The sequence below is a fragment of the Anomaloglossus baeobatrachus genome, chromosome 4 (assembly GCF_048569485.1).
Source record: "Anomaloglossus baeobatrachus isolate aAnoBae1 chromosome 4, aAnoBae1.hap1, whole genome shotgun sequence".
In the NCBI taxonomy this organism is placed as follows: Eukaryota; Metazoa; Chordata; class Amphibia; order Anura; family Aromobatidae; genus Anomaloglossus; species Anomaloglossus baeobatrachus.
The window spans coordinates 417,781,310-418,069,667 of NC_134356.1; the positions used below are offsets into that span (position 1 = coordinate 417,781,310).

Here is a 288,358-nt window from a genome sequence, read left to right on the forward strand (position 1 = left end):
AACTTCTCAGCGGTGTGACTCACATTTCCCATACATTTCAAAGTAAACATTTGACCGCATGATGGCATTGAGCTCTGCTGCCGGCATAGTAAGGAGGAGGTGTGTGGTTTTCCTTGTGCGCAGTTACAAGGAAGGGTGCCCTGACCACACAGGGTTTGGGCCGAGGTGAAGGACCCACACGAGGTTGAGGAGGCAGAAGCAGTGTATTAACTTCTACATACAGAGGAAGGATTGATACAACTCATGGGTACAGCAAGACTTGTACAGCAGACCCTTCTCCATCTCTCCCCATAGTAACCCATTGCCCAGTCAGCGACATGTAACGCCCCTGTCCATGCTTACTGGGCCAAGTATCTGTGGTGAAATGCACCATGTCACACAGTTTCTCAAAGAAGCGGTGATGTTTGGTGCGACATGCTGGTGTAGCGCGTGCACGCCTTTGTTGGAAAAGGAGTGGCGCCTGGGCATCGGCTCTTGGGGCACTGCGATGGGCATAAGGTCTCGAAAATCCTCGGTTAAAAAGGTTGGAAAGGAAGCATTTTGGTAGCCAACAGTTTGCAGATGCTGAAAGTCAAGCTCTAAGCCATGTCATGCCCTTCTAAAAGCATGTAAAACACAGCAAGGGGACTCCAACCACAGTCTCCCTCGTTTCCACTAATTGGGCCACACACACCCCACTTGACTGGCATCAGTTGACCCCCATTTTCAAGATGAAAAAGATGCTTTGCATGAAGCACTCTCAAAAATACGCGTGCCTTTCACCTCCCCTGGATGACCCAGGGGAAGAAAAGTCCTCTGAGAGCCATGACTTGTTCATCTTGGTTCTTTTTTCAAAAGCGAGGGGACTCCAACCACAGTCTCCCTCATTTCCACTAATTGGGCCACACACACCCCACTTGACTGGCATCAGTTGACCCCCATTTTCAAGATGAAAAAGATGCTTTGCATGAAGCACTCTCAAAAATACGCGTGCCTTTCACCTCCCCTGGATGACCCAGGGGAAGAAAAGTCCTCTGAGAGCCATGACTTGTTCATCTTGGTTCTTTTTTCAAAAGCGAGGGGACTCCAACCACAGTCTCCCTCGTTTCCACTAATTGGGCCACACACACCCCACTTGACTGGCATCAGTTGACCCCCATTTTCAAGATGAAAAAGATGCTTTGCATGAAGCACTCTCAAAAATACGCGTGCCTTTCACCTCCCCTGGATGACCCAGGGGAAGAAAAGTCCTCTGAGAGCCATGACTTGTTCATCTTGGTTCTTTTTTCAAAAGCGAGGGGACTCCAACCACAGTCTCCCTCGTTTCCACTAATTGGGCCACACACACCCCACTTGACTGGCATCAGTTGACCCCCATTTTCAAGATGAAAAAGATGCTTTGCATGAAGCACTCTCAAAAATACGCGTGCCTTTCGCCTCCCCTGGCTGAGCCAGGGGAAGAAAAGTCCTCTGAGAGCCATGACTTGTTCATCTTGGTGAACTTTAGTCAGTCCACATTGTCAGTGGACAGATGCGTGTGCTTAGCTGTCAGCACACCCCCAGCAGCACTGAGGACACGTTCCGAGAAAACGCTGGCTGCGGGACACAACAAGATCCCCAAGGCGTACGTGGTGAGCTCAGGCAATTTATCCAGATTGGAAGCCTAAAATGAGCAGGGCTCAAGTTGCACAGTAATGGCATGGACGTTCCCTTGCATATACCCATATCTGTGTCTCCTCCTCTTTTTCCTTGTCCAGCTCCTTTGTTTTCGCATGAGTATATGTCCTTGTCACTTTCCCATGTGTTTGTGTTGTGTTGTGAGTTGTTTCTCACCTTTTGGACACCTTTGAGGGTGTTTTCTAGGTGTTTTTATGTGTTTGTGATTGCCTGTCATTGTTTCCTATGCGGTTCGAGTTCGGTTCGTCGAACGTTCGCCGAACCGAAATCGAACGGGACTCCCGTTCGACGAACCGAACTCGAGCCGAACCACGGCCGGTTCGCTCATCTCTAATCACTAGTAGGATGTGTCGAGTGAAAGTAGGATTGATGAAGGGGTTGGCAGCGAGGGATTAGTGGACTTATCAAGCTTAACGTTTAGTATGCAATTTGAGTTACCACAAAGAAGAGTAGTGCCTTCAGCATGTTCTGGCACAAGGTCAAATAGGCACGCGAAAAATGCAGGCTGGTGACTATTTGGGGCATAGTAAGAACAATAGTTACCAATTCATCCAAAATGGTGCGTTATCATTAAATAACATCCGTCGTTGTCCGCTACTTGTGATTTGACAACACAAGAAACAGATATGTTTAAACAAATGTCTACCCTTTTGATTTTGTTAGGAATGTTAACAGTGTAAAAAAGTGAGGGGGGAACACAAATTTGGGGTATGATGTTTCAGCGAAATGTGTCCCTTGGAGACAGATCATGTCAGCTTGTTGGGATCTGTAGTTGTGAAATGCTTTGATGCGTTTATGTGGGGACTTAAAACCTCGCACATTGTGGGATACAATATTTAACGGCATGATAAAGGAGATAGTTGGGTCATACAATGAGGTGTCACCGGAGGAGTCTAGCTCGCAATTAAGAAACTAGTTTGGGTGAGGTAGTCCATTTTGCATCCCCTCAGTTGGGAAATAGGGTCAAATTTGAGGTGAAAACAAATGAACTAGGAATTGATATATAAAGGAAAAAGGGAAGGAGGCGTGGCGAGTAATTGATATGGTTGAATACAGTGTGCTAAGCACTATCAAACTAATTTGATCAGCTTCTATGAAGAGGTAAGTTCAAGCCTGGACCAGGGAAATGCAGTGGATGTTGTGTATATGGACTTTTCAAAAGCTTTTGATACGGTGCCACACAAAAGGTTGGTACATAAAATGAGAATAATGGGGATAGGGGAAAATATGTGTAACTGGGTTAAAAACTGGCTCAGTGATAGGAAACAAAGGGTGGTTATTAATGGTACGTACTCGGACTGGGTCTCAGTTCATGGTGGGGTACCACAGGGGGCAGTATTGGGCCCGCTTCTTTTCAACATATTTATAAATGACCTTGTTGGGGGCATGCGGAGTAGAATTTCAATATTTGCAGATGATACTAAACTCTGCAGGGTAATCAATACAGAGAAGGATAATTTTATATTACAGGGAGATTTATGTAAATTGGAGGATTGGGCTGAGAAGTGGCAATTGAAGTTTAATGTAGATAAATGTAAGGTCATGCACTTGGGTAGAGGAAATAACATTTATGATTATGTACTTAATTGTAGAACACTGGGTAAAACAGACACAGAAAAAGACTTGGGTGTATGGGTGGATGGTAAACTTCACTTTAGTGGACAGTGTCAGGCAGCTGCTGCCAGGGCTAATAAAATAATGGGATGTATTAAAAGAGGTATAAGTGTTCATGAAAAAAATATAGTTCTACCTCTGTACAAGTCACTAGTGCGACCGCACTTAGAATACTGTGTACAATTCTGGTCACCGATATATAAGAAGGACATAGCTGAACTGGAGAGGGTGCAGAGAAGAGCGACCAAGATTATTAGAGGAATGGGTGGGCTGCAATACGAAGACAGGTTATTAAACTTGGGGTTATTTCGTTTGGAAAAACGAAGGCTTAGGGGGGATCTAATCACAATGTATAAATATATGAGGGGACAGTACAGAGACCTTTCCAAAGATCTTTTTACACCTAGGCCTGCGACTGGAACACGGGGGCATCCGCTACGTCTTGAGGAAAGAAGGTTTAATCATAATCACAGACGAGGATTCTTTACTGTACGAGCAGTGAGACTGTGGAACTCTCTGCCGCATGATGTTGTAATGAGTGATTCACTACTAACATTTAAGCAGAGCCTGGACGCCTTTCTTGAAAAATTTAATATTACCAGTTATGTATATTAGATTTTATGACAGGGTATTGATCCAGGGAACTAGTCTGATTGCCTGATGTGGAGTCAGGAAGGAAATTTTTTCCCCATTGGAACTTGTTTGCCACATTGGGTTTTTTTTTGCCTTCCTCTGGATCAACATGTTAGGCTACGGGTTGAACTAGATGGACTTCAGGCAACTTTACACACAGATAAATCTGCGGCAGATCTGTGGTTGCAGTGAAATTGTGGACAATCAGTGCCAGGTTTGTGGCTGTGTACAAATGGAACAATATGTCCATGATTTCACTGCAACCACAGATCTGCCAAAGATTTATCTCTGTGTGTAAAGTGGCCATTAGAGTCTCCCTTCAACCTTAAAACTATGATGATGAAGCAGCATTGTGTAATAATGCTGGGGAGTCAGGTATGCTTGTAAAGAATAACTGCCATCATTTGTACAGTTCTATAATGGGGTCTTAGGGCTGCTTCTCACTTGCGAGTTTCTCGCAGTAGAGCAATGCGAGAAAAACTCGCATTGTAATCGAACACATGTTAGTGAATGATTCAGCTCTCATCTGCGATTTTTTTCTCAGTCCAAATCGGACTGAGAAAAAAATCGCAGCATGCTGCTTTTTTGCGAGTTTCTCGCACCATTTGTCCCAATGATTTCCTATGGAAGGGGATTAAAAGTAGGATCACACACGCGCACCAGCGTTCACATTTGCGAGTGTGGCAGTAACTTCGCTCATTAAATATTCAACAAATGAATGTGACATCACATTCCCAAAGGTAAATTAATTGACACATGTGTAATAGCTTTTATATAATTAAGATGTTGCATGAAACTAGCATCGCAAACGCAACACACACGCGAGCAAAAAGCATCGCAGTTGCATTGCACTCGCACCTAACGTGAACTAAAATCAGCCGAGTATTTTTCAGCCCAGTCGGACCGATTTTACTCGCATAGATGTGTTTCCAGCCTTAGGCTATGTGCGCACTAGCCGGATTTTCCCGCAGATTTCCCGCGGATTTGCTGCATGTTTCGCTGCAGAAAATGTTCTTAACCTTTTTGCAGTGATTCACCAGCAAATCCAATGGGAAAACAAAATGCTGTGCGCACTATGCTGATTTTGACAGCTGCATGTTTTGCTGCGGAATTCTCGCAACAAAAACAATTGCATGTCACTTCTTTTCCGCAGGTAGCTGCGGCATTTCAATCCATTGACTGTAATGTAATCGTGAAATTCCGCAGGGAATAACGCAGGCAGCAAATTCTGTGCGTTTCACTGCGTTTTCCTGCGTTATTCCCTACGGTATTTCGCGTTTTTTGGGACATAATGTTCATCACTGCCCTGCGTTTTGCAGGGAAGTGATGTCATTATGACAGGAAGAGGAAGCGGAGCAGAAAGTAAACACACACAGATCACACTCACACACAGACACAGACATATAGAATACACATAGAAATCAAACGTACATATTAAAAATAAAAAAACAAAAAAAAAAACACGGGCTTTGCTGTATTTTTACCGTCCAACTGAGGTAAACACACAGCGGCGGCCCGATATTTTCAGGCTGGGTAGGGCGAGGGCCAGGGTTAATGCCCCCCCTCCCCCCTCGCAGCCGAGAATATCAGCCCGCATCTGCCCCGGAACTGTCGCATCCATTATGCGACAGTCCCGGAGTGTCCCCGGCTCTTCCAGATTGCTGTGTTGCGGTGGCAATCAAGGTAATAACGAGTTAATGGTCTCTGGCAGCCCCCATACAGCAGGGGATTCCGCGTCTGACAGCCCACACAGCGTTTTCCCTGACATATGTGCTACTGAGGAAGGTCCACATAGGACCGAAAATGTTTTTGTTACGCACATGAATAAATATTTCTTCAAATCATCTTGGGAGTGCCTTGTATACTTCTCACTTATAGGTGTGAGTTTGACATGTTGTTCGGTAAGTTGCGCAAGCAAGATTACGCGTCCACTGGATCAGGTGTTTTTAGTGAAATACCTGCAACAAGAAATCTGAGGGACAACATATGGCATCTAGAGCAAAAAAGTAATTTAAAGCATTTCAGTTGTAAGGTAACCATTTTTTAACTAATAACACTAGTTAACTTAAGGAAACAACAGAGCCATAAGAACAAAGTTTGCAAAAAACTTTCTAAGGCCTCTTTCACATGTCCGTGAAAATCACACACGTTTTTCATGGACGTGTCAAAAGTGCATATTGCCCTCCGTTTGCCATGTTTATGGCACACGTGTGTTCTCCGTGTGCTATCCGTGATAACACACGAAGAACGGCAACTTTCTGCTCACCTGTCCCTGGTGTTGCTGTCCTTGGTGCTGATCTTTGGTCTCCAGTCCTGCAGACTCCCCGCTGCTGCTGCTTCCGGCCTGCAGTGGAGTGAATATGCAATGATCATAATGAGTGGGGGTCGGAAGCAAGTGCCAGCAGCGGCAGAGACAGCAGTGCTGGAGAAGGTGAGTACAGAAATTCTTTTTATTTCACAGACACGTGTGTTTTCTCCGGTGCGTGTCACATGGATCACGTCCGTGTGCTGTCCGTGTGACACTCGTAAAGCTGTAGAAAAACGGACATGTCTACGTGTGGAGCACACGGGTACACACGGTCCATGGCAAAACACGCACGTGAGCGCAGACCCATTGATTTTAATGGGTTTACGTGTGCCCGTGTCTCCGGCACATGAGGAACCGGACCAAACACGTGCCGGAGACACGGACGTGTGAAGGAGGCCTAATAGGTAGGGCTCTTGCCTGCTGTGAAAGTGAGCGGGGCAAGGATAGGTAGCCTCACATTCAAGGAAGAATATGCAAGTCTCGTGGAGCAATGGTTTTTAGATTGTCATGAAGGACATGAAGTTGATGGTGATGAAGGTTGCTCAAGGATTTGTAGCTTGGTGAGGCATCAGTTGGCGCCATCAGGGGAGAAAACTATATGAACCTCATCTTGATAGGTGAAAATCAGCTTAAATGGGGCATCCTGGCGCACCCTTCTCTGAGGGCATACCAGCCCCTCTCCCAGCAATGACGGGTATAGGTCACCAGGTCCCCTGGAACCAGATCCCGATCCGGATGACCCAACGGGAGGTGGGAATTAACATCCCGTCGGGAGACAAACACTTCGGCCTCCAGGCCCGGTTCAAAGATGAACCCCCATCCACGCTGGGGGTCAAACCGGCGGACTTGGCCTTGGAAGGTCGGGCCCCGCACCCGGTAGGTGGCACTTCGCAGGTTGTCCTTCTTCCGGATCGTGCGGGCAAGGATCTCTGATTTCCTCCTCTTGCAGGCCTTGATCTCCCGGCCCGTCTGGTTTGGCCGCCGCTCCCAATATGGGGCATCGGCGTTCCTGGAGTCTCTGCGGGTGGGGGTCTGGCCCAGCTGGAGCTCTCCAGTGGTGGCTACGACCGTAACCCTCTGGGGGGAACCCAGATGTGTCGCGGCCGGCCCTGCTGCCTTGCAGCGGCCTCCCCTCGGAACCTCAGCCGAGGCCCTAGACCCGGGAGCGGTCTGCCTCACCTTCGGGGCCTTCTTCCGGGCGACGCTCTCCTCTTCAGCAGGGCGGACTGCCGGGGCCGGGACTGGCGGGATCACGTCCGGGACGGGCACCTTCCATGGCAATGGGGTTGGTGTGGGCCGGGTGTATGGCCGTCCGCGAGCTGCGTCTACAGGCGGGTCCTAATGGGCAGTTGGGGCGGGTTCCACCGCTGGTGTCGGGGGGCGGCGGACTGAGCAGGAGGGCAGCCGCAGCTGGATTGGGCTGTGGAGAAGACAGGGGAAGCAGGGGCAGACCGGGTCCCTCAGCTGCAGTGACCGGACCAGTCCTTCCAGGACATAGGGGCGTGGGTCGCCCACTAGCTCCTCCAAATTCGCCTCCATCTCGCGTGCCCGCACAGCCGAAGCTAGCTCTCCCATCTCGGTTGCCCACTGCTCAGTTAAGTACCTCACCTGTACTTGTAGGCAGCAACACATCAAAGTCGTCCAGGCTTCCACCCATGCCGCTGTTCCAGGCGCGGGTTCTAGGAACTCGGGCTTCTAAGACGGGGCGGACATGTTGCACTCTCGGGATCCAGGAACACAACGGGTAGCAGAGTCCTGGCGTCCCTGCCTTTTATCTCCTCAGTCACATGAGGCTGGATCTTCACCCACCCCCCCTTGGTATTTTCCGAGCACTTCACTTGGTTTTTGCTCTGCTCCGCTCTCGAGGGGCAGGGCTTCATATTCGCGCCCTTTCTGTTCAGGGAAGACGGCTCGGGCGGGAACTTTTCACGCTAAAGATGGCGGATTCTCCAATTTTTCAGCAGGACGCTGCTGGCGATGATCTCAAGGCACACTTCCACAGGTAAGTGGACAGTTCTATCCTGTTTGTGACGCCAGAAGAGTCGATGTGTACCGCCCCGTGGACTCGGCTGCGACCGCCGAGCCGCTCGGATCCATGCTCGTACTGCGGGTGGTGGCTCGAGCCTCTCACGGACCCAGGGGTCACATCGCTCTGCAAGGGAGTTGGCGCTACACGCGGGGACTTGGGTGGGGAATTCCACGGCCGGGGCCACGGTTGTTTGGTTTGGATTGTAAGTTTGTGACGCCACGCACGGGTTGTGGTGAATAGATGGACAACACCGCTGCCGTTAAGTAGGCCTCCTGGGGATGGTGTTGCGCAGCTTGGTGTTGACCCCTCCGTGGGTAAGGGAGCAATGGTCCCGGGGTCCCGAGGGAGGTGCTGAGGCGGGGGAGCCGGTTGGACGCTGGTGCGATGCAGCGCGGTGTGCGGCCCGAAGGCCCTGGTGTACTCACTCTGACACAATACACTCGAGTCTCTGGTAAACCAAACGGAGTGATGAACAGGGCCCGCAGCCGGCTGCAGCTTCTCCCGGTATAGGTTGGTGGTTTCCGCCTTTCTCCTGCACCTCTGTGAGTAAATGTTTGACTCCTATGCCTAGACACCGGTAGTCCGCTCCCCGACTTGTATATGCCGTAGGAGCCCGTTTGCCTGCAGACGCTGGCTCTTTGGGTCTCTATGCCTTGGCGGTGGCTTTACCCTGTATGGTTGGGCTGTTGTCTTCTAACGGGTCTTGTGTGGGATAGGTCCTTAAGTCCAGTCCGCAATTAGTTGATTTGACTCGGCCCTGTCGGTTCGGGGCTTCGTCTGGGTCTGAGTACCCCTCCTGGAGCTCCGGTTTCCAATTGGTTCCCCGGTTCGGTACCGGCCCTGGTCCCTACGGTTCCACCGGCTGTAATCCCAGCTCCTGCAGGCGGCCACCACTGTCTGCCTCCTTGCCAAAGGTGACTGGGCTCCGACCCAGCCACCGGAGTAGTCTATGGCAGGCCTGGGCGCAGGTCTGCCCTGAGACCCAACCTTCCTCCTTCACTGTCAGAATTCCTCTCTAGACTGCTGTTTTTCCCGCCTCCAGGCCTGTGAACTCCTTGGTGGGCGGAGCCAACCTCCTGGCTCCGCCCCCCTGGTGTGGACATCAAACCTGGAGGGTGGTGACAAGGTTTTTAGTTTCACTGATGTCACCTAATCGGGAGGGGGTGTGGTGTTGTGTGGGACTACCTTGGACGCCCTGACTAGTCCAGGGCGTCACAGATGCGTTAGCAGAAGCGCTGGAAGGCAGAGTCTGCAGGACGTCGCGGGTCCTGTGAGTATGATCAGAATGTTTTTTTAATAACGTGATTTTTTTAACAGCCCCTATACCCGAACAGTTACACGAACTGTAACACGAACGTCCCAGAAAGCTCGTGTTCGTGTGCTCGAACACCACATGTTTGGTATGGACACCGAACTGTACAGTTCGGGTTCGCTCATCCCTACACACGATGTGTTTTTTTTCTGCAGGAAAACCTGACCTCTTGGCAGTATAAAAGCTGCACATTTTTGTATCATTTGTCTACGGTACATATTTAAATAAAGTTAGTTTCATTCACCACAAAAGCAGTAAAAACGAAGCAAAAAAAAAAAGCCGTGTTTTTTTTTACTCTCATTGCTTTCAATGGTGAAAAAAAAGCAAAACCACTGAAAGAACTGACATATTGCTTCTTTCAAAAATAAGGCAAAAGCACAGCAGTTTTCCATTTCAGTCAGGACAAAAAAGTAAGTGTCTGTGTGTATGTGTGTGCATGAGATTTCTGGATCTCATAGGTTTTGCAGCTTTTTATTTGCAAAAAAAAAAACACAGCAAAAATGCATAGTGTGAACATAGTCTAAAGGGTGCTTTACACGCTGCGACATCGCTAACGATATATCGTCGGGGTCACGGTGTTTGTGACGCACATCCGGCGTCGTTAGCGACGTTGCAGCGTGTGACAGGCTGGAGCGACCTAAAACGATCGCAATCGTTTGTTTTGGAGAGGTTGTTTAATTACAAAAAATCGTTGTCAGGTAAGTAGCGATGTTGTTCCTCATTCCTGCGGCACCACACATCGCTATGTGTGACACCGCAGGAGCGACGAACATCTCCTTACCTGCGTCCACCGGCAATGAGGAAGGAAGAAGGTGGGAGGCATGTTCCAGCCGCTCATCTCCGCCACTCCTCTGCTATTGGACGGCTGCCGTGTGACGTCGCTGTGACGCCGAACGAACCGCCCCCTTAGAAAGGAGGCGGTTCGCCGGCAACAGCGACGTCGCAGGGAAGGTAAGTATGTGTGACGGGTGTTAGCGATGTTGTGCGCCACGGGCAGCGATTTGCCCATGATGCAAAACCGTCGGGGGCGGGTACGCTCGCTAGCGATATCGGTACCAATATCGCAGCGTGTAAAGTACCCTTAAGAGTTGTTCTTTTGTTTTGTAGAACTGGAGTTTAAAAATAATGTTCTGCGGTGGGCCTTTCAATTTGCGCTTTCTCAAAGATCTATGAATGCGTTTCATCTCTAAGTATTTGCTGTGGATTGAAGGTCTGTAATTTTCTCGGGGAGGTCTCCGATGTGAATATAACTCTTGCAAGTTCAGTTTTCAAAGTCTTCCAGTTTATTGTTAAGGGACTAGATTTATCATGGAGCATTTCCATCTCTTTTCTATGGGTGATGAGGGCTGTAGTGGTAGAGTTCATCTTAGGGTACGCTCACACGAGCATGAAAATCGGACCTATGTTAGTCAATGCGGGAGAGCAGTTAGTCAGCTTTTCTCGCATCCAGATTCTGGATGCAAGAAAAGCAGCAGCATACTGCAATTTTCTGCTAGAGCTGTATCCCTCGCACCCATTCAAGTGAATGGGTGCGAGACATACATCGGACTAAACTCGGATGTTATCCCAGTCCCAGATGTTATCCCAGTGTGATATACGCAAAGGCTGACAATGGAGGAGATGGGGGGATTAACCCCTCCCTCTCCTCTGCTGCGCCCGTTCTCAGCTTCACAGCTGTGACCTGATTGCAGGATCGGGTCACAGTCGCATGACACTCGGCTCACGCTCGCAGGAGAGCCTGAGCCGGGAGTCATTAGCATATCGCATCTGATGCTGTCGCATCAGATCCCATACGCTCGTCTGAGTCCAGACGAAAGCTACTTAGTTTATCCAACATTTTGGTCAGTTCAATGTATAGGATAGACTGGAACTGTGATAGCAGGTTTGCGTTGTCCTTGCAGTGAGTGCACAGAATCCTGGTTGAGGAAGTTGGAATCACTTCTGAATCGACTCTGTCAAGTAAAGAGGAGGATGACTCAGCTGGGGAGAGTGGCCCGGGAGACATATCATCGTGATTTGCTGGAGTTTTGTTCCTCAAGTTAGGGTTCACTGAGGCAGTTCTGCTCAATCTCGTCATGAGAGCGGTTTTGAGTTATGGGACAGTCTGCTATTTATACCAATCTTTGGTTGAGAAAGTCAGAGGAAAAGCATATTACCCATTGAGCTTACAGGGTGTAGTGAAGAGAGGATTAAGACATCACAGATTTCACAGGTCTCGGGTCTTAAGGTTAGCGTTATTTGGCTGGCATGATGTCAAGTTAGAGAAACAAATGTGCCTGTAAGCTTGGAAAAGTAATAGTCAGTTTTCTCAGTGAAATGAGTAGTTTTATTGAATGGCCACTAGGTGTCAGCAGAGTATTGAAGGGAACATTTCTGTTGAAAACTTTATACTCTTGAAGTATCATGCATTTTCAGAACCCCTTAAAGGGAACATCTCACCAGTTTTATGGCCTATTAGCTGCGGCCACCACCAGTGGGCTCTTATATACAGAATTCTAACATGCTGTATATAAGAGCGCAGGCCGCTGTGAGAACATAAAAAAACACTTTATAATACTCACCTAAACCAGTTGCTGCGGTGCTAGTTGGCCCGGTGGGCGGCGCTGTTCTCCGGGACCGGCGTCTCCTCTCTCGGCCATCTTACTCCTCCCTCTTTTGAAGCCTGTGTGCATGACGCGTCCACATCATACACACTCGCCGGCACTGAGGTCCTGCACAGGCGCACTACAATACTTTGATCTGCCCTTAACGACATTCTCCTCACAGGTCCCAACCTAAGAAACAACTTGGTAGGAGTATTGCTGAGATTCAGAAAAGAGCCTATTGCCATCACTGCCGACATTAAATAGATGTTCCACTGTTTCCTAGTCAGAGAGGACCACGGGAACTTCCTCAGATTTCTTTGGTACAAGGACAATGACACTAATAAAGAGATGGTGGGATATTGTATGAGGGTCCACGTATTTGGAAACAGCCCTTCACCCGCAGTTGCAACTTATGGCCTTCGGAGAACCGCATTAGTAGGAGAGTCTGAGTATGGAACAGACGCCAGAGACTTTGTGAAAGATTTTTATGTAGATGATGGGCTCAAATCACTACCCACTGAAGAAGTAGCCATTGATTTGCTCAAGAAGACTCAACGTATGGTGTCCCAGGTGAAACTCAGATTACACAAAATTGCTTCAAACAGCCTAGCTGTAATGAGATCATTTCAGTCGAGTGATCACATACCTGGGTTCAAGGACATCAATTTGCCCACCCGTGCAGAGGAGCCTGGGAGTCAGATGGGATCTTGCAGCCAACTTCTTCGGATTTCAAGTAAGTTGCTTAGACAAGCCATTCACAAAACATGGCGTCCTTTTATAGTGAACAGCTTATTCAAACCGCTGGGACTCGTAGAGCCCATCACTATGGCTGCTTTCGCACTACGTTTTTTTAACATGCGTCATGAACGTTTTTTTAACGCAAAAACGGATCCAGTGCAAATGCGTTTTCATTTCAACGCAATTGTAATGGACTCACGTCAACATGCGTTCACATGCGTTTTTCGTGCGTTATAGTGAAGATCCAGCGACTTGCAGTTTTTTAACTTTTTTCAAAAATGCTACTTGTAGCGTTTTTGAGCTGCGTCCAAATACTGTTTTTCACTGGATCCTGACTATACTGCACGCAAACGCATGTGATCGCTGGCATGCTGATAGACAGGATCCTGCTTGGTCTACTGAGCCTGGCGTGATCAGTCTCTCTCTCCCCCTCCCTCTCTCTCTCTTTCCCCTCTCTCTCTCCCCGCCTGAGAGCGGCAGACGCTCGTAACCAAGGTAAATATAGGGTAACCAAGCAAACGCTTCGCTTAGTTATCCGATGTTTACCTTGGTTACGTGTGCAGGGAGCAGGCAGCCCGACTCCTATTAGCTGCGGACGCTCGTAACCAAGGTAAGTATCGGGTATCCAAGCAAAGCACTTCGCTTAGTTACCCGATGTTTACCTTGGTTACCAGCGTCCGCAGCTTTCAGATGCCAGCTCCCAGTCTATCACGTTCAGTTCCCCTCACTCCCGATCACATGACTTCAATGCCCGCCCATAAATTTCAAGTGACAGGATCCTGCAAAATAACACATGCGTTTGCATGCGTTTTTCTCTGTAAAAACAGGATCCACTTTTACAGCAAAAAAAAGTTCATGATGCATGTTAAAAAAACGTAGTGTGAAAGCAGCCTATACAAGGCAAATCCCTGCTGAGACAATTCTCTGAAACCGTCACGTATTGGGATACCCCACTCCCTCCTGACAAAGAGCAAAAATGGGAAGCCTGGAAACAGTCTTTGTGTGGCTTGCACATCATCCACATCCCAAGATGCTACAGCAAAACATCACTCACTTCTAGCATAAAAAGGAACGTCACATCTTCTCAGATGCCTCCACAGAAGCCATAGCAGCGGTTGCCTACCTGAAGGTGACAGAACTCAACGGGCAAAACTACATTCGATTTGTCTTTGGCAAGGCTAAGCTAGCCCCGAAGCCTGATCATACCATTCCCAGACTGGAACACAAGAACTGTGTGTTGACAAAGATGAGGTTCAATTCTACACTGACAGTAAGGTCCTTTTAGGTTACATCTACAATCACTCAAGACGATTTTATGTATACGTCAGTAACTGCATTGAAAGGATCAAGAGATCCTCCAAACCAGAACAATGGCATTATGTACCATCTGAACTGAATCCATCAGATAAACGCAGCTAGACCAATGTCTATAAGTTCTTTTGCTAACTCTTCTTGGCTTACAGGTCCAGAGTTCATGCTGAGACAGTCAGAGGTGTCCAGAAAGCCTTCAGCATCCTAGATCGCGACAATGATCCAGAAGTCCACGCTGAAGTCAACACCCTGGTCACTGGTGCAGAGAAAACCTCCAGTCTCATTTGTCAGCATTTTAAACGTTTCTCCAGCTGGATGACACTCGTTAGGACTATTGCAAGGTTAGTGCACATCGCCATATGTTATCGTAATAGCCCTGAAGATAAAGACTGTCATGGCTGGCATGTCTGCCACAAGCCCCTCTCTGCTGAGGACATTTCTCATAGTGATAATAATAATAATAATAGTAATAATAAATAATAATAATAATAATAATAGTGAGTCCCTTATAATACGCCACCTCCAATAGGGAAAATTTGCCATAGAATGAAAATGCTTATACAATAAACAGCAAATTCCATTAAGAAGCACTCTCGATAATTTAAACCCAGTTATGGACAGTTTCGGCTTACTGAGAGTTGGTGGTCGTTTCAATCAAGCCCACCTCGGAGTTGCAAAACAAAATCCTCTCATCATTCCCAACAAACACCATGTTACAGTCTTTCTGATCTGACACCACCATGAAAGGACCAAGGCAGGCAAATCACTGAGGGCAAGTTACGGTGTGCAGACCTCTGGACTATTGGAATGAGGAGACGTGTGGCACAAGTACTGCATGACTGTGTACACTGTTGTAAAGCGAGAGGAAGACAACTGCACCAACAAATGGCTGACTTGCCTATAAGCAGACTTTCTACAGAGCCATCTTTCACCTACATTGTCCTAGAGGTCTTCGGGCCATGGATGTTGTCCATATGCAGAACTCGTGGCAGCCACGCAAACAGTAAACGTTGGGCTGTGCTATTCACCCGCATGAGTGTACGTGCCGTTCACATAAAAATAGAGATAGAATCCATGGACACTTCCAGCCTGATTAATGCGTTTTGAAGGTTTTACACCATCAGAGGACCAATAAAACAGCTGAAGTCTGACCGTGGAAGCAACTTCGTTGGAACATATAGAGAACTGAATATTGACACCAAGCCTATCCAAGATCAGCTGGCAGAGAAAGGTTGCATCTGGATCTTCAATCAAGCAAAATAGAGTATGATCTCCAGCACTTCAAAGAAGGTTAAAAAATATTTATTGAAGTTCTATTAAAAAAGATCCGAAAATCATGAAAACAGTGAGGGGGGACACATTAGGCTGCTTTCACACATCAGGTTTTTGCTGTGCTGCACAATCCGGCGCGTTGCGGGAAAAACGCATCTGGGTTTTTTTTTCCGCCGGGTGCGGTTTTTCCTCATAGACTTTTATTTGCGCCGGATTGTGCCGCATGTATTTGCGTTTGATCCGGTTTTTGCCGGTTGCGGCAAAAATCGTCACTTCAACGGCCGCATAGAACGCAGAGAGGAACGTTTTTTGCCAGCAGCACAAAACTGCATAGTGCCTGGTGCGGCGCTGTGCGGCATGGTGCATAATGAAAGTCTATGCACGCCGAATCCGGTGGCATGCATCAAATGCCAGAAGCATGTACCGCATTCGGTTTTTACTTCTGAGCATGCCCAGAAGTGATATAAATTAATTGCTTGTCAGAAAATCAATCAATCCCTCACTCACTCTCTCGCAAACTCTCTCACTCACTGACTCAGTCACTCACTGACTTATTCACTCTCTCTTTCCTACTCACCGATCACGGGCGCGGTGCTGCACGACTGTCACAAAGCTCTGGCGGCTTCTCCTGGTTTGAAAATGCCGGCCGCCCATTATTCAATCTCGTATTCACTGCTTTCCCCGCCCACCAGTGCCTATGATTGGTTGAAGTCAGACACGCCCCCACGCTAAGTGACAGCTGTCTCACTGCAACCAATCACAGCCTCCGGTGGGCGGGTCTATATCTTGCAGTAAAATAAATAAATAATTTTAAAAAAATGGCGTGCGGTACCCCCCAATTTTGATAGCAGCCAAGATAAAGCCACACGGCTGGAGGCTGGTATTCTCAAGATGGGGAGCCCCACGTTATGGGGAGCCTTCTCCAAATTGCCATTTTGAGATCTCTCCACAGGTGTTCTATGGGATTCAGGTCTGGACTCATTGCTGGCCAGTTTAGTAGTCTCCAGTGCTTTCTATCAAACCATTTTCTAGTGCTGTTTGAAGTGTGCTTTGGGTCATTGTCCTGCTGGAAGACCCATGACCTCTGGGGAAGACCCAGCTTTCTCACACTAGGCCCTACATTATGCTGCAACATTTGTTGGTAGTCTTCAGACTTCATAATGCCATGCACACGGTCAAGTAGTCCAGTGCCAGAGGCAGCAAACCCCAAAACATTAGGGAACCTCTGCCATGTATGCTGGTAGGGACCGTGTTCTTTTCTTTGAATGACTCTTTATTTTCCCTGTAAACTCTATGTTGATGGCTTTTCCCAAAAAGCTCTACTTTTATCTCATCTGACCAGAGAACATTCTTCCAAAACGTTTTAAGCTTATTCAGGTAAGTTTTGGCAAACTCCAGCCTGGCTTTTTTATGTCTCGGGGTAAGAAGTGGGGTCTTCCTGGGTATCCTACCATACAGTCCCTTTTCATTCAGACGCCGATGGATAGTACGGGTTGACACTGTTGTACCCTCGGACTGCGGGGCAGCTTGAACTTATTTGGATGTTAGTCGAGGTTCTTTATCCACCATCCGCACAATCTTGCGTTGAAATCTCTCGTCAATTTTTCTTTTCCTTCCACATCTAGGGAGGTTAGCCACAGTGCCATGGGCTTTAAACTTCTTGATGACACTGCACACCGTAGACACAGGAACTTTCAGGTCTTTGGAGATGGACTTGTAGCCTTGAGATTGCTCATGCTTCCTCACAATTTGGATTCTAAAGTCCTCAGACAGTTCTTTGGTCTTCTTTATTTTCTCCATGCTCAATGTGGTACACACAAGGACACAGGACAGAGGTTGAGTCAACTTTAATCCATGTCAACTGGCTGCAAGTGTGATTTAGTTATTGTCAACACCTGTTAGGTACCACAGGTAAGTTACAGGTGATGTTATTTACACAAATTAGAGAAGCATCACATGATTTTTCAAACAGTGCCAATACTTTTGTCCACCCCTTTTTTATGTTTGGTGTGGAATTATATCCAATTTGGATTTATGACAATTTTTTTTTTTTTTTTCACTGAAGACAAATTAAATGAAGGTAATAATACCAAAGAATTTGTGATTGAAATCATTTTCAAGAAGAAACTGAGTAGTATTATCTGACAGAATTGCATGGGTGCCAATACTTTACAGCAGCCTGTATATCATATCTATGACTTACTTGTCAGCTCTTTTTTTTTAACTCCTTAGAGCTCTAACCGCCCCCCATTTTCTCTACTGTGTTCTACCTTTATTGTTCCTGGTCTTTCCAATAATATAATGTTTTCCTCCTACATATGATATTCATCACACCTTTTTGTGTTTTGTGTGATCATTGTCTGATTCATTAGTATCGGCACTTATATACAGCTAATACGGCACCGGTCTCTGGATACCCTGTATGAAGATACCATTAGCTATCTTTACCCAAAATCTCTACCTTGACAGTTTGGCGCCCAACGTTGGGCCTCTCCACGAATGCATTGCCGACCTAGAAATACCGATGCTTTGGACGTCGCGGACTGAGATCTCCCTCTCCTCCAAACAGGCTGATCACCTCCGATCCCATGGGTAAGTGTTACATACTGTGTATTCACTGCCGTTGTGGTTGGTTTTGGAGAGGAGGGAGTGACGGGCTGTGTGTCCTTATCGGTGTTAAAAGGTACCTGATTGTGACTCAGGGGTAGTGCCCGCTGGGGCTCAGAGCATGATCCCAGCCTTGAGGTGTGGATCAAGAGTGTCACACGGGATCCAGAGGAGGATTGTTAGGTCAGGAAAGATGGTGGTGGCTGGATATAGCTAGTTAGACTAACCCGGTCTGTAATTAAAGACGTGGGGGGGTTCCCGTGTCCGAAGATAGCGAGTTAGGACGTTTAAATATTGGCACAGCTGACCAAGTTCGGAGGTCGGGACTTGTTTGTATGTGCATATGCATTCTTGTACAACCTCCTCCGTGACACGGAAGATTTTAACGTGACCGAAGATAGTGAGTTAGGACAATAAAAAATTTTTGGTGCAGCTGATCAAGTCCGGAGGGAATACATTTTGTACCCCTCCTGCGTGATGCGGGATACCCTTATTACTATATAGCTGAGGAGTTGCCAGCTAGTATAGAGGTGTAGTCTTAAGTTCCGGCCGGCTGTAACGCACACTGCATAGTCATAAATTAGTGTAATCCGGACACCACCAAGATAGCAAAAATGTTCAGACAGAAAGCTAAGAGGCTTGAAGGTAACAAGAGATTGTTAATTGATGCCGAATTGTTTAACAGAATAACTCAGATATTGCTATCAGAAAGATATATTGAAGTCAAAGATGAAGATGAGCAAGGGGATGTTGTGTTTACCTAGAGGTCACCCATGTCTGAGGATGGTTTTAGGGGCACTTAGGAAGGTTGTTTTGTTGCCACTTCGCAGCTTGATTCTGGACAAGTTCCAGAGTTATTCACAGATGCTGCAGTCGCACCCACTAGCCAAAATCCCTTAACTCTTTCTGTACTGCCCACTCCTGCCTCTATCCATCCAGAAGTACCAATTGAGAGACCGCCCCCATACGACCCAGCCGGCTGCACATGTTACCAGTGTGGCTACCAAAACACAGACTGGAGAGATGGTTGTAATAATTGTGCAGCTCACCGCCCACACTTGAGTTACAGCCATAAGCCTGTCCCAATCCTCCCTGTTCTAATTCCGGGAGGAGGTTACTATGTGCCTCTTCTACATCAGAGAACAACCGAACAGACTCAGGAGCTGTTATCCACACCCATACCCCTGGCCCCTCCAGTACCTGCAATGCCGTCTCTCCCCCCACCGGCCAGTCTGGTGTCACATTCCCCAGTTACCAATCCCCTCCCCTTGGATCACCCTCCTTTCTCTAGGACATACAGTGAGCCTTATCCCAAACCTGACGAGGAACAGCCCTCATTCAAATATGTCCCTTTCAACCCCACCCAGTCAGCGGCATTAATCCACTGCCTTCCAGATCCCGAAATTAACCCTATGCGATTTTATAGAGAAATGCTACAGGCCCACCAGTTATGTTTAGCTGCTCTGAGGTACATTGTTAATCTCACCGAGGTAAAAGCGGGAGACAGTTTTTGGCCCTTAAAGCCACAGCATATCCAACAGCAATCAAACCCTGTTGTGAATCCGCATCGGTCCAACAATAGATCCAATCAGCTTTTTGACAATAATCAACGTGGCCAACAAAGCCAATATCTGAGCTGTTGGCATTGTGGCCAGCCCGGTCACTATCAGAGAGCGTGTTGTACCCCACAATCCCAATTTGTGGTTATGTACCCTCAAAACCATAACCAAATCTGCAGCACATAAATCCTCAATGAAGGTGTGGCCAACCAGATTCTACCATGATGGTCAGTTCAAACCAGGGGTTTTCTATATCTGTAACTTTAGATGTCGCAGGGGCCCCTATTAAATTCATGGTGGACACTAGGGCGGCCAATTCTATTGTTAAAATATTTGATATACCACCTGATTACACCCTGCCTTTTTCTAATGACGTCCTTACCCTGGTGGGCGTAGATAGATTACCCACTACGCATACTCTGACCATTCTTCTATAGGTAGGATGTTTCCCAGTAATTTACAACCAGTTTGTGTTGTCAAAAACCTGTCCAGTCAATTTATTGGGATCTGATTTGTTGAATAAATTAAAGGCCGCCATAAATTATGATGGAGAAGGAGGTATTACTCTCACCCTGACAAAATTATATTTCCAAGAAGGGTGTGAGGAGACTTGCCCCCTATGGGCACTCCCTAGTGTGATGCTCTCTATGCCATGTGCTGATATATCTGATGTGGACCATTATAGTTAAAAGGGCCTAATATTGTGGGTAAACTCCCGTTACATCCAGTAATGATCTACCTGAAGCCAGGTGTGCCTTTTCCCAGAGTATCACAGTATCCCTTTAAATGAGCCCCAGGAAATCTCCCAAGATACCGCCCACAGTCCGGGCTGCACCCACGAGTCTGCCCCAACCTTCCCTAATGACACAGTGGGGAGCCCCGGACTGCTTGCCCCCTTGCTGTAGTGATTCCCAGTCCCAAGCCACTCGTCCTAATAATGCCTTCATTCCTCCCGATCCATGTTAAAGTTTCTGTAATATATGTTTCTGTAGTGGTTTTGTCTCTACTGCCTAACACAGTACAAAGATATATTTTACATATTTCTGTAATGAAAGTTCTGCCCATGGCTCCTCTTGTATCTGTTTCTCCCCTCCAGCCATTCTGATACTACCGCCACTGCTCTGGCTGCCTGCAGCGAGACGTGGGAGTGACAAGGAAAGGGGGGGCTAAGTCAGCTCCTTAAAAAAATCCTGACGAAGTATAGAAAAGAAAAAAAAATGGCTTCTGCAGAGATTTTCAGAACTGCATGGGTTTCATTCCTTACTGATAAGTGCTTTTCTCGGCTGGTAGGGTGGGTTTTGTTTAACCCTTAAAGTTCAAAATGTCACAGGAGATTATCAATACTATCCTGCTAATATCTAAATAGTTAAATTAACTTTGAAGGGAAAAGTATATTTTTTAAAATATACAAATTAGTTTTTTGTTTTTATGGTTATATTTTGATTTTATATTTCTGCATACAGACTGCCAGTATTAATTAGTTTCCTTTTTTTTCCCCGTAGATACAGAATATATACGAACCGTATTGTCTATTGTAAGGTTTTAAAATTTTCCAGTAGTGTATAAGTTTTATTCATCGGTTGGTTAATCATATTATCTGCTGTTATAAAACTATATATTTTGCCAAAGTAGTACATAAAAACAAAAAATAAAGGGGGAAGATGATATCTATTATATTTTTCCAGCAGTAGAAGGTGCAGCAGACATATTGGATAGGCTTTAAAGCTGGCCTTTCTTTTGCAACAGTTAAGTCATGTTTATTGGACTACTATGAAATTTGTCTGTTATAGGAATGATCTAATGCATATTTCTTTTAGTTTTTATTTTTATAGATGGAACAAGATGCTGGTCGATTCTGCACTGGATATGCTACGGTTTACACAACATGAGGTAGTCTAAATTTGAACCACTCCCTCCCCTCCTATCGGTACAGGAGGAAGTGACGTATTAATGCCTCTCTAGATGGGTGCAGCAGTAGTAGGTAAGAGTCAAAATGTGTATGAAGAATATAGATATTTCCTGTTGTCAAATGAGCTAGGTATGCTGAAGAGAAAGTCTAGATCTGAGCTGATGGAATCGGATGGAGATCCCAGCACAGGTGCAGCTGACCAAGAAGCAGTGAACGGGCCTAGAGTTGAGGAGTCCTTTACTAATGCAGACCAGTACCATACCTCGGTGACACCTGTCACGTCAGTGACTTCTGTCACTCCTTGTGTTTTTAAATCCCTACAGGAACAAGCGAATCAACAAGGAGTGGAGTGCGAGACGCGGGGAGCCAGCTGACTGAGGAAGGTCTGTGGATATAGGGCAGTAAGCTTTCTCTGCCATGAGGTCTCTTCTTAATGATGGCCCAAGTAACTTATGGACTAAAATCTGTGAAAAATGAATATCAGTGTGCGCTTTGGTGACACCAGGGTTCAGTACCCAGGTGGGCAGACTCACTTGTAAAACACGTTCTTGAAACAATGAAGAGAAACTGTAAAGAGTCCGCAAAAACACTCTACACCTGCTCTACCAATTTTTAGAGACTGCAAACTGATTATAGATGTATATCATAAGCACGTTGTATGCAAGTCTGTGCGTATTGTGTAGATTATTAATGAGTTAACGTCACATCTCAGAAACCAATGGACCTGAAACAACTGAAGTAGAAGGTGGCTGCTATTTTACCCATTATTCCAGAAGGTTTTTCCAACTTAGCGCCACAAACTGTTTACATAAAGCCTCATCATGTTTTGTTTTTTATCAAGAGCAGATTATCCAGGTTCACGAAGTGGCCCTAAGTGGAGTAGCACTGACCAAGCATCCTTCTTTTGGTTTCATATCCGGAAAGAAAAACCATAGACAATTTGTAGCAAATTTTTTTTGTTTTTTTTTTTGGTTATGTGCCAATCTTAGGATAAAGTCTAGATTAAATTTTCCTCAGTCAAGATAATGTGCCCTAATGAAAGTAATAACGCCAATTCTAATAGCCCCTATAAATCGTAAAGTTATTTTTAATAAATAAAATAAGTACTTAACCCCTTCACCCCCGGCCACTAAAACACCCTTATGACCGGGCCATTTTTTGCAATTCTGACCAGTGTCACTTTGACAGGTTATAACTCTGGAACGCTTCAACGGATCCTGGCGATTCTGAGATTGTTTTTTCGTGACATATTGTACTTCATGTCAGTGGTAAATTTAAACCGATAATTTTTGCGTTTATTTGTGAAAATTTAGGAAATTTTGCAAAAATTTTGAAAATTTCGCAATTTTCAAACTTTGAAAATTTATGCCCATAAATCTGAGAGATATTTCACACATAATAGTTACTAAATAAACTTTCCCACTTGTCTACTTTACATCAGCGCAATTTTAGAAACAAAACTTTTTTCGTTAGGAAGTTAGAAGGGGTCAAAGGTCATCAGCAATTTCTCATTTTTCCAACAAAATTTAGAAAATAATTTTTTTTAGGGACCACATCACATTTGAAGTGACTTTGAGAGACCTAGGTGACAGAAAATACCCAAAAGTGACCCCATTCTAAAAACTGCACCCCTCACTCTGCTCAAAACCACATCCAAGAAGTTAATTAACCCTTTAGGTGCTTCACAGGAACCAAAGCAATGTGGAAGGAAAAAATGAAAATTTTACTTTTTAACACAAAAATGTTACTTTAGCCATAAAATTTTCATTTTCACAAGGGAGAAAAGAGAAAGTGCACCCTACAATTTATTGTGCATTTTCTCCTGAGTACGCTGATACCTCATATGTGGTAAAAATCAATTGTTTGGGCGCACAGCGGAGTTCGGAAGGGAAGGAGCGCCATTTGAATTTTTGAACGCAAAATTAGCTGCACTCATTAGCGGACGCCATGTCGGGTTTGACGACCCCCTGAGGTGCCTAAACAATGGAGCTCCCGCACAAGTGACCCCATTTTGGAAACTAGAGCCCTCAAATAATTTTTCTAGATGTTTGGTGAGCACTTTGAACACCTGGGGGCTTCACAGAAGTTTATAACGTTGAGCTGTGAAAAGAAATTTTTTTTTTTTTACCACAAAACGGTTGCTACAACTAGGTAGCTTTTTTTTCCACAAGGGTATCAGGAAAAAATGCACCATAAAATGTATTGTGCATTTTCTCCTGAGTACGCAGATACCTCATATGTGGTGGAAATCAAATGTTTGGACACACGGCAGTGCTCGGAAGGCAAGGGGCGCCATTTGAATTTTTGAACGCAAAATTAGCTGCACTCATTAGCGGACGCCATGTCGGGTTTGAAGACCCCCTGAGGTGCCTAAACAATGGAGCTCCCCCACAAGTGACCCCATTTTGGAAACTAGAGCCCTCAAATAATTTTTCTAGATGTTTGGTGAGCACTTTGAACACCTGGGGGCTTCACAGAAGTTTATAACGTTGAGCTGTGAAAAGAAATTTCTTTTTTTTTACCACAAAACGGTTGCTTCAACTAGGTAGCTTTTTTTTCCACAAGGGTATCAGGAAAAAATGCACCATAAAATGTATTGTGCATTTTCTCCTGAGTACGCAGATACCTCATATGTTGTGGAAATCAAATGTTTGGACACACGGCAGTGCTCGGAAGGCAAGGAGCGCCATTTGAATTTTTGAGTGCAAAATTAGCTGCACTCATTAGCGGACGCCATGTCGGGTTTGAAGACCCCCTGAGGTGCCTAAACAATGGAGCTCCCCCACAAATGACCCCATTTTGGAAACTAGAGCCCTCAAATATTTTTTCTACATGTTTGGTGAGCACTTTGAACACCTGGGGGCTTCACAGAAGTTTATAACGTTGAGCTATGAAAAGAAAAATTTTTTTTTTTACCACAAAACTGTTGCTTCAACTAGGTAGCTTTTTTTTCACAAGGGTATCAGCAAAAAATTCACCATAAAATTTATAGTGCATTTTTTCCTGAGTACGCAGATACCTCATATGTGGTGGAAAGTAATTGTTTGGGCGCATGGCAGGGCTCAGAAGAGAAGGAGCACCATTTGACAGCAAAATTGGTTGGAATCATTAGCGGACGCCATGTCACGTTTTGGAGACCCCCTATGGTGCCTAAACAGTGGAGCTCCCCCACAAGTGACCCCATTTTGGAAACTAGACCCCTCAAGGAGTTTATCTAGATGTTTAGCGAGCCACAAGGGGCTCCACAGAAGTTGATAATGTTGAGCCATGAATACAATTTTTTTTTTCACCACAAAACTGTCACTTGAACCAGGTAGCTTTTTTTTCCCACAAGGGTATCTGGAAAAAATGCACGATAAAACGTATTGTGCAATTTCTCCTGAGTACGCAGATACCTCATATGTGGTGGAAAGTAATTGTTTGGGCGCATGGCGGGGCTCAGAAGAGAAGGAGCGCCATTTGACAGCAAAATTGGTTGGAATCATTAGCGGACGCCATGTCATGTTTGGAGACCCCCTATGGTGCCTAAACAGTGGAGCTCCCCCAAAAATTACCCTATTTCGGAACTAGACCCCTCAAGGAATTTATCTAGATGTTTGGTGAGCCCCTTGTACCCCCAGGGGCTCCACAGAAGTTGATAACGTTGAACCGTGAAAATTATTATTTTTTTTTAACCACAAAATGTATCAACCAGGTAGCTTTTTTTTTTACAACGGTACCAGGAAAAAATGTACCATAAAACATATTGTGCAATTTTTCCTGAGTACGCAGATACCTCATATGTGGTGGAAAGTAATTGTTTGGGCACATGGTGGGGTTCAGAAGAGAAGGAACGCCATTTGACTTTTCAAACGCACAGACGCAGTGCACTGATCGGCCGCTGCAGGACGCACGGTCGGATGAGATACAAAAAGCGTTGGGGATACGGAAAAAAAAAAGGTCACGTCAAAAATTGAGCAGGGATGCCGATCCGTTATGTGCATCCCTGATCAGCGCTTGGCGGGACGCACGGACGGATGCGATACAAAAAGCGTCGTGAATACAGAAAAAAGTCACGCCAAAAATTGAGCAGGGATGCAGATCCGTTATCTGCATCCCTGATCAGCGCTTGGCGGGACGCACGGACGGATGCGATACAAAAAGCGTCGCGAATACGGAAAAAAGTCACGCCAAAAACTGACCACGGATGCAGATCCGTTATCTGCATCCCTGATCAGCGCTCGGCGGGACGCACGGACAGATGCGATACAAAAAGCATTGCGAATACGGAAAAAAGTCACGCCAAAAACTGACCACGGATGCAGATCCGTTATCTGCATCCCTGATCAGCGCTCGGCGGAACGCACGGACGGATGCGATACAAAAAGCATCGCGAATACGGAAAAAAGTCACGCCAAAAACTGACCACGGATGCAGATCCGTTATCTGCATCCCTGATCAGCGCTTGGCGGGACGCACGGACGGATGAAGTGTAAAAATGGACAGGATACAAGAAAAAAAAAAAAAAAAGTTATACTCACAGTACCAAGAGGATCACTGACCAGAAGAGCTGCAGAGGAACAAAAAGGCAGTGAGATAGACAGCTTTACACCAGCAGCAGGCAGGACGTTGGACAGATCAGCAGAAGGACCCAGCGATGGAGGCAGATGTGATCGGGCCAGTGAAGACCTCGGACGACCCGTGAAGGCAGGTAAGAGGACGTCGGGGGGGGAAGAGGGGGATGGGTAGAGGGGGGGGGTCAGAGGGGGCGGAGAAGCAAAGGCAGAAGGAAGGAACCTTGGAAGCAGAATAGAGATGACAGAGGAGGCAGGCAGATCGTGTGGGTAGCAGATCGGGATGCCGGGGGGCAGATCGGGGCGTAGGGGGGCAGATCGGGGGGGGCACGGGCAGGGGCCTTCACGGGAGCGCGCAGGGGCCTTCACGGGAGCGCGCAGGGGCATTCACGGGAGCGCGCAGGGAGCGGAATACTTACCATTGGAGCAGGAGCGGCGGTGACATCAGAGGCGGCGGCGGCAGAAACAGCGGTGGCGTGGTACCAAAAGTACCAGCCACTCCACGCTGCAGACATGTTGGGGGAGGGTCCCCAGACCAGGACAGGCCTGGGGAGGGCGGCCACCCACAGGTCAGACCGCCCCACTGCACACTGATTGGAGCGATTGCGCGTCATAGCACGATCGCTCCAATCAGTGCTGCAGGGGCTGGGGGCGACATGTTAGAGATCCGGCTATGATCTGCTGTAGCTGCTACAATAGATCATAGCAGGATCTCACAGTATCGCACTAATTCGGGCATTATTTTTGCCGAAATTAGTGCGAACGATGTGGTTGGCGGTTCAGATTTGAACAGCCAATCACATCGATCGCCTATAGGGGGTGGCGATGCCACCCCCCTGGGGTCAGGCAAAGGTCCCCTGTTGTGAGAAACAGCAGGGGACATCATTTGAAAGCCGTTGCTATGGCCACGGCAATCAAATGAAGTTTAGGCCGTAAAATTACGTCCCTGGTCGTTAAGTCACTTTAAAATAGGACGTAATTTTACTGCCCGCGGTCGTGAAGGGGTTAAGGGGGGAGCTAAAGCCTATAGTGTTAAATTAAACAATAATCTAATGGAAGGCCCATATATATATATATATATATATATATATATATATATAATTAGAATCCCAAGGGGAGTAAGTCGCAAATATGTTTCACATAAAATATATCTAAATGGGGAAAATTTTAATATTCAAGGTTAACAATATTCACAGATATCTTATTAAGGGGGGGACTGTGGAGGTGGCCGAAGCTACAGCTTGTTTGTTTAAACTTAATAAGAATATCTGTGTATGTACATAAACAAAATATAGATGTAGTTGCATAATTATCTGTCTGTCTATGTAGCAATTGCACAGACCTATAATATGATTCTAGTCATGAAAGGGTTACCAAGGATAAGTGAACAGATGTACAAACATGGAAGTTTATAATGATGAGCAAAAGTCTTATCAGTAGTTTTCACACAGAAAGAATGTATAACAAACAGAGATGTGTTTCATAACATGCTGGGAAAAACTAAGGAGTTGAATACTCCTTAAAGTTCCTGTTCTAGCTTCAAGGTTGATGATGTATTCTATAATGTAAGTCTGTCCAATATACGAGTTCAGTTGGAGAAGCTGGCTCAAGGAGAGAACACGTTTTGTGTGATCATTGTCTGATTCATTAATATCGGCACTGATATACAGCTAATACGGCACCGGTCTCTGGATACCATGTATGAAGATACCATTAGCTATCTTTACCCAAAATCTCTACCTTGACACCCATGTCTCTAGTTATACTGCCAGTTGGTGGTCATTATTTTTAATCTTTAATAAAATTTGGTATATTTGACCCAATTGGTTCTCTTAGAATTTTTTTTTTGTTCTAAAAATTTTGGTGCCTTCCATTATCTCCGTAGGTCAATTACATCCATACGACCTGTGCTTTTTTTGCGGCGGTACGTGCCGGTACGACGTACCGGAAATTCTGAAGAGCGCTGAGGGCCAGCACCTCTGGCTCTGTCCACATGGCTAATTTGTAAACTATATACAAATTAGGAAAATAATGAAGGTTTCAGCTCACCCATATGAAGTCTCCAAGGCAAGGATGGATGCCCGCAGTCCCCCGGACAGGCCGGTCCGTGATTCAGAGTAGATATGGAAGGAAAAAGGGTTTGGGACTCAGCACCAATGCAGTAATATAAAACTTGGAACTTTATTAGAAAATCTAAAACGAAGGTACACAGGTCATCCAAAAAATCGCCATGCGATTTGCCTAGCGGCTTATATACAAATTAGCCATGTATGGAGCGGAGGCACAAGCAGAGCAGCTACTGGAGCTGCAGGACCTGTGATGATGTCACGTACATGGAGTTTTGCCCAGCGGGAAAGAAGCTGGAGCTATATATATATATATATAGATATTTAATTTTTACAAAGAGCAAGCTATGGATATTTCATCATTTGACAATGACTAAAGACGGAAAAAACTCGAATCTATTTTTTCTGATAATATCGCAGACGCACCTGACCTTCCCCTTGGTTCGGAAAAAACTTATACTTTCTGGGACCTGGAAAAAGTGTTTACACATAGACTCAGAACTTGGTGGGATTCAGCTACCCTCAAGAAATATATTGAAAAATCTATAATACCACGTGGTTTAAGAATAAAGAAGTTCCCCACTTTTATATTTCACCAGGATTTCCAGACAGAGTGGAGCAATATTCTTACCACCTGTTCACTCAATCTTATGAATCTCATTATCAAAGAGGAGGAAGAGAGATTAAAATCCTTTGACACACAAATCAATGAAATTCAAGATTTCCTGAACAAAAACTATGATGTAGTTGACTATAAAAAACTTCATGATAAATTCCTCACCAACATTCATAGAATTGAGGATAATCTTATTCAATACAAACAAAGAAAATATAAGAGGGATACTAATGATTATAACACCAACCAAGTTTATTCTTGGAGTACATCAAGGAAATCTATCTTGAAATACCGCAAGGATTATAATCCTAGGGAAAAATCTGTAGTATTTACTTCAACTGACCTTGACACCACAGGTGGCAGTGGCAGTTCATTGGATTCAGATAGAAGTTCAAACATTGCTGAAGGTGCAATTCCTAAGAAGTCAAAAAACGGAAAGGTCATAGAGGAGGACGAAAGCACCAGAGGTGCGGTAAAATTCACTCCTCGACGCACCAACAGGAACCGGCATCAGAGGTATTAAATATTTCTAATCATGCTGAGTTTTCTGTTATAAATTTATCTGCATGCTCTATCAGCTCTGGTCAACTGCAAGTTCTTAAAAAGGGTTTGAATTTTGCCCCTACATCTCGGGCCGATTTGTTTCAAACCATCAAGGACATTAACATATTTATCAGAAACCTTACGGTCAAAAAACATTTCTTTTCATCTGAACAGAGCTGTGTGAACACTGCCTCCACCTCCAACACCATCATTGAAGCACCCTCTTTTCCACTACATATGAGTCTTAAGGAACATGTTTCCACAAAAATCTTATCTGAAATGGACAACTCCAATATTCCTGAACTCCATATTCCTCCCTTCAGGACTACTAACAAGGATTTTTATCCAGTGGCCTCACGTGTTCCCATTATGGACACATACCAGGATCTAATGGAAGCTGAAATCAAAAACAACCTCTCTTCAAGTCCCACATCTTCCAATAATCTTACCACCCATGAATGCAAAGCTCTTAAGGATTTGAGCAGAAATCCTTACATCACTATAAGAGCAGCAGACAAGGGTGGCTCAGTGGTTATTCTTGACAGTTCACTGTATGAGAGAGAAATTATTAATATGTTGGAGGATTCTACTACTTATAAACGGCTTACGTCTGATCCTACAGATGCCTTCTCCAGGAAATTAAATACCATTCTTGAACAGGGATTGTCTTTAGGCATCTTTGATAAACCAACTCATGACTACCTGACCAATGACGCTCCTGTGTGTCCAATCTTTCAAGGACTTCCCAAAACCCACAAGGGTCTCTTTCCACCACCCCTACGACCTATTGTAGCCAGCACCAATTCTCTCACCAGTCGGACCTCAGACTGGCTTGATAACATCTTACAGCCCCTTGTTAAAGATTCTGCTGGCTACATTAGAGATTCCAAACACATACTACAAACTCTTCCTGAGCTTACCTGGACTGATGATCTGTTCTGGGTCACAAGTGTTGCATCGCTATATTCATGTATTCCACATACTTTAGCTCTTAGATCTTTGTCTCATCATCTAAATCGGCTAACCAATCTGAGTGACATATTTAAAGATTATGTCATCCTGACCTGTGAGTTCCTTTTGAAACATAATTTTTTCAGCTTCAACCAACAATTCTTTCTACAAATTAATGGTTGCCCTATGGGTGCTAGTTTTTCTTGTGTTTTAGCTAATTTATATATGATTTCTTGGGAAGCCATATATATACATACGCCTGACAATCCCTTTTTGGACCAAATTTTTTGGTACGCGAGATACATAGATGCTCTCATAATGATCTGGAAACGCAAGAAAGACGCACCCATAACAAACCTACCAGACATTTTTCATTCTTATCTGAACTCAAACCACATGAATTTGAGCTTTACTGTGGTATTTTCTGAAAATTCTACTCCATTTTTGGATGTTTACCTCACTGGTGACCCTGGAACAGGTTCCATCAACACCTCCTTGTATAGGAAACCGCTTAGTGGGAATACTATCCTGCATGCAAATAGCAACCATACTAGACACACCATAAATAATCTACCTCTTGGTGAATTTCTCAGAGCACGCCGCCTCTGTTCCACAGATATTGCCTACTCTTCTGAATTGGAAACTATGAAAAAACGTCTACGATGCAGAGGTTATAAGAATAAGATCCTTTCCCATGCTGAAAAAACCGCTGGGAAGAAAACCCGTAGTGATTTACTTTCCAACAAAAACGCAACTGATGACAGAAATTGCCGCATTGTCTTTTCCACTCCTCACAGTGTTGATTTCTCTAAAATAAAAGAAGTTTTTTTACGATACATTCCCCTCCTCCATCAGGATCCGGAGCTAGCCCAAATATTATCCAATGGTGTTAATGTTGTGGCCAGGAAGGCTAAAACCATAGGCAATATGATATCTCCCAGCCTATTTATTTCCCAAAATAAAACTGAGACCTGGCTAAGCACAAAAGGCTCTTATAAGTGTGCTATGCCACGATGTGGACTTTGTAAATTCATGAAGAAAACATTATCTTTTCCAGTGGGCGACATTCTTCACAATATTTCTGCCTTTATAAACTGCTCTACCACATATGTCATATACAAAGCCTCCTGTACCATATGTTTGAAAGACTATATAGGTTGCACTTCCAGGCCCCTCAGAAAAAGGATATCTGAGCACACTCATATTCCACTTCCAACTTTTTCATCGGATCCCCCGAAATACAAAAGATCTATCTCAGGTCTCACCAGACATTTCCTCGATTTCCACCATGGCGATTTTTCCACTATGAATATTGTAGGCATCGAGCAAGTAAGGAAGCCTTTGAGAGGAGGCGATTGGTTTCGTGAACTTCTCTATGCAGAAGCCAAGTGGATATTACGCCTTGATACCCGGCATCCAAAAGGACTTAATTACCGCTCTGATTTACGTTATGTCATATGACTTCCTTATTCTATCTCCCCCCTAGTATCAATGGTTACATAAACATCTGAATAATAAATGCATATAAGGAAACAGATTAGAAAGAATGAATAAACAATAAATAAAAAATACAAAAAATTATATATATATTTTTTTTTTTTTTTTTTAAAACTTAACATAAAAAACCTAATATAAATAAACGTACAAGGAAAGGGATATATATAGATATACAGTAGATGGCAGATAATATATCAACATGAGAATATAACAAATAAATTAATCTATTGAAATAATATATAAAAAATAAAAAATAAAAAATAGGAAACCAGAATATATAAACAAATAATTATATATATAACAATAAGAAAAAAAAATAAAAAAAAACCAAAAAAAAAACCAACCGTTTCTTATAGAATATAGCCTAGGTAAGTCGAAAACCATATTTTGCAAGTGAAAAAAAACGATTATACAGTATTAGTCATTTTTTATTTTTCTTTTGAAATCTGAATTACATAGTTTTTGATTGAAATTAGCGTACAGACTACAAAACTGAATAATGAGAAACAGGGCCGCACCGTCCATTGGACAAGTTGAGCAGTTTGCTCAGGAGGCACTATATTCAGGGGGGCGGCAATGCGGTCGTGGGGCGGAGCTGTATGGGGACTGCCGTTTTCCGCTGCCCAGTGCCTCAACAGGTAAACCGGCTGACAGATTTCACTCCCGCTCTTCAATCTGTCAATCTCGGCCGCTGGCACCTGACAGCAAACCGCTCCTCGCCTCAGAGATGCGTTGTAGCAAATATTTTTTTACAAAAAAAGCGCTGCATACGACTCACACACGATTACGATATGCACACTTGTTGTTCACACTGTAATTCCTATTCTGTTGTATACAGTCATTCTTCCTTGATCTATATCTCTATATCCTAGAAATCGTTGCAATGCTGTAAGGTACTGAGGTTGAATATAATCAAATATGGCTTGAACTTTCCATCTTAAACATTTCAGCAGATACAATGAAGCACAGAAATGAAATGCCTTGCATATAAAAAAGTATATTTCTTCAACTTAGCAGAGAATGTTTTCTAAGCTTTTATAAGACACTAGAAGGTGGCCCGATTCTACGCATCGGGTATTCTAGAATTTACGTATTGTGTAGTTCATGTATGATTTTTGTTATATATATATAGATGTTGTTGTGTGTAGTTACCAAGTGTTTGTGTAGGGCGCTGTACATGTTCTGGGTGTTGTCTGGGTGTGGCGGGGGGTGAGAGCGGTGTTGTATGTGTGTTGCGTGTGTTGCGTTGTTTGTGGAGCGCTGTGTGTCTGTAGCGTTGTGTGTGTGTGTTGCGCGGTTTGTGTGTGTGTGTGGTGTGTTTTGGGGGAGGTATGTTTTGTGCAATGTGTGTGTTGTGCGGTATGTGCGTATATTTGTGTGTGCCGCGGTGTTTGTGTGTTGGGTGTTGTGTGTGTGCAGCGTTGTCTGTGTGTGTGGGTGTCTGTGTAGGGCAGTTGTTTGTGGTTCCCAGTGTGTGTGTGTGGTGTGTTGTGCAGTGCGCGCGCGTGTGTGTGTTGGGGGGAGGTGTGCACTTCCCATCATGCTCCATCCCCTATGCAGCGCACTCCCCATCGTGCTCCATCCCCTATGCTGCGCACCCCCCATCGTGCTCCATCTCCCATGCTGTGCACTCCCAAACGTGCTCCATCCGCCATGCTGCGCACTCCCAAACGTGCTCCATCCACCATGCTGCGCACTCCCAAACGTGCTCCATCCGCCATGCTGCGCACTCCCAAACGTGCTCCATCCGCCATACTCCGCACTCCCCATCGTGCTCCATCCCCCATGCAGCGCACTCCCCATCGTGCTCCATCCCCTATGCTGCGCACCCCCCATCGTGCTCCATCTCCCATGCTGCGCACTCCCAAACGTGCTCCATCCGCCATGCTGCGCACTCCCAAACGTGCTCCATCCGCCATGCTGCGCACTCCCAAACGTGGTCCATCCGCCATGCTGCGCACTCCCAAACGTGCTCCATCCGCCATGCTGCTCTCTCCCAAACGTGGTCCATCCGCCATGCTGCGCACTCCCAAACGTGCTCCATCCGCCATACTCTGCACTCCCCATCGTGCTGCATCCCCCATGCTGCGCACTCCCAAACGTGCTCCATCCGCCATGCTGCGCACTCCCAAACGTGCTCCATCCGCCATGCTGCGCACTCCCAAACGTGCTCCATCCACCATGCTGCGCACTCCCAAACGTGCTCCATCCGCCATGCTGCGCACTCCCAAACGTGCTCCATCCGCCATGCTGCGCACTCCCAAACGTGCTCCATCCGCCATGCTGCGCACTCCCAAACGTGGTCCATCCGCCATGCTGCGCACTCCCAAACGTGCTCCATCCACCATGCTGCGCACTCCCAAACGTGCTCCATCCGCCATGCTGCGCACTCCCAAATGTGCTCCATCCGCCATGCTGCGCACTCCCAAACGTGCTCCATCCGCCATGCTGCGCACTCCCAAACGTGCTCCATCCGCCATGCTGCGCACTCCCAAACGTGCTCCATCCGCCATGCTGCGCACTCCCAAACGTGCTCCATCCCCCATGCTGCTCACCCCCCATCGTGCTCCATCCCCCATGCTGCACCAGCATCAGCCTCTCTACCCGCAGCATCAGCCTCTCTCCTCCCAGCATCAGCCTCTCTACCCGCAGCATCAGCCTCTCTCCTCCCAGCATCAGCCTCTCTGTCCCCAGCATCAGCCTCTCTCCTCCCAGCATCAGCCTTTTCTGTCCCCAGCATCAGCCTCTCTCCTCCCAGCATCAGCCTTTTCTGTCCCTAGCATCAGCCTCTCTCCTCCCAGCATCAGCCTCTCTCCTCCCAGCATCAGCCTCTCTCCTCCCAGCCTACCCCAGCCTCAGCCTCCCCCAGCATCAGCCTCTCTCCTCCCAGCATCAGCCTCTCTTCTCCCAGCCTCAGCCTCCCCCAGCATCAGCCTCTCAACTCCCAGCATCAGCCTCTCTCTTCCCAGCATCAGCCTCTCTCCTCCCAGCCTACCCCAGCCTCAGCCTCCCCCAGCATCAGCCTCTCTCCTCCCAGCATCAGCCTTTTCTGTCCCTAGCATCAGCCTCTCTCCTCCCAGCATCAGCCTCTCTCCTCCCAGCCTACCCCAGCCTCAGCCTCCCCCAGCATCAGCCTCTCTCCTCCCAGCATCAGCCTCTCTCCTCCCAGCCTCAGCCTCCCCCAGCATCAGCCTCTCTCCTCCCAGCATCAGTCTCTCTCTTCCCAGCATCAGCCTCTCTCCTCCCAGCCTACCCCAGCCTCAGCCTCCCCCAGCATCAGCCTCTCTCCTCCCAGCATCAGCCTCTCTCCTCCCAGCCTACCCCAGCCTCAGCCTCCCCCAGCATCAGCCTCTCTCCTCCCAGCATCAGCCTTTTTGGTCCCCAGCATCAGCCTCTCTCCTCCCAGCCTACCCCAGCCTCAGCCTCCCCCAGCATCAGCCTCTCTTCTCTCAGCCTCCCCATCCCAGCCTTCCCCAGGATCAGCCTCTCTCCTCCCAGCCTCCTCCAGCACGCCGTGCTCCTTTGCCGACACTCACAGATCCGATCGCATACACTCACACACACCCACACACACCCGATCGCATACACTCACACACACCCGATCGCATACACTCACACACACCCGATCGCATACACTCACACACACCCGATCGCATACACTCACACACACCCGATCGCATACACTCACACACACACCCGATCGCATACACTCACACACACACACATTGACGATATTGCACATACGCGGTCATACTCACAACATCCGGAGATACCACATTCTTCTGGCCATGTGATCCTCCGGCAGGTCCTGGAAGCTCACAGCACAGTATCGCCGCCGAGAAGCAAGCGATATCCCAGGATGTTGTGAGTGTGTGGATGCGATGTGATGTGTGTGTGAGAGTGAGTGTGATCTGATGTGTGTGTGTGTGTGTATGTGTGTGTGTGTGTGCTGTTATGTGTGTGCGTGTGTGTATGTTCCACCGCTGCAGGACCTTGATGCGCTGGTAACTATGCTACCATGGTTACCAGCGTATCTCGTCCCCCGCTCGCACGGGAGCCCACACCAGCATACGGCGGCCAGCCCCAGCAATGCGAGGGTATGTGTCGGCTGGTTTGGCGGCGTACGCTGATGTGGGCTCCCAGGGGTACAGTACTCACCTGGTAGTCGTGGCTCCGTGACCGTGTCGGTTCGGGGAATGCGTGGGGGGGGGCGGGGCCAGAGCTAGCGTGCATTGCGTGAGGGGGGCGGGGCGTGGCCGAGTTGCCAATGCCTGTAGGGTGCCGGGGCGAGAGGCCAATCTGTGGGGGGGGCGGAGCCTGGGCGAGCGGCCGGCCAATCCGTGTGGGGGCGCAGCCTTGGCGAGCGGCCAATCCGTGCGGGGGGGCGGGGCCATGGCGAGCCCAGCGGCCAATCAGCTTTGTGTCACCGTAAGGACACAATTTTGGAGCAAGACAGACAGACAGACAGACAGACAGATAGACAGACAGACAGACAATAAGGCAATTATATATATAGATGGTCATAGTGTAACTCCAGATAAGGTGAAAAAAAAATAGAATATTGTCCATATTGACTACAATAAATCTTCCCCTACAATCAGAAAAAATATAATTTATAAAGTTTTGAAAAACTGCTGACAGATTTGCTGTATTGAGGTCCTCAGACGTTAAAAACACCATCTTCAACTCATCACACTTCCGGATGTGTATCAAATGATAAGCCCCTCTAAGTTTATGTTTGGAAAACCATTTAGCCCCTGTAAGCTGATTATATAGGTCAAGGATAAGTGGGTAAGTATTTTTAACCATAATTTTGTTTAATTTACAGAAATCGAGGCAAGGACAAAGACGCCCATCTTACTTTTTAAGAAAGAAAAATCCAGCAGTTACAGGTGAGGAGGATGGACAAATATGATCCTTCCGTAAACTTTCATTTACATATTCTTTCATGGCAGTCTGTTATGGAACCGATAGATTACACAAGCAAGCTTTAGGTAATTTGGCATTGGGAATAAGATTGATAGCACAGTCATAAGGATGACGGGGAGGTAATATCTCTGTCAAAGAGATCGCTAAAGTCTTTAAAGGAAGACCCTGCAAACTAGCAGAGCATACTTGTACAGGATTAAAACATTTCTTATGACAATAGGGACTCCACTTAACAATATCATTATGACCATAATCAATGACAGGATTGTAAATATGCAACCATGGAAATACCAATACCAACCCTGCAGGTAAATTATCCAAAACCTAGCAGGAGATGGACTGAGAGTGAAGGGTTTCCTCCCTAAATGTGAATTCCACAGATACCAGCTGGACAAGGGTCTGGAAGTAATGGTGTTCTGTCAATGGCACAATTTGAAAGGGTCTTTCCAACCTACCTGTCTCTAATCCTAATCTCAGAACCAGTCTTGAATCATGATATTAGCTGTCGACCCACAATCAATGAAAGCAGATATGGATAACGACCAATCGTGGAAAAATAGTTGAACATTGAGCAGTACTTTAGCTGAGTAGTAAAAAGGTACCTGGAAGTCTGGGTGACCTCTTTGACAATCACCCAGACTTAGGGGCACTTTGCACACTACGACATCGCAGGTGCGATGTCGGTGGGGTCAAATTGAAAGTGACGCACATCCGGCGTCGCAGGCGATATCGTAGTGTGTAAAGCCTTTTTGATACGATTAACGAGCGCAAAATCGTCGTAATCGTATCATCGGTGTAGTGTCGGTCATTTCCATAATTTGGAAGTGACCGATGTTACGATGTTGTTCCTCGTTCCTGTGGCATCACACATCGTTGTGTGTGAAGCCGCAGGAGCGAGGAACATCTCCTTACCTGCCTCCACCGGCTATGCGGAAGAAAGGAGGTGGGCGAGATGTTTACATCCCGCTCATCTCCGCCCCTCCGTTTCTATTGGCTGCCTGCCGTGTGACGTCGCTATGACACTGCACGACCCGCCCCCTTAATAAGGAGGCGGGTCGCCGGCCAGTACAACGTCGCAGGGCAGGTGAGTGCATGTGAAGCTGGCTTAGCGATAATGTTCGCTATGCCAGCTATCACCATGATATCGCTGCTGCGACGGGGGCAGGGACTATTGCGCTCAGCATGGCAAGCATCGGCTTGCGATGTCGTAGTGTGCAAAGTGCCCCTTAGGCGTTTCCTGACAGCTTGCTTGCTTGAGGACTTAAATAGCAGTCCTTGTGAAAATGCAGCATGTGACCAGTGTGGAGGCAAAGTCTGAGATCGGGTCGACATTTTCTCTAAATATAATAAAGTAATTGTTCAGCTCACCACTCCATGTGTTGCTCAGCAGCTCCTAGTCCAGTGTTCGGATCCAATGGTTTAGCATCCTCAGGTGCAAATTCAATCCAAGGAAGGTGAGGAGGAGAGGAAAAATCCAGCACAGAAGTATACTTGTTTATTCCAACAATTTAAATCATGGATACGTGTGTAGTTACGCCTTAGCCGTAACTACATATGGATCCATGTAACTACACATGTATCTATGTTTTAAATTGTTGGAATAAACAAGTATTTTCTACTTCGGTGCTAGATTTTTCCTCCTTTCCTTGGATTGAATTTCCTCTCAATGGCCTGAGAACTGGCAGCTCCAAACTATTGGTTCCACTTCAGGTAATTTGGCCAATTTGGGAAAAATGGCTTAAACCCAGTCACTCATCACACCTTTCAAGAATCCTGCAATCCAACCGAATGGCCCGAGTCATGGCCTGCCCCAAGGAACTGGGGGGAGTATGCAGAGCCAGAGCTTCCTGAACAGTATCCTAAAGGCCATGGCAAAAGTGACATATGAGAGCTGCATCATCCACAGAACTTTTCTGAACCCCTGCCGGAACCCAATACTATAGTCCTCAGCGGTGTCAGGTTCATGATCTTTGCCACCGCAACTTTAACTATGTCAGGTTCGTGAAATATAAACCCTAATGAATAAAAAAAGATTTCAACAGATGACCATTTTTGGGCTTGTGGGGGCAAACAAAACACCCAGTCTTAGGATCCCATTGCAGCAGGGACCATTGGGATTCATTCCCTGAAGATCGGGGTAGCAGAATAAAAAATAGCCTGCAGCTTTCCCTGAACACCCTAAACTGACCTTTCTCCCCAAAAAATTTGGCAGAAAGGACCAGTACTCGTTCGGGAGAGACCAACTGAACATCAGAAGATACATTCATCAAAGCTGCTGCCGGAAATGCAGGGTTCAAAGAGGCACCCATTGCACTAGATAACTGACCCTGCAACTGTGACTGCAACTTCTCTAGTCTCTGGTGCTCCCTGGCTAGATTCTGAATCACCTCGGTCAGATTTGTCACCTGATCGTAGAGTGTATGAATAGACTATACTGGTGGTGAGAAAAAAAATAAGTCATGCCAGTCTTAATGTGATGATAGTCACTATACCGAAAAGTTGTGAGACAGGATAGTCAAACATTTCGGGGTCATGTATCAAGAGAGCAAGTCAAGTTTAAGGGGATAGGCAGAGACATAGTCAGGTCACGGTCAGGAGTCAGAATACCTGGAGGGTAGCGGATTAGAGCAGAGGAACAAAACAAAAGGATGGTCAAACAAAATCAATGGTCAGGCAGCAAAAGATCAATTCCCAGAGCACAGATACAAGAGGCCAAATAGCACAACTGAGCAGAAGACTATGGTACTTTCACACTTGCGTCGTTTGGCATCCGTCACAATGCGTTGTGTGACGCATGTGACAGATGCGTTGTAAATAGTGTGATAATAAAGGCAACAGATTCCTGTGAAAAAAAACGTTGCGTTAGTTTTCTTTAGCTGAGAGAGAGAGTCCCCATCATCACAGCACACACCGGCACTAGCGCCCACATCATCACCGCACACACCACGACACTGCCGCACCCATTATCACCGCACACACCCTGGCACTACCTTCCCCATCATCACTGCACACACCCCGTCACTACCGCCCCCATCATCACCGCACACATCCCGGCACTACCGCCCCCATCATCACCGCACACACCCTGTCACTACCGCCCCCATCATCACAGCACACACCGGCACTACCTCAGTGATATCCCCGCTGACAGCGCGATTCACTTCAGTTGCTGCGTGGAGCTGACAGAGAGCGGTCATGGTCTGTGGACGCTCCTGTCAGCTTCATGTAGCAGAACTGAAAGCGTCTTGGGACCTCTGTGGATTACGTTGGACCTGGAGGGGTATTTAGGGAATTTAATAAAGTGGTGAAAGAGGGTGTATTTTTGTCTTTTATTTCAAATAAAGGATTTTTTCGGGTGTATGTGTTTATTTATTTTCACTTACAGGTTAATCATGTGGGAGTGTCTCATAGACGTCTGTCATGATTAACCTAGGACTTAAGGCCCTGTTAAGGACTGCACTATTTTCCATAGGCTGGATTGCGATGAACGCAAGTGTGAAAGCACCCTAAAGCGGGCTTTACACGCTGCGACATCGCTAGCGATGTCGCGAGCGATAGCACCCTCCCCCGTCGGGTGTGCGTCACGGGCAAATCGCTGCCCGTGGCGCACAACATCGCTAGGACCCATCACACATACCTACCTAGCGACGTCGCTGTGGCCGGCGAACCGCCTCCTTTCTAAGGGGGCGGTTCATTCAGCGTCACAGCAGCGTCACTAAGCGGCCGCCCAATAGCAGCGGAGGGGCGGAAATGAGCAGGCCGAACATCCTCCATACCTCCTTCCTTCCTCATTGCCAGCGGCCACAGGTACGGTGATGTTCCTTGTTCCTGCGGTGTCACACATAGCGATGTGTGCTGCCGCAGGAACGACGAACAACCTGCGTCCTGCAACAGGAACGATAATCGGGAAAGGAACGACTGGTCAACGATCAACGATTAGGTAAGTAATTTTGATCGTTAACGGTCGTTCCTGCGTTTCACACGAAACATTGCCGCTAACGAGGTCGGATGTGCGTCACAAATTCCGTGACCCCAACGACATCTCATTAGCGATGTCGTTGCGTGTAAAGCCCGCTTAAGACTGGAAGTGTTCTGGGACTGACTGCTCAGCTAAAAAGCTGGGCAATCAAGCCAAACAGGGCACACTTGGAAAACCCAGAACCTCCCAGTGTCAGATTGGACAGCTGAGCTGTCACTGAACAAATTAACAGCTCAGTACACCCCTGCACTAAATTGGACAATGGAGCTGTGAATAAGCATACTTACAGCTCAGCACACCCGGGACTCTATAGTACAGCAAACACTCACCTATTGCGTGCAAGATGCACAGGAGAAATCATGACACAGCCATTACTTGACAAGTATGGGGCCAGCTCACCCAGTGATTTGCGCTATATATGGTGGATGCATTAAGGGGTTAAAAATGTGCCGTTTGCCTTCTATGTGTCCTGTTGTCTATTTCTGGCTTTAGGATAAGTTAACAAGGTTTAGAACAGTTATCTTACTTGTTCTGAGTTCTCAGCTTGTTCATTAACACGAAGTTCAGCTCAACTTTCCTGTGATCATAAATCTCCTGACAGAAGCTCAGAAGAAAGTGAAGGAAGGACAAGTTCACTAACAGATTCTCAGACCAAAAAATTGCCTTTCAGTAAAAATATGCAGTCTGCCTTCTCTTGCAATAACAAGATAGACCAGGCACTCCAAAATGGATGCAAAAAGGAAAACTTTGTTCAAAATATAGAACAGTTCAAATATTGCAAGACATTTCGGTCAACGCAGTGACCTTCGTCAGTGGAACTGGCTATATGTGGAAAAATAGATGATCTGTGCAAAGAAGAAAGAGAGAGAATTCAGAATTCTTTCAATATTTGAACTGTTCTATATTTTGAATAAAGTTTTCCTTTTTGCATACATTTTGGAGTGCCTAGTCTATCTCATTTTTAGATACGGATTTGGACCCTACCAGAGCACCCATTCCTTAAAATAGAAGTGCCGTGTCATTCTACATAATAGACGTGCCTTGCAGACATTTTATTTTAGAATTTTAATCAAAAATACATACCTTTAAGTAATGTCCTCCAAAACTGTCCATATTATTTACATAAATATCACCACATATGTGGTTTTCATCAGTGCACTTGTAGCGCCCCTGAACCACTCAGGGCACTACTAGGTACTGCATCCTCACCGGGATGCAGGGCCTACCCCCGGGACCTGGAACACCAGTGCCAGTAACACCTGCACACACCAAAATCTCAGTTCCCACTCCACATCAGGGGTAATTGGCTAGTCAGACAAACGGTATGGCTACCTAGAGGGCAGAGCTAGTCCAGGGGACTAGACAGCCTGGTGGGAGGGGACTGAGAGCAGTCGAGTCGAGAGAGTCAAGTAGTAGAGAGGGAATTGGGAAGACGTGCCTAGAGCTGGGTCATGTAACTGTGACCCGGGGGCACAGGAGAGTGGTCGCCAGGGTAGGTACACCCGAGTACCACTGGGACTAGAGCACCGACGGGGCACAGAGCCCTAGGTTAGGCATCAGCTTCACACGGCCTGGTAATTACCTGCCCAGTGAGGGGACCTTCATGGACCTCACTGACCCACAGATCTGGGGGCACCAGCAGTAAAGTAAGGATCAGGGTTCGGGACACAGACCGGCCCTACAGGATCCACACTGCCCCCCGTACTGACAAGGAGATTGCCAAAAAGGACAGTCGGGCCCCAAATGAGCTCCAAGCTACGGGGACCCAACCACACTGAGGGTGCCGGGGACAGAGCAACCGAGTCATCAAGCTGGCATTGGAAGTACAGGGACCTGAACCAGCTATCCAAGGGTCCACAGTGAGTAAAAAACTGCAACCCCTGGTGTGGCCTCCCTTCTTCGGCGAAATTCTCCACAATACATCCCCTGGGCAAAGCCCTACGTGCTGAGGGCTTGTCACCACAGCTGCCATTACCACAAGCCCTAGGGGTAACCAACTCAGCAGCGGTGCTTCCTTCATCTTAACCGCAACCCACAGGTGGTGTCACACTAATGACTTTCATCTCCCCTGTAAATACTCCCCATTAAAAAAAGCCCCCAGGGCACTGGACCAGGCAACAGCCACCAAAGTGACATTCCCCAGTTATAAAGCGCCCGGGACCGAGTACCCCATAGCCTTGGGCGACACACACTATATAAAATATTTTTTGTTTTCCTCATCCTTAAAACTATTCATGTATGAGTACACACTTCAGCTCACACTGCTGTAGGCAAACATGTTCAAGTGACCGAAAATATTCCAGTGAGGTAAATAATGTTACTACTAAACATTGTATAATACGTCACCTTACCATAATCATATTTCTACAATGCATTTATTACAGGTAATACAGTCCTCATACAATGAATATTCAAGCATTATTGTTCGAAATTACAAGCAAGCAGGTTCAAAAGCATAAGAAAATAAGTTATTTTGCATCATACAAAAATACACTGTTATACACAGGACATAAAAAGCCACATTTGTAAGTGAAGCCCTTTAGTTGAAATGATATGTACGGTATATTTTATAATCCCCCTGAATGGAAACGTTAGTATATAACATGTCAGGGTAGACTACTGCAGAACAGTTAAATAGAGGTACATCCTGACACTAGGAGCCGTCCGTTCAGCTCATAAAAGTTAAACTCCACTCCACTGAAATTACAGTTGCACAGGTGGGAAGTATTGTATGGCGCTAGAAGTAGAAATCACATCCACACATTGATGGGGGTATAAAGGCTTCTCTGCTATAAAAGAATATACCATTATTATAAATATAAGGTAAGTTGGGACATCTATTTTAAGACATCAAAGTAGCCCATGAACCTGGCGACCAAAGGTCCCACTCCCCACTAGGCACACTTCTTTGGGTGGAAGTAGTCCTCCACATTATTCTTGTACAATGGGGAGGACTGCTCCCACAATAAAGAATGCCAGCTAGGGGGGGCTTACACAAATGGGGGCATGTTAATGTGACGTCTCAACATAGGTCTGTTTGCTCCTTTGTCAAGATGGTCACTTTTATTTGCTAGATACCCCTTTACAACCTTTGCAGTTGTGCCAGATGTTAACCCTAATATTCCTATATCATACACATAGAAAGTTTTTTCTTTGGTCATTTTTTACACTGTGGAGCTGTTGCTCAAAGATAATTTGCTTTTCTTGAAAAGAAAGTTAGTGACCTTTACAAAAGAATAGATTTAAGATTTTTTTTTAAATGTCTCTACAAAATGAAGACTATACTTTTTGTGTCTTAGCTTCCTGCACACCTAAATCACAGGTTAATGTCGAAGATGGAGATGTTATGGGATGGAGATGTTTCCATAGACATTAGGTTGAGGACAGATCCCTTCAAGTCACCAGGATCTCCCAACAAATATATAATATTTGTATCCAATTTTATGGTTAAAGGGAACAACAATGGGCAGCATGAATGAGACACTGACTGCGCTTCTATAGCCAGGTATATTTTACTTTAAAACGCAGCAGCATTTCTGAGAACTGATAAAATGTATAGTCGGCCATAGACAATGTTTCTCGGCTGACTAGTCCGATGCAATCTGCACGTGGCTTCTTCCCGACCCACTCCCCTAGACTGACAGGTGTCTCTCATGACATGTCTCTTTCTAGACTGACATGTCTCTCTCATAAAAGATCTCTTCCTAGACTGACAGATCTCTTCTGACAGGTCTCTTCCTAGTCTGACAGATCTTTCTCATGACAGGTCTCTTTCTACAGCAACAGGTCTCTCTCATGACAGGTCTCTTCCTACACTGACAGGTCTCTCTCACAACAAGCCCAGTCGCACACGACGACTTACCAGCGATCCCGACAATGATTCCACCTGATAAGGATCACTGGTAAGTTGCTGGGAGGTCGCTGGTGAGATGTCAAACGAGGCAGTAACAATACAGGTCGCAGTAGCGACCTGTATAACGATTTCTGCAGTCACTGGGACTCTGTCACACAGTGTCAAACAAAGCGATGTGTCCTGGCCAGCAAGACATCGCCTTTGAAGAATATGGTCCGGACCATTTGGCAATGACTAGCGATCTCACAGCAGGGGCCTGATCGCTGGTAGGTGTCACACATAACGAGATCGCTAACGGGATCGTTACTGCGTCACCAAAACTGTGCCTCAGCAACGATCTCGTTAGCGATCTCGTTGTGTGTGACGGGGCCTTTGACAGAGCTCTCTCATGAACGGTCTATTCCTGCAATGACAGGTTTCTCTCATGACAGGTCTCTTCCTACACTGACAGGTCTCTCCCATGACAGGTCTCTTCCTACACTGACAAATCTCTCTCTGTGTATATATAAATATCTGGAAAGAGAAAAGGAGCGTAAATAGGGTTTTATCTGTGGTAAAAATTTGTATAGATATACGTAACAGGCTCACTTGTGACAGCTGTGTGTAGCCACAACTAAACTATGAGGGCATCATAGAAAACGGCTGCACCACCCCTGTGTAGTTAAGAAAGCTTGAGAAGAATGATAATATGCCACGCTGCTGCGTGGAAGTATCAACCAGAATGAATTCCAAGTGATTTTATCAGTCAACAGGTTTCAGCGAGAACCCTCGCCTTCTTCAGGACAAAAAATAAATTAAAAAAACTTTTTTTGAGATTTTCTCCTGAAGGCAAGGGTTCTTGTTGAAACATGTTGACTAATAAAAATCCCTTGGAATTCATTCTGGGTGGTCTTTCCACACAGCAGCGTAGTATATTCCCAATTCTTCTCTGGCGTTCTTATGTGTATATATAATGTAGAGTTGAGCGAGTACCTACAGTGGGGGAAAAAAGTATTTAGTCAGCCACCAATTGTGCATTTTTTCCCACTTAAAAAGATGAGAGAGGCCTGTAATTGACATCATAGGTAGATCACAACTATGAGAGACAAAATGAGAAAACAAATCCAGAAAATCACCTTGTCTGATCTGACAAGATTTTTTTTGCAAATTATGGTGGAAAATAAGTATTTAGTCATCTAAAAACATGCAAGCTTTTTGGCTCTCACAGACTTGTAACTTCTTCTTTAAGAGACTCCTCTGTCCTCCACTCATTACCTGTAGTAATAGCACTTGTTTGAACTTGTAATCAGTATAAAAGACACCTATCCACAACCTCAATCAGTCACACTCCAAACTCCACTATGGTGAAGATCAAAGAGCTGTCGAAGGACACCAGAAACAAAATTTTAGCCCTGCACCAGGCTGGGAAGACTGAATCTGCAATAGGCAAGCAGCTTGGTGTGATAAAATCAACTGTGGGAGCAATAATAAGAAAATGAAAGACATACAAGACCACTGATAATCTCCCTTGATCTGGGGCGCCACGCAACATCTCACTCCGTGCGGTCAAATTGACCAAAAGAATGGTGAGCAAAAATGTCAAAACCACACGTGGCGACATAGTGAATGACCTGCATAGAGCTGGGACCACCGTAACAAAAGCTACCATCACTAACACACCACGCCGCCAGGGACTCAGATCCTGCAGTACCAGACGTGTTCCCCTGCTTAAGCGAGTACATGTCCAGACCCGTCTGAAACTTGCTAGAGAGCATTTGGATTATCCAGAAGAGTATTGGGAGAATGTCATATGGTCTGATGAAACCAAAGTAGAATTGTTTGGTAGAAACACAACTTGTCGTGTTTGGAGGAGACAGAATGCTAAGTTACATCCAAAGAACACCATACCTACTGTGAAGCATGGGGGTGGCAACATCATGCTGTTTCTCTGCAAAGGGACCAGGACGATTGATCCGTGTACATGAAAGAATGAATGGGGCCATGCATTGTGAGATTTTGAGTGCAAACCTCCTTCCATCAGCAAGGGCATTGAAGATGAAACGTGGCTCTGTATTTCAGCATAATAATCCCAAGCACACTGCCAGGGCAACGAAGGAGTGGCTTCGTAAGAAGCATATGAAGGTCCTGGAGTGGCTTAGCCAGTTTCTAGATCTCAACCCCATAGAAAACCTTTGGAGGGAGTTGAAAGTCCGTGTTGCCCAGCGACAGGCCCAATGCATCACTAATCTAGAGGAGATCTGCATGGAGGAATGGGCCAACATACTACTAACAGTGTGTGCCAACCTTATGAAGACTTACAGAAAGCATTTGACCTCTGTCATTGACAACAAAGGATATATAACACAATATTGAGATGAACTTTTGTTATTGACCAAATACTTATTTTCCACCATAATTTGAAAAAAAAAAAATCTTGCCAAATCAGACAAGGTGATTTTCTGGATTTGTTTTCTCATTTTGTCTATCATAGTTGTGGTCTACCTATGGTGTTAATTATAGGCCTCTCTCATCTTTTTAAGTGGGAGAACTTGCAATTGGTGGCTGACTAAATACGTTTTTCCCCACTGTAACTATTCGTACTCTCTATACTCATAACAAGTATGTATTCGTTACAAATAGCAAGTGCAATGCAAGTCAATGGGGAAAAACTCGCAAAGTAATGAGTAACCCAAATGCCGTACTATTCATGCGAGTAGTGCAGAATTTGGGTTCCTTGTTTTTGCGAGTTTTTCCCCATTGACTTGCATTGCACTTGCTATTCGGAATGTATACGCGAGTATTAGATAGAATTCGTTATGAGTATAGTGAGTACGAATAGTTAGGTACTCGCTCAACTCTAATAGAGTGGGATCTGTCAGTCATATGTAATGGAGCAGTGAGAAGATTTTCAATGTATGTTTTCTCCCTGAAATAATGCAGCCAGTGTCGGATTAATTCTGTCCGTGGTTCAGGCAGCATGAATCTGATGACAAGCTTCCTTTAAAGTGGTTGCCTCAGGATTTACAAAAATAACAAAATGCTGAGTTGGGTCAGTGTAATTACAGGCTTCTTATGATGCTCGCTGATGTTAATTTTTTTCTTTACAGAACATACACCTAAATGTGTCTAGTACTGGTGTTAAGATGTCTCTCATAGTCTGCTGATCCTTACAATAATAGGAATCACGTTGTTGATAGGGTACAAAGCAGATGGTTCGGACTGAGCATGTGTAACCAAAAAGCTCTGTTAGGGAAGAGTCTCTTATGGGGAAATAAAAAGAACAGGAGGGGGCAATAAGGCAAGACACATGGATGTGAAATTTATCAAATTATTCCAAATGAAAAACCATTATCTTTTGCATGATAAGATCTCATATTAGTGCGCTAAAGGCCACTTTACACGCAGCGATATTGGTATCGATATCGCTAGCGAGCGTACCAGCCCCCGTCGGTTGTGCGTCACAGGCAAATCGCTGACCGTGGCGCACAACATCGCTTACACCCGTCACACATACTTACCTGCCTAGCGACGTCGCTCTGGCCGGCGAACAGACTCCTTTCAAAGGGGGGCGGTTCGTTTGGCAATCACAGCGGCGTCACTAAGCGGCAGCCCAATAGAAGCGGAGGGGCGGAGATGAGCGGGACGAACATTCCGCCCACCTCCTTCCTTCCTCATTGCGTGCGGCCGCAGGTACGATGTTGTTCCTCGTTCCTACGGTGTCACACATAGCAATGTGTGCTGCTGCAAGAATGACGAACAACCTGTGTCCTGCAACAGCAACGATAATCGGGAAAGGAACGACACGTCAACGATCAACGATAAGGTGAGTAATTTTGATCGTTAACGGTCGTTCCTGCGTTTCACACGCAACAACGTCGCTACTGAGGCTGGATGTGCGTCACGAATTCCGTGACCCCAACAACATCTCGTTAGCGATGTAGTTGCGTGTAAAGCGGCCTTAAGACAGATGTACTATGTATAGAATGTGGCAATCTGCCTTTTAGTCACTGGCTTTCACATTTACTTCTATAGACATGTAACAAGTAATCATCCTCAATACCTTACCAATAATCCGCTCATATACCCAAAATGACAGGTTTTATTCCCCAACCTAATAATTTGATAAATGGGGCTGCTTTAATAAAGTCGGCAAGTGATGTAAAGAACAGGAGTGCAGCGATTCAGAGGTCTTCAGTGTAGTGCTTTCTGGATCCTTTAAGTTCTCCACAATCTTACTGCATATTCTGACATACGGTATATACTGACATATATAGGGCACCTACTGAAAATTTATATTTTTCAAGTTATAATATAGGAAAAGACACACACTTTGTGAATTTATGTGAAAAATACTATGGTGACAAATGTGATAACCATGAAGTCATAGTTTGCAGGAAACAGTCGCTATAGTAGAAAACGGCTATAGATACAAAACTGTGGTCCCTGATGTTCATATACGATCAACTTTTTATAAAATGTATAAAGATTTTACTGTAATTTCAGATTATTGTACATAAAAATAATTTAACAGTTAAGAAACAACAATACAAAAATTCTGATACACAAGATCATATCAAGCTACAGTCACCACTAAAACGCTGCCTTGCTATGGTAGTACAGCAGAATATAGAATTTATAAACTAATTGTTCATCTAATCAATTAGATATGTTCAATTTAGACAGAATCTCCTGGTCTGTGTATGGCTGGATGAGGCACTGTTCCAGAAATGACGACACACCAACTGCGTGAGCACCGGTATAAAAATGACAGAGTAGATAGATGAGAAAATATCCCTTCATCATTGTATACTCATTCTCCTGTACACAGCAGTTGCACATGTCACTCCCTAGAGTTTACAAAGACGGATCCTTATAAGGTGACCACACACATTAAATTACTCTCAGTGTGAATGCCCTCATACACATTAGACTCTGCCGATATCGATGGGATCGGACAACAGTGTAATGTGTATGGCGGATCCCAACAGATGTTATGACGAAGATAAGTATACAGTATGTCCAATTTTCAGACTGACGACCCTGTTCTTCTCCATGGGATAAGCCACCACTAGAGATATCAGGCTGCAGCTCTCTCATAGAGACACAGAAATGCTCAGCACAGTGAGCGTTCCAGTGTATTGTGCAGCCACAGCCAGATGAGATACAAGTGCATCTCAATAAATTAGAATATCAGCAAAAAGTTAATTTATTTCAGTAATTTAATACAAAAAGGGAAAAACATATATTAGATAGAGTCATTACAAGCAGAGTGATCTATTTCAAGTGTTTATTTCTGTTAAATGTTGATGATTATGGCTTACAGCCAATGAAAACCCAAAAGTCCTTATCTCAGAAAATTAGAATAATTACCACAACATCTGCAAAGGCTTCCTAAGCGTTTAAAATGGTCCCTTAGTCTGGTTCTGTAGGCTACACAATCATGAGGAAGACTGCTGACTTGACAGATGTCCAGAAGGCAGTCATTGACACGCTCCACAAGAAGGGTAAATCACAAAAGGTCATTGCTAAAGAAGTTGGCTGTTCACAGAGTGTTGTATCCAAGCATAGTAATGGAAATTTGAGTGAAAGGAAAAAATGTGGTAGAAAAAGGTGTACAAGCAACCAGGACAACTGCAGCCTTGATATTATTGTTAAGAAAGGCCATTCAAAAATTTAGGGGAGATTCACAAGGAATGGACTGCTGCAGGAGTCAGTGCTTCAAGAGCCACCACACACAGACGTATCCAGGACATGGGCTACAACTGCTGCACTTTATTGGTCATGAGTGGCTTGACACAAGGGACAACACCAGAAGCGTCTTACCTCGGCCAGGGAGAAAAAGAACTGGACTGTTGCTCAGTGGTCCAAGGTATTGTTTTCAAATTTTGCATTTCATTTGAGAATAAAGGTCCCAGAGTCTGGAGGAAGAGTGCAGAGGCCACAATCCAAGCTCCTTGAGGTCTAGTGTGAAGTTTCCACAATTAGTGATGGTTTGGGGAGCCATGTCATCTGTGTTTTATCAAGACCAAAGTCAGCTCAGGCATCTACCAGGAAATGTTAGAGCACTTCATGCTTCCCTCTGCCAACAAACATTTTGGAGATGGAAAATTCATTTTTCAACAGGACTTGCCATCTGTCCACACTGCCAAAAGTACCAATACCTGGTTTAATAACCACAGTATCACTGTGCTTGATTGGTCAGGAAACTCGCTTGACCTAAACCCCGTACAAAATCTATGGGTTATTGTCAAGAGGAAGATGAGACACAAGACCTAACAATGCAGACGAGCTGAAGGCTGCTATCAAAGCAACCTGGGCTTCTATAACACCTCAGCAGTGCCACAGGCTGATCATTTCCATGCCACGCTGCATTGATGCAGTAATTCATGCAAAAGGATCCCTGAGCAAGTATTGAGGCATTTACTGTACAGACTTTTCAGGAGGCCAACATTTCAGAGTTTAAAATCTATTTTTTAGTTGGTCTTGTATAATATTCTAATTTTCTGAGATAATGTCTTTTGGGTTTTCATTGACTGTAAGCCATAATCATCAATATTAACAGAAATAAACACTTGAAATAGATCACTCTGTGTGTAATGACTATATAATATATGTGTTTCCCTTTTTGTATTGAATTACTGAAATAAATTAACTTTTTGATGATATTCTAATTTATTGAGATACACTTGTAGGTGCCGATGGTTCAGCCGACAGCTGTCTATTGTGTATGGAGGACTAGCTCATTAGGCAAACAGCCATCTCTCCTGACTACCCAATTCACATGAAACCTAAGGTTAGCAAACACTTTTGGCAGTGATTGGCTAGAAGAAACAGATTGGGTGCTTGAATTCGAAATGCCTTATCCATTTCTTCTTCAATATTATTTGTTGGGTGGAAGTGGAGGCCACCATACAAGTTAAATGGTTGGATCCTTCTGCTGAAATCATCAACTTTAATATAATGTGTATGGGAGCCTTTATTGAGATGATATCACAATCAGGGGCAGACATAGACGCAAGGGGATCCCTGTACAAGTACAAGAGCTCATCATGATGCAGCGCTTTATGTGTCTGCGACAGAAGCTGCGTGCATGGAAATGGGCACTCTTATCTCTATGTTCCCGGTGTGGATGCACCAATTTTATGTCCGCCCCTGATCAGAATACCACATATCTTTCTTAAGAATTGTTTTTTTTACTGATATGTGGTCATTCATCACCTCTCACAGGGAGAGCAGTGCTCCTTGAATGCTGTCTCTAGCATAATGGAGTATACAATTATCTGTATAGCTTTAATATTCTTGTCACATCTGAGTATGAGAAATACACTGTAACTAAGCCAAGAACTCTTTCCACACACAAGGTCTATGGTCTTTGAGTTAAATATATAATCTTGCCAATGAGATCACTGTAACAATACAGAGGTTTGGCTTCAAGTGGTAATTTAGGTCCTTCCAATCTGTGACAACAAAATACAACAATTAACACTGGTTTGATGCAGATTTTCCCGTTGCTGCTTCTTTTACGCACTGGTTCTTCTTGTTCGTCACACCGTATTCAGGTTCCTGTGCGGATTTTCCTTGTCAGCTGCATTGTTGCTGTTCAAAGCAGTGTTGGGCGCAAACGCCGAGCCTTCTGTCAGTACCAAGGGTCTGACCGATGCTGCAGGTTATAACTTTGGAGTTTAATTTGGTCTCTGATCTGGTTAATCAGAACCTGAGAAAGGAGAATTCCAACCAGCTTTTTCCCAAGAAAAAAAGAAAGACAAAAATTACCAAGAGTATTTAATGTATTTTAAGTTACAGATTTTTTTTATGTTATGTATTGCAATAAGGTTCCATCCAGCATGGGAATTTATGAAAGTTTACAAATCACTTTATTAGGGAATGTGTCTTAATTGCTGTAAAAAAAAAAATTGCAAGTGGCTTCCAAACTTTACATTTTCCATGGTCTATTGCCCTCCTTCTAGCTGCATTGATAACAGAACGTACTTATTTGGAGGACAGAAGATGGCAGTGAAAGGGTCAGCAACTGATTGCTCCTCTGAGTGTTCGGCTTAGGGTACGGTTCCACTTGCGATTTTCATGGACGAGTACAATCCGATAAAACATTGGATTGCACTCGTACCAGTGTTAATCAATCAGGCAGTGTCCTTCTGCTATTTTTTCCTCAGCTCTAATCATGCTGAGGCTCAAACTGCAGCATCCTGGGTATGGCTGCATAGATCGCACCAGACTTGCTAATACAAGTCTATGGGTGCGAGAAAAATATCGCATAACTTTATATGCGCATGTCACACAGATGCTAGGTAAGAAAAACCTACACACTCGCATAGCACTTGCACAACACTCGCATGGCACTCGCATGTCATACAGATGCTAGGCGAGAAAAAAAACGTGCACTCGCATGACATACGCAAGATCATATGCATGACACTCATCCCACTTTTCGGGACGCGTATCGGAGTTATTATTTGTACACAAGTGGAACCGTACAGTTATAAGAACAGTCTCCTGAGGCAGCTTATCCCCATAGTTAGTTGTTGAGCAGACCTTTTCACTGCTATCATCTGTACTCCAAATAAGTATGTTATAACACAGACTTGCCCAACCCCAGTCCTCAAGGCTCACCAACAGTGCATGTTTTCAGGATTTCGTTAGTATTGCACAGATGATAATTTAATCACCTGCAAAGGGGATGATTCCAAAATCTGTGCAATGCTAAGGAAATGCTATAAATATGTGCTGTTGGTGGGCCTTGAGTAGAGATGAGTGAACCTGAGGTTCGGTTTTCGAACCGAACACCAATTAAAAAAAACAGGGCTCGGTTTCAGAGTTCGAATGCTTTACATGGGAACTTCACTCGCATGAGTATCACTGTGCTCGGATACACTTGGTGCTCGGCCCTGTGCAAGCCACTTGCAGTGTTTGTACTGCTCGCACTGGGTGTAACAACAGCGTGATTACATGTAGTGTGCAACCCCCAAAAAAATAAAAAATGCTCACCAACCCTCCCCTGGAAGTGATCTGCTTATGGCTGGCTGTATATGGGCGGAGACTCAAACTGCCAATCATTATTTGCGAACCTCCTCAGGCAAGGTTCGGTTTGTTTGCTGCCAGCGAACGAAACCTCCAAAGGTTTGCTCATCTTTAGCCTTGAGAACTGGAGTTGGGGAACTCTGTTCTAACATCAATGCAGTTAAAGGCAGGTAAATAGACTGTGGGAAAGAAGGGGGTTTGGAAGCCGCTTGCACGCGATTTTTTTTTCTTTTTACACGACTGAATATCTGTAAAATCTCCATACAGCGTGATTTGCAGTTTCATAGCTTTACATGCTGGCTAAAATTCTAAAAACAAAACAAAAAAAAAGACATCTGTGAAAATGCACCATTGTCCCAGTGGTGTCGGCACTTTCTCTCCCAGGGGCTGGGTGATATTATTATGTCATAAGACTCTTGTGACCAGTCAGCGCTGGCTTCATGGTCCCCTTCTTCGGATAAATCAAGACATTCAGAGAAAGTGAGACCTGCTGCTGCTACTGTCACTTCTCACAGATGTCAATTACGTCCAAAGGAGGTGACAGTGAAGCCAGCGCTTATTGGCTGATTAGCCACAAAAGTCATATGACATAACAATATCACGCAAGCCCTGGGAGAGTGAGTGCTATGGCGCGGGCGCCAAAGGTGAGTATAGGTGATATTTTACTGGGGAGGAAACATAGGTATTCAGAAGGGGTTGTTTGAGTAGTGGACAACCCCTTTAATTGATAACACTAAATCATAAACATCTATTTTCTAAAGCATTCTTACTTTGCTTCATTTTTTCCCACACCTGCAGTATCTAGAACTTTTGCATAGATTTTTATCTACACAATCTCATAAAAGAGCTCTGGGATGCATTACATTTTTTTATTGTTCAATTTTTCACTTTAATTAAAGCATCCAAAAGAGCCTCAGTTGTAGGCAAACGGCACTAGCAGAGATGATCTGGGGCTGCTAAAATTCAGCAGGCACACCATGATCATTTTATTGTCAGGTCCAATACAAGAATCAACATTGGTGATGCTTCCACTAGAGTAAGTGGCTGTATATAGATAAGAGGAGCCTTGTACTGCAGGATGAGGGGGTATATGAATGAGAGGAGCCATGTACTGCAGGATGGGGCTGTATATAGATGAGAGGAGCCATGCACTGCAGGATGAGGCTGTATATAGATGAGAGGAGCCATGTACTGCAGGATGAGGCTGTATATAGATGAGAGGAGCCATGTACAGCAGGATGGGGCTATATATAGATGAGAAGAGCCATGTACTGCAGTAGGAGGCTGTATATAGATGAGAGGAGCCATGTACTGCAAGATGGGGCTGTATATAGATGAGAGGAGCCATCTACTGCAGGATGGGGCTGATGAGAGGAGCCATGTACTGCAGGATAGGGCTGTATATACGTGAGAGAAAACATGTACTGCAGGATGAGGCTGTATATAGATGAGAGGAGCCATGTACTGCAGGAGGGGGCTGTATATAGATGAGAGGAGCCATGTACAGCAGGATGGGGCTGTATTTAGATGAGAGGAGCCATGTACTGCAGGAGGAGGCTGTATATAGATGAGAGGAGACATGTACTGCAGGATGGGGCTGTATATAGATGAGAGGAGCCATCTACTGCAGGATGGGGCTGTATATAGATGAGAGGCGCCATGTACTGCAGGATGGGGCTGTATATAGATGAGAGGAGCCATCTACTGCAGGATGGGGCTGTATATAGATGAGAGGAGCCATCTACTGCAGGATGGGGCTGTATATAGATGACAGGCGCCATGTACTGCAGGATGGGGCTGTATATAGAAGAGAGGAGCCATGTACTGCAGGATGGGGCTGTATATAGATGAGAGGAGTCATGTACTGCAGGATGGAGCTGTATACAGATGAGAGGAGCCATGAACTAAAGGATGAGGCTGTATATAGATGAGAGGAGCCATGTACTGCAGGAGGGGGCTGTATATAGATGAGAGGAGCCATGTACAGCAGGATGGGGCTGTATATAGATGAGAGGAGCCATGTACTGCAGGAGGAGGCTGTATATAGATGAGAGGAGCCATACACTGCAGGATGAGGCTGTATATAGATGAGAGGAGCCATGTACTGCAGGATGGGGCTGTATATAGATGAGAAGAGCCATGTACTGCAGTAGGAGGCTGTATATAGATGAGAGGAGCCATGTACTGCAAGATGGGGCTGTATATAGATGAGAGGAGCCATCTACTGCAGGATGGGGCTGATGAGAGGAGCCATGTACTGCAGGATAGGGCTGTATATACGTGAGAGGAAACATATACTGCAGGATGAGGCTGTATATAGATGAGAGGAGCCATGTACTGCAGGATGGGGCTGTATATACGTGAGAGGAGCCATGTACTGCAGGAGGAGGCTGTATATAGATGAGAGGAGCCATGCACTGCAGGATGAGGCTGTATATAGATGAGAGGAGCCATGTACTGCAGGATGGGGCTGTATATAGATGAGAAGAGCCATGTACTGCAGTAGGAGGTTGTATATAGATGAGAGGAGCCATGTACTGCAAGATGGGGCTGTATATAGATGAGAGGAGCCATCTACTGCAGGATGGGGCTGATGAGAGGAGCCATGTACTGCAGGATAGGGCTGTATATACGTGAGAGGAAACATGTACTGCAGGATGAGGCTGTATATAGATGAGAGGAGCCATGTACTGCAGGATGGGGCTGTATATACGTGAGAGGAGCCATGTACTGCAGGATGAGGCTGTATATAGATGAGAGGAGCCATGTACTGCAGGAGAGGGCTGTATATAGATGAGAGGAGCCATGTACAGCAGGATGGGGCTGTATTTAGATGAGAGGAGCCATGTACTGCAGGAGGAGGCTGTATATAGATGAGAGGAGACATGTACTGCAGGATGGGGCTGCATATAGATGAGAGGAGCCATCTACTGCAGGATGGGGCTGTATATAGTTGACAGGCGCCATGTACTGCAGGATGGGGCTGTATATAGATGAGAGGATCCATGTACTGCAGGATGGGGCTGTATATAGATGAGAGGAGCCATGTACTGCAGGATGGAGCTGTATATAGATGAGAGGAGCCATGAACTGAAGGATGAGGCTGTATATAGATGAGAGGAGCCATGTACTGCAGGAGGGGGCTGTATATAGATGAGAGGAGCCATGTACAGCAGGATGGGGCTGTATTTAGATGAGAGGAGCCATGTACTGCAGGAGGAGGCTCTATATAGATGAGAGGAGCCATGTACTGCAGGATGGGGCTGTATATAGATAAGAGGAGCCATGTACTGCAGGATGGGGCTGTATATATGTAACGGGGTGCCGGGGGTGCCTCGGGGGTTGTAGTCGTGGCCCCTTTTTCTATCAGGCTAACCCCCGGCTCCGCCGTCACTATTGGGACAGGAGATTGCTTGGTGGGGCAGAGTGTGGTGATACAGAGAACGCTGTCAGACGTATAAAGGCTTTGCAGACGAAGATCAGTTGAATCAGAAGGCACGTTTATTGCAAACATCTTCACAACAGTGGCAGTAAGCTTATAGCGTCGCTTCACAACTCCTGATGGGGGAACACCTCTTCTTGTCGTCTCCTCTCGTGGGGATGTGCCCGGCTACTCTACTTCACTTGGGCTCCCACTCCGGCTACAGCAGACCTGACCCACTCAAACCTGTTTCACCATAGAGGACACTTTCTCTTTCTCTGTTCTTCGTACGCTGTTCAGCTAGCTCCCACACCCTGCCCCCACTGCTCCTTCTCTCCTGTCCCGGACTCGACTGCCTCCAGACTCAACCTTTTTTTCTACCACTCTCTCTCCCTCCCCCTTCTGCTGCCGGCTCCTCCTTTCTCCTGCCCTGTTTCTATGGGGCAGCCTTCCCACCCGGCCACTAGGGGAAACCCACTAAAACAGTATAAACACAATTTATCATTAACATTACAACTTTATCTACCCCAGCATGGGGTATCTTCAGGGGGGGAAAACTACTCCTCTTTGTAAGGGGACCGTCCACCCCTTACATTCCTCCCCTCTTTTTGCCTTAGCCTCCCGGCCACGGCCCGCACCTGCAAAACACAAACTTAGCAGCAAAGTCACTTTTATAAAAACCTTAAAATGTCCACATAAAGGCACACTCAAGGGGCGCACAAGTCCGGCGCCCGGAGTGCTTCCAAGGGAGCTCCCGGTCTTTGCAGTAGATTTGCCCGGAGGCTCTCACAGCATTCCCGGTCTTTGCAGGCAGGGAACACAAACAATAAAGCTTCCGTCAACATCACGGAGAGGAGTCCTTGAACAGTTCAGCATCAGACTCCTCCCGGGCTTGGTAGCTTAAACGGTGTTACAACTTTAACTCTTCACCGGTCCTTTCAACAATGCCGGTGTTTAGCACGATCATGTCCACCACCTCCGGTCGCTATGATTCATACGGGATGGTAAGCGCGCTGCCATTCAGCCCGCTGGGCCCTCACATAGTCGGAGAGGGATTGGCCTGGCAAGCGGCGTAGTCTCCGGAACGGTTCATAATTGACTGGTGGTTCTGACGCCTCTGTCTCCGGTTTGGCCTCCTCAACCCCCGACGGGGGTGACGGGGTCGCTGAACGGGACGGCTGGGTACTACCAACGACGACCACCGGGTGCGTAACCATACTCTGGTGGATCGCTAACACCGCCGGTGTCCCCTTTTCTGGTTCAGCTATCAGTCCTGTAATGACTTCTGGCGACACCGCCAGCGTGTTTTTCGGCCGGCAAGTCTCAGCCAGCACCGGTCTCTGTTGTGTACATCTCCGGTACTGACACTCTTCCCACTCAATCTCTTGTTGCCACTGTGCGGCCTCTTGCGCAGTGGGCATCCGGGTCACTCCTACGGCAAATAGGCCCCGGCATCCCACTTCTCTCCGGAACTTCACTTTTTCTCCCGGGTACAAGGTATGCAAACGTTGGGGCAAGCCCTCAGTGTCCAGGTTAACCCGGTTGTAGAAAAAATGGTCCCCGGTCTCTTCGTCCTCTATGAACCCATAGCCCTCCGCCTGATTGAATTTGACCACGGTACCAACGGTGCACTGCCGATCAAACTCGTCGCTGAGGGGACCGGCCATCATCTCACGGGCCACGGTCTCGGCCAGCAACCTCTCTTGCACCGGATCGGTTTCAGGCGGTGGGGACTGTCGTCGGGTCAGGGGCGCCGGTTTTACCGGCTCCCAGAAGAATCCCCACTCATCTTCCTCTAACTCCCGGGCATGCTGCTCTCCCGGGGCCGGAACTTCTGTGGGGGCTGGAGGACCCACCTTGTCTGGTGTAACCACCTCCGGACTCTGGAGAGGTGTTCCCAGCATTTCGCTTCCCGGCTGTAGTAGTGTCTTGTAGGTGGCCCGGACTTCCGTAGATGTCTCGCCGGTCACGGCATCCCAGGAAGTGACCCACGTTACTTTTGCGGGCCGCTCCGGACCTCCTGGCACAGCCGGTAGTTTAATAGTAAGGGCTTCTTCAGCTGCAGTCTGACTTGGGCGTCCTCTCCCCAGGCTGGTTGCCACCAGCGCGCCCGCTGCAGCTCGCTGCTTCATCTGAGTCTCCATCTCACTTAAGGTCAGTTGTGGAGTTTGCGTCTCTTGCAGCTCTTCTCGTAATGGCGCCAGGGACGGTGGAGATGCTGGGGAAGGTGGAGGCGGGCCGTCTTTTCCCGCTCTTGTATACACTCCACCCCCAGTCTCACACATCAAATCGACCCAGCACAGGCGACGCCTCAAATTTCTGTAACGCCGCCCTCTTCACATGTCTTCAGCAACATCTTGGGACCAGCACCTCCCCTCTTTGGGCGGCGCACTCTGTACTTCTTTTTCTTCGTCGGCCAACTCAGGTTTTTTCGTTTGGCGCCAATTCTTCACGCGCTCACTGTGTTCGTGAAGATGGCGGCCATTTTAGTACCGTCCTGTGCCTGGTCCAACGCCTTAGGCACCACTTGGTCTTCACATTCGGGGACCGGGACCCCCTGCAGATAATCCGGATCCTGCCGACTACGCCACATGTAACGGGGTGCCGGGGGTGCCTCGGGGGTTGTAGTCGTGGCCCCTTTTTCTATCAGGCTAACCCCCGGCTCCGCCGTCACTATTGGGACAGGAGATTGCTTGGTGGGGCAGAGTGTGGTGATACAGAAAACGCTGTCAGATGTATAAAGGCTTTGCAGACGAAGATCAGTTGAATCAGAAGGCACGTTTATTGCACACATCTTCACAACAGTGGCAGTAAGCTTATAGCGTCGTTTCACAACTCCTGATGGGGGAACACCTCTTCTTGTCGTCTCCTCTCGTGGGGATGTGCCCGGCTACTCTACTTCACCTGGGCTCCCACTCCGGCTACAGCAGACCTGACCCACTCAAACCTGTTTCACCATAGAGGACACTTTCTCTTTCTCTGTTCTTCGTACGCTGTTCAGCTAGCTCCCACACCCTGCCCCCACTGCTCCTTCTCTCCTGTCCCGGACTCGACTGCCTCCAGACTCAACCTTTTTTTCTACCACTCTCTCTCCCTCCCCCTTCTGCTGCAGGCTCCTCCTTTCTCCTGCCCTGTTTTTATGGGGACAGCCGTCCCACCCGGCCACTAGGGGAAACCCACTAAAACAGTATAAACAAAATTTATCATTAACATTACAACTTTATCTACCCCAGCATGGGGTATCTTCAGGGGGGGAAAACTACTCCTCTTTGTAAGGGGACCGTCCACCCCTTACATATAGATGACAGGCGCCATGTACTGCAGGATGGGGCTGTATATAGATGAGAGGAGCCATGTACTGCAGGATGGGGCTGTATATAGATGAGAGGAGCCATGTACTGCAGGATGGAGCTGTATATAGATGAGAGGAGCCATGTACTGCAGGATGGGGCTGTATATACGTGAGAGGAGCCATGTACTGCAGGATGGGGCTGTATATAGATGAGAGGAGCCATGTACTGCAGGATGGAGCTGTATATAGATGAGAGGAGCCATGAACTGAAGGATGAGGCTGTATATAGATGAGAGGAGCCATGTACAGCAGGATGGGGCTGTATTTAGATGTGAGGAGCCATGTACTGCAGGAGGAGTTTATATATAGATGAGAGGAGCCATGTACTGCAGGATGGGGCTGTATATAGATGAGAGGAGCCATGTACTGCAGGATGGGGCTGTATATAGATGACAGGCGCCATGTACTGCAGGATGGGGCTGTATATAGATGAGAGGAGCCATGTACTGCAGGATGGGGCTGTATATAGATGAGAGGAGCCATGTACTGCAGGATGGAGCTGTATATAGATGAGAGGAGCCATGTACTGCAGGATGGGGCTGTATATACGTGAGAGGAGCCATGTACTGCAGGATGAGGCTGTATATAGATGAGAAGAGCCATGAACTGAAGAATGAGGCTGTATATAGATGAGAGGAGCCATGTACTGCAGGAGGGGGCTGTATATAGATGAGAGGAGCCATGTACAGCAGGATGGGGCTGTATTTAGATGAGAGGAGCCATGTACTGCAGGAGGAGGCTGTATATAGATGAGAGGAGCCATGTACTGCAGGATGGGGCTGTATATAGATGAGAGGAGCCATCTACTGCAGGATGGGGCTGTATATAGATGACAGGCGCCATGTACTGCAGGATGGGGCTGTATATAGATGAGAGGAGCCATGTACTGCAGGATGGGGCTGTATATAGATGAGAGGAGCCATGTACTGCAAGATGGAGCTGTATATAGATGAGAGGAGCCATGTACTGCAGGATGGAGCTGTATATAGATGACAGGAGCCATGTACTACAGGATGGAGCTGTATATAGATGAGAGGAGCCATGTACTGCAGGACGAGGGGGTATATGAATGAGAGGAGCCATGTACTGCAGGATGGGGCTGTATATACGTAAGAGGAGCCATGTACTGCAGGATGAGGCTGTATATAGATGAGAGGAGCCATGTACTGCAGGAAGGGGCTGTATATAGATGAGAGGAGCCATGTACAGCAGGTTGGGGCTGTATTTAGATGAGAGGAGCCATGTACTGCAGGAGGAGGCTGTATATAGATGAGAGGAGACATGTACTGCAGGATGGGGCTGTATATAGATGAGAGGCGCCATGTACTGCAGGATGGGGCTGTATATAGATGAGAGGAGCCATGTACTGCAGGATGGGGCTGTATATAGATGAGAGGAGCCATGTACTGCAGGATGGAGCTGTATATAGATGAGAGGAGCCATGTACTGCAGGATGGAGCTGTATATAGATGAGAGGAGCCATGTACTACAGGATGGAGCTGTATATAGATGAGAGGAGCCATGTACTGCAGGATGAGGGGGTATATGAATGAGAGGAGCCATGTACTGCAGGATGGGGCTGTATATACGTGAGAGGAGCCATGTACTGCAGGATGAGGCTGTATATAGATGAGAGGAGCCATGTACTGCAGGAAGGGGCTGTATATAGATGAGAGGAGCCATGTACAGCAGGTTGGGGCTGTATTTAGATGAGAGGAGCCATGTACTGCAGGAGGAGGCTGTATATAGATGAGAGGAGACATGTACTGCAGGATGGGGCTGTATATAGATGAGAGGAGCCATCTACTGCAGGATGGGGCTGTATATAGATGACAGGCGCCATGTACTGCAGGATGGGGCTGTATATAGATGAGAGGAGCCATGTACTGCAGGATGGGGCTGTATATAGATGAGAGGAGCCATGTACTGCAGGATGGAGCTGCATTTAGATGAGAGGAGCCATGAAGTGAAGGATGAGGCTGTATATAGATGAGAGGAGCCATGTACTGCAGGAGGGGGCTGTATATAGATGAGAGGAGCCATGTACAGCAGGATGGGGCTGTATTTAGATGAGAGGAGCCAAGTACTGCAGGAGGAGGCTGTATATAGATGAGAGGAGCCATGTACTGCAGGATGGGGCTGTATATAGAGGACAGGCGCCATGTACTGCAGGATGGGGCTGTATATAGATGAGAGGAGCCATATACTGCAGGATGGGGTTGTATATAGATGAGAGGAGCCATGTAGTGCAGGATGGAGCTGTATATAGATGAGAGGAGCCATGTACTGCAGGATGGGGCTGTATATACGTGAGAGGAGCCATGTACTGCAGGATGAGGCTGTATATAGATGAGAGGAGCCATGAACTGAAGGATGAGGCTGTATATAGATGAGAGGAGCCATGTACTGCAGGATGGGCCTGTATATAGATGAGAGGAGCCATCTACTGCAAGATGGGGCTGTATATAGATGACAGGCGCCATGTACTGCAGGATGGGGCTGTATATAGATGAGAGGAGCCATGTACTGCAGGATGGGGCTGTATATAGATGAGAGGAGCCATGTACTGCAGGATGGAGCTGTATATAGATGAGAGGAGCCATGTACTGCAGGATGGAGCTGTATATAGATGAGAGGAGCCATGTACTACAGGATGGAGCTGTATATAGATGAGAGGAGCCATGTACTGCAGGATGAGGGGGTATATGAATGAGAGGAGCCATGTACTGCAGGATGGGGCTGTATATAGATGAGAGGAGCCATGTACTGCAGGATGGGGCTGTATATACGTGAGAGGAGCCATGTACTGCAGGATGAGGCTGTATATAGATGAGAGGAGCCATGAACTGAAGGATGAGGCTGTATATAGATGAGAGGAGCCATGTACTGCAGGAGGGGGCTGTATATAGATGAGAGGAGCCATGTACAGCAGGATGGGGCTGTATATAGATAAGAGGAGCTATGTACTGCAGGATGAGGGGGTATATGAATGAGAGGAGCCATGTACTGCAGGATGGGGCTGTATATAGATGAGAGGAGCCATGCACTGCAGGAGGAGGCTGTATATAGATGAGAGGAGCCATGTGCTGCAGGATGGGGCTGTATATAGATGAGAGGAGCCATCTACTGCAGGATGGGGCTGTATATAGATGAGAGGAGCCATGTACTGCAGGATGGGGCTGTATATATATGACAGGCGCCATGTGCTGCAGGATGGGGCAGTATATAGATGAGAGGAACCATGTACTGCAGGATGGGGCTGTATATAGATGAGAGGAGCCATGTACTGCAGAATGGAGCTGTATATAGATGAGAGGAGCCATGTACTGCAGGATGAGGCTGTATATAGATGAGAGGAGCCATGTACTGCAGGATGGGGCTGTTTATAGATGAGAGGAGCCATGTACTGCAGGATGGGGCTGTATATAGATGAGAGGAGCCATGTACTGCAGGATGAGGCTGTATATAAATGAGAGGAGCCATGTACTGCAGGATGAGGCTGTATATAGATGAGAGGAGCCATGTACTGCAGGATGGGGCTGTTTATAGATGAGAGGAGCCATGTACTGCAGGATGAGGCTGTATATAGATGAGAGGAGCCATGTACTGCAGGATGAGGCTGTATATAGATGAGAGGAGCCATGTACTGAAGGATGAGGCTGTATATAGATGAGAGGAGCCATGTACTGAAGGATGAGGCTGTATATAGATGAGAGGAGCCATGTACTGAAGGATGAGGCTGTATATAGATGAGAGGAGCCATGTACTGCAGGGGGAGGCTGTATATACAGTAGATGAGAAGAGCCATGTACTGCACGATGGGGCTGAGAGGAGTGACGAAGCCACCAAAAGGAGACTTGTCATGAGACTCTACACCCATAATATAGTTTATTGGCGAATGCTATTTTTATATATATATATATATATATATATATATATATATATAAAAACTGTTTTATTGTACAAGGCTTAATAAAACAAGACACGGCCCCCATTACATCTGCAGGGGTCTCTCTCGGATTTCTAAAAATGTCTCAGTTTTTATTTAGTTCAACATCTGTAACTGAATTTTCCCAGAATCCTTAGTGGCTGATCCTCCGGTTCTAGAGCTGTGAATTCAGGGGAACCATTAATCACACATTTGCTTTTTATAGCACTAAGTCCACTGCTTTGTAACGGATGGTTCAGATGATACTAATGACCGGGCCCTGAATGGAATGTTCATGTCTGTTCTCATTGTGGTGACATCAGATGTTTATGGCATCATGAAATATGCAAATTCCATCCAACTTTATAGAATATGCAAATTGCATTTGACCACACCCGATAAGTAAATAAAGGTGACTCGCCTGCCTATGTCATCACGACCACACCCGATAAGTAAATAAAGGTGACTCGCCTGCCTATGTCATCACGACCACACCCGATAAGTAAATAAAGGTGACTCGCCTGTCTATGTCATCACGACCACATCCGGTAAGTAAATACGCTTAACTATGTCATCACTTTGTGATGTCACAATGATCAAAGGCTCTAAACAAACTGCTCCTGGGAGCTTTACAGCCATTTCTCACTTTTTTCTATAGAGACAGGACGATAGAGCCGAACTATGGCAGCCTGAAAGATGTAAGTGGAGCTCTTGCCTTTTTGGAGAGAAACGGGATCAGAACGCTACATTTTCATCAGAATGGAAAAAGAGCCGATGGAGGACGACCTAGGACCACGAGCATCAGGCGACCTGGTGACGTATACCACCCACCTCCTCTTTATCTGCTGATGTCATTTCGCCCTTTGGTGGCGTTTAATCAAGGCTGGTGTTTTTCTATACCAGCCTTCATGAAGCGCCCATTGGAGTAAGATGCACCAAATTCATTTCCTTTTAATCAATCTGACTCATCTTTTAAAGGGAATCTGTCAGGAGGTTTTTGCCACCTAATCTGCATAATTTATGGGTAGATATCCTGATTTCAATGATTTTTCACTTACTGTGCTGCTTAGTGTAGTTTTAATAAAATCACTGTGTAATCAGCAGGAGATTATCACTACAGGACTACTTGGCATGCTGAAGGTAGTCCAGCATATTCATGAGCTTTGTATAACTGCTACATCTGCAGCAGAGAAAACATTGACAGCAAACAGGCTCAGTAAGTGACACATCGCTGGAATCAGGGTCTCTTGTGACTTCTCCCTGTATCTCCAGCTCCTTGGGAGACTCATGTACAGGGTGCAGTGTAAAATATGCAAAACAATTAGCGATTTTTTTTTATGAGATTTCTGGTGATAAGTCTTGTGAAAAACTCTGTGTAAATATTGTTTTCAGAATTTGAATTCAGGTTTGTTAAAGGGGTTTTCCAGGCTTGAGGGTAAAAGTCTGCAGTTGCTCTAGGTGCCAGCACCTGAACACATGTGTTCAAGTCACATACTTGTGGTCACGACTGCCAGCTACAGGCACAGGCGAATCCTCACAGTGCACAGTGCAGTTCCCTGTTAGGATTCAAAAGTTTGTTGATAACCTCAAGCCTGGACATCCCCTTTAACAGAAGAGTAACACTTTATTATATATTTAATATATTAAAATGATTGTTCCCCACTGGAAATCCATTTTATTAAAGTTAAATAGTTATCCTTGTAAAATTTTCTGGTGCAAACTAATTGAGGAGTGAACTCCTTAGGGTGCGTGCCCACGATCAGTGTTGACTGTGTTTTGGATGCAGCATGCTTCAGCTTCGTCGAAAATGCTGCGTTGTAAGGTATAAGTACAGTGGATGGGATTTCTAGAAATCCCATGCCCACTGTGCGTGTGCGGCCCGCAGCAAAAACTAACCTGTGGTGCGGCTTTCCTGAGCCGCAGCATGTTGATTGTTTGCTGTGGAGTCGCAAATGTCCTCCGTAGGAAGAACACAAGCGAGAGACTGCAGAGCCCTGAACAGATTGTGGGCACGGGCCGCTGCGGTCTCCTGCATTCTCCTACAGAGGAGACTCTCTGGTCCGCAGGTCCGGACCCGCTTAGTCCAGGTCCTGATCGTGGGTATATACCCTTATGCTATTACAGTACAACAGATGTATATATTATATAATGTGCTGACTAAAAATGGGTGATGTCACCTATGTAAACCAAGAAAACATAAAACTAATTGAGGAGCCCAAAATAAGATGATTTTTTATATATTTTATTCCGGTACCTTGTTGGATTTTGTCTCCTGGTAATAGTATATCATATACCTAAATAGGAATAGCTGTTTTTAGGAACAGGTATTGTTATTTGTGAATTTCTATTAGTAACACTGGGTGTTTGAAACCTGCACGTTTCAAAAGTGGACGCGGGGTCACAACTGCGGTGGTCGAGCGAGACCTGGACGCACTGTCACACCTGCGGCGGTCGAGTGGGACCTTGTCATGATCACTGTGGAGTTAGTAGAGTCCGCGCCGGTGGTACTCTGAAAACCTGATTTTAGGAACTGGAACGTCTCTGGATATAAAGAGGCGGTGTCGTTGGACTTTATCTCAGCACTTCAGGTCTAGGAGTGCGAGGGAACTTTTATCTCATCTTGTCATGTATATTGTCCTTGTCTCCTGCTGGAGACATTGTCTTAAGTACTGAAGGGAATTACCCTTGAATGTTATTATCAACAGATATGGTATATCTTATACTAAATTGCAAGGTACCAGATTAAAATATTTCACAATTTCTAATATTATATTGGCTGTGTCTGCATGTCAGTTATAACATATTGTGTTATGATTTGAGATGAGCGAACCTGAACTGTAAAGTTCGGGGATCATACCAGACACTGGGTGTTCAGGGCTCGAACTCCAACACAGACTTTTAAAAAAAAGTCTGTATCCGAGTTTGAATGCTGTTCGTTTGCTAATAAAGTTTGTTGAAAGGCTGCAGTGCAACCAGTTAACAAACTTTATTGCATGAGGAAGATTGCTGTGAACAAAATTAATAAGTTTTAAAAAAATGGAGAGGGCTCCCCCTATGTTTATATCTAGCCAAGGCAAAGCAGACAGCGGGGGGTTGGTATTATCAGGCTGGGAAGGCCCATGGTTATTTGGCCCTTCCCAGCCTAAAATAGCAGCTCCCAGCCACCTCAGAAGTGGCACATGCATTACATGCAGCAATTCTGGTGCTTCGCCCGACTTTTCATGATTGCCCTTGTGTGGTGGCAATCGGATTAATACTTTTGCGGTTGATGTCAGCTGTGAATTGACAGCTGGCATGAAACCCGGGGGTTAGTAATGGAGAGGTGTCTATCAGACATCTCCATTACTACCCCGGCTGAAAGAAAAAAGTTCATGGATAGCATATGTGCTTTTTGTGAATAATAGAATATTGCAGGTTATTATTACTAGATTTTGTTAGATGGGATGTTGATCCAGGGAACTAGTCTGATTGCCGTATATGGAGTCGGGAAGGAATTTTTCCCCTAATATGGGGCAATTAGCATCTGCCTCATGGGGTTTTTGCCTTCCTCTGGATCAACACATTAGCTTTTAGAATGAACTTGATGGACTTAAGTCTTTCAATCTTAAGGCTATGAAACTGTCTTTGTATTGAGGCTCAAGTGTGTAGGCCGGGGTTTCTTTGGGACCAGCATTAATGGAGTGTTTTACTCCAAGTCTATCCCAGGAAGCCTTTTTGAGCTGAAGTCCTTAGACAGATCCCAACATTTAAGGGGGGAAAAGCTTTAGTTAGTTAAAGGTGTTTTCCCATGAGCAAACTAAATTTTAACATAAATTTTAATCAAATCTTGGAATAATAATAATTTCCAGAATTGGATGGAATTAAAAAAAAATGTTCCTGTGCGGAGACAATCTTATATATGTGCCCCTGCTACTGTAATGGCCGTGTCTGACCGTACAGGGCCATGGTCTGATCATACTCCTAGGCAGGGGAGGACTTGATTGCAAATTATTCTTTCTTTGAGGTAAAACATTTTTTAAAAGCATGTAGGGAAATGTTTTATATCACAAAAAGAATCAGCTGGGATCCTGTTTAATTGATTAAGTTTAACTTTATTCATGGGGAAACTCCTTTAAGGGTGAATTAAAAGCAAAGCCACAGAAAGATTTAGGTTTTTTTCTTGCTATATTGAACTTATGAGCTTTCAGGGAATTTTACTTCCTTTTTCTGTGGCTTTGCATTTAATTTTAGGTAGGGACTCGCAAGATAATGAGGACCCTTGACGTGGGTTGCGAGCTTGTATATTTTGGCCAAAATATTGACCCATGCTACATAAATGTATTATATATTTTTGCATGTTATATCTCTTTATGCAGGATGCAGCCAAGCCCATCTATGTTGGCCTTGTAAACTAGGGTGTCTGTGATGGTGGGATGCACTGATATTGTGCTGGGTAGCCCGCCTAATCTAATACTTGCTGTAAGCCAGGCACTGGCACTTCATGTGTGTGGCCAGCACCCTATACAGGACTTATCTGTGTGCAATGGTAATACTGAGCAATCACCCCTCCATAATTTGGCAGGTTGTGAGTGGTTGTCTCATCAGCATTAGATACGGTAACCTGGGCAGATGAATACCGTTGCCCATTTTTTGCTATATTGAACTTATGAAATTTTGGGAAATTTAAATTTTTCTGTGGCTTTGCTCATAATTTTAGTATAGGGACTCAAAAAATAATGAGGGCCCTTGACGTTGGGTTGTGAGCTTGCGTATTTTGGCCAAAATATTAACCAATACCTCATTTATTTATCATATTTTAATGTACATGATTCTCGATTTCAGCCAATCCCATCTATGTTGGTCTTGGAATCTAGGGTGTCTGTCCCAGTGGAGTGCAATGATAGAGCATACCTCCCAACTTTTGAAGAAAGGAAAGAGGGACAAAGTGAGACGAGCGCTACACACGCTGCGGCAAATTTTAGCCACACCCATTTGGCAGTAGGGGTCATTCAGCAGATGCCCCGGACTGTTCATTCATAGTCATTGCAGCCAAAATTTTCTTATATTTATATGTGTCACTATATGACATATTGGTTATTTCGGTCTATAAGGCCGTGTTCACACGTTGCATAAGTTCTGTTTTTCTTTCTGCCGCTGTCCGCACCAAACTACACATTCCATTTTTGCTGCATTTTGTATGCCTTTTCGCCATTATTTATTATTAATAATAATAATAACACCTGCAGAAAAAACGCAGCATTTATGCTACGTGTGAACACGACCTCAACAATACATTTTTATTACATTTTTTATGGGTTTTATTAAAGAAAAATAATAAATTGCACCATTTTTTTACGCCATTTACTGATTCCATAAATAATCCGATCGCTGTCTTGTTCGGGTCGTTACAATTACAGAGACACCAAATATGTCCATGTTATTTGCTGATTTGTGATGTTTGTTATTTTATAAAAAAGTGTAATAAAATGATATTATTCTATTTTTTTTAATTATTTTAGTAATTTTATTAGAAGAAAAGAAAAATCTCTTTTCTTCTCCCTCTAGAATACATAACATAGAGATGCTGCTCTGTACAATGGAGGTCTGTATCCTGTGTGATCAGCTGTGTAATCAGAGGCTGCATTGTAAGTTCATCTATATAAAATCCTCCCTCGTACGTCATTGTTCCTTGTGGTTCACCAGCTAAGGGATGCTGGATACATGTTTGAAAGTTACTGGTTTGAAACCAAGGTGGTGAAAATAAAGAAAACTTTTTTATATCTATTTGTATTTTTTTCCTCATTTCTTTATAGTAGTTTTATGGGAACAAATCAATCTGACTCTTTCCTTCACCTACAAAGAGATGCAATATCTATCATGTATATACAGTCAGGGCCAGAAATATTTGGACAGTGACACAAGTTTTGTTATTTTAGCTGTTTACAAAAACATGTTCAGAAATACAATTATATATATAATATGGGCTGAAAGTGCACACTCCCAGCTGCAATATGAGTTTTCACATCCAAATCGGAGAAAGGGTTTAGGAATCATAGCTCTGTAATGCATAGCCTCCTCTTTTTCAAGGGACCAAAAGTAATTGGACAAGGGACTCTAAGGGCTGCAATTAACTCTGAAGGCGTCTCCCTCGTTAACCTGTAATCAATGAAGTAGTTAAAAGGTCTGGGGTTGATTACAGGTGTGTGGTTTTGCATTTGGAAGCTGTTGCTGTGACCAGACAACATGCGGTCTAAGGAACTCTCAATTGAGGTGAAGCAGAACATCCTGAGGCTGAAAAAAAAGAAAAAATCCATCAGAGAGATAGCAGACATGCTTGAAGTAGCAAAATCAACAGTCGGGTACATTCTGAGAAAAAAGGAATTGACTGGTGAGCTTGGGAACTCAAAAAGGCCTGGGCGTCCACGGATGACAACAGTGGTGGATGATCGCTGCATACTTTCTTTGGTGAAGAAGAACCCATTCACAACATCAACTGAAGTCCAGAACACTCTCAGTGAAGTAGGTGTATCTGTCTCTAAGTCAACAGTAAAGAGAAGACTCCATGAAAGTAAATACAAAGGGTTCACATCTAGATGCAAACCGTTCATCAATTCCAAAAATAGACAGGCCAGAGTTAAATTTGCTGAAAAACACCTCATGAAGCCAGCTCAGTTCTGGAAAAGTATTCTATTGACAGATGAGACAAAGATCAATCTGTACCAGAATGATGGGAAGAAAAAAGTTTGGAGAAGAAAGGGAACGGCACATGATCCAAGGCACACCACATCCTCTGTAAAACATGGTGGAGGCAATGTGATGGCATGGGCATGCATGGCTTTCAATGGCACTGGGTCACTTGTGTTTATTGATGACATAACAGCAGACAAGAGTAGCCGGATGAATTCTGAAGTGTACCGGGATATACTTTCAGCCCAGATTCAGCCAAATGCCGCAAAGTTGATCGGACGGCGCTTCATAGTACAGATGGACAATGACCCCAAGCATACAGCCAAAGCTACCCAGGAGTTCATGAGTGCAAAAAAGTGGAACATTCTGCAATAGCCAAGTCAATCACCAGATCTTAACCCAATTGAGCATGCATTTCACTTGCTCAAATCCAGACTTAAGACGGAAAGACCCACAAACAAGCAAGACCTGAAGGCTGTGGCTGTAAAGGCCTGGCAAAGCATTATGAAGGAGGAAACCCAGCATTTGGTGATGTCCATGGGTTCCAGACTTAAGGCAGTGATTGCCTCCAAAGGATTCGCAACAAAATATTGAAAATAAAAATATTTTATTTGGGTTTGGTTTATTTGTCCAATTACTTTTGACCTCCTAAAATGTGGAGTGTTTGTAAAGAAATGTGTACAATTCCTACAATTTCTATCAGATATTTTTGTTCAAACCTTCAAATTAAACGTTACAATCTGCACTTGAATTCTGTTGTAGAGGTTTCATTTCAAATCCAATGTGGTGGCATGCAGAGCCCAACTCGCGAAAATTGTGTCACTGTCCAAATATTTCTGGACCTAACTGTATCTCTTATCTATCTATCATGTATCTATCTATCTATCACGTATCCATCTATCTATACATGTATCCATCTATCTATTGATCCATGTATCCATCTATCATCTCTCAGTGTATCCATCTATCCATGTATCTATCTATCTATATCCATCCATCCATCCATCCATTCTTGTAGCTGAATGATCTGCTTCTGTTTCTCTACTGCACTACAGAGGTCAAGATTACCAAATCTTCTTATGTTTTTCAATAGAGGCAGTAGCTCCGCGGTAGAGCTGCTGCCTATGGACAATGAGTTCACGAGTTTAAGACCCGGCTGTCCTGAAAACCCAGAGCAGATGCAAATTTAATTTATTCACTGCCCTGAGGGAAGGAGCCAAGATATCAGATGTGAGCCGCGGGACTACGGGAGAGAGCCCTTAAATCGGGACAGTCCCACAGAATCCGGGACGGTTGGGAAGTATGATAGAGTGCTGGGTACGGTGTCTGTCCCGGTGGAGTGCAGTGATAGAGTACTGGGTAGTCCGTTTGATCTAATAGTAGGGGCTTCAGTAACAGGCTGTAAGCCAGGTGCACTGTGCACTAAATTACCAGCCCTGTATACAAGCATAATGTCTGTGCAATTTTAATACTGAGCAATCACCCCCTCCATGAATTGGTAGGTTGTGAGTGGTTGTCTCATCAGTATTTTGCACCTGTGCTGCCTTCATCTTTATTAAGAAGAGCTACTGTATCCTGTTAGTGCATCAGTTTCTGTGACCTGGGCAGATAAATACTGTTGCCTTTTCCTTTGCTATATTTAACTTATTGTTGAATCAACCACTAGCCTCAAGCTCCTCCGGCCAGCAGCTACTCTGTAGATGCAAGCCATTGCCTGTGGTAAATCTCTATCTCTGTACAGGAGTGTAAAAGTGAAGGCCAGGGTTCCTTTGGAACCTGTAGGATAGAGTGGCTAGTGTCAAGTCTGTCCTAGGAAGCCTTTTTGAGCCGACGGCCTCAGACAGGTTCTAACAAAAGAGTCGCAGTAGACAGTTATTTCATTTAGGGTTGATTCAGCCACTCTAGTCTCAAGCTCGCTCTTCCAGCCAGCAGTTAGTCTGTAGATGCAGCTCTGGACCTGTGGTACGTCGCAGTAGCAGAGGGGTGTGGGCAAGGGCGGACACAGACTGCAGGGGGCCTCTGTACAAGAAATCTTTTTTGGGCCCCCCCCCTTCCTCCCTTAATAATGTCACTGTTCTATGGGACACAGGATCGCTGCAGCTTGTGATACCTGCAGTTTAAGTCTCCTGACCACTGAAGCTGATCACAAACTGCAGCGGTCCTGTGCCTGGTAGAACGGTGACATAATTAATGCTGCACAGACCACAGGACAGCCGATGAAGGATCCAGGAGGTGACAGCAGGGGTGAATAATTTATTTTGTTTTACAAAATGTGACCCCCATTAGATCTTTTTGACAGACAGTTTCTTTACAGTGCATGTATTATTTCACACAACTCCTTTAAAGGGAACCTGACAGCTGATACCCATGAGCCGTGGGCAGCATATGCCAGGCAGTGGCTGTATGATCACAGCCAGGCATGTGTGATCCTGACAGCTGATACCCATGAGCCGTGGGCAGCCTGTACCAGGCAGTGGCTGTATGATCATAGCCAGGTGTGTGTGACCCTAAAACGCTGCGGAGATTCAGAGAAAAACAATAGTTATCAGGGACTGAGCCATATGAAATACTAGTCGGATAGATGTGATGTCTGATACAGGCTGCTCGATCAATGGGTGAGATGTATTCGCTGTCAGGTTCCATGTAAGCAGCGGTCTATACCACAGAAGGGTACAGAAGAGAAACAGAGGAAATACAACAAAAAACAGCTGCACCATAAACACCATTAAAGAAGGTCTCACTAATTTGTTTACTGATGGAATATGTGAATATGCATGTAGTGTCATAATATACTCACCTACCGCCGGTCCCTCTGGTGACCAGCGGTGTTCTGCTCCTTTTTTCAGTGATGTCACCTCTCTCTAGTATTTCCAGTGTCCAGCGCTGTTCTTCTCTTCTCAGTGACGTCCCCGCCCTCCTGTATTTCGAGGGTCCAGCGCTGTTCTGCTCCTTTTCTCACTGATGTCGTCACTCTCCAGTATCTCCAGTGTCCAGCGCTGTTCTGCTACTCTTCTCACTGATGTCGCCACTCTCCAGTATTTCCAGTGTCCAGCGCTGTTCTGCTCCTCTTCTCAGTGACGTCCCCGCCCTCCAGCATCTGCGGGTTACACTGCTCTGCAGGATCTGAAATACAATGTAAGTCTAAGGAGCATCAGAAAGAGGCTCTATAGGCTTTAATTGTAAAAGACCTCTGGCTCAGAGTGTAGTGTGACCCGAGATATTGCAGAGTGGTGACTGAACTCAGAAAAGTAGATGAGTGGCATTAGGTGAGTATATAATACACTCACACTACATTACATGTACAGACACCAATAAAAAAGTAAGTAGGAGACTTCTATATATGAATGTATTCACCTATATGGTCACATGCGACCACCACATCCGGCCTTTCTCACACTTGTAATGGAGCTGAAATAATATGAGCACATAGGTGAATACAAGGATGTATACAGATAAATACACGTACAACATATTGTCACGCTTCCCGGTTCCCGTGCCCCGCTCTCCGGTCCCCGTGGCCCGCTCCCCGATTCCCGTGCCCCGCTCTCCGGTTCCCGACGGCGTCCCCTGCTCACCACTCCGGTCCCGGCTTCCTCTCCCTCGCCTGCACCCCCCATGTGTCCTGCTCCCCGCTCCCGGCACTCCTCTGCGACGCAGGACACACTCCCGGGCACTCCTGCTTCTTCTGCACCGCTTCCTGTACTGGCTTCTGGCACACGGGCCTCGCGCATGTGCATTAGGGCGCGCGCGCGGTCATTGACCCTCTCTTAAAGGGCCAGCACCTAGAAACAGGATATTGCATAGACAGGTACAGGGTATATTAGGATTCTCTTTCCTGGTGGGCGGGGCCTGTTCTACGTGTTTAGTAAGCTAGGAGTTCAGGTCCCCGTATTGCTTTGCTCAGTATTAACCCCTGTCTGTCTCGCAGAGCCTGTCCTGCCACGCCAGCCGGTACTGACCACGTCCGTTCCAGTACTCCTGACGGTGACTTCGGCTGATGTTCCACCACCTCTTCAGCTTCGCCAGTCTCTGGTCCCTGGCTCCGTTTGGTGACCTGTCCTCTCGCTCAGCTGGTTCCGGATTCCGCCTGACCCTACAACCCGGCCTCGGACCCTGAGCCTCGTCACCCGGACTATCGTCTAGAACTCTGTGTTCCCAGAGACATCTACTTTCCAGCTCTCATACGGACTGTCTTGCTTCCAGTAGTGCTTCGGCTGCCGTGCATCAAGGCCCTCTGGCGGGGTGACCGGCCTGGCTGCCTCACCAGGGGAATCCGGTGTACGGTCCAGTGTTTCCACCACCCGGACGTAACAGCTAGAACAGGTCATGGATCCCGCCGAAGCACTAGCATCCCAGCTGGCTGGATTGCAGCAGGAACTCGGACGACAACGTGAGACCCAATCCCGTATGTTGGCCTTCATGACATCCGTGGACACCCGTCTGAATACGCTGCAAGCGACTGCCACGTCTCTGGCGACTCAATCCACGTCCGCAGCTCCCGTGGCAGCCTCCTCGGATACTTTCAAACTCCGTTTGGCCTCACCACCCCGGTACGCCGGAGATCCCAAGACCTGCAGGGGATTCATAAATCAGTGCTCCCTCCATTTCAAGCTCCTGCCGCACCTTTTTGCCTCTGACCAAGCCAAGGTCGCGTTCGTGATGTCCCATCTAGAGGGAGAGGCACTGGCCTGGATGAACCCCTTGTGGGAGAAGGAGGATCCGGTAACCACCAACATCCAGGAATTCCTGCAGGCTTTTCGTATTACCTTTGACGAGCCCGGACGCGCCTCCGCGTCCGCCTCATCGCTCCTCAGGCTACGTCAGGGGACTTTGACGGTGGGCCAGTATGCCATCCGCTTCCGCACCTTGGCCTCAGAATTAGGGTGGAACAATGAGGCCCTAACCGCCGCCTTCTGGGAGGGACTCTCGGGCCGTATTAAGGATGAGCTGGCTGGTCGTGACGTGCCTTCCACCCTGGATGCCCTGATCGCTCTAGCGACCCGAGTGGATCTTCGCTTTCAGGAACGATCCAAAGAGGTGTCCCGCGAGAGGCGTCCGATACGGCACTCCTCCCCACGACTGAAGTCCACAACTCCCCAGTCGGCTTCGTCTGGCGCTTCTGCCCACGAGCCCATGCAGATCGACCGCCTGAGGCAGTCTGAGCAACGCCGAGCAGAACGACTAGCAAAGGGTCTCTGCTTTTACTGCGGAGATGGCACACACCTGCTACGCTCCTGTCCCGAGAAGCCGGGAAACTCCAAAGCCTAGGCTTGGTAGGAGAGGCCACCCTAGTTGCTGGGACTCTCTCAGACTCCGTTACATGGACTGTTCAAGTGACTACAGAAGAGACCCGGTTCACGGCAGAGGCGTATCTCGATTCCGGAGCAGCAGGCAACTTCATCCAGCAGGCTACGGTGGATAAGTACCAGGTGCCTGTTCTCCCACTAGAAAAAACGCTGGTGATCGCCTCTGTAGATGGGAGACCCCTCTCTGACACCGTCTCGTTGATCACCAAGCCTGTGGAATTACGGATCGGTGCCCTGCACACCGAGAAAATCACCTTCCACGTCCTCCCACGCATGTCTCATCAGATCCTGCTGGGACTCCCATGGTTACGGGCACACGAATCGTCGGTCAGCTGGAGTACAGGTGAAATTACCCGATGGGGTTCCTCGTGTCACGAGAGATGCCTGAAATCCATACAGCCCATCCGACGACCTCCAGTTCCAGAGTCTCTACCAGGACTGCCTTCTGCCTACTGGTCCTTCATGGACGTTTTTGATAAAAAGGAGTCAGAGGTACTACCGCCTCATCGTCCCTACGACTGTGCCATCGACTTACTGCCGGGAAGTACACCTCCTAGAGGAAGGATATACCCCTTGTCCCCTGCTGAAACACGGGCCATGTCTGCCTATATCACCGAGAGCCTGGCAAAAGGGTTCATTCGGAGATCTTCGTCCCCTGCCGGAGCAGGTTTTTTCTTCGTCAAGAAGAAGGAAGGTGATCTGCGCCCCTGCATTGACTACCGGGGATTAAACCAGATCACCGTGAAAAATAAATACCCTCTGCCGCTCATCCCCGAACTATTCGATCGGCTCCGAGGAGCTCGTGTATTCACCAAGTTGGATCTCCGTGGTGCCTATAACCTGGTTCGCATTCGCTCTGGAGACGAATGGAAGACCGCATTCAACACTCGGGATGGGCACTACGAGTATTGTGTAATGCCCTTTGGTCTGTGTAATGCTCCGGCAGTCTTCCAAGAACTGGTGAACGACGTGTTCAGAGACCTCCTCTATGTCTGTCTCGTGGTGTATCTGGACGACATCCTGGTCTTCTCTCCGGACCTACAGACCCACAGAGAGAACGTGCAGCTAAAACTCCAAAGGCTTAGAGCAAACCGTCTGTACGCCAAGTACGAGAAGTGCGTCTTTGAAAAGTCGTCTCTTCCCTTCCTGGGTTATGTAATCTCTGACACTGGCCTGCAGATGGACCCAGAGAAAGTGTCTTCCATCCTCAACTGGCCTCCTCCTTCCGGACTGAAGGCCATCCAACGCTTCCTCGGCTTTGCTAACTATTATCATCAATTCATCCCGCACTTCTCTGCCCTGACTGCGCCCCTCTCTGCCTTGACCAAGAAGGGAGCTAATCCTAAGGACTGGCCACCTGCGGCCGATGCCGCGTTCTGCTCTTTGAAACAGGCGTTTGCCTCTTCCCCGGTTCTCCATCGCCCTGAATTGAACCGACAGTTCACCTTGGAGGTGGATGCCTCCTCCTCAGGGGCTGGGGCAGTGCTAATGCAGAAATCCTCCACCGGGAAGATGGTCACTTGCGGATTCTTCTCCAAGAGCTTCTCGGCACCCGAACGCAACTACACCATCGGTGATCGAGAGCTACTGGCCATCAAGCTGGCCTTGGAGGAATGGCGCTACCTCCTGGAGGGAGCACTATACCCCGTGATCATCTACACGGACCACAAGAACCTGGAGTAGCTACGGTCAGCCCAAAGACTGAACCCGCGACAAGCCCGCTGGTCCTTGTTTTTTGCTCGGTTTGATTTCCAACTCCATTTTCGGCCTGCGGATAAGAATGTGCAGGCAGACGCCTTGACTAGGTCCTTCGTGCCCGTGGAGCAGGAGGAGGAGACGTTCCAGCCCATCATCAGCCCCAGTAAAGTTATTCCGGTGGTCCCTGTCACTCTGGCTCAGATACCCCCTGGGAAGACCTATGTCTCAGATACTGACAAACAAAGAGTCCTACACTGGGGTCATGCCTCAAAAATCGCCGGCCATGCTGGTCAGAAGAAGACTTGGAGTACGATTGTCCGTCACTATTGGTGGCCGTCCCTCCGTAAAGACGTCGCAACCTTCGTCTCAGCCTGCCCATCCTGTGCCCGGAACAAGACGCCCAAGCACCTGCCATATGGTCGTCTTCTGCCTCTGCCCATTCCCTCCGTTCCGTGGCAACACATTGCAATGGACTTTATTACGGACTTACCCTTGTCCTCCGTACACACGGACATATGGGTTGTGGTGGACCGTTTCTCAAAGATGGCTCACTTCGTTCCCATGGGCGGGCTGCCCTCTGCCCAGGAGCTCGCTGACTCCTTCATACAACACATATTCCGATTGCATGGCTTTCCTGCACACATTGTGTCCGACAGAGGAACTCAATTTACCTCGCGCTTCTGGAGGGCCCTCTGCAAACATCTGGGAGTATCCCTGGACTTTTCTTTGGCCTACCACCCTCAGTCGAATGGCCAAGTGGAACGAGTCAATCAGATCCTGACCTCCTTCCTGCGCCACTACGTCAACATCCATCACGACGATTGGTCCACGCTCCTTTCTTGGGCTGAATTCTCCCATAACCAGCACATCAGCGAGTCCACCTCCAGCTCTCCCTTCCAGGTCGTTTACGGACTTCAGCCTTCCGTCCCATTACCAGTATCCTCGGCTTCAGATGTCCCTGCTGCAGATGGTCTAGTCCGGGACTTCTCAGCTATATGGAACTCTGTCAAGACTTCCCTAGAGCGTGCTTCCTTGCAGATGAAGAGACATGCGGACAAGAGGCGCCTGGATCCCCCGTGTTTCTCTCCAGGTGATCTGGTCTGGCTTGCCTCTAAATATGTCCGATTGAAGCTACCATCGTACAAGTTGGGTCCTCGTTACATTGGGCCGTTTAAAGTCATCAGCAAGATCAATGCAGTCTCCTACAAGCTGCAGCTCCCGGCCACGATGCGGATACCCAACTCCTTCCATGTCTCCTTGCTCAAGCCTGTTGTCCTTGGTCCCTTCTCCGCTGGTGCCAGTACTGCTCCTCCTCCCATCACTGACGATGACATCTATGCGGTAAGGGATATCGTGGCCATGAAGACCGTGCGAGGTCGGCAATACTTCCTGGTGGACTGGGCGGGTTATGGCCCCGAGGATAGGTCCTGGGAACCCCGGGAGAATGTTGGCACTCCTCTGATACGTGCCTTCCTGTCCCGGTTGCGGGGAGGGGGTACTGTCACGCTTCCCGGTTCCCGTGCCCCGCTCTCCGGTCCCCGTGGCCCGCTCCCCGGTTCCCGTGCCCCACTCTCCGGTTCCCGACGGCGTCCCCTGCTCACCACTCCGGTCCCGGCTTCCTCTCCCTCGCCTGCACCCCCCATGTGTCCTGCTCCCCGCTCCCGGCGCTCCTCTGCGATGCAGGACACACTGCCGGGCACTCCTGCTTCTTCTGCACCGCTTCCTGTACTGGCATCTGGCACACGGGCCTCGCGCATGCGCATTAGGGCGCGCGCGCGGTCATTGACCCTCTCTTAAAGGGCCAGCACCTAGAAACAGGATATTGCATAGACAGGTACAGGGTATATTAGGATTCTCTTTCCTGGTGGGCGGGGCCTGTTCTACATGTTTAGTAAGCTAGGAGTTCAGGTCCCCGTATTGCTTTGCCCAGTATTAACCCCTGTCTGTCTCGCAGAGCCTGTCCTGCCACGCCAGCCGGTCCTGACCACATCCGTTCCAGTACTCCTGACGGTGACTTCGGCTGATGTTCCACCACCTCTTCAGCTCCGCCAGTCTCCGGTCCCTGGCTCCGTTTGGTGACCTGTCCTCTCGCTCAGCTGGTTCCGGATTCTGCCTGACCCTACAACCTGGCCTCAGACCCTGAGCCTCGTCACCCGGACTACCGTCTAGAACTCTGTGTTCCCAGAGACATCTACTTTCCAGCTCTCATACGGACTGTCTTGCTTCCAGTAGTGCTTCGGCTGCCGTGCATCAAGGCCCTCTGGCGGAGTGACCGGCCTGGCTGCCTCACCAGGGGAATCCGGTGTACGGTCCAGTGTTTCCACCACCCGGACGTAACACATATACACATATGCGCAGAAATACATAGACATGACACATATACAAACATGTTAGACAGATAGATGAATGGATAGATAGATAATAGATAGAGGGATAGACAGATAGACAAACAGAAAGATGGATAGATGGACAGATAGACAGTCCCCACCCTGGATATGCCCCATCATAAGCCATGGACTTCCATAGCCGCCAACCTATATGTGTCCCCACCCTGGATGTGCCCCATCCATCCTTCTTACAGTCCCCACCCATCATCCCCACAGTCCGAGTCCCTAATGTACACTTGCTTTGGCAAAATTAATTTGCATGTGGTCCTGCCAATAAAGCTTATGTGATTTGATTTGATAGATAGATAATAGATAGAGGATGGATAGATAGATAGATAATAGATACTGTAGATGATAGATAGATGGATAGATAGATGGATAAATACTAGATAGATAACAGATAGATACATAGATGGATAGATACATGGACAGATAGACGGATAGATAGATGGATAGAGGGATAGATAGATAGAGGATGGATAGATAGATAATAGAGGGATGGATGGATAGATAATAGGTAGATAGATAAATAGAGGGATAATAGATAGACACTGGATAGATAGATAGATAGATGTTCACACATCACAAATGGACTCACCCTCTCTGCACTTGGGGCCCAGTTCTTCTTTGGAGCCGGCTCTTCCATCTTCTCTGGTGCAGCCTTTTCTCCTCCTCTTGAGGCCTGACTGCTATTCTTGAAATATTTCCAGTGCAGGAGGGGGAGAGCAGCTCAGGGATGAGGGGGGCAGGGAGCCATGTTTGTATGCAGAGGCCCTGCTGTGCTGGAGATGGAGCTGGTGGGCGGAGCCTCCTCTGTCTCTGAGAAATTACGTCATCCTCTGCCTGTCTGGCAGCTTCTGCAGAGGTGATGAATCATCGCTCCTCCAGGCCCTAACAGGTGAGGGGAGGGGCCCGTGTCAGCTCAGCATAATGATATGCATACAGCTGATCGGGCCCCTGCTTCTGCTAGGACTCAAGGTGGCGCCGGCAAAGTAAACCAGCATGTGTTTTCAGGCCAAGGGGCTCCCTACCGTTCGGGGTCCCTGTGCGACTGCACGTGCTGCACATGCTGTATGTCCGCCAGTGTGTCAATTACAGGCCTCTCTCACAGTTTTGTTACTAGAGTTTGATGGGCCCTGGTGCAAAATTTGGACTGGGGCCCCCTCTCCACGTACACCAACACTTGGGGTACGGAATAATGACACTGACACTTGGCTTTTACCCACAGCACACAGGTTTCCCATGATCTGAAATCCATCTTGTCCTCGGCACCCAGCTTTCCTATGCTCTGCTATACATTTCTCCCTCAGTACACAGCTTTCCCATATCAAAGCATGGGAAAGCTGGGTGCTGAGATAAGATGTACAGCAGAGCATGGGAAAGCTGGGTGCTGAGGGAAAGAGCCTTTTTCTCTCAGCACAAAACATTCCCATCCCATGCTTGTATCTTTGTCCCTCCTCGTATATAGTTCTCCAAATACTATAATGGCCCCCACATAGCCTTCCATATAGTATAAAGGGTCCCACATAACCCTTCATCAAAGGGAAAAGAAAACAAAAAGCGCCCTGATCTAAATGTAGCTGTATAGATAATTCGTAGGTGAATGTTATACTTTCATACACTCACCTTTAGCAAGCCTTGTTAACTTGCTTATCGATCCTTTAGGACCTCAGATCTCAATGGAGAGTTCTCCTTCCCAAACGGTATGCTGCAGACTTCTGGTGGCTATTCTGTAGCTCAGCCCGAGTTACCATAGGAATAATATCAATGTGAAATCCTCCAGGCTGTGTGCGCACCCAAACAATTTGATCATACAGGCTGTAATTATTTTCTGTACAATTTTTTAATATTTTTACAACAAAAAACGTGTTTCAATAAACAAATATCTTCCTCAGGTATATTGTCTAGATGCACTACTTTTATGACTAGATTTTATAATAAAAATTCTATAGGAAGTACTAACACATCCATTTGGGTGGGGACCAAGTCTGGCCAGTTTTTGACACACCCATTAGAAATTGCATTGCAGGTTAGTAGTTTGTAGAAATCCTTTTATCATACAATTAAATGAAGAAAAAAAACAAAATAAAAAAACAAAAACATTAAGATGTGAAATATAATTACATGTAACTATCTACTATCTATAATGTTACGAACATTGAGCATCCCCCCATCAACCCACCACCCAAAAAGGTCCTGGTTCTCCAAAACCCTTTGAGGAGGCAGGTCACCGGTCCCTTTGGTGACCAGGTCTGGGGCTTCTCTATCCCAGACCTTTCCTCCAACCTTCCTCTCCTTGGTGGCAGGATTAATGTCCTGATGGCAAAACTGGGACTACTTTGGAAGGCCCCCTGGGTGCAACTATGTACATCACACAAGTTCATGTTGGCTGCTGCCAGTCCTGAAGCCATGGTTCATTTTTAAATTAACGTTGTAAAAAGGTAAATCAAGTACACTTTCCCATAATATTCAAAATTTTCAAACTTTGCAGATTTTTCAGATTTATGTGTAAACATTTTTCAACACTTTCACATTCTCAATAAAACAACCATAATAACTGGGTAATCTGGTAGAATCATTACCCTCCGTGCCACCCTCCACCGAGGGCCTCTGGTGCCACCTCCTGGTGGCGCACCACCCAAGACCCTGATGTCCTTTTTAGCTTTTACCAACAATGCAAAAAGGTTCAACAAGGATGGCACCATGAACATTTTAGGCATTAATTTCCTTTCCACCCTCCACCTAGGATCCCTGGTGGCCCTTTTAGCATAACGAAACACATTAAAAAGGTTCAACAAGGGTGACAAGGTCCAGATCAGGTTTTCAAACATCAACATCTTTAACGGAAAAACATAGCTGGGTAGCCTGGTTCAGCTACCAGGAACAAACACAACACCTCCTGGTAGCGCGGTCAGCAGCTGGAGATGGAAGCGGTATGACCGGTGATGGTATGGCCAAGGGAGGCAGGGCTGGCTGGTGCTCCGTAGCCAGATCAGGGATGGGTTCCGCCTCCGGATGGGTCAGTGTTAAAAATATATCCCTTAAATATATTTTTCTTCAAATACGTGATAAGGCGCATGAAAGACAAACTTCAAAAATGTAAAAAAAATAGATGTATTTTATATTGAGTAAAATGGTTGCCAAAAATGTTACAGTTCAGTTTAAGAAAGGAAAAAATAGTATTCTTTGTTAGCTTATGTGAGGAGTTCAATAATAGTCCATATCTTTAACTAAAACAGAAGTCTTCATTCATCTTTCTAGGTTCCTGAATGGACGGCAAGGATGATATACTGTAGGCCTGACAGCATGTGTTGCTTCATTCTGGATCAGAGAATGGATTAGGGCTCAGAAGCCTCGACATGTGTCCTTCTGCAGGGACAATCCCCCTCTGCCTCTGGTCATCCACCCCCCCCCCCCAAGAAATGTCATCGTATATATTTCCAATTCAGCTGCTCATAAGGGCTATTTAAGGAGATCCTACTGTACGCATGATGTAACCACTAGAAGGTTCCAGATGGAATATATATATACACAGGACTATGTCAGCATTTATCTATATTCAATAAAGACTCAAAATATTAATTTTTATAAATACTGTTATCAATAAGCTGTGCCCTCCAATATAGACAGGAATGTCAACATATATAATATGTCCCATTATAAAGTGTTTGATAACTAGATGTATTAATTTTAATGTTTTTACAGTCAGTAAGGTCAGGGGGGGTCTGCGTTCCTACCTCCCGGTGCTGCTCTGCGTGCACGGCCCAGTTCTCGTGGGCTCACACTGTTGCCACCATTCTCCGCACCTCTTCTTTTCAGTCTACGACCTGCTGGAGGGACTGCACCCACACCCAGATGCAAAACCGGGTTAACTCTACCTCCAGCCAGGCAGCGGTTCCCAGTGCGGGCCAGCTGGACTCTCGACCTCCAGAGGCAGCCATCTTGCTGTTTGCAGGTTTGCTAATCCTCGTCGTCTCCCTGCGCCTCGATCCCGCCAGTCCCCCTCGGTTATTTCTCACCACTCTTGCGGGGACTGGGCACACTGGGAGCTTCCGGTTCGGTTACTGTCAGCTTCCGCCCGCGCTCTCAGGACGCAGAGGTGGGGCTTCTATTCGCACGCTTTTGCAGTTTCGCTCTCTTTTGGGCACAATGATGGCGCAGCCAATTTTTCAGCATTAAAGATGGCGACAGTCTTTGCACAAACAGTCCATTAAATACGGTTCTTAAGGCACACGTCACCCATCTTAACGGGCCTTGTACGTATTCTGTTCGTGACGCCAGTAAAAGGGGAACTGTAGCGCCAATGTAGTGACCCAGGTTGCGCTGTCCCCGGCACTCTCTGTAGATTGAGTCCCTGTAGCTTGAAGAGTTTGGGGGCCTCGACTGTCCCTTTTGGGGTACAGTCTCCTCTCTACAGCGGGCAGTGCGGACCCTGCGGGGATGTAAGTGTCCGAACCCCGATCCTAGTTTACTGCTGATGCCCCCAGATTATTTGGTTCGGTGAAGTCCGTGAAGGTGCCCTCACCGGGCAGGTAATTGCCAAGCAGTGTGAAACTTGCGCTTGACCTAGGGCCCTGTGCCCCGTTCGTGCTCCAGTCCCAGTGGTATCACGGTACCCGACCTGGCAACCTCTCTCCTGTGCCCCCGGGGTCACCGTTACACGGACCCAGCTCAGGCACGCCCGCACACCTCTCCTGTGTGCTTGCAACTCTCAACTGTCTCTGATTGAATGCTAAGCCCTCCCACCAGGCTGGCTATACCCAGGGACTCGTTCCCATGGCGACCATCCCCTTACAATAAAATCGCTAACAGATAGAAAAACTCTATAAAGAAAAAAGCATTGTTTGTTGAGCATTTTATATCTTACTGTTTAGTTTCATGTAACAATTCAGCACAGCCAGGCAAAAAAAACCCCCTGCAGTTTCTACAAGCACCGACATAGTCCTCCTACCGTGTTTCACCCAAAATAAGCCCTAGTGGCATTTCAATAATGAAGTGCCTATGTAGTTAAAAAGTTAAAGAATACTACAGAACACTTCATTATAGAAAGCAGACACCCCAAAAGAGAGAAGACAGAAGACCCCGCAATCATACTCACCAGATGCTGAATGGGAGGAACTGCAGTGGAACGCATTAATGACTTGCGGTGGAACACAAACCTCCACACATCAGTTCGCACACCCACACACAACAGATCGCATGAGCACACATCAGATCGCACACACAGTCACATATCAGATCGCACACACTCACCCCATCCATACGGCTGCCGGCCAGAACCAATCGATATCGCCAATGTGGTGAATGTGTGTGTGCGATTGTGTGTGAAATCTGATGTGTGTGTGTGTGTGTGTGCATGTTCATGAGTGTGTGTGTGTGCATGTTCATGAGTGTGTGTGTGTGCGATCTTATGTATGTGAAAGTTGGCCAGAAGCAGAGGAGGACTGCGTGGAGCACAGCTGCTTGGAGCGCCCACCAAAGATCGCAGGAGGACCTAGAAGCGACACAGACACCCAGGGCCTGGTAACTATGATTCTCCTGAAAGGGGGGGTCTGCATTTTTTTGTCGGAGGTAAACCTTCCCCCAACTATGTTTCCCTGAGAATGAGTCTTATCCCAAAAGTAAGCCCTAGTGCATTTTTTGGGGCAAAAAAAATAGACAGCGTCTTATTTTCGAGGAAACACGGTACATATGCATGTGTTTGTGTGTGTGTATGTACACGGTGTATACATCTGTATGCTACGTGTTTATATATATATATATATGTGTATGCCTGTGTGATCAGTGTACATTTGTGAGTGTGCTATGTGTGTGTAATCATCACAACCAAGAAAAAAGGGAGTCTCTGATGCAATAGTATATTTTTTTGCAAAAAATTGGCAATATTCACTTTATTATAATTAAAGAAACATAGTACAAAAATTGATCTCATAAAAAGCACATACAAGGTCACAGGCAATAACTCATAGTCCAGGATAAACAGGTTCACACAGAGATATGCTCAAATTATTTTTATGTATATTTTTTGGGATAACCTACACAAATTCTGGTCTCATTATTTTTAGCACTTATTGACTGGATCCATTCTTCCAGTCATATTATGTCAAAATTAATTAAGATCAGCTCTATATATTGAAAGATGACTGTTATATTTACTTTTCCTCAAGAGGATATGTAGGGGTTAATCCTCCATTTTATTTAGCCTCTTCCAAATAGAGCAGAGGAACATCAAAGGGTGGGTGCGCACTTGTGTGTGCCATTGAACCTGACTGCCATTGAAATCTTCACTAGATTGAATCTCTGGATCAAGAAAAATACCGCAGCTAAATAGCTGTCAGTCAGGTACATATACCAAGTAAGAAGTTATGCATCTATGCAAAATTTTTTTCTTTTCCTCACTCAGGCACACACAAATGCATTTTTCTCATGATAAGGTGAATTGTATATAACCTGTTATATTTAATATACAAACACCACCCCTGTTAGTGAGAGCCCATAAAATCAATGAAAGTTAATCATTTTAAATTACCCATTTTTACTTGAGCAGCTTCTGAGTGTGACCTCTTATGCCTCCAATGCGCATTTCACCAAAGCTTCATCAGGGAATGGCACATGAGCTGGTTATACTCCCACTACTTATATAGCCTGCCTCAGATGTTATGTCCAATGGCAGTGCATTTATCGGCGCATGCCTCGTGACATCCCAGATCTCCGTGGGCCGCCGTTCCTCTCCTGACAATGCCCGGGCGCTGGGACACCTTGTGTATCAAGCGCACAGGCATCGCCGCCAGACAACAGCAGCATCCACAGGAGAGCAGGGAGAACACCAGGCACGCGCTCAGCACCACCACGGGAGCGGTACGAAACCCTCCGTTTAAAGAGATTCATATGCAAGGTGCATGACATTACTAAGCCCCAAAATAATGAACACGATTAATTAACTTCATAGCCCACATACAAACATGTGCTGCTGACCCATCTATATCTTTTTCTATTGCCTGTACGCTCACATACAGGTATATACCAGCAAAACCTGCATGTATATGGGCAGTCTCATAAATCCACAAAGATATGAGACTATAAACTTTAAACTCCAAGTGTCATGAATATCCGATGAATTGGGGCTACTTGCTTGTAGTATGATGTTTCACATATACGTTTAATTCTATCCATTGGCAATCATGGGAGGATAAATAGATTTCCTTTATTGTTTCGTCATATATGGTATGGGAGGTACCATGAAGAATATTTTTCATGGATTATGTATTGCTGTAAAAAAAAGAAGAAAAAACATAAAAACATTAAAATAATAATTAATAAAAACCAACGCTGTCATCTTTGGCTAAGGGCAGCAGAAATAATGCAGCTCAGAAGATACACAGGGTGGCCATGAAGTGCGGTCACGTGACCACAACAACATTTATTTACAGAAAGAGAGAGATATATATATATGCTGCTACAGATCCGCACAATGATAGATTCTCACAGAAAGGAGGAGAAACTGTTGGACTCATTGAGTCCGACTGGTGCCAGAGTCCCCAGCATTGTAATCCACTTGCATTCTTTTTACGCTAGAATGCGTTTGACGTCACCACCTCTAATGCCAAGCTGAACACGTTCTATCCCCCTCACCTTAAAGTTTTTAGGATTGCTAGCATGCTCTAATTTAAAGTGACGAGGGATCGTCTTCAGCTCCTCCAGGTTAGTGACCGATTTAGAAGCCAGAATGTCCCGGACATGTTCTCGCGTTCTCACCTTACGTTGTCTAGATGTAAGACCAACATATATCTTGTGGCAACCACAAGTCGCATAGTAAATCACCTGAGCCGTACTACAAGTGATATACTGTCTGATTTCAAATTTTCGGGAGCCATCTGCTGAGATGAAGTCCTTTGCTCTACACATAACGCCACACATTCCCCACATGGGAAACATCCCCATGTTGGTGGTCTTATTCCAAAATGTGTCTTTTTTTCGGGGACATAGTGGCTCCTAACTAGTAAATCTTTCAGGTTTTGACTCCTGCGTGAAGTCATCTGTGGATATTCGGCAAGATGTGTGGCTAGCACATGAGAAGACGTGGCAAACAAAAATAAATGAGGTTTTCGGTGAGGATTCAGGCCCAGGTTTGGCTGGGGGCAGTGGAGACATGCAGGGCAGCATGCAGAGATTGAGAGATCTGTTGCAGAAAAGGATGAGATTGTGGTGGAATAGGGCATTTCTGGAGAAGTATATGGAAAAAAACCTTATCCCTAGAGGATTGAGAGTCCAGATATTCCCCTCTTTTGAAATTACAGATGAATCAGTTAAAACCAGGTGGGAGGAATTAGCAACTACATGCTCCCGGGGATTTATTGAAATATTAATTCAACTGAACACTAAAAGTATTGCAGATTTGGATAATGAAATCGAATCCATTCAGAGGGAGTTACTGGATAAATTGACGTCTGATGAAATTAGTAAGTTGAATGGTGATTTGGAGGAAAATTTTCAAAAATGGGAGAAGACCATATGCGACTCTAAACAGAAGAAATTTCAGAGAGATGTTGGTGATCGCAACTCTAATCGTATGTATAGATGGCAAAATAGATGATTAAGGGGAATGGGAGCACGATCTAGATCTAGTTCCTTGACCTCAGTTTCCTCCATGGAAGAAAATATGCCTGGAGAACGGGGGACTTCAACATCCATGGTGCTACGGTCAATGGAGAAAAATCAAAGTAAAAAAGGAACCATGCCTAATAGCAATCAACAATGGAAAGGATTTAAGAATAACAAAAACCGTCTCCAGGTAATTAACCTATCCGAACATAGACTAAGTGAAACTCAGATAGATCTATTGGAAAGAGGTCTAACATTTTCTCCCTCTAACACACTTGATCTATTCACAGTGATAAAAGACGTCAATTTATTTGCCAGAAAACTCATTCTGAAAAAACTGCATGACAATAAGAACAAACAATACTCTGAATATAATGAGACTGAAAGATCAGCTCTCAGGGATTTGGAGGATCTCTTAGAAGAGCAACATACAGAGTCGCAAGGTAAATTTCCTTCCTGTATTTTGCCAAAATCCACAAGATTTCCCCCCTTGTCACTATGTCCAGCCGTGGAAATTTTTACGAACCTAGTAATACAAGATCTAAAAAGGCTGCCTACGCATAAAAAATCAGATAATTTGACGAGAGAAGAACGTTTGGCTCTACGCCAACTTCAAGCTCTTGATGACATAGTTATAAAAGCGGCGGACAAGGGGGGAAACGTGGTATTGTGGCCCAAGTCTCTGTATGAGAGGGAAGCGATGAGACAGTTAAGGGATAGGAGGACATATGAAAAATTGTCCTGTAGTCCCTTGGCAAAGTTCTCAACGGAACTGGATACCATCCTCTATGAAGCATTTACTCAGGGTATTATAACAAAAAATGTCTATGATGGATTATTGAATAAACAGGCAAGGGTTCCCACCATATATTTCATCCCAAAGGTGCACAAGAGCCTCTCAGAACCACCAGGCCGTCCGATAGTCTCGGGACTGGGTGGCCTTTGTGACTCTGTCTGCAAGTTTATTGACTACTACTTGAAGCCCTTGGCAGAGGCTCTTCCGTCGTATGTGAGAGATACGACGGAGGTGCTCACCCGAATAGATGGCATATACATGGATCATGACATGTGTATGGTGACCGCAGATGTGGAGTCACTGTACACATGTATTGACCATAAGCAGGGCTTGGAGGCGGTCCGCTTCTACCTCAGGAACAGTAACTGGGATAGCGATATATGTGAATTAATTCTAGAATTGCTGGAGTTCATCCTTACACACAATTTTTTTATTTTTAATGATCGGTACTATCTACAGCGGAGGGGCACAGCAATGGGGGCGGCCTGCGCGCCTTCGTTCGCAAACCTCTTCCTAGGGTACTGGGAGAGAGGTTTGCAGATGGGCGAGGGCGGGCGGTCCTTGAACCATGTGCCCCTCTGGCTGAGATATATCGACGATATTTTGTTCATTTGGCAGGGTGATACGGACGGGCTCCAGCAATTCATCGAGGGATTGAATAGAAATGATTATAATGTCAAATTGACTTACACATGCAGCAGGGAAACTGTGGACTTTCTTGATGTCAAAATTGAGATTGATGGTGATCATCGTGTTCAGTCGGACGTATTCAGAAAGCCCACATCAGTGAATTCCCTGCTGCATGCAACATCTAGTCATCACCATTCTACCATCAAAGCTATCCCAGTTGGCCAGTTCCTGAGGGCGAGGCGGATTTGTTCCACAGTTCACAAATTTGAACAGCAGGCAGATGATCTTAGGGAACGGTTCCAGTCCCGGGGCTATAGTAACCGTTGTATTAAAAAGGCCTACACAAGAGCTAAGAGGACCCCCAGAGAGGAACTCTTGAAAAAGTCCCACAGAGGGGAGGAGAAAACAAACAATAAGATTAGGTTCATATCGACGTTCAATGCTCAGTGGGGGGAACTGAGAGGAATCCTCCAGAGGCATTGGTCGATATTAAAAACCGAACCAGCCCTAGCCACACATCTTGCCGAATATCCACAGATGACTTCACGCAGGAGTCAAAACCTGAAAGATTTACTAGTTAGGAGCCACTATGTCCCTGAAAAAAAGACACATTTTGGAATAAGACCACCAACATGGGGATGTTTCCCATGTGGGGAATGTGTGGCGTGTCCTAATATGTGTAGAGCAAAGGACTTCATCTCAGCAGATGGCTCCCGAAAATTTGAAATCAGACAGTATATCACTTGTAGTACGGCTCAGGTGATTTACTATGCGACTTGTGGTTGCTACAAGATATATGTTGGTCTTACATCTAGACAACTTAAGGTGAGAACGCGAGAACATGTCCGGGACATTCTGGCTTCTAAATCGGTCACTAACCTGGAGGAGCTGAAGATGATCCCTCGTCACTTTAAATTAGAGCATGCTAGCAATCCAAAAAGCTTTAAGGTGAGGGGGATAGAACGTGTTCAGCTTGGCATTAGAGGTGGTGACGTCAAACGCATTCTAACGCAAAAAGAATGCAAGTGGATTACAATGCTGGGGACTCTGGCACCAGTCAGACTCAATGAGTCCAACAGTTTCTCCTCCTTTCTGTGAGAATCTATCATTGTGCGGATCTGTAGCAGCATATATATATCTCTCTCTTTCTGTAAATAAATGTTGTTGTGGTCACGTGACCGCACTTCATGGCCACCCTGTGTATCTTCTGAGCTGCATTGTTTCTGCTGCCCTTAGCCAAAGATGACAGCGTTGGTTTTTATTAATTATTATTTTAATGTTTTTATGTTTTTTCTTCTTTTTTTTACAGCAATACATAATCCATGAAAAATATTCTTCATGGTACCTCCCACACCATATATGACGAAACAATAAAGGAAATCTATTTATCCTCCCATGATTGCCAATGGATAGAATTAAACGTATATGTGAAACATCATACTACAAGCAAGTAGCCCCAATTCATCGGATATTCATGACACTTGGAGTTTAAAGTTTATAGTCTCATATCTTTGTGGATTTATGAGACTGCCTATATACATGCAGGTTTTGCTGGTATATACCTGTATGTGAGCGTACAGGCAATAGAAAAAGATATAGGTGGGTCAGCAGCACATGTTTGTATGTGGGCTATGAAGTTAATTAATCGTGTTCATTATTTTGGGGCTTAGTAATGTCATGCACCTTGCATATGAATCTCTTTAAACGGAGGGTTTCGTACCGCTCCCGTGGTGGTGCTGAGCGCGTGCCTGGTGTTCTCCCTGCTCTCCTGTGGATGCTGCTGTTGTCTGGCGGCGATGCCTGTGCGCTTGATACACAAGGTGTCCCAGCGCCCGGGCATTGTCAGGAGAGGAACGGCGGCCCACGGAGATCTGGGATGTCACGAGGCATGCGCCGATAAATGCACTGCCATTGGACATAACATCTGAGGCGGGCTATATAAGTAGTGGGAGTATAACCAGCTCATGTGCCATTCCCTGATGAAGCTTTGGTGAAATGCGCATTGGAGGCATAAGAGGTCACACTCAGAAGCTGCTCAAGTAAAAATGGGTAATTTAAAATGATTAACTTTCATTGATTTTATGGGCTCTCACTAACAGGGGTGGTGTTTGTATATTAAATATAACAGGTTATATACAATTCACCTTATCATGAGAAAAATGCATTTGTGTGTGCCTGAGTGAGGAAAAGAAAAATTTTTTGCATAGATGCATAACTTCTTACTTGGTATATGTACCTGACTGACAGCTATTTAGCTGCGGTATTTTTCTTGATCCAGAGATTCAATCTAGTGAAGATTTCAATGGCAGTCAGGTTCGATGGCACACACAAGTGCGCACCCACCCTTTGATGTTCCTCTGCTCTATTTGGAAGAGGCTAAATAAAATGGAGGATTAACCCCTACATATCCTCTTGAGGAAAAGTAAATATAACAGTCATCTTTCAATATATAGAGCTGATCTTAATTAATTTTGACATAATATGACTGGAAGAATGGATCCAGTCAATAAGTGCTAAAAATAATGAGACCAGAATTTGTGTAGGTTATCCCAAAAAATATACATAAAAATAATTTGAGCATATCTCTGTGTGAACCTGTTTATCCTGGACTATGAGTTATTGCCTGTGACCTTGTATGTGCTTTTTATGAGATCAATTTTTGTACTATGTTTCTTTAATTATAATAAAGTGAATATTGCCAATTTTTTGCAAAAAAATATACTATTGCATCAGAGACTCCCTTTTTTCTTGGTTGTGGTGTTTTCAGGTGGTTGAGTCTGCAAGATAAGTCTAATGATAATGAAAAGCTGGAGGTGGTTGTTTGTAGTATGTGTGTGTAATCATATCTGCGTGTGCTCTGTTTATACATGCGTGTGTGCTATATGTGTGCATATGTGCCACCCCTGCAGTGGTCGAACTGCTCGGATCCGGGGTTGCTGCTGTGGCTCGAGGGTCTCCGGACCCGGGGGCTTGCGGCTACTCAAATGTAAAGGGGACTATTTACAGGGGATAAGAGTTTGTGACGCCATCCCCTGGTTCGCGGTAACGGAGTACCGCCGCTGCCGATGGGAGTACCTTGGGGAGATGAAGTGGGACAGCCAGATGACGTTCCCTCCACGGGTAGGGAAGGACCCGGGACTCTGGATGATGGTGGAGCGGGGGTGCGCAGGGCCGGTTGGAAGCAGGGGAGGACCATGTACTCACTCAGGCAGTATCAGTGATGGTGCGACCGCTAAGCAGACTCTGACAACAAGGTAAACCAAGTCTCTGGGTGCTGCTGCCCTCTTGGGGGAGCCCGTCCGGGTATCCGTCCCCTATAGTACTGCTAGGTGATCCAGAGCCTGCCTCCATGCACAAATTAGAAGTGTCCTGGTGGCCCGTTGGCTTAAAGCTGTCCGGGCCCCCGCTCCCTCCTTGTTGGTAGTAGAGCTGTGCTCTCAAGGGCTCACACTTCGGATTTCTGTGGGCTGCATTTGTTGAAAAGCCCTATCCCCCTCGTTGCGCTTGTGCCCCTGATCGCTGAGCTTCTTGGGGACAGTCCATAACGTCACTATCCTCCGTAGGTTAATTGCCAGGTTGCCTGAAGCTACTCCCCGACCTAGGGTCCTGTACCTCGCCGTGCTTTCGGTCCCGGACCGGTTAATAGACTCAGATGCCTCCCGTCCTCCAAGACCAGGTCTAGGCACCCAGCCTCATTACTCTGAGCCGGGTCTCCGACTCCTCCGGCCCAGACCACCGTCTGCGACCCAAGCTGCCACAAACAGGGAGCCACCACTCCCCAGCTCCTTACTTCTCGAGGGCTAACTCTACTCACTACTTCCCTCCCACCAGTCTGCCTGACCCCTAGGTGGACGGCCCTATTCCAGCTAGGCAGTTTACTGGTGTGCCTTACAGGGTGTGGTTTGAGGTGTGGTTGGGATTTTGGATGCTGATGGAGGCAGTACCATAGGTTGGGAACCCAGAACCATGAGGGGTTGAGTACTGCACTAAAGAGCAGAAAGTGCAGTACCCTGTGACGCCCTGACTAGTCCCAAGGGCGTCACACATACACATGTTTGTGTGTGCTATGTGTGTATATGTGCCGCCCCCGTGGGAGCAGCCAAGCTGCTCGGATCCGGGTTCGCTGTCGCTAGAGGGTCTCCGGACCCGGGGTTGTGTGGCCACTCAAATGAAAGGGGGTATTTACAGGGGAGTTGATGTATAGTTCGTGATGCCACCCGTGGTGTACGGTAATTTGGGAGTACCGCCGCTGCCGTTGGGAGTACCCAGGGTGATGAAGTGGGGCAGCAAGGTGTTGTAGCCCTCCACGGGTAGGGGAATGCCCCGGGACTTAGTGAGGTCCGGGGTGCCGTGGGATGCAGGGGTCACTGTCGTACTCACTCAGTTCATAAGCAGACGCTGACAACCGGGTAAACCAATTCTCTGGGTACCGCTGCTGCTGAGGAGGAACTCGTCCGGGTCCCGTCCCCTATAGTGTTGCCTGGTGATCCGTGACCTGCCTCCTGGCACTAAGTTTAACTTCAACGTGGTGGCCCAGTAGTATGGAACTTGCCGTGCACCGCTCCCCACTGTGGCTAAGTGTGGGAGCTTGCTCTTAGAGCTCACACTTGGGATTTTCAGGACCGTTTTGGGTTGGAAAGTCCTATCCCCCTCGTTGCGCTAGTACCCCAATTCTGGAGCGGGTGGGAACAGATCATAAAGGCTCCTTTCTCCTCAGGTGAATTGTCGGGTTGCCTGAAGCCAAACGAGAACAAGTCCTGCACTGCCTGCCCTCAATTTACCTTTTGGTTCAGTGGCTCACGTGCTGATGGTTATCATGTGGCGCTGGTTTCAGGCGCAGCGTGCTGGTCGGTAGCAGACAGCTAGGGGATCCAACAGCAGGGAGACGAAAAATCGACCGCAAACAGCTGCTATGCCAAACAATTTCTTTTATTTAGACGATTTTCTCCATAGGTGCAGGTAAAAATGCGGGAGGTGGCTTGGATGCGAGTCCCTCCACAGGACGACGGCCGTTTCGTCTGTAAGTCAGACTTCTACGGGTCCACCGTGGACTAAATAAAAGAAATTGTTTGGCATAGCAGCTGTTTGCGGTCGATTTTTCGTCTCCCTGCTGTTGAATTGTCGGGTTGCCTGAAGCTACTCTCCGACCTAGGGTCCATGTACCACGTCATGCCTTCGGTCCCGGACCAGTGACAGTGCTAGGCTGCTGGCTGTCCTCCTCAACAGGTCCAGGCACCTTGCCACAATCCCCTGCGACCGGGGGTCAGACTCCTCTAGGCCCAGACCACCGTCTGCAACCTAGATAGCTTCTCCAGGAGCCACCGCTCCCGACTTCCTCTCTCTCACCCTCTCAACTCTCTCCCACTCAACTCACTGACTGACACTCTTCATCTCCTCTCCCTGACCCCCCAGGTGGGCGACTCTATTCCACTCAAGCCGTCCAGTGGTGTGCCTGGTGGGAGTGGTGCAGGGTGTACCTAGGATTTGATTTGCTGTTGGAGGCAACACTATTAAGATGGGGACCCAGAACCAAGAGGGAGGTGGAATACCGCACGGAAGGGCAGTTTGTGCAGTACCCTGTGATGACCTGATAGTCAAGGGGTGTCACATTCCCACTTGGTTAAACGTATCTCGTCCTCGAGCTACGGGATGTCCAGAGGTTTATTTTTGTAACTGCAAGAAAAAAGGAGATAACTTTTTATTTACAGGTTTTTCATCCCACATTAGGGAGGCACATTACTTAAACTTTACTTTACCTTTTAGAGTTCATCCTTTTAACTATGGAACACTACCGGCTATGCTAGGAGGCTCCACCTACTCTGTTGCAGCCTCTTCCTGTGACAGTCCAGTCCCAACGTCCCGGATCCCATCAACCCGCCACCCAAACAACCTGACCCGCTGCATTCCTATCCGTTGATCCGTGACCAGGTTAAGGTCCGGGGTGTTGAAAAGATGACTCTGGTAGGCACAAGAGGTGCAACTATGTACAATAACACAAGTCTGTGTTGGCCACAACCAGTCCCGTGGCCATTGTCCCTTTTTACCACTAAAATATATTTATAAAACCGGAGTCCATGCACTTAGTGCAAACATTACATAAACTTTTCTTAATCTGGTGAGATTTTCTGTTGATTAAACCCAGTATGATTATTCAGCATTTTTCTTTTTATAAACACTACTACTTATTACTATTCAAGAAAAATAACAAACTATGGAGAACTACAAAGGAAAACACAGATATTCTTTTAACATTCCTACTTTAAATGGCTGGGTCCCGTAGCCATGTTTCCTTGCGGCTACGCACTACGGACGCCGGCAAGAACTTGTCCTCAACCATCACTTGCTTGGTTACATCCAGGGCGTACCAACTCCGCTCTCCCCAATGCCGAGTATAAGACGCTACCTCTCCCGGTTCCAGATTCCGCCCAGGGTGTCTCCTGGGGAGGTGCTGTGCCACATCCCGCCGGGAAAACAAACACCCCAGCTGTGAGGCCCACTTCCCGGATGAACCCCCATCCCTGGTCGGGGTCAAAACGATCCACAAGGCCAAGGCACCGCGGACCTCGGACTCGGGAAGCGGCATTTCTCATCTGGTCCTTCTCTTTTTGGGTATGGGTGGCAATCTCCCGTCATCGCCGGTCTCGTGTTGTCATCTCCTGATATAGCTTTCGCTGGTATCGTTTCCAGTAGGGGGCGTCAGCGTCCGGCCTCGTCTCCCTTGCTGGTATGGGTTGTAGGTGTACTCCTGCGGCCCCAACAGCCGCTGGGATGTTGTGCAGTGGCGGAACCGGTAGCACCTCAGGTTCCGCCCTCACCACTTCATATAGAAGGACAGACTGCTCCGCAGCCGGGGGTGCAGAGTCCGGGTGCTCCGTTTCAAGGTACAGGCCCGGTGATGCGGTCGGGTCTGGTCAGGCCGGTGTCGGGGTGACCGCTGTCGTGGCCTAGTCGGGCGACGGGGCCGGGAGCTCTGCAGCTGGCTTCTCATAGATTGGGGCTGAAGGTTCCGCTGTCGGGGTTGGGATAGACAGTTCGGCGTCCACCGAGGACGGCGGTGGCGGTGGTAAAGTGCTTGCCGTGAGCGGGGGCGGACCGGATCCCACAGCCGCATCGGCCGGATTAGTGAAATCAACTGGGACTGGGTATCCGCTTACCCGCTCCTCACGTGGGATTTCGATTTCACGGGCTCGCACCGCCACTGCCAGGCTCCTCATCTCTTCCCTCCAGTGGTCCAGTATGAAGAGGAATTGCGTCCGCATCCTCCTGCAAAGCTGCTTCGCCTCTTGCTCGATCCAGGTCCCGGTCCCGGGAGCAGCACGCTCCGGTGACTAGTCCTGTGCAGCCGCCATCTTTCTTCTGCGGGATCCAGGAACGTTATGGCAGAATCCTTGCATCCCTGCTTCTCTTCCGTTGCTACATGCCGTCACCCCTCTCAGTTTTTCGCCCACCATTCACTGCTGTGCTGTGGCCCTCTGGGAACTTAAGGTTCCGAGCTGACTCTCAGGACGAAGGGTGGGGCTTCGGCTTTGCGCGCTTTCGCTCTAGAAGAGGGCGTTTTGGCGCCAAAAGATGGCGGTTGATGGCGGAAATGGCGGGAAACAGGATTTTTGACTCGTGGTTTGGATTTTCAAGGCACCCGTCACCCAGGTAAGTGGGTCCTGCTCGTATCCTGTTCGTGACGCCAGGAATTTGAGGTGTGCAGGCCCCGTGGCAGCAACCAAGCTGTTCGGATCCGGGTTCGCTGTGGCTTGAGGGTCTCCGGACATGGGGTCGTGCGGCCACTCAAATGAAAGGGGGTATTTACAGGGGAGTTGATGTATAGTTCGTGACGCCACCCGTGGTGTACGGTAATTTGGGAGTACCACCGCTGATGTTGGGAGTACCCGGGGTGATGAAGTGGGGCAGCAAGGTGTTGTAGCCCTCCACGGGTAGGGGACTGCCCCGGGACTCGGTGAGGGGGGGCCGTGGGATGCAGGGGTCACTCTCGCACAGACTCAATTCATAAGCAGATGCTGACAACCGGGTAAACCAATTCTCTGGGTACCGCTGCCGCTGAGTGGGAGCTCGACCGGATTCCGTTCCCTATAGTGTTGTTTGGTGATCCGTGACCTGCCTCCTGGCACTAAGTTTGACTTCAACGTGGTGGCCCAGTAGTATGGAACTTGCCGGGCAACCGCTCCCCACTGTGGCTAAGTGTGGGAGCTTGCTCTCAGGGCTCACGCTTGGGATTTTCTGGACCGTTTTGGGTTGGAAAGTCCTATCCCCCTCGTTGCGCTAGTGCCCCGATTCTGGAGCAGGTGGGAACAGATCATAAAGGCTCTGTTCTCCTCAGGTGAATTGTCGGGTTGCCTGAAGCTACTCACCGACCTAAGGTGCGTGTACCCCGTCGTGCCTTCGGCCCCGGACTGGTGACAGTGCTAGGCTACCGTCTTTCCTCCTCGACAGGTCCAGGCACCCTGCCACAATCCCCTGCGACCGGGGGTCCGACTCTTCTAGGCCCAGACCACCGTCTGCAACCTAGATAGCTTCTCCAGGAGCCACCGCTCCCGACTTCCTCTCTCTCACCCTCTCAACTCTTTCCCTCTCAACTCATTGACTGATACTCCTCACCTCCTCTCCCTGCGCCCCCCCACCCCAGGTGGGCGGCTCTATTCCACTCAAGCCGTCCACTGGTGTGCCTGGTGGGTATGGTGAAGGGTGTATCTAGGATATGATTTCCTGTTGGAGGCAACACTATTAAGATAGGGACCCAGAACCAAGAGGGAGGTGGAATACCACAAGGAAGGGCAGTTTGTGCAGTACCCTGTGACGACCTGATAGTCCAGGGGCGTCACATATATATTTATGTCTGTGTACTCGGTGTATACATGTGTGTGATGTGCTCAGTGTACATGTGTGTATGTGCTCTGTATACATGTGTGTGTGCTGTATGTGTATACATATGTGTGTATGTGCTCTGTATACATGTGTGTGTACTGTGTGTATACATATGTGTGTATGTGCTCAGTGTATACATACATGTATATGCATCTGTTTCATCTGTATACATACAGTACAGACCAAGTTTGGACACACCTTCTCATCTCTAGACCAACTGTTAAGAGGAGACTTTGTGCAGCAGGCCTTCATGATAAAATAGCTGCTAGGAAACCACTGCTAAGGACAGGCAACAAGCAGAAGAGACTTGTTTGGGCTAAAGAACACAAGGAATGGACATTAGACCAGTGGAAATCTGTGCTTTGGTCTGATAAGTCCAAATTTGAGATCTTTGGATCCAACCACCGTGTCTTTGTAGAAAAGGTGAATGGATGGACTCTACATGCTTAGTTCCCACTGTGAAGCATGGAGGAGGAGGTGTGATGGTGTGGGAGTGCTTAGCTGGTGACATTGTTGGGGATTTATTCAAAATTGAAGGCATATAGAACCAGCATGGCTACCAAAGCATCTTGCAGTGGCATGCTATTCCATCTGGTTTGCGTTTAGTTGGACCATAATTTATTTTTCAATAGGACATTGACCCTAAACACACCTCCAGGCTGTGTAAGGGCTATTTGACTAAGAAGGAGAGTGATGGGGTGCTACGTCAGATGACCTGGTCTCCACAGTCACCAGACCTGAACCCAATCGAGATGGTTTGGTGTGAGCTGGACCGCAGAGTGAAGGCAAAAGGGCCAACAAGTGCTAAGCATCTCTGGGAACTCCTTCAAGACTGTTGGAAAACCATTTCCGGTGACTACCTCTTGAAGCTCATCAAGAGAATGCCAAAAGTGTGCAAAGTAGTAATGAAAGCAAAAGGTTGCTATTTTGAAGAACCTAGAATATAAGACATATTTTCAGTTGTTTCACACTTTAAGTATTTCATTCCAAATGTTTTAATTCATAGTTTTGATACATTCAATGTGAATCTACAATTTTTAGAGTCATGAAAATAAAGAAAACTCTTTGAATGAGGAGGTGTGTCCAAACTTTTGGTCTGTACTGTATGTGTGTGTAACATACAATGTCTATGTCACATACTGTGAATGAAGTAACTATGTTTATAAATCCCAGCAGCACAGACAAGAATTCATAGGTGTAAACAGGTCAGCAATCGCCCAGTGAATAAACAAAATGCTGCTCATTCATGGGGTGATTGAATTGTTTATGGTGGAACAAAAATCCTTGTTATCAGCAGCATATCACCCAGTGCAAACTGCAGAAGTGCTGCTGATAACATGGTGCCGTAGAGGACAGATTGATCTATTAGTGATCGCTCTGCGCCCATTATTCCTCCTCATCCTCAGTAAAGAGGCCGGAAACAAGCACCGATGGACGGGACCCGCAGCCGGCTGCAGTGTTTCTCCCCGGACAGGTGATGGCGGCTGTCTTTCCCTGCACCTTGATGTACTCCTTTGACTACTATGGATCCCCAATGGTAGTCCGCTCCCCGGTGTATGGGTACCGGAGGAGCCCGTTTGCCCGCAGGCACTGGCCCTTGGGTCTCTAGCCTTAGGCGGTAGCTGTATACCCTCACTGTGTGTGGGCGGTTGCCTTCAATCGGGACTTTTGCTGTTAAGAAACCCCTGGGGTTCCAGTCACATTCGGATTTGACTATTGTCGGCGGCTCCAAGCCTGGTCGGGGTCCGATGGCCCTGTCTGTGTGTGCTGGCTTCACTTCGCTCCCCGGTCGGTACCGGCGGGCCGTCGCCCGTCCCCTGCCTTACGGTTCCGCATTGCTTCACCACTCCTGCAGACGGCCACCACCGACTGCCAACCTTGCTGTCAGTGCCTGGGCCACAAACCCAGACACCCAAGTGTTTACTCCTCTCACTTCCACCTTCTGGACTAAACTGTCACTTTTCCCGCCTCCAGGCCTGTGAACTCCTTGGTGGGTGGGGCCAACCACTTGGCTCCGCCCCACCTGGTGTGGACATCAGACACTGGAGGGAGGCAACAAGGGTTTTGTGTTCGGCTGGTGTCCCTGTCTAATTGGGGTGGGGGTGTGTGTTATCTGTGACGACCTGGCTAGGCCAGGGCGCCACATTCCCCCTTGGTGAAATGCAGACCGTCCGCGGGCTGCCCGTCCATCACCGGTTTTATTTTTTTATTTTTTTTCAAAACTGTAAAATATAAATTAACATGTAAACATTTCAAACATATAAGCATTTTTTTGTGAGAACACTTAAACTTTGCACATATAAACAAAAAACATTTTCAATGACAGACGGACGTACGGATGTATTCCGCTCTCCCACCCAAGCAACCTAGCCTTGATGCTGCCCCTAAGAAGTGGGCAGCACCCCTTGACCCCAGTCCAGGTTCAGGCTGCCCGAGCGGGAACGGGTACGGTTACTCGCACCCGGCTGTCACTTCAGGGGACCCCACGTCCTTGGGGGACCCCTGACCCCCGGAGGATGGCCACCGGTCCTGGTGGTGGCCGGGCCCCAGCCTGCTCTGCTGCGGGCCCTTCCTCCAATCTGCCTCTCCAGAGGCGGCTCCAACGGAAAATCACCCCTCAACTTATTTACACGCCCACAAGTTCGTGGGTGGCCTGCCAGTTCTCGGCCATGTCCATGAGTAGTCTCTCATGCAGGGGGGGGAGGGGGTAAAAGCACACAGGGTCCCTCCGGGGACAACTTGCCGGCAACGGCCGGAGAAATCACTTAGACAATCAGGTGAGGATCATGGTTCATTAAAGGCATTCATTTAAACAGCTGAGGGTCCCAACGGGGGACAACGTTATGCAACGGCGGTCCGCTGCCACTACTTGAGGTCATACTCCTCCAGGACCTCTTCCAGCTCCACATCCGGATGGCTTGGCGGAGGAGGAGGGGGCTGGGGCCGCATCTGTTCACCACGGCTTTTCCTCTGCTTAACGTCCAGGGCGAATCAGCCCCTCTCCCCGCAGTGATGGGTGTAAGTCACCAGGTCGCCTGGCAACAGGTCACGACCTGGATGGCCCATGGGGAGGTGCGAATTGACATCGCGGCGGGCCACAAATAGTTCGGCCTCCAGGCCCGGTTCGTAGATGAAGCCGAATCCTCTCCGCTGGTCAAACTGCCGGACTTGGCCCTCGTACACCGGGCCCCGCACCCGGAAAGTGGCATGGCGGAGTGCATCCTTCTCCCGGATCACCCTCGCCATCACTTCAGCCCTCTGCTGCTCCCTGGCGGCAATCTCCCGGCCCAACGGGTTCGGTTCCCTGTCCCAATAAGGGGCATTGGCAGACCCCTGCGCCCGGGTCGGGCCCCGCTGGACCGCGCCCACACCGGCCACTACCGGTTCTCTTTTGCGGGGGTCCTGCGGTGTCGTGGCCTGTATTGCTGCTTGGCAGTGGCGGCCTGGGGCAGCCTCAGCCGAGGCGGGGAATTCAGGGTCAGTTAACCTCACCAGTTGGGCCTTCGGGCCGGCAGCGGCCGGTTCTTCCACAGCCGAGCGGACTGCCGGAGCCGGGACGGTCTCAGGTGCGGCCACTTCCGGGGCTGACGGCTTCTCAACGCGGACAGCTACTTTCCGCAGGGCCTTCCACAGTAGCGGGAGGGACACAGGCCGTTCCTGAAGAACGCCCCCAGGCCGGTCCTCTAGGGCGGACGGGTTGGCTTCCGCTACCGGTGTTGGGGGTAGTGGACCGAGCGGAGGGGCGACAGCAACCGGTACGGATGGCGGGGGAAGCAGAAGGGTGAGCGGGAACAGGCCGGGCCCCTCAGCCGCAGCGGCCGGTCCTTCTCGGACACAGGGGCGTGGGTCGCTTACCCGCTCCTCCAACTCTGTCTCCACCTCGCGTCTCCGCACGGCCGCCGCCACTTCCTTCATCTCAGCCACCCAGCGCTCCATCAAGAACCGGACCTGGGATTGAAGGCGGCAGCACATCTGTGCGGTCCCGGCTTCCACCCACGCCGCTGTTCCTGGCGTGGGCTCGGGGATTCCCGCGGTGCCGGACGGATGGGACATCATGCAAAGTTGTGTTCCAGGAACCACTTGTTTGCAGAGTCCTGGAGTCCCCGCTTTTATAGCCTTGGCTACATTAGGCAGACACACACCTTCCCCCCCTTGGTTCTCTTCAGCACTTCCGTTTGTTGGGGGCGGGGCTTCGCTTTCGCGCCTTCCCTGCTCGGAGAAGACTCTTGAGCGGGAGATTTTCACGCCAAGATGGCGGTGCTTCAAAATTTTTGGCTGGACACCGCCGGCAGAGATCACAAGGCGCACTTCTACTGGTAAGTAGATGGGTTCAATCCTGTTCGTGACGCCAAGTTGTTGTGGGCGGGGAGGACGCCGCCGCTGCTGCGCTCTCGCTAACGCTCGGGTCCGGCGCTGCTGCTCGTTGGCTCGAGCGGTGAGCCGGATCCGGGGACTCGAGCGGCGCTCCTCGCCCATGAGTGAAAGGGGTGGTTGGTTTGGGGGATTTAGTCCGTGACGCCACCCACGGGTCGTGGTGAACATGGGCACCACCGCTGCTCGTGATGGGGATCCCGGGAGCGATGGTAGGGAGCAGCTAGGATGTTGTTTTCCCTCTCCGTGGGTAGGGGTCGGTGGTCCCGGGGCCCGATGATGTGACGGGGAGGCAGGGTTGGCGAGGTGCAGGGTTGCAGGGACAGCATGGTGCGGTGCCGGATGGCACGGGTGTACTCACTCAGCAAGAAAAGTACAAAGTCCTCGGTAAACCAAACGGCTGGATGGACGGGTCCCGCAGCCGGCTGCAGTGTTTCTCCCCGGACAGGTGATGGCGGCTGTCTTTCCCTGCACCTTGATGTACTCCTTTGACTACTATGGATCCCCAACGGTAGTCCGCTCCCCGGTGTATGGGTACCGGAGGAGCCCGTTTGCCCGCAGGCGCTGGCCCTTGGGTCTCTAGCCTTAGGCGGTAGCTGTATGCCCTCACGGTGTGGGCGGTTGCCTTATCGGGACTTTTGCTGTTAAGAAACCCCTGGGGTTCCAGTCACATTCGGATTTGACTATTGTCGGCGGCTCCAAGCCTGGTCGGGGTCCGATGGCCCTGCCTGTGTGTGCTGGCTTCACTTCGCTCCCCGGTCGGTACTGGTGGGCCGTCGCCCGTCCCCGGTCCTATGGTTGCGCGTTGCTCCACCACTCTTGCAGACGGCCACCACCGACTGCCAACCTTGCTGTCAGTGCCTGGGCCACAAACCCAGACACCCAAGTGTTTACTCCTCTCACTTCCACCTTCTGGACTAAACTGTCATTTTTCCGCCTCCAGGCCTGTGAACTCCTCGGTGGGTGGGGCCAACCACTTGGCTCCGCCCCACCTGGTGTAGACATCAGACACTGGAGGGAGGCAACCAGGGTTTTGTGTTCGGCTGCTGTCCCTGTCTAATGGGGGTGGGGGTGTGTGTGTGTTATCTGTGACGACCTGGCTAGGCCAGGGCGCCACATGCGCACATTGCATAATTACATGCTTTTATGCTGCGTTCTGCACCGCAGCGTAAAAGCATGCGTCCTGCGTCTCCAGCACAATCTATGTAGAATCTATCTATCATCCACATGTTGCTTTTTAGAATGCAGAGTTTTGCATGCTGTCAAAACGCTGCGTTCTAAAAAGTGACATGTCAATTGTTTTGTGCGTTCTGGATGCTTTCTCCACTCTGTCTATGGGAGAGGCAGCATCCAGAACACACGAATTCTGCAGGAATTCTGCAAACACCAAACTTTCGCACAAGCAGTGACTTAACACTGTGGTGCAGAACGCACTTACGTGCACACATGGCCTTAGGGCTCTACTTTGAACTTTTGCCTAAGGCCCCACTTTATCTAAAGCTGGCCCTGCGTTCACATGTTCTTATTATACTTTTCCTCTGATTGCTCCACTCCTGGTTTTGGCTACAAATGCTGAGAAAAAAACTCACCAAATCATAATAATATTTATTCATTTATATAGTGCTATTAATTCCACAGCGCTTTACTTTGGCATACCTAATGTATGCATGTGGCGTTATACAGTATGTATGTGTGAGCAGAAAAATACAGTTATAATAGTAGTTGTTTTTTAAACTAAGTAACCCCTTAGCTATACAATATTTCCTGTATAATCCCTTCATGCGGAATTCTTAACATGCCTAAGGCTATGTGCGCACTAGGCGTTTTTGCCGCGTTTTTAGCGGCGTTTTTTTACCGCGTTTTTGTGCTGAAAACGCAGTGACATTGCTTCCCCAGCAATGTCAATGGGTTTTCATAAGTGCTGTCCCCACACAGCGTTTTTTTTTAGCTGCGTTTTTGTGGTGACCACAAAAACGCAGCATGTCAATTATTTCTGCGTTTTTCACTGCGTTTTTCACTCATTGAATTCAATGAGATGTTAAAAACGCAATGAAAAACGCATATAGCCGCGTTTCTATGACTAAAAACGCAGCTATACACGCAAGGGGTGGGCACTACAGTGACGTGTACAGGAAGAGGATTCCTTCTGTTGGTAAACACAGAAGCATGAATCCTCCCGGTACCGTCACCGCTGCCTCCACCTCCCGTCCTGTGCATGTCAGCTCCGTGAGGCGCCACGTCTGGGCGGGAGGTGGAGGCAGCGGCGAAAACCAAAGTGAACAGTAGAAAAATAAAAAAATGTCATATATACTCACCTGTCTGCAGACTCCCGGTGCCATGCCCGCTCCCATCTCCTCCCGGTACCGCCGCTCTGGCTGTGTGCAGTCTCCCCGGCCGGCAGGACCTTGCTTGCAGGACCTGGCGAGGGATCACCTGATGCAGTCACCTGACGCATCAGCTGATCGTAGTCTCGCCGGCTTTTTCCTGCCCGGCCGGCTATCAGCTGATCCTGCCGTCAGGGGACTTCATCAGCTGGATCAGCTGATTACCGGCAGCTGCTGCAGCGATCGGACGGGATCAGACTCCTGTCCAATCGATCGCTCCAGGAGCTGCCGGTCATCAGCAGAGCACATAAGTGAGTATTATTATTTTTTTTTTCTACTGATGCATCAGCTGATTGTATAATCGGCTTTTATACAATCAGCTGATGTGTGATGTGATTCAGGCTTTTGAACCTGACACATCATCTGATCGCTTTGCCTTCCAGCAAACCGATCAGATGATATTGGATCCGGATTGCTGCGGATTGGATCCGGAACGCCGCGCGGGACCCTGACCCAGGATTACTGCGGAGGGGGGTTAATTTCAATAAAGATGGAGTCACTAATTGTGTTGTGTTTTATTTCTAATAAAAATATTTTTCTGTGTGTTGTGTTTTTTTTTTTATCATTACTAGAAATTCATGGTGGCCATGTCTAATATTGGCGTGACACCATGAATTTCGGGCTTAGGGCTAGCTGATAATATACAGCTAGCCCTAACTCCATTATTACCTAGCTAGCCACCCGGCATCAGGGCAGCTAGAAGAGTTGGATACAGCGCCAGAAGATGGCGCTTCTATGAAAGCGCCATTTTCTGGGGTGGCTGCGGACTGCAATTCGCAGTGGGGGTGCCCAGAAAGCATGGGCACCCTGCACTGTGGATTCCAATCCCCAGCTGCCTAGTTGTACCCGGCTGGACTCAAAAATTAGGCGAAGCCCACGTCATTTTTTTTTTTTAATTATTTCATGAAATAATTAAAAAAAAGGGCTTCTCTATATTTTTGGTTCCCAGCCGGGTACAAATAGGCAGCTGGGGGTTGGGGGCAGCCCGTATCTGCCTGCTGTACCCGGCTAGCATAGAAAAATATGGCGAAGCCCATGTCATTTTTTTTTCTTTTTGGGCAAAAAACTGCATACAGTCCTGGATGGAGGCTGCTGAGCCTTGTAGTTCTGCAGCTGCTGCCTGCTCTCCTGCATACACTAGTGAATGGAGGATGCTGAGACTTGTAGTTCTGCAGCTGCTGTCTGCTCTCCTGCATACACTAGTGAATGGAGGATGCTGAGACTTGTAGTTCTGCAGCTGCTGTCTGCTCTCCTGCATACACTAGTGAATGGAGGATGCTGAGACTTGTAGTCCTGCAGCTGCTGTCTGCTCTCCTGCATTCACTAGTGAATGGAGGATGCTGAGACTTGTAGTCCTGCAGCTGCTGTCTGCTCTCCTGCATACACTAGTGAATGGAGGATGCTGAGACTTGTAGTCCTGCAGCTGCTGTCTGCTCTCCTGCATACACTAGTGAATGGAGGATGCTGAGACTTGTAGTTCTGCAGCTGCTGTCTGCTCTCCTGCATACACTAGTGAATGGAGGATGCTGAGACTTGTAGTTCTGCAGCTGCTGTCTGCTCTCCTGCATACAATGAACATTTTGAAGAAGGAAATGACATCAGACCTTTTTTTTTTTTTTTTTTTCATCAACAATCTTTAATGGCATTGTGCACTGATTAAAAACGCAGTGAGCAAAAACGCAGCAAAAAACGCACCAAATCGCGGCAAAAACGCATGCGTTTTTGCCGCGTTTTTTAGCCGCGGGTGCGTTTTTTAGACAAAAACGCACATAAAAACGCAGCATGAAAAAAACGCCTAGTGCGCACATAGCCTTAAGGCTATGTCCGCACGTTGCTTTTTACCTGCTTTTTACCTGCTTTTTTGCTGCTTTTTCAACTGCAGCGTTTAATGCCAAAATGGTTGTGTTCTGCTTTTCAAGCAAAGTCTATGGGAATTTGGGTTTCTTGTCCGCACTATGCAGTTCAAACTGCAGCCTTTTTGTTGCAGAACTTTGGTCAAAAACTCAGCTTTGCAGTGCAAAACCCAAATGGCAAAAACAATTGACATGTCAATTGTTTTTGCCATTTGGGTTTTGCACTGCAAAGCTGAGTTTTTGACCAAAGTTCTGCAACAAAAAGGCTGCAGTTTGAACTGCATAGTGCGGACAAGAAACCCAAATTCCCATAGACTTTGCTTGAAAAGCAGAACACAACCATTTTGGCATTAAACGCTGCAGTTGAAAAAGCAGCAAAAAAGCAGGTAAAAAGCAGGTAAAAAGCAGGTAAAAAGCAACGTGCGGACATAGCCTTAGGCTATGTTCGCACGTTGCGTTTTTTTCCGCGTTTCTGCAGCGTTTTTGGCTGCAGCGTTTTTGCGCTAAAATGCATGCGTTTTTGATTTCCTGCAAAGTCTATGGGAAAAGCAGAAATCCTGTCTGCACTTTGCTTTTTGTTCAGCAGCGTTTAATTTGCATATTTGTGGTCAAAAACCATGCTGAAAAAGAAGCAGCATGTCAGTTGTTTTTGCCATTTCTGCAGCGTTTCCTTAACATTGGAGTCAATGAGAAATGGCAAAACGCATGTTGAAGTGAATATTCTGCGTTTAATGTGCGTTTTACATGCTTTTTACCAGCGTTTTCCAAAACAAAAACGCAGGTGCAGTAGGCAAATAAACCAGGCACAAACGTCATTACCTACATCACTTCCTTTTTACTATAAATACAGAGCTGAGTATGTTTCAGTGCCTGCTACTATTGTGATTTCTCATAATATAAATACTTTGATCTACTGAAATTTAAAATGGCTTGGTTCCAGCGAATGAAGATCGATGTAGCAAAATTAATTGCTATGGTAAGTACCTGATTTATTTTTCATTATTTTGCTTAAAAAATGTTATAATGATAATGTCAAGCTTTATAATCTTATAAATTTAGTAATCACTTCATTACAATTTTGTATAATTATGTAACAGGTTAAATCCATGCCATGCCTTTGGGATCCAACATGCCCTGAATACATGCAAAAAAACAAGAGGATGGACTGTTGGGGAACAATCTGTGCTGAACTGTTCCCACAATGGCATGAGGCTGATGCAGCCTTACAACATAAAATTGGTATATTTGTTGTTTAAATTAGTTGTTTTTATACTGTTACTTTACTTTTTATAATTAATTTAAGATTTGTGTTTTATTTTTTCCTTGCACAATTAAAATAGAGCTTGATGTGCGGAAAAGGTGGCGTTCAGTTAAGGACAGATTTCACAAGATAAGGAATGAGGGCATGAAAAGTGGCAGTTCCCCTAAAAAACCAAATTTCATCTATTATGATGAGCTGTCATTTCTATGCACAAGTCGGAAAACTAGAGAGTAAGTATTCATGTAACAGTATGTTAACATTGTTTTCTGAAAATAATGTTATCATCACAATAAATTACATTGTATTTAATTGTTTTTTATGTTTTCTTTCTCCTCAACAGAACTTCAGGAAATGTAGCAGCAGAAACACCTGTTGATGATGAAGAAGGGCAAGAGAGCCTTCATCAACCACACCAGGAAGGGCCATCAGGCAATATAGATCAATTTTCATCTGAACATGAAGGGGAGATAGAAATTGGTAGTGTTCAAGATAAATCACCACCTAGACCTACAATAATTACCTCAGGTCCCACAAAATATATCAAGCCAAAAAACAAAAAAAAAAAACACAAAAAATATCCAATTAGAGGAGGAAGTTATTTGTAACGAAACCTTAAAATTATTGAATACTAGTGCCAAAGAAGATGACATTGATCATTTTGGCATTAGTATTGCAGGTAGAATACGAAAAATTAAAGATGAGAAGAAAAAAAATACATGCATGACAGCCATATGTGGGATGCTGACTTGCTATGAGGAAGAGGGTAGTTTCCCTTCCTCTGGCGCAATTATTTCGAAAATTGAACAAATTTTTGACGAAGTCAAAAACCCACCAGCCCAAAAGAATACAGCTACTATTGCCCCAAACCCAATCTACATAACAAAACCTTATTCTCTAAATACAAATACCTATAATCAAAATGTGCACCAACAATATTTGCATCCAGGCATACAAACTCAAAAACCCCAATCTAGCCAAATGAATATACAACCCCCGTTAAATGTAAATTTGCATTCCCAACAACAACCTCATGGATATTTCAGCAGGCAATTATTTTCAGAACCTTAATTTCATAATGATCTAATCTTATGTTTCTGTGTGCTGTTTATAAAAATTTATGTTTTCTTCATACATATAAATTATATGTTGCACATATGTTGTAATGTGCATAAAAATGGCTTTATGACGTAAATAAAGCTTTGTAAAGAAATAAATTAATTTGTGACATCAAAATCTGTGTTTGTATACTTTAATTTTGCAACATATGAAGTGTTTTCATGTTCAATCTTGATGATTTTAGAGTTATCATTGCTTCAGGAAATGACATCATAACAAATTAACATAAACTAGACAGGAAAGGCAGACATTTTTGTATTTGAATCATTTAACTTTATTTTTGAGTTCAATGACATGACAAACGCATATGCGTTTTTAAGTAGAAAAACGCATGTAAAAAGCACTAAAAACGCAATAAAAATGCGAAAAAAACGCATGCGTTTTTAGCGCTAAAAAATGGTCAGAAGCCATTTGGTCAAAAACCAAGGGAAGGAAAACGTGCAGAATAAACTGCAGGTACACCGACGCAACGTGCGAACATAGCCTTAGTGACATTAACTCCAACTACAACGGGGCGAGGCACACAGAAACGACACCTGCCTTCTAGTCTATGACCTCTTTATTTTCATGGTACTGATTGTCCTAAAAATACCAACAGTCTGTCACCCATGAACAATTTCCAGGACTAAATCTTAGTTCACACAATTCAAAGTTGGAACACCTGGGAAGAGTTATCGATACGAAAAATATAATTAAGAACTGGCAAAATCACACCAACTATGCTAAATTTATCAAAATAGTGTGTTTGGTGCAACTATTGTGTTTCTCCTAATATAAGTCACTGTCATATTATTTTTTCCCTTGGGCTTGTTTTTGGAGAAGAGCTTTTTTTGTGAGGAAAACACAGGTTGGGGGTAAGTTTACCCCCCAAAAAAGCAGACACCCCGTCAGAAGAATCACACTTACCAAACCCCGGACATATGCGTCACTCTCAGGTCCTCCTGTGATCCACAGTGGGTGCTCCCAGCAGGTCCTCGTGTGTTCCACAGCGGTCCTCCCCTGCTTCCAGCCAGCATCCCTCTGCTCTCACACACCACACACATCCGATCGCAGTAACATCACACACACACACACATATCCAGGGGACCTGGGATACTGTGGAATGCGAGGACCTGAAGTGGCACACATAGAGAACCTGTGGTACAACGCATCGAGGTCCTGCTCTGTCGGAAGCAGTATATCTCCGCATGTGTGTATGTTTTGTTACTGAAATCGAATGTGTGTGAGGGTGTGTCTGAGAGTAGAGGGATCCTGGACCTGATGTTTGAGAGCAGAACCAGGAGGAACCTGACAGGAACACAGATCACTGTGGGAGATCCCATTCACCATCAGTACCTGCCAGCTGTAGCTGTTCAGGGTCTGGTGAGTGTGATATCGGTGGGGGGTTTGCTGAAGTGTCCTGCAGTAGTTTTTTTACTTTTTGGGTTAAGGATTATTTTTGGGGTAAGGTTTATATTTAATCCATACTTTGAAAATTCCTACTAAGGCTTATTTTTGGGAAAACACGGTAGGTATTGTGCACTCAGTGTATTTTCATCACATTTTTTTGATGCGTTTTTTAGTGTAAGTTTGTCACAAAACTGCAAGCAGATCCTTCTGCCAACAAAGTCAGTGATAATCCTGAAATTTTGTACATATGTTGCTTTTCTTCCCTTGCAGATTTGGTGCAAGAGTAAATCTGCAGCATGTCAATTCTTTCAACGTTTTTGTAGCATTTTTCCACCCCAGAATGCAGAGAAATGGAAAATTTACATGCAGAAAAAGCGGCAAAAACACGTTTTTTCTGCCAAGAGATGCAGATTTGATGCAGAACTTTATGCAAACAAATACTCAGCATGCGCACATAGCCGAACACTTCTTTAAAAGGGTATTATAATGTCAGCAAATAAAGCTGTGTTTTTATTGCATTTTGTTTGCCTTTTTAGTGCAGTTTTGTCACTAACCTGCAAGCAAATAATTATGCCAGCAACGTCAGTGAGAAACTTGAAGTGTTGTGCACATGTTGGTTTTTTTCCTTGCAGATTTGGTGCGGAAAATACCGTATTTTTAGCTTTATAAGACGCACTTTTGTTCCTCCAAATTTTGGGGGAAAGTAGGGGGTGTGTCTTATAATCTGAATATACGGGGGGTGGGGGGGTGTATATATATATATACACTACAGAGTCCAGGGGAGGTGGGGGCCGCTCTGGAGCGGTGCTGGGGGCTGCTGGAGGGGCTGGTGGAGGCTGGTGAAGCTGTGGGCCGCAGCGTTTGATCTCCTGCTCCCGGTCATATAATATGCACAGCCGCTGTCCATCACCATGGTGCTGAAACCGCACTGTGGCGATGGGCTGGGGGAGCGGCGCATATTATATCTGCCTGTGTTTCCCTTTGATCGCACATGCCCCCCTGTGTTAGCTATGGGCCCCATGATGCTGCCCATAGTAAAATAAAACACTCTTTACTTACCGCCTCCAGCGTGTCTCCCCGGTCTCCCTCCTGCCACTGTGATCATGCACGAAGAGATGATATCACTCTGCCGTGCCGATCACATGACCGGCAGCAAGAACCAGGAAATGCAGGAGCTCAACCCCAAGGAGGGAGTCACGAGACAGAACAGTGCTGGAGAAGGTAAGGAAAGAGTTTATTTTACTAAAAGCAGCAGCATGGGGGCGATATCTAACACAGGGTGCTGTGTGCCAGCCACAGGGGGCCATGTGCAGCCACAGGGGGCCGTGTGCAGCCACAGTGGGCCGTGTGCAGGCACAGTGGGCCATGTGCCAGCCACAGTGGGCCGTGTGCCAGCCACAGAGGACTTGTGCCAGCCAGAGAGGATGTGTGCCAGCCATAGGGGACGTGGCATCACTGGGGGACGGGGGACGTGTGCCAGCACAAGGGGGCTATATTCAATATAAGGTGGCCATATCCAGATTAAGGGGGCTAATTTTAGGATGAGGGGGCTATGAGGGACATATACCCTATATGATTTGTTAGACGGACACTGGCATTATAAGACGGACCCCATTTATTAAAAAATTCTCTATTCTTTCCCCAAATTTGGGGGTGCGTCTTATAATCAGGTGCGTCTTATAAAGCGAAAAATACGGTAATCTGCAGCGTGTCAATTCTTTCAGCATTTTCGCCAGCGTTTTTAATCATTGAAAGGAATAAAAAACGCATGCAAAAAATGCATCAAAATAAGACAAAAATCCACGCTTTTGAGCTGCCAAGAGATGCAGACATGTTGCAGAGATTTCTGCAGCCAAATACTCAATGTGTGCACATGGCCTAAAGGTAATTTTCTGTTAAATGAAAAGTTAAGCAACTTTCCAAGATGTTACCTATTGCTACTTTTTACAGCTTTAAGATTTTTGTTTCCAATCATTTAAATGTAATCTGTCAGCGGGTCTTTGCTATGTAATCTGAAAAAAGCATGATGTAGGGGCTGAGAGCCTGATTCTAGGGATGTATCACTTACTAGGCTGTATGCTGCTACTTCAGTAAGATTAGTGTTTTATCAGAAAAAGATTCACTACATGACTAGGTGTTTTTTGCCTCCTAAACAACTGCTGTATGACCCCTCCCCCACCACTTATTAGTAGCTTTCTGTAGATATACAGTGTATACAGAAAACTGTAGTGTGAGCGGGGTTATACAGAGCTCCGCATTCTGAGCACTGCTAGATCAACAGCAGAGAAAACAGTGATTATATCAAAATGACATCATGCAGACCAGCAAGTGACACATCGCTGGAAGCAGCGTCTTTAATATGAATCATTATTGTTTACGCTACTGTGGGATAAAAACACATCCTGGTCATGTGATAAACACATAAATTCTCTAGATATCACTCAAAAAATGAAAAGCAACCACAAAAGTAGATAAAGCAGCACAAAATATATGAACATAACAACTCAAGATGTACTGGACTATGATCATCAACCACATGAATAAATGAGAAAAGCACCAATGTACAAGATGTAATTACTTAATCAGCATTGATTTTATCCACTGGAAGTAACCAAACCAATATAGGTTCCTATAAAAAGCACCACACCACTTTTTTTTGTTTTTTTTTGGGGGGAGGGGTAGGGAAGTGTTCAGTGCTTCTACGTGGAGTGAAGCTTCTCATCTAAGGTCTAAAGCTGGAGTCACACTTACGAGTGACTCGCATCACACGACAGGGCCTGCGGCTCTCTGGACCGGTGCGTGCAGATTGATGTATTTGTATGCAGCTGCAAGCTCCTGTCTAGAGAGTGTCAGGCCGTGCTGGGTGATGCGACTCGACTCTCGCGCAAGTCACTCGCAAGGGTGACAACAGCTTTATATTCGCTCTGGCATCTTCACCTTTTATCGTCGCCTCACCACAAACCTGGACAACCCCTTTAAATATTACATTAAGCACTGTAGCATGTCCTATCCTAACAGTGTGTAATATACTCACTGTCAGGATTTAGCTCTACTTGCTGGTTCAGCAGTCATCACATGACTACTACACTCAAATATGATTTTCATACTGTAGTTTTCCATTGAATATTTAGATAACTAGGAACAGCAGCTCATCAACACCTGAGTGTTTGTGTGCAAATTCCATATGAGCAGCCATATGACGACTACTCGACTCACATTAGGGGTGGGGAGGGGGCGACAAACTGAATTCTTGCCCTGGGTGCCAGAAAATCCGCCTCTGCTTTAACATTAAAGAGAACCTATCAGAGATGTGTGCTTCCCTAACCGTGAGCGGCATGAAATACTGACAGGCTCCCTGAATACAACCATGTAATTTACTGTCAAATGCTGCCGTATTTCAAGGAAAACATAGCCTTAAAACGTGTCAGGCTTGAGGAGAAGCGACTGATTGGCGGCTCCTCTTCTACTCAACAGCTTGATTGACAGACATTTCCATATACTGTTTATAACACAGGTCTACAAAAAAATATTGTGTAATCATCGCAGGTGACTTTGTACTTTTCTGAATCATCTTTTCATTCTGATTTCAACACTGTATATAGCTTTTCTGTAGCACGTATAGTTTCCATGAAGCAGCATCATTATCATTATTATAAGGCAAGGGTGGTGAACCTCCGGCCTTTTATGCGGTCCCCGGGCAGATTCCCGGGGGCTGCAGTGCTGGGTCCGCCGCTGAAGTCTTGTAGGCTGCCGGCCCTTTAAATCACCACATGCACCGCTGTCCAGTGTCAGCGTGCTCAGCGATGTGTGTGTGTGTGCCTGCCCCTCTGCTCTCCTGAGCGGTGTGCCCGGTGCCTGCACTCCTGCACTGTGTGCTCGGGACCTGCACTCCCGCCGCTGTGTGCCTGGCGCCTGCACTCCCACACTGTGTGCCCGGTGCCTCCACTCCCGGACTGTGTGCCCGGTGCCTCCACTCCCGCACTGTGTGTCCGGCGCCTGCCCTCTGTGCCCCGTCCAGTGCTTTGGGGCCTTCCAGTTCTGTGTACCACCCCCCCAAAAGTTGTGTGCAATGCTTAGTGCTGTGTGTCCCCCCCCACCCATGCTGTGTATCACCCCAGGTTTGTGTCCCACAAGTGATGTCAGGGTTCTGCAAGTGCTGTGTGCAGCCCGCCCTGTGCTGTGTGCCCTCCCAATGCTGTGTATCACACCCAATGTTGTGTTCCCCCAGTCATGTCTGTGCTCTGAAAGTGCTGTCCATGACCCCATTCCCTCCAGTGATGTCTCTGCACCCCCAGTGATGTCTGTGCCCTCCCAGTGATGTCTGTGCCCTCCCAGTGATGTCTGTGCCCCAGCCCCTCTTGTGATGTGTGTGCCCCCAGCTCCTCTTGTGATGTGTGCACCCCCAGCCCCTCTTATGATGTGAGTGCCACCAGCCCCTCCAGTAATGTCTCTGCCCCCCCAGTGATGTCTCTGCCCCCCAGTGATGTCTGTGCCCCCAGCCCCTCTTATGTCTGTGCCCCCAGCCCCTCTTGTGTTGTCTGTGCCCCTAGCCCCTCTTGCGTTGTGTATGCCCCCCAGCCCCTCTTACGTTGTGTATGCCCCCCAGCGTCTCCTGTGATGTGTATGCCCCCCAACCCCATTTGTGTATCCCCCCCAACCCCTCTTCTGTTGTGTTTGCCTCTAGCGTCTCCTGTGATGTGTATGCCCCAGCGTCTTCTGTGACTTATACATCACATTGGAGATGCTGGGGAATATACATCACGGGAAGTGCTGGAGGCATACACATCACAGGAGACACCGAGGAAATACACAACACAGAAGGGGCTGGTGGCATATACATCATAGGAGGGGCTGGGGGCATTTACATTACAGGAGGGGCTGGGGGCATTTACATCACAGGGGGCATTTATATGTTCCCAGACCCTCATGTGATGTATGTACCCACAGTGTCTCCTGTGATATATATATAGAGCAGTCCCAGAGTCTCCCATCTGATGTGTATACGTCAGTCCCAGCGTCTCCTATGTGATGTATATGCCCCCAGCCCCTCCAGTGATGTCTGTGCCTCCAGCGTCTCCTGTGATGTATATACATGGTCTGTTATGTGATATATATGATTTACCAATCTTATTATCACAAAGAGTTGACTGCACTCCAGACCGGGACAAACCTGGAAAAGCAGTTGTCAGAAGTAACATGATTAGTATCATCAAACATCACAGCCACACCAAAGAGAAGCAGCTCCAGCCACCACAATAGGGGTGAGTTAATTAATTGTTTGACCACATATAGCAGGGTCATTTTCATTGATTCATTGATAATTTGGTGTGGCCCCCGAAGGTTGGTAGAAATTGCCAAATGGCCCCCGGCAGTAAAAAGGTTCCCCACCCCTGCACTACACAGTCCTCACATGTAAATGTATGTATCTAAAAGGCAAAACGGCAAAAGAAGACAGAAGGGGTATTATCTGCTTCTGTTTTCTCCTCGGCATTGGGGTATGTCAGAGCTTTGTGATTGATGAGGATCCAACTGCTGGAATCTCAGCAAACCAGAGTAAGTGGGTCGGTTGCATTTTTTCCTGCTCAGCTATGTTCCTGTCCTGCATCTGTTTTGGTAGTAACTCCAAAACAGTTCTATTCAAGTAAAAGGGGCAGTGCTTTCAAGAGGCTGATAGGAGTTCAGCAATGCTTGGCCCTTCAGTCTCAGGATTAGTGGGGGTCCCGGATGTTGGACATACAGTCATCAGAATGTGATAGCATACCCAGCGACAACAATGCTTGCATTGCTGTTATTACACCTTTCATAAAACATCTGTGTAAATAATTTTACACTCTTCATTATTGATTTTTAATGATTCCAAAAATTGTAAGAATCTAACGATACTCGTTAAATCTATGATACTAAGTATGAATGGTGGCAACCAAGAGGACTCTAAAGATCTAACCGCATGTTTTATGATAAACAATAAAATCATTGTGCAACTCATACTATAGTGTGATAATATAAGTACAAGGTCTTAGAAGTGTAATCTAAGGGATATAACATACCTGTGGGATAGCAAGACCTAGTGCAACTCCTCCAAGCAAGAAAAGGTTACTATGCAGCCAATTAACCAGTTTGTCAATGCAGCCATTGGTGTGTATAAACTCTCCAGCTTCTAAATAATTGAGCGTCTGCACGCCAAAGCCACACATGGTATTCACTACGGCCTAAAAGAGATTATACTGTATTTATAAGTATTTACATCATGGCATGATGGTTTACAGATGAATGATTTCCTTCTTGTGCGCAGTACCAGACTAGGTTATTTATTGCTCTCACATCTATGTAGTGCTATCAGCCTGTTGCTTAGTGGAAATAGGAGATATCAAGATGTTTGCATTATGTATGAAATAACACTCCACTTTCCTGAAGGCACTGTGACTACAAACAGGTAGATATTACATACTTTGCTCGTGTTTCTTATGGGATATACAGATAAACTTGCAAAATAGGGTATAGTCAAGAAAACTGGAAATCTTCAGAAAAAGTTCTCATGAAGTTTCATTAAGACAACTCTAGCCTCATACATTATCTTCTCCTCAGTATGCTGGATAGTAACTGTATTTATACTATACACTAGATATTACATTTAGATAGAACAATACTATTAAGCAGTACTGCATGTTAAATCATTTAGTAGAGATATTTTATATGCATACACACATAGGGTCCAATTCTTTAAGACCAGTGTTGTGCAGACCAGTCTTAATGAACAGGATCACTAATTAATTAGGAGGTGCACCCCACTTTATAAATTGGGTGCATCACTTAACTTGAGTGCGCTTTAGCCAAAAATGTACTATACTGCAGTCAGGGACTGGAGCACATTACCGGCGAGAGTTACACCAAGGAGGTGTTCGTATAATTGAATTACACAGTCAGGCTTAGCCCCGTACAGTCTTGCCCATTTTGAAAAAGCTGTACAGTACTGGTGTGAAAACGCCAAATATCGCAAACATTTTGTGGCAAATGAAAGTGTTTTACCCGAGGACTGGCATAAACACCTTCATGAAATGGGCCCATAGTGTGTATATATATATATATATATATATATATATATATATATATATATATTTTTATTTATTTTTTTTTGTATGACTTATTCTCACTTTGCATCACCTGTCAGTGGTACAATATTCCTCGGCATTTATTCTGGTAAATTCTTACCTCATCTTCACTGTAGAGGCAGCAGGAGTAGGGTACAGAGCAACGTTCTCGACTTCGGTTTTCTGAGGAACAGTTGAAGTATATATTCTGGGACCAGTCTTTATAAGAGATTCCCCCACAACAATTAAACTGATAGAGAAGGAAAATATAAGACAAAATCACTATCTAATAAAGCCTTAGGTATCAGCAGCTAAAAGAATTGGAAGCTTGGGACTCCATTTTTATTCTCCACTTGGGGGAACAGTTTTCCCTTGCACTAAACAATCCACATATTGTAATGGGGTCATTGATATTTTACTTTCCTTGCAGTTATGTGCTACTTCTTTCATCTACTCCCTTCTATTCTATCTTTATAATAGCAAGAGGAAATGGAGGGGATGTAAGAAAGTAACACAAGTAGTGATGGGCGAACCCGAACTGTAAAGTTCAGGGTCCACACCGAACACATGGTGTTCATGCACACGATCCCGAACACGAGCTTTCCTGTGAAGCTCGTGTTACAGTTCGGGTCCAGGGGCTGTAAAAAGAAGCACATTAAAAAAACATTATGAATATATTTACAGGTCCCGCGACACGTCCTGCAGACCTGCTCAGCTACTGTCTCCCGGCTGCTTCCGGCTCCGATCATTAACTTCCGGTGGTATTCACTGCACTGCTGTCACTCGGTAGTTTTTGGCCATGTTCGCGGTAACGTCAGGGTTCACCCGAGTCCATAGCTCATGGACTCAATTGAACTTTGACTGTCACTGTGCGAGTCTCGCATTGGTATCACTTGGCATGGCGCACATTCTCCAGACAGGAGCGAGTCGGCTGCATGTATTTTCATGCAGCTGAGGCGCTCGTCAGGAGAGTGTGCTCCGTGCGGGGTGACATAATGTAAGACTCACACGAGTTATACCCAGGTGGAATCATACCCTCAGTGTCAGCCTGCTTCTCGCTCAGTACAGACACTTGTCTGTACAGAGTGAAGAAGCAGAGCCGACACTGCTCTCCCTGCTTCTCGCTCTGTACAGACGCTTGTCTGTACAAAGTTATAAAGCAGAGCTGACATTGCTCTCTGCTTCTCGCTCTGTATAGACGTTAGACTGTACAGAGCGATGAAGCAGAGCTGACATTGCTCTCCCTGTGGACTACGTTGGACTAAGGATTTTTTTATAATAAAAGTGTAGTCTCTAAATGTTTTTTTTGTTTTATTTCTAATAAAAAAAATTTTTCTATGTGTTGTGTTTTTTTTTTACTGTTTACTAGATATTCATGGTGACCATGTCTAATTTGGCATGACACCATGAATTTTGGCCTTAGTACCAGCTGAGAACACAAAGCAGGTATTAACCCCTTTATTACCCAGAGTACCTAAACCATCAGGGCTGCTTGACGAGCCGGGTAAAGCGCCAGGAAATGGCGCTAAGAAACAATGCACCATTTTGAGGGGTGGCTACGATTTTTAGTGTGAGGGCCCAGAACACTTAGGCCTTACCACGCTGAGCATCCCAGCCCCCAGCTGCCTAGTTTTAGCTGACTGGTGATCAAAATACGGCGGGAGCCCACACTTTTTTTTTTAATTATTTGTTTAAATAATTAAAAAAAATGAATGGAGGACTGCACGCTGTGTTTACCTGTCACACAGAGCTCCGTGGACAGGCCCACCGTCTGAGATACTGTGAGTGAGGGGGGAGCTGAGAGCCCCTGGAGACATTCGGCTGTGAGAGCAGGTCAGGAGATAAACAGGGGGCTGTGGAGGGGGCAGATACATCCCTGCAGGTCTCATCTTATATGGCTGCTGCACAAGGCCTGTAATCTGCAACAGTAAACAGAGGCAGATAAGCCTGAAGTGCATCACAGCTCAACTTGATTAACCCATACTTCACCACTTCACCAGCACTGACAGTATAGAAGAGGGTGAAAAACAAAAAGAAGTGGGATCAGTCATCTGGCCTGCCTCCTGCCCTTCTGACTGGTCTTTTTCAAGTAACATCTATACACTCTCATACACAGCGTGGAAATAATTGTGAAACAGCCAAGTTTACCACACAGATGTAATTAAGCTTATGTTATTGTGACGTCACCACAGTCTCTAAAGAAGCTCCATATTTACAGTTCTTACTATGGATAAATTTGTGGGTAAGAGCAATGCCACACAACCAAGTAAAGGAATTAGACCGCAAAGACGAAACCAAAATGCACCCCCATCACCAGGGGCTTCTCCTGAGGCAACTACAGACCCACCCCAGGACACTGCTAAGGCCATCACGGATCACTTGATGCCGGTGATTGTTGGGCGGCTGGCAGCCTTCCAGTCTTCATTAGACAATATATTCACCCAAGTTAATGCCCAGGGTTCAAGGCTAACAGATGTGGAGCAGAGGGTCTCTGACATGGAGGACTCTGTAAAGGAAATTTCAGAGATGCTGGAGAGCAGGAATAAGGACATTGCTGTATTGCTGGACAAGGTAGATGATCTTGAAAACAGGTCCAGACGCAATAATTTAAGGTTGGTGGGCGTCCCTGAATCGGTTCGGCAAGCTGATCTACTGAAACTCACTTCAGAATGGCTACCAGGAGCTTTGAAATTGGATCTAAAGTCAGGGCCAATTGCTATTGAAAGGGCCCACAGAGTGGGCCCACCTCGAAATGATGGAGAGGTCAGACCCAGACAAGTAATTTTTAAGGTCCTGGACTTCCAAGACAAGATCAGATTGCTGACAGCATTTAGAAAAAATCGCTCACTTACCTACAATAACTCTAAACTGCTTTTGTTCCAAGATTACTCAGCAGCCTTGACAACAAGACGCAAAGCCTTCAATCCAGTATGCAAACTATTGTCGGAAAAAAATATTCGCTTCAGTCTACTGTATCCTGCTGTTCTACGCTTCACTACAGGGGGAAAGAATTGGACTTTTGAAGATCCTAAGTTGGCTTTAAATTACCTTCTTCAGGAAAATGGAGCTTCGCCAGCAGTCAACATAGACACTTAAATCGGAGACGTCACTGTGCTACAGTTCTGATGTTCATTCTGTTTTTCCTTTTTTTTTCAGTGTCAGGACTGCCAGAGAGGCAGGTGACATTGCCATTAGATTAAGGTTTTTGTTTAGATAGGAAGGGGTTAGGGGGCTCTGTGTGCGGACCTTTAGTTTAGCTCTCATATGGGTTGTCGCGTTTACTCGCTGGGATGGACGAGGGAACCCAAATAGGTTGTTTATAATTTTACAATTAATTCCTCCTTCTGGAATAGGATAAATGACTAACACAGAGAGCACAAATGTGTCCACGATTAAATCGCTGTATTGGTGCTCCTGGAATGTTAACGGGTTAAACTCTCCTATTAAGAGGAAAAAAGTTTTAAATTATCTACATCGTTTAAATTGCCATATTGTCTTCTTACAGGAAACACACTGGATGAAGGGCAATCACCCATTTCTTCACAGCAGAAAATATGCCGTATGCGCAGAAGCGTCATTTACGAGAAAACAAAGAGGGGTAGCTATATTGATCAATAAGCATATTAGTCATGAAGTTCTGGAGGTTTCAGAGGACCCTATGTGTTACGAGGGGGACCCGGGGAAGCGTGCCAAGATGGGAAATGGACTGCTTCCGCCGGTCAAGGTCCACTGTGCGGTGTAAGGGACCGCCGCTATGGTGGGTGAAGAGTGAGCGGGTTGCTGCTAGCGATCGTCTGGAATGTCACAGACGATCTATGTACACCGATCTGCCCTAACCCGTGAGGGTTGTATGGCACAGATCTCACGTCTCGGTGTACCTGTTGCACGGGGAAGCACAGAGGTGCCCACGCACGTGTGCCAGTGGAAGTCACGAGAATATGGCACGAGGGTAGCACAGAGGTGCCCACGCACGTGTGCTTTCAATAAGCAGGTGAGTCCAATGGAGACTTGAGGAGCTCACCTGGGACAGGAACACGGCCTGTTGACGGGGGTACTGCCGGAGCAGCAAGGCAGGAACACGGCCTGCAAACGAGGTACTGCCGGAGCAGCAAGGGCCAAGCCCACAAGAGACAGTAATGCCTGAGCAGTGGCGTGGCAGCACGCTGCCAGACATCCAAACATAGATGGACGGTCGCGCGCCGCCATGATGGCAGGGGGAGCTTTTAAGGAGGTGCAGCTCCACCCGAGGGCGGGCGCGAGGCGGAGATGACGGACTTGACCCAATCAGGGTCCACGACGTCCCAGCCTGGCCAGTCAGGATTGACCACGTCACCAGCCTTGTCATCAAGCCGTGTGACGTCAGTGAGCGAATCAGGACCCACCACGCATTGCACATGCTCACCCTCCTGCCTCTGGGAAATAGAGGCGGGATCCTCGGTCTCACAATGTGCAGAGATAACGGGAATCTCACTGCTTCCCTGAGCAGTAAACCTCTGCACATTGCGCAGCCTCGCAGACCTTCGGGGCCGCTGAGCAGGAGAGTCTGCGGCAGGCCAGGAATGGGAGACCGCTTCACTCCTTGTAACAGGAGAACCACTAGGTGTCACCCTTCTGCTGCCTCTCTGAGAAGGTATCTCCTGCACACTGCGCAGTCTGGCAGACCTTCGGCGCTGCTGAGCAGGAGTGCTCGTGGCAGGCAAGGAATGGGAGACTGCCTCAGTCCTTGCCTCAGGAGAGCCACGAGATGTAACACCTATGGGGAGATTATTATTGGTGAAAGTGAAGATAGAGGGCACTATCTACAACTTAGCAAACATATATGCACCAAATATTCCTGATCCACAGTTCAGAGCCAGATTGATCGAAAGTATCACAGGTTGGGATATGACTAATTTAATTGTAGGCGGAGATTTCAATGAGGCTCATGATGGAATTTTAGACAGGTCAAGTCCCCAGCCATCTCCTCTATTGGCGCTCCATAGTGGTTTGCAATATCTCGTCAATCAATTGGGACTAATAGACACATGGCGCATGCAGCACCCAATAGATAAAGATTATACATTTTATTCACATGTCCATGACTTACATACACGGATTGACTATTGGCTACTAAGCCCAGCACTGATGCCACATTTACTTTCCTCCAACATCCTAGACATCTGTATTTCGGATCATGCACCGGTTACTTTTAATTTATTATCTACCACAATACTACGGGAAAGAAGGTGGAGGTTTCCTTCATATTTATATCAATCTGAGGATTTCAAAGCTTCTTTACAAAACTACTGGAGCTTTTATGAGAAGGATAATCACGAGCATAGTGGGGACGCTGGTTTGTATTGGGCTGCCTCCAAGGCAGTAGTAAGAGGTCAGATAATATCATGTCAGCCATAAGAGAAAAAAGCTCCTGGAACAAACTATATCAGCACAAAAACTTCTCACGCAGGCATATAAAGATTTTAAAAATAACAACACGGATGCGACAAAACAACATTTCTTAGAGGCCAAGGAGGCGGCGGACACCTTGGCCCATGAGATGGCACTTAGTAACCTGGACTACCAGAAACATAAATACTTTAAATGGGGCAACAAACCTGGGAAATTACTAGCTTCTTTAACCAAACCCTTTAGAACCACCACTAGAATCCACAAAATTAAAAAGAAAGATGGTACCTTGGTAACAACAGATAAGGAAATAGTGGAGGAGTTCAGGGCATTCTTTGGCTCGCTGTATGAGGCGGAACCGAGGGAGGTTGACGGGGAAGCTGATTATATCCATGGTACCGTAGCGCCCATCTTGACAGAGGAACAAAGAGTAGTACTAAACGCCCCTATAAATATTTCAGAAATAGTAAAAACTATTGGCACTCTTAAACTAGCCAAAAGCCCAGGGCCCGACGGATTTAGTAACGAATATTATAAGATCTTGGGAGCCTCTATCGGTCCTCATCTATGTGCAGTGTATAATAAGATAGTCACAGATAGAATAATTCCCGACAGGTTCAATGAGGCAAACATTATAGTATTACCTAAGGAAAAGACCCACTACAGGTGGAGGGATACAGACCCATCTCATTACTCAACTCTGATTTTAAAATCTTTACTAAAATACTAGCTGGTAGATTACAACAAGTGATTCCAGATCTTATTCTGCCCTTCCAAAAGGGATTCGTGCACGGGAAATCCATCACCTATAACATCAGGACGGCTATTGGGGCTATCTCTTATAGCAGGAAGCATAGATGTACCAAACATATAGTAGTTAGCCTTGATGCGGACAAGGCCTTTGACAGGGTCTCTTGGGCCTATTTACATAATCTTTTGGCATGTCGCCAGGCGGGATCCTGGTTTTGCGAAGCAGTCAAGATGATATACACAGAACCCAAATCCAGACTATCTATAAATAATACATTCTCTGAGCCATTTGAGGTACAGAGGGGAACGAGGCAGGGGTGTCCCTTGTCACCTTTATTGTTTAATTTGGCTCTGGACCCAATGTTGAGGACCCTACATAATTTAGCAATATTTCAGGGCATCAGAGTCGGTGGGACAACAATTAAACTTTTGGCTTTTGCCGATGATATTTTATTGTTTATTGCCAATCCCTCTCAAGCGATTCCAGAGATAATGAACACATTGAATAATTTTGGAAAGGCCTCAGGCTTCAGGGTAAATTACAAAAAAACTGAGGCATTGGCAATGTACAAATCGGGTAAAATTGATAACAACTTATTTCCCTTCCAGTGGTGTACCAGGTCCATTAAATATTTGGGGATTCAGCTCCCAGCAAACCCCTTGTTACTATATCAAATTAATTATAAGCCTCTTATAAATTCATTAATACATCTACTCCAATCTTGGAAACATCTGAAAATATCCTTTTCGGGCCGATGTCACTTAATTAAAATGGTAGCATTCCCCAAAATAATGTTCTTATTTCAGACTCTCCCGTTGCTTCTACGCAAATCAGATATTAAGCTACTAAATACATCCTTTGGAAAATTCATTTGGGGGCACAAGGGGCGTACTAGGATCAGCTTAATCAAGCTTCAATTACCAAAAGGGGCAGGGGGCATAAATCTTCCAGATCTGGGCAGATATAATCTAGCAGCAAATTTTAGATATGTGGTGGACTGGGTGCGAGGAGTATCTCACTTTGCCAATGTACAATTGGAACAACAGCTATGTTCACAAGTCTCGTTAACAGCATTGCTGCATTTAGGGAACGAGGAAATACCAAGTGAGGTTAGGGATCATCCAACACTATGGCATACTATACAAACGTGGAGGAAGGTGAGGAAACTTGGTAAAATTAACACTTCAAGTTCCCCATTTCAACCCTTTATTGGAAATCCGAGATTCCTCCAGGGTCGCCCTCCGAGGATTTATGAAACATTGTCAATGCAGGGTTGTGCTTATGCTGCAGATCTAATGGAGCCTGATTGGTCGTTGCTTTCTTACGAGAAGGCGGCACACCGATTTCCAGCTTTTGTGGGTCAGCCTTTTCTTTTTCTTCAGGCGCGTAGCTTGGCACAAAAATATCTTGTTGACAAGCCAAAGGGAGATCTTGGAGGAAGTGTGGATAACTTTCTTAGGAGGGCAAGAAGCCAGGCGTCCTCGACTAGTCAGGTTTATTCAATGTTGCGTACAGTTTGGACATGGGAGGGGAAAACAACAGGTCCAGCAAAATGGAAGGTAGACATGCCAGAGTTCGAGGTAAAGGATTTTTTACAAGCCACGCTGTTGCAACGTAAATTTCTGTCGTCCAGTAGCTACACAGATATGGCCTTGATGATTCTACATAGAGCATATATTACTCCAAAAATTCAATCAAAAATGGACACAAATGCCTTATACTCTTGTTCTAAATGTGGCATAAGAGACACTGACCTGTTTCACCACTTATGGGACTGTGTTCAGATACAACACATACAATATTCAGTTTGCTCTGACACCACAGTGGGCGATTTTTAACATGTTGGAGGAGGCTCAACAAAGTCTTCCGAGAGGTACCAGGGCAATGTTAAGTATTTGGGCCTCGACCACTAGGAAAAGTATCCTACATCTCTGGGTAAATCCTGAAGCACCCTCTCTAGCGTTTATCCAAACAAAACTAATGTTCATATTCAAAATGGACTGGCTGGATGCTCTGTTGAATAAGGAGAAGCTGACTAAGCGTTTCTTTGAAACATGGTCTTTATTTATACCTAACTTGGCTACAGTGCTTAAGGATAGACTTAAATCTCAGTTTGGACAGACCTCTTGGTACCTTTTTGAACTGCTCAATGGACACATACCAATTACATAAGTTACCATTTTAAGTTGCTTCTGGTCGCACGCAGAGCGGGGGGAGGGGTGGGCGGGACTGTTTTGATTATAATGTCATCAATGAAATGCTCTTTGTATAAGAGCAGATTGTAAAAGAAATTCGGTTAAAATTCAATAAAAAGATGTTTAAAAAAAAAAATAATGAATGGGCTTCCTGTATTTTGATTGCCAGCCAAGGTAAAGCCAGGCAGATGGGGGTGGCAGCCCGTAGCCATCTGCTTTATCTGCGCTGAGAAATACTGCGAAGCGCTATCTCATTTTTTTTAAATTATTTATTTTTAAATTACTATATGTGTAAGGGACCCAACAGCCAATCACAAACGCTGTCATGCAGAATATGCATCTGTGATTGGCTGTTGGAGTAACCTTGAATATGCCCATACATTCTAGATGCTAGAATGTATGGGCTGGTTTCAGGATATTTCAGCATCCAATCACAGACGCTCACTCTGTGACAGCATCTGTGATTGTCTGATATTTTAACAGTAAAATAAAACAACAACACAGAGAAAAAAAATCTTTTATTAGAAATAAAACAGCAGACATTTAGGACTCCATCTTTATTACCGGAAAAAAAAAACCTCCGACATAGTCCAAGGTGGGCGATTATCTTCAGCTCTGCTACATCTGTGCAAGAAGACAAACACAGGTCTGCTCACACAGGCTAAGCTGAGAGCTGTCAGAGCCTTCATCCAAGTGCATAGCTGAGGCCAGTCAGCTCTGCCCCCGGGTAACCACCACTGACTACAGGACCTTCCATGATGTCATAGCCATGTGACCAGTCTGTAACCCATGAGGTAGTACAACATTCCCACCAGACTGATCACATGACTATGACGTCCTGGAAGGTCCTGTAGTCAGTGGTGGTTACCCGGGGGCACAGCAACAATTGGACCCGGAAGCTAAAGCGGCCGGGAGACAGAGTCTGCAGGACACGTCATGGGACCTGTAAGTATGATCATAATGTTTTTTAATAATACAGAGCAGGCTACATATGGCGTGCATGAAGTCTGTGACATAAGTCTGCATTGGAGCTGTATACACAAAAACAGTACATTTTTTAATCAAGTCTAATTATGTTTCCATCTTTTTTTCTTGTTTTAAGGCTTTAGAAGAATGAAACATTGTTGTAAATGTGGACAGCCACTTTATCATCCTCACTAAGTGCAGAAAATATTCTAGGTTAATATACAGCTCCGGTAAAAATTAAGAGACCGCTGCAACATTGTCAGTTTTTCTGATTTTTCTCTTTATAGGTATATTTTTGAGTAAAATGTAAATTGTTCTTTTATTCTATAAACTACTGACAACATGTCTCCGAATTTCCAAGCAACAAATTTTGTATTTATTTCCTGAAAATGAGAAATGATCAAAATAACAAAAAAATGCATTGCTTTCAGACCTCAAATAATGCAAAGAAAACAAGTTCATAATAATTTAGAAACAATAATACTAATAATGTTTTAATGTTTGGGAAGAGTTCAGAAATCAATATTTTGTGGAATAACCATGATTTTTAATCACAGCTTTCATGCATCTTGGCATGCTTTCCACCAGTCTTTCACACGTGTTTTGGGTGACCTTATGCCACTCCTGGTGTAAAAATGTAAGCAGTTATTCTTTGTTTGATGGCTTCTGACTATCCATCTTCCTCTTGATTACATTCCAGAGGTTTTGTTTTCAACAGGGTTCAGGTCTGAAGATTGATCTACCCATGACAGGGTTTTGATGTGGTGGTCCTTCATCCACACATTGATTGACCTAGCTGTCTGGCATGGCACATTGTCCTTTTCAGCTTTGCCTAACACCTGGTTGTCTAATGGTTAGACGGAGACCTGGAGAAGTGTACAAGCCACAGTGTCTTGAACCCAATGTGAAATTTGGTGGAGGATCGGTGATGATGTGGGGATGCTTCAGCAAGGCTGGAATTGGGCAGATTAAACTTTGCAAAGCACGTATGAATCAAGCCGCATACAAGGTTATTCTGAAAAACAGTTGCTTCCTTCTGCTCAGGCAATGTTCCCCAACTCTGAGGACTGTTTTTTCCAGCAGGACAATGCACCATGCCACACAGCTAAGTCAATCAATGTGTGGATGAAGGACCACCACATCAAAACCCTGTCATGGCCTATTATTATATTGTATTTTATCACGTTATATTTATATCCTACAGGTCTGAACCAGAAACATGTACAACATGAACACGTTTGATGAATATATTAAGTTTTCTCTATAAAAGTTAATCTTACCTCTCTTTGTCCAAAGTCTATGAGATTTTGTAGATCTAGGTCATCCCTGTAGTGAACAATTGCGTTACTAATCACTTCACTCACCTTCCCGCGAGCCTTCAAGAGAAGAAGCAGATTTACAATCAGGTAGGACGTAATATTGCCAATGCTATTAGGACTGGCATTTAACATGCAATCACTAGAAGCTAAAGGACATAATAGTACACAGCGCCCATAGGCCCCAGTGTTAAGCAAAATAATGTTATACAGTCTTTCATGGTTACTGTAAAGCACAGCCTGTTGTGCTTTAAAGAATGCAGAAGTAATGCGGACACGTACTAGATGAATCGGCGCTTATAGATGTGTTTGTTATACCTGCTTGGTTCTTGCATAGTACATATACCTGATGTGACTAGACAAATTATGAACACTGCATTATATCAAGAAATAAATCATAAGAATGAGGCTCAGAGGTAAGCTCTAATTGAAAGCGTACTATGGGATGACAGAATTTCACATAGATAATAAATATTTACACCTTAGGCTGTCTGTAACTCCATCGAGGACTAAAGGGTGCTTTACCCGCTGCGACATCGCTAATGATATATCGTCGGGGTCACGGTGTTTGTGACAACACATCCGGCGTCGTTAGCGATGTCGCAGCGTGCAACACCGATGAGCGACCTTAAACGATCGCAAGAGAGTTAAAAATCGTTGGTCTGTGACACGTCGTTCATTTACCAAAAATCGTTTTCTGGTCAGTAGCGAGGTTGTTCGTCATTCCTGTGGCACCACACATCGCTATGTGTGACACCGCAGACACGACGAACATCTCATTACCTGCTGTCCACCAGCAATGAGGAAAGAAGGAGGCTGGCGGCATGTTCCAACCGCTCATCTCCGCCCCTCCTCTGCTATTGGGTGGCCGCTTAGTGACGCCGCAGTGACACCGAACGCACCCCCCCCCTTGAAGGAAGTATTGTTCAGCAGTCACAGTGACGTCGCTGAAAAGGTATGTGCGTGTGACGCTGCCGTAGCGATAATGTTTGCTACGGCAGCGATCACCAAATGTCGCACGAACGACGGGGGTGGGTGCTATCGCGCACGACATTGCTAGCTATCGCTAGCGATATTGCAGCGTGTAAAGCACCCGTCAACGATCAACAATTTTTGACGCTTTTGCGATCGTTGATCGACGCTCCTTGGTGTCACACGCTGTGATGTCGCTAACGGCGCCGGATGTGTGTCACTAACGACATGACCCCGACGATATATCGTTAGCGATGTCACAGCGTGTAAAGCACCCTTTAGTCTCTTACGTTTAAAGACCTGGCAAATTGGATTCAGATGTTTGTGCTGATGGGGCCATTGTCTTCAATGATGCAGATGGGGTCACCATATGCTTTGCTGGACATAATTTTCAGCAGTTAATCCCGTTCACGCTTTTGTTCCCACCTGAAATGATGTCCAGAAGAGCACATAGCAACTCATCCAAATCACATCTTCTGGGCTTTAACCATAAGAGACTTAAACCTTGATGCAGTTACTGACGGCACAATAAAATGCAATGTGAACACAGCCTAAGGAGTAAATTAAACTAAACTGAAATGAGAGAAACATCAAGCAAACTAAGTTATTACCTCTCCCTTCTGACCATTCTCCCCGTTGGATATACTGTCCCATAAGATGACATCTTTGTCTCTCTCCCACTTTTGTTTACATGAGCTTTATAATTGAGGAAATATTTTTTTGTAGCTATAAATTTTCACTTGTACACAAACACCCCATTAAATGATGCCGAGGGTATTTTGGATATCGCACATCTGTTCTTTGTATGCACACAGTATCCACTCCACAGCTGTGTTTATCCACAAACTGTATGTATGATGAAGGGGCCTAGCCTTAAGTCACAGATTCATCACAAGATAGACCGTGTCACGTAGGAGCTTTTTATATGGATTACACAAATATGTTAGGATGTTATCATTTTAGTGTTAATCCAAGGTTTTTCGACAAAAATGTATAAATAACTGGCAAACAAAAAGAATATGTCACTGGGAATGAAGCTGTAAATGGACATGCCACATACATTTATCTATCCTAAGAATAGGGCCTTGTCAACCGCCGCTGTAAATGCAGGGTTCGGCAAAGCTCCAGAATAAATTAAAGGTGAATTCCGACCATCTCTCCGTTGACAGCGGCATATGTCTGGGTCCTGTTTTTGAGATGACATGCCACAGATGTAGTATATAAGAATAACCCTTTAACAAACAAATTAAAGAGACCCTCCAACCTGAAACTGAATAGCGACTATACATTTCTCATGCACAGTCACTGTGCCTAATGACCGCCATTTGCTGGTGACAGTGGTAAATCTAAAACATTCCTCCCCTGCCTCTTACTATTACACAGGTGTGTTATTTATACTTACCACTGCACTCCCCATGTCATATTAAAAGCAGGGCTAATGTAACACCAATCTGTGCAGAGCAGGCAAATGGAAGTCAGGTAAGATGACTACACAGGAGAAATGTATAGTCCCTAGTGATGAGTGAGCACTACCATGCTCAGGTGCTCGGTACTGGTAATGAGCAGTTGGATGCTCGGATGGATGCACTTCGATTACCTAAGTATAATGGAAATCAATGGGGAACTCAAGTCACAACCATCCGAGCAACTCCTTGTTACGAGTACCGATCCCCTGAGCATGGTAGTGCTCGCTCATCACTAATAGTCACTTTAAGTTAGAGGGTATAGAGTCACTTTAAAGCGAATTCTCAATGTTGTATTTTAATAAATGCTGAGAACATCTTCGTACTTATTGAAGATACAAGTCAATGATCAATAGTTGGAAGTATGTTCAAATGTATAGAAAAAATCAGCAACATTTGTGCGGAAGCGGATCTTTTATATATTCCTATATTTACCATTGCAAATGGTAAAATCTATAATAAAAATCTGCAGATTTTAAGGTATACCTCCAAACTTAAGGAAAATCTAAAATCTATGAGCGGTTGCCCTTTTATTTAAGAAAACAATGGGTAGCCACATATAAATAATATTACTAAATAGATCTAAAATATAGAAATACGTCTCTAAAAAGTAGAATCTAGCAAAAGTCAAGTCTGGTTTTCCAGTTTCTGGGATGAAAACAGAAACCTGGCATAAAACACTTTGAACAGTTGTAAAATGTTTTCGCAATGCTAGGTTGCACAAAAATGTACTGTATTTTCTGGTGTATAAGATGATTTTTTAACCCATGAAAATCTTCTCAAAAGTCAGGTGTCGTCTTATACGCCGGATGTCGTCATGGCTTTACACACAATAAAAGCTATTCTCACCTCTCCACCGTGCCTGCGGTGCCTCCAGCTGCTTCTTGCAGTCCGCAGACACACAGACCCCACTGTGATAGCATCCGTGCACGGAGCGGCCGCTGCAGGATGTCGTCATGGCTTTACTACAGTTGAATGCTTTACAACGCCACAAAGCATTCAACTGCAATAAAGCGCTGACAGTAGCGGCGGCCCTGTGTATTATACGCGCTTTACTGCAGTTGAATGCTTTGTGGCGCCGTAAAGAATTCAACTGTAGTAAAGCCATGAAGACATCCTGCAGCGGCCGCCCTGATCACGCTATCATGGAGGGGTCTGTGTGCGGCCTGCAAGAAGCAGCTGGAGGCATCGCGGGAACGGAGGACAGGTGAGAATATCTTTTATTTTGTGTAAACAACAGCATGATAGGGGACAGAAGGGAACCAGGAGGAGCACATTATTAAACAATGGAAACATTACTGCATGAGACATTACAGCAGGGGACATTACTATACAATGGGAGATATTACAGCAGGAGGGCATTGTTAAACAATGAGCTTATTTACTGCACGGGACATTACAGCAGGGCACATTACTATACAATGGGGACATTACAGCAGGAGGGCATTATTCAACAATGGGTTCATTACTGCGCAGGACATTACAGCAGGGGATTTCACTAAACAATAGGGACATTACTTAGGTCGACTTACACTCGAGTATATATGATATATCCCAAACTATATTTTAACTGGAAAAGTTGGGGGTTGTCTTATATGTCCAGTCGTCTTATACGCCGGAAAATACGGTAGTTAGTTTTGGCGTTTTCACAAAGATGGGGAGGAGGCAGGGTTATGCCCGCCTATCAAGTCAAGAAATGTGCCGGCTTATCTTATCCCAGAAATGTTACTTGCCTGCAGTAACATTTCTGGTGAGGCGCCCGCCACTTTTTTGCACCCCCTCATTAAGGCTATATTCACTTGTTGCTTTTTTGCTTCTTTTTTTCTGCATCCAAAACCTGATCGCTTAGCTGCAAAAAAGCTGCAGCCAAAACACAGGTTTTCCTGAATTTTTTATACTTTTCTTACCGTGTTTTTTCAGGATCTCAAAGTCAGCTCTGCTTCCACCACATAAGCATGAACAATACAAAGTGTTAGACCACCAATGCAAGACATATGTGAAACCAGAAAACGTTTTTTAAATAAAAGGGCAATTAGATCCAATTGTTTATTGGAAAAAGTTTTTTATGTCTGAAAAAGAGCCTATTCTGAAGGAAAAAAAAGCTGGATTCAAGTGTGAAGCATAGTCATGAACTAAGGCTGCTTTCACACATCCGGTTTGAGCCGTGCGGCTCAATCCGGCTGTGAAACCTATGCAACGGATGCGGTGAAAACATCGCATCCTTTGCATAAGTTTTTTACATGCGGCCCGTCCGGTTTTTGCCGCTTGCGGCATGCTACTGAGCATGCGCAGTGGACAAAACCGCATACGGCGGCCGAATGCGTTTTTTGCCGCATCGCACCGCATCCGGCGTCCATAGGGATGCATTGAAAAATGCGCCGCATCGGTCGGATGCGGCGCGATGCGTTTTTTTTGCCGGAGCAAAAAACGTGCCAGGGAACGTTCCATCCAGCCGCCGCATCGGCTAAATCAGCCGCATGCGGCAAAAAACAGACGGAACGCAAGCCCATACGGCACAATGCGGCGCCAATGCAAGTCAATGCTGGAAAAAATGAAACCGGCAGCAATAAAAAACGGTTTCGTTTTTTCAGCAGAGCGCTGGATTGTGCCGCACTGCTACAGCCGGATGTGTGAAAGCAGCCTAAGGTTACATAAGTTCATAAAAGACAGCAGGGGAAGTGGAATTGACAGGGCAATGCTTACTTTCACACACTGTTAGGGCTGTCAGTTGATCAGGCATGGTTTATTTTCACACATATGTAGGGCAATCAATTGGTGAGGAATTGTTTACTTTCACACAAAGGTAGGTGTCACGCTGTGTGAGGGCATAACTGGGGACCGAAGCTCCTAGACTGGCCCTCACGCTACGGGACCCTATCTACCCCTAATCCCAGAGATACTTCTGATGGAGAAGACGCCTGGGCCGCTTTTCTTGCCCTGCTCCTAGCCAGCACTAATCCAATACCTCCCAACCCAGGGGAGGACCGGGACAGGAGTGGTTGAACCCACAGATATAGACAAGTGGGGAAAGCGAAAACTCAATCACTCAGCTAGCACACATGGAGATATGAGACAATACGTGATAAGGAGGCATTAAAGAGCAGGGAGGAAATAACCAGACGACAAGAGGGTTTCCACGGCACACCAAGCAGCATGCAATAAACCAACAGCAACTGGAACACAACAGCACAAGGACCGGTTTAGCAAAAGCTATAGTCAGCATGGGAAGACAGGCTCCACCATCTTAAAAAGGCAAGGAGTAGGCCACTTTACACACAGAGATAAATCTGCGGCAGATCTGTGGTTGCTGTGAAATCGTGGACAATCAGTGCTAGGTTTGTGGCTGTGTACAAATGGAACAATATGTCCATGATTACACTGCTACCACAGATCTGCCAAAGATTTATCTCTGTGTGTAAAGTGGCCTTAGGTTATCACAGTAACATCTGTGATAGGGCTCCCACAACATATGATCCAAGAGGTAACCAGCAGGCCAGCAGAGATTAACTCCTGCAAGCCCGATCACTAATGAGCACACAGCTGGTCAATGCCCAAGCCTATCTATGCAACTCAGAAACACCAGAGAAGGATTAGTGTGGAGTGTCAGATTCTGCAGTGTGAACAGCATCAGATGCCACAAAAAAAAGAGGTAGTTGAACTCTATAGTGTTTGGATATGTGCAACAATGAATGTAGGAATATAAACATGCAATTCTGCTATGAAAAACATGTAAAAAAGGGAGCTACTTAGCACACAAAAATGGCCAGTTTATGTGATCGCAACAGCCAACATCAAAGCTACTTATTATTGTTGGGTCCCTATCAAACTAATGCCTGTCTTTGGGTTAGAAAACCTACAATATACTATATGGCCGGATAGGAACCTGCTAATGAATAATTAAAGTCGCCTAAGGCCGGTGTCAGACGTCCGTGTTTAATCAGGTACAAGTCACAATTTTGACAGGTACCGGAAAAAACACGGGTCTGTGAAATAAAAAGATTTTCCATATTTCCCTGCTTTATTTGGCTCTGCTGCCTCCCGCTCCTGACCACCGCTCATTATATTCATTGATTATTCACCGCACTTAGGACTTGAAACCCGGAGCAACGCAGGGACAGCATCGCGGGGACAGGTGAGTATTCTGCAAGCACAGTGACATCCAGGAGGTCATTGGAGTTCCTAATCAACTCTGATGACATCCTGATGACACCCCCGCGACACCCTCGCTACAGCTTCATGGGTTCATCAGAGTTCATTGGGAACTGTGATGAGTCCCCGATGGTGTCCCCGCGATGCTTCGGCTTCCAGGTCTCACCACACACACACACACACACACACACACACACACACACACACACACACACACACACATATACACTGAGCACATATACACACATATGTATAGACATATAGCAGACACACATGTATACACCGAGCAGATACACACACATAGCACACATGCATGTATACACTGAACACACACACACACACACACACACACTCTGCTGTATACTCACCCAGCAATGTGGTCCCCGGCACTGAAGTCCCCAGCGCTGCTCCGGCTTCCAGCTCCACAGAGCACTGAATATTCAGTGAGTATAATGAGCGGGGGTCAGGAGCGGGAGCCAGCAGAACCGAAGACAGCATCGCTGGATACAGGTAAATATAGAAAATATTTTTATTAAAAAGACCCCTGTTTTCTCCGGTACGTGTCACACTGATGTCACATGGATCACATCAGTGTGCGATCCGTGTGACACCCGTGCTGCCGGAGAAAAAAACGGACGTGTGTGCGTGCGGGGCCACGAGGGGTCATATGGTCCATGTGAAAACACGGCTGTGTGAATAACAGTATAGAATAACATAGGTTCGTGTGACATCCGTGTTAAAAACAGATGTCATACGTACCTAAAACACGGATGTCTGAAACCAGTCTAAGGCTGAGGAGCAGGAGTGTTCAATCAGAAGGCATGACTCTACACTCTAAGAAAAAGACTGATGGCACTTCCTAACTTTCTAATGTGAATGGATGCATACTGAGCATGAAACATAGTAAGGCTATATGCGCACGCTGCAGTTTTTGTCGCATTTTTTGGTGCAGTTTTGTTGTCAGATCTTTCTCACTTTTGACTTCCCAGCAAAGTCTATGAGAAGTCAAATTTGCTGTGCACACGTTGCAGTTTATTTGTCAGCAGTTGTTTTTTACAAAATTTTGTGATAAAAAAGAAGCATGTGTTCATTCGTCTTGCGTTTTTGTCAACTTTTGTCACCCATTGAAATCAATGAGGGGATGAAAAATGGATAGCAAACTCTTGGATACAAATTGTTTGCGTTTTGCATATGTTTTACACTCAGTTTTGTCAGCAAAAACGCAGCTCACCAACTTAGTTCCAGAATGACAAGATCAAAGCTGGAGTGATTTTGGGGTGTTGGTGTCTCTGTCTCTCTCCAAGCGCTTCATACTCACCGATCACTGGGGCGGCTGTCACACTGCTCCCTCTCATTCTTCCCTACCTGCTCATTAGGCTCATACATATCCACTGCATCCGCTCATTAAGCTCATATATATTCACTGCGTCCCCCACTCACCGGCGTCTGATTGTTTGCAGTCAGAGCCGCCCTCACGCTGAGCGACAGCTGTCTGACTGCAACCAATCATAGACGCCGGTGAGCGGGTCTATATCGTACAGTAAAATAAATAAATAAATAATTTAAAAAAAATGGCGTGCAGTCCCCAATTGTAATACCCAGCCAAGATAAAGCCCCAGAGCTGGGGGTTGGTATTCTCAGATTGGGGAGGTCTATGGTTATTAAGCTCTCCCCAACCTAAAAATATCAGCCAGCAGTCACCCGGAATTGCCGCATCCATTAGATGCGACAGTCCCGGCACTATTTCCCTACTGCGGTGGCAATTGGGGTAAAAAGAAGATAATAGCAGACCATAGCTGCCACTATGTCCTAGATTTGTCATGGCAGGTGTCTATGAGACACCCCCTCATCGCTAATCTGTAAGTGGAAGTAAATAAACACAAACACCTCAAAAATTCTTTATTTGAAATAAAAGACAAAAAAGCCACCCACTTTAACCACTTTATTAACCCCCGATAAACCCTCCAGGTCCGACGTAATCCACACGAGGTCCCACGATGCTTACAGCACTGCTACATCTAACGCTCACAGCGAGCACCATAGAAAAAGACTGCCAGCTGTGAACTCCACGCAGCAAATGAAGTGAGCTGCGCGATAAGCGGTGGCGTCACTGAGGTGATTTCTGGTCACAGCTGGACTCCTCCACCTGTGACCGCAAATCAGGCCACAGCGACTGAAGTGAGCCGCACGATCAGCGGTGACGTCACTACGGTGAGTCCACCACCTGCGGCTCACTTCAGCCGTGGACTCTAGGACACATGGACTACTGCTGTGACTGCAAATCACCCGAGAGACGTGACCACTTGTTGTTCACTTCCCTTGCTGCGTGGAGCTCACAGGGGGCAGTCATATTCTATGACACTCGCTGTGACAGGACAGGGATGTAGCAGAGCTGAATCGCTGTGGGACCTCATGTAGATTACGTCGGACCTGGAGGGGTGTTTGGAGGTTATTAAAGTGGTGAAAGAGGGGGCATTTTTTATTTTATTTCAAATAAAGGATTTTATGGGTGTTTGTGTTTATTTAATTTCACTTACAGATTAGTGATGGGGGGTGTCTCATAGACACCTGTCATCACTGAGCTAGGGCTTAGTAGCAGCTGTGGGCTGTTATTAACTCCTTATTACCCTGATTGCCACTGCACCAGGGCAACGGGTAGAGCCGGACGAGCCCTAAGAGGTTGCCTTGCCATTGACTGTTGGGCTCACATAAAACTGGCCATTTTGTGTGCTAAGTATCTCATTTTTTACATGTTTGCCATAGCATTATTGCATGTTTATATTCCTATATTCATTGTTACACATATCTTAGCACTAAAGAGTGCAATTGTCTCCTTTTTTGTTACTATGTTTCATGCTCAGTATGCACCTGTTCACATTAGAAAGTCAGGAAGTGCCATCAGTTTTGCCGCAATGACACTGGGCGGGTTTAGAGCCAAACACCATGGGACATTAGGGCATTCAGTTAATTAGGCTTTGTTTATTTTTACACATAGGTAGGGCATTCATCTGATCAGGCATGGTTTAAGCTGGGGTCACACTAAGCGACAGCGACAACGACGTCGCTGTTACGTCACCATTTTCTGTGACGTAACAGCGACCTTGTAAGTCGCTGTTATGATCGCTGCTTAGCTGTCAAACACAGCAGAAGCAGCGATCATAACGTCGCTGTGCTACATGTGCAGAGAGCAGGGAGCCGCGCTTAGCGCTGGCTCCTTGCTCTCCTAGGTACAGTACACATCGGGTTAATTAACCCGATGTGTGCTGCAGCTACATGTCACACTGCAGAGAGCAGGGAGCCGCGCGCACTGCTTAGCGCTGGCTCCTTGCTCTCCTTGCTACAGTATACATCGGGTTAATTACCCGATGCGTACTGCAGCCACATGGGCACAGAGCAGGAGCCGGCGCTGGCAGCAAGGGCGGAGGCTGGTAACCAAGGTAAATATCGGGTAACCAGGGAAAGGGCTTCCCTTGGTTACCCGATGTTTACGCTGGTTACAGCTTCGCAGCTGCCAGACGCCGGCTCCTGCTCGCTTCATTTCGTCGCTCTCTCACTGTCACACACAGCGATGTGTGTGTCACAGCGGGAGAGTGACGACCAAAAAATGAAGCTGGACATTCAGCAACGACCTGCGACCTCACAGCAGGGGCCAGGTCGTTGCTGGATGTCACACACAGCGACAGCGACGGGACGTCGCTGCAACGTCACAGAAAATGGTGACGTAGCAGCGACGTCGTTGTCGTTGTCGCTGTGTGTGACACCAGCTTTACTTTCATACCTTGGCAGGCCATTCAAGTTGGAAGGTCATTGTTTAGTCTAACACCTGTTATACATTTAATTATCACTTATTTAAACTATACAGAATCAGGAGAAACAGCATGGCCATGGTCATGTGAGAAAACATTATAGTTTATACTTGGGGGAAAAATAAATAATAATAAAAAAAATAAAAAAAAATGTGTTTAACATTTGCTTAACCTGCGTTTTTTTTTCATAGTATCATAGTTTTTAAGGTTGAAGGGAGACTCTAAGTCCATCTAGATCTGCAATGTTTTTTCTGCCAAAAACATTGCAAAAACTGGTATCAGCTTTTTGCCACGGTTTCGTTGTGTTTTTTTACTTTCTATAGGTGAAAAAATGCTGCAAAAATGTTGAAAGAATTGACATGCTGCTTCTATCAAAAAAGCAGCAGTGTTCCATTTTAGTTAGGAAAAAAAAGCAATAGTGTAGATTTCTGAAATCTCATAGCTTGTGCTGGTACTGTAAAGAGCAGCTTTAATTTGCATAAAACTCATGAAAAATATGCGGCAAAAATGCAACGTGTGAACATAGCCTAAGGGTATGTGCCCACAATCAGTGTCCTGGACGCAGCGGGTCCTGCCCTATGAGGCTGTGAGTCTCCTCCGCAGGAGACCACAGTTGCTTGTACCCACGATCAGGGTTCAGTGCGCTCTCGCTTCTCTTCTCCCTACGGAGAATGCATGCAAATCTATAGGAAACAATTGACATGCTGCGGTCTGGAAAAACGCTCCACAGGTCAGTGTTTGCTGTGGAAAGAACAAGCACAGTGGGAAGATTTCTAGAAATCCCATCAACTATGCTTGTACTGTACAACGCAGCGATTTGGACGCAGTGAAACCACGCTACATCCAAAACGCTGCAAAACACTAATTTTTGGCATGCACCCTAAGGCCATGTGCGCACTAGAAACTGACTTTTTCTTAAGGAAAAACTGGACCCTCTGAAAGAATCTCACACCTGCGGTAAAAAAAACGCACTAAAACTTCAACGAAATCCGCATGTGGTTTGGTGTGGAAATTCTGCGTTTTTTCGCAGGTTGGTCCCTGTGGGTTTTTACCACTAATTAATGGCTAAACCGCAGGGACCTGCAGAAAAGAAGTGACATGCACATTAATTCCGCAGCGGAAATTCTGTGGGTAAATCTACAGGTATAAAAAAACGCAGTGTGCGCACAGCATTTTTTTATACCCATAGGTTTTGCTGGGGAATGTCTGCAGAAATGTTAGGCTATGTGCCCACGGGACCTTGTTTCTGCGGATTTTGCCGTGGAAACCTGCGGATTTTTCTGGATTTTCCAGATAAATCCGCAGGTTTTAGCATGTACAGTCACTCCCCATGTTATCCTATGGGACATGGGGAGTGCTGTGTCCACGCTGCGGAAAGTGCGGCTGCCGACCATGCTGCGGATGTAGGCATCCGCATGTATAATTGCATGTCAATTATTCATGCGCAATTACCTGCGGATGTCCCGGCCCTCCACTATGGAGATAAGAGGCCGGGACGTCCGCAGGTAAGCCGCATGAATCTCCGCATGTTTCCCGCAGCTATTCCGCTGGAATTTAGCAGCTAAAAATAGCTGCAGACGCCGGCGGACAGCTGCGGGAAACATGCGCTTGTACCTGCGGATACATCCGCAGGTACGAGCGCCCGTGGGCACATAGCTTTAGACATATTTTCTGCAGCAAATCCACTGCTGTAAATCTGCAGCGTGCGCACATGGCCTAAGGCTTCTGCCACACTCACGTGAAATTCACGCACGTGCCGAGAGACACGTATTTTCCCTGCGTGTTGCGTGCAGGTAAGTACGTGTCTCTGGTACGTGCGGGACACGTGTGTTCTACGTGTGCTATCCGCGATAGCACACGTAGAACCGGTAATTATTATACTCACCTGGTCCTTCCTGATGTCCGCGCTGCTGTCCGTGGTGCTGATCCTCAGTCTCCAGCCCTCCCGTCTCCCCGCTGCTGCTGCTGCCAGGCAGTGAAGTGAATATTCAATGAGAATAATGAGCGGCGGTCGGCAGCAAGAGGCAGCAGCGGCAGAGACAGGAGGGCTGGAGAAGGTGAGTAAATGTTTTTTTATTTTTCACTGACATGTGTGGTTTCTCCGGTGCGTGTCACACGGGACCGCATCCACACTACACCCGTGTGGTACGGGTGCGGGCCGTGTGACACCCGTGCTGCCGGAGAAAACACTGACATGTCAGCGCTTTCAAAAAAGCACACACGTACAAACGCACACGGACACACGTTCCGTGTGGTTTTACGTGTGTGTGCCTGCTACAATAGGGTAGCATTCGTTAAAGTGTCTCCGTGCCGCCGGTACGTGTAAAAAATGACAAACACGTGCCGGCAGCACGGATGTGTGGCGATAGCCTAAGACTGGTTTATGAAATACTCATTGTAATGACTTGGGCCAAATTTTTCTGTATCACAATATATTGCAGTTTCAATTAAAACTGCAAATAAAGTCCTCAAAGCCTGTCAACGAATGCTTCTTTGGCTGCGACCGCACTTTGCGTTTCCACCTGCGTTTTGGGTGCTTTTAGGTGCGTTTTGAGAAGCACCTTTTTCATGCCAAAAGGCATGCGTTTTGATTTCACAGCAAAGTCTATGGAAAATGGGGATTTCTAGACCGCACTTGGGTTTCTAAACGCTGCGTTTAATTTGCATATTTTGTGGCAAAAAACATGCGTTCAAAGAAGCAGCATGTCAATTGTTTTTGCCATTTTGGGTGCGTTTTGCTAACATTGGAGTCAATGAGAAATGGCAAAAACCAAGTTTCCTACAAATTCCTGCGTTTTACATGCTTTTTCTGTGCAGAAAACATGCGTTTTGAACTTACAAAACGCATGCTTTTTGCACATTAAATTAATGATTTCATATGTCCCTTTACACACACACATACGGTAATCCGACAATTAAATTAAAGAAAATGTTAAATTTAGTGCTATTTTTCTAATAAATACTATATTGCCGCTATAATTCCATTATATATTTCTATTTTCTTTTTAATTTCTGCACTTATGTATTTAATCCTTTTTTTTTTATCTTTTTTCAATATATTTGAATGTTTAACCTTTATTTAGCAGTGTCTTGATTTACAAAACGCATTTGTCAAAACGCAGGTGGAAAAGCATGTAAAAAGCACTGAAAACACTTCAAAAACGCTGTAAATACGCATGCGTTTTCAGCGCTAAATTTCTGAAAAAGGCAACTTTGGTCAAATCAATTAAGCACAAAATGTGCGTTTAGAACTGCAAGTAGCACAACACAAAGTGCGGTTGCAGCCTTTGAGTTATGACGCCTCATTTCCACTTACTGCCCACAATGAATAAAATTGCACACATCAGTTCACAAAATAATCCTACCAATCAGAGTGCGTCAGAGTAGTCCTACTCACAAGTTTTAAGAAACAGAAAATAGATGAGACAGCACACAGAACTCACTGCAGACCAGCACCAAAAGAGTGCCAGCCATATCCATGCAGGCGGGGAAGGCATGTAGGAGCAGGCTGTCAGGTTTACCTGCTGTCCAGGAAGACTTGTACATACTGGCAGCACAGTAATAGGAATGTGACAGGCCCAATAAGCTCTGCGACAGCCTTCAACCTCATCCATGAATATCGGCGATGATGTAATTCAAAGTATCGTTTGGCACACACTCTACTCAAGACGTGTCCTCAACTTTCCTGCCAACTATGATCAGTGGGTTGTCTTCCTGTACACTGTTAGGCTAAGCTGCTAATATCCATTTATCACGGATGAGCATTTTAGACAAATATTGCATGAGGATGTCGGATGCCTAAGACTTTTGCACAGTAATGTGCCTGCACATGTCTTAAAGACACTCTATGTAATAGTTACTTCATAATTTTTGAGAAGAGTAATCACATTTGCTAAGTAATCAGCATCTCTCTGATCACATACCTTACCAGCAGAGACCAGATGGAGGCAATCCTATGCCCAGTCAGTCATGGGGAGTTTTTGTTTTTTTTAGCAGTCAGTAATTGTGATCTGAATTCTGCTTGATTTAGATGACATTTAATTACAACTTTTATCTGTTTAACAAGTATTTTACTTATCAAGCTTTTATCATTTAGTTCATCTGTAGACATGAATGTGGTATTAATCCAGAATATTGGAGATTAAAGGATTTTCTGGGACTGACACATTAATGACCTATCCTTAAAATAAAGGTCGCTTTACATGCAACGACATCGCTAATGCTAACGTGACTCACATCCAGCCTCGTTAGCGACGTTGTTGCGTGTGAAACGTACAAGCGACCGCTAACGAGCAAAAATACCTTATCGTTGCTCGTTGACACGGTGCTCCATTCCCAAATATTGTTGCTGCTGCAGGTACGATGTTGTTTGTCGTTCCTGCGGCAGCACACATTACTATGTGTGACACCGCAGGAACGAGGAACCTCACCTTACCTGCGGCTGCCCGCAATGAGGAAGGAAGGAGGTGGGCGGGATGTTCGCCCCACTCATCTCTGCCCCTCCGCTTCGATTGGGCGGCTGCTTAGTGACGTCGCTGTGACGCTGAACGAATCACCCCCTTAGAAATGAGGCGGTTCGCCGGTCACAGCGACGTCGCTAGACAGGTAAGAATTGTGACGGGTTCGAGCGATGTTGTGCGCCACGGGCAGCGATTTGCCCGTGACGCACAACCGACGGGGGATGGGATGCACTCTAGCGATCTCGCTAGCGAGATCGCAGCGTGTAAAGCGGCCTTAAGTCATCAATCAGATCAGTGGAAGTCCAACCTCCTAACACCCATAAAGATGGGCTGATTGAAGGTCCACCGGAAGGGTTATAGCTCCGCAGAATGTGTAGGGGTTGTGCATGGTAACAAGCTCTCACCCATATAAGTGAATGGGAGAACATTTGTAGTACCAAACATGGCCATACACAAGGTATATGGAGCTGTGCCACTTCCCGTGCAACATGGCACCTTTGATTACCCATCTGATAATCTTTCCCATGTTATTTCTCAAAAAATAGAAGAGATTTATTGGTTGAAGCAAAAAGAACAAACAACAACATAATAAAAATATAAATTCCAAACCAATAAAATATATTTACTTTAAACATCACCTTGTCAGAATAGACGAAGCCTACTATGCCCGCAGATAACTGGAGTAGAAACACCAATGTGAGACATATAGAAAACTGCAGAGAAAAAAACAAAAAATAAACATTTCTAAATTACTATATGTTATACGGAAAATAAAAGACTTACAGAATGTTATCAAGACAAACAAAATGTAATGTAAAATACAAACATAAAATATGTTGTATAATTAGAAGAGTATTACCGTAAGTAATATTTCAACAACATGTTTTTTCATAAGGACTACTGATTGTATGCTGCACTCCCATGATCAGTGTTAGTAGCATTTTGGATGCAGCGTATTTTCAATGTGTCCAAAACATTGTGTTGTACAGTACAAGCACAGTGGATGGAATTTATCGAAATCCCATGCCCACTGGGCTTGTTTTTCCTACAGTGGAAACCGTCATGTGGTGCGGCTTCCCGAGCCGCAGCATGTCAATTTATTGCTGCGGCGGCGCAAGTGTTTTTCACAGGGAGAACAGAGAAAAAGACCGCAGTTGCCTGAACCTTGATCGTGGGCACGGACCGCTGCAATCTCCTGCAGAGAGCACTCGAGGCCCCGCAAGAGAGGACGCAGCATGTCCGGATCGTGGGCACGAACAATTACACAGCATCTTTGGATTGCCGAGCGTTCTGCTGCTCCTTAGTTATTCCTGCTGTAAATGTATAAAAGAAATTGACAAGTGACTGGCACCATTCCTGTTGCCAAAAGATGTGATATGTTCCTGTGACGTCCTGGCCTATCAGGTCGTCACAGGGTATTGTGCAATCTGCCCTTCTGCACAGTATCCACCTCTTCCTTGGTTAAGGGTCCCTGACCTTTGGTGTTGCCAAGAACAAGTTAATCAAAATCCTAGGAACACTCTGCACCACACCCACCAGACACATCAGTGGATGGCCTGAGTGGAATAAGGTCGTCCACTTGGGGGGTTGGTTAAGGGGAGGTCAGGAGTGTCAGGAGCAGAACAGTGCAGTGTTGGAGGTGAAAGTGAGAGGAGGTCAGGAGCTGGGCTCTTTGGTTACTAGGTGGCAGACATTGGTCTGGACCTGGTAGGAGCTGGACCCCGGTCGCAGGGAATCATGACAAGGGGCACGAACTGTCGAGGAAGACAGCCGGCGGCCTTGTGCCATCACCGGGCAGGGGCCAGGGCATGACTGGGTACGTGGACCCTAGGTCAGGAAGTAGCTTCAGGCGTCCTGGCAATTTACCCGATGAAGACTGACCTTCAAGATCCGTTCCCCACCTGCTCCAAAATCGGGGTACTAGCGCAACGAGGGGGATAGGAATTTCCCACTATACGGTCCAGAAAATCCCAAGCGTGAACCCTGAGAGCAAGCTCACCCAGTTAGCCATACTGGTGACCGGGACCCAACCAGTTTTATACTCAAGGGACCAAACCGGAAACACTAGGTGCCAAGGCAAAGGTCACAGACTAACAGGCAACACCAACGGGCACGGGATCCAGGCGTGCTCCCTCTCAGCGGCAGTGGTGTCAAGAACTTTGGTTTACCACAGTTGTCGGTGTCAGCATTATTGGACTGAGTGAGTACATAAGTGACCCTTACCATCCCAATGGCACCTCCCCGTCGCCCACATCAAGTCCCAGGGCATCTCCCCTACCAGTGGAGGGGTTAAACACCTGGCTGCCCACACCATCGCCACCGGGTACTCCCAACTGCAGCGGTGGCACTCTACCTTACCACACACCACGGGTGGCGTCACGAACTTCAAACAAAAACATCCCGTGTAAATACTCCCCCTTTATTCAGAGTGGCCGCGCGACCCCGACCCCCCCCGGGTCCGGAGATCCCTCGAGCCACCGCTGACGCGAGGGTGGCACATTCCTACAGTCCTGCCAGCACTAATTAGACAGTGTTAGGGCTCGTGCGCATGTTGCGTAATTGCATGCATTTACACTGCGTATAGCATGCGTCCTGCGTCCCCTGCACAATCTATGAAGAATGTGCATGATATGTGCGCATGATGCTTGTTTGAACGCAGCGATTTGGGTGCTAATATTTTGACCCAAATCCGTGCGTTCATAAAATGAGCATGTCAATTATTTGTGCGCTATGGATGCAGCTCCCACTATGTCTATTGTGGGGGCAGCAGCCAGAGCGCATGAAATCGGCTTTTTTTTAAAAAAAAAACCCCAAAAAACTGCATCCATTATGCACGGTTTCTGCAGCGTGCCGCACACATGTGCTGTCAAATCGCTGCAGAAAATTAAGCAGTTACGTGCACATGAGCCCTTAGTGTGCATTCAAACATTGCTGCTGAAGTGTGGTTAAGGCTATGTCCGCACGTTGCGACGGAGTACCTGCAGTTTATTCTGCACGTTTTCCTTCCCTTGTTTTTTGACCAAATGGCTTTTGACCATTTTTTAGCGCTAAAAACGCATGCGTTTTTACCGCGTTTTTAGTGCATTTTTAGCGCTTTTTACCTGCGTTTTCACTTGCGTTTCTGCAGATGCGTTTTTGAGATCAAGACACTGAGAAATAAAGTTGAATTAGTCAAAAAGAATGAAAAAAGAGAAAAAAAGGATAAAATTAACTTTTAATAAAACTATTTGGGAAATTATCATTTTTAATGAGAAAATAGTGGTTATGCACATTTTAACAGAAAAATAGGTGAAGTTTCTAATTTTTTAACATTTAAATTTTCGGTTATTGTGTGTGTGTAAAGGAACATTAGAACCCATTAAATTTTGTCCAGAAAAGCATGCGTTTTTGGAGCCAAAAACGCAGTTGAAAAGCAGGTAAAAAGCATGAAAAACGCAGGAATTGTGATTTTGGTTGCGTTTTGCCATTTCTCATTGACTCCAATGTTAAGGAAACGCTGCAGAAATGGCAAAAACAACTGACATGCTGCTTCTTTTTCAGCATGGTTTTTGACCACAAATATGCAAATTAAACGCTGCAGAAAAAAAGCAAAGTGCAGACAGGATTTCTGCTTTTCCCATAGACTTTGCTGGAAAACAAAAACGCATGCGTTTTAGCGCAAAAACGCTGCTGCTAAAAACGCTGCAGAAACGCGGTAAAAAACGCAACGTGCGAACATAGCCTAACGATAGCATCTACAAAAAAAGGCATGTGGCTTTACTAAGACTCGCAAAGGGTTTATGATGTGGTAATAGGCCAAGAGTGGTTTACAGATAAGGCTATGTGCCCACGTTGCGTTCTGTCCCTGCAGAAATTTCTGCAGCGATTTGAACAGCACATGTGCGCTTCAAATCGCTGCAGAAACTGTCCGTAATGAAAAGCCGATTCCATGCGCTCTGGATGCTGCTTCTCCCATAGACAGAGCGGGACCTGCATCTAAAGCGCATGAAAGAAGTGACATGTTGCTTTTTAGAACGCAGCGCTTCGGCAGTAGCCGAAGCGCTGTGTTCTAATACGCAACGTGGGCATGGATTAGGCACAATCTTCATAGATTGTGCTAAGGACGCAGGACGCATGCAGTTACGCTGCGGTGCAGAACGCAGCGTAACTGCATGAAAATACGCTACGTGGGCACATAGCCTAAAGCATACAAAATAAATTTATGTCATCTCTAAAACTGCATGGTCAATTAACACTTTGCAAAACTGAGGCAGATTGTAGTAAACCAGCATGTGTTTATCTGGATGTGGCTCTGAACCTCATCCCAAGTGCAACTTTTAAAAGGTGCTGTCCGATATTTTGTTACAATGTTTGCCAACTTTTATGTGACTGCAGACTTCTGAATCTTCACAGCGTGCACATCACAGTCTGTTAGGATTCTCCAGTGTCTGCAGAAAGAACAGACTTTCAAGTGACTACAAGTATATGATTTGCCTACTTGCAGCTACATTCCGACCAGACATGCTCAGCCTAGCTCAATGGATTCACTTTTATTGAGCGAGGACGAGCACATGTAGTTGGAATGTGGACAGAAGTATGCAAGTTTTTGTGGTAAGGTTAGGGCTCAGTTTCGCCGCAGACACCACAAAATGCTAATAGTGTGTGTTGCGTGCGCTGTTAGGGCTCATGCGCACGTACCTGCTGAATATTCTGCAGTGATTTGACAGCGTATGTGCGCTTCAAATCGCTGCAGAAACACTGCATAATGGATGCAGTTTTTTTGTAGAAAAAAGCCGATTTCATGCTCTCTGGCTCCTGCCCCCACCATAGACAGTGGGAGCTGCATCCAGAATGCAGAAATAATTTACATGCTCATTTTATGAACGCACGGATTTGGGTCAAAGCACCCAAATCGCTGCGTTCATAAAAGCACCGTACGCACGTATCATGCACAATCTACATAGATTGTGCAGGGGACGCAGGACACATGCATTTACACTGCAGTGCAATACGCAGCATAAATGCATGTAAATACGCAACGTGTGCATGAGCCCTTAGGGTCTGTCCGCACGTGTGCTTTTTTTTTTTCTTGCTGTTTGGTTGCTTTTTAAACTGCACTGTGTCAATGACAAAATGCATGCTTTTGCTTCCCTAGCAAAGTCCCTAGCAAAGTCTATAAGAAATCAGAATTTTCATCCACACGTTGCTTTTTATTATGCAGCGTTTTGTTTGACAAATATTTGTCAAAATTGTTGCTTAAAAAAAAGCAGCATGTCACTTCTTCATTGTGTTTTGGTTGCATTTCCACTCATTGACTTCTCAATCTCAAAACGTACTGTTTAAAGCGCGGCAAAAACGCATTAAAAACGCGTGCGTTTTTCATTTCAGACGTTTGCAGTGAGAGCGTGAGTATAGATTTTTAGCTAAAGAATGGAATCCCCTTTAGGTACACCTCTTGGCTTCTTTCACACTGGCGTACTTTTTTCACCACTAATAGGCTAATGTTCAATGAGAGCATGAAAAATAGGCCTTAGCCAATTTTCAACTGTATTGTTATCTACATTCCTTACTTATGAAATTCATATTTTACGTCTGTGTGACATCCATATGGCATTATACAGCAACAGTTTATAATGAACATGGTCAAATATAGCTTTATCTGTTAATAATGGCAAAATATTATCCCTAAAAATCATCTGATCTGCTACACAGATGATCCGTATGGGATCTATATTTTTTTGTGCATCCATAGACTTGAATAAGTCAGTCTCATCTGAAATACAGAAGAGAATTGAGAATGCACTACTCTTTTCCATATTTCGGAAAAGACTATTCAAGTCTATAGGTGTGCAAAATAAAAAAAAATTGAATCCCAAGCAGATTGTCTGGGTAGCAGATGATTTTTATGGATACATAGGAAGAATATATTATGAGCATATTTTAAAAACACTGCAATTACTTTATTCTGTTTTTCAGTATTTAGCATAATTTTTTATAAGTCAAAACCAGGAATGAAGCAGAAAAAAAAAGTATAATGCAATAATAGCGGGTGTTATGACCTAAATTATTTGCATCATTGTCATATATGATTCTGTTAGAGAACCACATGTCTTTGGCTGGAAAATGTGGCTATAATATGGACGAGAGACTGCAGCTGTTATATGTGTATTGGGAGTATATAACAACTACAGGCTTATGCTGTGGAAGTACTATTAGCAAATAGCAGATGGCACTGTCAGCTAAAGCTAATGTACATTGTATCACTTCTCTTTTGCCTTGTTCTTCCTGTATTCCACAGATTCTCACTTCTTGTCTACTAGTAAAGAATTCAGTATTTATTGTATTCTTTGGACTATAGGACACACTTTTCCCCCCCAAATTTGGGAGGAAAGTGGGTGAGTTGAGTCTTATAGTCCCGATGTACCTAGCTTGCTGTGGTGGGGGCAGTGGTGGAGCGGGTCACAGGAGGCAGGAGCAGGGTCGCTGCTGCAGAAAGCCAGTGGCTGGGGTGAATGTGTCCAATATTGGAGAAAATGAATATTCACTGCTCCTCACGCCCATAATCCCGCCCAGTCTTGGAACTGAAGCCACTGCAGAGAGGTGGGGCAGGATTATGGGCGTGGCGAGCAGTGAATATTAATTTTGGATTAGCCAGTAGCTGACGTTTGCGTGCGACTATGGGCACATGGCAGTGATGTCATGCGCTGACCATTGCTTACATGCCAAAGCCAGTCGTCGGGATCAGAAGGGGGATGCCGCGCACCCTGGGGAATCGGAAGGAAAGTGGGTAGAATTGTTTATTTTTTATGTGTGGCATAACAGGAGGTAAAGGGGGCTTTACACGCTGCGACATCGCTAATGCAAACTCGTTGGGGTCACGGAATTGGTGACGCACATCCGACCGCATTAGCGATGCCGTTGCGTGTGACACCTATGAGCGATTTTGCATCGTCGCAAAAACGTGCAAAATCGCTCATCGGTGACATGGGGGTCCATTCTCAAAAATCGTTACTGCAGCAGTAACGAAGTTGTTCCTCGTTCCTGCGGCAGCACATATCGCTCCGTGTGACACCCGCAGGAACGAGGAACCTCACCTTATTTGCCTCCCGGCCGCTATGCGGAAGGAAGGAGGTGGGCGGGATGTTACGTCCCGCTCATCTCCGCCCCTCCGCTTCTATTGGGCGGCGTTTCAGTGACGCAGCTGTGACGTCGCTGTGATGCTGAACAAACCGCCCCCTTAGAAAGGAGGCGGTTCGCTGGTCACAGCGACGTCGCCGGGCAGGTAAGTAGTGTGACGGGTCTGGGCGATGTTGTGCGGCACGGGCAGCGATATGCCCGTGTCGCACAACAGATGGGGGCGGGTACCCACGCTAGCGATATCGGTACCGATATCGCAGTGTGTAAAGCGGCCTTAAGTATAATTGTCCTGCTTTAATCCCAGTTTTGCTTCCTTTTTTTATAATACAGGCAGCCGAACCTAAACAGTAAGGCTATGTGTCCACGATGCGTTTTTACATGCTTTTCTGCAGCGTTTTCAACTGCACCTTTTTAATGCCAAAATGTATGCGTTGTGATTTCCCAGCAAAGTCTATGAGAAATAGGGATTTCTTGTGCCCACCATGCAGTTCAAAATGCTGCGTTTAATTTGCATAATTTTGGGCAAAAACTCAGCGTTTAAAGATGCAGCATGTAATTGTTTTTGCCATTTGGGCTGCGTTTTGATAACAATGAAGTCAATGAGAAGTTGCAAAAAGCAAACAACATCAAAATTCCTACGTTTTACCTGCTTTTTAGGTGCAGAAAACATGCTGTTTGGACATCAAAATAAAGATTGGATATGTCCCTTTACACACACACATAGTCCGACAATTTAATTAATGAAAAATATCAATTTATTGCTAAATAGTTATATTTCATATAATTCTAGCGGTTATATACTATTTTCTTTTTTTTTTTTTAATAAATTATATATGTTGTCCTTTTTTTTCTCTTTTTTCATTATGTTTGACTGTTTAATCTTTATTAAGCAGTGTCTTTATGTTCAAAACGTATCTGTCAAAACCCTATTGAAAAGCATGTAAAAAACGCTAAAAACGCACCTAAAACGCGGTAAATACGCATGCGTTTTTAGCACTATTTTATGGTAAAAAGCAACTGTGGCAAAATCAATTACTGCCAGAGGGTGCGTTTAGAACTGCACCTAGCTCGACGCATCGTGGACACATAGCCTAAAGGGGGCTTTACACGCTGCGACATCGCTAATGCGGAGTCGTTGGGGTCACGGAATTTGTGACGCACATCCGGCCGCATTAGCGATGTTGCTGCGTGTGACACCGATGAGCGATTTTGCATCGTTGCAAAAACGTGCAACATTGCTCATCGGTGACATGGGGGTCCATTCTCGATTATCGTTACTACAGCAGTAACGATGTAGTTCGTCGCTCCTGCGGCAGCACACATCGCTATGTGTGACGCCGCAGGAACGAGGAACCTCTCCTTACCTGCCTCCCGGCCGCTATGAGGAGAGAAGGAGGTGGGCGGGATGTTCCGGCCACTCATCTCCGCCCCTCCGCTTCTATTGGGCGGTTGCTCAGTGACGTCGCTGTGACGCCGCACGGACCGCCCCCTTAGAAAGGAAGCAGTTCGCCGGTCACAGCGACGTCGCCGGGCGGGTAAGTATGTGTGACGGGTCTGCGCGATGTTGTGCGGCACGGGCAGCGATTTGCCCGTGTTGCACAACAGATGGGGGCGGGTACCCACGCTAGCGATATGTGGACCGATATTGCAGCGTGTAAAGTAGCCTTAAGACGGATCCTGAGAAGTCCGTGTTCGGGGTCTGCGCACAGACACTAGGTTTCCAGTATGGATCCCGAAATTAAGAGTTAGGGTTCGCCCATCACTAGTGCTGACATCTCTGGAAATAAAAATGAAGAAAGGGCAGACTACTTCTGAGAAAATAACTAAAGTCAGTCCAAGTTTGAACACTACACACTAGTAGATGAAATTAAACCCAGATACAGATCCTTCGACAGCCTTTTCAACAAGAGGGATAAAAAAAGAAAAAAAATGTAAACCACCTGAACGTCACTCATAGAAGGCACACGCAGTCAGTGTATATGAATCCACATTAATGTATAAAAGCTGACGATGAAGAAAAGACGACCATAAAAAAATATGGCAGTTGAACTAATGAAAGATCTGTTGAAGGTGGTGGAAGAATCAGAAGGCCTGGAAAAGCAGATGAGACTTTTGAGGAAACAGATGAAACATCTAAGACAATGCTTGGTAGATGAAGATCTGCAAAACAAGATGCATGAACAAGAGAAAAAAATTCCCAAGACAAAAAGTGTTAAGACTTGTTCAGGCTAAATAAAAAAAACATAAGGAACGGAAATACACATGATGATTATAGAAAAGAATGCTCTGAAGGTGAAGATTGGAGAACTTAGACAAGTCGTAATCAATATTTTTGGAGTGTAACTTCAGAGACAGATGTTCTTGGCTGATAGAGAGGCTGGGTCAAATGGACTAAACTACAGTATTGAGAAGAGAAGTTGGAGTATACAAATGCAGTCTGAGGCCATGTGCGCACGTTGCGTAATTACATGCTTCTATGCTGCGTTCTGCACCGCAACATAAAAGCATGCGTCCTGCGCCCCCAGCACAATATTATGTATTAAGGTAATTTTGTCAATGCAGCCTCTCCCAGATGAAGCAGTACATGTGAAACACAATATCGGTGAGAGTGGCTGTCTGCATAATGGAAATATCTGAAGGCTCCCTGAGGTCAGGCTACCTGTGGTCACAGGTGGAGAACAGTGGGAACCTCCACCTATGGCGCTGCAACTAATCTGAGTGATATCACCGCTGATAGCTGCTCAGTCTCTACTTGAATTTACAGTGTTCGGTCATGTACCATGATGACAAGTTGTGATTCAGATGTAGCAGAGATGAAATCGTTGTGGGACCTTGTGTGGATTACGTCGGACCTGCAGGAGTGTTTTTGAGGTTATGTAATGAAAGAGGGTGTTTTTTTGTATTTTATTTCAAATAAAGGATTTTTTTGGTGTTTGTGTTTATTTCCTTTCACTACCAGATTAGTTATGGGGGGGTCTCATAGACGGCTCCCATTACTAATCTAGGCCTTAGTGTCAGCTGCGAGCTGACATTAACCCCTTATTACCCTGATTGCCACCGCACCAGGGCAACTGCGAAGAGCCGGGTAAAGTGCTGTGGTCGTTGCAATCCAATGGATGCGACAATCCTGGGTGGCTGGAGGCTGATATATTTAGGCTGGGGGGTGCAAAATCATGGTTTTATCTTGGCTGGGTATCAAAATTATTGTTTTTTTTAAATTATTTATTTAACTAATAAAAAAAAAAGCTGCATACGGTTTCTCCTATTTTGACAAACAGCCAAGATAAGAACACAGCTGTGGCGGTATCTGTGCTGGGAATCATAATATAGGGGCCCCTACACCATTTTTTTTAACATTTATTTATTTATGTTTACTGTACGCTATAGACCCGCACCAGGGCAAATGCGAAGAGCCGGGTAAAGTGCTGTGGTCGTTGCAATCTAATGGATGCGACAATCCTGGGTGGCTGGAGGCTGATATATTTAGGCTGGGGGTGCAAAATCATGGTTTTATCTTGGCTGGGTATCAAAATTATTGTTTTTTTTAAATTATTTTATTAACTAATAAAAAAAAAAGCTGCATACGGTTTCTCCTATTTTGACAAACAGCCAAGATAAGAACACAGCTGTGGCGGTATCTGTGCTGGGAATCATAATATAGGGGCCCCTACACCATTTTTTTTTACATTTATTTATTTATGTTTACTGTACGCTATAGAACCGCACACCAGGTCTGTGACTGGAAGCATCAGAAAGGCTGTCACTCAGCATGGGGGTGCGTCTGACTGCAACCAATCACAGATACCAGTGGGCAAGGGAAGCAGTAAACATGCATGAGCCTAATGAGTGGCCCGGGAAGAAGAAGAATGAAACGCCGCAGGGTAGTACAGCCGCGCCGCTGAATTGGTAAGTATGAGCACTTGCTCCGTCCTACCCCTTTGCGCTGGATTCTGGTTCCCATAGATTATATGGGGACCGGCATCCGGTCAGATACCAGGGATCAATCCCCCGCTGACCTTGAACCGGTGGGGGATTGATTTGCGAGTTTTCCCATCACTAGTGAGAAACGCAGGGATAAAACGCAAAAATAATGAACATGCTGCAGTTTATTTGTCAGTCGTTTGAGACAAATAAACTGCAGACATAAAACCTGCAACGTGTGCATAGCAAATCTGAAGTCTCATACACTTTGCTGGGAAGTCAAAAGTGAGAACTTTCTGACAACAAAACTGCACCAAAAAAGTGTCAAAAACATGGCAAAAGACGCAGCGTGCACAAGAAGAATAACTTTTTTACTTGTTCATCAACATAGCCATATGAGGGCTGATTATTGTTGTGGCACGAGTTGAATGACGCCATTCATTTTACCATACCATGCACTGAAAAATGGGAAAAAAAATTCCAAGAGCAGTGAAATTGCAAAACAAAAAAACTGAATTCCAGAATAGTTTTTTTGATTTTCGCTTTTATAGCATTCATTATGTAGTATACATTTCTTAGAAAAATGATTCTCTAGATCAGTACGAGTAAGGCAATTTTTCAAAAATGTTTATCTACTGTATATGATGAAAAAAAATTCTGAACTTTGCAAAAACAATGTTGACTTATGCCACCATTTTCTGAGACACAATGTTTTTATTTTTCCAGCGATTGAGCTGTGTGAAGGCTTGTTTTTTTGTTTTGCATCCTGAGCCGAAGCTTTTCTTTTATTGATACCAATTTGTGGTAAATGAAATGTTTTTATTTCTTATAGTGTTGTGACCGAAAAACTGAAATTCTATCAATTTGATATTTTGTTCTTTTTAAACCATTTATCATATGAGTAAATTAATTTTATAATTTTCATAGAGCAAACTTTTACAAATGTGGCAATACCAAATATTTATTTTTTAAATTGGATTAAAAATGGGTGTTGAAACGTTCTTATTTTTTTTCTATTTAAAAAATACAGATATTTTTACTATATTTTTTTAGTCCCCTTAGGAAATTTGATTTGAACCTGCAATAATTTAATCACTTATACTATATAATCCAATACCACAGTATTATGATATCAAGTGAAAATTGCAGTTACCCATAAAGCTTAGCCTGTGGCTGATCTTCACAGGATTACTAAATAGCAGTGACATGGGATTCCAACCAGTCACCCGGATGCCATGGTAACCCATTGGTACATACGATCACATCACAGGAGGTCAATGGGAGCAACTGCGCAATTTAAATACCACTATCAGTGATTGACAGTGGCATTTAAATGTTTAACAACCGCGGCCGAAGCGCAGATCTGGCCACTACTGTTAGATATATACAGTATATCTGCTATGTAATATATCCTGCATCAACCTAGTTGAGCCATATGCATGCATGGGCAGCCCCGCATTTATGTACATATACTTGATATTGTGCTATGAGGTTAAGGAGAAACTTTACCCCTTAGACACCTTTCCCAGTTAAAACCCTCTCACCCAGCTAACCAGTCTCCTACTTTGTACTCGAATCAAAAAAGAACCCTAAAACAGCTGTCCAAAAATGTACATTTTGGTTAAGCTTTATATCCTTAGTTATATGTTAAGATTCATTAAGGCAGGGGTGGGGAACCTTTTTACCACAGAGGGGCCATTTGGAATTTTCTACGAACCTTCGGGGGCCGCACAAAATTATCAACTTGAAAACTATCCTGCTATATTTGGCCAAACAATTAATTAACTCACCCTTACTGTGGTGGCTTGAGCTGCTTCTCTTTGATGCGGCTGTGATGTTTGGTGATATTGATCATGTTGTTTCTCACAACTGCTTTTCCAGGTTTGTCTCGGTCTGGAGAAGCTGGGGGCATAGACATTACAGGAGACACTTGGGCGCATAAATTACAGGAGACGCTGGGGAGCACACATCATAGGAGATGCTGGGGCGCATAAATTATAGGAGACGCTGGGGGTACACACATCACAGGAGAGGCTGGGGGTACACACATCACAGGAGAGGGTGAGGGCATATACATCACAGGAGGGGAATATACATTACAGGAGAGACTGGGGCATATACATCACTGTTGGGCACGGATACCACAGGGGGGCACGGACCGCACTGATGGCGGCAAGGACATCACTGGGGAAACATAGACATCACCTAGGGAGCACAGACAGCAATGGGGGTGCACGGACAACAGTGGCAAGTACATAGCTTCTGGGGGATGACACACAGCACTGGGGGGTGGCACACAGAACTGGGGAGTACAGAGCACTCAGGAGCACGGACAGCACTAGGGGGACACAGACAAGACTGGGGACACAGACAACACTGACCGTGGCATGGACAGCACTGGTGGCGGCACAGACAGCATAGACAGGATTAGGTGGTGCAGACAGCAGATGGGGGGCACGGACAGGACTGGGAGTCACAGACAGTACTGGGGGATCATAGACATCATCAGGGGGCATAGACAGCACTAGGTCGGCACGAACAGCACTAGGGGGGCCCGGAAAACAGTGAGGGTTACACAGCACTGAGGGGGCACACAGCACTTGGGGCTGCCACACAGCACTGAGGGGGGCACACACACTACTAAGGGGTATATAGTGCTGGGAGTTGCCACACAGCACTGGGGGATGGCACACACACTACTCAGGGTACACAGCACTGGGGGCTGACACACAGCACTCGGTGATGGCACACACACAGCACTGGGGCCTGGCACACAGCACTAGGGGCTGGCACACACACTACTCGGGGGTAAACAGAAGTGGGGGCTGGCATACAGCACTGGGAGCTGACAAACAGCACTGGGAGCTGGCACATAGCACTACTCAGGGGTACACAGCACTGGGGGCTAGCACACAGAACTGGGGGCTGACACACAGCACTGGGGGCTGACACACAGCACTGGGAGCTGGCACACAGCACTGGGGGCTGACACACAGCACTGGGGGCTGACACACAGCACTACTCGGGGGTACAGAGCACTTAGTGCTGGCACACAGCACTGGGACCTGGCACACAGCACTGGGACCAAACACACAGCACTGGGAGCTGGCACACAGCACTCAGAGCTGACACACAGCACTTGGAGCTGGCACACAGCACTGGGAGATGGCACAAACACTACTAGGGGTACACAGCACTTGGTTGCGGCCTCACAGCACGGGGGGGGGAGTCAATCACAGGTCCAGGAGACATATGCAATATGGAGGCCGGTAAGCTGCTGCTCCTCTTGTTCTTCTATGGACGGGAGGGCAACTCGTGCTGCTTATCCCGCCCACAAGGTAAGACCTGAGCAGCGCAAGGACCTCATGGTATGTGCACGCAGTAGCGTGCGCGTCCTCGCATCACTATTAGGATTTAAAGGGCTCGCAGCCGGTAAGACCGCGGCTGCCGCCCCAGAACTGCGGTCCCAGGGAATGTTCCCAGGGGCCGCAGGAAAAGTCATTGCGGGCCGCAAACAGCCCGCGAGCCGGAGGTTCTCCACCCCTGCATTAAATGGTCAATACTTATAAGATTACCATGTCCAATAGGTGGCACTAGAGACCATGCTCTCTTCCTCTTTAAAATGGCTACTTGTATATTCCTATGTCTAGGTGACAAAAAATAAAGCATATCACTAAATGCTCTTAACAGCAACTATAAGCAAAATAGTGGCCCCATAATCATATACAGAAAATGGAATTTACAAAAATCCAAATAAAAACAAATTAGGAATAAAAGGATGGTTCACTATCTACTTTGAATTATTAAATCAAATACAATATATGTGATAGAATTAATTTAATATTATTGGAGAATATAAACGGGAAAAAGGATCCATGTATAAAATTATACATTTAAAGGGTCCATTAAAATATAGAACTTTTCTGTAATGAGAGGCATAAAATAGTGTGGATGAAGCCTTAGAATAAGCTTAATACATGATTAAAAAGTATTTTTCAATAATAAAAGGCATTCCTTATTCCACAGAATAGGGAATAACTTACTGATTGCTGGAGCCTGACCCAGAAATGGTGTTTTGAAAGACCATATGAATGGAGAGGAGTAGTAGTGAGCGAGCACTAAAATACTCGAGTGCTGGTTACTGAAATCAAGCAGGTCAGATGCTTGGACGGGCTCTATTTAAGTAATGAGTATAATGGAAATGAATGGGGAACTCAAGCATTTTTCCAGAAGGGGGGCAGGAAAATCGCTGAAATAGATGGAAACAGAGCTGAAATGGAATGAGAACAGCATGGGGAAAACACCTGGATGCATCTCTGACTCGCAGGTCGCTGCTGGGAACTAAATAAATATTTTTTTTTAAAATGACATTGGGTTCCCCCCATTTTTGAGAACCAGCAAAGGTAAAGCATACAGGTTTGGGCTGATATTAGGCTGGGAAAGTTCACGGTTATTTGGCCTTCCACAGCCTTAAAATACCAGCCCGCAGCCACCCCAGAATTAGCACATCACATTATATGCGCCAATTCTGGGGCTTTGAGTGGTTCTTTTTGATTGCCCTGGTGAGGTAGCAATCAGAGAAAAAATAATTTCAGGTTGATGTCAGCTGTGTAATGTCAGCTGACGTTAAGCACAAGGGTTAGTAAATGGAGAGGACTCTATCAGACAACTCCATTACTAACCCAGTAAATGAAAAAAAAAAACCACAAATAGTTTACTTGAATAAAGATTCCCCCACACTATCGCTTGTTCACCAATTTATTACCAAAAATGTTCCTACAAAGCGCAGTAATAGTCCACGTTACCCAAATGCAGCTCTGGCGACTGAATAGCAGTAAAGTACAGTAAAGTAGTGATGAGCATTGTCATCACTACCCAGTGTCTGTGAATATCTGTACTTTGCTGCTATTCCAAGTTGCTGGAGCTCCATTGATGGATCATGGACTATGAGGAACATTTTTGACAATAAATTGGTGAATGAGAGATAGTGTGGGGGAGTCTTTATTCAATTAATCATTTTTTTTCCTTTGCATGTGTGTTTTTGTTTTTTAGATTACAGGATTTGTAATGGGGGTGTCTGATAGACACTTCTCCATTATTAAGCCCTTGGCTTGATGCCAGCTGACATTACATAGTTGACATTAACCCCAAAAATTATTATCCCGAATGCCACCGCACCAGGACAATCGGGAATAGCCGGGCAAAGCACCAAAATTGGCACATCTAATGGATGCGCCACATCTGGGGAGGCTGCAGACTGATATTTATATTTCTGTTTCCTGAACACCGGATTCTCTATTTAATCGTCTCTTATATCCCTTGGGGAGCACTACACATAGGGACTTTGTCCATATGCCCTGCCACCTTTCAGGTATGTACATTATACATTCATGCATGTTTCTGTTGGGTCCTTTTGGTGTTAGATCTTTTCTTGGGGCTTGCCTTACATATTAATATGTTCCTGACTTAGAAACATTTGTTTACACATTCTTTTCTTTTTCAGACTCTTTCACCATTACCTGATTCCCATTCACTTCAGTGACCTGCGTTAATAGGTATTATGTCTCAGATTCTTATCAATTACTAGGTCTATGTTGTTTTCATGTTTTTGTTTTATCTTGTCTATTCCTGGAGGATACCATGTTATTGAGTTATAATAGGTTTGTCATAACAATATGCATTTATTACAGCTATATCACTTGTTTATATACTAATGCTTTGGTTTATATGAAATATGGAATATTTCCTATTGTAATAATAATTTTTTCATTTATTGTTTTATGTATATACAGACCTTGAAAAAGGCCAATCAGCTGAAACTTTGGTCCATGTTGAATGCAATTGGTCTACGAAAATGTATTAAAAGTAATGTGGAATAGCAAGAACGTTTTCATTTTTGCCTACTATGCACTTTAATTAGTTATTATTCATGATATTTTCGGGCTGGGTAATTGCCAATATCCATGGACCTTCCCAGCATGATAGTAACTTGGCTAGTTATCAAAAATAGGAGGGACTCCATGGTGTTTTTCTGGATTCATGTATTTATTTGTTAGGTTAAAGAAATCTAAAAGTACCCTTTAGTGCCACATAAAAGGCACTAAAGGGTTGGAGTGTACAAATTCTGCTGTAGTCTAAGCTGCCCCTCATACATCATTCTCCCTGCACTGCTTCCAGGGGACAGTGTGCCGGGCATCGCATCGTCAGATCCTATATAAGACCCGATGACTCGATGCAGTTGGCCAATCACAGTAATGCCAATAGCCAACATGGCTACAGCATTACTATGTATGGCAGACAATCCCTGCATGTTTATTCGATGCCTAAAGGCCATGAAACATGCTGGTCGGGGACTCGAGGATGACACTCGAGCCCCCGCAATACTTGGCCAAGTAATAACACCCCAATGCTAGATTGAGTATAGAGCACACTCGCTCATCACTAGAGGGGATTTCTTCAAGCATGCACACCTCTTGCTCAATCATTATTTATGTGACAGGTGGAAAAAGCTCAGCGCTGGACACACTGGACCTTTGTTCTATTAAAACGGGGCTCTACAGAGGTCACTGGGTCCCAGTGATGAAAGCCTCCACAATCAGTAAGCTATTCCCTATTATGTGGATATGGAATAACCTTCAACCTTGGAAAAACATTGTTTATGGAAGAATGAAATGTTGACAGTACAGAAGTAAAAAATACAAAAGAAATAACATACAATAAACCACATAAATCTGTGGCCTACACAAGGTTGATTGCTTCTCTTTTAGGCAGTGCTTTTGGAAAAGAATGATTCTTGGTCAGTGCAACCTACCGTTTGCAAAAGGCAGATGTTTTCCCGTAGAGACCCAATACATCCACAAAATGTAATAAGGAACATTAAAACGCCAACCGCTATAAGGAGTAATGCAGGGTCCACAGCAAGACATGCCATAGCCGCCTCTGTTGAGGATTCACAATCACAGTATTAGAATAAAAGCATATTCAGTTTTAAGAATTAGTGATCCAAAGTACAGATGTAAATCAAATCAACTTTAATAACACAATAGAACAGAATCTGAACTTGTGGGATTTGGCAATCTATTCCTGGAGGAATAAGTAGACAGCCCCGTAGAGTCACTGCAGAAATATATGTTTAGCCTGGAAAATCTATGTTAAATTCCTTTATTTTTAATTATATTCTAACAATACCTATGTAAACCTATATTTATAATAGCGTTAGCTAATAGGAATTAAATAATTTAAAGCCTAAATAACATACTGATAGGGAATTTACTTTGTCACCCCCAATGGGGACAGTTGTGATCACTTCTGTAAAGCGCTGTGGAATTAATAGCGCTATATAAGTGAGTAAAATAAATAAAAATAATAAAATAAATGCATTGGAGGCACAATCACTGTTAGGAGCTTTACAATCAATACAGATATTTGTCTTGGGTAAACATGGCTTAGCTGCATTGGTTTTAATACCTATATAACAGTACCCAGTGCACAACACGTAAACAATAAAACCTACTTGATTGTGTGTGCATAGAAACAAGTGTCATCATCAGTCATATGAGTAATTGCTACTCGATGTAAGCCTGCCCAATGCAAAGCTTTCAGGAATGCCATAGATGGGCAAACATTATGGTGGCTGCCAGGGACAGCTAACTCTTCCCTGATGATAGCTGTGTTTGAAAATGGTCCCCATACACATTGAATTAAAGTAGTATGAACCTACCAACTTCAGCGGAACCAGTTGTCCATCTGATATATATTAGGGCTTCCTAACTCTCCCTTCAACAAATGATGTCAGGGAAGATACAAATCGAGCAGATGAAATTTAAATCCTTTTGTTTCCACATGATATAAGCTTCTACCACTACGAAAAGTGTCTGGTAGTGGCTCTCCCCTCTCCCCATTGAGAACACATGCTCACGATCAGGATTACTAGGCGTTCTGGAGGCAGCATATTTTTACTGCGTCCGCTGCGTTCTCCCACGCAAGAGACTTAAGGCCGCTTTACACGCTGCGATATCGCTAACTATTTATCATCGGGGTCACGGTGTTTGTGACGCACATCCAGCGTCGTTAGTGACATTGCAGTGTGTGACATGTACGAGCAACCTTCAACGATCACAAAAGTGGTAAAAATCGTTGGTTTTGGAGAGGTCGTCCAAACACCAAATATCGTTGTCTGGTGAGTAACAAGGTTGTTTTTCATTCCTGCGGCAGCACACATCGCTGTGTGTGACATCGTAGGAACGAGGAAACTCACCGTACCTGCGTCCCGTCGGCAATGAGGAAGGAAGGAGGTGGGCGGGATGTTCGACCCGCTCATCTTCGCCCCTCCTCTACTATTGGGCGGCCGCTTAGTGACGTCGCTATGACTCCGAACATACCACCCCCTTAGAAAGGAGGCGGTTCGCCGGTCACAGCGACGTCGCTAGGCAGGTAAGTATGTGTGATGGGTCCGAGCGATGTTGTGTGCCACGGGCAGCGATTTGCCCATGACGCACAACCAACGGGGGCGGGTACGCACACTAGCGATATCGATACCGATATCGCAGCGTGTAAAGTACCCTTTAAGCATGTCTGCAGGAGAAATTGACATGCTGTGAATAGGAAACGGAGATCAGTTTACATAGTGTTAAAAAAAAAAAAAAGCAGAGCGGGCATGGAATTTCTCTAAATCTCATCCACTGTGCTTTTTCCTATACAACGCAGCGTTTTGGATGCTTAGAAAAAAAACATGCTGTGTCCAAAACAATGCCAACACTGATCGTGTACACTCAGTCATCCAGGGTGTGGGGAAGTCAGGACAGATACCTCTCAATCTCTATGCAACATGTGAGGCCAGCCTAATTTTGTTCACTCACTTTTAATATAGGTTTTGCTCTGATAGCTAGTCACTATAAATGCTCATGCAGCCATTCGTGGTACAGTATACAGTAAATCAGCACTGGTCAATAGTCTAACTATTTTCTCATCTACTAGAGTACAAGTATTCTTCAAATTAAGTTTGGAAATAAGGCAGAGCACATAATGAGCTTTAGTTACATAGTTACTAAGGTTGAAAAAAGACCTAGGTCCATCTAGTTCAACCTTCCTCCACCAGTTCTACATTTGGTCACTAAGTCATTTATAACCAACAATGTTGTGTGTACTGAGGAAATTATCCAGCCCTTTTTTAAAAGCTGTTATAGTATCTGCCATTACTACCTCTTGTGGTAGGGCATTCCACAGTCTGACTGCTATAACTGTAAAGAACCCTTTCCTATTTAGCTGTCGGAATCGCTTTTCTTCCACTCGCAGTGAGTGCCCCCTGGTCCTTAATATTGTCTTTGGAAGAAATAAGTCATGTGCCAGTCGTTTATATTGACCACACATGTATTTATACATATAAGTGAGATCTCCTCTGAGATGTCTTTTTTCTAAGCTAAACATATCTAACTTTTTCAACCTGTCATCATATGGGAGGCCTTCCATTCCTTGTAGTAGTCTAGTTGCCTGTCTTTGAACTGACTCTATCTTATAAATGTCCTTTTTAAAAACTTACCAGCATGTTTCATTAGCCGCGCATAGACTCCTATAGCCACCATCACCATGGATATGACCTGAAAATACATAAATGAAATAGATTAATTAAATATACTTCCTCACAGCCAGTACTACAGGAATAGTCATTTCCACTACAAGAAGCTCCAAAAAAGTATACGTGGAGTGATGTTTGTTTTGTTTCACCATATTATCATGTGAGAAACAGTGTCTATGCAGTCTGAGCCTTTAATGATAACAGACTATGGTCTCCTTTCACAGTCACATTAAATGAAAGTAGGCCCCACCGTTTTTAGTGAGCCCAGCCACCATCTGATTTGTATGAGGGCCTCCCAACAGTTGATGTCAAGGAAAATAAGGTAGGTGAATGTGAAGCACTCCCTTGAAAATTTTTAGCTTTCTAATACATTGCAGTCATTATATTATACAGCACTGTGTACTTACAATTGCTCATTTTGCCTTTCTACCCATTTAATTCTTCTCTTTTCTATTCGGTCTACAAAACATGATTACAAGCAGTCTAGCGGAATCCTACTAAGCTCTATGTAGATACAGGAAATGTTTTGTCCTTGCACGAGTCATACCCATCTTCAACTCCTGACCCAGTTGCTCAGCTCCTCCCCCCTGCCAGGAATTTTACACATATGACTCATGAAGGGAAAAGAGACTCCTGTTTCAAGGAAGAGCTCAGAAGGATTTAGCTAGTCAGTTTTTTTTTAACACGTTATGTCATAGACTTAATGGAAAAGAAAAGTGCTGGGTTGAAGGGCAAAATGAGGAATTATAAGTACACAGTGCTGTATAATATGATGACTGAAAAGTAATCAAAAGGTACATATTTAGATGCAAGTATCTCTTTAAATAAAGACACACAGTATATTCTATGCCATTTGACATCACCCTGTATCTGAAGAGTATGACTATAGTCAATATGAGAGCCAGGCAGTCTTGACCTGGAACACTCATAAGTTATATGGATACCGAAAATGTATTGGATTATCCTAATTGGTGTAGTATATTATAACTGAACCATATCATCGAGGTCTGAAATCGAAATATCCCTCATGATGATACGGTTCACTTATAATACACTACACCAATTAGGATAATCCAATACATTTTCGGTCTGGCCGGTTGGCACTCTGGGAATACACAGAGCACGTTTATTATAGTTTGAATTAGTGGTGTCCAATTGGACACTATAGGTGACGTTTTAATAATTAATATTTAATAAAAGTTATATTTTAAATGAAAACTCTATTTAAATTATACGGTGAAACATTGCTGATTTTGGAGCGTTAACTATTTTTGTTACTTTGATCACTAATAGGGATGAGCGAATGTATTCGCCACTATTCGGTATCCGACGGATAATGGGGTATTCGAGGAATTCGCTATCCGACGGCTAATATGGTATTCGCTCCGATACTTTCATTTTCATTTCTGGACTTCTTGCCGCCTTTTTCCAGCCAATGAACACATCTGATGTTGCTTGCTCTCACAGTAACACCGCAGCCATCTTTGTTGTGGTGTTACTGTGATTGGCTTGGCCGCACGACGTTATAGGGGCTACATAAGCCAGCGGCCATTATGGTCAATTGGTCTCTCCCTCTCTCTTTCTTACTCACCGATCACGGACGCGGCGCTGCACGGCTGTCACACTGTGGTGGGTTCTCCAGCTTTTGAAAATGCTGGCCGCACATTATTCCATCTCGAAATCCCTGCTTCACCCGCCCACTGGCACCTATGATTGGTTGCAGTCAGACACGCCCCCACACTGAGTGACAGCTGTCTTACCGCAACCAGTCACAGCCGCCGGTGGGCGGGTCTATATCGTGTAGTAAAATAAATAAATAATGTAAAACAACGACGTGCGGTCCCCCCCCTAATGATACCCAGCCGAGGTAAGCACACAGCAGCAGACCAGTTTTCTCAGGCTGGGGAGGAAGAGGGCCATGGTTAAGGCCCCCCCTCTCGCAGCCGAGAATATCAGCCTGCTGCTGCCCCGAGAATGTCGCATCCATTAGATGCGACAGTCCCGGCGTGTCACCGGCCCTTTCTGATTGCTGTGATGCGGTGGCAATCAGGGTAATAAGGAGTTAATAGCAGCTTATAGCTGCCACTAAGTCCAAGATTAGTAAAGGCAGCGTCTATGACACACCATCACTAATCTGTAAGTAAAGTAAATAAACACACACCTAAAAGTCCTTTATTTGAAATAAAACACCAAAAATCCCCTCTGTCACCACTTTATTAACCCCCCAAATATCCAGGTCCGGCGTAATCCACACCGATTCAGCGACGTCTGTGAGCGAGTGCTCAATGCAGCCTCATTCTGTGAACGATGCTGCAGAGGTAACTCCAGGTCATTTTTCACGGTCGGTGATGTCAACACATTACCGCACGTGAGAACTTCAGTGCTGCCGTAAAGCACAACTCAGAGTGACGTCATTGACCGGCAGTGACCCTGCGAGAACTCAGATCCAAGCTCCCGCAGGGTCACTGCTCCATCACACATACTGTTTTGGGGGGGGACACATACATCACAAATAAAGGCTGTAATATCATCTATCCATCTATCTATCCATCTATCTATCTATTATCTATCCATCTATCTATCTATTATCTATCTATCCCTCTATCTGTCTATCTATCTTTTATCTATCTATCCCTCTATCCACTATCTATCCATCCATCTATCCATTATCTATCTATCCATTATCTATCTATCTATCTATCTATCTATCCATCCATCTATCTATCCATCTATCCATTATCTATCTATCCATCCATGTATCCATTATCTATCCATTTATCCATCCATCTATCTATCCCTCTATCCATTATCTATCTATCCATCTATCTATCCATCTATCCATCCATCTATCCATCCATCAATCTATCCATCTATCCATTATCTATCTATCCATCCATCTATCCATTATCTATCTATTTATCCATCCATCTATCCCTCTATCTATCCCTCTATCTATCCCTCTATCTATCCATCTATCTATCTATCCATCCATCTATCCATTATCTATCTATTTATCCATCCATCTATCTATCCCTCTATCTATCCATTATCTATCCCTCTCACTATCCATGATATATCTATATATCTATCCATTTATCCATTATCTATCTATCCATCCATCTATCCATCCATCTATCCCTCTAACTATCCATCTATCTATCTATCCATCTATCTACCTATCCATCTATCTATCAGATAGATAGATGGATAGATAGATAGAGGGACAGATAGATAGATAGATGGATAGATAGATAAATAGATAGCTACAGGGATAGATAGATGGATAGATGGATAATAGATAGACAGATAGATAATGGATAGCTAGAGGGATAGATTGATGGATAGATAGATGGTTAGATAATGGATAGATAGAGGGATAGATAGATAATAATTTGGAGGACCCCCAGGCTCTTTTTTACAATTATTTATAAATAAATAATAAAATGGGGTTACCCCAAATTGGTTCACCAGCCAAAGTAAAGTGGACAGCTGTGGTCTGGTATTCTCAGGGTGGGACGGTCCATAGTTATTGGCCCTTCCCAGCCTAAAAATAGCAGGCCGCAGCCGCCCCAGAAGTGGCGCATCCATTAGATGCACCAATCCTGGCGATTCGCCCCAGCTCATCCTGTGCCCTGGTGGCAAACGGGGTAATAAATGGGGTTGATACCAGATGTGTAATGTCACCTGACATCAAGCCCAGCAGTTGGTGATATCATGGCATCTATCAGATACCGAACATTACCGACTGTCAGTAATAAAAGTAGAAAAAAAAAATAGACGACAGAAAAAAAAATGTATTTGAAAAAACACTCCCCAAAACATTCCCTCTTTCACCAATTTATTGTAAAGAAAAAAAAATCCTTGTAATCCACTTTGGAAGTCCCACGACGACTCTGGACCTCCTAGAATATGGGAGGCACGCTCAGGGAACGTGTCCCCCATTTTCTAGGAGTGCAGACAGTCCATGTGAGGAGTGTGGGTGCAAAGAATCTGCATCTACCCTCCCCGGCTCACAGCAGCCGAGTGCGTGCAGCCAGCGCAGCTCCACAGGCGTTCTCATTGAACACAGGAAGCTGAGCTGACAGCCGTGTTCTGCGCATGCGCCCAGCGTTTATTGTGAAGGAGGAGGGACGCGGGGGATAAACACTGCAAAAAGGTAAAAATACCGGGGGAAAACCGGGGTAGGGGTATGGGGCGTGACTTAGCTGGACCCGGGGAGGTGTTTTCTGTCGCATGTGTCATGGCACATGTGACAGAAATCAGAGGAAGAGGGTGAATGCAGGCGGTGCTTTAGTGTGCGTCCTGTCATCTTGGATGAATCGGAAGGGGGCAGAAATGCAGTGAAGCACCTTCTACAGGCTGTGCCCATACTGTTTCTGCCTTTTCCCATCGCCTCTTCCTCAGTCACCACAGCTCACTGACGGGTCCAACTTATTATTCTGGTTTCCCATAGACTTGCATTGGGGGAATATTCGAGAATACTCGAATAGCGAATAATAGGGTATTCGATCATCCCTAATCACTAACTGTGATCTTGTATCTGAGTTTTGTTTTTTCTGTGTCTGTCTTTATCTGTGTTACCATCACAATCCTGCCCCTTTTTTTGCTGGGGGGTGTAATGAGGGAACAGTTTAGTTCTGGTCAGGAGAATAGTAAGACATGGGACTTCGGCATATCCCCCATCAGGTGTAATCTGGAGGTTAGGGGTAGACTACAGTCCCCTGGGCGTGAGGGACAGTATAGGAGCCCCTTGTCCCTTATTATGAAATCCTTGAATAATTTATTCTTGCATTACCATTTGGTGTATGCCATCTGGGCTCAGTGATTTGTCTATTTTAATATTTTTAAAGGTGACGTATTTCCTGCTGGGCTAAGCAGGTGCTATTTATTGTAACGTGTCTGAGGTAGTCTGCTGAAATGCCACCCTCCCAAATGTCACAGTGGCTTTCCACTGAATCATCAAAAATGAACTGCTCATGGCTAGCCGATCGTTAAATTGCCACGTTTTCTGCAAACCCATACGGCCACTAACAATGCAAAAGCTATTAGCAATTACATTTAAATGATTCAGCAGAAAGCCGTTGTGACATTTAGGAAGTGTCTTTTCAGCAGAAGCACCTCAGATGTGTGCTATACGAGTGCCAATCAAAATGTATGAGCATAGCTTGACACATTTAAAAGAGTATTATTAAATTATTAAATAGCATTACCGTAATTAGTTAGATAGCATGAAAATAAGAAAGTTTGCATTTGACTTGCTTTTTCTATAAGCTGTTATTCTCCATGAGAGCTTTTAGCTTTCATAGTGTACAGCTGGTTTCCATGTAGTTTGGCCACTAGTGCCTGCTCAGACAATATGCAGTAGTTACATTCCGGAAGAGGAGATAATGGGAACCTGTCTAATTAAAGCACGGCCAGAATGTATAAAACACAGACTGTATGATTTTAACAATTCATGTTTGACTTTTAATGACTGCTGTTTCAAAGAACAACATTTAAAAACATTAAAGGCCCTAAATACACATGTAGCGAGAGACTCATCACTTAAGGTGAGAAGCCACTAGGGACCTGTCTTTTCGACTAATCAAATGTGTGGCTTGCTCCATGGCTGGCTTTTAAAGTATGTTTTATTCTGAAACACTGCAGAGTTAGTGTCAAACATACATGGCTGAAATCATGGAACCAGTGTTTGCTACATGCTGCTTGTTGATCGGGCAGCATGTATCAGCTGTCAGGTTCCCTTTAACTCCTAAAATCTTAGTCAGCGTTGTCCAACCCATTGATTTCTCTATATTAGTTAGCTGCTCACCTCCATCCCCCTCCTCAGCTCCTGACAAGCTGGTGTTATAAAGCTTGCTTATGAATCCTGTAGTGTAGAATCACAATTCTAGCACCCAGCATCACTGCTCTCACTGTCTGGAGCTGTGTGCTTGTTCAAATGCACTGCTATTTCTATATGCAAGCATGGTGATAGCACTGTAGATGCAAACTCAGAACAAATCACTGATAGGTGAATGTGTTACAGCAGAGCTTGTACTGAGCTTTATAGTTCTATTAATACTATGGTTTATTTATCAGAGCTGTCACTCAAGGAGGAATGCACATCCTCAGAAACCAGGAAGTGAGGAGACATATCTCTGAGTTATGCGGGCGTCACACGAGACGATCTATTGTGCGATGCATCGTCGGGGGACACGGTTTTTGTGACGCACATCTGGCATCGTTTGCGGCGTCATCCCGTGTGATACCTACGAGCGACGCAAAACGTTTGCAAATCGTGTGCAAATCGTTTATCTATCACACATCGCTCATTTTTAAAAAATCGTTTATTTTTCTTTCAGCTGGTTGTTCCTCGTACCCGGGGCAGCACACATCGCTCAGTGTGACACACCGGGAACAATGAACACAGCTTACCTGCGTCCCGCGGCACCGGCCGGCAATGCGGAAGGAAGGAGGTGGTCGGGATGTTTACGTCCCGCTCATCTCCGCCCCTCCACTTCTATTGGCCGGCCGCTGTGTGACGTCGCTGTGACGCCGAACGTCCCTCCCCCTTCAGGAAGAGGATGTTCGCCGCCGACAGCGAGGTCGCTCAGCAGGTAAGTACGTGTTACGGCGGTTTAACGACTTTGTGCGACACGGGCAGCGATTTGCCCGTGACGCACAAACGACGGGGGCGGGTACGATCGCTCGTGCGATCGCACGATAGATCGTACCGTGTGACGCCCGCATTACTCAAAACAAAACTTGAGAATACCCCTTTAATATAGATTGTTGTGCAGATTACATGGACTTAGCAATGCATCAATCGCACCAAAGCACCAGCTAAGCTGCAAATCATTAACCAGGAGTTGTGATTTGGGGATGCATGTTTGCATACCTTGGCATACTTCCAAAATTTGATACAATCCTCTGTAACTACTAAAGTTAATAATCATTCAGCCCATGTACACAAATGTGTCTGCATGAATTTTTTTAGCACATTCAGTACATTGCAGATTTGTTAATGTCATCCTCTTCTAATACAACTGCAGTTTTCTAGTCCTTTTGGAAGGTGGCTCCACTGTATTAATACCTGTGACATTGAGCAGGGTCATTATCTACTATGCTTAGTCAAATAGTTATTTATAACTGGAAGGTGGCCCGATTCTAACGCATCGGGTATTCTAGAATTTGTGTAGTTAATGTATGATTTTTGTTTTATATATATATATATATATATATATATATATATATAGGTGTTGTGTGTAGTTGCCAAGGGTTTGTGTAGGGCACTGTAAATGTTCTCGGTGTTGTCTGGGTGTGGCGGTGTGTTAGAGCGGTGTTATTTGTGTGTTGCGTTGTGCGTGGTGTTGTTTCTGGAGCGCTGTGTGTCTGCAGTGTTGTGTGTGTGTGGTGCTGTGTGTGTTGCGGCTTTCTTATTTGCATACTTCCCAGGGGGCAATGCTCTAGAATCACTGCGTTGAGAAACACGTGATGGTGTCTCCGCAGTGGATATGTTGATCTCCCTAAGGTCAACAATGCTTGCTTAAGTAGTCTTTTACTAGGCATTGCCCCCACTAGCCAGATTCCTACTCCACACTGATGAGGGGCAAATACCCCGAAACGGCTGTCTGTGGATGGATACCATGTTTGGTATAGGTGGTCTCCTTGACTGGAGACTGCCCTTCCCGTGGTTGTTCCTTCCCGGTGAAAGATCTGGCTAGTTTACTGCCAGCGTTGAGAAACATGTGATGGTGTCTCCGCGGCTTTCTTATTTGCATACTTCCCAGGGGGCAATGCTCTAGAATCACTGCGTTGAGAAACACGTGATGGTGTCTCCGCAGTGGATATGTTGATCTCCCTAAGGTCAACAATGCTTGCTTAAGTATATATATATATATATATATATAGATATAAAATATTACCGTGAAGTATTTTAACTCTTGGCAACTTGTTTTCATGAGTGGCAGCACCAAAGCATGACTTTGTGATTATCCATTGCCATTAGTGATAGCACTAGTAATTATAGGCAGGAGACTTACGGTATATTGTAATCAAAATGTCTTATTAAAGTGGCCGATTTATGGCAGACAACTTGTTTTAGATTAAGGCTAACCATTGCAGGTCTTAAGGGCGCTTTACACGCAGCGACATCGCTAGCGATGTCGCTACCGAAAGCGCCCGCCCCCATCGTTTGTGCGTCACGGGCAAATCGCTGCTCGTGGAGGATAAAATCGGTAGTGTGCGTCACACGTACTTACCTTCCTAGCGACATCACTGTGGGAGACGAACAACCTCTTTTTTAAGGGGGAGGTTCGTGCGCCGTCACAGCGACATCATACAGCGGCCCACCAATAGAAGCAGAGGGGCGGAGACCAGCCGCATTAACGACACGCCCACCTTGTTGCTGGAGGACGCAGGTACGGTGTTGTTCCTCGGTCCGGGGTGTCACACATAGCGATGTGTGCTGCCTCAGGAACGACAAACAACCTGCGTCCAGCACCAGCAACGACATTTGGGAAAGGAACGACGTGTCAACGATCAACGATTAGGTGAGTATTTTTGATCGTTAGCGATCGCTCGTTGGTGTCACACGCAACGGCGTCGCTAACGAGGCCGGATGTGCGTCACAAATTCCGTGACCCCAACGATATCTCGTTAGCGATGTCCTTGCGTGTGAAGCAGCCTTTAGTCTCAGCAGCCACTGATGCAAAACAACTATTTTTGAAAGGGGTGAGGACCCGCTCTATGATGTTTATATGTAATTATACGATGTTTGTACTGCCTTTTAAGGCTACGTTCCCATGATCAGTATTTGTTGGGTTTTTAGCGCTGCAGAATTTCTGCACTATAGTTTACTTGCGTTTTTGTGTGCAATTTTTTAACATGTATTCTTTTGTGCTTTTGAAGCTGCGTTTTCTGTCTCATTTTTGTGTCATGCTTCAAATTTTTGCCATCTAATGAAAGTCTATGGGGAAACTCAGGGTACACACAAGAGAAATTGATATGTTGCAGATTTGAAAAAGCGCAAAAAAGAAACATTGTGGACATGAGATTTCTACAAATCGTATCTACTTTTACTTGAACTGTAAAACGTTACGTTTTTGATGCAGTGAAAATACACAGCATTAAAATGGGGTAACTCGTTGTGGGCATGTACACTAAAGGGGTATTCTCAAGTGCTCTATTGAGCAGCTCAAAGGCTATGTAATCTCCTTCCTTCCTGATATTTGGCAGTGTGGGCACTCTTCCTTGAGTGACAGTTCTAGTGAGTAGCAGAGCAGTATTATTTCATAGTTTTTAAGTTTCAAGATAGCCTTACAGCAAGTCCATCAAGCTCATCCTATAGCTTAACATGTTGATCCAGAGGAAGGCAAAAACCCCATAGGACAGACAATAAGCTCCAAATTAGGTAAAAAAAAATCCCGACTCCACATATGGCAATCAGATTATTTGCTTGGATCAACACCCAATCACAGAATCTAGTGCACATAACTGGAAATATTATATTTTTCAAGAAATGCATCTAGACCTTTCTTAAATTTTAGTAATGGATCAACCATTACAACAACAGAGAGTTCCATAGTCTCACTGCTCTTTACAGTAAAGAATGTGCATCTGGGATTATAATTAAACCTTCTTTCCTGTAGACATAGTGGATGCCCCTTTGTCTCCACTGCAGGCCTAGGTGTAAAGATCATTAGAAAGGTCTCTGTAAGCTCCCCTCATATATTTGTACATTACTATGGTTATTAGTATAACTATAAGGGTACCTTCACACTTAGCGATGCAGCAGCGATCCGACCAGCGATCTGACCGGGTCAGGATCGCTGCTGCATCGCTACATGGTCGCTGGTGAGCTGTCAAACAGGCAGATCTCACCAGCGACCAGTGAACAGCCTCCAGCCAGCAGCGACGTGCAAGCGACGCTGCGCTTGCACGGAGCCGCCGTCTGGAAGCTGCGGAGACTGGTAACTAAGGTAAACATCGGGTATGGTTACCCGATGTTTACATTAGTTACCAGCGCTGTGTGCAGAGAGCAGGGAGCCGCGCACACTGAGCGCTGGCTCCTTGCTCTCCTAGCTGCATTACACATCGGGTTAATTAACCCGATGTGTAATGCAGCTACATGTGCAGAGAGCAGGGAGCCGCGCACACTGCTTAGCGCTGGCTCCTTGCTCTCCTAGCTGCTGGACACATCGGGTTAATTAACCTGATGTGTACAGCAGCTACATGTACAGAGAGCCGGAGCCGGCAGCACAGGCAGCGTGAGAGCTGCAGAGGCTCGTAACTAAGGTAAATATCGGGTAACCACCTTGGTTACCCGATGTTTATCTTGGATACAGCTTACCTCAGCTGTCAGACGCCGGCTCCTGCTCCCTGCTCGCTTCATTTGTCGCTCTCTCGCTGTCACACACAGCGATCTGTGTGTCACAGCGGGAGAGCGGCTTTGAAGAAAACGAACCAGGGCTGTGTGTAACGAGCAGCGATCTCGCAGCAGGGGCCAGATCGCTGCTCAGTGTCACACACAGCGAGATCGCTAATGAGGTCACTGCTGCGTCACAAAAAGCGTGACTCAGCAGCGATCTCGGCAGCGAGCTCGCTGTGTGTGAAGCACCACTTAAGCTCAGCACAAGAAGATCTGCACACATTCAGCTATCAGAGGTTTGTTCTGGAGTGTACACTTCTATCACTGTATTTACATATAGAGATAAGAAGGCATTTGAATATGCACACAGCTTGGGACAGCAAGAGACCTGATTAGGAAACCTACTCAGTGAGAAGCCGATGCTGCAGAGTTTGCAAGATTTATAACACCAAAATCATCCTTACCCCCACGAGACGAGATCTTGCATGAAGCCTCAGACCAAGTAAAATTGACAGTCATTTTGAACAACTGTGGGCGGCATGGATAGACAAATCAGGGTTGGCGTCCAGAGAACGGGCTAGAACTGATTGATATGATACAAGGTTTTATAGTTTGGAGATATTTAAATTAGGATTAGTGGGATTTTAAATAGGGAGTAGAATTAGGATAGCAAAGCTCTGTTATTAACCTAAAATGGTTAAGTCTTGTTTTCTGTTTGGTACTGGAAGTCATGTAATTACGTTTTCGGATTTAGGATTTTTAGTTTTTTAGGATTTAGTATGTGTGAGATGGAAGGCCACAGTGCTGTTCATGTCAGATATTACAACAGAAGAACAGCAAAATGATACTTTAGGATTAGATGATCTTGTTGAAGCGGCTTCAAAACATCAAAACACTTTCATATTCATCACATGCGCTGTGTTGTGCACACGCTGCAGCTGGCAATAAGGGATAGTCTGCAAGAGGGACCCCGGTTTCACACATCCGTCTTTTTACCGGTTTGGCGGATGCGGCGCACTCCAGTACAGTGTATACAGTACAGTGGCAGCACGACAAACGACGGTCACATGCTTTCATGTGACCGGAGCATGTGACCCGGAAGTTGTGGCGCTGCCACTGTACTGTATCGTACTCTACTGGCGTGCGCCCCATCCGCCAAACCGTCGAAAAGCCGGATGTGTGAAACTGGGCGGATATGTTGGAAATCTGATTGGAAAAGTTAGGAAGTTGGTAATTGCCGCCAGAACCCCTAAAATTGATTCCATCTTGAAGAGACGTGCTGGGAAAGGGGCAATTGTTGATCAAGCCACTCAGTGAGGCAGCACTTATTCAATGACTGAGCGATTGCTTGAACTAAAATCGTTTCTTATAGATATGGTAAACCCTCAAGTAACCTTAAATGAAGGTCAATGGACAGAAGTGGCTGAATTGAAGGAATTGCTTAATCACCCATTTACCGTGACAAGAAAATTACAAACTGAGGATTTAACTCCTGGCGTTTTCATAAGGGAGAGGAAGAACTTGCTATTTTGCCTGTCCCAAAGAGGAGATTTAATCGCAGATGGAATTTCTGCTTCAATGAAATGGAAAGAGACACAGCTATTGGAAAATAAAATTCTTCTGGCAGCTGTTTATGTGGACCCATGTCATCGTATACTGCTTGATGATCAACAGCTTACTAAAGGAAAAGAAGCTTTGAGTGAGGTAGCAGTTAGGATGAGCAGCTACAGGACTGCCAGGCGCAAGAGGACTTGGGCCTGACAGTGCTACTGCTGCCATATCTTCATCCTCATCAGATGAGGAGTTGAACTTTGACAAGTATTTGGATGATATGGAGCAGCAAAGTGTTGCCACACGGAAAAAGATTTCACTCCGTCTCCTATAGCAGCAGATTGACCAGATATCAGTAAAATTTTTCACTTGCTCTAAAAGAAATAGAAAAATTCAATCGTTCATCAAAACTGACTGCATGAGGCAATTCCTTCATACCCGGAAATTGTTAGAGATGTTGCCCATGTGGTTACGGCTTTGCCTCCAACCCAAGTTAGTGTAGAGAAGTTGTTCTCTAGCCTTAAAATTATTAGGTCAGATTTGAGGTCAACTATGAAGGAGGATCTGATGGAGGCAATTCTATTTCTTAGAACAAATTCATAGACTGCACAAATGTTATTTAGTATGTTTTTGTTGAAAACTGTTTTTTGCCACTTACATAGTGTATTACATAGTGTTATATATAACACTATGTAATACACTATGTAAGTGGCAAAAAACAGTTTTCAACAAAAACATACTAAATAATAACATTTAGTATATTGCTTATATTTAAGTGAAAAATTTATTGTAGTACAATGTGAACATCAGACATTTAATCATTCTTATGATACAATAATCAAGATAGTTAGAACATAACATATATTTACTGGAATACAACTTTAGAACACAAAACACTATAATAAATTGTAAATATGTAATATATATATATATATATATATATATATATATATATATATATATATATATTATACATGCACACACAAGATATAATTGTAATCTACTGTATATTACATATAAAAACCTTGGGCTCAGTAGTGAAGAAAATCCAAGAGACACAGTCCAATAAATTCAACCATGATCTACGGGATTATCAACAGAAATCAATTTATTTTTGAAGAAAACCCTTGATGGATAATCCTGGTACATCTATAACTTCGGGTTCTTCAATAAGTGATGTATCCGACTCTAATCTATCATCACTATCTATGAGATCTGGACGTAAGGTCTATAGAGAGCCTGCACCCTACTCTTCAAGGAACCGAAACTATAAGCTGTTCGACCGCCCAAGTGGCAATAGTAACAAGGTAATAAACTTAAGTAACCATCAATTATCCTCAGTGGATCTAGCTCTGCTGGAGAAGGGATTAACCTTTTCTCCGGCATCTAAATTTGATCGATTCACTGTTATTAAGGACCTCAATATATTTGCCCGGTCCATGATTTTCAGGAGACACTTTTATGACGCTAATATTGACATCCTCTTCCCCACAGAAGAGGAACAAATAGCACTTCGAGAACTTGAAGAACTTGCGATCGAGCATGATTCTACAGAATGAGGTAAGATACCTCCCTCCATTCGTCCTAAATCCAAGAAATTCCCCCAGCTTTCTTCTTGCACAAGTGTGGATCTATTTGTCCAGGTAGTAAGTAATGAATTGGAAAAAATTCCTACTTCTATTATTAATGACAATTTGTCTGGGCGTGAACGTGCAAGGTTAAGGGAGCTGCGTTCTCTGCCCGACATAGTGCTGAAGCCCGCGGATAAAGGCGGAAATATTGTTATTTGGCCAAAGACAATGTATGAAAAGGAAGTATTCAAGCAGCTTAACAACTGTACTTGTTATAGAAAAATAACCTTTAATCCTTTAAATACATTTTCTGTCCAGTTGAAGAAGATCATAGATACTGCTGTAACTAACAATATTATTACTAAAGATCTGGCTTCGGCACTGTGGGTGGCAGAGCCCGTGGCCCCTACCTTGTACTTACTACCTAAGGTCCATAAAAACATGCTAAATCCACCGGGTAGACCTATTGTGTCAGGTAGGGGTAATTTCTTGGAACACATTAATAAATGGATTGAGTCAATATTGCATCCATTTGTGGAGGAATTACCCTCCTTTATTAAAGATACGGGTGATTTCCTGAGAAAAATGGACGGGTTGTACATTGAAGAGGACACATGGATGGTTACAGGAGACGGAGAGTCTCTATATACGAGTATTCGCCACGTGGACGGTCTTGCAGCGGTTCACTTTTTTCTGAGTACCTCCAATTTGCCCACAGCCTTCGTTTCTTTAGTTATGGAACTCCTTGAGTTCTCATTAACTCATAATTATTTTGTCTTCAAGGGGTCCTTCTATCTACAGCTCCAGGGAACAGCGATGGGGGCATCCTTTGCCCCCTCCTATGCCAACCTGTTCCTGGGGCTGTGGGAGAGGGACCTCTCCCTGCCGGATCTTGAGTCGTCGATGGGCCGTGTCCTTTTATGGACACGGTACATCGACGACATTTTCTTGATCTGGCAGGGCACTGAGTGTTTATTGGAAAAATTCATGTCGACACTCAACAATAATGATAAGAACATTAAGATTACGTACCAACATAATATGAGTTCTGTGGACTTTTTGGATGTCTCAGTGAAAAGGGATAGACAGAATATGATACAAACTGACATATTTAGGAAAGCCACCTCCTCCAACATGCTACTCCACGCATCATCGGCACATCCCCGATATATGATTAACTCGGTCCCGACAGGACAGTTCCTGCGATTACGTAGGGTCTGTTCTGTCGGTTCCGAGTTTGAACATCGTGCTCATGAACTAAAAGATAGATTCCTGGAGCGGGGATATAGTAAACGGGCCATCAAGCGGGCCTATAACAGGGCAAAACACGCGTCCAGGGACACCTTGCTCTACACTCCAAAAAAATCTCCAGGTCTGGAACCTTTGCGTTTTGTCACTAATTATCACTCTAGGTTTCCTCAAATGAGGAAATGTTTAGAGAAAGCATGGCCGATCTTAATGACGGATCCAATTTTATCTCAAGTTTTACCACAGAGACCACTCATCTCAATACGTAGATCTAGGAATCTACGGGATATTTTGGTATCCAGTCACTATGAGGTGGCAGATACAATTCCATCATTCCTAAATATGAACAAATGGAAGGGTGGTTCCAGACCTTGTGGGCAGTGTGTTGCATGCACCAATATGGAACGGAGTGATAGGTCATTGTCCCTACTGAATTAGAAAAACTATCAGATAAAGAAATCCATCACCTGCACTACCAGTGCAATCATCTACTATGCTGTATGCCCTTGCCCCAAAATATATGTGGGGTTAACCACACGCCCTTTGAAACTTCGTGTCAGAGAGCATGTCAATGGAATTAATGCCGCTATTAATGAAACAGATGTCTCGTGTTTAAAAACACTACCAAAACATTTTAAATTGTATCATCAATCTAATGGGGCATTGTTGAAATTTCGCGGCATTGATTCCATTGAAACTAACATTCGGGGTCGGAGAGTGGGTACCGAATTGGCACGCTTGGAAGCCAGATGGATCTGGACATTAAAAACTTTACATCCTCTTGGTTTAAATGAGAATATTGGTTTTGCTGCTTTTTTATGATCACTAGCTATGCAATATAAATGTTGCTGATTTTAATTATTTTTATATATAGTTTTTTATCCCGTTGAAGCCACGCCACGATTAGTGATTGATGGAAGCCATTTTCAAACTCTGCATATTTCGCAATTATTTCTTATGACCCGGTTATGTGTACATACTGTGTCTGTTTATATTGATTAAAATTGATAATCGGCGATTTCTTCATGTTATATACATGCAAATTTTGTTAGTATTTTAAAACATCCTATATATATATATATATATATATATATATATATTCATAGGATGTCCTACTTGTGCTGTTGATATGTGAAGAGATATGGTTATGAACTGTTATCTATATTTTGTCTTCTTGATATATGAAAAAAAACGGTGTAATAATTTAAATATCAGGGTGGTGACATGTACGCATGCGCGTCCGGTGGTGGTGTGGCCCCCGCATTCCTTTCACCGTATCTGTAGGGGTGGTATCGTCCTCCCGGTCATGTGTCTTGTATGTTCGGGTGGACGGTGTCCGGCTCCTGACGCGGTGGGGGATGGGGGGGTTCCGTCGCTGTGGGCGCTCATGCGTCGTAAATTGTCACCATTTTTGATTATTGGCACAGTTTGATGTCTATCCATTATTTTTCTATGATATGTGGTATTTGTGCCAACAATTTATTTTTGGGTAGGCATATATGATATGTGCACATCGGGTTTATGATGATGTAATTAATATCTTGCTACTGCATTATGCACTGTAGGGGATGGAATTATGTTTAAATATTAAAATGAGTGTTATACATGTATGCTTCTGTGGTGGCGCCCCCCTTGCTTCCCTCGGTTGTGTCCTGGGGGCGGCATCGCCTTCCCAGTCATGTGGTTTCGCATGGTTGGGTGGGCGGTGTCGGGCTCCAGGCGCCCCCCGGGGGGGGAGTGTGTGGGGGTCTGTTGCCGGGGAATCTGACGCGCTACATATAGACATTAGCTTATTGTTATTATCCGATCCCTATCATCACAGTGCAGGATAATGTATGTTCAATTTAATAGACATTGTGGCATATGTTAACATGTTTTATGTGGAAATCCCTTGCAGCAATACCACCATATATATATGCGTATGATATGGGAGTTTGAATTGTCCTAAGTACCGGTGGCAGCGTTGTACGCGTGTGCGTCGGTGGTGACGTTCCCCTGACTTCCCTGGCTGTGTCTTGGGGGCGGCGTCGTCCTCCCGGTCATGTGATGTCCGCGTGATTGGGTGGGCGGTGCTGGTCTCCTGGCGCGGCCGGGAGTGGGAGGTTCTGTTGCTGTGGACGCTCATGCGTCATCGCTAGTCACCGTTGATTGGCTCCGGGTCTCTTTTTATACCACGACATTTCCCTTGTATGGCACCACCCCTGACGCAGGCATCCGCCGAAACTGACGTCCGTCGGGTGTGGGGGCTCCGGTGAGTGTACTGAGGTGTTCCATGGTGTGCTGTGCATATATATTATTGTTATGGGTATTATGATCTGATCGGCCGCCTGGATGGTGGAGGGCCTCTGTGGATTCTCTTCAGACAGTGATATGTGGATCATACCCTATGGTAGGGGAATCAATATGGAGATTATAACCATTGTCTGATGGGTGTCCCCAGACACTCTCCATCACTATCATTATCATTATTATTATTGTGTATTGGTGGACACAACCGTTTGTATGCCCCTCTGTGTATGCTTATCCCCATACCTTGCACTTGCATTAATAAATACATACTTTCAATTGCATTGGATGTCTGATCGCTTCCTTCTTTTTGTTGTTTTGTATATTACATATTGTATAACATATTTACAATTTATTACAGTTTTTTGTGTTCTAAAGTTGTATCCAATAACTATATTTTATGTTCTATCTAAATATCTTGATTATTGTATTATTAAATTGATTAAATGTCTGATGTTCACATTGTGCTACAATACATTTTTCACTTAACTATAAGCAATATATGTGGGAGTCGGGGTCACGTTGTTAGTGACGCACATCCGGCGCCGGTAGCGACATCGCAGCGTGTGACACCAAGGAGCGACGATCAACGATCACAAAATCGTCCAAAAACGGTGATCGTTGACACGTTACTCATTTCCTTAATATTGTTGCTGCTGCAGGTATGATGTTGTTTGTCGTTCTTGCGGCACCACACATCGCTATGTGTGACACCGCAGGAACGACAAACATCTCCTTACCTGCATCCACAGTCAATGCAGAAGGAAGAAGGTGGGTGGGATGTTATGTCCCGCTCATCTCCGCCCCTCCGTTTCTATTGGGCGGCCGCTTAGTGATGCCGCAGTGACGTCGCTATGACGCCAAACCTCCTCCCCTTGAAGGAGGGATTGTTCGGCGGTCACAGCGATGTCGCTGCACAGGTATGAAAGTATGACGCTGCCGTAGCGATAATGTTCGCTACGGCAGCAATCACCAAATGTCGCACGTACGACGGGGGCGGGTGCTATCGCGCTCGACATCAGTAGCAATTGCTAGTGATATCGCAACGTGTAAAGCACCCTTTAGATTGTACAAGAGACTATCAATTCACAGAGTGAGCTGGATAGTCTGAAGAGCGGTGACGTCACTGAGAAGAGGATGGATATCAGAGTAGGCGGCAGTAGGTGATTATATTAAGACACACACTTCATTATATGCTCATATATAAATATTTAATGAAAAATGGGAGTGCTTCCCACCAGAGACATAATAATCAGAACATAAATAATACACCCAGTGATGTCTGACCAGAGTTATTATAATCAATGAAGACAAATAGCAGACATTAAAGTCCCATTACATTAACAATAAATAGCAAATAGTTATGCTACATGTATAAAATTTAATTCATGTGGAATATGGATCTTTTTCATATGAAATGGAAGCACAAGGGCCACAGCTGACTATAGTAAAGGGTGCTTTAAACGCTGCGACATTGCTACCGATATATCGTCGGGGTCACGTCGTTAGTGACGCACATCCGGCGCCGGTAGCGACATCGCAGCGTGTGACACCAAGGAGCGATGATCAACGATTGCAAAATCGTTCAAAAATGGTGATCGTTGACACGTCGCTCCTTTCCTTAATATCGCTGCTGCCACAGGTATGATGTTGTTCGTCGTTCCTGCGGCATCACACATCGGTATGTGCGACACCGCAGGAACGATGTACATCTCCTTACCTGTGTCCACCGGCAATGAGGATGGAAGGAGGTGGGCGGGATGTTACATCCCGCTCATCTTCGCCCCTCTGCTTCTATTGGCCGGCCGCTTAGTGACGCCGCAGTGACGTCGCTATGACGCCGAACGCACCTCCCCCTTGAAGGAGGGATTGTTCGGCGGTCACAGCGACGTCGCTGAAAAGGTATGTGCGTGTGATGCTGCCGTAGCGATAATGTTCGCTACGGCAGCAAGCACCGAATGTCGCACGAACGACGGGGGCGGGTGCTATCGCGCTTGACATCGCTAGCAATCGCTAGCGATGTAGCAGCGTTTAAAGCACCCTTAAGGCTTCTCTGGTATCTCATGTGTTTGTATTTTAGATGGAATAAGAAACCTATTAAGTATATTAATTAATGGGGCTCTTCAGCTTCATTTGTTTTCTTTTGTTTCTATAATCTAATAAATACAGTAATGTCACAGTTCAGGGACTATAAATAGTGATATCTCTGTAAAAGGGTAATAAATCATGGATATCCAAGCACTTTTGTGAATAGGAAAGTGAAGCATAGTATCCATACAGGCCTGAATAGTTACAGTAATGTCACAGTGCAGAGTGATCTACATGAATAATATATAATGTAAACTTCTGTATTTCACATAAATTTACTGATTATTCATTTTATTCAGCAGTCCAGTCGGAGTCGTGGAGTCGGAGTCGGTGCAAGGGAAATTGAGGAGTCGGAGTCAAAGGTTTGGCTTACCGACTCCACAGCCCTGGTATTTATGACTGGGTGGATGGAAGTAACTGGAGGGAAAAATGTGTAGAGAAAGATATCCCTTTGCTCTTTAAAGCCCGCTTTACACGCTACAATATATCTTACGATGTGTCGGCGGGGTCATGTCGTAAGTGACGCACATCGTAAGGTACATTGTAGTGTGTGACAGGTACGTGCGATTGAACGTTAAAACGTTCATCGCATACACGTCGTTGAATCCTGACGAATTGCACGTCGGGTTGTTCAATGTTCCCGAGGCAGCACACATCGCAGTGTGTGACACCCCGGGAACATTGAACAGATCTTACCTGCGTCCCGCGGCTATAGCCGACAATGTGGAAGGATAGAGGTGGGCGGGATGTTTACGCCCCTCTGCTTCTATTGGCCGGCTGCCGCGTGATGTCGATGTGACGCCGAACGTCCTTCCCACTCCAGGAAGTGGACGTTCGCCGCCCACATCGAGGTCATATGGACGGGTAAGTACGTGTGACGGGGGTTAATCGTTTGTGCGGCACATTCAACAAATTGAACGTGCCGCACATACGATGGGGGCATTGCAAATCGCATATGATATCGCCCCTTTCACACATCAGTTTTTTGCTGTCAGTCACAATCCGTCAAATTTTGAAAAAAACAGATCCGGTGACTGATGTCGCTAGATACATTTTTTTCTCATTGACTTGTTTTAGCGATGGATGCCTCATGTTTCATCCGTCGTTCAACGAATCCGTTGAAAATTGTTTGTCCAGCGGATGGAGACGATGGACAAAGTAACATTTTTTGTCTACGTCGAAAAATCGGACAGCAACGGATCCGTTGCCATTCGTCGTTTGATAGGATGGAAGCCCTAAGGCGCAGGATCCATCGTAATCCGTCAAATGACGGAATTCGACGGATTCTGGTTTTTTTTAACTGAGCATGCTCCAATCTGTTATTTAGTATCAAATTAGCCAGCCAGCCCCCAATTAGAAAAGGTATATAAACTTGCCAGGCAGGGCTTCACTCATTAATGTACCAGCAAGCAAGCCAGCCAGCAGGAGTCCAGCCAGCGGGAGTTCCAGTGTTCAGGCAAGCAATTTTTTTTGTCATTACTGTCCTTGTATTTCAATAAAGAGCTGTGTAGCTCTTTGTAGAATACAAATCTCTGTGTAGAATACACCCCACGTGTCATTCTCAGTGCTGTGATTGGGTGGATCCAAAAACTATGCCGACGCAGACGCATGATGCACTGTCTTTCTCGCTCCTTTTCAAGAACAATCGCTTCCATACGCCTCAAAAGTAAAATCCACATAGATCTTCACAATGTTCGTAATCACACCTTCCATTTTTGCCATTTGCTCTACAACCTGTTAAAGATGGGGTGTAAAAACACTGTATATATAGGTTTTCAGTAGCCAATAACGTTTGGGAGCCTCCCATTGGGCATTTTTAAAAAACGGATCCATCTAAAAACGGAAGAAATGGATGAAGAAACTGATGCAATGAATACTTTTTTTGTCGGATCCGTCGAAAACGAATCCGTTGCATCACTTTTTCCACAATCTGCGATGGATCCGTTGAGCCAACGGATTGTGACTGATTGCAAAAAACTGATGTGTGAAAGGGGCCTTAGTAAAAAAGCTATCCATCCAGGTTTCAGGTGCCATGATAATACTGGAAATATGAAAAGCATATTGTTGGAATCCTGGCAAAGCGGCGAATGTAAAGCACCGTTTAGCTGTGCTGGGCAATCGCTGGTATCCCAACAAATGGGTATTGACCAATAAAATCAGGCTAGATGTGTTGTGTTTGATATCTATGATATGATATGATAAATATGACGCTAATATCCCTCACCTGTGTGGCTCAGGGGCAAAGATATACGAAAAACTAGAATTTCCGAATTTTCTGAAGCCCTTGGTACAGCCCACAAGACATCCCAACATGAGGTCACAGAGGGGAGGGTGACCTGAGGTCATAATAGTCAGCAGCCCCATTTTTGCAGTGTCAGTTTTGGAAGACGCACATAAGCTGTGGTGCTGCCCATTTTTATCCTTGGAGATCCTCCCTCCACAAATTCAGAAGCCATATCTATGGCACGAGTTTAGTAAGTTTCATGTTTATCCCTTTTATTTTATGTAATTGTCTATGTAGTATTGGTATTGTTAACTATTGTAACATCTTGTATATTTTAAAAACAAAGCCTATTCTTTGGATTAAATATATAAAATTTAATAGCTTCTTTCCTCTTGCTCTATAAACGATCCCTGAATCCGAAGAGCCTTATGGTATCTGAAATGGGTGTCCAAACTACCTGTAAAGGTTTTGGTGGTGGCAGCGAGATTATTTTTGTGTAGGATTATTGGGGTGCTACCAGTAAGGGTACCGAGGTATATATATTCCATTAATGGGAATAGGTGATATATACATTACCCTTGCTGTGAGACCTTCAATATTTGGCATATTAGTAGCTCAGCAGCCTCATTTACTTATTGTCCAGCAGTACTGAAATTGACCTGCCGACAAGGGAGGCGCTAAAGAGCAGTCTGATCATCACAAATTGGTAACAGTGGGTGGACCCTGAGTGACCCAGCCGGCTGTTCATGACACTGTACATTCAAGGGAAAGAGATAGTCCTTGGATTTACCATAAATTCTTTACAGTTTAGGACCTCTTATTAGCAATATGATGATGGAGCAAACTTCATTCCAAATGTTTAGTAACTGGTACATAAAGAAATACACTGAAAAAATGAGGCCAAAGCGATCACATGGGTATCACTTACACGACTAGAATACATGTACATCTGATATTAAAAACAAAGCCTATTCTTTGGATTAAATATATAAAATTTAATAGCTTCTTTCCTCTTGCTCTATAAACGATCCCTGAATCGCCAAAGCGATCACATGGGTATCACTTACACGACTAGAATACATGTACATCTGATATTGTTCTCACCTCTCAGGAAAGTAGATTAAACAATACCAAGACGTTTCCAGGGGCCGTTATAGGGAAACACGCACTACAAATAACACATATCTAGACATTTTAGACATATGTTATCACATGTCTAGTCTTGCATTTCTACTAATGTCAAGGATCCAGATCAGCCACTATTAATCTACAGACTCATTGACTATGCCGTTTAATTACAACGTGGTTTAAGTTAGGAACAGATAACAGGACATCATGAAAGCTAAAAAAAAAAAACAATAGCTCATTGGAAAAAATACAGATTTAGTCTTTAAAGCATATATTGTATATAAACGGTGGTGAAAAAAACGCTCATAATGTTTACCACGTATATATTTTCTCTTATACCATATTCTTATGACTGGCTACTACATCCTAATGGAATTATCACAGTTATCTAAAATGTAGCTCCTGTCTCATCAGCTGCTTTGTCCCACCACATGCTTTAAGCCTGCTTTACACGTTGCAATTTCGCATACGATATCGTATGCGATTTGCAACGCCCCATCGTATGTCTGGCACGTTCAATTTGTTGAACGTGCCGCACAAATGATTAACCCCCGTCACACGTACTTACCTTCCATACGACCTCGATGTGGGCGGCGAACGTCCACTTCCTGGAGTGGGAGGGACGTTCGGCATCACATCGACGTCCTGCGGCAGCCGGCCAATGGAAGCGGAGGGGCGGAGCTGAGCGGGACGTAAACATCCCACCCACCTCCTTCCTTCCGCATTGTGGGCCGGGAGCCGCAGGACGTAGGTAAGATCTGTTCACTGCAATGTGTGCTACCCCGGGTACGATGAACAATGTGACGTGCAATTCTAGAGACAGGTACGATGTGTATGCGATGAACGTTTTAACGTTCAATTGCAATCGCACGTACCTGTCCCACACTGCAATGTAACTTACGATGCCGGATGTGCGTCACTTACAACGTGACCCCGCCGTCACTTTGTAAGATACATTGCAGCGTGTAAAGCAGGCTTATACTGCAGCTATGCTTCTTTAGAGCTTATGGAATCCCATTGACAGCTCATTAAGGTCTGGTTACATAGGTAAGGTGGATTTAAAAGTAGGTCACTGGAAACAAACCTTCAAGTTCCTATTTAAAAATGAATTCATACAAGGCAATTAAGTCTGTTGTGTACAAAGAATTACATTATCTGTGCCTAGTAATCAAATTACTCACTTATTTTAAACAAGTAGAGTTAGGTTTATGCATTGGGTAACAGCAAAAATAAAAAAACAAAAACGTGATTCTTTTATTAATTTTATTTTATGATATGTTTCATTTAAAACTACATGCATTCTATGGTACTTTCAGATTTTTAGCAGGGTATCTGCACAGTAACATTTGTAAAAATAATCCTTTCATGTACTTAGCATTTTTGCTCCAATACACAATTTGTTTAATGAAAGAAACTATGGTAGTAAATATTTTGAAAAATATTAATTTCTTTATTTTTCAATGCATTTGTGCATTTAACTATATTTGCTTGTTAAGGCGTCTTTCACACGTCCGTGCCTCCGGTACGTGTACTGTCCGTTTTCTCACGTACCGGAGACATGGGCACACGTCGACCAATTAAAATCAATGGGTCTGCGTTCACGTGCGTATTCTGTCATGGACCGTGTGTATGTGTGGAGCATAGGTGTGCCCGTGTGCTCCACACGTAGACATGTCCACGTTTTCTCTGGCATCACGGGTGTCACACGGAACGCAAACGGGTCACACGTAACACAAACGGACCACACGGAGGTGTTCCGTGTGACACGCGCCGGAGAAAACACATGTATCTGCAAGAAAAAAAAACCAACAACTTTACTCACCTTCTCCAGCCCTGCTGTCTCTGCCGCTGCTGTCACTTGCTTCCGACCGCCGCTCATTATGCTCATTGAATATTCACTTTACTGCGGCCGGAAGCAGCAGCAGCGGGGAGTCGGCAGGATCGGAGACCGAAGATCAGCACCACGGACAGCGACGCAAGGGACAGGTGAGCAGAAAGTTCCCGTTCTCCGTGTGTTATCACGGATAACACACAGAGAACACACGTTGCCCATAAACACGGCTCACGGAGGGCAAAACGCACCTCTGACACGTCCGTGAAAAACGTGCGTGGTTTTTCACGGACGTGTGAAATAGGCCTAAGAAATACTCTACCCTATGTCTGACTTATTCATTGGAATTAGCTGTACTGAGTAGTTTCGGAGTATAATGTCCATAATGTGTTCACATTATTACCACAATCTAAGTGCAAAATAATATTAAAGGTAAGGTGTTGTGTTTTTTTATTTTTGGATTAATAATAGTGATTATGTAATCAATTATTTTTAATACAAAATTAAATTCACTGTTTATTTAGTATTTATTTAATTCTATTTTTACTGAAACACTGGGGGCTGCTATCATGGAGTATCAACATTTACTCACCTCATTTATGGCAGCTCTCTATGCATAGCATCTGATAGACAAGCTCCGACCCTATACTTTAAGGAGTTGTCGGACATACACTCCAAAAAATGTTTTAGGCTAATCTGTGCGGTATTGTCATATAAAACATCCTTACATTATTTTTTTTGTTTTCTAACTTTTGTTTCTCTTGAATTATCCGTTTATCTCTGCCGCCTCTTTATTTACATTCAGCTCAACCTAACTGACATCTTCCTGTGCCGAACCTCAGTAGAGCTGACACTGCCTGGCCTCAGTGTCCAGCCCCGCCCTCTGCCCAGCCATTGGCTGTCAGTATTCTGCTCAGCACAGACCTCTAGGACAGCACAATTTGGACATATACAATGTAGTAATGTGCCCATCCTTGTGCTCATTGTATAGTAATGCCCCCAACCTGTAATGAGTCCCTTCCTTGTGCACATGCTATAGTACTGTGCCCCATCCTTGTGCCCATGCAATAGTACTGTGCCCCATCCTTGTGCACATGCTATAGTACTGAGCCCCATCCTTGTGCCCATGCTATAGTACTGTGCCCCATCCTTGTGCCCATGCTATAGTACTGTGCCCTATCCTTGTGCCCATCCTATAGTACTGTGCCCTATCCTTGTGCACATGCTATCTTACTGTGCCCTATCCTTGTGTACATGCTATAGTACTGTGCCCCATCCTTGTGCACATGCTATAGTACTGTGCCCCATCCTTGTGCACATGCTATAGTACTGTACCCCTTCCTTGTGCACATGCTATAGTACTGTGCCCTATCCTTGTGCACATGCTATAGTACTGTGCCCCATCCTTGTGCACATGCTATAGTACTGTGCCCCATCATTGTGCCCATGCTATAGTACTGTGCCCCATCCTTGTGCCCATGCTATAGTACTGTACCCCTTCCTTGTGCACATGCTATAGTACTGTGCCCCATCCTTGTGCACATGCTATAGTACTGTGCCCCATCCTTGTGCATATCCTATAGTACTGTGCCCTATCCTTGTGCCCATGCTATAGTACTGTGCCCTATCCTTGTGCACATGCTATAATACTGTGTCCCATTCTTGTGCACGTGCTATAGTACTGTGCCCCATCCTTGTGCCCATCCTGCTCATCCTATAGTAATGGCCCCTTTCCTGCTCCTCTTCCGTCATGTAGTAGTTTCCCCTACTCTGCCATACTTCACACACACAAATAAAAAACAAAGACAAATCCTTCTCACCTGACCTCGTTCCCTCGGTGTCCTGCTTCTGACAGCGCTTTATATCAGAGGACAGATTCCCGGGCACTGTGCAGAAAGAGTTCTCTATGCATCTTCTCCAGTGATCAGCTGCTGCCTCAGATTAGCCGGCAGCTGATCATTGCATTAGCTGTATACAGCGCTCCCATCTGAGCAGCGCCGGGGAATCGGTCCTCTGATATAAAGCGCTGTCAGCTGCGGCCCTTGCAACGACAGTGTTCATCAAGGGGGCTGCAGCTGAGGACAGATTCCGAGACGCGAGCTCTGTATGCAGCTCTTCAGCTTTCTCAAATGCATCAGCTGCTGCCTCTGATATGTGAGAGGGTGCGGGAAAGGGGAGGGGGAGGGACTCCACGCACGGTACCCACCCAGCAGGGCAGCAACATGCAGTGGCTGTTTTGCATGTCAACATGGTCCTGCCCCTGTTTACATGAAATCACAGGAAGCAGCAAAATCACGGCAGGAGTGGTCACATGACTGCTCTGAGCCAGGGGAGAGTGGCTAACAGCAGGGCAGGTAAGTAGTCACTTAAGTATCCCCATAGTGAAATTACAAAAAAAGCCAAAATAAGCCGGATAACCCCTTTAAGGCCTAAGCCACACGTCGAGAAAAATGGTGTGAGTGGATTGCGATAAAAAAATCTGTGTGTCAGTGCACATGAGTGATTATTTCCTCAGCCCTAATCAGACCGAGAAAACAATCGCAGCATGCTGCGGGTGTAATGCGAGTCTCTTTCTCTCGCACCCATTCAAGTGTATGGGGCGAGGGGAAAAGCCGCACTGCACTTGCGGTACACCGCGAGTGCAGAGTGAGAATCACTATAGCCGGCTACGGAGGAGAGAAGGAGAAAAATCCCTCCCTCCCCTCCGCAGAGCCGGCCCGCCCCTTGCAGCTGTGGTCCGATCGGACCTCAGTCGCAGGGACACTCGCATGACACTCAACTCTGCTGTGCTGCCAGCGTGAGCCGAGTGTCATGCAACGATCGCAGTAGTGCCCTGTGTGGCCCCGGCCTAACACTGAGACTGTTTCTGCTGTGAGCTGGACATGCCCCCTGGGCTGTACAGATCACAGCAGAGGGAGGAGATCGTTGCCAACTTTGTGGAGCTCGCATAGTATGCTGCACTTTCCCCCTGTCACTTGCTTTGGCTGGGGTGAGTACCGGTGCTGGGCAGTGGTGATTTCACTGTAACTGATCCTGGTGTGCTGTCCCCACCCCGCCACTCACCACACCCCCTGCCGCTCACCGTCCCCGTCCCCCGCAGCTCACCCCCCACTCTTCCTCTCTCATGTGTGTGATCACCTCAGGCCTCCACACCTAGTAGCTCCTCACTGCTCTGTGCCATGATCGGAACAGACACCAGGCTCACAGGACAGGCTGCCGGGGGCAGAGGTCTGAGGTGAGTGCATGCGGCTGGGAGTGGTGATCACAGCGTGACATCTGTAGTGCAGTGCCGCTCAGGCTGCAAATCACTCCTCCTCGCCGCATGTCACCTCGCACCTCCCATCCCAGCTGGAAGCACAGTATATGGGGGCACGGTATACAGAGGGACATGGTATACAGAGGGACACGGAATACAGTGGGGCACGAGATACAGTGGGACATGGTACTCAAAAGGGGCAAAGTATACAGTGGGGCACGGGATAAAGTGGGGCACGGGATACAACAAAAAGGGGGGGAGCCAACAGTGCTCGAGAATGGCATGCAAAAAATTGAAAGTGTAAATTCACAAATTATTCCAACTGTACTATAATGCAAAATTAGTTTTTAGCAAATAATTGATCAATTCTTTGAGCCACCCCTGCCACGTCATGGCAAATCTCAATAGGGGGTCCTACTATATATTTAATATTTACATTGTGCCATGCGGCCTCCTAAATTCATTAAAAGCAGAACTATATTAAAGCAATACATTTCAGAAACAGCTCCCATGTTTTCAAGGAAAGGCAACCGCGAATGAAGGCAATCCAGGTCCCAGCATGTGCAGCATGCCACACACGCCAGGACAATGTCATTAACAAAGCCTATGGACAAGGGGGAGGTGGTTGAATGTGAACAGCCACCAATATATGATTTTGATAGAAGCAGTGGGGCACGGGATACAGTGGGGCACGGGATACAGTGGGGCACGGGATACAGAGGGGCACGGGATACAGTGGGACATGTTATACAGTGTGGCACGGGACACAGTCGGTCACTATGCCAGCTATCATTGGTGACACTTAGACATATTAGGAAAGAAAGCTGCAAATAATATAAAATTACACATGCAGAATACCCATCATGTGTTGTGATGCCACTGGTGGCTCTCCCACTCTTTGTTTACAAGCAGCTTACACATGACCACAGCGGCCAGTAAGTGTCCTCAGCGGCCACGTTCTACTCATGCTGAATGTCAGGGTCTCATCACACGTAGCGATGCACCAACGATCCCACCAGCGATCCGACCTGGCAGGGATCGTTGGTGCACCACTACATGGTCGCTGGTGAGCTGTCAATCAGGCAGATCTCACCAGCGACCAGCGACTCGTGTAACGATGCTGCGCCTTGTAACCAGGGTAAATATCGGGTAACCAAGCAAAGCGCTTTGCTTAGTTACCCGATATTTACCCTGGTTACCAGCGTACACCGCTTACAGGCTGCCAGCGCTGGCTCCCTGTATATGTAGCTAGGGTACACATCGGGTTACTAAGCAAAGCACTTTGCTTAGTTACCCGATATTTACCCTGGTTTCCAGCGTACGCTGCTTACACAGAGTCGGTGCTCGTTGGTCTCCCGCAGTCAAACACACCGATGAGTGCTGCCCTGCGGGAGCCCGACGACCAAAAAATGAACCAGAACAGTGTGTAACGATCAACGATTTCAGAGCAGGGGCCAGGTCGCTGCTTAGTGTCACACACAGCGAGATCGCTGATGAGGTCACTGGTACGTCACAAAACCTGTGACTCAGCAACGATCTTGCTATGTGAGAAGTACCCCTAAGGCTACTTACACACAATGAGTATTTGGTTAGTTTTTTACCTCAGTATTTGTAAGACAAAACTAGGAGTGGATAAAAAATGCAGAAGTGGTGTCCATGTTTCTACTATACTTTGCCTCTGATTCAGGGGCGGATACTGACAACTTGGGGCCCCTATGCAAGAAATTGTGCTTGGGCCCCCCCTCCTTTTATGGCGACAAAGCAACTGATAAAGATATACCGTATTTTTCGGACTATAAGACGCACCGGACCATAAGACGCACCCTGGTTTTAGAGAAGGAAAATAGGAAAATAAAATTTTAAGCAAAAAATGTGGTCATGACACACTGTTATGGGGCGAGGATCTGCTGCTGACACTATTATGGGGGTAATATCCCCAAATTCTCTACTAAGGTACCCCATCCTGGTAATGATCCTCCTGCCTTGTGTATATATTTATGTCCCTCATCCTGGTATAGCCCCATCTTGCTATATACTGCATCCTGGTATGTGCTCCCATCCTGCTATATACGTCATCATCCTGTTCATATACCCCCATCATCCTGCTCAAATACCCCCATCATCCTGCTCATATACCCACATCATCCTGCTCATATACCCCCATCATCCTGCTATATGCCATCATCCTGTTCATATACTCCCATCATCCTGGTATATGGCCCCATCATCCTGCTCATATACCCCCATCATCTGCTCATATACCCCCATCATCCTGCTATATGCCATCATCCTGTTCATATACTCCCATCATCCTGGTATATGACCCCATCATCCTGGTATATGGCCCCATCATCCTGCTCATATACCCCCATCATCCTGCTATATGCCATCATCCTGTTCATATACCCCCATCATCCTGCTCATATACCCCCATCCTGCGGCACACACAAAAAAATAAATAAACGTTTACACTCACCTTTTCTCGTTCCACACAGCGTCGCTCCTCCTCCTGTCTGTGCCAGCAGTGCTGTGTTGAGCCGGCCACGTTCCCTGCAGCACTGCGATGTACTGTCCTCCAGTCTGCCGGCGCGGCTGTGAAGACAGACGTGCGCACAGCGATGACGTCATCGCTGTGAGCACCGCTAGTCTCCAGTCCACACAGCGCGGCAGGCAGACTGGAGGACATCGCGATGCTGCAGGGGAACGGTGAGTACATTGATTCACTGCACCCCGCACTGATGATGATGCGCGGGGAGCAGTGAATACAGCCGAGCATGATCACTCCAGGCTGTAGTTGCCAGGAGTGATCACGGCCGGCTGTTAATTATGCACACGTCCCCGCCCATCATCCCGCCCAAACCTATCAGCCCCGGCTTCAGCGCTGAGAGATGGGCGGGAGGATGGGCGTGCATATGTAATGAGCGAGCCCACGTGGTCACGGCAGGCGCTGCTGCTGCCTGCTCATGCCCCCGATGACCCGCTCCACCGCAGCACCCTCATTCCCCGCAGCCATGCCCTACATTCAGACCATTAGACGCACCCCCCACTTTCCCCCAACATTTGGGGGAAAAAAGTGCGTCTTATGGTCCGAAAAATACGGTAATACACTGTGTGCAGAATTATTAGGCAAATGAGTATTTTGATCACATGATACTTTTATACATGTTGTCCTACTCCAAGCTGTATAGGCTTGAGAGCCAACTACCAATTAAGTAAATCAGGTGATGTGCATCTCTGTAATGAGGAGGGGTGTGGTGTAATGACATCAACACCCTATATAAGGTGTGCTTAATTATTAGGCAACTTCCTATCCTTTGGCAAAATGGGTTAGAAGAGAGATTTGACGGGCTCTGAAAAGTCCAAAATTGTGAGATGTCTTGCAGAGTGATGCAGCAGTCTTGAAATTGCCAAACTTTTGAAGCGTGATTACCGAACAATCAAGAGTTTCATGGCAAATAGCCAACAGGATCGCAAGATGCGTGTTGGGCAAAAAAGGTGCAAAATAACTGCCCATGAATTGAGGAAAATCAAGCATGAAGCTGTCAAGATGCCATTTGCCACCAGTTTGGCCATATTTCATAGCTGCAACTTTACTGGAGTATCAAAAAGCACAAGGTGTGCCATACTCAGGGACATGGCCAAGGTAAGGAAGGCTGAAAAACCACCACCTTTGAACAAGAAACATAAGATGGAACGTCAAGACTGGGCCTAGAAATATCTTAAGACTAATTTTTCGAAGGTTTTATGGCCTGATGAAATGAGAGTGACTCTTGATGGGCCAGATGGATGGGCCAGAGGCTGGATCAGTAAAGGGCAGAGAGCTCCACTCCGACTCAGACGCCAGCAAGGTGGAGGTGGGGTACTGGTATGGGCTGGTATCATCAAAGATGAACTTGTGGGACCTTTTTGGGTTGAGGATGGAGTGAAGCTCAACTCCCAGACCTAATGTTAGTTTCTGGAAGACAACTTCTTCAAGCAGTGGTACAGGAAGAAGTCGGTATCGTTCAAGAAAAACATGATTTTCAATGCTCCATCACATGCATCCAGTAAAGGTCTAAAAGATGAAAAAAAAAATGTTTGGTAAGGTTTTGTTTTTGCATGTCAGATATGTTTATTTCTAAATTTTGTGCAGTTATATTGGTTTACCTGGTGAAAATAAACAAGTGAGATGGGAATATATTTGTTTTTTATTAAGTTGCCTTATATTTCTGCACAGTAATAGTTACCTGCACAGATATCCTCCTAAGATAGCCAAATCTAAAAAAAACACCCCAACTTCCAAAAATATTAAGCTTTGATATTTATGAGTCTTTTGGGTTGATTGAGAACATAGTTGTTAATCAATAATAAAAAAAATCCCATAAAATACAACTTGCATAATAATTCTGCACACGGTGTAAGAGAGGAAACTATGTAACTAAGGACGGCAATATACATAAGTGGATTTACTAAATACTAATGGACTATGTGATACATAAGGCTACATTTCTATATCCATCTGTAGCGTCGGTGTGCAGCCTCATTTTTTCTCTCGGACAGCACACAGACCTATTCAAAATGTCCTATTCCTTATATTCGGATTAGAACAGTACCTGCTCTGAGTCTTGCAGATCTCATTCTCGGATAAGAGATTTTCATGGATATGTGAACAGATCTATGAAACTAGTAGTCTGATAATAAAATCTGGAAGCACACGGCCATATGCAAATGTGAGAATATGGCTTAAGTGATTTAACAAATAACAGTATAAGTAAGTTACACAGTACAGAATAAATATTTTCATTTAATGACTTACTGTTGATGTCTCATCTGATAAATTTTCTGTTGTTTCTTCTCCATCTGGTCAGACCTTCGTAGTGACATCTTCCAGCCATGACTTATCTTGTCACACTGATCATCGCAACCCTGAAAATAACAATGTCACATATATTGTATATATACACGCCTTTGGCACCTGAATCAAAAATCCCTCACACTGCGCCCCTGACTACAAATTACCCAACATTAATATAGAATTAGGCACGCACCATTCAAAATATAAAGTGATAAGCAGCACTGTGCCCCTCATTAACCATAATCTCTGCTGCCCAATAAATATAAATTAATCCATCTCTGTGACTCTCCCCCAAATAACTTCAAGGCTATGTGCACACATTATGTTTTTTGTCACAATAAATAAGGATTTGTAGCAGATTCAGATCTGCAGCATGTCAATTAGTTTATGCATGTATATCACCCATACTAATGAGTGGGGAAAAATGTGGAACAAAAATGCATATAAAACTATAAACCCCCCCCCCTCATATTTGACTCAGTGTTCTTCCTGACAACAGAGCAGTATTTGCAGCAGAATTTTCTGCTGCAAATCCTGAATGTGTGCACATAGCCTTAGCCCCTGTACTGTGTTCTCCCCTACAATTCATTATATGACCCTGAAAGCTCATAATGAATTGGGGACAGTAGAAGACACAATCAGAGCCTTATAATGAACTGTGGAGTGAGGAGGATGCAATGAGGGTCATATAATGAATTGAGGGGAGGACACCTTGAGGGCCATATACACCGTGTGCAAAATTATTAGGCAAGTTGCATTTTAGAGGATTTTGTTTTATTATTGATCAACAACTATGTTCTCAATCAACCGAAAAGACTCATAAATATCAAAGCTTAATATTTTTGGAAGTTGGGGTGGGTTTTTTTTAGATTTAGCTATCTTAGGAGGATATCTGTTTGTGCAGGTAACTATTACTGTGCAGAATTATTAGGCAACTTAATAAAAAACAAATATATTCCCATCTCACTTGTTTATTTTCACCAGGTAAACCAATATAACTGCACAAAATTTAGAAATAATCATTTCTGACATGCAAAAACAAACCCAAAAAAATTAGTGACCAATATAGCCACCTTTCTTTCTGATGACACTCAACAGCTTACCATCCATAGATACTGTCAGTTGCTTGATCTGTTTACGATCAACATTGCGTGCAGCAGCCACCACAGCCTCCCAGACACTGATCCGAGACATGTACTGTTTTCCCTCACTCTAGATCTCACATTTTATGAGGGACCACAGGTTCTCTATGGGGTTCAGATCAAGTGAACAAGGGGGCCATGTCATTATTTTTTCATCTTCACCTAGATCTTTACTGGCCAGCCACGCTGTGGAGTAGTTGGATGCATGTGATGTAGCATTGCCTTGCATGAAAATCATGTTTTTCTTGAACGATACTAACTTCTTCCTGTACCACTGCTTGAAGAAGTTGTCTTCCAGAAACTGGCAGTAGGTCTGGGAGTTGAGCTTCACTCCACCCTCAACCCGAAAAGGTCCCACAAGTTCATCTTTAATGATACCAGCCCATACCAGTACCCCACCTCCACCTTGCTGGCGTCTGAGTCGGAGTGGAGCTCTCTGCCCTTTACTGATCCAGCCTCTGGCCCATCCATCTGGCCCATCAAGAGTCACTCTCATTTCATCAGGCCATAAAACCTTCGAAAAATTAGTCTTAAGATATTTCTTGGCCCAGTCTTGACGTTTTATCTTATGTTTCTTGTTCAAAGGAGGTCGTTTTTGAGCCTTCCTTACCTTGGCCATGTCCCTGAGTATGGCACACCTTGTGCTTTTTGATACTCCAGTAACGTTGCAGCTCTGAAATATGGCCAAACTGGTGGCCAATGGCATCTTGACAGCTTCACGCTTGATTTTCCTCAATTCATGGGCAGTTAAGTTGTGCCTTGTTTGCCCAACACGCTATTTGTGACCCTGTTGGCTATTTGCCATGAAGCGCTTCATTCTTCGGTAATCACGCTTCAAAAGTTTGGCAATTTCAAGACTGCTGCATCACTCTGCAAGACATCTCGCAATTTTGGACTTTTCAGAGCCCATCAAATCTCTCTTCTGACCCATTTTGCCAAAGGAAAGGAAGTTGCCTAATAATTAAGCACACCTTATATAGGGTGTTGATGTCATTACACCACGACCCTCATTACAGAGATGCACATCACCTGATTTACTTAATTGGTAGTTGGCTCTGAAGCCTATATTCCATTTGGAGTAGGACATGTATAAAAAGTATCATGTGATCAAAATACTCCTTTGCCTAATAATTCTGCACACAGTGTAATGAATTGTGGGGTGGTAGGATGCTATGAGGGTCACGTAATGAATTATGGGGTGGGAGAACGCTATCAGGGTCATATAATGAATTGTGGGGTGGGGGATGCTATGAGGGCAATATAATGAGTTGTGGGGTGGGGAGGACGCTATCAGGACCACAGAATGAATTGTAGGGTGGATGCTATAAGGTCCATATAATGAATTGTGGAGGAGGACGCTATGAGGTAAGTCCTCCCCTTCTATCCAATTCATTTTAAATCTATATATAATGTTCTCCTCCTCCTGTTCATTATAAGGCCTTGAGGTCCCTCTTCCATCCCTCACTCTAATTCCATCCCTCCCCATCCTCATTGTCCTCTCAACAGTGCATTTAAAATCACACAAACAAAAAACAAGTCACTCACCTCTCTGTAGGTTCCTCTGCAGCACCAAATCTTTTCCTGCTGGGCACTTTTCAAATGACTCAGGCACACGCTGTGAAGTCATCAAGCCATGCGCCTGTGTCACAAAGAAAGTGCCAGACAGGAAGCTGAGGACAGATTCCTGCATTCTTCTGCCTATACTGTGCAGCGGAGCGCTCCCTGCTCAGTGGGATCGCTCCCTACCTGGTGGGTCGCTTGTGATGAGGGCAATCTGGCAATCGGCCACTAGGAGGCTTGGACTACGAACAACAGGCCCAATTGCGCTCATTATTAAGCATCTTACATAGGCCCCCTCATCACCTACAGGAATGATGCAGCTGCACCGGCTGCACTGGCGATATGTCCACTCCTGATTTTGCCTTACAAATACTGATGCAACATACTGAACAAATACTGAGGGTGTGAACGTGTCCTTAAAGAGAAGACTGCTGGATCACCGGAGGGGTGGAATAAGTGAGCATAGTTCTTTTGTTCTTTCTTTTAGAGCAATTTGCGGCTTTGTCAAAAAAAAGAAAAATGATAATTGAATAACAGAGACAGAGGCGGGGTATAGACATTTGTGTTTGAGGAATTTACACAAATGTCATTATATTATTACACCTGCAGGGACAGGCCTGTGTGTATATATACCTTCAATATTACCAGCATATCATTAGCGCAGAGCATTCTAATTATAAAGTATAGGTTTGCCTAGGTGAGAGACATTTACATTATTGAAGTGGCCGCAAATCCCCACGCTCAGATTTTATGCAAGGGTACATTTCTTTACGGGTAAACATCTCAATGACACATGCAGCTGGCTTAGCAGCACACATAACCAGGGTTTGCTATCCGGATCTTTAACTTCAGACACACGGCGCAGAACACAAAAAAAAAAAAAATGATAAACAAGAATTCTGTCCCTGACTTGCCCTATAGGTTACATTACCAGTCCAAAACACAAGGAGGGAGGGCTCCCACGTAGCAGGCCTGGACTCCGGGAAAAATGACGGCGACTCCAAGGAGCAGAGATGGGGAAATCTTCAGCCCTCTCACCAGAGGACTAGCTCACAGTCTCTTGGAATGGAGGAAGGAGACGGTCCGGAGGTCCCTTGAGTCCAGGATCACATCTGCAGCAGTTCTGGCAATCCCTCACACATCAGCGATGAGGGCAGTCCGAGGCAGGTCTGTTCAGGTACAGCTCCAGTAGCTCAGTGTCTTTTTTCCCCGCACTTTTTTTCCTGTACAACCAGTGCCTGTGGGAGGGGATCAGATTTTACAGCGTCCGCCCCTCGAGCAATTTCAGCACTTGTCCACAAGGTGGCAGCACCATCCTGTGTAATGTCAGTCTCCATGTCTTTTTCAGTCACAACACAGTCAGAGCTGCTTGCATCGTTACATATCCCCCCACTGAAAGGTTGGCAGTCCCTGTCAACATTCACAGGTTCCAGGGCAGCGAGGACTGAGGCTGTGGCAGGGGGAGGCTGAGAAGCGGGCCATACATACTGGTCCCTATAAGACTGCCCAGGAGGAACCCCGGCAGTGGTGCGGGTAGTACGCCGCAGAGGTTGATTTCCCTCCACTCTATCACCGGTTACACTCTCTACCTCTGTCAGTTCCCTAGAGGGAGGGCCAGTCTGCGGGTAACCAGTCCCGGAGTCAACAAGGTCACTATGCTGAGTAATGTCAATGGTGTCAGTCATGTCAGCAGTGTCGTCCTCACCGGGTACTGTGGTCAGGGAGTCAGGCTGGGATCGGCAGGGGCGCAATATATTCCGGTGCGAGAGTTGCCGCTATCTTCGCCTCGGACTCTGTACACATGACCATCAGGGTAGGGGCGCTCATCTACCCGATAGACTTCAACTTCCTACTTAGCTCGGAGTTTTCCTTGAGGCTTCTTAATACGAACCAGGACTAGCTGTCCTACTTCTAAGGGTTCTTCCTGTACAGGGAGCGGGTCAGCATGTCTCTGGCCCCGAATTTGTTGGCCTACCAGTCGGTATACAGTTTCCATCTTCTGACGATGAGTGTGTAGCTAGGATGGATAGGTACCGCCGGTATTTTTTTCTGGACTGGTCAGGTTTAGGTCATGGATCCCTTTTCCTGGGCGGCCAAAGAGAAGGGTGTGTGGGGTAAAACCCATCACGGAGTGGACTTGATTGTTGTAGGCCCACACTAGATCCGGGAGGAATTGGGGCCATTGGTCTTTCTTGTCATCGGCTAAGGTGCGGATCAACTGGAGTAGAGTCCGGTTAAAGCGCTCACACGCACCATTCCCCTGTGGGTGGTAAAAGATGGTTCTGGACTTCTGGATCCCATGCATCCGATGCAGCTCCTCGATAATTTGACCTTTAAAACAAGCCCCCTGATCAGAGTGCAACCTCTCCGGACACCCATAGACCTGGATGAACTGTCGACAGATGGCCCGCGCAGCTGACTCGGCAGTCTGATCTTTGGTAGCAACAGCAACTGCGAATTTTGTGAAATGGTCTACCATAACCAGACAGTATTGGTAGCCACCACTCGCCGTCCCAATCGACAGGTAGTCCACCATCAACAGCTCAAGAGGCCGGGATGTCTCAACTGTTTGGACAGGTGCACGCTGTTCAGTGGACTTGTAAAGCTCACAGGTGCGACAGGCTTGGCAGACATCTTCAACCAGCTTGCGGAGTCCCGGACAGTAGATGGACTGTTGGACCCACTGGAAGGTCTTGTCTATTCCAAAGTGGCCGTTCCTCTTGTGTGCTTCTCCCACCATCTCACGGGCCATTTGGGCCGGCACTACAACCTGTAGGCACTCCTCCAGCATGTGGGATAGGAAGATCCTCCGGTATAGCACTCCTTCTCTCAGAATCAGATGATCCCATTGGCTGAGCAGGGTCAGGGTACTGGTGGACAGACGTGACCGCATGTCAGAGGACGGCTTCTGCTGCTGCTTTACCCATTGTTTGAGTAGGGAACATTCAGCATTCTGGTCCTGGATTCTGCACCAGGGGACCCTACTGGAGTGCCAGCCTCATCCACAGCATACTGGCGGCAATCAATCATCTGCCGGGCTAATCTTGCGAAGTCAGGCATCTCGTCTCCTTCCAGCTCTTCGTCCCGGTCCTTAGTGGGCGAGGGGGATGTCCTTCTGGACAGGCTGTCCGCATTCTGATTTTCAGCCCCAGCTCTATATTTAATCTTGTAGTTAAACTTGAAGAGCCGAGCCATCCATCGCTGCTCCATAGCCCCAAGTTTCGCATTTTCTAAGTGGGCCAAAGGGTTGTTGTCCGTCAGGACTAGTACTTCTGTCCCCGTCAGATATCCGGCAAATTTCTCAGTCATTGCCCACATCAAGGCCAACAGCTCCAGCCAGAATGAACTGTAATTGGTGGGATTCTTTTCACCTTCATGTAGGGACCTGCTGGCATAGGCTACAACACGTTCCTTGCCTTCTTGTACCTGTGAGAGTACTGCCCCCAGACCCTGTAGGCTGGCGTCAGTATGTAATTGAAAGGGCAGGGTGTAATCTGCATATGCCAGGATGGGGGATGACGTCAAGGCACCTTTTAGAGCTTGGAAGGAGTCCTCTTGGGTAGGCCCCCAATTGATGCGACGTCCTCTGGGACTGTTGGTGGTCCCTCGAAGCAGGTCGTGCAGTGGTGCGGCAAGCCGGGCGAAGTTCTTGACGAACCGACGGTAGTAGCCTGCCAGACCCAGGAAAGCCCGGACCTCCTTGACAGTTGTGGGCTGTGGCCAGTCCCGTACAGCGGCTATTTTCTCCGGAGATGGTTGTACACCTTCGGCCGAGATCCTGTGGCCCAGGTAATCGATCTCCTGCTGTAGAAGACGGCACTTGCTGGGTTTCAACTTCAGGCCATGTTCCCTTAGCCTCTGGAACACGCGGCCCAGCTTCTGTAGATGTTCTTCGAACGTGGCTGAATAGACCACAATGTCATCAAGGTAGATGAGGGTGAAGTCGAAATTGAAGTCTCCCAAGCAGCGCTCCATCAGCCTCTGGAAAGTTCCCGGCGCGTTGTTCAGGCCGAAGGACATCCTGTCAAACTCGTACAGGCCCATGGGTAGGACGAAAGCGGTCTTTTCTCTGTCCTTTTCGCTCATGGGTACCTGCCAATAGCCGCTGGCCAGATCCAGGGAGGAAAAATACTTGGCTTTCTTCAGAGCCGTCAGGGATTCTTCGATCCTCGGCAAAGGGTATGAGTCCCGGGTGGTGCAAGCATTCAGGCGGCGGTAGTCCACACAGAACCTCGGGGATCCGTCTTTCTTTTTAACTATTACCACCGGTGCAGCCCAGGGGCTCTGGCTCTCTCGTACCACTCCGGCATGGAGCATAGAATTCAGGAGGCTTTTCACTTCTTGGTATTGCTGGGGTGGTATCTGCCGGTATGTCTCACGGATAGGAGAAGCGTTACCCGTAGGGATCTCGTGTTGGATACTGGTGGTGCATCCAAAGTCGGTGTCATGCCGGGCAAAGGACGCCTGGTGTTCCTGTAGTAGTTTTTCCACCTGTGACACTTCCTGTTTAGAGCATTGGGATGTATCCAGCTGACACTTCTCTAGCAGCTCCTTTCCAGCTTCAGTGTCATCTGTGGCGGTGGCCATGGCGGAGACAGTCACTGTCCAGTCTCCCTCTGTCGATGGGGCAAACTGGAAGGGGCCCCTGGGATTCACCTCTGTAGGTAGGGCGTAGACTCTGGCGAGCTGTGTCCCCGCTTCTAGGTCGACGCCTACATTAGCCGTATTGCTCAGACGGACAAGGATCCTTTCCCTCCTCACGACAGCCAGAGTGCGAGCGACTAATGGGTTCAATTTTCCCTCCCTCGGGGTTTGCGGCTCAATCAGTACCTCCACGCCTTCAAGCGGTCTTGTGGTGCTAAGGGGTAGCGAGATAAATGTCTCCTTTTCAGCCGGTAAGGTGATCCTAGTGTGGAGAGGCACGGTGATAGTGGCTATGGGCCGTTGTTCCTCTGCCATTTGCTGTAGGCTGCAGGCCCGAACCACTCTTCGGAATGCTCGGTGGGTGGCCCCGTGTGTGGTAACTTCCTGCCAGTACTTGGGTCCCCACTTGGTAAACAATACCAGGTCCAGGTCTTTCAGGATGTTCATCCCAATAATCATGGGCGTGTCCGAACCGAAGCCTTCTTTGACCACGATTATCCCCCTCTTCCCAAGGTCCTGTCCACACATTTCGGTGCTCATCCAAGCTACTCCCGTTACTGGAATGGGTAGATTATTGACCACTTTGATCTTGATGACGGTATTCGGGTCATAAGCAGCCCGTGGTTGTAAATATTTCTCGTAAAACTGTTCTGAGATGGTGGACACCTGGGATCCAGTATCCATTAGTCCTTGCACGGCAACCCCCTCTAGCATTACTTTCAGCGTAGGGCTGTTTGATGCAAGCTTGCTCCTTTGTTGGCTCCTTTTCTCCGTGGTCTTCCCGGTCGAGTGAGCCTCCTCAGCCGGGGTGTCTAGTTTAAAGGTGCCCGCTGTTGAGAGGCATGGCTTGGTGGTTCTAGTGGATAGGCCTGGGGTTCCATCCGCTGTTTCGAGTGAAACTCCGCTTGCTGGGGTGTTTGAGAGTCCATTCGATGGAACGGCTGCGGGTCGGGTTGGAAGGAGTTCTGGGGGCAACGGTTTGCTCTGTGACGGGGGTCACCACATGTCCAGCACTTCCCCATAGGCCGGCTAGGTTGCCGTCTCACTTGCCTATCCGCCTGTTGGTTTAATGTGAGCTGCAGCACCTGCTTCTGTAAATCCGCCACCATCTGCTTCAGTTCCTCCGTGTCGCTGTTCGGAGTATTTGTACTGTACATGGATCTGCAAGTAGCGGTATAAGTCTCTGTTCCCGTAACAGGTCTCCTAGAACGTTCTATGGCTTCTTGTTTAACCTCAGCAAATGTAAGGGCTGGATTTATCCGGAGTAAGTCCTGCAATGAGCGGTTGAGATACGGATCTCTCAGTCCTATTACGAATTGGTCCCTCAGCACCAGGTCGCGGGAGGATGTACCAGCTAGATTTTCTCCATTTTTGCAGGCTTGTTCCAGCAGTACTTGGAGGGCGTTCGCATATCGGGGAATGTCCTCCCACTCGAGCTGTGTACGCTGGAAGAACATGTAGCGCAGTGTTCCCAGGTATCTGGTCGGCCCATAGGTGTTCTCTAGCACCCGCACCAAGTCATCTAATGTACGCTGGCCCCTAACCGTCTCCAGTCTGACCGTCGTCCATGCCTCCCCCTCTAACGTCAGCATAGCCATTTCTGCTAGGGTCTTAGGATCAACATTATACATTTTCCCCACTATCCTAAGTTGTTCCGCCCATTCAGGTACAGGGTAATTCCGTCCATTAAACTTTCTCACTTGATTTACAATAGACGCCGGAGGAGCTGTCTGACTATAAGCTACCACCGGGAGGGGATTTTGCTGGTCACAGATCCTGCCGACTACGCCAGATGAAGTGGCCGCAGGTCTGACCGCGGCTGAGTTCCCATAATCTGCGCTAACAAAATCCCCAAGCTCAGATTTTATGCAAGGGTACATTTCTTTACTGGTAAACATCTCAATGACACATGCAGCTGGCTTAGCAGCACACATAACCAGGGTTTGCTATCCGGATCTTTAACTTCAGACACACGGCGCAGAACACAAAAAAAACAGCAATGATAAACAAGAATTCTGTCCCTGACTTGCCCTATAGGTTACATTACCAGTCCAAAACACAAGGAGGGAGGGCTCCCACGTAGCAGGCCTGGACTCCGGGTAAACGACGGCGACTCCAAGGAGCAGAGATGGGGAAATCTTCAGCCCTCTCACCAGAGGACTAGCTCACAGTCTCTTGGAATGGAGGAAGGAGACGGTCCGGAGGTCCCTTGAGTCCAGGATCACATCTGCAGCAGTTCTGGCAATCCCTCACATGTCAGCGATGAGGGCAGTCCGAGGCAGGTCTGTTCAGGTACAGCTCCAGTAGATCAGTGTCTTTTTTCCCGCACTTTTTTTCCTGTACAACCAGTGCCTGTGGGAGGGGATCAGATTTTACAGAGTCCGCCCCTCGAGCAATTTCAGCACTTGTCCACAAGGTGGCAGCACCATCCTGTGTAATGTCAGTCTCCATGTCTTTTTCAGTCACAACAACACAGTCAGAGCTGCTCGCATCGTTACATTATAATCGTACCTGCTTGCTGTTCTTAGAATCACTTGTCTATGTAATGGCATTACTGCAGTGTGATCTAGAAGTCAATATATAAGCCTGACCAAAGGTTTTTGGATAAACAAAGTACCATTCATCAACTTATAGTGTGAAAGTCATATGTCCTCCAACCTGTTGTGTCACTGTTCTCAACCACGACAAGTTTTATTTGTTATATGTATACTAGTATAATCCTATTATATTGAGTGACATGTTGTTGGTGGCTGCTGTCACAGGCCTTCTAAGGGGGAGGGGATATTTATATAATATGGAGGCATGTTGGTTAGATACGTGGCCTTGTGCGTTATTTAAGAGGTAGTATTTGGTGTACATGAGGGGTTGGGATTGACCCTGTAACACAGGGGTGGGCAATTAATTTTCCCATGGGGCCGCATGAGAAATTGGGATTGGTTTAGAGGGCCGGACTAATATAATTACCTCAGTTCTACCCAATATACTACATCACTACACCCCCTCCATATACTACACCTGTAATAAACTACACCACTACACCCCTATATACTACACCTGTATTATACTACACTCCCTCCATATACCTGTAATATACTACACCCCCATATACACCTGTATTATACTACACCGCTATATAATACACCTCCGATATACTACATCATTACACCCCTATATACTACACCTGTAATATACTACATCACTACACCCCATATACTACACCTGTAATATAGTACACCTCCATATAGCACACCTGTAATATACTACATCACTACACCACTATATAGCACACCTGTAATATACTACAACTCCATATAGTACACCTGTAATATACTACATCACTACACCCCTATATACACCTGTAATATACTACATCACTACACCCCATATACTACACCTGTAATATACTACACCTCCATATAGCACACCTGTAATATACTACATCACTACACCACTATATAGCACACCTGTAATATAGTACACCTCCATAGAGCACACCTGTAATATACACCTCCATATAGCACACCTGTAATATACTACGCCTCCATATAGTACACCTGTAATATACTACGCCTCCATATAGTACACCTGTAATATACTACACCTCCATATAGTACACCTGTAATATACTACACCTCCATATAGTACACCTGTAATATACTACACCTCCATATACTACACCTCCATATAGCACACCTGTAATATACTACACCTCCATATAGTACACCTGTAATATACTACATCACTACACCCCATATACTACAACTGTAATATAGTACACCCCCATATAGCACACCTGTAATATACTACACCTCCATATAGTACACCTGTAATATACTACATCACTACACCCCATATACTACAACTGTAATATAGTACACCCCCATATAGCACACCTGTAATATACTACAACTCCATATAGTACACCTGTAATATACTACACCTCCATATAGCACACCTGTAATATATTACACCTCCATATAGCACACCTGTAATATACTACACCTCCATATAGCACACCTGTAATATACTACATCACTACACCCCTATATAGCACACCTGTAATATACTACACCTCCATATAGCACACCTGTAATATACTACACCTCCATAGAGCACACCTGTAATATACTACGCCTCCATATAGCACACCTGTAATATACTACACCTCCATATAGTACACCTGTAATATACTACACCTCCATATAGTACACCTGTAATATACTACACCTCCATATACTACACCTCCATATAGCACACCTGTAATATACTACACCTCCATATAGCACACCTGTAATATACTACATCACTACATCCCTATATAGCACACCTGTAATATACTACACCCCCATATAGCACACCTGTAATATACTACACCTCCATAGAGCACACCTGTAATATACTACGCCTCCATATAGCACACCTGTAATATACTACACCTCCATATAGTACACCTGTAATATACTACACCTCCATATAGTACACCTGTAATATACTACACCTCCATATAGCACACCTGTAATATACTACATCACTATACCCCCATATACTACACCACTATATACACCTCCATATAGCACACCTGTAATATACTACACCCCCATATGTCACACACCCTGCTCCCCATACAGCCTGCACCCCCATATCACACACACTACACCCCATACAGCCTGCACCCCCATATCACACACACTACACCCCCATATGTCACACACCATGCCCACATATCTCACCCTGCCTGTACCCCAACTTACCCCTCTCAAACACTCTGCACCCCTTCACATCCTTCTGTCAGTCTGCAGCCCTCATATGCCACTCACCCTGCAACTCCATCTTCCCACATATGCCACTCACCCTGCAACTCCATCTTCCCACATATGCCACTCACCCTGCAACTCCATCTTTCCACATATGCCACTCACCCTGCAACTCCATCTTCCCATATATGCCACTCACCCTGCAACTCCATCTTCCCTCATATGCACTCACCCTGCAACTCCATCTTCCCACATATGCCACTCACCCTGCAGCCCCCCTCCCCCTCATGTCCCCTCTTTTCTTATTACCAGTCATCATGTGTCCACATCTCCTTCAGGATTCAGTATCTTTGCTTTCTGCCCGGCATCCTGTGTCTCCTCCCACACAGTCACATGGGCGTGACATCATCGCAGGTCCTGCAAGATGAATTATTCCGTGTGCTGTGCTGCTCCTTCTCCTGCAGGGCGGGCGGGAACTTTTGAAATGACACACGCAGCGCAGTACTGACAACGTCAGAGCGCGCGCGTGTGTCACTGACAATTAGTGCCGGCAGGGAACAGAGGAAAGACTCCTGCGTTCTGCTGCCTGCACTGACTGTGCGGACCTGCACAGGATCTCTCCCTGCTCGGCACGCTGCAGCCCGGCTCCACTGCACCGGCTGAAGATGGGCGGGCCGGTCACAGAGAGCAGGCGGGCCGGATGTGGCCCGCGGGCCGCCCCTTGCCCAGGTCTGCTGTAACAAGACATAAGCTTTCCTCCGGGAGCCAGAGTCTGTGCCAGACCCTCCACCAATTTCTGCAGTGGCAGAAAAATGGAGTTGTACTTGGGATGAGCAGGAGAGTATCCAGCACAAGGTTCATGTGGTCCGTTGTTAGGATAATGCAGTCTACTTAAAAATTATCCCAGGCTGAAATGTAGCCATATGTAATGACAATTTATTAACATTCGGAAGCTGGAACATATTTTTCTTCTACTGCATTTATCTCCTGACGTACCGTAAGGACAAGGTTCTGAGCAAACTGGATGGATTCATTATACTGGTGAGATGGCTTTTTCACCCTTTTTTTAGTTGAAATGTAGCCATATGTAGTTGTCTTAAAGGGAATCTGTAAGAAGGATCAAAGTGTATTTCTCTGGAATAAGACATCGGATCGCAGACATCAACTTATTTTATTCAGCTTCATATGACCAACATTCTGGATTGGAGAATATACATATGAAGATCAGCATTTCCATTGCTAAATTCAAAGAAAATATGTCTATAAAAAAAAAAAATTAAATATAAATTTCACAGAGATTTAATGGATTACTCCCTAAACCACGTTTATGACTGGAGTAGAGAATCCAAATCCCTGCGTATTCCCATATCTATAACAGGAAAAAACTCCAAGGATTAGTGCAAACAACAACCACGTGAGTTTCAGCTCTTCGGAATTACAGTCTTCTGATGTGCATGTTTTTGATGCAGACTGGTGCTGGTCATAATTGTTCAAAGACCTCCATGAAATGCTTACAAATCTCAAAAAGAAGAACGCAAGAGATGTTGGGGGGGTTAAGTGGGTAGTGAAAATCTAGAAAAAACACTGGGCATGAATACCTGCCAGAAGAAAACTTAAGATTATTGGAGACTAATAACCTCTTGAACTTGTCATCCTGGACATTAACTGCTGATGAGATTAAACTTTTGTCACACACACACACACACACACACACACACACACACACACACATATATTTATTTTTATATATATATATATCTTTATACATATATATATACTAGAAGGTGGCCCGATTCTACGCATCGGGTATTCTAGAATTTACGTATTGTGTAGTTAATGTATGATTTTTGTTTTATATATATATATATATATATATATATGTATATATATATATATAGATGTTGTTGTGTGTAGTTACCAAGTGTTTGTGTAGGGCGCTGTACATGTTCTGGGTGTTGTCTGGGTATCAGGGGGGTGAGAGCGGTGTTGTTTGTGTGTTGCGTTGTGTGTGTTGCGTTGTTTGTGGAGCGCTGTGTGTCTGTAGCGTTGTGTGTGTGTGTTGCGCGGTTTGTGTGGGTGTGGGGTGTGTGTGTGTGTTTTGGTGGGAGGTATGTTTTGTGCAATGTGTGTGTTGTGCGGTATGTGCGTATATTTGTGTGTGCTGCGGTGTTTGTGTGTTGGGTGTTGTGTGTCTGCGGCGTTGTCTGTGTGTGTGTGGGTGTCTGTGTAGGGCGGTGTTTGTGGTTCCCAGTGTGTGTGTGGTGTGTTGTGCAGTGCGTGTGTGGCGGTGTGTGTGTGTGTTTTGGGGGGAAGTGTGCACCCCCCATCGTGCTCCATCCCCCATGCTGCGCACCCCCCATCGTGCTCCATCCCCCATGCTGCGCACCCCCCATCGTGCTCCATCCCCCATGCTGCACACTCCCCATAGTGCTCCATCCCCCATGCTGCGCACTCCCCATTGTGCTCCATCCCCCATGCTGCGCACTCCCCATTGTGCTCCATCCCCCATCGTGCTCCATCCCCCATGCTGCGCACTCCCAAACGTGCTCCATCCCCCATGCTGCGCACTCCCAAACGTGCTCCATCCCCCATGCTGCGCACTCCCCATCATGCTCCATCCCCCATGCTGCGCATTCCCCATCGTGCTCCATCCCCATACACGCACACACCCGATCGCATACACGCACACACACATTGACGATATTGCACATACGCGCTCACACTCACAACATCCGGAGATACCACATGCTTCTAGCCATGTGATCTTCTGGCAGGTCCTGGAAGGTCACTGCACGTACAGTATTGCCGCCGAGAAGCAAGCAATATCACTGGAAGTTGTGTGTGGATGCGATCTGATGTGTGTGTGAGGTGTGTGTGAGAGTGAGTGTGATCTGATGTGTGTGTGTGTGTGTCTGTTGTTATGTGTGTGCGTGTGTGTGTGTTCCGCCGCTGCAGGACCTTGATGCGCTCACCTGGGAACCGGTGTACGCTGGTAACCATGCTTCACAATATTACTCGATGTGTAGCATGGTTACCAGCGTACCCCGCCCCCCGCTCGCACGGGAGCCCACACCAGCGTACGCCGGCAACCCCAGCAATGCGAGGGTATGTGTCGGCTGGGTTGCCGGCGTACGCTGATGTGGGCTCCCGGGGGTACAGCACTCACCTGGGAGTCGGGGATCCGTGTCGGTTCGGGGAATGCGTGCGGGGGCGGGGCCAGATCGAGCGTGCAATGCGTGAGGGGGGCGGGGCGTGGCCGAGTTGCCAATGCGTGCAGGGGGCCGGGGCGAGAAGCCAATCCGTGGGGGGCGGAGCCTGGGCGAGCGGCCAATCCGTGCGGGGGGGTGGAGCCGAGGCGAGACGAGCGGCCAATGAGACGCTTGTCGCGGTAAGGACAGAATTTTGGAGCAAGACAGACAGACAGACAGACAGAATAAGGCAATTATATATATATATAGATATATATATATATATATATATATATATATATATATAGACACACACACACACATTAAACAAAAATGGAGAACTGAGAGTATATGTGCAGGTTGCACATATACTCTCTGTTCTCCTTTTTTGTTTAATGTTTATAAGAGTAGTGCTGCCGGAGATGCTGGCCCTTTGAGGCCACTCTTTGGCCAACCTTTGTGGTATCAATGTTGAGAATTCTGTTCCTGATAAATATAAACATATAGCAAGTTTTCCCACCTACAAAGAATGGAGAGGTCTGCAATTTTTATCGTAGGTACACTTCAACTACTCAACCTTCTTCCTCCAAACAAGGCACCTGGAGTTGATACCAAAAAGTTCTATTTTGGTCTCATCTGACTACATGACTTTCTCCCATGCCTCCCCTGTATCATCCAGATGGTCACTGGCGAACTTCAAATAGGTCTGAACATGTGCTGACGTGAGCAGTGGGACCTTACGTGCCCTGCAGGATTGTAATCCATGACTGCATAGTGTGTTACTAATGGTAACCTTTGAGACTGTGGTCCCAGCTCTTATAAGGTTGATTCCTGACCTTTTTCAGAATCATCCTTACCCCACGAGGAGAGATCTTGAATAAAGCCCCAAACCGAGTAAGATTGACAGTCGTCTTGTGTTTCTTCTATATTTATTTATTTATTTTTTTTATAATTCTTTATTTAACTTGACATCAATAAACAAAATGGAAACCATAGAGATACATTGCACATGCAAGAATCCAAACCATTTTAGGTAAAACAAGATATAAACTAGACTGTCAAATGTTTTTACAGAGCTACGACAGCCTCTAGGTCCCCAGCGGTTGGAAGACGAAATAGCTGAACTGAAGGGGGGAGAGTAAGAAAGGAAAAATCGTATAAAATAGAGAAATAGCAAGGGAACAAAGAAAGAACGAACAATAGGAAGAGCATTGAATGAGGATAAGGAAAAAAAAGGGGGGGCGGTGAAGGGAGCAAGGGGGGGTGGGGGCAAGTGATGTCTCTCCACACACCTTCATCCACAAGGTATGTCTTTCCATTTATCTTTGTGCCTCCTTATATTCGCCTGTATGATGGAAGTCGTGCCAATAGTACCAGGTGATCCAGAACTTCTCATAAGTTTCTTCTATTTTCTAAAAGTTGTTGCCTTCTCACCAAACTGCTTGCCTATTGTCCTGTATCTCATTCCAGCCTTGTGCAGGTCTACAATTTTGTCCCTTGTCTCCTTAAATAGCTCTTTGGTCTTGGCCATGGTGGAGAGGTTGAAGTGTAATTGATTGTGTGGACAGGTGTCTTTTATACAGATAACAGGTTCAAACAGGTGCAAGTAATACAGGTAATGAGTACAGAGTAGGAGGGCTTCTTAAAGAAAAAAATAACAGGTATCAGAGTCAGAATTCTTGCTGGTTGATAGGTGATCAAATACTTATTTCATGCAATAAAATGCAAATTATTTAAAAATCATACAATGTGAGTTTCTGGATTTTTTTTATTTGGTCTGTCACAGTTGAAGTTACCTACGAAAAAAAATTACAGACCTCTCCATTCTTTGAAAACTTACAAAATCGGCAGTGTATTAAATACTTATTTTCCCCTACTGTAGGACACCCCTTATTACTGGGATTGGATTATTAACTGAACATATAAGTGACTGGTTAGATTCTTTTTTGCAGCATCTCGCCAACAAAATCCCTGATTATATCAGGGATTTGGGTGACATCTTGGAACAAATATCAAATAAAATATGGTTGAAGAACTTTACATGGAATAGATGTGGCACAACTTTCCTGTATACCTCAATACCACAGAATATTGCCATAGAAACACTTATGTTTCGGACGACTATTTTCTAACGACTCACAATTATTTCTTACTTTATAGGAGTGTCAATTGGGGCAAAATTCTCTTGTCCCTTGCAATTTTGGTGATATCATACGTTGAGTACAATTACATCTACTCTGATCGAAAACCTTTTTCATCATGCATCAAGTGGTATGGCAGATACATTGACGATACACTTCTTACATGGGGTGGTGTTGTCTCTGCCATGCCACATTTAATTGAATATATTAATTGAAATCTGTATAGTATACAATTCATTTTGTGATCATGTATCAGATACTTGTTTCTTGGATTTGCAGTTATTTGGCTTCCTTAACAGTATTACAAACCTCAAGCTGTGATCATAAACAGGTCACCAAAGCAATCCCAATTTGTGAATTTACCAGAATTATTAGAAATTGCAGTGACGTTTCTGATATATCCTAGTTGACAGACCATGCAGTTGTGGTTATTACAATTTGTTATTAAACCGAAGAAAAAAATTGCTTTAAATAAATAAATAAAAATACACTCATAGCTGATCAAATAATAATGATCTCAGAATGTTAAGAAACACAAGTATGAAAATATTAAATCGGTTTTGTCACTGCAATATACAGTCATGGCCAAAAGTTTTGAGAATGACACCAAAATTACATTTTCACATGATCTGTTGCCCTCTGGTTTTTAATTGTGTTTGTCTGATGTTTACATCACATACAGAAATATAATTGCAATCATATTATGAGTACCAAAAGGTTATATTGACAGTTAGAATGAGTTAATGCAGCAAGTCAATATTTGCAGTGTTGACCCTTCTTCTTCAGGACCTCTAAAATTCTCCCTGGCATGCTCTCAATCAACTTCTGGACCAAATCCTAACTGACAGCTGTCCATTCTTGCATAAGCAATGCTTGCATTTTGCCAGAATTTGTTGGTTTTTGTTTGTCCACCCGTCTCTTGATGATTGCCCACAAGTTCTCAATGGGATTAAGATCTGGGGAGGTTTCAGGCCATGGACCCAAAATCTCTATGTTTTCTTCCATGAGCCATTTAGTAATCACCTTTGCTTTATGGCAAGGTGCTCCATCATGCTTGACAAGGCATTGTTGGGCGCCAAACTGCTCTTGGACAGTTGGGAGAAGTTGCTCTTGGAGGACATTCTGGTACCATTCTTTATTCATGGCTGTGTTTTTAGGCAAGACTGTGAGTGAGCCGATTCCCTTGGCTGAGAAGCAACCCCACACATGAATCGTTTCAGGATGCTTAACAGTTGGCATGAGACAAGACTGGTGGTATCGCTCACCTCTTCTTCTCCTAATAAGCTGTTTTCCAGATGTCCCAAACAATCGAAAAGGGATTCATCTGAGAAAATGACTTTACCCCAGTCATCAGCAGTCCACTCCCTGTACCTTTTGCAGAATATCAGTCGGTCCCTGATGTTTTTTCTGGAGAGAAGTGGCTTCTTTGCTGCCCTCCTTGAAACCAGGCCTTGCTCAAAGAGTCTCCGCCTCACAGTGCGTGCAGAAGCACTCACACCAGCCTGCTGCCATTGCTGAGCTAGCTCGGCACTGCTGGTAGTCCGATCCCGCAGCTGAAACAGTTTTAAGATACAGTCCTGGCATTTGCTGGTCCTTCTTGGGCGCCATGGAGCCTTTTTGGCAACAATGGAAGCTCTCTCCTTGAAGTTCTTGATGATGCGATAGATTGTTGACTGAGGTGCAATCTTTGTAGCTGCGATACTCTTCCCTGTTAGGCCATTTTTGTGCAGAGCAATGATGGCTGCACGTGTTTCTTTAGAGATAACCATGGTTAACTGAAGAGAAACAATGATACCAAGCACCAGCCTCCTTTTAAAGTGTCCAGTGGTGTCATTCTTACTTAATCATGACTGGTTGATCGCCAGCCCTGTCCTCATCAACACCCACACCTGTGTTAATGGAACAATCACTAAAACAATGTTAGCTGCTCCTTTTAAGGCAGGAATGCAATGATGTTGAAATGTCTTTTGGGGGTTAAAGTTCATTTTCTTAGCCAATATTGACTTTGCAAGTAATTGCTGTTAAGCTGATCACTCTTTATGACATTATGGAGTATATGCAAATTGCCATTAGAAAAACTTAAGCAGTAGACTTTGTAAAAATTAATATTTGTAGCATTCTCAAAACTTTTGGCCATGACTGTACTTCTCAGTTTATGTTGATTTAAAAAATAAATAAAAAAATTCCTACTTATTTTGTTTGAAAATGAAATCTTGTCCATTCTATTAGGTGATGGCTGCCACATTATATCGAAAACATCCTCTTTCGAAAATTTAATTTCACCTATTTTTTATGCAGGTGGTTAAGTTACAAGGGATTTACAATTTAAAACTTCTAGGGGTAAAACAATTTATACATTTTTCAGCTGGACAGATGTACTGTTGTAAACTTTAATTTTCGATCATTTGTAAAGTTTTGTTGTTTTATGGTTTCTATTATGAAAATCAGAATGTGACACCAATTTATACAGAGGATGGATTTGTACTGCTGAATAATATTGTGCCATTAAGTGCGATATAATGTACCATACATTATTGTTTACTCTCTACCGACTCCTTTACGTTCAATAAAAATGATCTGATTTAAAAAAAAAACAAAAAAAAACACAAAAAACAACATGTAGACATGCTCTATCATGTACTCAATTTTCCAATGCCCATAATTCTTGTACTTTTAATATTAAACAATAAATAAATTGCAATTCTAAGAATGTAGTATACGTGATTAGATGCTCTATTTGTCAGAAAATATATATTGGCTGTACAACACAAACTGAAAGTCCGGATCAATGACCATCTTAATGATATATCCAACACTTCGAACCTAAACCGAAATGTGTCTTACATAGCAAAGCATTTAATTACATACTATTTCCGAAAAAAACTGAAGTCCTCAGTGGTTAATACCTTTTAATGGCTAACTAAAAAAGATGGTAATAATAGCAAGCTTTCGAGACTGCTCAGGTCTCTTCTTCAGGCTCAATATAACACAAAATCTGAAGAGTCACATATTTATACACAACAGGACATAGAATGGGGCAGTAAATATATACTAGTATACTATTTCCGATCAATGTCTACCTTTGAGGTTTTCAGTATAGAGGGTTGACAAACCCCACGAGAAGGTGATATTATAAGACCTCTACTAAGTCGGTATGATGCCTGCCTGGAACCACGGACTCGGGATCGGTGAAACAGGTGAATAGAGGCAACCATCCACAAAGCAGGAACCTAGACCCCGCAACCCTTTAACCACCATACAGGGATTTGGAATTACAACAGGGCCCAGGTGATCGCTGTCCGCGGAAAACTGCAGTCCTGAGAAGAGCAGTAACCAGGCACGGTCAAATCCAGAAGGTAGAACAGGGACAAAAATTGTCAGGTGGGAGAGTGGTCAGATATCAAGCTAAGGGTCAAAACCGGAACTAGCAGCGAAGTACAGAAACAGCATACAAAAGAGTGGTCGGGTAAACAAGCTAAGGTCAATACACGAGAATACAAACAGCATAGAACCAGAGTCTAGCAGGGAATTACAGGACTATATCTGGCACCTGCTAGCAGAAGGGAGAAAGCATAAGAGGGGTGTGGTGCCTTCCCATTGGCCCCAGCTGAAAGGTAGCTACACCAGCCAGAAGGCACACACCACCACAGTCAACCAGTGGTACTGCAGGTCCTAGTAAAACCCAGCCTAATAGATGAGCAGAGCCTGCGCCCAGCAGAGCCACTAAATGCTCCCTCATCCCCAGCACCGCCCACAGTGGTGACGCGGCGGCGTCTGGTGATTGAATCAGAAGTCGACTCCGGTGGAGATGTGACAGTCGGGAGGAGTATTGGATTTTCAATTTTGGGTTCCTGGCTTCCGAATACATGAACTTGTGTAAAGAAATAATGTATGATTACTAAGGTTTATTTTTCTCCGTTTATTGATAACATGTTTTTAGGCATTCCTTTTTTGCTAGTCATCTGATTTGTCACGTTACTGATATTTCTGTCCCATCGGTCAGTTGAGAAAGATTTATCGGCAATCCGAAGTATTCCATCAGGCTTCGACAAAGAACACTGGTCTAGCATTCGAAACGCATTGCCTTTACTACCGAATTGCCCCACTTCTTCATGTTGAAATTTTAATATTTTTCTAATAATAAAATATACTATTTTTATAAACATCCGGAACCTGGAACATATTTTTCTTCTACCCCATTTATCTCATCACATCTAGTCAGGACAAACTTGATGGATTCATTATAGTGGTGAGTTGGCTTGTTTCCAATTTTTTTCAGTCAAAGCGATAAATAATGCCTTTAAGGGAATCTGTCACAAGAATCAAAGTGTATTTCTCTGGAATACGATGTCGGATCACAGATATCAAGGTATCATTTTATTCAGTCAAAAGAAGGGAGGAGTAATCTCCCCATATGTAGTTGTGATATGGTGCAAAGAGCACCACACCGAAGATAGTAGACATTGATCTATGCGTTTCGAGCTGTCTACTATCTCCTCTCTCATGATATTATGAATATCATGTTTTTATTGCATGGAACAAAAGTAACATTTCAGTTTTGCAATACTTTTCTACAGATGCTGGATATCTTTTCTATTTCTTTGCCACAATGCCGTGTGCCTACCCAGAAGCCGGCGTGGAGCTCCTCGCACCGTATCACACCTGCATATGGGAGCTGATCACTCCTCCCTTCTTTTGATTGAATAAAATGATACCTTGATATCAGTGATCCGATGTCTTATCCGATCCAGGATTTTTTTCTTTGACTCATTTTATTCAGCTTTCTATGACGTACGTGCCCATATAGACTGCTTAGGAGGATTGATCCTACGGACAGATGCCCTTTAAAGGCAAAGTGACTACTACAGGGCTCATTTACATTGCCCTGTTCAAAATAAAGAGCGGTCTGATTTTTTTCACAGACCCAGATACTTGTATAATCCCTGCCTAACTGTCCCTGAATCTAGTAGCAAACATAAAGAGATCTCTAGAAAAAGTATTTCTAAAGATCCTTTATGATATGCTAATGAGCGCAGGGACTAGTCACAAGGGCGTTACTTCCCCCAACGAGTCCGCTTTCTTAACATGCTATTCAATGCCCATTGGCTAGCGTCATCAGCGGTGGCACACATACCTGTGTCCGTTGTCACTGACTCAGATGCTGGGTTTAGGCTCAATGCGCATGATCAAAAGTCCCGGTACTTCCAGTCATGTGCACTAGATGTCTCTGAAGCTGGGACGCGTGCACTCAGCTTCATAGTGCGCATGACTGGAAGTGCGTTGACTTCTGATCATGCGCACTGATCCTAAACCCGGCGTCTGAGGCAGTGGCAATGGACACAGGTATGTGCGTCACTGCCGATGATGCTGGGGATTGAATAGCATGCTAAGAGGGCAGACTAGTTTGGGGAAGTAACGCCCTTGCGACTAGTCCCCTCGCTCATTAGCATATCATAAAGAATCTTTAGAAATACTTTTTCGAAAGATCTTTATCAATGCTTGTATACAGGGACGATTAGGCAGGGACTAGAAATATTCACCCAGAACGGTCGAGGTTCTGGGTGCATATTGCACCTGGCAGGTTCCCTTTAAACTGTCTCTGCCCATTACGTCTGAGCCAACCGCACTCCGTGGCCAGCATCAGCAAGAGTATAGAATTCCTATTTTTCAGTATTTAACAGGTTCTGAACCATTGTAATATTATTCTTTACAACCTTAAGGTTATTTTAAGATATTGCCAGTCATAAGGTTGGTAAAATGGCAAAAAGCATACTGGTGACAAACTGCAAATAGAACTTCTGGGGCAAGACTCAGACCGACAGATATAATAGTGCCCAATGGATTGCGATGGGGTCTGTCAAGTGCCGTTATTAATGGATAATGAGAGTGGCATGCAGTTCGCTTCTGCCACATATGTTCATCACCGGTGATGCTGTACACAGTGGAGGACATTGGATGCAATCTGCAGCTACATGGGGCCGAAAGGTTAGGGGGTCCACGGTCACCCTAAAAATAGTTTCCTACTAGCAATTACATTGTACATAAGGGATTTGAGTTAATAAACTCTAAGCCTCACAATGGTGAATTGACAGCGAGAAATTATTAGCTGCTTTACGGTGAGCTATGGGATAGGGGCCATATACAGATCTTACACAGGCACCTTTTAAATCCTCAGCATGTGAATTCTTTTTGCAAATTTTAAACAATGATTTAACCCTTTGCAATGTACAGGGTGAAATCTGCTGCAAATCCATGACAAGATCTACTGTATATGCTGCATGTAAAGTCCACCACAGATTTCTGGAGTCATATGTGGAAGCTTTGTAAGGGTATGTTCACATAAAGTGGATTCTGACATCATATAGACAGCTTGTACATTACTGACAGACTAGACAAAGAGTGTACATTACTGACAGATCAGACACAGATTGTACAAATATTTCACATTACTGAGAGATCAAACACATATCATACACAGATTGTACATTACTGACAGAACAGACAAAGATTGTACAGAAATTGCACATTACTGACAGATCAGACACAGATTGCACACTACTGACAGAACAGACACAGATTATACAGAAATTGCACATTACTGACAGATCAGACACAGATTGTACAGAAATTGCACATTACTGACAGATCAGACACAGATTGCACACTACTGACAGAACAGACACAGATTATACAGAAATTGCACATTACTGACAGATCAGACACAGATTGCACACTACTGACAGAACAGACACAGATTATATAGAAATTGCACATTACTGACAGATCAGACAGATTGTACAGAAATTGCACATTACTGACAGATTAGACACAGATTGCACACTACTGACAGAACAGACACAGATTATATAGAAATTGCACATTACTGACAGATCAGACACAGATTGTACACTACTGACAGAACAGACACAGATTATATAGAAATTGCACATTACTGACAGATCAGACACAGATTGTACACTACTGACAGAACAGACACAGATTATATAGAAATTGCACATTACTGACAGAACAGACAGATTGTACAGAAATTGCACATTACTGACAGATCAGACACAGATTGCACATTACTGACAGAACAGATAAAGATTGTACAGAAATTGCACATTACTGACTGATCAGACACAGATTGTACGCTACTGACATATCAGAGGTTGTACAGAAATTGCACATTACTGACAGATCAGACACAGATCATACACAGATTGATCTGTCAGTAATGTACAATCTGTGTATGATCTGTGTCTGGTCAGTGTCTGATCTGTCAGTAATGTACAGACACAGATCAGACACAGATTGTACAGATATTGCACATTACTGACAGATCAGACACAGATCATACACAGATTGTACATTACTGACAGATCTCCTGGGGACTGGACACAGCACTGAGTAGAGAGTGGCCATCCCACTGCCCACACCCCTGGGCAGTCACACAGCAGTGCCAGCTCTCCTCTAGGACCTGTGCCATTATGGTGGGTGGCTGTGCCCAGGAATGTGGGTCCTGCCATGGCAGGTGGTGAACCAGACACATGTCCAGAGAGAAATGCACATAGCCTAACACGAACTCACCCAGAAGAGCGTGTTGAAGAAGAAGAGGAGATACTTCACCACGGGGCTGACGAAGGAGAAATCCTGCCCGGTGACGCTGGTGGCCGCTCTTCTCGCCATGGCTGTATTCTCTGCAGCCTCTTCTCCCGGTGACCCTAATACACGAGTATGGGGGAGCGCATTAAACGAGTGCACAGCGCCCCCTAGCGCTGCTAGCCTCTAGGCTCATTGGCCAGACAGGCGCTCTTCGGCCGGAGAACGTCCCTGCACTGTGCGCTGCCGCCCGCTCCAGAGGCTTATCAGTCCATGGCAGTATATAGCTGTCGCTGATTGGTGCGCTGGTTTGCCAGCTGCCTGCTGATTGGTCTTTCCAGCTGTCTATCACAGGGTGAGGCCGCGGACACCTGTATGAGGTAGTGGCTGGCGGCTCACTGGAGCGGGCAGTAGGACGGACCCTGCATGGTGTACAGTCACACGTGACGTGTCCGGCTGTGGGTACAGACGTTCTGCTTTGTCGTCAGCTGGATGACTTTATAATTGTAACGGGGTGCCAGGGGTGCCTCCGGGCTTGTAGTCGTGGCCCTTGCTGACAGGCTTACCCCTGGACCCGCCGTCACTACCGGGACGGGAGATGTCTTGGTGGGGCAGAGTGTGGTGGTGGTGTAGGTGTTATCCGGCGCACAAACACGCTTCAGGCAGGGTACAGTGCAAGAAACAAGCATTCTTTTATTCTTCACAGATAAAAGTCCCGCCAAAGCAATCCGGTCAGCAATAAATCTGGCAGATGACAATTCCTGTGGAGCTGGGGAACACCCTGACCAAACGTCACCTCTGGTGGGGTTATGCCCTCCGTACTCTACTTCCTTCGGGTCACCCACTCTTCAGCCAAGCATACACCGGACCCACACCGGCAGAATAGGCTCTGAGGTTACGTCCACCTCCTTATCTCCGGTGTCCCTTGATGGTTCGCTCACACTCTGCCCGACGTGCACACACTGCTGTCCCGGATGCTACTTCTCACAGAGTCCCAAACAAAGCCATAAGGCGATGGTACACTTTCTTAGCTGGGGAAAGCCTGTCCTTGCGTCTCCTCCAGTGGTAATGTGCCTGACTACTCCACTTCGTCCGGCTCCCACTTCTGGCTACCCACAGCCCGGACCCACACCGGACTGCTTCACACTATGAGGTTACGCTCGCTCCTTTTCTCACCGGCTTCCCTGCTTTCCAGCTCCCTTCTTTCTTTCTTGCTTTCTGCCCACTCAGCTCCACACTCTGCCCCTGGCTGTTGCTTCTCTCCCGTCCCGGACACAACTGCTCTCTCTGGCCCCCACCTTTTCTAGCACCTTGTCTCCTCCCTCCCCTTTCTGCTCTGTTTCTGTGGTGACAGCCGTCCCACCCGGCCACTAGGGGAACCACCTGACACATCACATAAAAACATTAAAACACTTTTAATAATAACATTTCCGGGTTAACTGTGCTCCCTTTGTAGGGGGTCTGCCCACCCACTACATAATGATGACGTCTAAATCCACACGAGTGAGGCCGTTGTCCATGGCAACCAGTGGGTACTAACCTGAAAAATGAAAGCAGCTGTTACTGGTTGCTATGGGCAACTGCCTCCGATTGTCTAGTGTTATTGTCTTGTCCATTATGGCACAACGGCCGTGCTTTCACCTAGAGGAGTCGTGCGCTCCAGTCACGCCTGGATTGTGGGTCATCAACTACTAGAGATATTTTAGAGTTTTCTTTTTGCAAGGTTTATTTCAGAGGAGAAATGTGGAAGACAGCGACTACCCCTTCAAGGCGTATATCAGCGCAGATATTAGTGGCGGTTTTCTGTATAGTCAGGTGGTCATTAAGTGCCTGGACAGACCAGTACACTACGTTAGACAAGCATTGCATGGTGCCTGTAGACATCAATGGGGATGTAATGCCCTGAAAGGACTGGGCCTCCTGAGCACGCCGCTCCCTGCAGGCCTCAGTCATCCTCAATGAAAACCAACAACAGTTTCCCAAGGTTCTTCCAACCAATGCACAGGGACAGCTCTGATGGTGTCTGCGGGCGGCCATTCGTTATCTGCTCACATAGTCACTTGAACGGGTGAGTTTGGGCCACAAATAGGACCAAAGTAGGATGTGTCTCCATCTTCTTTTTAAGGCTGCTTCTCACTTGCGATTTTCTCGCAGTAGAGCAATGGGAGAAAATCTCGCATTGGAATCGGACACATGTTAGTGAATGATTCAGGTCTCATCTGCGATTTTTTTCTGAGTCCAAATCGGACTGAGAAAAAAATCGCAGCATGCTGCTTTTTTGCGAGTTTCTACTGCGAGTCTCTCCAATGCAAGTCTATGGGAGCGTGTAAAAAATCGGATGTCACGGGATGGCACTCACACCATCCTAGTGACATCCGATTTTCTAAATACATTTCTCGCTTGTTTCCTAAAACACTGGAAACGAGTCATGTGTCACAATGTCTGTCAATCACTATTCTCTGTCAGTCGGTCTCTCCCTCTCGGTCTCTATTCTCTCTCTGTCGGTCCGTCACTATCTCTGTCCCTCTCTCACAGTCTGTCGGTCATTTTCCCCTCCTCTCTCATACTCACCGATCTCCGGCGCGGCGCTGCACGGCATTCACACTGCTCCGGCGGCTTTTACTATTTTGAAAAAGCCGGCCGCCCATTAAACAATTTCGTATTCCCTGCTTTCCCTGCCCACAGGCGCCTATGATTGGTTGCAGTGAGACACGCCCCCACGCTGAGTGACAGGTGTCTCACTGCACCCAATCACAGCAGCCGGTGGGCGGGTCTATACTGTGCAGTGAAATAAATAAATAATTAAAAAAAATGGCGTGCGGTCCCCCCCAATTTTAATACCAGCCAGATAAAGCCATACGGCTGAAGGCTGGTATTCTCAGGATGGGGAGCTCCACGTTATGGGGAGCCCCCCAGCCTAACAATATCAGCCAGCAGCCGCCCAGAATTGCCGCATACATTATATGCGACAGTTCTGGGACTGTACCCGGCTCTTCCCGATTTGCCCTGGTGCGTTGGCAAATCGGGGTAATAAGGAGTTAATGGCAGCCCATAGCTGCCACTAAATCCTAGATTAATCATGTCAGGCATCTATGAGACACCCTCCATGATTAATCTGTAAGTTACAGTAAATAAACACACACACACATGAAAAAATCCTTTATTAGAAATAAAAGCACAAACAAATTCCCTCATCACCAATTTAATAAGCCCCCAAAAGCCCTCCATATCCGGCGTAATCCACGGACCTCCAGCGTCGCTTCCAGCATGAAGGTGACAGGAGCTGCAGAAGACACCGCCGCTCCGGTCACCTCCAAGCAGCAACTGAGGTGAGTAGCGCGATCAGCTGAGCTGTCACTGAGGTTACCCGCGGCCACCACTGGATCCAGTGACAGCGGGTAACCTCAGTGACAGCTCAGCTAATAATAATATAATGTATGCGGCAATTCTGGGCGGCTGCTGGCTGATATTGTTAGGCTGGGGGGCTCCCCATAACGTGGAGCTCCCCATCCTGAGAATACCAGCCTTCAGCCGTATGGCTTTATCTGGCTGGTATTAAAATTGGGGGGACCGCACGCCATTTTTTTAAATTATTTATTTATTTATTTCACTGCACAGTATAGACCCGCCCACCGGCTGCTGTGATTGGGTGCAGTGAGACACCTGTCACTCAGCGTGGGGGCGTGTCTCACTGCAACCAATCATAGGCGCCTGTGGGCGGGTAAAGCAGGGAATATGAGATTGTTTAATGAGCGGCCGGCTTTTTCAAAATAGTAAAAGCCGCCGGAGCAGTGTGAATGCCGTGCAGCGCCGCGCCGGGGATCGGTGAGTATATGAGAGAGGGCTGCTAACTTCAGTCACTCGGGGGATTAGTGGTCACCGGTGAGCCCTTCACAGGTGACCGCTAATCAGGAGGCGGCACAGACAGAGCCGCAGCATGACAATGAAGTCGGGTTAAGTTCACCCAAGTTCATTCTGATTATGCGGCTCTGTCTGTGTCTGCTGTCATCTGCCATTCAGCTCTGCTACATGGCTGTCTGTGTCTGCTGTCAGCAGCCATGTAGCAGCGCAGAATGGCAGATGACATAGTAAAAAATACGCATTACACACGCATTACACACGCATTACACATGCTAGTAAAATCATTAATTTATTCAGAAATAGCATCGCACTTGCGTTGCACTCGGACCTAACGTGAACTAAAATCAGCCGAGTTTTTTTCAGCCCAGTCGGACCGATTTTACTCGCATAGATGTGTTTCCAGCGTTAAGGACGAAAACTCCCAGGGAACCATTGATATGCCTATTGGGATATGTTGAGGAGCTTGGGGTAGAAAATACTATGAAAATTGCTATTGCTAGGCTACTATATGTGGCAAGAAAACTAATTCCTAGGTCCTGGATTAAAAAAGACCCCCGACCAGGGGAGACTACATTAAGAGGGTGAAATGTATTCTTCAGCTGGAACAGGGAGTGTATGAAAGAAGGGGGAATGTTAAAATGAAGCTATGGTCTCCTTGGCTGCAATGCGAATAGGACGAGTGATGGACCAGTAAACTGGTCTGGGATCGGGATAGCCGTCAGAGACCTCTGATGTGTCTGTTTTGTTTCATTTGTGTTACTAGTAGTTCCTCCTGCACAACGGGATGATCGGGATGGTTGCTATACTGCAGTTGGAGGGTATTCTAAGTGTGTACTAAATGGGATGTAGTATTGGGGAGGAGTGTTGCAGCCGGGGTGGGGAGGAAGGGGGCGGGAGGGAAAGGGGTAATAGATATGATAAACTTAATTAGGATGCCGATTTGTTATACTGTTGTACGTATTCTGTTTTAATAAAAAAGTATATGATTTAAAAAAAAAAAAAAAGGACGCAAAACACAAAAAACAACAAACATGAAAAGACCCGTTGAATTTAGTGTGTGTTAGGCTACATGCGCACGCTGCTTTTTTTCCTGCTTTTTTGGCTGCAGTTTTGTTGTCAGAACTTTCTGACATTTGACTTCCCAGCAAAGTCTATGAGAAGTCAGATTTGCTATGCGCACATTGCAGTTTATTTGTCAGCATTTTATTTGTCAAACGTTTGTGACAAATAAAATGCAGCATGTTCATTCTTCCTGCGTTTTTGTCAACATTTGTCACAAAAACGCAGCAAAAACGCAGGGTGGGAAAAACGCACCAAAAACGCACCTAAAATTACAAGCGTTTTTTGTGACATTTCCAGGCTCTCTCTGACAAGGTGCAGTTTTGGCTGCAGTTTGTGAACACAAAAAGAAGCAGCGTGCGCATGTAGCCTTAGGCTGTGTCCGCACTTTGCGTTTTCACCTGCTTTTCTGCAGCGTTTTGGACTGCAGCGTTTTCATGCCAAAATGCATGCGTTTTGATTTTCAAGGAACGTCTATGGGAAATGGGGATTTCTTGTGCGCACTTTGCAGTTCAAAACGCTGCGTTTAATTTGCATGATTTTGGGCAAAAACTGAGCTTTCAAAGAAGCAACATGTCAATTGTTTTTGCCATTTGGGCTGCGTTTTGCTAACATTGAAGTCAATGAGAAGTTGTAAAAAGCAAGAAACATCAAAATTCCAGCGTTTTACTTTCTTTTTGGCTGCAGAAAGCATGCGTTTCTGACATCAAAATAATGAAATGATATGTCCCTTTACAGACACATAGTACGACAATTAAATTAATGAAAAATATTAATTTATTGGAATTATAGCGATAAATAGTATAAAACCGCTATAATTATATGAAATATAACTATTTTCGTTATGATTTAAATAATTATATTTTTTTCCCCCTTTTTTCATAGTGTTTGTATGTCAAAACTTTATTTAGTAGTGTCTTTGTAATCAAAACGCATCTGACTTTAAGCAATGGAAACACAGGTAAAAATGCGGCTAAAACGCAGTAAAAACGCACGCGTATTTATCAAGATTTTGTGGTCAAAAGCAACTTTGGCAAAAGCAATTTCTGCCAGAGGATGCGTTTAGAACTGCAACTACGACGACGCAAAGTGCGGACACAGCCTTAGGCCTCTGCCACACTCACGTGAATTTCACGCACGTGCCGAGAGACACGTATTTTCCCTGCGTGTTGTGTGCAGGTAAGTACGTGTCTCTGGTACGTGCGTGACACGTGTGTTCTACGTGTGCTATCCGCGATAGCACACGTAGAATCAGTAATTATTATACTCACCTGGTCCTTCCTGCTGTCCGCGCTGCTGTCTGTGGTGCTGATCCTCGGTCTCCAGCCCTCCCGTCTCCCCGCTGCTGCTGCTGCCAGGCTGTGAAGTGAATATTCAATGAGAATAATGAGCGGCGGTCGGCAGCAAGAGGCAGCAGCGGCAGAGACAGGAGGGCTGGAGAAGGTGAGTTAATGTTTTTTTTTTTTTTTAACTGACATGTGTGTTTTCTCCGGCGCGTGTCACACGGGACCGCATCCACACTACACCCGTGTGGTGCGGGTGCGGGCCGTGTGACACCCGTGCTGCCGGCGAAAAACCGGACATGTCAGCGCTTTGAAAATCGCACACACGTACAAACGCACACGGACACACGTTCCGTGTGGTTTTACGTGTGTGTGCCTGCTACAATAGGGTAGCATTGGTTAAAGTGTCTCCGTGCCGCCGGTACGTGTAAAAAATGACAAACACGTGCCGGAGGCACGGATGTGTGGCACAGGCCTTAGAGAGGTCCCAGTAGGACTCTAAGGCCAAAATGGTGCTGCATCATGGTCCAAGGACAGACCGGACCAGCTACGGGGTCCTGGCCTGAGCTTATCTTCATGGGAATATATGAGGCTGTGAAATTCAGGTCAGGAGATCCCGACGTCCATATACCCGCACCTTCTGTGCTCAGACCGTGATCTATCCAGCAGAACATTGAGTTTGGCGTGCAGCTGGTTTCACATATTGAGGAATCAGATTTTTCTGTAGCATTTTTCCTGACAGTTTTGAAAAAAAAGATTTGGCCAATATCCCCCAAAAGTTATTTTAGCAAAAAAAGTTTTCTCCTTTTCTCCTGCCCTCTTATCTCCTCTTCCCACAATCGGATTCAAGATTTCTCCCATGCCTCCTCCATACTCTGGAACTCCCTGCCACAACAGATCAGACTCTCTCCTACTGTGAAAACCTAAAAAAACCAAAAACCTGAAGACCCACCTCTTCGGACAAGCCTACAACCGGCAGTAACCCTCAGTCCACTACAGGGCTGCATGACCATGTGCAGCTGGAATCTGCGATTAGGCCAGTTCCACGTGATGATATCTTGCCAGTTCCTGTACTACCGTTGTCTGGATTGGATGAAAATGAGGTAGAATATGAAGACTATGGAGCTGAAGCTACTGGTGAACACATGGAAACCTCAAGTCAAGATGAGTATGTACCTGATGGAGCAGCCGAGCAGCCAGAACGCTTAACTGAACCCCTTCAGCCCCGGGCACTTTCCGTTTTTGTTTTCTGCTCCTCTTCTTCCGAGAGCCGTAACTTTTTTATTTTTCTGTCAATCTTGCCATATGAGGGCTTGTTTTTTGCGGGACGAGTTGTACTTTTAAATGAAACCATAAGTTTTACCATATAGTGTACTGGAAAACAGCAAAAAAATTCCAAGTGCGGAAAAATTGCGGAAAAAAGTGTGATCATACAATAGTTTTTGGGATATTTTATTCACCGTGTTCACTATATGATAAAACTAATGTATCTATGTGATGCCTCAGGTCAGTGGAAGTGTTTAGACACCAAACATAAATAGGTTTACTTGTATTTAAGGGGTTAAAAAATTCACAAGCCTGTCCAAAAAAAGTGGCGCACGTTTTGCTCCATTTTCCAAAACCCGTAGCGTTCTCATTTTTCGGGATCTATGGCTCAGTGATGGCTTATTTTTTGCGTCTCGACCTGACGTTTTTAAAGGTACCATTTTTGCGCAGATGCTACGTTTTGATTGCCTGTTATTGCATTTTGCGCAAAATTTGCGTCGACCAAAAAACGTAATTTTGGCATTTGTAATTTTTTTTGCCACTACGCCGTTTACTGATCAGATTAATTGATTTTATATTTTCATAGATCGGGCATTTCTGAACGCGGCGATACCAAATATGTGTATATTTTTTATTTTTTTAACCCTTTAATTTTCAATGGGGCGAAAGGGGGGTGATTTGAACTTTTAGGGTTTTTTTATTTGTTTTTAATTTTTTAAAACTTTTTTTTTAACTTTTTTTTTTATTTTACTAGTCCCCCTAGGGGGCTATAGTGATCAGCAATCCGATCGCTCTGCCCTATCTGCAGATCACAGCTACAGAGCTGAGAACTGCAGATTTGGTGCTTTACTTTCAATGCCGGCTGTATTCCGGCATTGAGAGGAAGTGACTCATGTTAGCTACAGGCGTCATCACATGACCCTGTGCTACCATGGTGATAAGGCCTTAATTTAGGTTGATGCCATTCAGTCGTGCATCCCTCTTAAACTGTCTGCAGTCCAAATTATGAGTCAGTTGTGGTAGCATGCATAACCACACTCTTTCACACACACCAGAGAGACGTACTCGGATATGAATAGAAAGTAAGACTCCTTTATTCCGGAAGTTTGTACAGATATATATAACCGGCTTCTTGGCTAGGTGCCAAGAATACGTAACACGTCTCCTATTGGATAAAGTAGAACAGCTTATTCTGTGATATACAATTTACTGTAATGTGCTTGGTTCCTCATTTATATTAAGCAATGTCAGCATGATTCACTGGTCACAAGAATAGCCCAGTCTGTCTGAATCTTATGCCAAGAGATATGTGGGGTACAGTTCAAACACCATCTTAAATCCTGTTCTTTATGGATATCTCCATGTAACAATGATATACTCATAATAATTCATAATCTTGTCCATAACAGTCCCCCCTTTGGAGATAGCCAAAAAGTCTTTCCTTACTTTTCCCGAGTCTATTGATCTGTCCTAATGCCGATGGTTACCTCACTCACATACGAGATACCCCATCCCTTGTGGATGAATCTTCCCACCCAACAGACTATGCATAGGAAGCCATATCCTGACCGTATTCTCTAGACTGTCCTCATGGCTATATTCCGCTGGCACACGTTATTCAGGAAGGGGGAACGTGGCAGTAGTCCTCTAATGGGCTAATATTTATCAGGGTTGGTTTCACTCAAAGTCTCATGCTCCTCAGTCCTCAGGCGGTAATGGTGGGACATCAAAGATAAGATGTACAGTCGTCTTCTGGTCCACATGCTTAGATATCATCGTCCTGGCACAAAGTATCGGGTAGAAGAGGGAAGACAGCCATCTCCTGGTCTCAGGCAGGTCCGACATCTCTTTGTAGTGGAATGCATGGATCTTTGTCCGAAAGAAAAAGAGTGAGAGAAGAGAGAGGAAGAGAGAGAAAGATTGAGAAGAGAGGGAGAGAGAGAGAAAGATTGAGAAAAGAGAGAGGAAAAGAGAGAGGAAAAGGAAAGAGAGAAAAATCTAGATCTGGTTGGATCTGGAGGAGAAAACTCAAAACGTAGATTAGGCAAATGTTTTAACAAACAAACAACAAGCTTAGTTGAAGTATCTGGGAGTATTTCTAAACAGGATTTCATAGGGTCTCAACCTAGTGGTCCCTGCTGGGGTGTGTCTGACACTGAACAATTCAAGGGGAAGACTCTCATGCCCTTGCCTTCTACACTGCCCCATCTTCCCAACCTTCCCTCTGTTCTGTGGCTGGTATGGGGTGTGTAGAGTCAGTTCTGTGTCTAAGGCCTGCCATATCTCTTTGGCTGGCAGTGAAAGCAGGTCACTAGCCACTTTCTATGGTCTCCTGGAGCCCACAGCTGCACCCTATCCCAGCCCTCTTCTTCTGAGACTTGCTCTTGTAGGGTCAGGACAACGTTTTCTCCAGACTTTCCTTTCTTCTTCACATCGGGGTCATTCAAAGAGCACAGATTGACTGACTGTTTCTTTGGTGAGTGGTCTTGGGGCTTCTTTGGATGTTCTGTCAGTGAGGGTACTTCATACTGCTTCCCTTGACTCCTCCAATGTAGGCCTCAACCCTGCTCACCGCGACTCTGTCTGGCAATAGCAAAGCATCCATCCGTTCTTCTATGGCCTCATGGCGGCGTACAGTTCCATTGGCAGTGATCAAGTCTCTTGTCCTCCATACAGAGTAGATGCTGGCTGCCATCTTGCAGGCTTCAGCGAGAGCACATACATCTGCTTCTTCACAGACAGGCATGCGGGTAGCGACTGCTCTATCAGCACAGCGTCTTCTGCTACCAGCACCATACCCATGTGGAACTGTCTTCTTGATGCACATCTTGATCCATCCGCAAAGGTGTTAAGTCAGGGTCCAAAGGTGTATCCGTCACTGTATCGAATCCAGAGTTTCAGCTATGCCAGAGTCGACTACCTCTTCCACCAAGGTGTCAGAGGTGGGACACTCCCCCCTTTGGAGAGGGAGAAGTTCAGCAGGATTAAGGACCCCACACCGGGAGATGGTGACTTTGTCAGGGAGGCACTGATCTTCAACTGGTGCTTTAGGTAGGTGTTCAATCTGGCTGAGTAGTGCTCAAAGGACTGCTATCTTCTTCCATGGCAAACATGTAGAATGACTTCTGGGCTGGAGATGACGTGATGATACTCTTCTGGTGACTGTGACTGTAACTCAGGTGACTGTGACTGTAACTCAGGTGACTGTGACTGTAACTCAGGAGTTACCAGCTGTAGTTGTTTGCATATGGGCTCTCGGAGACCTGATACAAAGGACTATACCTAGGTTTGTAAGAAAGAGCAATGAGTGTAACTTGGGGTCAGGAGAAAACTGAAATTCTAAAAACTAAGATCCCCTAAAACCCCGGGGAAAGAGAAGCGCGCAAGAGTGTTTGGAAACTAGCAAGCAGCACCCCCTGACTACATATACACAACTAGGAAAAAGCAGTGGACCGTATCTACTCTACCTCTCCTGTGCTGACCCTGTAACTGGGGGCCCTGCACTCTCCCTCATCCCGACTGTAGACCTGATGGTGGTCAGGGCCGAGCCTGCAGCGTATCCCTCTCTCCTGTCAGACCCTGCAAACTAAGACACAAAGGATTACTGGGTGCTGCCAACGAAAACTCTAATATATGTCAACTCCTGATGATCAATGTCCCCTTGGGACCACATGAACCTCCACCCTCTCTATCATGGAACTCTTGTGCAAGATACCAGGCAGGATAACATACAAGTGAAAATATCTCAAACCAGGCTAAGCATCAACTGCCATAGGCAGAAAAATATTCACTGTCCACCAGGACTAATAGTGAGCAGTCTATATGGTCTACTAAACTGTATACTAGATACAGCAAAAACAAACATGCAAAAGGTTTCCACAGGACTATCAGCAATAACCTCTGCTAAGGTTCATTAGTGGGAACACTGTGGGAAAAACTGCATATATGACCAAAAATGGAGTGTGTGTTCCAGGTCCCTGTCTCCCCCCTCTGCAGTCCCTGCTATGTCAGCAATAAACAGAGCAGTGACTTTGGCTGCTAAAACAAAAAGAGGGAACTGGGTGTCGACTGGACTAAAATGGCGTCTAAAGATGAACTATGTAGTGTCTGAGTTAAAACGTCCACTAAAGATAATTACCGATAAGAAACAGCCGCTAAAAGAGGAGGTAGGTGTTGGCCAAAAATGGCGTCTGAAGAGTCCTGGGAGGGAGTGACATGTATTGTGACATCTACACTCAGGAGGTATTCAATCTGTCACTGGGAATATGGATTATATAGGGACCCCTGGGCTGACCCTGTAAATAGGGACCCTGTGCTTGCCCTCATCTCGACGGTAGACCTAATGGTGGTCAGGGCCGAGCCTCCAGCGTATCCCTATCTCCTGTCAGCCCCTGCAATAATATCCCCATACATTCAGAGCAGGAAATAATGGGGTGGGCTTACGTGGACACAGTGCTCCAGAGACAGCACACAAGTCCACCCTATATATCAGCTTATGTTTCTTATTTTCACAGGCAGGTACAATACACATAGTGTAGTTGCTAGATTCAGAATTACTCATCAATTCTCATCTAACCTCCCCCCTTGGGAGAATTCTCCATTTCAACATACGTGTGTCATTTACAATTAAACTTCACAGAATTTCATTCACAGGACTGAAATAGAAACTAACACTTCCTTTTTTTTTTTTTTTTCTTCAATTTCAACCCTACGGTGTTCTACACCAAAAACTGCGTACATTATACATAAAACATCTTCCAGTGTCACTTGGGTGATAAGGTACACGCACCCTCACTGTAAACCCGCAAACCTGGCTCCATTACTGGCCAGAAAGAATCCCCAGCTTTAATTTGGGTGAAAACATCTTTCAAGGAAAACTATATATGAGATATTATGTCAGGGAGAGAATTCACGATATACATACAGCTCCATGAGAACGGTCTATCGAATACAAATACTCAATAATTCCGATTAAGACCAAAGTTTAGGGGTCTTCCCCAATGTATTCAATTCTAGGTAAGAATACATTGACATCCACTAAAACAAGACCAGTGAGTACGCATACAACGTTCAACTCACTGCTTAGCATGAAAACCGTACCAGGTAACAGTCAGGGCTCTTTCACCCACTTTTTCCTTAACACTGCACCTGTACATGGACAACCCCCCCTTTCAGATCTTCTATCCTCGAAGATCAGGTCCAAGGTATCAAACATCAATTATTGGTGACACGTCACTCATAGGTGTATATATCTCAGTGTTCCTTCACAAGGACTGCAGCCTCTTGAGGCTTCCATGTCACATATTTAGGGCGTTCTTGTCTGGGACTATCGGAATAATGGTGCGATGCCATGTGTGGCCTGACGTCCTCGAATAAGGACAGCACCTGTGGTTTACCTCTACTAGGGACAGTGTTGGTGGTGGGGTGGATCATTAAATCATTGTCATCTTCCTGCCCCCCCTCGGTGTCTTCTGTTGCTCCAGCAACAAATAGGCCAGTGGCCTTGGGACTTAAAATGACTGGAAAAGGGAACTAGGTGCGGCCCAACCTGAAATGACATCTGGGCAGGCTAGGGAGGGCGTTTGGTGGGCAGGGGGACAACTACACAAGTCCAACCCTTTGGGGACGACTTATAAGGAGGGGGGCGTTGTTTCCTAATGGGCTTGGCCACTTCCTGAGGTGCCATTTTCTGATCTGGTGCAATATAGAAATATCTACTATCTCCATCACATTCCTCTTTCCATGCCAATCTTCTAACGTCCTTTGACGTTCTATACCATGCCTCAGCATCCATAAGGAGATCTTTATCTTTCAAGATCCCTCGCTTATTTAACAAAACATCTTTCCATTCCTGCTTTTCTAATCTCCCTTTCTTTGCAGTGATTCCGGCCACCTTCAAGAGCGACTTCATACTGTTAACATACTTCCTTCCTTCTCGTTCGCTTACTAATTCTTCTGCCGTTAACTTGACAGGTGTGGACTGATTAGACTCCATAATTTCTACCTCAGTCCACAAACCACAACACAAACGGGTTGTCCTACCAGGAAGAAGTGTCACGTGGGTGATAGAAACTAAATTCACCCTCATTATCTCTTACTTCATGTACTAGTAACCTCTGTTCACACTATATACACCTTCTTCGAACGGTCTGTCCAGAACATCAATAATACTGTTTAAAACCAAAGTCAAGGGGTTCTGCCAATGTTCCTCCTACCTAGGATCGCGGAGAACATCAAATTCCACCGGATACAGTCAGGGTCTTACCATGACGCTGTACCGGCCAAAACCAACCCCCCTATCGTCTCCTCTCTGTGGAAGACGCACCAGGATACAGTCAGGACTCTTACCATAACTCGGTACCTAGCCTTCAGTCTTATCAATTACTGACTATCGACCGGTCACGTCACACACCAGTGTATACACTATATACATAAACAGTATAAACAGCATACTTTTCCAAGTTTCTCATTCACTCAAAGAAGAAACAGCTTCAATATATCAAAGTACATTCCCGTGACACAACTTCCTCTTTTTGCGTGAACCAGCAAGTACGAACAAAGCACATAGAACTTCCTCTTTTTCAGGCAGCCAGCCTTGCTGCAAACACAGTGATTAGAGCGATACCAGCAAGTACTCCACCTGCTGCAAATAGACAGACATTTCAACAGGTAGACACAGGTCAACACAATGACATAACAATAAGGACACTATATACACCTTCCAGGTGGCTGATCTCACCTGCAGATATAACCATATATATCCATATATCCAGCGTATATAACAACTTCCTCATTTTCCCCTGCAGTTAAGTCAGAGAAAAATAAAACATAGAACTTCTGCTTTTCTCCAACGAGCAGACAAAACCTCAAACCACATTACATTTCATGTGATTTAGAATTACATTACAGACAGCTTAAGGTGAACCTGACCACCTTGGTGTGAGATCTCTTAGGACGGCTTATCTCATGCGAGATGGCGGTCATTAGGTGTCTAGACTGGGACAGCCCAACCCCCCCTTCGAAATGCAAGTACACGCAGGAGGTTTGCAAGGTGAGATTATACAAATGTTCTCACCTGCAGTTGGAGTGCGCATCTCCACCTCTCGCGTAGTTGCCTTTCGACTGAAGGTGTCAGCACGGCTGTCCTCCATCCAGAGCTCCGTCCTAAGGTACGTTGGGCGCCAAATGATAAGGCCTTAATTTAGGTTGATGCCATTCAGTCGTGCATCCCTCTTAAACTGTCTGCAGTCCAAATTATGAGTCAGTTGTGGTAGCATGCATAACCACACTCTTTCACACACACCAGAGAGACGTACTCGGATATGAATAGAAAGTAAGACTCCTTTATTCCGGAAGTTTGTACAGATATATATAACCGGCTTCTTGGCTAGGTGCCAAGAATACGTAACACGTCTCCTATTGGATAAAGTAGAACAGCTTATTCTGTGATATACAATTTACTGTAATGTGCTTGGTTCCTCATTTATATTAAGCAATGTCAGCATGATTCACTGGTCACAAGAATAGCCCAGACTGTCTGTCTGAATCTTATGCCAAGATATATGTGGGGTACAGTTCAAACACCATCTTAAATCCTGTTCTTTATGGATATCTCCATGTAACAATGATATACTCATAATAATTCATAATCTTGTCCATAACAATGGCAACTACCGAAAGTCACGTGATCACTCACGTGACTTCCGGTGGGGGCGGCAGTAAGTAAAAATCGTGACCGCGCGTATATACATCTCGCTGCCAGACTTTGGCAGCGAGATGTAAGGGGTTAATGTTACGGGTGGAATGCGATTCCACTCGTAACATGCAGGCACACATGTCAGCTGTTGAAAACAGCTGATATGTGCGCCGATCGCCGCATCCTGCCCGCGGCAGGGTGGCGGGGCTTAGCGGCACATGCTCCATGACGGAAAGATCCGTCAAAGGTCGATAAGGGGTTAACATAGCTTAGAAAAAATACGTCTCAAAGAAGATCTCATTTATATGTATAAATACATGTATGGTCACTATAAAAGAACTGGCACATGACTTAGGGGTACTTTACACGTTTCGACATCGCTAGCATCGGCTAGCGATGCCGAGCGCGAAAGTACCCGCCCCCGTCGCACATGCGATATGTGGTGATTGCTGCAGTAGCGAACATTATCGCTACGGCAGCTTCACACGCACATACCTGCTCGGCGACTTCGCTGTGACCACCGAACAATCCCTCCTTCAAGGGGGAGGTGCGTTCGGCGTCACAGCGACGTCACCGCAACTTCACTAATCGGCTGGCCAATAGAAGCGGAGGGGTGGAGATGAGCGGGACACAACATCCCGCCCACCTTCTCCCTTCCGCATTGCCGTCGGGACGCAGGTAACGAGATGTTTGTCGCTCCTGCGGGTTTACACACAGCGATGTGTTGAGCTGCAGGAACGACAAACAACATCGTACCTGCGGTCGACCCGACATTATGGAAATGAACGACGCTACACAGATCAATGATTTTCGACGCTTTTGCGATCATTTATCGTCGCACCTAAGATTTACACGTTGCGATGTCGCTACCGGCGCCGGATGTGCGTCACTAACGACGTGACCCCGACGGTATTTCGGAAGCGATGACGCAACGTGTAAAGCCCCCCTCATTTCTTCCAAAGACAATACTAAGGACCAGGGGGCATACACTGCGAATGGAAGAAAAGTGATTCCGGCAGCTGAATAGGAAAGGGTTCGTTACAGTTAGAGCAGTCAGACTGTGGAATGCCCTACCACAAGAGGTAGTAATGGCAGACACTATAACATTTTTAAAAAAGGGTTGGATGATTTCCTCAGTACACACAACATTGTTGGTTATAAATGACTTAATGATAAAATGTATAATTGGTGGAGGAAGATTGAACTAGATGGACCTAGGTCTTTTTTCAACCTATGTAACTATGTAACATTAATTAAATGATCTTATCAGAGACCTTTCATTGTCAAAAGAGAAAGCTGGACTTCTTGCATCTAGGTTGAAACAGAAGAATCTTCTTCATGATGATGTCAAAGTGTGTTATTAGCGAACCAGAAGTAACACTTTAACACCATTTTTCACAGTTGATGGACCAATGGTGTACTGTAACAATGTGAATGGCCTCTTAGAAGAACTGAATCAAGAGTATTTTGTTGCAGATTGGCGATAGTTTATTGACTCATCCCAGAGAAGTTTGAAAGCAGTGTTGCTTCACAATGGAAATAAGAAACTATCAATCCTTATTGCTCACTCATGTCATCTAAAGGAAAGTTATGAAAATCTGTCAGTTGTTTTGGATGCTATACAATATAAGCATCACCAATGGAATATCTGTGAAAATTTGAAAGTTATTAGTCTGCTAATGGGAATGCAAGGAGGTTTCACAAAATATTGTTGCCTCTTGTGTTTATGGGACAGTAGAAATACAGAAGAGCATTATGTTCCTCGGGATTGAGGACAGAGAAACATCTATGTTCCAGGTAGACACAATGTTCAGCATAATCCCAAAAATCTTTCTTCCTCCACTACATATCAATTTTGGATTGATTAAAAACTTTGTGAAATCCATGGCAAAGACAAATTCATAAGGGTTCCAATACATTTCACAGAAATTCTCCAGCATTTCATCAATAAAACTGAAGGGAGGGGTATTTGTTGGTCCTCAGATCAGAGAGGTTATGAGAGATGATGTGTTTGATGGAATTCTAAATGATAAGGAATTGAGATCTTGGAATAGCTTCAAGTGGATATGTGAAAACTTCTTAGGAAAAAATAAATCTCCAGAATATGTTGAAGGTGTTGAGGAACTGCTAAATGCATACCAGTGTCTTGGATGTTGCATGTCTCTGAAAATGCACTTTTTGCATTCACATTTAGATATCTTCTCTCAAAATCTTGGGGATGTAAGTGATGAACAAGGCTTTCACCACTTGTGTGGCGCCCCTGACCTGGTCAGGCACCACTGAGTGCTGCACCCATGCTGGGGCAGTACTTCCAGGTAATCCTGAAGGCTGAAATAGGGTGTATACGCACAAACACATAGCAACCAGGTCTCCCACACCTTGAGAGGGGACCCTTGGGCAGACCCAAGAGGGGGCTTGTCTCCACATCTCATCAAGGGGTGTAGTGGAGGGGCTGGGAACTAAGGCTGTCTAATAACAGTGAGCGTGGTTGCTAGAAGACACAGGCGCACGCACACGCTAGTCAGACCCTGCATGTGAAGTAGCCGTTAGCGGGGGAGAACGGTCACCAGCAAGTCAGTCAGAAAGACGCTGAGGGAGTCAGTCGGTCGAGTAAGGGCACTCCTGGTGACTAGGCACGCACAGGGAACAGGTCCCTAGAGTAGACGTCCATTTATTGATCTGCTAAACCTGCTGGTGAGGGGAACTACAAGTTCCTCACCAACCATCTAGAGTCCGAGCCTCAGCAGCAACAAGGGGGCCCATAAGGAGGATCGAGCCTGGAGCCATCTTCCTTGGTCCACGCTGCTGGCAAATGGGCCAAAAAGGGGAGAAAAGGCAGTAGCGACTTCCCTGGATGAATCACACGGTACTTCAAGTCAGGGATTATCCGAAACAAGAAGTGCTAGAAAGGCGAGTTAATGGTTACCCTTAGACCGGCCTAAAGGATACCTGGTTTCTCCTGGTTTAAGCTCAGCATCGCCCGGGTTACTTCACAAAACAACCAAAAGTGAGTAAAAACAAGTTGAAAGACTTTCCAGACTAAAGGGTGCTTTACACGCTGCGAGATCGCTAGCGATCGCGTTAGCGATGTGAAATTCTAGATCGCAAGTGCGATCTTTTGAGATCGCACATGCGTAAAATGACCTATGCGCGATCTCGAAAGATCGCACTTGCGATCTAGAATTTCATATCGCTAACGAGATCGCTAGCGATGTCGTAGCGTGTAAAGCACCCTTAAGACTGAGTTATTCTGGGACCTGTTGTTCTACACACCCGAGCCCCTGGGGCCAGCCTCACTCACGGGAGGCCACACCATCCGACTGCAGACTCCATCAGCCCCAGACGCTCGTTAAACCTGCAGTGGCGGTCACCCATATCCCTGACCGCAAACTGTGAGTGGCGTCACGACTCCTATATAAATAAACCTGACATATCTGTAGCCAGATATACCCAAAGTAAAGACCCTGTGGCGTCCCTGAAGGATGGAGTGATGTCCCTGGGGCGACCGCTGCAGGTGGGCGACACACTTGCACCAGGACAATAAAGTAGTGGAACACCACTACCAGGGTTTTTGGAATGATTCAATGATGGCAGATTACTGTTGAATGTTATATAGGGAAAAACCTGAAAAATTGTGTCAACTACAGTCTAATATCAAGCACTTTTAATTTGTGCTTACATTTTAGTTTCTATTTTGCATGTGAAATTATTTTGGTTCAATAAAAACTGTTTTGTAAGGTGATGCATTTTTTTCTAATATTTTTTCTACATTGGTTTGGTTACTTCCAGTGGATATAATCAATGCTGATTAATTGATTATGTGGCGCCCTGGACAAGCCAGGACGTCACAGGTACTACAACAACACACCCCACACCCCGGCTAGGCACACCGAAGTCAAACAAAAATCCTTGTTGCCTCCCTCCAGGGGCTGATGTCCACACCAGGGGGTGGAGCCAGACGGTTGGCCCCACCCACCGAGGAGTTCACAGTCCTGGAGGCGGGAAAAGGAAGACAGATAGATAGAGTTCAGTTGAGGAGAGAAGTGAAGTGGTAGTGGAGGAGACTGACCGTGTCCGGGTGCGTGGCCCGGGCACATACAGCAAGGTTGGCAGACGGTGGTGACCGTCTGCAGGAGAGGCTGATTGAAGTAAACCGTAAGGACCGGGGACGGGCGGTGGCCCGCCGGTACCGGAACGGGGAGCGAAGAGAAGCCAGCACCATTCGGCAGGGCCTACAGACCCCGACCAGGCTAGGAGTCGCCGTAAAACCGGTCAAATCCGTTAGCGAAGGGAACCTCCGGGGTTTCCCAGCAGTCAAGACCCGATTGAAGGCAACCGCTCAAACCGTGAAGGGAAATACAGTCACCGCCAAGGCTACAGTTCCCAGGGCCAGAGCCTGCGGGCAGAAGGGGCTCCCTCAGCCTCCATCCAAGCTGGGGAGCGGGTTACCGGTGGGAAGCCATTGGAGCCGTGAACATAACACAGGTGCAGGGAAAGGCAGTCACCGCCAACCTTCCGGGAGAACTACCGCAGCCGTCTGTGGGACCCGTCCATCCAGCCGTTTGCTTTACCGGAGACTTTGCTTTCATCATTGGCTGAGTGAGTACCACCGTGCCGTGCGGCACCGCCCTGCCCCCGCGACCCTGCACCTCACCAGGCCCCGTTACCTGCCATCCCTCCCTAACCGGGCCCCGGGACAACCAACCCCCCTACCCACGGAGGGAAGAAAACAACATCCAAGCTGCTCCTTGTCACCGCTCCCGGGATCCCCGTCCAGAGCAGCGGTGGTGCCACAACCTCACCACAACCGTGGGAAGCGTCACGGACAATATCCCTAAACCAAACCAGTCCCCTTTTCGCTTACGGCCGAGGAGCACCGCTCGAGTCCCCGGGATCCGGCCCACCGCTCGAGCCACCGAGCAGCAGCAGCAGCCGGACCCGAGCAGTGGGTGAGCGCAGCGTTCCCTCCCCGCCCGCAACAACTTGGCGTCAAGAACAGGATCTTACCGCTCTGCCGTCTGGTAGAGGCGCGCCTTGTGACCGCCGGAGGTGTCCGGCCGAAAATTTTGAGAAGCCGCCATTTTGGGCGCGAAAAGTCCCCGCTCGAGCGTCTTCCCGAGTAGTGGAGGCGCGAAAGCCGAAACCCTGCCCCTGTAGAGGAGGAGCCGGAAAAAGACTAAGGGGGACGGATGGCATCTGGCCGCATGTAGCCCGCGGCTATAAAAGCAGGGATGTCAGGACCCTGCGGCCATACTGGGTTCCTGGAAAGCACCATGGCCGAGATGCACAGTCCAGCTAACGACCCCGTAGTCCCCGCGCCAGGCACCGCGGCGTGGGTGAAGGACCGGACCACCCCCCTGAGTAACCGTCTGCAGGCCCGCATGCAGCTCCTCCTGGAGGAGTGGGAGGCCGACATGGCGGACGTGGTGGCTGCTATGCAGAGACGCGAGGTGGAGGAAGATTTGGAGGAGCGGGTAAGAGACCCACGCCCCTGTATTCCCGAGGGATCGGCCACTGCGGCTGAGGGCCCGGCCTGCACCTGCTCACCCTGCTGCCTCTCCCGCTACCCGCGTTAGTCGCTGCCGCCCCGCCACTAGGTCCGCTACCCGTCCCACCGGTAGCGGACCTTGCCCGTCCACCCGAGCGGACTGACCGGCTGCAGACGCATGGGGCCGCCTGGAACCGCTCCTCTGGGAGCCGCCGAGGCCGCGACCCCTTAATGAAGATGTATCGGAGGCCCCGACAGGGATCGCGCCAGGTTCCGTGCCCGGGACTGTGGCGTGGATGCAGGCCAGAATAATTGAATTCAGCCAACGCCAGCAGGATCAGATATACCTCATGATGGAGCAGTGGACCAATGAGGTGGAAATGCTGGTTGCGACTGCCCCGATGTATGAGATGGGAACCGACGTGACGGAGCCAGCGAGTGACCCACGCCTCCATGTCCCACAAGGACCGGCTACCACGGCTGGGGGGCCCGATCCGGTGTTTGCCCTCATATCGTCCCTGCCATTGCCCATGGGGTGCCTCAGTGTTAACCGACCTGACCTGCTATCCCGTGCTACAACAGTAGAACCTGATGTGCTGAGTGCCGGAAACCCAGAGCCTGGGGCAGCTGGCGGCGACCCGCCTGGAGCAGGGACAGTTGATAATGACTCCGGCCCCGGTGCCGAGCCCACCTCCGAGTCCGAGAAGGCGAGTGAGCGTCTCCGCTATGAAGGAGAGCCGGTGGTTTTCTATAGCCCACACACCGGTGGAAATGGATACCGGGCACCCCTCTCCCAGAAGGCCTGTCACTGCATGTTCGAAATGTTGGTAGCAGAGGATGAGGCCACCTCAGCGAAAGAGTCAGAGTAATGGCAGCAGAGCCCCCTGCAAGTTGTCCCCGTTGGGACCACCAGTGTACCGTTAAAAGTTGTGAATGATAAGTAAATCAACAGAAGGTGTCACCTGATTGGAACTTTGATTGAACCGGCCGTTGCCGGCAACTGGTCCCCGTAGGGACTTTCTGCAACCGTTGCGTAAGGGACTTCTTATGGACAAGCCCGAGAACTGGCAGGGCAACCACAAACTAGTGGGATGTAAATAAAATTGTTGGCTTGATACAGTTACCGCCTCCGGAGAGGCTGATTTGGGAGGATGGGCCTGGAGGAAAGGGATGGCCCAGGCCCGCCACTACCGAAACCGGTGGTGATCCTCCGGGGGTTCAGGGGTTCCCCATGGACGTGGGTCCCCTGAAAGAGACCGTACCTGCTCGGGCAGCCTGGTGATGGACTGGGGCAAGGGGTGCTGCCCACTTCTTAGGGGCAGCATCAGGGCCAGGTTGTTTGGGTGGGAGAAGAGTGGAAGCCGTTACCGTTTGCAACGTTTAAGAACCGTACCTCCCGTTAAGGGAAGTTTATACAGCAATGCTTGTTTTAATGTTTATGTGTTTTTATCCCTTTTTCTACAGTTAACAAAAATAAAACCGGTGATGGACGGGCAGCCCGCGGATGGTCTGCATTTTACTAAGGGGGAATGTGGCACCCTGGAGAAGCCAGGACGTCACAGGTACTACAACAACACACCCCACACCCCGGCTAGGCACACCGAAGTCAAACAAAAATCCTTGTTGCCTCCCTCCAGGGGCTGATGTCCACACCAGGGGGTGGAGCCAGACGGTTGGCCCCACCCACCGAGGAGTTCACAGTCCTGGAGGCGGGAAAAGGAAGACAGATAGATAGAGTTCAGTTGAGGAGAAAATGAAGTGGTAGTGGAGGAGACTGACCGTGTCCGGGTGCGTGGCCCGGGCACATACAGCAAGGTTGGCAGACGGTGGTGACCGTCTGCAGGAGAGGCTGATTGAAGTAAACCGTAAGGACCGGGGACGGGCGGTGGCCTGCCGGTACCGGATCGGGGAGCGAAGAGAAGCCAGAACCATTCGGCAGGGCCTACGGACCCCGACCAGGCTAGGAGTCGCCGTAAAACCGGTCAAATCCGTTAGCGAAGGGAACCTCCGGGGTTTCCCAGCAGCCAAGACCCGATTGAAGGCAACCGCTCAAACCGTGAAGGGAAATACAGTCACCGCCAAGGCTACAGTTCCCAGGGCCAGAGCCTGCGGGCAGAAGGGGCTCCCTCAGCCTCCATCCAAGCTGGGGAGCGGGTTACCGGTGGGAAGCCATTGGAGCCATGAACATAACACAGGTGCAGGAAAAGGCAGTCACCGCCAACCTACCGGGAGAACTACCGCAGCCGTCTGTGGGACCCGTCCATCCAGCCGTTTGCTTTACCGGAGACTTTGCATTCATCATTGGCTGAGTGAGTACCACCGTGCTGTGCGGCACCGCCCTGCCCCCGCGACCCTGCACCTCACCAGGCCCCGTAACCCGCCTGCCATCCCTCCCTCACCGGGCCCCGGGACAACCAACCCCCCTACCTACGGAGGGAAGAAAACAACATCCAAGCTGCTCCTTGTCACCGCTCCCGGGATCCCCGTCCAGAGCAGCGGTGGTGCCACAACCTCACCACAACCGTGGGAAGCGTCATGGACAATATCCCTAAACCAAACCAGTCCCCTTTTCACTCACGGGCGAGGAGCGCCGCTCGAGTCCCCGGGATCCGGCCCACCGCTCGAGCCACCGAGCAGCAGCAGTCGGACAAGAGCAGTGGGTGAGCGCAGTGTCCCCTCCCCGCCCGCGACAACTACATCTTGTACATTGGTGCTTTTCTCATTTATTCATGTGGTTGATGATCATAGTTCAGTACATCTTGACTTGTTATGTTCATCTATTTTGTGCTGGCTTATCTACTTTTGGAGTTGCTTTTCATTTTTTGAGTGATATCTAGAGAAATGATGTGTTTATTAGTGATGAGCGAGTACTAAAAAGCTCGGGTGCTCGAGGCTCGGGCCGAGCATCCCAAGATACTCGTGTACTCTGTCCGAGCACCGAGCCCAATGTTATCCTATGGGATACCCGAGTATTTTTATGAAATGACCCCCGGCAGCATGTAGAACCCCTAAAAATGTCACAAAAGTCTCAGAAGAGTGCTCAAATGACATGGCAACAGCATGGCGAAGACCCCTTGAAGCATTTATCACTCAAAAGTCACAGCTGTGAACAATTTTGTCCACGTTTTACGCCATTTTTACGGACTCACCAGAAAACCTTCAAAAATGACACCAAAATGAATTTTCATGGCGGAAATGTTAAGGGCACATACCCAATAGTGAGATAGAGCTGGTGTATGTTACTTTTGGAGATTACATGAAAGATTTTACGTGAAAACATTGTGTGGCACTCTGATGTCCCGGAGAAGAGACGTACATGAAGGCCTCTTGAGTCTAATGTGCCCATTTTGAGGAAGTGAGTCTTTGTAGTATTTTCCTTTGCCAGGGCAGTCCAAAATTGTGAGGTTCACCAATGCCCCTGCATACAGACGTGCATGAGGGTCTGTATATCTGAAGTGCCCATTGTAAGGAAGTGGGTCTATTGTAGTATAGCCCTTTGGCAGGACAGCCAAAAATTGGGAGGCTCCACATTGTCCCTGGATAGAGACGTGCATGAGGGCCTGTAAACCTGAAGTGCCCATTGTAAGGAAGTGGGTCTATTGTAGTATAGCCCTTTGGCAGGACAGCCAAAAATTGGGAGGCTCCACATTGTCCCTGGATAGAGACGTGCATGAGGGCCTGTAAACCAGAAGTGCCCATTGTAAGGAAGTGGGTCTATTGTAGTATAGCCCTTTGGCAGGACAGCCAAAAATTGGGAGGCTCCACATTGTCCCTGGATAGAGACGTGCATGAGGGCCTGTAAACCTGAAGTGCCCATTGTAAGGAAGTGGGTCTATTGTAGTATAGCCCTTTGGCAGGACAGCCAAAAATTGGGAGGCTCCACATTGTCCCTGGATAGAGACGTGCATGAGGGCCTGTAAACCTGAAGTGCCCATTGTAAGGAAGTGGGTCTATTGTAGTATAGCCCTTTGGCAGGGCAGCCAAAAATTGGGAGGCTCCACGTTGTCCCTGGATAGAGATGTGCATGAGGGCCTCAAAACATTGTTCCCATTGCAAAGGAGTGGGTCTCCTGTCGTTGTAATGTCCATTCTGAAAGAATGGGCGAAAAAATTTACCACTGGGGGTATACCTGAAACAAAGGCCTAACTATTGTAACGGTCAAAAAAGAGAGAAAAGAGGCGATCAACGGTTCAATACTTATTTTATTAATATTCATAGAACATGTGGACAAGTGAAGGGAGGAAAAAACGGTGTACATCACCGCAACCAGTATAGGTATAGATAATAATGTGCCAATTATATCCCAAATTCATGATATAGGGTCGTATCCAGAAAGGGTGAGAGTCCCATAATTTGGAGAAAGGACCACATCAGGCCGACACATCAAGACAATTCCTGCTAGATAAATACAATATACAATAGAAAATTATATATCTATATATAAATATGTAAATAGGAGCAGGAAAGGATGAGACAAGACCTTTCAATGTGGAAAAGACTCCTTAGTCATTATATAGTCTATGTCATGTAAATTGCATCATACTAGTACACATCCATATGCTTACACATCACATGAAGAAACACATAGGTATTCATCCACAGGAACATATTTTCCATGCTAGCTCTGCTGTAGAAGCCACGGCATGCAGACCCCATATATGACCAGTGAGAGACCAAGCAATGATTTATATATATATAGAATTAATTTCACACAAAGTCAATATATATGGAAGTAACAACAACAAGAGCAGCAATAAGGGGATACCTCACAGAATAATTGTAAGCACATACACACATTTAGTCCCACATAGAGGTCAATAGATTAATCCCACATGGAAGTCAATGTGTGTATCACATAGCATGAGAAAAAGGAAATTGATAGTGTATGTATATACACATAGACGTGTTATAAACGAAGCTGCAGCAAGAGGACACACACAGGCTACACCATCATGGCATCGTGAGAGCAATAATACAAAACGCATACATATAACCTCACAACGGTGGCCAATCGTGTGTTCCCCCTGCGGCAGTAGCGGCAATCACCAAACCACAGCACGTGCAGATGTCAGTGTAAAGTAAGACATATAGCACCACGGGGTAGTAAAACCAATAATACCACCGGGTAACAAAGACTATAACACCGACACTCCACACACGCTACCGGCCGGCGACCGCCACCGTACTAGCACAGCAAGATAGAAGCATACGGGGAAAAAATCCCACAATGGGGGACATCAGAGCACCTTCTGGACCAACCAAAATGTGGATAAGGCATTACCTAGAATGTGCGGTTTGCGGAGGGAATGCGCCCGATGCGCATTTCGGAGTGTACCTTCGTCAGGGGGCGTGACCGGAAGACACGGGGGTGCCATTAAAATAGGCCTTCATCCCCCAGCTGATTGGGCAGACAATCGGACGCATCCGCCGCCGGCCAACCGGAAGTCCCGCCTCACAAGCACGTCATGGCCCCACAGAATGCCGGGTAGAAACACCCGGCGTCCCCGTCGCCATAGAGACGCACCTGCGAGGACAAGAAATCCAGGCAAGCGGCGCATGCGTCAACCACCCAGCCAGGAGGGGTATGAAAAATAGAAATAGAGATTCTAGTATATTATAGAAACTGCTGTGCAGGGGAATAAACATGGAGGGAGCCACACATAGTAACCGCAGCATAACATGGATATAGCACCAGTCTCATAAGGGCACAAATTATATACCAATGATACAAATGGAACGAATACTACACATAGTAGAACATACACATAATATACAGCGCATATACAGAAACAAATACACGAATCACATATATGCACTTAATGTATAGATGTAAGTAAGTATATATATATATATGTCATGGCAAATTAAATTCAGGAAATACAAGATGAAAATATACTTTTAAATATAGGGAAGAAATAAAAAATAAAAAATAAAAAATAAAAATAAAAAATAAAGGAAAATAGAGAAAAAAAGAGATGTACAAAAATAAAAAAATATATAGAATAAAAATAAAAAAAATAAAAATATTAAATTAAAAAACAGAAAAATACAGACGAAAACTGATTAAGAGACAAAAGGAATATCCAAAAGATGCTGCAGTCCGAAGAGATCCATCCACGTCAACATCCCGTATGCACAGCAATGATGACCAGGTAACCAATCGCCGATACAGATAACACGTACCAATGCATATAATACTAGTAGGCCTAAAAGAATAAATTAAAAACAATTAAAACCAAAAAAGACACCACAACATTTACAAAAATGGAATAAAACTCATGTTTTCATTTAGGCCTTGGGGCTGCACCGTACGAAGACGCCAAATCCATTGCGTCTCTAATTGTGCCAATCGCTGACTAACTCGACCCCCACGAACATCCATATCCAAGATATCAATTCCACGGACTAGAAATCCCCTCGAATCACATTCATGAAAGAGCTTAAAGTGCCGCGGAATTGTCTTAAGAGTGGATGTATCAGAATGTTCTCGTGCGGCTTCTATTCCCAACACGTGTTCACGAACCCGAGTTTTCAACTGTCGGGTCGTGAGCCCAATGTAGATCTTGGGACAAGGACAGACTCCATAATAAACTACAGATTTGGACTCACATGTGATCCTCTTCCTGATTGTGTAATTCTTCAAGGAAGAGGAATCACAGAAAGTATTTGTCCGCAGTACATTAGGACAAGCCACGCATTTGCCGCACGGAGAACAACCGGTCCTAATAGCTGGTATATTGGAAAACATTGGGGGTGGAGTACTCTCATGAAGGCTATGGACAAGATAGTCCTTTAGGTTTTTGGCTCTACGTAGGGTGATCTGTGGTCTTAAGGGTAAGATTTTGGCCAGTATGGAATCAGCCTGTAGTATCGGCCACGATTTTAGCAAAGCTTCACGGATGCCAGAATGTGCGGAACAGTAGTTGGTAATAAACCTAATAGTTGAATCACTGTTCCGCATCTTCCTGGAATACAGCAAATCATTCCTCACAGAGTATTTAGCTCTATGGTACGCATGTTTGATCATGCGTTTGCTGTATCCCCTTTCAGAAAATCGTTTAGTTAGTTCAGCCGCCTGAAATTCAAAATCACGATCACTAGAACACAGACGGCGGACACGGAGAAACTGTCCAACATGTATAGAACGGATCATATGTGGGGGATGGAAAGAAGACGCATGAAGTAGCGTATTAGTCACTGTAGATTTACGATGTAAATTAGACTGTAAGCAGTCCTCAGAATCCCTATACACCAGCACATCCAAAAATGCAACGGAATCAGCAGAGCTTTGATATGTAAGGCGGATGTTGCGGGTGTTGGAGTTCAAATCGTTAAAAAACGACAAAAATAAATCTAAGGACCCCTGCCAGATAAGGAAAATATCGTCGATGTACCGAATCCATAAAAGGACTCGGCCCATCGACGACTCCAAATCTGACAGGGGGAGGTCCCTCTCCCACAGCCCCAGGAACAGATTTGCGTAAGCTGGCGCAAAAGAAGCGCCCATCGCTGTACCCTGGAGCTGGAGATAAAAGAACTCCTTAAAAATAAACTGTTGTAACGGTCATCATGGTGGCGCATGAGGAGAAGGAGGAGCAGTCCAGCGATTATCCAAAGTCCAGAAGTGTGTACCCATGGGTGAGTGGAGGTACATGGCAAATTCCCGTTACAAACTTTAAATTCCGCTCTCATTTGCTGGTGGTGTGGTGAAGTCTGGCCCAATCCAACCCTTGTTCATCTTGATCAGAGTCAGCCTGTCAGCATTTTCAGTTGACAGGTGGGTGCGTTTATCTGTAATGATTCCACCTGCGGCACTAAAAACACGCTCTGACAAAACGCTAGCGGCAGGGCAGGCCAGGACTTCCAAGGCGTAGAGAGCCAATTCATGCCACGTGTCCAGCTTGGATACCCAATAATTGTAAGGCACAGAGGAATGTCGGAGTACAGTTGTTCGATCTGCAAGGTACTCCTTGAGCATCTGGGCAAACTTAGGATTTCTTGTGGCACTACCCCGCACCTCAGGGGCTGTGGTACGTGAGGGGCTGAGAAAACTGTCCCACATCTTAAAGACTGTTCCCCTACCTCTGGCGGATTGGACTTGTGCCCCTCTCGGCTGTACGCCTTGGTTGTCCACTGATTCCTGACCTATGCCGCTAGCGTTTTGTGAGGGGAATGCTTTGCCTACTTCCGTGACTATGGCCTTCCGGAACTGCTGCATTTTGGCTGACCTCTCCGCCTCGGGAATAAGAGACATAAAGTTCTCCTTGTAGCGTGGGTCTAACAGTGTTACCAACCAGTAATGGTTGTCGGCCAAGATGTTCTTAACGCGAGGGTCACGAGACAGGCAGCTTACCATAAAGTCAGCCATGTGCGCCAGACTCTTAACAGCCAGTACTTCAGTATCCTGACCAACACGATGACTGAACATGCTGTCCTCCTCCTCCTCATCTACCCTGTCCTCTGGTCAGCCACGCTGAACCGAGGATATGACTGGTGTGCATGTCATATCCTCAATTTGGCCGGAGAGTTGCTCCATGTCTTCATCCTCCTCCTCGTCATAGTCTTCCACTGCACGTTGTGATGAGACGAGGCTCGGCTGTGTGTTATCACCCACACCCACTACTGTTTCTTGCTCCAACTCATCGCGCTCCGCCTGCAATGCATCATGTTTGTTTTTGAGCAGAGACCGTTTTAGAAGGCAGAGAAGCGGTATGGTGACGCTAATAATGGCGTCATCCCCACTCACCATCTTGGTGGAGTCCTCAAAGTTTTGGAGGATGATAGATAGGTCGGACATCCATCTCTACTCCTCAGGTGTTATGTGTGGCGTTTGACCCATTTCCCGATGGCTTAGGTGATGCAGGTACTCAACAACTGCCCTCTTCTGCTCACATATCCTGACCAACATGTGCAGAGTTGAATTCCAATGAGTGGGGACTAGAGATGAGCGAACCGGTCCCGGTTCGGCTCGAGGCCGGTTCGCCGAACGGGGGTCCCGTTCGAGTTCGGTTCGTCGAACGTTCGACGAACCGAACTCGAACGTATAGGCTATAATGGGAGGCAATCACAAACACATAAAAATGCATTATAAATGTACACAAACAGTTAATAAACATTGCCATAACACATACCGGTCCTCGCGATCCCTTCTGCACTCTGTCTCCTGCCGCTATTCCATCCGATGATCGCTGAATCCTCCCGGTGACCTGCACTGCCAGCAGAGAAGCAGGACCTATCGTGACGTCAAAATAGCCATGTGACCAGTCACGTGGCTATTATCTCATTGGCTACAGACTGGTCACATGACTATGACACGTCATGTAGGACCTGCGAGTGCATCTCTCCGGTACACGGTGCACATATGTGTATCGCCGTGTACCGGCGACATGCTCTAGCAGACGGTCGACTCCCTGTTCCGTTAGGGACCGGCTGACACAGCCGGTCATTAACGGAGATCACCGTTGCCATAGCAACGCAGTTAGCGGTGACGTCACCGCTAACCGCGGCTCCGAGAGCACCGTTGCTATGGTAACGCGTCTGTCAGCGTTACCGCTAGCAGCCAGCACTGATCACTCACTGAGTGAAGGCTGTACGCTGCTTCCCGATTGTAGTGAGCATTCTAGTGAGGATGGAGGTTCCCCAGCCCCAAGTGATGAGCTGGTGAATCTTTTCCTCACTACAATCGTCACTACTACTACACTAGAAAGAAAGAAGACAGAAGAGCAGGATCGTGGAGGGCTGACAGGGGGTAATAAAGATGGAGTCTCTAATGTGTCTGTGTATTTATTTCTATTAAAGTATTTTTTCTCTGTGTGGTGTCTTTTTTAACCCTTTATTGGAGATTCTTAATGGCCGGGTCAAACGTGCCTGACATTAAGAATCTCTGGCTTAATACTGGCTGGTAAAACAAAGCCAGTATTAACTCATGATTACCCAACAAGCCACCCGGCTCCAGGGCTGTTGGAAGAGTTGGATACAGCGCCAGATGATAGCGCTTCTATGAGAGCGCCATTTTCTGGGACGGCTGCGGACTGAAATCCGCAGCAGAGGCGCCCACAAACCTCGGGCTAACCTGTGCTGCGGATTCCAATCCCCAGCTGCCTAGTTGTACCCGGCTGGACACAAAAATAGGGCGAAGCCCACGTCATTTGTTTTTTAATTATTTCATGAAATAAGTGAAATAATTAAAAAAAACGGGCTTCCCTATATTTTTGGTTCCCAGCCGGGTACAAATAGGCAACTGGGGGTTGGAGGCAGCCCGTGGCTGCCAGCTGTACCTGGCTAGCATACAAAAATATGGCGAAGCCCACGTCATTTTTTTGGTGGGCAAAAAACTTCTGCATACAGTCCTGGATGGAGTATGCTGAGCCTTGTAGTTCTGCAGCTGCTGTCTGCTCTTCTCCATACAGACAGACAGCAGCTGCAGAACTACAAGGCTCAGCATACTCCATCCAGGACTGTATGCAGAAGTTTTTTGCCCCCTGAAAAAATTATGTGGGCTTCGCCATATTTTTGTATGCTAGCCAGGTACAGCAGGCAGGTACGGCTGCCCCCAACCCCCAGTTGCCTATTTGTACCCGGCTGGGAACCAAAAATAAAGGGAAGCCCTTTTTTTATTATTTCATGAATTTCATGAAATAATTAGAAAACAAATGACGTAGGCTTTGCCCCATTTTTGTGTCCAGCCAGGTACAACTAAGCAGCTGGGGATTGGAATCCGCACCACCGGTTGGCCTGAGCTTTCTGGGCCCCACTGCTGCGAATTGCAGTCTGCAGCCACCTCAGAAAATGGCATTTTCATAGAAGCGCCATCTTCTGGCGCTGTATCCAACTCTTCCAGCACCTGCCTGCTATACCTGGCTAGCATACAAAAATATGGCAAAGCTCACGTCCTTTTTTTGTAGTTTTTTGGCAAAAAAAATAAAAAATGCTTCCCTGGATTTTCCATTGCCAGTGAAGGTAACACCAAGCAGTGGGGGTTAGCAGCCAGTAGCTGCTTGGATTACCCTTAGCTAGCAATACAAAAAATGCAGCGGGAGCCCATATATATTTTTTTTAATTATTTATTTAAATAACTAAAAATAAAATGGGCTTCCCTGTATTTTGATTGCTGGACATCACAGTGCTGTAAAAATAAATCTTTAAAAAAATGACGTAGCGCTCCGCGGTATTTTTGATTCTCAGCGCAGATAAAGCAGACAGCTATGGGTTGCCACCCCCATCTGCCTGCCGTTACCTTGGTTGGCAATCAAAATACAGGGAAGCCCATTAATTTTTTCTATTTAAAAAATAGTTAAAAAAAAAAAATTACGTTGGGTCCCCCCATTTTTGATAGCCAGCTAGGGTAAAGCAGACGGCTGTAGCCTGAAAACCACAGCTGGCAGCTTTACCGTGGTTGGGGATCCAATGTGGAGGTCCCCTCAGGCTCTTTTTTATAATTATTTTATAAATATTAATAATTACACAATAAAAGTAGGGTCCCCCCCAAATTGGATCACCAGCCAAGGTAAAGCGGACAGCTGTGGTCTGGTATTCTCAGGGTGGGAAGGTCCATAGTTATTGGGCCTTCACAGCCTAAAAATAGCAGGCCGCAGGCACCCCAGACGTGGCGCATCCACTAGATGCGCCAATCCTGGCGCTTCACCCCAGCTCATCCCGTGCCCTGGTGCAGTGGCAAACGGGGTAATAAATCGGGTTGATACTAGCTGTAAAGTCACCTGAGATCAAGCCCAGCAGTTTGTGATGTCATGGCGTCTATTAGATACCCAACATCATAAACTGTCAGTACTAACAAAAACAAAAAATCGACAAAAGAAATTTATTTGAAAAAACAGTCCCCAAAACATTTCCTCTTTCACCAATTTATTGTAAGAAAAAAAATAAAGGAGTCCCACGACGACTCTGGACCGTCTAGAATATGGGGGGGAGACACTCAGGGAACGTATCCCCCATTTTCTAGGAGTGCGGACCCTTCATGTGAGGAGTGTGGGTGCAATGAATCTGCACTCACTCTCCCCGGGTCCACAGCAGCAGAGTCCATGTCGTAATGGTTGCTACCAAAGCTGCAATGCCCTGCTCATGAGGTAAGGGCATGCCTAATCAGGAGAACTACTGTAGAGGAAGCTCTGCTCACTGGTATATAGGTGCTCAGAGGTAATAATAGATAAAATTAGTGAGTAACCTCGGCACTCTAAATCTCCCAGACTAAGTCAGTAAGTCAGAACGGATAGTAATGCAAAATCACTCTTTATTGGTCCGTATTAAGAATTTTTTTTTTTCATAAGCATATATGTTTTTGTCCAAAACAAGTTACAAATGACGTTTCGGCCTGAGCCTTCGTCAGATTGGACTTATCTGCATGTAATCATGAAAAATGACAATAATCAGTATCACATAAGAGTGAGAGAACAATAACAAACTCGAACAATGTAGAGGTACAATTGGGATGCAGCAAAAAAAATTGCAACACAGCAAGAAATGAAACACATGATACAAATGTCATAATACAGTACAAGGACAATATAGTAATGACAAATATGGGGTCAGAGTAGGCTTAGACAGCTCTGGTACGAAAGAGATGTCAATCATAAAGTAACATGTGCAGTAGGTGTAGAGCTACAGTATGCATGGCAGAGCTAATGGGTAGACTGACCATAGAAAAAGAACGGAGAAAAAGTGGAGAAAAAGTGGAGAAAAAGTGGAGCATAAGAGGAGAAAAAGTGGAGAAAAAGTGGAGAAAAAAGTGGAGAAAAAGTGGAGCATAAGAGGAGAAAAAGTGGAGAAAAAAGTGGAGAAAAAGTGGAGAAAAAGTGGAGCATAAGAGGAGAAAAAGTGGAGAAAAAAGTGGAGAAAAAGTGGAGAAAAAGTGGAGCATAAGAGGAGAAAAAGTGGAGATTAAGAGGAGAAAAAGTGGAGAAAAAGTGGAGAAAAAGTGGAGCATAAGAGGAGAAAAAGTGGAGAAAAAAGTGGAGAAAAAGTGGAGAAAAAGTGGAGCATAAGAGGAGAAAAAGTGGAGATTAAGAGGAGAAAAAGTGGAGAAAAAGTGGAGCATAAGAGGAGAAAAAGTGGAGAAAAAGTGGAGCATAAGAGGAGAAAAAGTGGAGAAAAAGTGGAGAAAAAGTGGAGAAAAAGTGGAGATTAAGAGGAGAAAAAGTGGAGAAAAAGTGGAGCATAAGAGGAGAAAAAGTGGAGATTAAGAGGAGAAAAAGTGGAGAAAAAGTGGAGCATAAGAGGAGAAAAAGTGGAGAAAAAGTGGAGAAAAAAGTGGAGAAAAAGTGGAGCATAAGAGGAGAAAAAGTGGAGAAAAAAGTGGAGAAAAAGTGGAGAAAAAGTGGAGAAAAAGTGGAGCATAAGAGGAGAAAAAGTGGAGAAAAAAGTGGAGAAAAAGTGGAGAAAAAGTGGAGCATAAGAGGAGAAAAAGTGGAGATTAAGAGGAGAAAAAGTGGAGAAAAAGTGGAGCATAAGAGGAGAAAAAGTGGAGAAAAAAGTGGAGAAAAAGTGGAGAAAAAGTGGAGAAAAAGTGGAGCATAAGAGGAGAAAAAGTGGAGAAAAAAGTGGAGAAAAAGTGGAGAAAAAGTGGAGCATAAGAGGAGAAAAAGTGGAGAAAAAGTGGAGAAAAAAGTGGAGAAAAAGTGGAGCATAAGAGGAGAAAAAGTGGAGAAAAAAGTGGAGAAAAAGTGGAGAAAAAGTGGAGCATAAGAGGAGAAAAAGTGGAGAAAAAAGTGGAGAAAAAGTGGAGAAAAAGTGGAGCATAAGAGGAGAAAAAGTGGAGATTAAGAGGAGAAAAAGTGGAGAAAAAGTGGAGAAAAAGTGGAGCATAAGAGGAGAAAAAGTGGAGAAAAAAGTGGAGAAAAAGTGGAGAAAAAGTGGAGCATAAGAGGAGAAAAAGTGGAGATTAAGAGGAGAAAAAGTGGAGAAAAAGTGGAGCATAAGAGGAGAAAAAGTGGAGAAAAAGTGGAGCATAAGAGGAGAAAAAGTGGAGAAAAAGTGGAGAAAAAGTGGAGAAAAAGTGGAGATTAAGAGGAGAAAAAGTGGAGAAAAAGTGGAGCATAAGAGGAGAAAAAGTGGAGATTAAGAGGAGAAAAAGTGGAGAAAAAGTGGAGCATAAGAGGAGAAAAAGTGGAGAAAAAGTGGAGAAAAAAGTGGAGAAAAAGTGGAGCATAAGAGGAGAAAAAGTGGAGAAAAAAGTGGAGAAAAAGTGGAGAAAAAGTGGAGAAAAAGTGGAGAAAAAGTGGAGCATAAGAGGAGAAAAAGTGGAGAAAAAAGTGGAGAAAAAGTGGAGAAAAAGTGGAGCATAAGAGGAGAAAAAGTGGAGATTAAGAGGAGAAAAAGTGGAGAAAAAGTGGAGCATAAGAGGAGAAAAAGTGGAGAAAAAAGTGGAGAAAAAGTGGAGAAAAAGTGGAGAAAAAGTGGAGCATAAGAGGAGAAAAAGTGGAGAAAAAAGTGGAGAAAAAGTGGAGAAAAAGTGGAGAAAAAGTGGAGCATAAGAGGAGAAAAAGTGGAGAAAAAGTGGAGAAAAAAGTGGAGAAAAAGTGGAGCATAAGAGGAGAAAAAGTGGAGAAAAAAGTGGAGAAAAAGTGGAGAAAAAGTGGAGCATAAGAGGAGAAAAAGTGGAGAAAAAAGTGGAGAAAAAGTGGAGAAAAAGTGGAGCATAAGAGGAGAAAAAGTGGAGATTAAGAGGAGAAAAAGTGGAGAAAAAGTGGAGAAAAAGTGGAGCATAAGAGGAGAAAAAGTGGAGAAAAAAGTGGAGAAAAAGTGGAGAAAAAGTGGAGCATAAGAGGAGAAAAAGTGGAGATTAAGAGGAGAAAAAGTGGAGAAAAAGTGGAGCATAAGAGGAGAAAAAGTGGAGAAAAAGTGGAGCATAAGAGGAGAAAAAGTGGAGAAAAAGTGGAGAAAAAGTGGAGAAAAAGTGGAGATTAAGAGGAGAAAAAGTGGAGAAAAAGTGGAGCATAAGAGGAGAAAAAGTGGAGATTAAGAGGAGAAAAAGTGGAGAAAAAGTGGAGCATAAGAGGAGAAAAAGTGGAGAAAAAGTGGAGAAAAAAGTGGAGAAAAAGTGGAGCATAAGAGGAGAAAAAGTGGAGAAAAAAGTGGAGAAAAAGTGGAGAAAAAGTGGAGAAAAAGTGGAGCATAAGAGGAGAAAAAGTGGAGAAAAAAGTGGAGAAAAAGTGGAGAAAAAGTGGAGCATAAGAGGAGAAAAAGTGGAGATTAAGAGGAGAAAAAGTGGAGAAAAAGTGGAGCATAAGAGGAGAAAAAGTGGAGAAAAAAGTGGAGAAAAAGTGGAGAAAAAGTGGAGAAAAAGTGGAGCATAAGAGGAGAAAAAGTGGAGAAAAAAGTGGAGAAAAAGTGGAGAAAAAGTGGAGAAAAAGTGGAGCATAAGAGGAGAAAAAGTGGAGAAAAAGTGGAGAAAAAAGTGGAGAAAAAGTGGAGCATAAGAGGAGAAAAAGTGGAGAAAAAAGTGGAGAAAAAGTGGAGAAAAAGTGGAGAAAAAGTGGAGAAAAATTAGAGCATAAGAGGAGAAAAAGTGGAGAAAAAAGTGGAGAAAAAGTGGAGAAAAAGTGGAGCATAAGAGGAGAAAAAGTGGAGATTAAGAGGAGAAAAAGTGGAGAAAAAGTGGAGCATAAGAGGAGAAAAAGTGGAGAAAAAGTGGAGCATAAGAGGAGAAAAAGTGGAGAAAAAGTGGAGAAAAAGTGGAGCATAAGAGGAGAAAAAGTGGAGATTAAGAGGAGAAAAAGTGGAGAAAAAGTGGAGCATAAGAGGAGAAAAAGTGGAGAAAAAGTGGAGCATAAGAGGAGAAAAAGTGGAGAAAAAGTGGAGAAAAAGTGGAGAAAAAGTGGAGCATAAGAGGAGAAAAAGTGGAGATTAAGAGGAGAAAAAGTGGAGAAAAAGTGGAGCATAAGAGAAAAAGTGGAGAAAAAGTGGAGCATAAGAGGAGAAAAAGTGGAGAAAAAGTGGAGAAAAAGTGGAGAAAAAGTGGAGAAAAAGTGGAGATTAAGAGGAGAAAAAGTGGAGAAAAAGTGGAGCATAAGAGGAGAAAAAGTGGAGAAAAAAGTGGAGAAAAAGTGGAGAAAAAGTGGAGCATAAGAGGAGAGAAAGTGGAGATTAAGAGGAGAAAAAGTGGAGAAAAAGTGGAGAAAAAGTGGAGCATAAGAGGAGAAAAAGTGGAGAAAAAAGTGGAGAAAAAGTGGAGAAAAAGTTGAGAAAAAGTGGAGCATAAGAGGAGAAAAAGTGGAGAAAAAAGTGGAGAAAAAGTGGAGAAAAAGTGGAGCATAAGAGCAGAAAAAGTGGAGATTAAGAGGAGAAAAAGTGGAGAAAAAGTGGAGCATAAGAGGAGAAAAAGTGGAGAAAAAGTGGAGCATAAGAGGAGAAAAAGTGGAGAAAAAGTGGAGAAAAAGTGGAGCATAAGAGGAGAAAAAGTGGAGATTAAGAGGAGAAAAAGTGGAGAAAAAGTGGAGCATAAGAGGAGAAAAAGTGGAGAAAAAGTGGAGCATAAGAGGAGAAAAAGTGGAGAAAAAGTGGAGAAAAAGTGGAGAAAAAGTGGAGCATAAGAGGAGAAAAAGTGGAGATTAAGAGGAGAAAAAGTGGAGAAAAAGTGGAGCATAAGAGGAGAAAAAGTGGAGCATAAGAGGCGAAAAAGTGGAGAAAAAGTGGAGATTAAGAGGAGAAAAAGTGGAGAAAAAGTGGAGCATAAGAGGAGAAAAAGTGGAGAAAAAGTGGAGCATAAGAGGAGAAAAAGTGGAGAAAAAGTGGAGAAAAAGTGGAGATTAAGAGGAGAAAAAGTGGAGAAAAAGTGGAGCATAAGAGGAGAAAAAGTGGAGAAAAAGTGGAGCATAAGAGGAGAAAAAGTGGAGAAAAAGTGGAGAAAAAGTGGAGCATAAGAGGAGAAAAGTGGAGAAAAAAGTGGAGAAAAAGTGGAGAAAAAGTGGAGCATAAGAGGAGAAAAAGTGGAGAAAAAGTGGAGAAAAAGTGGAGAAAAAGTGGAGAATAAGTGGAGAAAAAAATGGAGAAAAAGTGGAGAAAAAGTGGAAAAAAAAATGGAGAAAAAGTGGAGCACCCTTTGGTACCTTTCATGTGGCACTAAGGGGTGCTTAGCTTTGTATTTAGCCAAAAAAATGAAAAAAAAAATGACGTAGGGTTCCCCCTAGTTTTGTAGCCAGCTAGGGTAAAGCAGACGGCTGCAGCCTGCAGACCACAGCTGGCAACCTCACCTTGGCTGGTAATCCAAAACTGAGGGCACCCCACGCTGTTATTTTAAATTAAATAAATAATTAAAAAAAAAAACACGTAGGGGTCCCCCAAAATTTGATCACCAGCCAAGGTAAAGCAGACAGCTGGGGCCTGATATTCTCAGACTAGGGAGGTCCATGGTTATTGGAATCTCCCCAGCCTAAAAATAGCAGGCCGCAGCCGCCCCAGAAGTGGCGCATCCATTAGATGCGCCAATCCTGGTGCTTCGCCCCAGCTCATCCCGCGCCCTGGTGCGGTGGCAAACGGGGTAATATATGGGGTTAATACCAGATGTGTAATGTCACCTGGCATCAAGCCCTGGGGTTGGTGAGGTCAGGCGTCTATCAGATACCCGACATCACCAACCCAGTCAGTAATAAAAAAAAATAGACGACAAACACATTTTTATTTGAAAAAACACTCCCCAAAACATTCCCTCTTTAACCAATTTATTAGATTGAAAAACAAATCCAGGTCTGGTGTAATCCAAGGGGTTGCCATGACGACCCACACTGTCCCAGTCAATGAAGAGCAGGATGTTCCCCATTGGCTGGGAGAGCAGTGCAGTGACCTGAGCTAACATCAATGGGTCAGCCCAGGTCACTGCAGGGGGGTGACAAGTGCTGCTGTCAGCGAGGTACATTACCTGCGCTGATCTCCAGCACTGCCGACAGCCCCTGTCACTGAGGTCAATGACCGGCTTCACACCAAGTCTCGCGAGAGGTCCGTGACGTCACCGCTAGTCAGTCTCGGGTCGGAAGCGAGAGGTGATGTGACAAGCGGCGGCCATGGAGGACAGTGACAGCGCTGAGGTCGGGATGGCGGGACTTCATCACCGCAGGTAAGCAGAGCAAGGGGGGGGGGGGAGGGATGTGTATATGTGTGTGTGTGTGTGTGTGTGTGTGTGTGTGTGTGTGTGTATGTATGTGTACATGCCGCGGGCAGGAGGGGGCGGAGCGAGCTGAGCGGGAAAGTGTGGGCTTCCTGCACGTAACTAAGATAAACATCGGGTTACTAACCAAAGCGCTTTGCTTGGATACCCGATGTTTATCTTGGTTACCAGCTTGTGGCAGGCTGCCAGCGATGGCTCCTGCAAACTGCAGCTGTAAAAAGCCCTGCTTTTTACTGCTAGAACCGTTCTCGAACATATCTAGAACTATCGAGCTTTTAGCAAAAAGCTCGAGTTCTAGTTCGATCTCGAACAGCCCAAAAATCACTCGAGCCTAGAACTGGAGAACCACGAACCGCGAACCGCGCTCAACTCTAGTGGGGACATCACACACCAGTCTGTGAGCCGGAAGATGCAAACGGCGCTGAAAGCCGGCAAGGCCGGCTGAAGCAGTAGGTGACTTTCGAAAATGTGCAGACAGGCGGCGAACTTTTACCAGCAGATCAGACAGCTCTGGGTATGACTTTAGAAACCGCTGAACCACGAGGTTGAGCACATGGGCCACGCATGGAACATGTGTCAGCTGGCCTCGCCTCAAAGCCGCCACCAGGTTCCGGCCATTGTCACACACGACCTTTCCTGGCTTTAGGTTCAGAGGTGTGAGCCAGTGATCTGCCTGCTGTTTCAGAGCTGTCCACACCTCTTCTGCATTGTGGGGTTTGTGACCTATGCAGATTAGCTTCAGCACAGCCTGTTGCCGCTTTGCCGAGGCAGTGCTGCAGTGCTTCCAGCTTGGGACTGGTGTGGAGGGTAAAGTGGATGAGGATGCGCAGGAGGAGGATGAGGCTAAGGAGCATGACATTCCGGAGCTGTAGAGTGTGGGTGAAACCCTGACTGAGGTAGGGCCTGCAAACCTTGGTGTGGGAAGGACGTGTTCCGTCCCTCGCTCAAACTGGGTCCCAGCTTCCACAATATTAACCCAGTGTGCCGTCAACGAGATGTAGCGGCCTTGCCCACAAACACTTGTCCACGTGTCTGTGGTTAGGTGGACTTTGGCTGAAACAGCGTTGTTCAGGGCACGTGTGATGTTTTGTGACACGTGGTTATGCAATGTGGGGACGGCACACCGGGAGAAATAGTGGCGGCTGGGGACCGAGTAACGTAGGACAGCTTCCGCCATCAGGTCGCGGAATGCTTCTGTCTCCACCAGCCTAAAAGGCAACATTTCCAGCGCAAGCAGTCGCGAAATGTTAGCATTTAGAACTGTGGCATGTGGGGCGTTGGCAGTGTATTTGCGCCTGCGTTCAAAGGTTTGCTGAATGGATAACTGAACGCTACACTGGGACAAGTACGTGCTTGATGATGGTGTTATTTCTGCGTAGGCAACTGCAGGTGCAGGGCCGGAGGAGGCTTGTTCGCAGGCAGCATGGACAGGGGATTGGCTCGCATGCACAACAAGCGAAGACGTAGCAGTGACATCAGCAAGCACTGCTCCTCGACTCTGTTGTACCTCCCACAAAGTCGGGTGCTTGGCTGACATGTGCCTGATCATGCTGGTGGTGGTCAGGCTGCTAGTTTTGGTACCCCTGCTGATGCTGGCACGGCAGGTGTTGCAAATGGCCTTTTTAGAATCATCTGGAGCCAACTTAAAAAACTGCCAGACTCGGGAAGACCTAACATTTGTACAGGCACCTTGTGTCGTGTTGTTGTTCCGGGGAACGGTTGCCTGACTTCTGCCTGGGGCCACCACCCTGCTTCTTACTGCCTGTTGGGATGCTACGCCTCCCTCCCCCTGTGCACTGCTGTCCTCGCTCTGCATATCCTCCTGCCAGGTTGGGTCAGTTACTGGATCATCCACCACGTCGTCTTCCTCTTCCGCACCCTGCTCCTCCTCCTGACTTCCTGACAATTGTGTCTCATCATCGTCCACCCCTTGTTGAGACACGTTGCCAACTTCGTGAGAACGTGGCTGCTCAAATATTTGGGCATCTGTACATACGATCTCCTCATGACCCACTTCAACAGGAGCTGGCGAGAGGCCAGAATGTGCGAATGGAAACGTGAACAGCTCTTCCGAGTGTCCAAGTGTGGGATCAGTAATGTCCGTGGACGTGTACTCAGCCTTGTGGTAGGAAGGAGGATCAGGTTCTGAAATGTGCGGTGCAGTATCACGGCTACTGACACTTGACCGTGTGGAAGACAGAGTGTTTGTGGTGGTGCCAATCTGACTGGAAGCATTATCCGCTATCCAACTAACAACCTGTTGACACTGGTCTTGGTTCAAGAGCGGTATACTGCTGCAGTCCCCAAGAATTTGGGACAGGACGTGCGAGCGAGTAGATGTGGCCCTTTGTTGTGGCGAAATTAGAGCTTGCCCACGACCTCTGCCTGCACCACCATCACGTCCACTTACTTGTTCGTTGCCAACGCCCTTGCGCATTTTGCAATGCTGTGCTGACGTGTATTCACTAGACTTGTGCGTTATATCCAAGTTTGTGCAAAACGCATACAAGTGCACCTGTACGCTGCCACCGACAGGCACACACGTGCGGTTTTTAAATGCAAGCACGGACGCACTAAGAACCTAACAGGTTTTTAGGAGCGAAAATTACTGAGAAGTTTGACACTATCAGACACTGCTGACTGACGTGTATTATTCACTAGACTTGTGCGTTATATACTAGTTTGTGCAAAACGTGTACCTGTACGCTGCCACCGACAGGCACACACGTGCGGTTTTTAAATGCAAGCACAGACGCACTAAGAACCTAACAGGTTTTTAGGAGCGACAATTACTGAGAAGTTTGACACTATCAGACACTGCTGACTGACGTGTATTATATTCACTAGACTTGTGCGTTATTGTTAGGTCCGGGTGATGGTGGATCCTCTGGGCCGTGTACCGGACTCCCCCAGTGAGGCAACCTGAAGCTAACCCCTATACAGGGACTGTCCTGTCACCCCACCAGAGGGCCTAGGTACACGGTAGCCGGAGTACTAGCGGAACCGGGTTAGCGTTCCACAGGGAACGGGTAAAACGGAGTCTTTGGAGCCACAGAGTCCTCAGAGATAATTACGGAAGTCCAGTATGGGTGACGGTTAGGAATCTCAGGCGGGATCCGGGTTAGCTGGGTGTGATGGAAGGCAGCTGGGTGAAGTCGGAGATACCAGACAGGCACAGGCTGCCGAAACGGTGGTTGGATTCCCCGCCGACGGACACCGGAGGACCTCTTGGCAAGACTGGATTCAGGGACCGGTTACGGAGGCAGAGCAGGCTCTACGGAAGAGACAAGGTCTTTAGTATGAGAAAGACACAAGGGGACCTGGACTTCTAGCTTGCAGAACTCGACGAACAGGCGACGCCCTCCAGGCAGGGAGCTCCTAATATACCTGACCCTGACTGATGCAATATCCTGTTAGGGAGTGCAGGGCCTTTAAGAGGAAGTCAGTGACCGCGCGCGCACCCTAATGCACATGCGTGATGCACGGGTGCCGGAGGCCAGAGCAGGGAGCGGTGCCGAGGAGGACGTGTGGCTGGGGGCAGGGGACCCGGGGACAGGAGCGGTGAGTGAGAAACGACGTCGGGACCCGGGGAGCGTGACAGTACCCCCCCCAGGCCCCCCTCCCCGCAACCGGGACATGAAGGCACGGATCAGAGGAGTACCCACGTTCTCCCGAGGTTCCCAGGACCTATCCTCGGGACCATAACCTGCCCAGTCGACCAGGAAGAACTGCCGTCCCCAGACGGTCTTCATGGCCACGATATCTCTAACCGCATAGATGTCATCATCGGCTATGGGAGGAGGAGGACAGGTATCAGAGGAGAAGGGACCGAGGACAACCGGTTTCAGCAAGGACACATGGAAGGAGTTGGGTATCCGCATGGAGGGCGGTAGCTGCAACTTGTAGGACACCTCGTTGATCTTCCTGAGGACCTTGAAGGGACCGATGTACCGCGGACCCAGCTTGTACGATGGAATCTTGAGTCGGACGTACTTGGAGGCAAGCCAGACCAAGTCCCCAGGAGAGAAGCGAGGAGGATCAAGACGTCTCTTGTCCGCATGTCTCTTCATTCGTGCAGCAGCATGTCCCAGGGAGGTCTTGACTGAGGCCCATAAAGCGGAGAAGTCTCTGGCTAGGGCATCTGCTGCAGGTATATCGGAAGCTGGAGAGACTGGTAACGGCACAGAAGGCTGGAGACCATAGACAACATGGAAGGGAGAACTGGAGGTGGATTCGCTGACCTGGTGGTTATGAGAGAATTCAGCCCAAGGAAGGAGCGTGGACCAGTTGTCCTGGTGGACATTGACGTAGTGACGAAGGAAGGTGGTCATGATCTGGTTGACTCGTTCCACTTGTCCGTTTGACTGAGGGTGGTAGGCAGAGGAAAAGTCCAGAGACACCCCCAGGTGTTTATAGCGAGCCCTCCAGAAGCGTGAGGTGAATTGGGTTCCTCTGTCGGACACGATATGGGCAGGAAAGCCATGCAGCCGGAAGATGTGCTGTATAAAGGCGTCCGAAAGCTCTTGAGCAGAGGGCAATCCGGCCATAGGAACAAAATGAGCCATTTTCGAGAATCGGTCCACCACAACCCAGATGACCGTATGACCGGAGGACAAGGGCAAGTCCGTGACAAAGTCCATGGCTATGTGTTGCCATGGAATGGAAGGAGTCGGCAGAGGGAGAAGAGGACCAAAGGGCAGGTGCTTAGGCGTCTTGTTCCGGGCACAGGAGGAACATGCAGAGACGAAGGCGGTGACATCCGTTCGAAGAGACGGCCACCAATAGTGACGGGCGATGACGCCCCAGGTATTCTACTGACCGGCGTGTCCGGCCACTTTCGAGGAGTGTCCCCATTGGAGAACCTTGAGTCGGTCGGTCTCCGTGACGTAAGTCTTCCCAGGAGGGATCTGGGCCAGGGAGACGGGAGCCACCGGGATGACCTTGCTAGGACAGATGATGGGCTGGCTTGGCTCCTCCTCTTGGTCTACCGGAACAAAGGACCGAGACAGGGCATCTGCCCGGACGTTCTTGTCCGCAGGCCGGTAGTGTAGCTGAAAGTTAAACCTGGCGAAGAAGAGAGACCAACGTGCTTGGCGCGGATTCAGCCTTTGAGCGGAGCGTATATACTCCAGGTTTTTGTGGTCAGTATAGATGATCACCGGGTAAACCGCTCCCTCCAGGAGATATCGCCATTCCTCCATTGCCATCTTAACGGCCAGGAGCTCTCGATCACCAATGGTATAATTGCGTTCTGGTGAGCAAGGATGGTTGACCTTAGGGAGATCAACATCCACCACTGCGGAGACACCATCACGTGTTTCTCAACGCAGTGATTCTAGAGCAATGCCCCCTGGGAAATATTCAAATCAAGAAGGCCTGCGGAGACACCATCACATGTTTCTCAACGCTGGCAGGAAACTAGCCAGGTCTTTCACCGGGAAGGAACAACCACGGGAAGGGCAGTCTCCAGTCAAGGAGACCACCTATGCCAAACATGGTATCCATCCACAGACAGCCGTTTCGGGGTATTTGCCCCTCATCAGTGTGGAGTAGGAATCTGGCTAGTGGGACATTGCCTAGTAAAAGACTATGTGAGCAAGGATGGTTGACCTTAGGGAGATCAACATCCACCACTGCGGAGACACCATCACGTGTTTCTCAACGCAGTGATTCTAGAGCAATGCCCCCTGGGAAATATTCAAATCAAGAAGGCCTGCGGAGACACCATCACATGTTTCTCAACGCTGGCAGGAAACTAGCCAGGTCTTTCACCGGGAAGGAACAACCACGGGAAGGGCAGTCTCCAGTCAAGGAGACCACCTATGCCAAACATGGTATCCATCCACAGACAGCCGTTTCGGGGTATTTGCCCCTCATCAGTGTGGAGTAGGAATCTGGCTAGTGGGACATTGCCTAGTAAAAGACTATGTGAGCAAGGATGGTTGACCTTAGGGAGATCAACATCCACCACTGCGGAGACACCATCACGTGTTTCTCAACGCAGTGATTCTAGAGCAATGCCCCCTGGGAAATATTCAAATCAAGAAGGCCTGCGGAGACACCATCACATGTTTCTCAACGCTGGCAGGAAACTAGCCAGGTCTTTCACCGGGAAGGAACAACCACGGGAAGGGCAGTCTCCAGTCAAGGAGACCACCTATGCCAAACATGGTATCCATCCACAGACAGCCGTTTCGGGGTATTTGCCCCTCATCAGTGTGGAGTAGGAATCTGGCTAGTGGGACATTGCCTAGTAAAAGACTATGTGAGCAAGGATGGTTGACCTTAGGGAGATCAACATCCACTACTGCGGAGACACCATCACGTGTTTCTCAACGCAGTGATTCTAGAGCAATGCCCCCTGGGAAATATTCAAATCAAGAAGGCCTGCGGAGACACCATCACATGTTTCTCAACGCTGGCAGGAAACTAGCCAGGTTGTTCCTTCCCGGTGAAAGACCTGGCTAGTTTCCTGCCAGCGTTGAGAAACATGTGATGGTGTCTCCGCAGGCCTTCTTGATTTGAATATTTCCCAGGGGGCATTGCTCTAGAATCACTGCGTTGAGAAACACGTGATGGTGTCTCCGCAGTGGTGGATGTTGATCTCCCTAAGGTCAACCATCCTTGCTCACATAGTCTTTTACTAGGCAATGTCCCACTAGCCAGATTCCTACTCCACACTGATGAGGGGCAAATACCCCGAAACGGCTGTCTGTGGATGTATACCATGTTTGGCATAGGTGGTCTCCTTGACTGGAGACTGCCCTTCCCGTGGTTGTTCCTTCCCGGTGAAAGACCTGGCTAGTTTCCTGCCAGCGTTGAGAAACATGTGATGGTGTCTCCGCAGGCCTTCTTGATTTGAATAATTGCGTTCTGGGGCTGAGAAGATCCTGGAGAAGAAGCCGCAGGTGACCATCTTCCCGGTGGCGGACTTCTGCATAAGTACGGCTCCTGCCCCTGCGGAGGAGGCGTCAACCTCCAGGGTGAATTGGCGGTTCAACTCAGGACGGTGAAGGACGGGAGAAGAAGCAAAGGACCGCTTCAGAGAGCAGAAGGCGGCTTCGGCCTCGGGTGTCCAAGCCTTCGGATTGGCCCCCTTCTTGGTCAGGGCGGAGAGCGGAGCAGTTAGGGTCGAGAAGTGAGGGACGAACTGGCGATAGTAGTTAGCAAAACCGAGGAAACGTTGGATGGCTTTTAGTCCCGAAGGAGGAGGCCAGTCGAGGATAGCAGAGACCTTCCCGGGATCCATCTGCAGTCCGGTGTCCGATATTACATAGCCCAAAAAGGGGAGGGATGATTGTTCGAACACACACTTCTCGTGTTTGGTGTATAAGTGATTCTTCCTCAGCCTCTGTAGCATGATCTGCACGTGCTCTCTGTGGGTACGTAGGTCTGGGGAGTAGATTAAGATGTCGTCCAGGTATACGACTACACAGACATAGAGGAGGTCCCTGAACACGTCGTTCACCAGCTCCTGGAAGACTGCCGGAGCATTGCAAAGGCCGAAGGGCATCACACAATATTCATAGTGCCCGTCCCGGGTGTTGAAGGCGGTCTTCCACTCGTCCCCGGAGCGTATGCGAACCAGGTTGTAGGCCCCACGGAGATCCAATTTGGTGAATATACGGGCTCCCCGGAGCCGATCGAAGAGTTCAGGGATGAGAGGCAGGGGGTATTTGTTTTTCACTGTGATCTGGTTTAGTCCCCGGTAATCGATACAGGGCCGTAGGTCGCCTTCTTTTTTCTTGACGAAGAAGAAGCCCGCACCAGCCGGGGACGAGGACCTTCGAATGAACCCCCGTGCCAGGTTCTCGGTGATGTATTCAGACATGGCCCGGGTCTCAGCAGGGGACAAAGGGTATATCCGTCCCCGAGGGGGTGTGGTTCCCGGCAGAAGATCAATGGCACAGTCGTATGGTCGATGTGGAGGCAATACCTCCGACTCCTTTTTATTGAACACATCCGCGAAGGACCAATAGGCTGGAGGAAGACCAGGTAAGGAGTCCGGGGCCGGAGGACGACGGACAGGCTGGACTGACCGGAGGCAGTTCTCATGACAAGACGGGCCCCAGCGGATGATTTCTCCAGTACGCCAGCTGACCGTAGGTTCATGTACCCGCAACCAGGGTAAACCCAGCAGAAGCGGATGAGACATGCGTGGCAGAACATAGAAGGCGATTTCTTCGGTGTGTAGCGCACCGATACGCAGTTTCACAGGTTTAGTGACGAACAGGACGGGATCAGAGAGGGGTTCCCCATCCACAGAGGCTATCACAAGCGGTGTCTGCAGCGGTTTGACAGGTAACTGGTACTTGTCAACTGTGGCCTGGTGGATGAAGTTACCCGCGGCCCCGGAGTCGAGATATGTCTCTGCCGTGAAGCGGATTTCTCCTGTTGTCACCTGTACAGTCCATGTCACTGGGTCAGAGAGCTTCCCAGTACCTAGGGTGGCCTCTCCTACCAACCCTAGGCTTTGGAGTTTCCCGGTTTCGCTGGGCAGGCACGCACCTGGTGTGCGCCGTCTCCACAATAGAAGCAGAGACCCTTGGCGGCTCGTTCCGCTCGACGCTGCTCGGAGGACCGTAGCTGGTCCATTTGCATGGACTCCATGGGCTCATGGATGGAGGAGCCAGAGAGCCCGGATGAGGAGAGGATAGGCTTCTGTGGAGAAGCGGAGTGCCTTACAGGGCGCCGCTCGCGGGACATTTCCTTAGACCTTTCTTGAAAGCGGAGGTCTATCCGGGTTGCGAGGGCGATCAGGGCGTCCAAGGTGGAGGGGATGTCTCGGCCGGCCAGCTCGTCCTTGATACGACCGGTAAGCCCCTCCCAGAAGGCGGCAGTCAAGGCTTCATTGTTCCACCCCAACTCAGATGCCAGCGTGCGGAACCGGATGGCATACTGACCAACTGTCAAAGTTCCTTGGCGTAGCCTGAGGAGGGATGAGGCGGATGAAGAAGCACGTCCGGGTTCATCGAACGCGGTGCGGAAGGTGTGCAGGAAGTCCTGGATGTTGGTGGTTACTGGATCTTCCCTCTCCCACAAGGGGTTCATCCATGCCAGTGCTTCACCCTCCAGATGAGACATGACGAAGGCAACCTCAGCTTGGTCGGAAGCGAAGAGATGTGGGAGCAGTTTGAAGTGCAGCGAGCACTGGTTCAAGAACCCATGGCAGTTCTTGGGTTCCCCGGCAAACCGAGGCGGAGAGGCTAGTCTCAGTTGCGAGGTCGCAGAAGTTGTCCCTACGGAAGCCGTGGATGTGGCGGAAGTGGACAGGGACGTGGCTGTGGATTGCAGTGTGTTCAGGCGGGTGTCCACTGACGTCATGAAGGCCAACATACGGGATTGGGTCTCTCGCTGACGTACTAGCTCCTGCTGCAATCCGGCCAGTTGGGATGCTAGTGCTTCGGCGGGATCCATGGCCTGTTCGTTCTGTTAGGGCCGGGTGATGGTGGATCCTCTGGGCCGTGTACCGGACTCCCCCAGTGAGGCAACCTGGAGCTAACCCCTATACAGGGACTGTCCCGTCAACCCACCAGAGGGCCTAGGTACACGGTAGCCGGAGTACTAGCGGAACCGGGTTAGCGTTCCACAGGGAACGGGTAAAACGGAGTCTTTGGAGCCACAGAGTCCTCAGAGATAATTACGGAAGTCCAGTATGGGTGACGGTTAGGAATCTCAGGCGGGATCTGGGTTAGCTGGGTGTGATGGAAGGCAGCTGGGTGAAGTCGGAGATACCAGACAGGCACAGGCTGCCGAAACGGTGGTTGGATGCCCCGCCGACGGACACCGGAGGACCTCTTGGCAAGACTGGATTCAGGGACCAGTTACGGAGGCAGAGCAGGCTCTACGGAAGAGACAAGGTCTTTAGTATGAGAAAGACACAAGGGGACCTGGACTTCTAGCTTGCAGAACTCGACGAACAGGCGACGCCCTCCAGGCAGGGAGCTCCTAATATACCTGACCCTGACTGATGCAATATCCTGTTAGGGAGTGCAGGGCCTTTAAGAGGAAGTCAGTGATCGCGCGCGCGCCCTAATGCACATGCGTGACGCCCGGGTGCCGGAGGCCAGAGCAGGGAGCGGTGCCGAGGAGGACGTGTGGCTGGGGGCAGGGGACCCGGGGACAGGAGCGGTGAGTGAGAAACGACGTCGGGACCCGGGGAGCGTGACAGTTATATCCAAGTTTGTGCAAAACGCACACAAGTGCACCTGTACGCTGCCACCGACAGGCACACACGTGCGGTTTTTAAATGCACGCACGGACGCACTAAGAACCTAACAGCTTTTTAGGAGCGACAATTACTGAGAAGTCTGACACTATCAGGACTGTTTTAGACTGTGTACACCAGCCCCAGATATGGTGATGAAGGCTGGTATACGGTCACCACTAGGAATGGCTATATACCCTGCCTGCCTGCCTGTATACAGCTACAATAGTCCTGAGAAGGACTCTTCTGGTCACTAGCCTGTATTCCAACCTGGCTATACCCTGCCTGCCCTGCCTGTATACAGCAACAATAGTCCTGAGAAGGACTCTGCTCCTGTACTCCGACCTGGCTATACCCTGCCTGCCTGTATACAACTACAATAGTCCTGAGAAGGACTCTGCTTCTGTACTCCGACCTGGCTATACCCTGCCTGCCTGTATACAACTACAATAGTCCCGAGAAGGACTTCTGGTCACACTGTTTGCAGCCCTGCTACGGAAATAACTATAAAGGGCCGCAAACCTTTCCCTGAAGCAGCAACACTCTCCCTGCACTGACTGTCTGGATGGCTGTGTGCAGAGCACAGCGCGCCCGCCGGTATAAAGGCTCGGTCACGCTGTGCGGGCCGGCCAATCACTGCAATTCCACAACTAACAGGGCTGTGGCATTGCAGTGGTCTGCCAGCCAATCCCTGCATGAGGGCTGGCTCTCAAAAGAGCGCCAACATGCAGGGATGAAGACCACGAGTACAGCACGAGTATCGCGAGATTACTCGGTCCCCGCCGAGTAGCCCCAGTACAGTGATACTCGTGCGAGTACCGAGTAGTGACAAGCATACTCACTCAACACTAGTGTTTATCACATGACCAGGATGTGTTTTTATCCCACAGTACTGTAAACAATAATAATTCATATTAAAGACAGTGCTTCCAGCGATGTGTCATTTGCTGGTCTGCATGATGTCATTTTGATATAATCACTGTTTTCTCTGCTGTTGATCTAGCAGTGCTCAGAATGTGGAGCTCTGTATAACCCCGCTCACACTACTGATTGGCAGTTTTCTGTGTACACTGCATATTTACAGAAAGCTGCTAATCAGTGGTGGGGGAGGGGTCATACAGCAGTTGATTAGGAGGCAGAAAACACCTAGTCATGTGGTGATAATCTTTTTCTGATAAAACACTAATCTTAATGAAGTAGCAGCATACAGCCTAGTAAGTGATACATCCCTACAATCAGGCTCTCAGCCCCTACATCATGCTTTTTTCAGATTACATAGCAAAGTCCCGCTGACAGATTCCATTTAAATGATTGGAAACAAAAATCTTAAAGCTGTAATGAGTAGCAATAGGTAACATCTTGGAAAGTTGCTTAACTCTTCATTTAACAGAAAATAACCTTTAGGCCATGTGCACACATTGAGTATTTGGCTGCAGAAATCTCTCCAACATGTCTGCATATCTTGGCAGCTCAAAAGCGTTGATTTTGTCTTATTTAGATGCATTTTTTGCATGCATTTTTTTATTCCTTTCAATGATTAAAAACGCTGGCAAAAATGCTGAAAGAATTGACACGCTGCAGATTATCTTCTGCACCAAAACCGCAAAGAAAAAAAAACAACATGTGCACAACACTTCAGGTTTCTCACTGACCTTGCTGGCATAATTATTTGCTTGCAGGTTAGTGACAAAACTGCACTAAAAATGCATAAAAAATGCAATAAAAACACAGTTTTATTTGCTGACATTATAATACCCTTTTAAAGACGTGTTGGGCTATGTGCGCATGCTGAGTATTTGCTTGCATAAAGTTCTGCACCAAATCTGCATCTCTTGGCAGAAAAAACGTGTGATTTTTGTTTGCATGTAATTTTTCCATGTGTTTTCTATGCATTCTGGGGTGGGAGAAACACTACAAAATCTTTGAAATAATTGATTTATTCCTGCACCAAATCTGCAAGGGAAGAAAAGCAGCATATGTACAAAATTTCAGGATTATCTTTGACTTTGTTGGCAGAAGGATTTGCTTGAAGTTTTGTGACAAAATTACCGTACTCTAAAAAACTCATCAAAATATGTGATAAAAATGCACAATACCTACCGTGTTTTCCTGAAAATAACCCCTACCCCAAAAATAAGCTCTAGCAGGAATTTTTGGATTATGGCTTAAATATTATCCCTACACCAAAAATAATCCTTAGGCTGGAGTCACACTTGTGAGAGACTCGCGGGAGTCTCGCATTGCATCACCCGGCACGGCCTGATGCTCTCCGGACAGGAGCTTCTCAGCTGCATAGAAATACATGCTGCCATCCCGCTCCTTAATGCCGGGTGATGCGATGCAAGACTAGCGCGAGTCTCTCACAAGTGTGATTCTGGCCTTAGATGTGGTCGAATAAGTGTCCATGCAGCTAAAAAAAGTTAAAAAAATACAGCAGGACAATTCAGCAGCCCCCCCCTCTCCAAAAGAGAGAAGGCAGCCACAAAATAGAGAAGACAGCCCCAAAAGAGTAAAGGCAGCCCCAAAAGAGAGAAGACCTTCCCTGGCATCACACTCACCAGACACTGAACAGCTACAGCTGGCAGGTGCCGATGGTGGATGGGATCCCCGACAGTGATCTGCATTCCTGTTAGGTTCCTCCCTATTCCGCTAACAGACATCGGGTCCAGGATCCCTCTGCTCTCAGACACACACACACACACACACACACATCCAATTTCAGTAGCATAACATACACACATCTGGAGATACCATACTGCTTCCGACAGAGCAGGACCTCGATGCGTTGTACCACAGGTTCTCTATGTGTGCCACTGCAGGTACTCGCATTCCACAGTATCCCAGGTCCCCTGGATATGTGTGTGTGTGTGTGATGTTACTGCGATCGGATGTGTGTGGTGTGTGAGAGCAGAGGGATGCTGGCTGGAAGCAGGGGAGGACCGCTGTGGAACACACGAGTACCTGTTGGGATCACCCGCTGTGGATCACAGGAGGACCTGAGAGTGACGCAGATGTTTGGGGTTTGGTAAGTGCGATTCATTTGGCGGGGTGTCTGCTTTTGTGAGGGGTAAACTTACCCCTAACCTGTGTTTCCCCACAAAAAAAAGCTGTACTCCAAAAATAAGCCCTAGGGAAAGAAATAATATGACAGTGACTTATATTAGGAGAAACACGGTAGTTGCACCTGTGATGCCCTGGCAAAACCAGGTAGTCACAGATAGACCCCCGCATAACACCTTCCCTCACTTAGGAAACGCACAGCCGACCTGAAACCCTAGACACCCTGTCGCGGGCGGAGGAGGGTGTCAGCACACCGCGCTCACCCCTTCTGCTCGGGTCCGGCAGTTGCTCCTGGTGGCTCGAGCTGTGGGCCGGATCCCGGGGTGTCTCGAGCGACACTCCTCGCCCGTGAGTGAAAAGGGGGTGTTTGTTGGGGTTATAGTTCGTGACGCCACCCACGGTTGTGGTGATTGCACCACCGCTGCTTTGGATGGGGATCCCGGGGATGGTGATGGGAGCAGCCAGGTGTTGTGTTGCCCCTCCGTGGGTAGGGGTTGGTGATCCCGGGGCCCAGTGGGGTGCAGGAGCGCAGGGGCAGCGCTGTGCCTTGCGGCACTGAGGTACTCACTCAGCCAGTAAACACGACACAGTTCTCGGTAAACAAACGGCTGGTTGGACGGGTCCCTCGGACGGTTCACGGTGCTGCGGTTCCCTGCAGTTAGCGGTGACGGTCTCTTCCCTGCACCTTTGAAATGTCTTGTGGTATCGGTGGATTCCCTCCGGTTACCCGCTCCCCGGCTGCAATCTGGGCCGGAGGAGCTCTACACTTTGCCCGCAGGCGCCGGCCCTGGGAAACTGGTGCCTTGGCGGTGGCGGTGTTTCCCCGTTGTGGTTGGACCTTTGCCGTCAATCAGGACTTGCTTGTTGGGAGATCTACGTCCCCTTCACTAACGGATTTAGCAATTTACAGCGACTCCAAGCTTTGCTGGGATCCGAAAGCCCCTGCTCTGGTACTGACTGCCCTTTGTATACTGCTTCAGGCCCTGGATACACACAGCCTCCGCGGCCCTTCCAGCAACCTCCAGACAGTCCCACTGCAGATCTTCACCGCTGTCTGCTGACCTTGCTGTTCTGGCCCTACACAAAGCTGGGCTCTCAGGCTTTCTTTCCTTCTGTCACTTTACTGGCTTCTCTCCTTTACACTTCTCTACTTTCACCACTTTCACTTCTCTGTTTACTCTAGCCCTCTGCTAGACTTCACTCTGTCTTCACTCTTGCCCTCCCTGGGCTAATCTTCTGAGCTCCTCTGCACTCTAGCCCTGCCTGGGCTAATCTGCCTGGTTTACTTCCTGCCTCCAGAGTTGTGAGCTCCTAGGTGGGCGGAGCCAACCGCCTGGCCCACCCCCTGGTGTGCATCATCAACCTCTGGAGGAAGGCAACAAGGATTTATGGGTTAGCTGGTGTACCTGCAGGGAATGTGGGGTGCGTGTGTGTTGTTATCTGTGTCCCCTGGCTTGCCCAGGGCGACACATTCCCCCTTAGCAAAACGCAGACCGTCCTCGGGCTGCCCGTCCAACACCGGTTTTATTTTCCTTTTTGTTTTTCTGAAAAGGTAAAACGGTATAACATTATCAACGGTAAATAATATACATTTTTAATCAAAAACTCTTCCCAAAACGGGAGGCACATTTACTTAAACGTTTCAACGGTATACGGTCACGGCTTCCGCTCTCTCCCACCCAAGCAACCTGGCCCTGATGCTGCCCCTAAAACCCAGGCAGCACCCCTTGACCCACAGTCCAGCACAAGTTACCCGAGCGGGATCTGTCCTTGCCCTCCAGAGGGTGGCCACCGGTTCCTTTGGTGGCTGGGCCCTGGCCTGCTCTGCTCAGGGCCCTCCCTCCAACCTGCCTCTCCGGAGGCGGCATTGCGGAAACGGTAACGGTACCCAACATATTTACATGCCACTAACGTTTGTGGTTGCCCTGCAGAGTTCACGGGCTTGTCCATGGATAGTTCCCATGCATATTAAACGGTCCCCACGGGGACAACGGTGCCGGCTCCGGCCGGTTCAATCAAGCAGACAATCAGGTGACAAACTTCGGTAAATCATTTTTCATTTTTCAAAACTTTCAAACTTTTTCAAACTTTGCAAACAAACAGGTGGTCCCCACGGGGGACGGTGCAACGGGCATCCGCTGCCCTACTCCGGTCCTGCTGCTGCTTCATCCGAGGGAGGGGGTGCAGAGCTCACCTTGCTCTCCGGGCTGCCCTTCAGCTTTACGTCCAGGGCAAACCACCCCCTCTCTCCGCAGTGCCGGGTGTAACGCACCATGTCCCCTGGTATAAGATTGCGGCCAGGATGCTCTTCGGGCAGGTGAGCATGTACATCCCGCCGAGCCACAAACAGCTCGGCCTCCAGGCCCGGTTCGTATATGAACCCGTAGCCCCGGCGGATATCGAATCGCCTCACCTGCCCCTCGTAGAACGGGCCCCGGACACGGAAGGTCGCTTGCCGCAGGTTTTCCTTCTCCCTTATGGCTCGGGCCACCAGCTCGGCTTTCCTTCGCTCCCTCTCCGCGATCTCCAGGCCCAGATTGGTCGGCTCCCTGTCCCAGTATGGCTCCGGCGCACGGGTTGAGCCCCGCGGGACATCCAGCACGTTACCCACTGTCAGAAAGGTGGGCAGCGTATCCCGCGGTGTCATGGCCTTGGGCGCCGTTTTGCAGCGACAACCTGGCGCCACCTCAGCCGAGGTGTGGGGGATGGGCACAGGGGCTTTCCGCAGCTGGGCCCTCGGCTCGGAGCGGGTCATCGGCTCCGGCTCGGGAAGCTGCTCGGGGACTGTCTCTGGCACTATCTTCGGGGCCTTCCATGGCAATGCCTCCGGTTGGCTTCGGGCTCCGGCTACAGGTCGGTCCGCTGGGGCGGACGGGCTGGGTATCGCTACCGGTTGCGGTGGTAGCGGGCCTAGTGGCGGGGTCACGGCCTCCGAGACGGGTGGCGAGGGAGGCAACGGGGGGAGAGGGCTTGGACCGGGTCCCTCAGCCGCAGCGACCGGTCCCTCCGGGACATAGGGGCGTGGGTCACTCACCCTCCCTTCCTCCGCTTCCTCCTCGCGTCTCCGCACGGCTGCCAAAACGTCCGCCATGTCGGTCTCCCACTCCTCCAGGAGGAGCTGCATTTTGACCTGCAGCCTTAGATGGAGCTGCGCGGTCCGGATCTCCACCCGCGCTGCGGTTCCCGGCGCGGGGGCCACGGTGTTTCGGGACGGCATCCACATGGTATCTCCACTGTTTGCTTCCAGGAACGGTATTCTGGCAAGGTCCTGGCGTCCCTGCTTTTATAGCGGCGACTACATGCCGCCAGCCGCCATCGCGTCCCCCTTAGCTCTTTCCCGGCCCCTCCTCTCTCGGGGCGGGGTTTTGGCCTTCGCGCCTCTACTGCTCGAGAAGACGCTCGAGCGGGAACTTTTCGCGCCAAAGATGGCGGCTTCTGAAATTTTTCTGCCGGATGCCTCCGGCGGTAACAAGGCGCACCTCTACCTGACGGCAGAGCGGTAAGATCCTGTTCGTGACACCAAGTTGTCGCGGGCGGGGAGGAGGGTGTCAGCACACCACGCTCACCCCTTCTGCTCGGGTCCGGCAGTTGCTCCTGGTGGCTCGAGCTGTGGGCCGGATCCCGGGGTGTCTCGAGCGACACTCCTCGCCCGTGAGTGAAAAGGGGGTGTTTGTTGGGGTTATAGTTCGTGACGCCACCCACGGTTGTGGTGATTGCACCACCGCTGCTTTGGATGGGGATCCCGGGGATGGTGATGGGAGCAGCCAGGTGTTGTGTTGCCCCTCCGTGGGTAGGGGTTGGTGATCCCGGGGCCCAGTGGGGTGCAGGGGCGCAGGGGCAGCGCTGTGCCTTGCGGCACTGAGGTACTCACTCAGCCAGTAAACACGACACAGTTCTCGGTAAACAAACGGCTGGTTGGACGGGTCCCTCGGACGGTTCACGGTGCTGCGGTTCCCTGCAGTTAGCGGTGACGGTCTCTTCCCTGCACCTTTGAAATGTCTTGTGGTATCGGTGGATTCCCTCCGGTTACCCGCTCCCCGGCTGCAATCTGGGCCGGAGGAGCTCTACACTTTGCCCGCAGGCGCCGGCCCTGGGAAACTGGTGCCTTGGCGGTGGCGGTGTTTCCCCGTTGTGGTTGGACCTTTGCCGTCAATCAGGACTTGCTTGTTGGGAGATCTACGTCCCCTTCACTAACGGATTTAGCAATTTACAGCGACTCCAAGCCTTGCTGGGATCCGAAAGCCCCTGCTCTGGTACTGACTGCCCTTTGTATACTGCTCCAGGCCCTGGATACACACAGCCTCCGCGGCCCTTCCAGCAACCTCCAGACAGTCCCACTGCAGATCTTCACCGCTGTCTGCTGACCTTGCTGTTCTGGCCCTACACAAAGCTGGGCTCTCAGGCTTTCTTTCCTTCTGTCACTTTACTGGCTTCTCTCCTTTACACTTCTCTACTTTCACCACTTTCACTTCTCTGTTTACTCTAGCCCTCTGCTAGACTTCACTCTGTCTTCACTCTTGCCCTCCCTGGGCTAATCTTCTGAGCTCCTCTGCACTCTAGCCCTGCCTGGGCTAATCTGCCTGGTTTACTTCCTGCCTCCAGAGTTGTGAGCTCCTAGGTGGGCGGAGCCAACCGCCTGGCCCACCCCCTGGTGTGCATCATCAACCTCTGGAGGAAGGCAACAAGGATTTATGGGTTAGCTGGTGTACCTGCAGGGAATGTGGGGTGCGTGTGTGTTGTTATCTGTGTCCCCTGGCTTGCCCAGGGCGACACACACTCCCCTTAGGGAAAGATAGACACACCAGTGGGCGGGACCAGGTGGTTGGGCACGCCCACCTAGGGGTCTAGACAGCCCGGGGCGGGAAAACGGAGAGTGGAGTTTGCAGTTCAAGTGGAAAGGAGTGTGGGTTGGAGCTAAGTGTAGCTCCAGCAGAGGAAGATCAAGTTGAACGGTGCCAGGGTAGGAGCCCTCGTGCCTAGGCTAGGAGGCAGACGGTGGTCTCCGTCAACAGGAGACGGGAAGACGGCTCGGCAGAACCGAGGTGGACCGGGACAGAGTTGTAGCCCGCCGGTATCGACACAGGGAACTGACCCGGAAACCGTAGCACAAAGGGGGGTACTCGGACCCTGAAGCCAGGACCAGAAACCAGCGGCCTGGTTAATTAACCGATTGAGGCCAGGATTATAGGTCCTGCCCCACCCAAAGTCCCTCATAGAAGACAACAGCCCACCGATAGGGATAGGAGGCCACCGCCAGGGCCCATAGATCCCACGGGCCAGCGTCTGCGGGCACGGCTCCTTAGGCCACATCCAGACGGGAGCGGACTCCTGAGTTCCAGACTAGGAACTCCACCTTACACAAAGTCAGTGCAGAGGAAAAGGACAGAGACCACCAGCCCGGGTGGGGGACCCGAATGCAACCGGCCGCGGCGCCGGCCACCAGCACCTTGGCTTACCAAAGACTCGTGTGATTCATTTACTGTGAGTAACCAAACATCCCCCTGCTTGCTCAGGCGTGCCGGCTCTTGCCATCGCCATACCCTTCACAAAGACACTGGGTCCCGGGGCAACCATCCCTACCCACGGAGGGGTTAACATCCAGCTGCCACTACAGTGCTGGCCAAAAGTATTGGCACCCCCGCAATTCTGTCAGATAATACTCAATTTCTTCTTGAAAATGATTGCAATCACAAATTCTTTGTTATTATTATCTTCATTTATTTTGCTTGCAATGAAAAAACACAAAATAGAATGAAACAAAAATCAAATCATTGATCATCTCACACAAAACTCCAAAAATGGGCTAGACAAAAGTATTGGCACCCTTAGCCTAATACTTGGTTGCACAACCTTTAGCCAAAATAACTGCGAACAACCGCTTCCAGTAACCATCAATGAGTTTCTTACAATGCTCTGCTGGAATTTTAGACCATTCTTCTCTGGCAAACTGCTCCAGGTCCCTGAGATTTGAAGGGTGCCTTCTCCAAACTGCCATTTTGAGATTTCTCCACAGGTGTTCTATGGGATTCAGGTCTGGACTCATTGCTGGCCACTTTAGTAGTCTCCAGTGCTTTCTATCAAACCATTTTCTAGTGTTTTTTGAAGTGTGTTTTTGGTCATTGTCCTGCTGGAAGACCCATTACCTCTGAGGAAGACCCACCTTCCTCACACTGGGCCCTACATTATGCTGCAAAATTTGTTGGTAGTCTTCAGACTTCATAATGCCATGCACACGGTCAAGCAGTCCAGTGCCAGAGCCAGCAAACCAACCCCAAAACATCAGGGAACCTCCGCCATGTTTGACTGTAGGGACCGTGTTCTTTTCTTTGAATGCCTCTTTTTTTTCCTGTAAACTCTATGTTGATGGCTTTTCCCAAAAAGCTCTACTTTTGTCTCATCTGAGCAGAGAACATTCTTCCAAAACGTTTTAGGCTTTCTCAGGTAAGTTTTGGCAAACTCAAGCCTGGCTTTTTTATGTCTCGGGGTAAGAAGTGGGGTCTTCCTGAGTATCCTACCATACAGTCCCTTTTCATTCAAACGCCGACGGATAGTACGGGTTGACACTGTTGCACCCTTGGACTGCAGGGCAGCTTGAACTTGTTTAGATGTTAGTCGAGGTTCTTTATCCACCATCCGCACAATCTTGCGTTGAAATCTCTCGTCAATTTTTCTTTTCCTTCCACATCTAGGGAGGTTAGCCACAGTGCCATGGGCTTTAAACTTCTTGATGACACTGCGCACCGTAGACACAGGAACTTTCAGGTCTTTGGAGATGGACTTGTAGCCTTGAGATTGTTCATGCGTCCTCACAATTTGGATTCTCAAGTCCTCAGACAGTTCTTTGGTCTTCTTTCTTTTCTCCATGCTCAATGTGGTACACATAAGGACACAGGACAGAGGTTGAGTCAACTTTAATCCATGTCAACTGGCAGCAAGTGTGATTTAGTTATTGCCAACACCTGTTAGGTGCCACAGATAAGTTACAGGTGCTGTTAATTACACAAATTAGAGAAGCATCACATGATTTTTCAAACAGTGCCAATACTTTTGTTCACCCCTTTTTTATATTTGGTGTGGAATTATATCCAATTTGGCTTTATGATAATTTTTTTTTTTTTTATTGAAGACAAATTAAATGAAGATAATAATACCAAAGAATTTGTGATTGCAATCATTTTCAAGAAGAAACTGAGTATTATCTGACAGAATTGCAGGGGTGCCAATACTTTTTGCCAGCACTGTAGATCTTCCCCGGGTGCCCCATAACAGCAGCGGTGGTGTCCCACTTCACCACACACCGTGGGTGGCGTCACGAACCTAATGCGGCCTAGCCCGTACATCTACGCCCCCCCCTTTTTATTCGGCGTGTCCGTGAGACCCCATGGTCCGGAGACCCTCGAGTCACCCCCCCTAGAAGGTCCGGATCCGAGCAGCGGTGGCTGCTGGCACGGGGGCGGCACACCCCAACACTTGGCGTCACGAACAGGATACTTACCCATCCACTTACCTGGTGGAAGTACGCCTTGCTTTGGACAGTCAGCGGTGATCCGTTGGAAAATTTTCAGAAGTCGCCATTTTTGCCGCCATTTTTAGGCGCGAAAACTGCAGCCCAGCGTCTTCTTCCCCCGAGAAAGGGCACGAAAGCCGAAGCCCCGCCCCCTGGGAACACGGCCGAAGGGGAACCCCGAGGTCGTAAAACGAAACTAACTAGCCGAAAAAGAGAGTGCTGGCAAAAGACCAAGGGGGGAGAAGTGGGAAGATGTCGGCGCCAAATATGGACGGTGGTGCAGCACCGACCGCTGGAGCGGCGGCGCCCGTGAATGAAGCAGTTGGTGAGGAAGCTGCAGCTACCGCTCTGGTCGCAGGAGCGGTGGATCCTTGGACTCCGGTAGTGACTCACCGTGTAGCAGCTGGCGGTGACCCGCCTGCCACAGGAAGGATGTCGGCTCCGGCAGTCCACCCGGCTGCAGCGGGCATGGCGCCCAGCCTGGAAGACCCCTTAGCCACCAGCTAGGAATCGGAGGAGACGGATGACAGCAGCCCCGGTGTCGACGTCTCAGTAGCTGCATATATCCCGCGATGTGGTGGGAATGGATACCGGATGGCTCTATCGACCCGTACATACCATGCGCTAGAGGTGTACAAGGCTGAAGCGGAGTCCACCTCTGAAGATGAGGCCCCGTTGTCAAGGGAGGAATTTGCGTTGAAGACTGCTAATGGAGTCCTCATTTGGGATATCCAGAGACGATGCCATATTAGCTGTGTATCGGTGCCAATATATATATATCAATGTATATAAGACAAAGAACACAGACATGCTCTCTTTTCAGCCAGCGTCACCAACTGAACTGGTTTAATAAGATAGATCCAATTATACCGTAAGCATGAATAACCTTGAAGCTAACAAGGAGTGCTTTCACTCCCCATTTTCTCACAGCACATTGCCTGCCTCCCGTACATTCCTTCTATGTGAACATTACTGATAACACTTCTTACAGCTTCACATTCTGGCTTCATCTTTGGTTAACTCCTTCATGATTATACAACTTTGAATTATACTATAGGTCTGTGCAATGGCTACATAGACACAGATAATTATACAACTACATTTTGATTATTTATATACACAGATATTCTTATTACATTTAAACAAACATACTACAGCTTAGGTGACCTCCACACCGTCTGCCGTCAGGGGTATGGTGGTACCAATCTGTCAGCACTGCGAGCTGCCCGGGCACTTTGCCAGTGCGTGCCCGATGAATGCCCGGCATTAAAGGGGCTGGAACCCGCCACAAGTTTCAAGTTTAAAGTTGCACTGACGAGGGGCAAGCACCTCGAAACACTGTGTCTGCAAATTGGGATTCTGATCTGGCATAAAATCCTAAGTCATATGCAAAGGATTGTTAAAAATCCACTTCTGACTTTTAGGATCGCTACTTCCAATAGGTGGCGCTGCGCTAGAGTTTGTCTCCTTACCTGGAGAGACAATTTGAATATTTCTCAGAGGGGCATGGCAGCTATAAGTCCCCTTACTGGCAGCCAGACTGGCTTGCAAAGTCTCCTTAAGGAGAATAGTGTTCCCCAGTGGTCCCCCACATAGCTTCTCATGAGCCAGATCAGACACCCCAAACTTTGCACTGACGAGGGGCAAGCACCCCGAAACACCGTGTCTGCAAATTGAGATTCTGATCTGGCATAAAATTCTAAGTCATATGCAAAGGATTGTTAAAAATCCACTTCTGACTTTTAGGAACGGTACTTCCAATAGGTAGCGCTGCGCTAGAGTTTGTCTCCTTACCTGGAGAGACAATTTGAAGTTTAAAGTTAAAAGTTAACTGTTTAAAGAACCTGTCACCCCTGTTGAACGTTCTCATGTTCCTGGAGGAGGCCATCTGCACCGCAGGTGGGGGGTGGCAGGGTAGTTAAAAAGTTAAATGATGCAGCGCTCCGTTCTTGTTGAACGTCTTCACCCCTGCAAGTTACAAGTGAAGAGGCCATCTGGGGTCGGAGCCCCAGGTGGAGGATGGAGCCCGTTCCGAAGGAGCAGTTGTACCCGCACCGTCGGCAGCTGAAGACGGGGTCTTTTGGACCGTGCCGCCCGTGAGCAAACGTGGCATTGGGGACTCGTGCTGTCTGGTGGTGGTCCGGGGGAAAGCTGCAGAAAGAGACTGTTCCGGCAGCGGTTTTTAAAGGTTCTTAAATAGTCCCTGACCAACCTTCTCACCCTGCCACAGTCTCTGGAGAGGCTGGTTGGAGGAAGGGCCTGCGGTAGTCGGCCGAGGCCCAGTCACTAGCAAAACTGTGTCAGGGGTCCCCTGGACATGGGGCCCTTGAAAAAGACTGCCGAGTAAGGAACTTTTTACCCGGCCCATACGGGCAACACCCGAACCTGTCCTGCACTTGGGCAAGGGGTGCCAACCTGTGTTTTAGAGGTGGCATCAGGGCTAGGTTGTTTTGGGTGGGTGAGGTGAGAAGGACCCGGTCCGTCCCGCCCCGGTTTTAAATGTGTAACGTTTAAGAAAAGTGGCTCCCATAAGGGAAGAAACCAAATGTACTTCGATGTAAATATGTTAGTATACTTGCACTCTGTTTTACCCCTTTTTCATATTTTTCAGTTCCTATTCAATAAATGTTGGTGGTCGGACAGCCCGCGGACGGTCTGTATTAAACCAAGGGGAAATGTGATGCCCTGGCAAAACCAGGTAGTCACAGAGAGGCCCCCGCATAACACCTTCCCTCACTTAGGAAACACACAGCCGACCTGAAACCCTAGTCACCCCCCTTAGGGAAAGATAGACCCACTGGTGGGCGGGACCAGGCGGTTGGACACGCCCACCTAGGGGTCTAGACAGCCCGGGGCGGGAAAACGGAGAGTGGAGTTTGCAGTTCAAGTGGAGAGGAGTGTGGGCTAGAGCTACGTGTAGCTCCAGCAGAGTAAGTTCAAGTTGAACGGTGCCAGGGTAGGAGCCCTGGTGCCTTGGCTAGGAGGCAGACGGTGGTCTCCGTCAGCAGCAGACGGGAAGATGGCTCAGCAGAACCGAGGTGGACCGGGACAGGGTTGTAGCCCACCAGTACCGACACGGGGAACTGACCCGGAAACTGTAGCACAAAGGGGGGTACTCGAACCTTGAAGCCAGGACCGGAAACCAGCGGCCTGGTTAATTAACTGATTGATGTGAGCAAGGATGGTTGACCTTAGGGAGATCAACATCCACCACTGCGGAGACACCATCACGTGTTTCTCAACGCAGTGATTCTAGAGCAATGCCCCCTGGGTAATATTCAAAGCAAAAAGGCCTGCAGAGACACCATCACATGTCTCAACGCTGGCAGGAAACTAGCCAGGTCTTTCACCGGGAAGGAACAACCACGGGAAGAGCAGTCTCCAGTCAAGGAGACCACCTATGCCAAACATGGTATCCATCCACAGACAGCCGTTTCGGGGTATTTGCCCCTCATCAGTGTTGCTCACATAGTCTTTTACTAGGCAATGCTCCCACTAGCCAGATTCCTACTCCACACTGATGAGGGGCAAATACCCCGAAACGGCTGTCTGTGGATGGATACCATGTTTGGCATAGGTGGTCTCCTTGACTGGAGACTGCTCTTCCCGTGGTTGTTCCTTCCCGGTGAAAGACCTGGCTAGTTTCCTGCCAGCGTTGAGACATGTGATGGTGTCTCCGCAGGCCTTCTTGCTTTGAATATTACCCAGGGGGCATTGCTCTAGAATCACTGCGTTGAGAAACACGTGATGGTGTCTCCGCAGTGGTGGATGTTGATCTCCCTAAGGTCAACCATCCTTGCTCACATAGTCTTTTACTAGGCAATGCTCCCACTAGCCAGATTCCTACTCCACACTGATGAGGGGCAAATACCCCGAAACGGCTGTCTGTGGATGGATACCATGTTTGGCATAGGTGGTCTCCTTGACTGGAGACTGCTCTTCCCGTGGTTGTTCCTTCCCGGTGAAAGACCTGGCTAGTTTCCTGCCAGCGTTGAGACATGTGATGGTGTCTCCGCAGGCCTTCTTGCTTTGAATATTACCCAGGGGGCATTGCTCTAGAATCACTGCGTTGAGAAACACGTGATGGTGTCTCCGCAGTGGTGGATGTTGATCTCCCTAAGGTCAACCATCCTTGCTCACATAGTCTTTTACTAGGCAATGCTCCCACTAGCCAGATTCCTACTCCACACTGATGAGGGGTAAATACCCCGAAACGGCTGTCTGTGGATGGATACCATGTTTGGCATAGGTGGTCTCCTTGACTGGAGACTGCTCTTCCCGTGGTTGTTCCTTCCCGGTGAAAGACCTGGCTAGTTTCCTGCCAGCGTTGAGACATGTGATGGTGTCTCCGCAGGCCTTCTTGCTTTGAATTAACCGATTGAGGCCAGGATTAGAGGTCCTGTCCCACCCAAAGTCCCTCATAAAAGACAACAGCCCACCGATAGGGATAGGAGGCCACCACCAGGGCCCATAGATCCCACGGGCCAGCGTCTGCGGGCACGGCTCCTTAGGCCAAATCCAGCTGGGAGTGGACTCCTGAGTTCCAGACTAGGAAGTCCACCTTACACAAAGTCAGTGCAGAGGAAAAGGACAGAGACCACCAGCTCGGGTGGGGGACCCGAATGCAACCGGCCGCGGCGTCGGCCACCAGTGCCTTGGTTTACCAAAGACTCGTGTGATTCATTTACTGTGAGTAACCAAATATTCTCCTGCTGTCACTATACCCTGCACAGAGACACTGGGTCACGGGGCAAACATCCCTACCCACGGAGGGGTTAACATCCAGCTGCCACTATATCTTCCCGGGTTCCCACAACCGCAGCGGTGGTGTCCCACCTCACCACACACCGTGGGTGGCGTCACGAACTTAATACGGCCTAGCCCGTACATCTACGTCCCCTTTTTTATTCGGCGTGTCCGAGCAGCGGCGGCTGCTGGCACGGGGGCGGCACACACCAAACACACTATTTTGATAAATTTAGCGCAGTTGGTGTGATTTTGCCAGTTCTGAATTATAATTTTCATATCGATAACTCTTTCCCAGTGTTCCAACTTTGAACTGTGCGATCTAAGATTAAAGGGGGCTTTACACGCTATGATATCGTTAATGTTTTATCGTCGGGGTCACGTTGTTAGTGACGCACATCCGGCGTCATTAACGATATCGCAGCGTGTGACACTTACCAGCGTCCTTAACCCCTTCATGACCGGCCGATTTTTCGCTTTCCGTTTTTTTTTTTCGCCATTCTTTTTCTGAGAGACGTAACTTTTTTATTTTTCAGTCAATATGGTCATGTGAGGGCTCATTTTTTGCGGAACAAGCTGTACTTTTAAATGAAACCATCAGTTTTACCATATTGTGTACTAGAAAATGGCAAAAAAATTCCAAATGCTGAAAAATTGCAGAAAAAGTGCGATAGCACTATGGTTTTTGAGATATTTTATTCACTGTGTTCACTATATGGTAAAACTGATGTGTGGGTGTGATGCCTCAGGTCAGTGCGAGTTCGTAGACACCAAACATGTATAGGTTTACTTTTATATAAGGGGTTAAAAAAAAAATCGGAAGTTTGTCCGAAAAAAGTGGCGCACGTTTTACGCCATATTCCGTGACCTGTAGCGTTCTCATTTTTCGGGATCTTAGGCTCAATGACGGCTTATTTTTTGCGTCTCGAGCTGACGTTTTTAACGGTACCATTTTTGCGCAGATGCTACATTTTGATCGCCTCTTATTGCATTTTGCGCAAAAGTTGTGGCGACAAAAAAACGTCGTTTTGGCGTTTGGAATTTTTTTGCCGCTACGCCGTTTACTGATCAGATTAATTGATTTTATATTTTGATAGATCGGGCGTTTCTGAACGCGGCGATACCAAATGTGTGTATATTTTTTATTTTTTTAACCCTTTAATTTTCAATGGGGCGAATGGGGGGTGATTTGAACTTTTAGGTTTTTTTGTTTTTTTTTAATTTTTTAAAACTTATTTTTTAACTTTTTTTTTTATTTTACTAGTCCCCCTAGGGGGCTATTGCGATCAGCATTCCGATCGCTCTGCAGCATCTGCTGATCACAGCTGGAAGGCTGTAAACAGCAGATACGCTGTCTTTCTCTTTTGCTGTGCCCCGGGCACAGCGAAAGTGAAACCAAGTCATGTGTAGTACAGGAGTCATCACATGACCCTGTGCTACCATGACAACTATCGGGAGTCACGTGATCGGGTCACGTGACTTCCGGTTTCGGGCGGTAAGTAAATGCTTACCGCAATCGCGCTTATAATGGCGCTGTCATGTATTGACAGCGCCATATAAGGAGTTAATCGGCACGAGCAGATAACGATTCTGCTCGTGCCTAGCAGGCACACATCTCAGCTGTGAAAATCAGCTGAGATGTGTGCCGATCGCGGCATGCTGCCGCCGGAGGACCGCGGGCAGTAAGATTATGTCATTTAGGACGTAATTTTACGGCCCGCGGTCGTTAAGGGGTTAAGCGACCTCAAAAATGGTAATAATCGTTCACCAAGGAGAGGTCGTCCCAAACTCAAAAATCGGTAAGGGTTGTTTATCCATGTTGTTCATCGCTCATGGTGCAGCACACATCGCTGTGTGTGACACCGCAGGAGCGAAGAACGTCTCCTTACCTGCCGCCGGCCACAATGCGGAAGGAAGGAGGTGGGCGGGATGTTACATTCC

The 288,358-nt window shown here is 46.4% G+C and overlaps 2 protein-coding genes across 6 annotated transcripts; one reads left to right on the forward strand and one right to left on the reverse strand.

The window, feature by feature from the left end:
* Window positions 1–51,863: 51,863 nt before the first annotated feature.
* Window positions 51,864–223,603, reverse strand: TSPAN33 (tetraspanin 33). 5 transcript variants are annotated; one of them, XM_075345376.1, is made up of 9 exons: window positions 222,118–222,200; window positions 197,060–197,169; window positions 164,698–164,755; window positions 161,971–162,098; window positions 144,749–144,835; window positions 129,237–129,332; window positions 118,781–118,909; window positions 117,619–117,780; window positions 51,864–52,237 (listed from the first exon to the last, which is right to left on the reverse strand). In XM_075345376.1, exons 3-9 carry the CDS (start codon window positions 164,744–164,746, stop codon window positions 52,136–52,138), a joined length of 753 nt encoding a protein of 250 aa, XP_075201491.1. In that variant the 5' UTR covers window positions 164,747–164,755; window positions 197,060–197,169; window positions 222,118–222,200; the 3' UTR covers window positions 51,864–52,135. The 5 variants fall into 5 exon arrangements, with proteins under 5 accessions (XP_075201491.1, XP_075201488.1, XP_075201486.1 ...); XM_075345373.1 differs by lacking the exon at window positions 197,060–197,169 and having other exon boundaries at window positions 144,761–144,835; window positions 222,118–223,603; XM_075345371.1 differs by lacking the exon at window positions 197,060–197,169 and having other exon boundaries at window positions 222,118–223,603.
* Window positions 108,731–109,671, forward strand: LOC142301130 (uncharacterized). The gene is made up of 4 exons (XM_075342147.1): window positions 108,731–108,781; window positions 108,903–109,044; window positions 109,146–109,296; window positions 109,407–109,671. Exons 1-4 carry the CDS (start codon window positions 108,731–108,733, stop codon window positions 109,669–109,671), a joined length of 609 nt encoding a protein of 202 aa, XP_075198262.1.
* Window positions 223,604–288,358: the final 64,755 nt, after the last annotated feature.

Excerpts from the sequence above, each read along its gene's own strand:
- LOC142301130 (XM_075342147.1), top strand. The coding sequence starts at position 108,731 with ATGGCTTGGTTCCAGCGAATGAAGATCGATGTAGCAAAATTAATTGCT. Across the intron at positions 108,782-108,902 it reads TAGCAAAATTAATTGCTATG|GTTAAATCCATGCCATGCCT; the intron begins GTAAGTACCTGA and ends ATTATGTAACAG. Across the intron at positions 109,297-109,406 it reads ACAAGTCGGAAAACTAGAGA|AACTTCAGGAAATGTAGCAG; the intron begins GTAAGTATTCAT and ends TCTCCTCAACAG.
- TSPAN33 (XM_075345371.1), bottom strand. The coding sequence starts at position 222,216 with ATGGCGAGAAGAGCGGCCACCAGCGTCACCGGGCAGGATTTCTCCTTC. Across the intron at positions 144,836-161,970 it reads ACATCTGCCTTTTGCAAACG|TTTTCTATATGTCTCACATT; the intron begins GTAGGTTGCACT and ends TTTTCTCTGCAG. Across the intron at positions 118,910-129,236 it reads TAGACTTTGGACAAAGAGAG|TTTAATTGTTGTGGGGGAAT; the intron begins GTAAGATTAACT and ends CTTCTCTATCAG.